Here is a 215,768-nt window from a genome sequence, read left to right on the forward strand (position 1 = left end):
ACCAACTAAATTCATTAAAAGATAAAATTTAATTTTCTAAACATAAATACTCATTAGACCTGGACGTTTGTGTACTCATTCGGGTACAGATCGGTTCTTTCGAGTATCGGGTTTTTCGGGCTTTGAAATTAAACCCCATTAGGGTATTATAAAATTTCAGATTGGGTTCGAATCGGGTCTTTCCGGATCCGGGTGAGTTCGGTTCTCATGCATAAGAACCAGAAAAATAACCAAATAATCAAAGTATCTAAAACGGGTTCGGTTATTTGTACTCAAAGTAACCAAAGTATCCGATTCGGTTCAAATTCAAAAGTAACCAAAAGTAACCAAAAATATCCATTCTATACAGTTTTTTGGGTAAACTTTTATCCAAACTATCATATTTTATCAAAAAATATTCAAAAGTATAGAAAATAACTACTATAGTTAACTTATAATATTAATTTAAAATATTAAAATAATTATAAATATAATTATAACATATATTTTTAGATATATATTCACATTTCGGATATCTTCGGGTACTCATTCAGTTCTCGGTTTGGGTCGGGTTCGGGATCGGTTCTTCGTATATAGTAATTTAGAACTCATTCGGATATTTACCCCGGGTCTGATCGGTTCGGAACCCTGATTTTCGGATCGGTTTTGGATTGGTTCTTCGGGTCCGGATATTATGCTCAGGCCTATACTCATTTAAAATGAAATACGATAAAGAAAGATAAAAAGTTTAAGTCTTTTATAAAAAAAACAAATATATGAAAATATGACATTTACTAAATATTTGTCAATTTAAAAAAATAAAGGAAAATAAACACGCGCTTTGAAAGCGCGGGTCAAAATCTAGTAATTGCTTAAACTGTTAAACACAGCATGTAAACAGATATCTACCACCCTTATTTTAAAACAAATATCTACTGGAGGTTTTTTTTGATAAACGGATCTGGAGGACTCTCGGAGAATGTACTTAGTACTATAGGGTGCATTATCCTGAAAACGTATCACATATGGTAAAGGATGGAGGGTCATTTTACCATATGTTGTAATGAATTGTACACAATACGTCGAGATAAATTAAAGAATATCTTTGTATTGGTACGTTAAAATGATATCAGAGAGGGAGTGAACGTTCATACGCCTGGTCACCATCCGTTAGTGTGAAAAGGAATAAAGATAATAATGTCTATTTCTAATGTATGGACGTGTGTAAGTGGGTCGATATATGTTAACACACAAGTTTGGTCGACTCGCTTTATATATGACCAGCGGAAACGACAGATGGGGAGTATCGTTTGACCAAAGGGTTTAGCATCGTATGGATTGTTGGCACGCTCTTTTAGATCTGGTCTGCTCGCGAATGTGCTGAAGGACAATTTGACATGTAATTCTTCAAATATTCGGTTATAATACTTCATCACTCCGTTTAAAAGTTATTTTCTTGATTAGTTCAGGATTCTGTCGAACCATAAATATGAAATGATGATATATGTGGTCGAAATATTTAAATATTACATTTCATATCATCAATGTGTACAAACATTCTAACAAATTATTAAACATGATAACAACCATGTTGCTCGCTGATCTTTGACAAAAAATTGATGGTCGATCGCGAAAATACCAAGTGTATTGTGTTCAAATATAATAACATATACCGTGATCAGATATTGCCGTTCATACTCGAGCGAAGAATTGTAGAAGCAAGGTTCACAAAGAAAAGAAAAAGAAATAAAAAATACGTTAAAACTGTGCAGTATCATCATGGGTGTTCCTATTTTAAAATACGTCGGGGTCGTGGCCTCTCCTCAAGGTTCTGGCCAGACTGACGTGGCATTATAGTCATTTAAAAGGTTTTGGACCTTTTGGTGGAAGAAAAAAGTTTTGGTGATAGATTCGGTTGCATACTTATAATATACATACCTAAACGTTTATCCTCGCTTATTGTTGTCCTTTAACTCAAAAAATTGGTTGATTTTAAAACTACCTTCTTTAACTATTGTCGCGCTGGAAGACTTAGCTTTAACATCTCTTAGTTGCATGTGAGATCACACGTGAGAGATGGTCACAGCTGCCCCTTTTGTATCGAATGTTAACCCACTGACGATAAACGCTCGAAGTTTGTATATACACACACTTGTAAACTATTAGTCTTGTTGGTACACCGAACACTATAATACTAGTTCCCTGCAAATCATATAAATTTGTAAGTGCCACGTCATTACACGTGGCTGAGTCTAGCAACTTGAGAGGATAAACACACATGCTTACACACCATCCCCCTCTTTTCCCTCATGAGTGATTCATACACTACAAGAAAACATGCCTATAACAAATAAAGATTACAAGAAATTATATTCCTCGTAAATTTACGAATAAATTACTACGATTTTACGACGAAACTGAGTTTCGTTGTAAATTCCTAGTAAAGTTACAAGGAAAAAATTTTGTCGTAATTAACATGTAAATTTACATCGATTTTATGTGGAAATAGAAAATTCGTTGTAAAGTCCTTGTAACTTTACAAAGCTTTTACGACGAAACATGTTAACATTATCTTTTTGGTGAAAACATGTTTCAAGTGTGTTTTACCAAACTGATTTCACTGTAAAGATTCTCAAGCCGATCAAGTTAACTTCATTCCATTCCCTCGGTTTGGAGATTTTAGAATAATTTGATTAATTGCTATCAAAGTTACACCTCGTGAATGAATAACTGTTGGAATCATATCTGCAAGAAGAAACTTGTATCATTGAAGTCGAAGTATTTGAACAACAAATATATGACATCCCTCTTATTGATCCGGATAACCGTCAATATATCTGACGATATGATAAATAAAGAAGGTGAAGACGAGTTCAATGCAAACAATGATGATCAATATTTTGTTGATATTGATAAAATCCCGAATGATTTAGAATGATGTAATATATGTTTTAAATATATAAATCATTTTAAGACTTAATGCATGTGTATGTTGTTTGGTTAAAATAACTATTCATTGGATTTTAAGGATTAAATTGAAGTTTAGGATTTTAGAGAAAATGGGACAAAGAGGAGGATGCGGTAAAAAGGATATAATGTTATAGGTTATAGACTTTTGGGTTTAGGGATTTGATTTTCAGGGATTCAGATATAGTCCTAGTAAATTCGTCGTAATGGAGAACACGGGACTGGTAGATTCCTCGTAATACATGTGTCCTTGTAAATTCGTTGTAATACATTCCTTGTAAATTCGTTGTAAAAATTTCCTTGTAAATTCGTTGCAATACTTCCTTGTAATTTCGTTGTAATTAAAAACACGGACATGGTAAATTCGTTGTAGTTCTTTCTTTGTAAATTTGTTGTAATACTTTCCTTGTAAATTCGTTATATATAAATCAGCTTTTAGTATATAAATCAGTTTAAAACTTAATGCATTTCTATGTTGTCTGATTATAATACTTATGCTTTGGGTTTTAAGGATTTAATTGGAGTTTATGGTTTAAGGAAAAATTGGATAAAGGGGATGATGGGGTAAAAGGGTAGTGTTATACAGATAACTGATTTTGGGGTTTAGGGATTTGATTTTCGGGATTTCATATATAGTCCTAGTAAATTCGTCGTAACTGAAAACACGGGCCTGGTAGATTCCTCGTAATACACTTTCCTTGTAAATTCGTTGTAATGTTTTCCTTGTAAATTCGTTGTAAATAATTTCTTGTAAATTCGTTGTAATGTTTCCTTGTAAATTCATTGTAATTTTAAAAATGCGGACCTGGTAGATTCCTCGTAATTGTAAAACGGTAGTGTTATATAGATAACTGATTTTGGGGTTTAGGGATTTGATTTTCGGGATTTCATATATAGTCCTAGTAAATTCGTCGTAACTGAAAACACGGCCTGGTAGATTCCTCGTAATACGCTTTTCTTGTAAATTCGTTGTAATGCTTTCCTTGTAAATTCGTTGTAAATAATTCTTTGTAAATTCGTTGTAATGTTTCCTTGTAAATTCGTTGTAACTCTAAAAACGCGGGTCTGGTAGATTCCTCGTAAAATTACGATGACTTTAAGAGAAATGGTGTTTCTATATATAACTCGAAACATGAATGATGAATGCCTCCTTTATTCCTCTCAAACCATTCCTCCCTTAAGCCTCTCAAGGTATGTTTCTTCTTAAAATATTAGTTTAAGTTTTAGATATTAGTTTAGGTGGTTAGTTTAGTTAATTAGTAGGTGATTAGTTTAGGTAATTAGCTTTGGTGGTTAGTTTATGTGGTAAATTTAGGTAACAAAATTATATATAAAAATATTAGGTTGTGGTATTTAAACGACTGATTAGATTATTTTCTAAAAAATTAAAGTATATTTTATTTTCTAATCATTTTTATATAATTAATTAAATTACTATGATTCTTTTTTCAAAGTGACTCCTAAAAAGAAGGGATGGACGGTGGAAACAAGCTTCATCAACAAAGACGCAAGAGAGACTTCGTCCTACTCTTCCAGACGGAACCCGTGGATGAAGTACGAGATTCTCCGGGAAAGAACGTCCCCAACAACTACTTGGACGGCGTCAATATATTTTTTGAAAAATTTGTTTCCATTATAAATTTGAATATTACTTTATGACATTTATATAATTTCATTAAAGTAATTTAATTTCCAGTATTTCATTTTATAATTTAAATATTTTAAATTTTGAATATCTCGTAACATTATAATAATACCTCAATGAGATGTAAATTCTTTGTAATAGTTACAAAAAGTTTACAAGGAAATACTTATAAAATCCTCGTAAGCTTTACAAGGAATTTACAAGAAAAATGCTTGTAAATTCCTTATAAAGATTACAAGGACTTAACATGGAAGGACTTGTAAATTCGTTGTAAAATGTACAAGCATTTAAAGACGATTTTGCAAGGAAACTATACTGATCTTTTACGACGAAGGGTAGGGCTGGGCAAAAAATCCGAACCCGAAAAACCGAACCGAACCCGATCCGAAAAAGTAGCACCGAACCCGAACCAAAATTGATTAAATATCCGAACGGGTTCAAAATTTCGGTATTTAAAGAACCGAAACCGAATCGATCCGAACCAAAATATTTTGGGTACCCGAATGTATCCGAAATAAATTTATATACTTAAATATATACATTATTTTATATATAATGTATATTAAAAATATTAAAAATATATAAGATACCTTTAAGTTTTCCAAAATACTCGAAAAATATATGCAAATAGTTAAAAGTAAATGTTTGAAATAACTAAAGTATACTGAAAACACCAAAATAGTTAAATATCTATTGACCTTTTATCCAAATATTCAAAGAAAACCAATTTATATGTTAAGTTAAGGTATTTTGACATATATGTTATGAAAATTTATATGTAATATATTATTTTTCTTATAGATTTTGAAAATTTAAAGTATATAATGAATTTTGAAAATTTAAAAACATTTTAAATGGGTTATCCGAACCCGAACCGAACCCGCAAAGATCCGAACCGGATCCGAACCGAATCCGAACCGAAATTTAGAAATATCCGAATGGGGCTGAAATCTTTGACCCCGAAAACCTGAAATCCGAATGGACTGAACCGAAATCCGAATGGGTACTCGAACGCCCAGCCCTAACGAAAGGTAACTACAAAATTACGATAAAATCTTCTATTTCGCCTTTACGACGAATTTATTTCGTCGTAAATGTTACAAGGAAGTTACAACAAATCTTCCATTACGATGGGTATTCTACAACGAAACGCTATTCCTTGTTAATTCGTTGTAAGCTTCCTATTACAATGAATTAACAAAGAATATGGCCCTTGTAATTACGCGAATAGCTGTATATTGTCAAATATCGTATTGATCATATCTTCACCTCCTCCAATGGTACATTCTTATATTCGGCACTCGTTGAAAATGACCAGATATATTCTCTTCATTATGTATAAGTAATACTATTGAAATAGATTCCATTCTGACTATATGTTAAATATATATTTCAAAAACTTAAATATACTTTACTATGAATGTATAAGTGAGTATCAGGGCCGGCTCATTATCACCAGAGGCCCTAGGGCAAAAAAAAAAAATTCTATATTTTATAACTAATTTACTTTAAAAATTGTTTAAAAATATTATTAAGTGTAAAATTTTAATTTTAAAAGCAAATAAACTGATTCTATCTATTTTTATTTTAAAAATAAAGTAAAAATATCTTTATTGTTATCTTTTTATCATATATTTTATATTTTAACCAATATTATATAATATTTATTAGAAAAATAGGCCCTTAATATTACTAAATTTTCCAGATTTTGAATGGGCCCTGGGGCCAATGCACTGCTTATCCCTGGTGTTAAGCCGGCACTGGTGAGTATGATTACGTTATCAGGTCGACGTCTAAAATATACAAGTTATTTCTTATTGCTGATTTATGTTATCATAAGCTCTAATACGTTACAGATTTTATACACTGCAATACTGTAATACACTACATGTTTCGCGTATAATAAATATTCAGTCATCATTTCAGACGTTTAGAAGATGCAATTGAATTGATGAGATTGCTAGTATAGATCTGGTAGCAACATACAAGTTTTCTTAATTTTGTGCATTGCCTGTTTCCAATAAAACTAGAACACAGCACGAGCAAAACAAATAATTCAAAAACAGCCATTAAAATCATGTACGTAACATTCAGTAAAAATACAAACCGAAACAAAAGGCAGTGTATTAGTTTACAAACAAACATTTTACACTCTTTATATTACGTTTACTAACTTTGCCCTTAATTAAAAAGCCTTTCATATAAACCCATTAAGCCACGATAATGAATATGTCGTGTCGTGTTCAGATATACTACATAGAAGTAAAGGATGTCTATTAAAGAGTCTTTACTAAGAGCATATTTATTGCAATATTTCATCACATTTTATGAGAATATAATAAAAGTAAAAAATGAAAAATTAATGAGAGATGTGTTTTTTGGTTACTCTGCAAGAAATGTTTTTGTGAATTTTGTATTCATTAAATAAAATGTTTGTGTACTTTAATTAATATGTTTGTTTCTTTTTATGTTTTTCATTTTTATGATTCATTTTTTCATAATAAGTTGAAATTGTATATTGGGTATCTTTTTATTTTCAAATAAAATTTAGTATTACTTTTTTATGTTTTCAATTTAAAAATTATTTTTAATATTTTAAAAATTATTATATGTTTTAACATTATTAAATTATATAATTATTAAGATACAAGTTCTATATCCTTCCACTTATCCCACTACTAATTATTACTAAACTTCATCTCTTATATTATTTTATTAATTTTTCACATCTAAGCTATATTCCCTCATTTATTCAATTAAGGATGCTCTAACACAAACTCTTCTAATCATCGTCCTTATCTTGGATACCCAGCAATTTATTAAAATAAAGCGACAATTATGATTATCTAAGTTAGTGTTCTTTAAATAGTTTGGGAGGTCCAATGACTAGTGCTAAGTGTATCAGTTGCTTTTGACCTTTGACCGAGGAGGCACGTGCGCAGCATCTTTTGATTTTCGAAGATTTCGGTGTTGCACGTGCGACCCTGTCATCCTTTTCTAGTGTCTATCTATCTATCATCATTTGTCTTAATCTCCTTAACTAAACTTCTCTTTAATTCTTTTTGTTGCCCCTAAAACATTACTTAAATATTTTATTTTATTTTAGACGTTTTAGGATGTTTTGGTTGTATTAGGCAAACCTGTAGGGGCAAAAGACTCAAATTAGCAGGAAACAAAAAAAAGGAGTATTTTAAATGGTAAAGTTTCGTTTGTTTGATTTGTACACCTTCTCTATACAGAAACTAGAAGATCTTGTATATAACCAATCGGTTAATATACGTCAGTGACCAGTATTGGAAGTTTGCACACACTACCACTAATTATATAAAAAGAATGAAAAACGAAAATGAAAAGATCTTTCATGAAAGACAGGAAAACAAAGCGATTCATTTATGCACTTGCAGTCAGATTTTTTTTTTTTAAATCCAGATTAGTTTTATATGATAAAACTGGACATCTTATTTGAAATATATGTGAAACCACGATCAATAATTGTAAAAGAATTACCCCCAATAAAATACTCTTTGATTATTCCCTGATAAATTGTTAGCGTTCAACTTCTTGTGTTTAGATAAAAGAATAAATATACTTCTGACAGTAACTCCGTGTTTGATGGGTAATTTACCCACTTGGGTGGTAATGATGCTTGCCCTTTGCACACGTCTTAAGAATTCGTATCATGTGTACCATAGAATAGCGAGTATATTTTGGTACAATCGCTAGTAAAAGTAGTAATATACTAATAATAGATAGTAGATGTTAAAAGATAATGAGTAGTTCAGTAGATTAGTTAATAGGGCCAAAACCTGATATATCTATTTGTTTTATTTTTCTTACAGCAAAGATCACGACGAAGATGTACAAATCATCCATTAGTCAAACAAAACAGTCGTGAAAACTTAGACTAACGCGATTCTGCTAGCTGTAGATAGATATCTACCCAAGTGTTTTTTCTTTGTTTCTTTCTTTCAAAGTCATAATTGTAACATCCCGAGTTGTGATATGTGAAAAGGGCTTAAGAGAATTGATTTGGCTACCTATGTCACCAAAGTTGACTTACCTTTTCCGGAGCACATCCTGAAAGAACTCCAGAGTTAAGCGTGCTTGAGCTGGAGTAGTGGAAGGATGGGTGACCTATCGGGAAGTGATTCGCGATAGCGTGCGAGTGAGGCCAAAGCACGGGGAAAGGTCGGGTGGTGATTGCAGGGTCAGTAAACAATGATTTCGAGCCTTGAAAAATTAACGACCGACCGTCGGATGGAATGGGGCCCACGGGCCGAGAGAGCGGACGTGGGTGGCCCATTAGCCGTGGGCGGTCGGGGCGTTACAAGTGGTATCAGAGCTGGTTAGCCGTCTCAGTTCTGACCTGAGAGGCGTCTTGAGACCTGTCGTGGGGCGCAACGAGGGCGGCGTTGCGTTCTTTGAGAGGGGGTGAATTGTAACATCCCGAGTTGTGATATGTGAAAAGGGCTTAAGAGAATTGATTTGGCTACCTATGTCACCAAAGTTGACTTACCTTTTCCGGAGCACATCCTGAAAGAACTCCAGAGTTAAGCGTGCTTGAGCTGGAGTAGTGGAAGGATGGGTGACCTATCGGGAAGTGATTCGCGATAGCGTGCGAGTGAGGCCAAAGCACGGGGAAAGGTCGGGTGGTGATTGCAGGGTCAGTAAACAATGATTTCGAGCCTTAAAAAATTAACGACCGACCGTCGGATGGAATGGGGCCCACGGGCCGAGAGAGCGGGCGTGGGTGGCCCATTAGCCGTGGGCGGTCGGGGCGTTACAATAATAGTAAAACCTAAAGTTATTTATATGTTTATTACACATCATAGAGTAGTGAATAGAAAGTGATTCACAAGCTTTAGAATTCCATTTTTATTTTTAAATATACTATTTCTATAATAACGTTAATTTTCTTCCAATTATATTCTATTTTAGAGTGAAGATGAAACAAAAAACAAAAAACTAAAAGTATTATTCTGTTTATGCAGCAAACCTATTTTTACTTTATTATGAAATGAAAAATGAACTAAAGATGCTTGTAGCCAGTGTTATTATGATTATAACTCCTAACTAGACCAATCACTAACCAAATGAAATTATGAATCCCATTATTATAGATAGAAATTCATCATAAGTCTCTGCAGTTTGATTAGTTATCTTGGAGTTATACATACTTAGAGTCCCATGCAAGGAAGATTTAAATCCATAATAAACATATTTGATTTAGTAATAGTAGCAGTAGTACATGAAAAGGATTGTTCAAGTTACCTATGAATCAGGCCTCATCTTCTTAGACATCGAAGGTTGGATACAAGAGAAGAGAGATAGTCTTTGCTTCTTTGGTTTAACATCGAAGATAAACGACCTCAGAGGAATACTAGTTTTGCCATCTTGCGTAGTAGACCGTGTACTGGACCGGTTCTTTGACTCGGAAAGCGAAAACTCCTCGCTCAGTTTCCCAAGCGTCTTATCAGCTTCTTGCTGCAGTTTCACAACTTGGTCCAAACCCGTCTGAAGCTCTTCCGCGATCCTGTTGTTCTCCTTCTGCATGTTCGAAACCTCGCCTTCGAACTTAGCTCCTTGGTAGATCGTAAACTTAGTTTCCGGATCTTCAGAATCTGTCTTGAGAGCTTCCGTTAAATCGTTCTGTATGTTGTTCAACGTCGAAGCTCTCGAGTTGATCTCTTCCTTGAGCAGCAAGCTTTTCTCTAGCCAGATGGTTAGCTCGGTGCGTATCTCGTTGAGGTGTTTGTAGATGGGACGAACGTTTGATCTTAGAGAAGGCTTGTCTTGATTCTTTTGGTCCACGATCTTTAATAACTCAGCGTGTAGGTCCTTGATCCCTGTATCGAACTGTTGTATCTGTCCAAACGAGTTACTAAACCTCACCAGCAAGTTCAAGTTCTCGCTTAACAATGCATCGACTCTCGCTCCGAACAGCTGTTCTTTCGGTGACAACGTCTGGTTCTGACCAGTTATCGCGTTGATCGCATTGTCTTCTCTATAGATAAGCATGAACAACTGCTCTTTCTGTTTTTGTTGTTGATCCTTGTTGGCTATAGACTTCTGCTTATCAACATCACCACCACCATCGCTTTTACTTTGAAGCAGGAGGTTGAGTTTTTGGTTTAAGGCTCTGAGCTGCTCATCTTTCATTGTGTTTTCACTCTTGAGTCTTGTTTCTGTTTCGTCCAACATCTTCTTTACTTCCTTGTAGCTCCTAATTACCTTTGTGTATTCGGTTAAGAGATGTTTCTCTCTGCCTTCAATCCCATGCGCAAGAACCTTCTGCAAGAGCGCTTCATCTTCAGCTTCAATGCTTGACTTTGGTGATAATAATAAAACTTCATTTTCTGTAACCACTTCAGATGCTGATTTAACATCTTCAGACACAACAAGTTCTTCCTCTGGAACCTTTGTATCACTCAAAGATGTTACATTTTGGATTGGCACAGTAGTTTCTTTTTCAGCAATAACCACTTCAGATGCTGGTTTAACATCTTCAGACACAACTTGATCATCAATCTTTTCCTCTAAAACCTTTGCATCACTCAAGGATGTTGCATTAGTATCCTTTGATTCTTCTTCTTCTCCTTCTTGGTTTAAGCCCTTTAACTTGTTAGACAAGAAAGTTAGTTTTATATGTGCTCTCGTAAGGTGTATCTCAATGTTCTGACTCTGTTCTGAGACCGCCTTGTGTATACCATTAATACCATTCAGCTTCTCCTCCATCTCTCTCAACCTCTTCTTCATGTCAGCAGCATCTTCATCAGTTTGAGATGAGTTGTTATTATTCTCTTTAAGGGCTTTAATCTGTGCCTTGAGATCATCAATCTCTTCTCTTAGCCTCTGTATCAAAGCTGCTTGAGATGAGAACAAGCTTTCCAAATTCATCACATCATTCACAAGCTCATCTATATTATCAGCAACATCTGTTATGGTAAGACATGACCTATCATCCACCACCACCTCATGTTGATTATCTCCACTTACTTTTTTTTCCATCTCTTCCTCCTTTTCCATTTCTCCACTTCTTTGAGTTCTTGTTCCATCATCAAGAACTGCTTCAGAATGTTTATTATTAATTTCCTCTTTTGATTTACTTATCTCTTTTCTTGCCATCTCAGTTTCTTTCACATTCTCCTCGTGTTTCTCCCTCATCTCATCCAACTTCTCTTGGCATGATTTGAGAGCTGCGTTCGACATCAGAACCTGAGCTTCTCTGTCTTCAATCACGCCAGCGCCTTCATCGAACTCGTCTTGCAAACCGCAAACCCTCCCTTGTATCTCCACGATACGATTCTCGATCTCCCAATACTTGGCGAGCGCGTTCTCGTAAGAGCTCTTCACGAACTCCTTCTCCGTCTGCAAAACAAGAATCTCTTTCTGCAGCTTGTCGATCTCCTCAACCGCCTCGGTTTTGCTCAGACCGGACTTGTTAACAACAGCAACTTCAACTTCGGACAACGCATCGCTTCCTCTGTTGTTAGCTTTCCTCGACCTGAACATCTTTGCAGCGGCCTCGGGGTCTTTAATAGGAAAGTGATCAGGAACCTTTGGAACGTTCTTACCTGGTTTACGGTTTCTTGGCGAGGAAGGATCACACGAGTCATCGTCTTCGTTCATGGAAAACTCGGGGACTTGGTCGGGGAAAACAGATGCGATGGTTGTGTTTGCGTTTTGAAGCTCCTTGGAGATGTGGTCGTACCGTTCCGCTAAAGCGCGGTAGGCTTTGAACGATTCTTCCACGAAACTGATTAGTTCGGGTCTTCTCTTGTAATACATTTCAGCACGCTTTGCAAAGGAGTCACCTTCGTCTTCCAATAGCTTAAGTGCGTATTGCACCTTCTCCTCAATATCTGATATATCAAATTATATATAACAGTTTTAAGAAAGAAAAAATTTTGTGAAACGTTAAAGATGTGAAAAGATGTAATGAGAATGTTACCTTGAAGGTTTTCGTCGAGCCATTTAGATTGTTTGGTTCGGACATGGCTTGCCCACCACCATGAATACGCATTGCTCGCTGCTCTTCGTAACATTTTTTCTTTTTAATTCTCTAACCTTTTTTTTTTGTTATTGTTTTTGTAAATCAATACATCGAACAAGATCTCATCTTTAATTCAATATATTGTTTTTTTTTGAAAGTTCTGTTCAAGAAAAGCAAAAGAGAGGTGTTTTGTTTCCTTTTTGGCTGATAAAAAGAACGGTGAAGAGGAAGTTTCGGCGCCAGATTATGGTTACTTCATTAATGGTTTAAGTTGCCTGCTATTTAAAAACGCAAGCAATATTATTGGATCTGTTATATAGTCTAAAAACCCAATATGAGCCCATAATTAAAGCCCACGATACCTACCTAACGCGTTTAGTGAAAAAAATAAAACACAAGAAAACGGTGTCGTTTAGCGAGGGTGCATGCATGCAATAATGCGGGGAGCATCTTTTTCATATAACACGAATCAATTCGCCGCGATAGTCTGAAGTGTCAAAACACGTGGCGTGTTGATCACCACTTTTACCCGGCACGTTGCTTATTACGAAACGTCACCGTATTCTTTGTCTGCGCGAATCCCTCTTTCTCTCTCTCTTCTTCCTAGAAGCTAGCTCCTTGAAGAAACAAAGAAGCTTCAAACCCTTGATTTAAAAAAAAAAACAAAAAAAATTCGGAGGTAAGTTATTTTCTGTAGATAGATTCATGTTTCCGTATCGGCTCTTCGTAACTCCGATTTTTGATTCTTATTTGATTTAACTTGTCTTCCATCCCCCTGTATAAGTGTGCATCCATGATGCCTCGTTTCAATTGAAATTCGAATCTTCTGCTCTTCAAAAATTATGATTTGATCGACCGATTTGATTCCTGTAGGATTTAGGATAACGCTAGGCTGATGTAAGCTCATTATAGTTGCTTTAGTTTGGATTGTGATCCACAATTTGTATAATTTTAGGGTTATAGTTATGAACGAATCAAATAGTAGTATTGTGTTTCTATTAGTTCAATTTCACAATTGTCTTGATTGTAAATAGTCTTTAAGAAGAATCACACTCTGATTCTCACAGTTTGTTCAAAGAGACATTTCAAAATTTTAATAAAATGCAAGTTTTAGTAAGTAATTTCATTGGAACTCTTGTTTTGCTGCTTCTGAATCATACACACTGGTTTGATTGGTGTGTGTTTATTACTATTAGTGCAGGGTTGGTGTTGGCATTCTTTAGTTAGTTTCTTTCCGTTAAGTCTGCACGGCTTATGATCGGTGCTACTAACGCCTACGCCTGCTAGCTAGCTAACACCTTGACTCTGTTCAGAATATGGCCCTCTATGGTTCATTGCAGCTGTCCCATGGCTTCGGTCTCGTTAGAAGCCAGTGGTGCTATAAGCCAGAATATGTAATGTTCTCTCTTCTATTTTAGACCTCGAGATATGTTTTCTTTGAATTCAATTTTTTCTCCTTTCTTCGTTATAAACATGGTGCTTTTGTTTGTACTTAGAGTGCCGTCAGAAGGAGGCTGCATGTGTCAAAGGGTCCTCTCTCGATAGTTTCTCCGGTAATATCTTTAAAAGTAGCTTACTTTGTTCATTCAGCTTGGTTTGTTGATGTCTAGTAGCATATACTTTTTTCTGTATGCAGTCGGGGGATCATGGTTTTAGGAACATTTTGTTGTCGGATTACCTTCGTAGGCCTATTTGTTCAGTGCCATGCAGAACCACCGCTATTAGGTGTCATTCGTTTTCTGCAGGAGGCAACGTCATTGAACCTGCTATTAAAGCTGCCACTTTGGTGTTAGCAAAGTAAGACTTCTTTTTTTTTTCTTATAATCATTTCCAGAATGACCACTTGACTGTGAAACTTATCACAGTCTCGAGCATCTGACTCCCAATAAATAAATTTAATTCTACTCAAAGAAGTTTCGAAAGTAACTGAACGCGCTTTGTCATTGCTATGGTTCCCCTTAGGGAAGTTGTAATACTTTTGATGGGGAATTTTGAAAAAGGGGGGGGGGGGTTATGTTTATGTTACTTCTCATTCCTTTTTATTATACTCTGCAAACATTTCAGGTCATACAGTTTACTACAACAATTCCCTCTTGTATATAAGTTGGTTCCAGCTGTTACTCTTCTTATTTTCTCCCTGTGGGGTTTAGTACCTATTGTTCGCCAAGGAAGAAACATATTACTCAATGTAGGTGCAGCCATTTCAAGTTCATATGTGTTTTTCCTTCAATACTTTCTTCAATGCCTAAGTTCAAATTAATGGTGCTACTTGTATATAATACAAATTTTACCATTAAATCACTGCAGAAGAATGATAATGGATGGAAAAAGAGTGGTGCCTACCATATTATGACTTCATATGTTCAACCCCTGCTATTATGGTTAGGAGCTCTATTCATCTGCAGGTATATCTATCAAGGAGTTCCTCGTTATTCATTGTTGAAATTTTTGTGATATACTTATTTTAAGGTGGTTTATATCTGGTGACAATTCCTTATACAGGGCATTAGATCCCATTGTCCTTCCTACCGAAGCTAGCAAAATTGTAAAAGATAGGCTTTTGAATTTCGTGAGGTCATTGTCAACAGTACTTGCATTTGCCTACTGCATATCGAGGTAAGCGTGCTGTCTCCTCGTTTTAAGTGCCACGTCTTTTATGTTTCTATATGAAAGTGGAATTTTTCACGTGAAATTGTTATGTGGGTCATTTCATGGCTTCTAATTCTGGTTAGATGTGTCCATGCAGTCTTATCCAACAAACACAGAAGCTCTTCTCTGAAACAAGTGACCCAAACGATACAAGAAACGTATGTAATGCAAAACTCATAAGAAAATGAACTTTTCTGCTCATCCAGAATGTTTGCTCTAGCGTAACCGAAAGTTTCTGCTTCCCAGATCAAAACTTTAACTGGTTTCTCAATGCGGTTTGCTAATTTTCCTTTGGAATGGAACAGATGGGATTTCAATTTGCTGGGAAAGCAGTGTATTCTGCTGTATGGGTTGCTGCTGTTTCACTTTTCATGGAGTTGCTGGGCTTCTCTACCCAAAAATGGCTAACTGCTGGAGGTCTTGGGACAGTTTTGATTACTCTTGCTGGCCGAGAGGTGATACCTTGTTTGCATTCTGATTATTTTAGTTTCTTCTGAATAGTCACAGTCCCCTTAGTAATAACTTTTTCTTCTTCTGAAAAGATATTTCATTAAACCTGAGTTTTTGCGGTTCCAGATTTTGACAAACTTTCTTTCAAGTGTCATGATTCACGCAACGCGACCATTTGTTCTGAATGAGTGGATTCAGACAAAGATTGAAGGTTATGAAGTTTCTGGTACTGTGGAGGTTGGTATCATAATCTTCCTACTTTTCCATACTCGTCATTCCTATGCCTAGACATTTCCTTAGAATTAGCCAACCAACTTTCTCAAATGGTTGTTGCAATGAATTTACAGCATGTTGGTTGGTGGTCACCAACGATCATAAGAGGTGAAGACCGTGAGGCAATCCACATCCCAAACCATAAGTTCACAGTCAATGTCGTGAGAAACCTTACTCAGAAAACTCATTGGCGTATCAAAACCCACCTAGCAATCAGTCACTTGGATGTCAACAAAATAAATGTGCGTTTCCCAGCTCTTTATATGGTCGTTATACAACAACTTAATTGCCAATCATGAAATGTTTTTATATAGCTGATCCTTGTTTTTGAACTTCTCCAAACAGAATATTGTAGCTGACATGCGGAAAGTGCTGGCCAAGAATCCTCAAGTTGAGCAACAGAGATTACACAGAAGGATATTCTTGGAGAATGTGAATCCAGAGAACCAGGCCCTAGTGGTTAGACTCCAATGCCTATTTTTTTCTTTTGTACCCATCTTGAAGTAGATATATCGCTTTTTCTGATATCTGGTTTTCGTTTTTTACAGATACTAATCTCTTGTTTTGTGAAGACGTCCCATTTCGAAGAATACTTATGTGTAAAAGTAAGTTGTTGTCTCTCATCTAATTGCATTCATTTTCTTGAATTGGCTAAAATGTTACACTCATTGCGAAACAGGAAGCTATATTGTTGGACCTTCTTAGAGTCATAAGCCATCACCGAGCACGTCTAGCTACACCAATTCGTACAATCCGAAAGATGTACACAGACGCAGACATTGAGAACGCGCCATTTGGAGAATCAATGTACGGTCCTGGAGGTGTTGCTTCTAGGCGTCCGTTGATGCTAATCGAACCCTCATACAAAATCAACGGAGAAGACAAATCTAAATCTCAAAACCGTGCATCAAAACCAACCGCAGAGCAAGAAAACAAAGCTCCTTCCAGCCCAAAGTCCAAGGAAACACCTTCTCCAGACCCAAAGGCAAACGTGAAAGTTGGAGAGTCTGATGGCAACAAAACATTTGACGAAAAGCCAGGAACCCAACCGGTCTCCAAACCAGCTACCATCGCAAAAGATACAACAGAAGCTTCAGGAGCTGAGAAGCCAAAGGGCAAGAGAAGTGGTGGTACCACACCAAAGAACGATACTCAGAAGGAAGCAGATGGTTCAACTTCACTAGCGTCTAGATCAGCAGCCTTGGAAGAGAATATAGTGTTGGGTGTCGCACTAGAGGGATCAAAGATGACACTACCAATAGAGGAAGAGATGCCTTCTTCTTCTCCCACGGAAACAGATGGTAAAGAGCTCACCGGTGCTGCTAGGAGATCTGGAAATGGGACATTGGTGGCTGAAAAGGAGCAGAAAGATGGCCAGTCTCAAACAAGCTCAAGTGCTGCTGCTTCTAGTGAAAACAATGAGATTGAAAGAAAATGATGTTTAGTGTAATACACACACTGTTGTAATGTAATGCTATTGATTGATTTACCCTCCACAATTCTAGAAGCTGGGGGGTGATAAATTAATATATTTAATATAAGGGTGGTTTTCAGATAGTTGGTTTGAAAGTAAAGGGTCAAAATCATAAATATCTTAAATAGTCTGTTGAGAAGTAGCTCACCGGTCTCTATTGGTTACATGTTCATAAATTAATTCCGATCTCTCCGCCATAAATATAGTCTTTCTAGCTGTAGTTGCCTATCTCTAATCTATTCTCCACTTTCCATGGCGTCGTTTCTCTCCATCATTCGTCGAGTGTACCTCACTCTCTACAACTGGATCGTCTTTGCTGGATGGTAAGTCGAAGTTGCCGCCACCCTTTTTACTCTTCTTCTTGGTTTCTCTCGGAACTGTTTTGAACTGTTTGGTGTTTTTTAGGGCTCAGGTTTTGTACTTTGCGGTAAAGACGTTGAAGGAAACGGGACATGAAAATGTCTATGATGCTGTGGAGAAGCCTCTCCAGCTTGCTCAGACTGCCGCTGTCCTCGAGGTCTGTCTGTCTGTCATGATACTTTCTCTTAAGAGGATAAGAGAACAGTTGTAGCAACTGATTCATTCCCTTTTTTTTGTTCTTTATGTCTCAAACAGATTCTTCATGGTTTAGTAGGTGAGTGGTCTATCTGATCCATTACACTAATTTGCAGTACAACATCTTGAAGTTGATCGTCTGAGCTTACGTTCTGTTGTGTGTGTCTATAAACTCGAGTAGGTTTGGTCAGATCTCCTGTTTCTGCAACTCTGCCACAGATTGGCTCAAGGCTGTTTCTCACTTGGGGCATCCTATACAGCTTCCCAGAGGTTAGCACTTAATTAGCGCCATTGAGTTAACTATTTCTCTTGGATCTTTTGCAGTCTTTTTCATCTTTTGAACTCATGTTATATATTTAATTTCCAGGTCCAATCACATTTTCTTGTTGCCTCGCTGGTCATAAGCTGGTCTATCACGGAGGTGATTCATATTTCTAGTCTTCCTTTTGATTCACCAGTTTCACTGTTTGTCTTGAATCTGAAATTTCTGAACATATTGCTTCTCTTCCAATGCTTTGGAAGTTTCCTGTCTGTCACATGTGTCGTTGAAGTACAGACCCAAGTGATTCTATCTTTGCTATTACCTAGCTGTTACTATTAGACGTAGGCATGACTCTTTGAAAATTAAAATTGCGCCTTAAAGACCATTTCTTCATGTGCTTTTAGTTAATATGTTTGGTTTCTAAATGGTTGGTTGAATGATTGCTTGATGTTTCAGATTATTCGCTACTCCTTCTTTGGTTTCAAGGAAGCTCTAGGCTTTGCACCTTCATGGCACTTGTGGCTCAGGTATGCAAATCCTTATGCAGTATTTCAATTCAAGCCTTGATCATTGATAGATTACCCAAACCTGATCATCTTATTTGTTTTTTTGTCCCTTTTTTGTTCAATTTGTTCAGATACAGCAGCTTTTTAGTGCTATACCCGACCGGTATCACCAGTGAAGTAGGTCTTGTCTACCTTGCCTTACCACACATCAAGGTAACACAACCGACACCCTCATGTGATGTCTTAAAAAGAAATGAGAAAACCTTTTCTTTACAAAGATAAAGCTTTGCATTTTTAATGAATATATAGTTGATTACTGAATGGTCCATTTGCTTATTACTTTTTTTTTGGTTCTTTCTTGCAGACGTCTGAGATGTACGGCGTTAGGATGCCTAACACATTGAACTTCTCATTCGACTTCTTCTATGCAACCATACTCGTCCTTGCTATCTATGTCCCAGGCACAGACTCACTCGACCTCTTCTTTAGATTATGTCTCACCAATCTGTTTATTTATGATCCCTGACTAATTTTGTTATTTGGGGGGGGGGGGGGGGGGGGGGGGGTGTTGAGCTGTTGCAGGTAGTCCACACATGTACAGGTACATGCTTTGTCAGCGTAAGAGAGCTCTCTCCAAATCTAAGAGGGAATAAAAAAAATCTTACAGAGAGGATACCAAAAGCTCATCAACTGATTTTCTTCTCTTGTGTGGTTCTTTCATTGTGCTTTCCTTTGTTACACTTGGTATTTCTTTTTCTTTAGTTCCTTGGAGATTATTTAAATTTATGCGGGTTACTACTATATTAATTATAACTAGCTTTTGATGATGTTTATCCTTTTTAATCATAAACTAGATCTTGATCCGCGCTTTGGAAGCGCGGAATATTTTACGATGAAAAATTTCACTAATAACTTAACAAATATTTTGTTAACTTTTAAAGAGTGTGTATTTAAAATATTTTTGTATTTAAATCAGTGTTTTTAAATTCAATCCGATTGTGATTATACCGATTAATCCGGAGATCTAACAATTCAATTTAATTTTTTTAAATATTCATATTAAAAGTCATTAAAACCCGAGACTAACCGATTGAACTGATGGATGACCGATATGTAATCTAATTTGATTGAAATTGTAATATTTTCATAATTTGTAATCTTATAATCCAAATTTTAAAGTTCATTATTTTGTATATGAAATTATGACGTTTCTACAAAATTTTAAAGAGAAAATGATGGATATAAAATAACTAAGATTAATTATTGTATTGTTTGGAAACATTGATAGTAGTATATAAAATATATTGTTTGGAAACATTGATAGTAGTATAAAGAAATAAGTATATTGTTTAGAAATATGGATAGTAGTATAAAGAAATGAACATTAGGGATTTAATGTAGGTTTAACTATAAAGTATAAAGGTGTATTTAATTTAAAAACTTAAAAAATAAATGTTAGGTCCAACATAATGTTTGGAAACATTGATAGTATTATAAAGAAATAAGTATATTGTTTGGAAACATAGATAGTAGTATAAACAAAGGAACATTAGGGCTTTAATGTAGGTTTACCTATAAAATATAAAGATGTATTTAATTTAAAAACTTACAAAATAAATGTTAGGTCCAACATAATGTTTCTGTTTTAATAAGATAGATTTTTAACTTTTGAAAATTCGTTTAAAATTAAAGTTTCTTATACTCATTATGTTATAGATTCTTATACTCATTATGTTATAGATTCATATGTTTAATTTGCAGGTTTGACATTGGTGTGTTTTCTCAATGTTAATAGCCTTCGTTTATAAACTGTGAGATTGGGTTTTTCTTTTATAGTGATTTTATTTAGTTTATTTTGTTATATTAAATAATATTGTTAAAATTTTGTTTTAAAGTTTTATATTCAATTCAAATTTTGTATATATATTTTTAAAACAAATATATTATTTGGACAAGCCAAAAAATAATGAAACCAAGTTAAAAAACATATAAATGTAAGTGATATATAAAGTTTTTATTATGGAATTATTTCCACTCTTAAGTTAATATATATTGGTAGGTTTTAAAATATCTAAACCATAATTGGTTTAAATTTATATACACAATATAGATTATTATATTCAACTAAGAAACAAAGAATGGAGAGAAATGGTTGATGTGAAGATACATGATCTCAGCTAAATTATATTTCATGTTTTCTCAAACTTATTATTTTATTTTTTGGTCTGTAATTGGTTAAGTAATTTATTAGACAATTGGTCACAGGTTTGTTGGTTTGATGTTGAATAATATAAGTTGTAATCCTGATCTCAGCCTTCATGTATAATAAGCCAAAATATTTTATTTTATTTCAAAGCAAATGACTCAAGAATTCGGTTAGAGAACGTTGATTAAAATCGAAGTACTCGGTATGAAATGTGTTAAACAATAGAGTTTAAAACCTGTAGCATATTTATATAATTTTTGTGGAAAAATCAGAGTTATTTCTTTTTTCGAATTCTTGATTTAATAGATTTGTGGAAAAATCAGGAGAAGAACTCTAATCCAGCCTGATTCTGTGATGTTGTATAGAAATCCATAAGCGGCTGCAATGCATCCATCGGTGATACCGTAATCATCTCTCCGCCTCATGGTGGCTAACAAAACAACAATATGGAGATAAACAAACAAACAAATCCATGGGACTATGATCGTTTTATTTAATTTTCAGGTTTGACATTGGTGTGTTTTGTCAATGTTAATAGTCTTCGTTTATAAATTGTGAGATTGTGTTTTTTTATAGTGCTTTTATTTAGTTTATTTTGTTATATTAAATAATATTGTTAAAATTTTGTTTTATATTCAATTCAAATTTTGTATATATATTTTTAAAACAAATACATTATTTGGACAAACCAAAAAATAATGAAACCAAGTTAAAAACATATAAATGTATGTGATATATAAAGTTTTTATTATGGAATTATTTCCACTCTTAAGTTAATATATATTGGTAGGTTTTAAAATATCTAAACCATAGTTGGTTCAGATTTATATACACAATATAGATTATCATATTACAAAGAATGGAGAGAAATGGTTGATGTGAAGATACATGATCTCAGCTAAATTATATTTCATGTTTTCTCAAACTTATTATTTTATTTTTTGGTTTGTAATTGGTTAAGTAATTTATTAGACAATTGGTCACAGATTTGTTGGTTTGATGTTGAATAATATAAGTTGTAATCCTGATCTGGCCTTCATGTATAATAAGCCCAAAATATTTTATTTTGTTTCAAAGCAAATGACTCTAAGAATTTGGTTAGAGACTGTTGATTAAAATCGAAGTACTTGGTATGAAATGTGTTAAACGACAGAGTTTAAAACCTGTGACATATTTATATAATTTTTGTGGAAAAATCAGGATTATTTCTTTTTTGTATTCCTGATTTAATAGATCAAATGAGAAGGTTACTACTATATTAAACATAATGAGATATCTAAATTAATACTATATAACCATCAAGAAGATGGTCGTCTCCTCCTGCTTGAATAGCGTAGATTGGTATTGGTACTATAATAGAAACTAGACCTTGACCCGTCCGACCGGACGGGTGTTTATTTTATATTTTTAGTTTTTTTGTTTATATTAAATGATGAATTTACGATATTTTAAACATAAATTTTAGACTAAAAATAAATTTTGGTAGTAATAATAAAAAGTTAAAATTAAAAATTTAATTAAATATTCAGATATAAAATTTAAATTTTCTAACTAAAATAATATAAAAGCGGGTCATATTTTTTCTAATTCTAAAATCTTAGCATCTCTTATAAACAAATAAAATAAATTTATAAAAATATAAAATATATAAACATATTTAGAACTATAATTTCTATTAAAATAAATTTATTAAAGAAAATAATCTTGCGCTGTTGTTATTTATTTATAGATTCGACCCGTAACTGTATAAATATTTTTTTCACTTTAATTTTTTCTGTGTACTAATGATATAATATATATATATATATGTACATTAAACTCTATAACATTATTGTTAATATTACATTTTTAAAAATATTTTTTTATTTATTATGTTAAATAATTATATTTTATGATTTTAATTGTCTATTATATCACAGTATATCATATAAACAAATCCAATATTTATAACTAATTGAACTTATATTTTGAAACCATTATACTAATAATATATGAATAAATTATTTTATATTATATTTATATGTTATATAAATTGATTATGTTATGTGATTTTAATATTTAATAAGTTAATACAAAATATATAGAGAAATCGATTTTGGTTAATATATGATTAAGGAAATTTATTATTTAAATTAGAAAAAATATTAAATGTTTAAATCTATTATTTAAATTCAAATTAGGAAAATACATTTATTAATCAGAAAAGACAACAATAATTAAGGAATCTAAATCAGAAAAGACAACAATAATTTTGGAAACACATTAAATAAACTGAAAAAGACAAGCATTAAAATAGGAAACTTAGTTAATTCTCAGTGGCATGCCATTGTAAATAAAACTGAAAATTAAGAGGTATTTTTTATTGGGTACTTCTCTTTTAATAAGATAGATGAAACACAAAATTACAGAAACTTAAATCTGTGGAAGATGTAGTTATGTGACTGACAAACTTTACAGTATACGTTACTTCAAGCCATCCAACAAGCTATATTGGTTAACATAATTAACTAGATTAAGTTTAAAGAAATACAAGATTCTTCAAAAACGTCGCTTTGGCCGAGTGGTTAAGGCGTGTGCCTGCTAAGTACATGGGGTTTCCCCGCGAGAGTTCGAATCTCTCAGGCGACGTATATTTTTGTTATCTTTTATCCAACAGGTAATGAATTTGCATATCATATTCATATAATGAACCTCTCTAGTAATCTACACATTTTACCAACCAGAAAACTACAAAACAACAGGCTGTTTCTATTTAACTACCCGAGATAACAGATTGTTTATCTGTTTCTCTCAGTTTTAGTAGCCTTTGTTATCTACAGGGATCATAGATCGAAGCTCCACTATCGATCTCGGTGCCTCCAACTCCATTCCCTTTACCGAGTCACCCAGCAACCTTTGCATCTCATCCTCAAATATCTCATCTAAAACCTGCAAATCAACAAGATACGAATCCAACAGAGACATTTGCCTGAATTACAATGATGAAAAGAGTTAGAGAAAGTCCAAAAAAGAAAAGTTTGAGTGTTAATTTACAGAAACTGCGATAGTTAGGCCTTTGTGCCAAGTCGCGTTGTATTTCTTATCTGTCAAAAGGAGAATCACGTCCTGCGAAAAGGAAAAAATAAGTAAACATGATAAGTAAGAACAGTGATGAAGACGCAAGAAACAAACGGGTTTACGAAGTTGATTTTGCTCTCTAAACCTGTCCCATGCTGTCCCATATTCCTTTGCATATTAAGACAAACACATCGACCGGCAAAACACAATGCAGTTGTTCCATGGTCTTGTCTGCAAAATCCTTCAAACTCTGCATTCTGTCTCTAACATCAGGTTCCGTTGTTGTTTCCTTTAAGTCGTGGATGATGTTCTTCATTTTCATGTGACGTTGCATCTTCACCTGTTAACACTTAACATATATAAAGAAGTTTTGAGAATACAAGACAGAACTACAAGTTCAGAAAGGAGTAACCTACGTTTTCTGCAAGCTTCTCCACGAGCGCTTGCGTGTAACTTCTGAACTTTGATTTTAACAGTACAGTCACTTGGCTCAGCTGCTCTCCCAAAACTCTCTTCTTTTCATCAGATAGATAAGAGTTCCACTCCTCGAACCGTGCCTCTGTACTCGTCCGTAACTTGTCAAGCACTCTTTTCATGGAATTTAGAAAGACTCCAAGCTGAAACATGTTTTTTTTTCTTTCTTCCAGGTTTTATCTTAAAAAAAAAGCTCTAAACGAAACTTAAAAGAGTCTCAAAACAGAGGAAACGTACCTCTTTTGGAACAGAGTAAGTGCCTTTCTTGGTCAATCTCTGGACGTACTTCAGGGCACTTATCTTGCTATCCTTTAAAGGATTTAGAACTTCGAAAAACTGCTTCTCCAACGCTTCAAGCATCGCCCTCTCTGAATCTGCAACAACCTTTCCATAGAGAAAATGCAATACACATAAGTAAGTCAGCCTTTCTGATCCATGAAGCAACATGTCTTATCGTTTTTTCTTTTGTTTACTACTTACTTCCTCCAAGGCCACTGCATATTCAGGCCAACGTCTGATGATGATATCATACTCATCAAGTGTCACGTTGATTAACTCATACATCTCATCGACAAAAGGTGAGGTCATGTCTTGAATCTCACTACATACTTTTCCCTGATTATAATTAAAAAAACATTCTCAGTTTCATGCATTCTAGCGACAGCACTACAGAGAGAGGACTTGTTGTTGCAAGATTAGTACCGTTTCTGACTTGCAGAACTCATATAGAGCACTTCTTTTCTCTTCTATCCAACCAGCAATATATGAATGGAAAATCTCTCTCGCATTGAAGCCACCTTTGATAGGACTGTCATACATGCCAATGAAAGTGCATATCAGTAACATAGAAGTTAAAAACTCTCAGTAAATTAGCAATAGCAAATGTTACTTTAGTTTCCAACGCGTGAGATCGGCTTCAAAGTCAGCAGTGGTAATCACAAGGTCGACAACTTGAGGAGATGGTGAAGGAGGAGGCCATGAAGTAAGATATTCCATTAGTATTTTTAGTAGATCAGTCCTGTATATTGCTGCTGAAAGATCTGGGAGGTCTATAAACCTGTTTTTTTTTTGTGTTCAGTTCACACAACAGCGAGATCATCCACTATAATAGTTATATGTAAATGTTTTTTGTATGTATGAAACTTAGAGAAACCTTGGGAGCACATTGCTCTTGTGGATGGCTATATCAGTGGAGATTTCCTTCTTAAGGCTAAGAACTAAAGACTTCAATTTCTGATAAGAAATGACTTGTGCATCCTCAATGCCTTTGTCAGGTATATCATATGTTTCTAGTAGGTATATTCTTGATCTTTTCTTTAAAGCAGCCTGAAATTCAATGTAATAACGCATCGGAATAAACGATGGGAGCAAGTAGACAGAAGAGATTGTGTGTGTGTGTTTGATACCTGAAAGTATCTGCAAAGGCTTAGTTGTGCCTCTTGGCTTGACAAGTCGTTGAGAAGACTGTAAAGCTTGGTAGCTGATGCTATAGCGGGTGCAGGAGTGCCTGTAGGAGGCTCAACAACATGTTTGATTCCAGAGAAACATGATTCATCTAGAGATTTATAATTCTCGAATGTCAAAGCAAGAATCATCTGAACTTTTTCATCAATCTCCGCAAGCATTCGATTCTGTCAGAATGCACCAAAAAAGGAGAGTGAGATACTTGAAAACTGAAACATGACCTACACAAGAAAATGAAAACAAAAAAAAAACTACCTCTTGCTGACTCAGTGTAGCCTTATAGTTCTCTTTCATTATAACAGGGCAGAGAAAATCATATATCAGATCAAGGCAGTACTTAGTAGGCGACGCAACATCCATGACATATGAAAGATATCTGCAGATCATGAAAAGTCTCTCGTAACAACATGACTTCATTGCATGAAAACTTTTTGGTCTAATGGTTTCTAAGTTACCTCAGTTTTGTATATGCATCAGAAATGCCGTAAAGGGAGGCAAACTGAGTGACCATCCAATGCCATGGCCCTTTAATCACCAGGTTTTGTCTCTGAAACTGTTCAGCTTGCATAGCCACTTCCAATACCAAGTCATATGCTGAAGTTTCTGCAACCAACCCACACTAAACATGAAAGTAAAAGAAGGTCAGTATCACAAAAGTTCAAAAGGTTAAAACAAGTAGGTAAAAAAGGCATGTACCTTAGTTTTTTCATCTAAGCTGCTTAAGTAGTTTATATGAAGTTGGATTCTGCCAATACGTTCATGCTCCGGCTCATGATATATTGCCCACCATTTAAGCTTATCACTCTGTTACAACAGGCAGCAGTTTAGATTCTTAAGACAAATCATCTTGTAGAGAACACAACATAAGCTTGCTTAATTACAAGTATCTCACCGGTTCTTCAACTATGGCTGCTAGTTGAGCTAAGACACGACCACAAAACTTCCCCTTGGAATCACGAACTTCAACAATCAAATCATCACCGATGCTTTCTGGTAAACTACAAACGGAGACCTAATTTTAAAACTAAAAGCTATACAACAAAAAGAGAAGTATGAATGTGCAAGAAGACTGTTACAAGAAAAATGTTTCGCCGGATCCAGGTTGTGTTTTAACTTCCTCAATAGAGCTCTTCAGCTTCATACAGCATGAAAACTTTTCTGAAATCAAAAGTAATGTTTATATCGTTAGCTGAAACCCTAGAAGATACAAGTAACTAAAATGCAACCGAGTAGTATATACCTTGTGATGCTTTAAGAGAACGTGGTCTGCCGTGAGATGTTGTAACAAATTCTTTTCGAAGGACTTTTGAGACCTCTCTGAGGTAGTGAGCACATGCACGCATATACTCGACACTTTTACGTGAAATAGAATCTTCAAGAGTAACTCGAGGAGTGACATGAACACTCTTGACTGCTTTCCATCCAGAATACAAAGTAGCATTCAGCTTCTCTAGTTGCTGACTAATAACTTCACGCTTCAGCGATGGAATAGTACTGCAACCAGGTTGTGGATCTGATTCCATTTTGATCTTACCAACTGTAAAAGACTACTGCACACTTTTTAGTTATCTGTTTCAACACTAAGACGTGATGAGAGAGTGTACCTTGGAGTTTGATCTTTCCAACATTTTTTTTGGATTTTTGATGAGTTGCCTCAGTAACCAAGTGAGAAGGTGTATCTCCCAGTAGTTCTTCTTCATACCGAAGCAATAAATGCTGCAAACTATATATTTCCAATTCTTAACATTAAACAAGAGAGGAGGCAGCGGCGTCACAAAGATCACAAACAAAACATATAATAATATTACCAAAACAATGTCTCACCCAAATGCATTTCGGATCAAAACGCAGTCGTTCTCGAGGAAGTATGAAGAAGCCTCACTGTCACTATCTTTTGCTAAAGAATGAAGACACAGCCGTACGCAGGCTTCATAGCAAACCATTGCGGACCACGGACCTTGTTCACTAATAACATATATTTGAAAAAGAAAAAAAAGTGAGTGATTTATGAAATTGTAGAACGCGGATAAGAGACTCGAAAACTCGATTTCTCACCTCGCGTGAAACTTTGGAAAACGAGAAGGCAATGTCCCTGGAGTTTCAGTGGTCGATGCTGCTGAGTCGGACAAATGATCTGCACAATGAACCTTTGAACCAACCTCCTTTAAGCCTTTCATTGTTCAAACTTTTCTCTCAAGTTACAAACAAAAATCAAATTGATTATTGTTACTAGACAGATCAATATAGAGAAATTGCCAAAAATACCATTTTCATAGTATCACTTTTCATGTTTACACTAACCACTTTTACCACTACGAAGGGTTTAGATTTGAAGGTTTAGGATTTAGGGTTTAGATTTGATGTTTTAGAGTTTAAGGTATATAGTTTAGGGTTTAGAGTTGAGGATTTAGGGTTTAGAATTGAGGATTTAGGGTTTATAGTTTAGACTTTAGGGTTTAGGGTTTAGGATATTGAATTCAGGGTATATAGTTTAGGGTTTAGGGTTTAGAGTTGAAGATTTTGGGTTTAGGGTTTAGAATTAGAGGTTTAGGATTTAGAATTTGAGATTAGAATTTTGAAAAACATATAAAAACAAAGATATAAGAGTTTTTACCATTTCAATAAATAAGGTATTTTTGAAAATGTGTCTTTAGTGGTGGTAAAGATGAATAACGGTACCTTGAAAGTGGTATTTTTGAAAATTCCCCATCAATATAAACATAAACATTTTATTTAAACAATAGTGTAAACAAGTTCAGCAAGAAAAAAAAAGCTGTTAAGATTGGTGGTACCTGTATATTCAACCTCAACGTCTTTCTTTCTCCGATGAATCGAACTTCCTTTTTTTATCAAGGATAGCAATTTACAACTACAAGTAGCCTCGATATCGGCTCACTCACAGTACGAGATCTCCGATCAACTCCTCGATACGTATCACCATGGGAGAATCGACTGAAGACCTCACGACCGCCACTACTCGATTCCAGTTCTAAGCGCCTAAACAGAGAACAATAGAAACTATACAAAGCCCCAGCCTTTTATTTAACTGTAAACCCTCCAATTGATACAGAGTCTTTCCGCTCCTTCTCCACGTCAGCGTTATGATTTCTTCCTTTGACCCTCTCCAACCGTATCAATCAGAGGATTAAGAGACGAGAACATTTTTAAGAAATTGTCTTTCACTATAAACAAGTTGGTTGTAGATTAACAAGTGTCTTATTAGCGTTTCTTAATTAGTTTTTTTTCTGGATTTGGTTGTTTGTAGATACTGTTTTTTTCCTAAACGGTTTCTAAAAAGGGTTAATTAATGTATTCTTGGACTCTTTATATTTAACACTATCATCTAATCTTTTATATATCACATTTAGAAGATTTGGTTATTATTGTTTTATCTTTCCATTTCTTGCTTTAACCTTTTAATAAAAAAACTTTGTTTTATCAAGTTGAAAGCATATTTTTCACAAAGAATAGTGCTGAAAGGTTTTGTCACAAATATCTGAATGTAGATACTATTTCTACACATTAAAGTTAATTGTTATTTATGATACCTTTACTTTTCACCCATTAAAATAAACGATGTCAGTTTACAAAAAACAATAAAAAGTAAGCATTGTCTAATGTTTTAAATTAATTTAAAACCAATCAATATTATTAAATTATGAAACCATAATATAATTTACACTATTGAAATACTATATATCCTCAATTTATAAATTTTCGTATACTTTTACTATATATCTAAACTAATTGATGGCACTCACAACAAAATTAAACTTTTAAATCTAATCACTTTTTGTTAGCGATGATATTAGTAAGGTTTATGATAGAATTGAGTGGAATTTTCTTGTAAAGGTTATGAGGAAATTGTGATTTGATGATATCTCGATCTTTTGGATAATGTCTTGTATTCGATCGGTTACCTGTTTAGTCCTGATAAATGATATTAAACCTTCTCGGGGATTCGACAAGAAGATTCATTATCACCTTCTTTATTCTTAATGTGTGCTGAAATTCTCAGTTTAAGGTTAGATAAGGCTCAAAGGGACGAAGGAATTCAATGGTATGAAGCTGGCTAGACATTGTACTAGTATCACACATCTTCTTTTCGAAGATGATTCTTTATTTTTTTGTCGAGCGGAAGCTTCTGACTGCAATCGTTTGGCTAATATTCTTGAGAAATATGAGAAGGTCTTGGGTCAAAAGGTAAACTACAACCAATATTCTTTGATCTTTGGTAAGAGGATTCCGGTTCAAATGAGACAACAACTTCATCACATTCTCAAAATAGATACTACAAGAGGGGTAGGAAAGTATTTAGGATTAACAGAACAGTTTGGTAGGAGTAAGGTTCGGAATTTTAGCTATTTTGTGGATAGAGTTAAACGTCGGCTAGAACCTTGGTATAATCGGTATTTATCTCAGGCTGGGAAAGAGGTTCTAATCAAATCGATTTTGCAATCCGTACCAGTGTATTCTATGAGTTGTTTCTTGTTGCCAAAAACAGTCTGTGATGAAATTCATTTATTACTTGCAAATTTTTGGTGGGGAAAGAACTGTGATAAAAGGAAAATTCCATGGGTCTCTTGGAAAAGATTATACTTACCTAAGAAGGAGGGTGGTATGGGATTTAGGGATTTATATAGTTTCAATAAAGCTTTGCTTGCTAAGCAAGCTTGAAGGATTCTTAATAATACTAATTCTCTCTTGGCTCGTATTTACCGTGGAAGATATCATAATACTACGACATTTTTATAGTCGTCGGCATCTAGAAATTATTCTTATGGATGAAAATCTATCCAAGTAGGAAAGCAATTGTTGGTTCAAAGGGGTAGAATTCAGATTGGAGATGGATCGAGTACAAATGTATGGAATCAACAATGGATTCCAGTGTTACCACCTCGACGTCTAATAAGAGAGGACCATAATGAATTTTTTTTGGTATCAGACTTAATACATCCGACAAACAGAGAGTGGGATGTTAATAAACTGGCGGTGGTGTTTAATCAACAAGATCAGCCATTGATTAGGTCTATCAAGCTCTCCAGGTACAATAATGTGGATGTAGTTATATGGCCTTTTGTTCGTAATGGTATCTACACTGTGAAATCTGGATATTGGGTTATTACTCATTTCTTCGTGGAAGGAGATCTCATTGTTCCTGCTGATGGTTCAGTTGCTTTGAAAAAACGAATATGGAAGTTAAAAATTCTTCCCACAATTAAACTCTTTTTATGGAGGTTGGTATCTGGAGCAGTTCCTACGGCTGCTAGAATGTGTACAAGAGGAATTTTTATTGATCCGATCTGTCAGAGATGTTGTATGGAGGAAGAAACGATTTTCCATATGCTGTTTGAATGCCTCCATGCTAAGGCTATATGGAGATGTGCTAATAATCCTCTGCAGGTGTTTTTTCAAATGATCTTGAGGATAATTTAGTTCTTTTGTTTATTCAAATGGATGCTCTTAATGATCAGTTACCTCTATCATTTTTTTGGATTGTGTGGTATATCGGAAATCGAAAAATGCTTTTCTATTCTCTAAAAGAAACGTTCATCCCTCAGAAGATGCAAGGAAAGCTCTGGATGTTAATGCAGAATAGTATGCTAATTGTGGTAGTGATAATATAACATTGAGATGCCTTGTTCGCGATTCAAGATGGATTCCTCCTCTGTGTGGATGGATTAAATGTAATTTTGATGCAAGCTTTCGAGCAGATAGGGAATTTACAGGTATAGGTTGGATAGTTAGGGATGATAATGGTGCTTACTTAGCTTCTGGAATGGTTAACACTAAAGGTATTTCTTCGAATCTAGTAGTTGAAGCTTCTAGTTTTCTTGTGGCTCTGCAACAAATGTGGTTTCTAAGATGGCGACATATATGGTTTGAAGGAGATTGTAGGCAGTTAGCTTATCTTATCAATAAACGACAATCGGATGTCGAGATAGGAAATCTTTTTAGTGATATTTTATATTGAATATTGTTATCGCCGCTATGTTCATTGGACTAGGTTAATCGTGAACGAAACCAAGCAATGAATATGTTAGCGAAGAAGTCTTTAAATTTACTTAGTTTATCTGTAATTTTTAATGTTCCTCCATCATGGTTGGTGGATTATCTGTATGCTCCTTTTACAATCTGATCTAATAAAATGGTTGTTACAAAAAAAATAGTCTAGTTCGAGAAATAACTAACCTAAGAGCAATATTATTGGTGTCCTTGTATTAGGGTCCTTAAAAAGAATAATATGTTATGTATATATTATATATGCGTGTGTATTTGTGGGTTAATGACTTTACAGAAACCAAAACCGAAAATTCCTTATTTAAAGACTTTAGTATAATGACACCAATAAGGAGATAGATATATCATTTCATCATGTGTTATCGATAACTCGCAAGCCGACTACAGTGTTTAGCTTCATAAGACCCATATTAGGCCTAATAAAGGCCCAAATATCCAGCCGGAATTCTCAATTTAAAACTAGTGAGTAGAAGAAGCTGACTCGCTCACTAAAAAAATCACTATCGTCCATTCACTCGCTCTTATCATAAAACCAAAACCCTTACCACATTCTACGCTCTCCTACATGCTAAACGCGCCTGACTTTAACAAAGTATCTGAGTAAAACGATGCCGCATTTGCGAAACTAAAACCACGCGCGAGTGGAGAATATATATATTTTCCATAGTCCCACCCGACTCTTTTTCTCTTTATTCTTCTTCTTCTCCGTTTCTTTTTCATTTTCTTACAAAAAAAAAAAAAAATCTCACATTCTCTCTCTCCAATGGCGGCGACGACACTAGGCAGAGACCAGTACGTGTACATGGCGAAGCTCGCCGAGCAGGCGGAGCGTTACGAGGAGATGGTCCAGTTCATGGAGCAGCTCGTCACATCCGCCGCTCCATCATCCTCAGAGCTCACGGTGGAGGAGCGCAACCTCCTCTCGGTCGCGTACAAGAACGTGATCGGATCTCTGCGCGCCGCGTGGAGGATCGTGTCGTCGATCGAGCAGAAGGAAGAGAGCAGGAAGAACGAGGAGCACGCGGCGCTCGTCAAGGACTACAGATCCAAGGTGGAGGCGGAGCTCTCCTCGGTCTGCTCGGGGATCCTCAGGCTCCTCGACTCGCATCTGATCCCGTCGGCGGCGGCGGGGAGCAGCGAGTCGAAGGTGTTTTACATGAAGATGAAGGGGGATTACCATAGGTACATGGCGGAGTTTAAGGCCGGTGAGGAGAGGAAAGCTGCTGCTGAAGATACCATGCTCGCTTACAAGGCTGCTCAGGTAGATCAATCTAAGTGATTAGTTACAGATTTTGTTAGTTTTTTATTTATTTATTTTTGGGGGGACCAAACCGAACTGATTGTGTCTTGTCTTTGAATGCAAATGTTTTTGAAGGATATTGCAGCGGCTGAGATGGCGCCTACTCATCCGATAAGGCTTGGTCTTGCGTTGAATTTCTCAGTGTTTTACTATGAGATACTCAATTCTTCCGACAAAGCTTGTAACATGGCCAAACAGGTTGTTACTCCTTTTCATTACGAATAGGATCATCACTCTCTCTCTAGCAACAAAACATAAGTCATTTGTCCTGGGTATCTTGATAGACTAAGGATTTTAACCACTGGTTGACTTTAATCCTTTATTTTTTCTTAAGATATTTGTTGAAAAAAAGGTTTCGGATCCGTTGTTGTTCTATTTAGATCAGTTTGAATAAACTTTTTTCTAGAACAATGTTCTTTTTTTTTTCAGACTCTCTGATATCCCATATTATTATGACTGATGTCTCATTCTGCTTAAAACCAGAACTTCTTGTTTAGTATGTATAAAGGGGGTTTAGTTACAAATCAGATTTTTGATCATTCTAAATTTTGATGCTTGATTCATTCACCTCTGTAGGCATTTGAAGAAGCCATAGCAGAGCTTGACACACTGGGAGAAGAATCCTACAAAGACAGTACTCTCATTATGCAGTTGCTCAGGGACAATCTTACCCTCTGGACCTCTGATATGCAGGTTACTCCTTACTCCCCCTTCACATCTCTTTTCTACTCTTTACTTTCAAAGTCATCTTAAAGCTGTTTTTTCAATCATTAATCGAACCTTGCTTGCTTGATATATCCATGATCAGATGCATCACAATAGATAACATCGAATTACACAGAGAAACTCTGTGTACTGAAATCATTAATATTCTGTGTTCAGGAGCAGATGGACGAGGCCTGAGGAGGATCTTTGATGGAAAAAGGGAGAGAGCTATGCTGCCATGTTTCCGATCTCAAGATCCTTATATAACATCGGCTTGAAAAATATTATTCTTTTAAGTGTTTATGATGAGTATGTGCACAGCTTGATGATTTGTCTACTTTTATCTTAAAAGTCTAAAACTATGTGCTCTAAAACTTGTAATCTCTTAAGACTTTGATGAAGCCTTGAAAACCTCTTTATCCTTATACTCAAATTTTGATTCTCCTACCTCTGGTTCGAGTTGGAAACCAACGATCCACCCTTTCCTCTGGTTCTAGTTGGAAACAAATATTCTATTGATTCAAGTTGGATACCAAAAATCTTGGTTTCATTTTTTTGGTGGATGAATATACAAAACCAGTCAAAGAACCAATAATCAGTGAGCCTCTCAGGATTACTTTTCTTTATGGGTTATAGTTATAGAAGAAAAAACATAATAGAAGTTTTGGGTTAAACTATGTTGATCTGTAGCAAACTGTATAGGTGAAAAATGTCTCAAGCAAGGAGCTCTTTCACAAGTGTTTTAAAAAAGTTCAGGCAAATGGAATTAAACTTCAACTTAACTATTCTTTGAGTGACTACAATTCCAAGGAGAAGTGTAGGTTTCACACTGGAGCTTCTTCAATATTGAGATTCTATAGCAGTGTTGATTATTATTTGTTATTGCGATTTGTTGCAGCTGTAAACATGTGAATGTCTCTCATAATAAGATCATTTTCAGCTTAACTTAAAATATACTCCATTTATTTTCAGATTTTCTTTCTATTAGAGGCTGGAAGAGTCCTGAGTACAATCAGTTATAATCTATAAAGATATTAAACTAATACAAATCACAGGGAAAATTAAATTTTCTATTCAGAATGAAAAAAAACGTATCAATAATTTTATCTAAATTTAATATTGTTATATTATAGGTTTTGTTCTACATTTTAAAATATTAAACCCACCGATTATCACCTTAAACAAGATATATTCTACAGATCTAAATACTTTGTTGTTATATTAATAAGGTGTACTCTTTCCCATGGTCTGATACATTTCAAAATAATAAACACCGATTTTTCTTTTATATTATAGAAGTAAGTATAAAAGAAATTATATTCAAATCTCTTTTGTAGTTGCTTACCAAAAAAAAAAAAAAAGAAAAAAACATGTATTTAATGTACTACTAGATTTTGACCCGCCCTTAAAAAGGGCGGGAATATTTTTTGTCGGAAAATTATTTTACGTAATAAAAATTATGATTTTTGATAAATTATATATTTAACTTTTTATTAAATTTATCTTAAATTTACTTATATGACTTATTTTTGTTATTTTGAATATGACTAAATTTTAGAAGACTCTAAATAATTCTAACCCGTAATATGATTTTATTTATTTAAACCGAATTTAAACTTATTTTACACTGATTTTTTAATTTAAATAAAATATTTTATATTTTCAACACTCTTGTATTGAAAAATTCATTTGTGCGTTTCAAAACATTTTCTATAATTTTATTAAATTAAATTTATGTGATTTAGTTTTTATTTTAAATGAAATTATTTTTAAGGAGTTGAGATAATTGAGAACCATATTATGATTTTGTTGATTTAATCATTTGTTATTTCAACTTGATTTTATTTTGAGGTTTCATTTAATAAATGTAATTAATAATGTAAAAGATTTTTTTGGAAAGATATGGTGTAAACATTTAGGAAACAAAATTTTCAAAAAGATTAAAAACTGAATTATATTAAATATTCTTTAATATAATTACAAAATAATGACTTTTGATTTGTTGCAAATAATGTTGGGAAAAAAATACATACAATTTCTATAATTACTTAGAAAATTTTAAAGGACATATTCATAAACAGTCATCTATCTGCTTTAATAGTATACATATGACCAGCTAAAACAAAGATTATATGTTTCATTTATTTTGTTTTATTTTAAAATAAACAAAATAAAAATATATTGATTCATCTAATCTACTAAATAAAATGTTAGGTTATTCGAATTGATGCTGTAATATTATATGCTTTGTTGAAAACAAATTTGACTTATGGAATTTAACGTTAGTGTTTTATTTGTTTATTTATAAAACAATTTTTTAACTTTAATTATTAGATAGTTTATAATATTATTTGAATTATGTTTTGTAAATACTTGACTATTTATAATTAATTAACATAACATTATTTGAACTATGTTTTGTAAGTACTTGACTATTTCTTAAAGTTAACATTTGGTTTTAATTGCTACAATTTTATTTCTTAAAATATATGATCGGAAATATAAATATTTTTTTTTGGGAGAGTTTTACTCCTATATAAGAGGAATATCTACGATTTAATATTTAGGAAATTTTAACTAAGAAGAATATCTTACTTTAGTAGTAGTTCCACAGACCTAGCTTATTAGTTATTTTGCAGATGTTATAGAATCTTTCAAATTTAAATGTGATATATGATTAGGAATAGATTTTATTATTCCAGATTTATTTTATTATCTTTCAAATATAGTTTTGTTTCCACCACTGTCGATTGAACTTTGTTTTACCATTAGTCAATCAATTATAAATACAGAGGAAAGTAAAAAATACATCGATCTAGCTAAACAAAATGAAAACAAACATGTACAAAAATGTACAATAAACCAAAACCCAAAAGAGCTTACTTTTTGTTAGTTGTGGGGTCAAACTTATCATATACCCAGAAATAGCTTTGGTTAATCGACAGTAGAGCATCAACCTAAAACACTTCTAAGAACAACCATTATCACCAGTTTTCATATTTAGATCGACATGCACTCATTGCAAACCAGCACCCATAATCTCAACAAAAATAATTGGTAAACCTAACTTAGAATCACAAAAACACAAATCACGTGCATATTCATCTCTATTTGAATCGCTAACAATCTTTAGATCAATCTATACAAAAAATGAGAAAGAGAGGAAGAAGATGGAGAAGGTGAGAACACAACGATGATGAGAATAAAAGATAAGAAAGAAAACGTAAATGATGGATTAACTTATATTATTAGATTTGTATATTAAGGGCATTTATTTAGCCACAACATGTTTTAATAGGTCCAAATTTAAATGATGCCATGATAAATTTTAAATAGGACTCTGTTTGAATTATGTTTTGTAAATACTTGACTATTTATAATTAATTAACATAACATTATTTGAACTATGTTTTGTAAGTACTTGACTATTTCTTAAAGTTAACATTTGGTTTTAATTGCTACAATTTTATTTCTTAAAATATATGATCGGAAATATAAATATTTTTTTTTGGGAGAGTTTTACTCCTATATAAGAGGAATATCTACGATTTAATATTTAGGAAATTTTAACTAAGAAGAATATCTTACTTTAGTAGTAGTTCCACAGACCTAGCTTATTAGTTATTTTGCAGATGTTATAGAATCTTTCAAATTTAAATGTGATATATGATTAGGAATAGATTTTATTATTCCAGATTTATTTTATTATCTTTCAAATATAGTTTTGTTTCCACCACTGTCGATTGAACTTTGTTTTACCATTAGTCAATCAATTATAAATACAGAGGAAAGTAAAAAATACATCGATCTAGCTAAACAAAATGAAAACAAACATGTACAAAAATGTACAATAAACCAAAACCCAAAAGAGCTTACTTTTTGTTAGTTGTGGGGTCAAACTTATCATATACCCAGAAATAGCTTTGGTTAATCGACAGTAGAGCATCAACCTAAAACACTTCTAAGAACAACCATTATCACCAGTTTTCATATTTAGATCGACATGCACTCATTGCAAACCAGCACCCATAATCTCAACAAAAATAATTGGTAAACCTAACTTAGAATCACAAAAACACAAATCACGTGCATATTCATCTCTATTTGAATCGCTAACAATCTTTAGATCAATCTATACAAAAAATGAGAAAGAGAGGAAGAAGATGGAGAAGGTGAGAACACAACGATGATGAGAATAAAAGATAAGAAAGAAAACGTAAATGATGGATTAACTTATATTATTAGATTTGTATATTAAGGGCATTTATTTAGCCACAACATGTTTTAATAGGTCCAAATTTAAATGATGCCATGATAAATTTTAAATAGGACTCTGTTTTAATAGATTAGATACAAACAAAATAACTTAAAACATTTAAGCTCAAATGTTAAAATTCGGATAAAAATCATTGTTACTTTTAAACCAAAACAATTAAATCAAATAATTATTCCTCGTGGTCAAATTCTAGTTATAGATTTACAGAAGATCCTGATATTCTGAAACTCAGGTGCATGTCGTGGTGGTGGTTGTGGCTGATTCCATGAACTCAGCAACCCATACTTGATAAAAGAATCCAACAATTTCGATGGTTTGGAAGTTGGTTTTCCTGATTCATGAGTAGAGCCATCCCCGTATAGTTGCATTGATGATCGTTAATACCTAGATTAGCAATTAGCATTTGATAAGCGCCTAGCCATCCATTGATGCTCTCAGCTAACGCAACTGAAGATGAAGTAAAAGAAGATTCAAGAAGAGACCTAGAGAGAAAAGAGAATAATACATTATTTTAGCAATGCGAGTGGAAGATGCCGAGAACTCAGAAGCTTACTATCAAGAACCAATCAACGTATAAAATAGTTGGGAGAATCAACTAAGCCTCTCAAGATTACCCTTTTTTTAATAGAAAATCGTTTAGCAGAAAGAAAAAAAAAGATTACAACAAAAGTAACAGAAATTTCGGGTTAGCGCCTATTCATCCTATTAGGCTTGGTCAGGAACTCAACTTCTCAGTGTTCTACTATGGCTTTTGAAGAAGCCATAGCTGAGCTTGGCACACTGAAAAGAAAACCTACAAAGACGGCACTCTCGTTATGGCTGCTCAGGGATCTTGACTCTTGAGGAAGGGTTGGGGAGTGGTACGGAACACGTTTCCACCACCAGATTTCAATCTCAAAATGACCTTAACCTTATCTCAAGACTGAAAAAGTTATTGAACTGTTTACGATGATTATGTGCGCAGCTTGTTGATTTATCTGCTCTTATCAAAGGTCTAGAACTATGCTCTTTTAAAATTGCCATATCTTGACATTGCTCAAACCTTGGAAACCTCTTTGATTCTTCTACGGTCTGCTCTGGTTCAAGTTCGAAACGAACAATCTAAGGTCTCCTTTAAAGTTAGAAACTAACACGCTAAGGTCTCCTCTGGTTCAAGTTAGAAACCAACAATCTTGGTTTCATTGTTTTGGGGGGTGAATATAGTAACTTTTTCTTTGCAAATATAATAAAACCAGTCAAAGTCTAAGCAACAAAATTTATGTAACATAGAGCGACCATAAGACGTGCACACACTTATGCAAGATTCGAGGTGAGAATCAAAAGAAGTCTGAATCTCATTGCACAAAGAGATGCAAAACATCAAAATTGTACTTGGACCACTTTGTCTGCATTGCATGCATGAAACAATATATTAAATAGAACACAGTCTTTGGTCTATTTCTGAGTCATACATAATTGTTTTCACATATATTACTTCAACTTTTCATTTCCCCCACCAATCTTTTCAGAGAAAGATACTGTAAACATTAAAAACTAAGAACCAAAGTTGCTCGATCACACGTGATTCCAGTCCACCTCCACTACAAAGTTATACGAATTGTTCTCAAGTTGAAAGTTATATTTGATTTATAGATATAAAACATTATAATTGATATATGGAACTTTTTAGCTAGGGGCATCATTCTTTTGTAAGAAACCCACCGATCTCTTTTCTTTTGTTAGGTTGTTCGCTTTACTTGTTTTTTTTACTGCAAATAAATATTGTGATGCATAGAAGTAGCCTACATAGAAGACCGTAGCCAAAAAAAAAGCTTGAGATTAGACTAGAGTGATATGTTTGTCAAAAAAAAAAAGACTAGAGTGTAATGTTATTACCAAATGTTCATAACTCAACCAAAAGGTATCAATCAAGACAAAGTTTAGAAGTCATAGAAACAAGCAAAGACAACGAAACTAATATTACATACGGAGCGAAACTAAAATACGCAAATATGTTTTTGGGATTAGGAAGATTATATGTTGCACCTAGAACTTTATGATAAAAAAGAAAGTTATAGTGCAATGCTATCTAGTCACATGACATGATGATAATCAGAGGTTCTGAAAAAATGTTGAGGTCTCAGACGAACAACCGCTTTTGTACTCCACTAACTAAAAGAAGTTATTTACAAGCTTTTTCGAAATATAGTGGTGAAAGAGAGATTCAAACTTCATTTAATCTCTTACATACTATATAAAATAAATGGTCCGTTGTACCTTAGGATTAAACATTCGCTGTATCTTCAGATTATGTGAATTTTTATTCATTTTTATTTATTTTTTTTAAAAGGAAAAATGAAGATAAGAGAAACCATTGACCCTTTTCACACCCATTTGACAAAGTATTTTCCATATTTAAAAATAAAAATATTTGTTTCCATGCTAAATGATAGTTCAATTTGAATTTTCTCCATCACATTTCAATCTCTTTAAGAAAGCCACATTTTCATTTATATATCAAATAATTTTTATCCTCACCTCCTCTTTCGTTTTATCTCTTCTGACCCCAAAAATAATCTCAAAGTATATAACAAAGGAACAACAAATCCAAATAAAACAGAGACAAAATCTTTTCTTTTCTTTTTTTTTTTGTGTTCAGTTCATTATCTCTTAATACTATAAGAAAACGAAACAAACTTGTAAACAGATCGGAAAAAGGCAACAGCCTCTCTATAATGATGTCAGAAATCGAAAGATCCAGTTTTGACGATGAGAACTCGATTTCTTCTTCATACGGAACAACATCGATCCTTCTTCACCAGGTGGGTTTTCCCTTTCCATCGGAGGAAGAAGAGAACATCAGAGAGATGATCGACAGAGAGAGACAACACTCTCCGAGAGATGATTACTTAGAGAGACTGAGAAGTGGTGATTTGGATTTCAATGTCAGAAACCAAGCCCTTGATTCGATTTTGAAGGTCAGACCTTTTTCTTCTTTCTTCTTTCTGTTGTTGTTGACTCGATTCTTAAACTAAGTCAAATGTTTTCAGTGAGACTTTGATCTGAAATAAATAAATAAATAAATAAAAAGACATGACCTTTGGATTATTATTACAGGCTTGTGAGGAACTTCGACTCGGACCGGTGTGTATATGCCTAGCGATTAACTACTTGGATCGTTTCTTATCTGTTCACGACTTGCCTGTAAGTTATAGATTGATAAACCTCTTTTTTGATTATTGATTGAAAGAGTGTGTTATGATGATAATTTGTTTCTCTAGAGTGGGAAAGATTGGGCTGTGCAGTTGTTAGCTGTGTCTTGTTTATCCCTGGCTACTAAAGTTGAGGAAACTAAAGTTCCTGAGTTAAAGCATCTTCAGGTTTTATACTAATCTCCCATTGTCTCCGATTGTAGTTATTGAAACCAGAATCAACATTGTAGTAATGATAATATAGGTTGGAGATCCTCGGTTCGTGTTTGAGGCTAAACATGTTCAAAGAATGGAGCTTTTGGTGTTGAATGTATTGAAATGGAGGTTACGAGCCGTGACGCCGTGCTCTTACGTGAGATACTTTCTGAGTAAGATCAATGGCTATGATGATCGAGAACTGTCCTGCAGACTGATCTCCAGAGTGTTACAAGTGATAGCTAGTACAACCAGAGGTGAATGGTCTCTCCTTTTTTTTTTAATTCAGTTATGCATTCAATGTCAACTCCAAAAACTAGTTTTGCTTTTGGGTTATGGGTAAAAAGAAACAAGAGGATTTATGGTGGTTGGTTGTGGACAGGTATTGACTTTTTGGAGTTTAGAGCTTCAGAGATTGGTGCTGCTGTTGCACTTTCTGTTTCTGGAGAACAACTCCATACATTACAGTTTGACAAATTCTCCTTCTCTTCCTTCTGCCCACACCTTGATAAGGTAAAGAAAAGTTCACTTTTATACTAACAAAATTGGAAGTTCAGTATCCTAGTAGATACTGATGGATATGGAAACATAAATTCATTGCACGTTGTATGCTTATGTCCCCTGTTTGAATGCATACCAAAACTAGTTCCAGTATAGGCCAGAGAAAAACTGACCAATTCAATTATGATCGTCCTTGTGAGCCCTCGTGACATACTCACATGTTTGGTAAATGTTGTTTTGTTTTTCTCAATTCCAAATCTGATGGGTTTCAACTACAATCAAACTAAGAGGATCTCCTCATGGGGACCAAAACAAAAAAGTTGTGTTATTTTTTTTTTTGGGTAAAAGTAAACGTTATCTTTGTCTGTTTTTATGTCTTGTTTCATATTTTGTTTGGTGTTTGTGTGTGTGTGTAGGAGAGAGTGAAGAAGATTGGTGAAATGATAGAGAGAAATGGGTCAGCTTCGTGTCCGCAGACACCACCCAATAATGCAGTCTTACGATTTAAGACTCTTTCTACTTCTTCTGTTTCCTCCTCTCTCACTTCTCTTTTTTGAATTTCTCTCTCTCTCTCTCTCCCCTTTTTTAAAAATGTCGTAATTGAAATTTTGATAAAATAAACAAACAAGCAAAAAAATTGCAGAATTACTTATAAATAAACGTGAAAATGTGTTTTGTCGGAAAAAAAAACGTGAAATGTGTTTTTTATTTGCGGAACTATGACTCTATGAGAGATATATATAAGGCTACTGTTGCTTATTTGGCTTGTTTTTTTGGTTCCCGCCAAATATTAAAGCGGGAAACTAACCGACTCGGTTAAGCGAGAGTTGACTTTCTCCTACAAACAAGACATTTGAAAAAATGGCTCGTAACATCGTAATGAGCTTTGACCAAAAAAAAAAAAAAAACATCGTAATGAGCTTACAATTTAGCCCATTTGGATAATATATTTTGTTTTATTCTGATCTTTTGTTATCACTTGAATCAGTCGAAATCCAGCGATAAGGGGCTTCTAGTGGAGCCCAAGTTGATAACATATGACAAAATCGAATAGTAGGCTAACTAATGATTAATGAAGTATTGGAGATTAGGGATTGGTTTATAATTACTTTCATGGTCGTTACCTGATATTTTCCTTGGTAAAAGCATTGTAATCGTCTTGTAAAACAGATAAAATCTACACTTTATGATTATTGATTAGTGGGCAAACTATTCAACTAATCATTGAAACATGAGTTGATTATTTCACTTCTTTACTGACATGATCTATTATCTTTTTTGTGTCTATTACCTCACAATCAAACTGGTATGATAAAAGCTACTTCTTATATAAACTGTTAATCAACTATTGGTTAAATGAGCCAATTTACTATTCAGGTGTTATACTAGTATTTTACCTTATTTAGGTCTTATATAGTTATACTATTTTCTGGGGAATAATGAATTACTAGCTCTGTTTGTGGTTCAATCGAACCAAAAAAAAAACTGAAGAAAGGACACTTTACATCCTGAATCGCTGTGGAAATAGCCTGTAAATGTACCAGACGCTTCTTATTATCACTTCTTTCGGCTGGTGTCATACTTTGTACTATTTATCAAAAATATATAAATCCACTGACAGCTATTTCCAACGGGTATATTAGCAATGTCCAACGGTAACAACACCAATAATATTCACAAAACCTAATCCAATGGTCAATCAGGTCGGGCACATGGGGTTAATGATTAATTACGAGTTTTCATATTTCTTTATAAGATAACTTATAGTATTATTATGCCAAAAAACTTACTATATATAAAAGAAAACAAAAAGGGTTGCTGATTATACAATTAACTAACGGGTGGATCAAGTAGACAGAAAGACATGCGAAGTTGCAACTCTTTGATTCTTGAACTAAACATGTTAAGCTGTCTCACCACATTTGCCACGTCCTGCCTAACATAATAATCTTTGAAAATCATATCACTACAATTTTTGGAACCTCTCTACAATTATATTCCACAGCCAATCACAGCTGGCTACGTCAAATCCTTACTCACCTAATAAAAATTAACTTCTCCTAATTTAACATTTTAATCCATGGTCTGTAGATTGTATACTAAGCAAAGTCAATATAATAAGATGTTAAACTTCATCCGACTAATATTTTGGTATTCATATCTTCCATATGTAATTCGGGTTACCTTATAAAATATGTTCTTTTTTACTACCTTATAAAATATGTTCAGTAGCCGTTATCGATATATCTAATTAATCATGACCCTCAATTCTGTTGAAAAGAAACAAAAAAAATCAAAATATTAATGCCTCGGCCTTGGAGAGTAGACTACTCGGTTTAGCAACCCCCATGTTCCAATTATGCGTTTGCATGTTAGTCTGCAGGTTTTATTTTTTAATATATTAAAGATTTTAGGAATCTCCATTTAACTAATTGAAATAATTCTTAATTTCCTCCCTCCCCTTTTTATACATCTCCTCCATTTTCTTCACACTTCACAACTCTCTAATAATCTCACAATCTCTCTCGCATTCTAAAACCAGAAGAAGAAGCATTATCTAGCAGAAGTAAAAAAGAAGTGAGAGATGGCTTCCAAAATGGTCCAAGTTTTCTTGATAATGGCTCTCTTTGCTACGTCAGCCCTCGCTCAAGCCCCGGCTCCTACACCAACCATCACTCCTCCTGCCGCAACACCCCCTCCCGTTGCAACTCCTCCTCCCGTAGCTACTCCTCCACCAGTGGCCACCCCACCACCAGCCGCAACCCCAGCCCCAGCCACCACTCCCCACCAGCTGCGACTCCAGCCCCCGCCACTACTCCACCATCGGCCGCTCCTTCTCCCTCTGATGTTCCCACCGCATCTCCACCGGCGCCTGAAGGTCCAGCATCGAGCCCTGACGGTCTTGCTCCAGGGCCTTCAGAAGAAGCACCTGCCCCAAGTGCCGCTTTCTCCAACAAAGCTTTCGTCGCCGGAACCGCTTTCACCGCCATTATGTACGCCGCCGTTTTCGTTTGAGATTTTTTTTTTTAATTTTAAAATTCACAATCTTTTTTTTTGTTGTAATTTCACCCCAATTATTTCAAATCCTTGGTGTTATGTGAGAATTTCATTTATTTCGTATTTCGCTACTTGATCGTGTATTATGTGTCACGTGTGTCGGATCGTGGAAAGTAATTCGTGGTCGGAACCAATGGAATGCTGACGCGTTTATTTACCATTGGAAGGGCTTTGTATCATTGTATGGTCTGTGTAGAGGTGGAATTTGTTTATGTAAATCCAATTGACAGTTTAATAAAATCATTTCATTACTCGTTCGTTTACAAAAATAAAATCTGTTACATGTACATTACATAAGGCCCATGATATGTGTGATATAATCCAATTAGCCCATTTACTTTATTCCAAAAGCTCAGTAATTCCCAGAATATAAATCAGGTAACCCACGTGATTAAACTATTTATCTAACTAATAATCTTCTAGAAGTTTCATTCTGTTAAATTGTCCACTTGGAGATAACCACGTTGATGGCATTGATTTTCCAACTGACAAGACCCTGGCCCCATTTTAATCATCGCCTTTTAACAACTCTGAGTTTTCTAACAACTCTAATAGTTTTAGTATGTTATCAAGTCCTTCATTTTGTTGACAAAAATGAAAATTCCAGTCCACCATTTAAGACCTCACTCCGGTGCCTATGGGTTCAATCATCCGGTTATAAATTAGGGTATAAATTATAGCGCATTCCGAACCATTCGTGTTTCCCTTAAAAGCGTACTTATACGATTACTTTTTGCATACTGTGCAATGCCTTACACTTTACTTACTACTAATACACAACTAATCGTTCCCTCTAGTTAATATGGACGTCAACCCATAGACCATGATTAATACATATTTCTTATGGAGGGTTTCTTAACGAATATAAGAGACGTTTTTTTATATTCGTTAAGAGACTTTTTTGTAAGAAACTACATTAATCATGTTCTTATTGACTCTTCAATCTAGGGAATAGGAATATTACGCTCCACCATTAATTGTTTGGAAAATCATGCATGAATACTCAAACTATTTGAAGATCAAATTGTTGACTCTTCAAAATATAGTTTCTTGCTGAGACATCAACAAAGTTGGCCAAGCGTATAGTTTCTTACTTATTATCCTGATCTCTCTTCGTCAGATTGGTTGGAAAACTTGGAGTATTGAAGTCCCGTATGGTTGAGGCTTGAAGTTTGGAGTTAATGATCAAGCTGCAGGGTTTACATGTTTTAACTTCCTTTCTGTTTGATTTGTATTCTCTTTTAGAATATTTCCAATGTAAAACACTGCCTTTTCTTTTAAAATGGAGTTATGTTATAAGGAGCTGATCAGTTTACTCAAACTATATTCCATTTTAGAATAAAATAATAAAGTATAGTAATGAATAAAAATAAAAATATTATTCCAGGTATAGACTTAATTGTTTACTCTATTGTAAAGTAAAAAATTGAATAAGATTTAAGCATTTATTTATCTAAATTTTATTTAAAATAAAATATAGAGTGTAGTTGGAAATGATCTTATGGTTTTTGGAACATTTTTGTTTGCCTTTATATATAGCTAAGCAATCTTGGGTCCTAGGTAATAGTTTCATTCGTTGCAAATGGGTCCTAGGTAATAGTTTCATTTATTTTCAATAATAATACGACTAGGGTTAATGGCCTATAAAACGAGAGAAACTGAGTTGCTAAAGATGTGTAGTATATATGGAATGAAATTGGAAGAGAGGAACGTTTAAAACTTAAAAGATATATCCGAACTACTCTACCTATCTTCTATCGTCTACAATTTATTTTGTTACACTTTAATTTCCAGAAGATCGAACATGGCAGACAGAGACGAGGTAGCAGAAGCTGTAGAGATGGCTCCTCTGCTGAAGGATCAAAATGCGGTGGAGGAAGGGGGAGATATATGGATAGAGACAAAGAAGCTATGGAGTATTGTTGGACCGGCAATATTCACCAGAGTCTCGACATATTTATTCTTCCTCATCACTCAGTCTTTCGCGGGCCATCTTGGCGAGCTCGAACTCGCTGCAATCTCCATCGTCATCAACATCATCATTGGCTTCACCTATGGCCTTCTCGTACACACACATATTACATATATAAACATTTTATGGCTTATATTTTAAATTTTAACCTTTTAAGAGGCTATATATATATATATATATATATATATATATATGAAAACACCTTCAAATGTTGACAAACCAAAGTTTTGTTCAATAAATAGCACAAATTTTTTTTAACAAAATAGCATTTATTAGAAGATAAAAATAAATATATTAATATTTTTGAGTTTAGTGTTTAATATTGAAGTTAGGAATTAAAGTTTATGATGCAAGGTAATTTTGTGTGTCTATTAATTAACAAATGTTATTTGAAAGAAAAAAAATGAATACTATTTTTTTCTAAGTACTATTTTCTAACAATTTTTTTTTAGAAGTGCAAGTTATGAGATTTGCCCTATGTATAAATTTCTTCTTTTTTTTATATATGCAGCTTGGAATGGCGAGTGCGTTGGAAACGTTGTGCGGTCAAGCCTTTGGAGCAAAGAAGTATGACATGTTAGGAGTGTATATGCAGCGATCTTGGATTGTTCTCTTCTTGTTCTCCATCTTGCTCCTCCCTATGTTCTTCTTTGCAACCCCGATTCTTAAGTTTCTTGGCCAGCCTGAAGACATTGCTGAGCTCTCTGGCACCGTCGCTGTTTTGGCCATTCCTCTCCACTTTGCATTTGTCTTTGTTTGCCCTATCATCCGATTTCTCCAGTGCCAGCTCAAGAACGAAGTATGTAGATAAATATCTATTCATTCAGAGGCTTAATAATAAGCTCTTAAAGATATTTTGACGTTTAGTCTAGTGCATGACTTCCCTTACATAGACTGATCATTATTAGGATAGCATTTTTCATATAATGCATTTCATTTGTTTAGGTATTCAGTCACTACCTAAGTATATATCCAGTTTTTCATTTCTTCATTGAGCATAACATATCTTGACGAGTAAATATATACGTGATATTAACATCGCTAAATGTGTTTGGTTAATATTCTTTCCCAATATCACCATCAGGTGCTAGCAATAACGGCCGGAGTGACACTTGCAGTTCACATATTTGTGTCCTGGCTTTTTGTGTACGGTCTTAAGCTTGGATTCATATGGACCATGATTACTTTTAGTTTGGCATGGTGGCTCAATGTCATCATCTTGTTTGTTTACATCGTATGGGGAGGTTGTCCGCTCACTTGGACCGGTTTCTCCATGGAAGCTTTCACGGGACTATGGGAATACGCTAAGCTCTCTGCCTCCTCCGGAATCATGCTTTGGTACTATATATTGGTTTAGACGCCACTTGTATCACATTTTTTCTTATGCTATACGTATCGAAAACAACTTACTGTAGATTTTTATATATCGAGCGGCAGCTTGGAGTTTTGGTATTATAGGATTTTAATTGTGATGACTGGAAATTTGGAGGATGCAAAAACTGCTGTTGACTCTTTGTCTATATGGTAAGAAAAATATATTCATCTATTGCTTTTTAGTTTAATATAGCATTGTAGTCACGTTTCTTCTGTATATAATTTTGTTGGAAAACTTATACTTACAATTATCATGGCCAGCATGTCGATAAATGGTTTGGAGCTGATGATTCCACTTGCTTTCTTCGCCGGGGCTAGGTAACTAATCAAATCTTATGTACTAAAATGCATGAAAGATGTGCAAACAAAAGAAAAATGTTTTTGTAACGTAGACTTATGCCAACGGTTTTTGTCTACCAATGATAGAGCCACAGAAACATCACGACGTGAGCGGAAATGAAGTTTATGACATTTTCCTTTGTTCATGCATATCATCATGCATCAGCAATCTTTCTTGAAATCTCACAGTGGAATTTGTGTGTACCTTGATAAAGACCGGTTAGATCTAATTAGACTGAGTCGTGGCTTAAGCAATCGCTTATAGATCTACTATAATAGTATGTCTTTCCAGCTAGTATTTTCTACAATTATTTTTCCACGAAAAGCTAAGTGTCGGAGAAAAAAGTGGGCTGAGATTGCTAGTTTTACAATTATGCTTTGTGTACTTAATAAGTTAATAGCAATAAACATCAATATCAATAATTAATAAGAAGAACTATTCTTTCAGGGTACGAGTGGCGAATGAATTAGGAGCAGGCAGCGGAAAAGGAGCAAGATTCGCAATGATCATATCAGTGACACAATCATTAATCATCGGAATTATATTTTCAGTGCTCGTAGTACTTCTTCGTGATCAAATAGGTTGGATTTTCTCTTCAAGTGAAACCATCACAAAAGCAGTTACCGATCTCTCTATTCTTCTAGCCTTCACGATTCTTCTCAACAGTGTTCAGCCGGTTCTGTCCGGTACACCATCCATTTTTTTCTTATCTCAAGATAAAACCAGACCAATGTTTGTGTGTTGAGTGTTTGATTTTTGATCATTAAGGTGTTGCGGTCGGATCGGGTTGGCAATCATTTGTGGCATATGTAAATTTGGGAAGCTACTATTTCATTGGACTTCCTCTTGGATTTGTTATGGGCTGGATTTTCAAGTCTGGTATTAAGGTTAGTCAGTCTCTTTTGTGAATTTGATACAATATTTTGTAGGTTAATCTTTATTATATCATGACTGTTATATATGATAATAGGGCATGTGGGCTGGTATGATATTGGGAGGAACTGCAGTTCAGACTGTGATATTGATCTTTATTACCATGAGATGTGACTGGGAGAAAGAGGTAATTCAATTTTTTGCTTATTATGTTAAATGACTTGTTTTTACGCATGTCTTTTAATTATATAGTCGTTTTATTTCGGATTTACAGGTTCAGAAAGCAAATGCCCGCGTTAAAAAATGGTCTGTTTCCGATGAAGGAAATTGAAGACAATCGAACGTCAATAGTATCATTTGAATCACTATTGCTAGTAGTAAGTTACATAATCGGTGTAGTGTCTGGTTCCGCTGTCTAAACCTAAACCGGAGCAACGACCGATTTGTTTCTTTGTTATGAATAAAGAATTAAGTCTACTTTCACTACAGACTTTCTTATCATAGATTCATAACTAAAAAATGAGTCATCTATTTCGAAGAAAAAAACAAACAAAAAGTTTGTTGTCAAACGGTTTATCACATAATTTCTAATACACGTTACGTGACCGGGGATGACCGAATAAGAGATGCTCGGACGTAATACACCGAAGAATGTATACAAAAATATTAAATAGATCTCGTATGATTAAACCAGTTAATCGGTATATTTAGTATCCGGTTCGAAGTTTCGGAACCGAAACCTAAGCAATGGCGTAGTTGGCGAGAAATATACAATGATCACGTCTCCTTTCATGTTTATTCTCTGGTTTTGCAACAAATAATTTAAAACGTCAAGGGGCCCGATTCTGTATAGAAGAAGAAAGTATTAACTACATAACGACGAAAAAAAGTCGAGACAAAAAAAACGGAGTTGTTAAATTCGTGACAACCAGTAATGTGGACGTACATGGCACATAAAGCGATGTAAACTGAGTTGTTGATGAAAGTCAAAGGTATGGTTTTGGAGTTGAAATGAAAGAGGATTACAATATGTTAAAATAATTGACGCAGGCATGGTGGTTTAATGGTAAAATAAAACCATCCTGAAAGCGAGGGACCGTAGCGCGTTTCCAGCTTCTGCGTTTTATTTCATGAGATTAGATGGCAACTGTTTTCCACAAAGTCTCGGGAATTAGCACAGTTTTCGGTTCTTAACCTACCGGTTGTAAAAAACAATATTTATAAATTCCGTGTTACTGATTAATACCATCACGTATCTGCTCTCATCGACTCTTTTATTTTATAGATTTATAACTTTCCAGAATATCGGCGATGGGAGAGAGAGACGACGAAACAGGAGGTGTAGAGAAGGCAAGGATTCCTCTATTAAGGGATCAAAATGAAGCGGATGAAGATGGAGATATACTGGTGGAGACGAGGAAGCTATGGCGAATCGTTGGACCAGCCATATTCACCAGAATCACAACCTACTTGATCCTCGTCATTACTCAGGCCTTTGCCGGCCACCTCGGCGAGCTCGAACTCGCCGCTATCTCCATCGTTAACAACGTCATCATCGGCTTCAACTTCGGCCTTCTTGTATACACACACATAGAAACATTACTTGGCTTATATTATAATGTTCTTATGAATAAACTATGAAATTTTAATGCAGCTTGGAATGGCTAGTGCGTTGGAAACTCTATGTGGTCAAGCGTTCGGAGCGAAAAACTATAACATGTTAGGAGTGTATTTGCAGCGGTCTTGGATTGTTCTCTTCTTATTCTCCATCTCGCTTCTCCCAATGTACTTCTTTGCAACTCCGATTCTTAAGTACGTGGGCCAGCCTGACGACATAGCCGAACTCTCTGGTACCATAGCCGTTTGGGTCATTCCTATACATTTCGCATTTGCTTTCGTTTTCCCTCTCAACCGATTCCTCCAATGCCAACTCAGGAATAAGGTATATATGTAACATTGTTTTTTTGTTCAAAAAAAAAAAAAAATGTAACATTGTTTTAGCCTAGTTTATTTCTCATTTAGATTGTTATTGGCCATATCACACAGTTAATTGGCATTTGGTAGCTTGTTCTAGCATTTCTAGCATGCTAGTATCCACCGAAGTCTAATGACTGAATATGTTCTTCATACATGTGTTACAAAAAAAAAAGAATATGTTCTTCATACTATTATTACAACCAGGTGATTGCAATATCGTCTGGAGTGTCACTTGTAGTTCACGTATTTGTGTGCTGGCTTTTTGTGTACTATCTTGAACTTGGAGTCATTGGGACCATGGCTACTGTTAACGTGGCATGGTGGTTTAATGTACTCCTCTTATTTATTTACACCACTTGCGGTGGTTGTCCACTCACGTGGACTGGTTTCTCCATCGAAGCTTTCACAGGACTCTGGGAATTCGCTAAGCTCACTGTCTCCTCCGGTGTCATGATCTGGTATCACTCGTTAAACGCCACTAGTGTCGCATTTTTTAAGTTTAGTTCACAACTGGAACACAACTTCTTACGGTAGACTTGTATGGAGACAGCTTGGAGAATTGGTATTATAAGATTTTAATTCTGATGACTGGAAATCTGAAGGATACAAAAATTGCTGTTGACTCCTTGTCTATATGGTACGTCAAATATACATAATTTGATGAATAGCATAATTAGTATGAAAAGCTTTCGTAGCAATATTAATTATTTATTAACTATTTTTATAATCACAATATTGCTCACTGGTAGCATGTCGATAAATGGACTGGAGCTGATGATTCCAATTGCTTTCCTCGCCGGGACCGGGTATAACCACTCTGTCGTTATCATGCTATCGTGCAGATGTTTTTTTTTAGATTGGTAAACTTTGTATTATTCACATTTTGAAAACGTCGCTTAACAAATTTGTTTTTATAGCGTACGAGTGGCGAATGAACTAGGAGCAGGAAGTGGGAAACGAGCAAGATTTGCTATGATCGTATCAGTGACACAGTCCTTACTCATCGGAATAATATTTCGGTGCTAGTAGTATTTCTTCACGATCAAATCGGTTGGATCTTCTCCTCAAGTGAAACCGTCATAAAAGCAGTCAATGATCTCTCTATTCTTTTAGCCTTTACGATTCTTCTGAACAGTGTCCAACCAGTTCTTTCGGGTACGCTACAGAAACAAACTAACTGATTAGTTGTTCTAGAATATACCGAGTCAACGGTTGTCTTTATATTTTTGGTTAGGTGTTGCGATTGGTTCGGGTTGGCAATCATTTGTGGCGTATATAAATTTGGGATGCTATTATTTCATCGGACTTCCACTAGGATTTGTCATGGGCTGGATTTTCAAATCTGGCGTTAAGGTAAACGCCAGTTTTCTTTTAATATAAATAAATTTCAGAATGTAAAGATTAACTCCTTAATCTTTGTGTGTGTGTGTTGTGCATATTGTGATTTTACGTGTTAGGGCATTTGGGGCGGTATGATATTCGGAGGAACTGGGATTCAAACATTGATATTGATTTTTATAGTTGTAAGATGTGACTGGGAAAAAGAGGTACCATAAAAAAAAAGTTGTTTATTGCTTTTGGTTCATGTGTATGTCTTTTTAATTAAAAAAGATGTATATGTCTTTAATGCAATTGTTTCATCGTTTATTTCATATTTGTAGGCACAAAAGGCAACTGCACGCGTTAGAAAATGGTCGACCTCAGACTCAGAGGCAATAAATTGAACATTGCATAATTTGTATACAATAGTAGAGCTATACTCCATAAAACTAGGCCGTGGTTATGAGTAAAGCGCATGCGGTATAGTTTCAATCTCACAAGTTTAATCAACTAAAATTGGCAACTGGTAGATCAGTATAGTATATGTTTGGTTTCGTCGACGGAAACTGGAGCAGTGATTGATTTGTGTTCCTTTACGGATAAGGAATTAAACAACTTTCACTTCCCAATTTTCTCATACAAGTTCTTTACATATAGTAATAGAGAAAATATTATTTAAATCATCAATTTTCAAATTTGATTAAAATAAAGTATTAATTTTCCGGTAAACAAAATAAACACTTACCATTTGTTAAAAAGTCATTTTCATTGACAACATCATTTTAGTCATATCGTTAATCAACAATTATAATCGACTAACAGTATACTTAAAATGATTTTTAAAAATTCAATATTTTTTGGTACAAATATAAATTATAATTTATCATTTTATATAACATTTATTATTTTGGTTTTGAATATGTTATCTTGTTACCATTTGTGATTTTACAGATAATTATATATTATAATAAACTCATTATGAATTTGATGTTTGTTATATACAAATTATTTATTTTAATTTAGGAATATGATTGTTTAATATTAAATACAATATATATAACATAAGTATATAATTTATATTATGACATATTTTCAACGATGTTTTACCTTTAATACTAATTTTAATATTTGAATAATCTATATTTAGATCAAGATTTATATAAAAATCAGATAAATTGCTATAATATTATTCATTAAAATCATAACTAAATATAAGATAAACGTAATTATTATACCATATGTAGATATTGCTAATATATATTGCCAAATGCCAATATCTGTTTATTGATTAAATATCATATATACCATGATAAGTATATATATAAAAATATATATTTTAAAAATAGTAGTATATGAATGATAAAAATGTAAATAATAATATTAGTTAAACTAATAACTTATTCTAAAATCAGAGAGAAGATGATAAGTGATCAAATTCACTTGTTTTTTGAAAATGTTTAGGGATCTATACTATTTTAAAACATTCATCTTTTCTCTTCACATTTGTTTTTTTTTTGTATGTTTCTTATATGCCATGTAATCAAATATTTCTTTGGTATCTGTAAAAACGTAAACATGAGTTTTTGTAGTAACACATATTAGCAAATTTACAATTGTTATAAAAGGTAATTTTTTAACGAAACGCTAATAAATTAAAATGATAAACTATATGTGCTATTGATAAGCATATATTAAGATATCAAGTGTTTGTGTATATTATAGTTATCATATTTTTCTTTAAAACTGTTTACTATATAATATATAAATATTATTAAAATCATTGACTCACCTAAAATCATAAAAAATCATTTCATATAATAATAACTAAGATAATATTAAATATTTGTGTTGATGAAATATTGTAATTATCATGTTTTGAAAATTGATTATTATTAAAATATAAAAATATTTATAAAATCTATTAAATAAACCTAAAATCATGAAGAACATGACAAATCAGCAAATTCACTGATCAAATAAAAGTATATATAAATTGTATTATTATATTTTTGAAAGATTTTTTCTTCACATTCGTAACACTAAAAAGTAACTGATATTATGATATATATGGAACAATCATAATAAAAATTGAATATTGACGTGTATTTATAGAACTGCCTTTCATAGTTTAAGTCATTTTTTCTTTTTTATCTAAAAGGATAATTTATGTCTTAATCGCAATATTATCTACTGTACCCAAACTTATACAGTAGAAAACTCTTATCATATTCAATAAATTATTAAATATTATAAATTAATAAAGTTTTTGGTTTCAAGTTGAATTGGTTCAAATATGACACAAATTGATAAAATAATAAAATAATATTTTTAGAAAAATCTTATGTAAAACAATCACAACTTACAAAAAGTGAAAAACAAATATATATATATATATATATATATATATATATATATATATATATTTATATATAATTTTGACTCAATTTCTTATATCAAGGGTGATTAAAACGAGTGAATAAAATTGTATTGAACTATAGTTAAGAGATGTTTACTCAGCATAACATTGTTAAAAATTTCAGATTTTCTTTCAAAGAAAAGGATTTTCAGATTTGATTTAGGAAAAAAAGCAATTAATAAATAAACAGAAAACAAAAAGGACGCACTGCATGTGGAATCAACTATAGTAAGCTGCACTAATAAAATACTCTTATCCTTTTAGGCCATCTTTAACGCAGGTCGTTAAGATAGGAGTGTTTAAAAAAAATTAATTAAATAGTCGGTGGAACCCACGCTTGGACCCACAAAATTTAAACAATCGTTGGTTTCATTGCTTATTTAAGCATCGATGTTTGACGTTGTTTTGCCCTGTTTCACGGGCCCCACTGACATGTGGCGGTCCGTGATTGGTGGGCCTTTTAACTTTTTTTTTTTTTTTAATCACACAAAAAATATAAAAAAAATCAAATAAGCAACTTCCTAAGCACCTATGGATTAATGATGCCCTTAGTCCACATATGTTCCACTAATAAAATACTCTTATCCTTTTACTTTTATCATTTTATTATAAACACACATGCAGACAGAAGTTGGACAGAAAAGTAGTTACAGTCACACACATGAATATTTTTACTTTTATCACTCCCAGAAGACGGTCACGGGTTGAAGACTTGAACTTGAAGTGCGACAGAAAAGTAATTAAAAAAAGAACACTGACCGCAGTGGAGTCTCCACTCACAATGCTTTACTAGTTTAATTACTCTCATATACTCTTCACTCTCGTCCACGATCTTTACTTTTGAAAGATGGGAGAAAGAGACGATGACGCACAAGGTGCTCTAGAGAAGACGAGGATTCCTCTGTTGAGGGACCTATATACGGCGGAGGAGGAAGATGGTGATATAAAGAGAGAGACATGGATGGAAACAAAGAAACTATGGCGAATCGTGGGACCGGCCATATTCGCCAGAGTCTCCACCTACTCTATATTCGTCATTACTCAGGCCTTTGCGGGACACCTTGGCGAACTCGAACTAGCCGCCATTTCCATCGTCTACAACGTCATCATCAGCTTCAATTTCGGCCTCCTAGTATTCACTTCACACATACACATTTATAGATTCATTTACTGCAGCTAGGATTTTTTTTGAAGAAACGATATAAATAAACATATGCAGCTAGGACTGGCGAGTGCGTTGGAAACGCTGTGCGGGCAAGCTTTTGGAGCGAAGAAGTATGACATGTTGGGAGTGTATATGCAGCGATCTTGGATCGTTCTCTTCTTAACCTGCATCTTGCTCCTTCCCATGTACTTGTTTGCGTCTCCTATCCTTAAGTTCTTCGGCCAGCCTGATGACATTGCCGAGCTCTCAGGTATCATCGCCGTTTGGACCATTCCTACCCATTTCGCGCTTGCCTTCTATTTACCTCTAAGCCGATTCCTCCAATGCCAGCTCAAGAATAGGGTATGTAACTAAATAAATTTTTGAAAGGTCGCAATGGAAAAATGTTTGGTTAATATTCTCTTACAATATATAACAGGTGGTTGCATTTTCTTCTGGATTGGCACTTGTGGTTCACATACTTGTGTGCTGCCTTTTTGTGAACGGTCTTAAACTTGGAGTCATAGGGACTATGGCTACTATTAACGTGTCATGGTGGTCCAATGTATTCATTTTATTTACTTACAGTACTTTCGGTGGTTGTCCGCTCACGTGGACCGGTTTCTCCACTGAAGCTTTCACCAAACTATGGGAATTCACTAAGCTCTCTGCGTCCTCTGGAATCATGATTTGGTATTAATTCGTTAAACGTCAATTCTGTCACATTTTTACGAGTTTGGTTTACATATTTAAATACAACTTATTATGGTGGATTTTTGTCTGGAGACAGCTTGGAGTATTGGTATTACAGGATTTTAATTGTGATGACTGGAAATATGGAAGATACAAAAATTGCTGTCGACTCTTTGTCTATATGGTACGTCGAATTTATAGTACTAGAGATTACTATATAATATATATGTTATTTTCTGAACGTAAATCCTATCTTCAATTTTCATGGGCAGCATGTCAATTAACGGTTTGGAGATGATGATTCCATTTGCTTTCTTTGCCGGGACCGGGTATTCAATCTCTCACTTTTATTACTAGCGAATAGATACTTTCAGTTTTGCTTAGATCTCTAGTTAGACTACTTCATATGCCTTAAAAGTAGTCGTTTCATTTCTAAGACTAACTACAATTATTATTATTTGGAACAGTACTGACTACGATTTATAACATGCTTTTATTGTAGCGTACGAGTGGCGAATGAATTAGGAGCAGGCAGTGGAAGAAGAGCTAGATTTGCAATGGTCGTATCAGTGACACAATCGTTAATCATCGGAATAATATTTTCGGTGCTCGTAGTACTTCTTCATGATCAAATCGGTTGGATTTTCTCTTCAAGTGAAACTGTCATAAAAGCTGTCACTGATCTCTCTATTCTTCTAGCCTTCACGATTCTTCTCAACAGTGTTCAGCCGATTCTTTCTGGTACGCCACAAAACAATTTAGCTTTTTTTGTTATCCCATATTAAACCGGGTCAAACCGTTGTGAAGTGATTTTTGATTTTTTTTGTTAGGTGTTGCGGTTGGATCCGGTTGGCAATCATTCGTGGCATATATAAACTTAGGATGCTATTATTTCATTGGACTTCCACTCGGATTTGTTATGGGCTGGATTTTCAAGTCTGGTGTCAAGGTAACCCTAGCTTATCTTTATTTATTTGATATCAAGTTAGCAGTATCAATGTAACAGTAGCTATCTGTATGTTTTTCACGTTTCTTGTTATTTATTTTTGGTCAAATACGTCTCTTGTTATTATGTTGCTACAAGGGTATTTGGGCTGGTATGATATTTGGAGGAACAGCGATTCAAACATTGATTTTGATCTTTATTGTTATGAGATGTGACTGGGAAAAAGAGGTAATTCAGTTCTTTTGATTTTGTTTGCTGCTTTTGGTTCAAGTATATGATTCTTTTTTCATGTATGTATGTTTATTTAATACAAATGCTGTGTTTATTTCAATTTCGTAGGCCCAAAAAGCAAATGTTCACGTTAGGAGATGGTCTGTCTCAAATTCAAGAAATTGAAGATTGTACAATTTCTATTTCAGTTTTAAATTATAAAAGCATGCATACTAAAAACTTGATGCTACTGACGGATTGTATACAATACATGTTTAAGATGTTTAAGAAATAATTGATGGGTTTTTTTAACAGCATTGATTAATTAGGACAGAAATTAGTTTGGCACAGAGCCCAAACTATTAAGTTTATTACAAAGGCAGACCTTTGCAAGAGCATCTGCAAGCCCATTTAGAATTTTTGGAATGAAACTAGATTTATATAGAGGAGAAAGAGACGATAAACGATAACATTCCGAAGAGCTCTACTGATCTTTGCTTCGCTGAGATGGCTTGAATAAGGCATTTGCAATATGAGCATAGCCAGATAGATTTGAAATTGTGAGAGGTCGAGTGATGGAGAGCACATCGGACAGCAAGCACTTCTGCCATACCCGGAGAAGAGACGAAATCCTGATACATGTGTCCTCGAGTTATCTCCTTAGAAGTCATCTTTGAAAATCCAAGCTAGACATACCTCTTTAGTGACAGGTTTCCAAGCGACATCAGTATTACAGTAGATCAAGTACTGTGATGCGTCGGGGTTAGTGGGTGTCAAACGCGTTTTAGGCGGGTGCTGTAGTTTCAGAGGTTGAGAGCGTTCCATTCCTTAACTGAGATGCTTCTCTTGGAATATGAGTTTGTTATGGGTGATCCATATAACTCAACAAACCCAAGGAAAGAGGTTGGAGATGGCACCAATGGGTGGTAGATTTATCTTGGTGAGGGAGTCTTGGAGGTGTCGACAGAAAGAGTCAGTCCCAGTGAAGTCAGCACGAGTTATCCATGACACTAGATTCCAAACTTCCGTAGCGAAGTCACAATAGAATAAAATGTGTGAGAATGATTCTTACTCTCCACATCTTTTGTATCGCGTATTGTCATACATACCTCGCCTTTGTAAGTTTTTTCTGGTTGGTAGGCCGTCTTAAGCACACTTCCACAAGAAAAAATGATCTTTGGTAGCATAGGTGGGGGAATATATTTTTCCCAATTCTAAGAAGTGCCTTTCAAGAATGATTGTGTCGATTGGAGATTGGACATGAAAGATGTGTAGTAACCTGACTTAACAGTATATGATCTTGACTATTGTTCTGTCCGTACGAAGGAATCCTTGGAGCCTCTGATGCTTGGTCTGAAGAAAAAGATGAAAGAAGTTAAATCCAGAAACAATCTCTCAACTAATCATTTTTTTCATTATTCCGTTTCTCTCTCGAGAGGAGGTCCGTAACCATTAATTCATGGTCCTATTGGAGCATTGGTCTGATATATTTCAGGTCTTCGGGTTGGATCCAGGAGTTGGTCCAAATGTTGGTAGATTCTCCATCTCCAACAACTTTGCGTAAATGATTTAGAAAAAGATTTCTTCCGTGCAAAATTTCTTTCAAGTCGTGGAAGAAGGACGCTGCGTGTTTAACCTTAAGAAAATGTACACTATGGTAATTATTTCCAATCAGCATACATGCAAGAAATTATCGATGTTGCCAGTGACGTCCCAGTTAAATTTGGTGGCTTAAAACATAATTATATACAATAATATGTATTTTTATATAAAAATATGTATATGTTATATTTCTATTTAAATATAAAATGATGTGATGGTTTAATTATGTCAGATTAATATCAGATTGTTAGTAGATATTTTAGTAAAACAAAAATAACTAGTTTTCTGAGTTATTATCAGGTAGGGACGGTAACAATGTTACCGTTCAGATATTTCTTATCTCAATTCAGCACGTTTTTTACGAGTCGGAAACTTGAATTATAACTGTAAGATAAGCCGAAGGGAAATGGACACGTACACGATTTAAGACCATGGAACCAACGTGTTAGTCAACGGCATCACAAAAGCAACGTTTTAATTTCCAGAAGATCCGGCGATGGAAGAGAGAGTCGACGAAGCACAAGGTACTCTAGAGAAGGCGATGATTCCTCTGTTAGGGGATGACAATGTGGCTGAAGAGAAAGCCAGGAAAACAAAGAGAAAGATATGGATGGAGACGAAGAAACTTTGGCGTATCGTTGGACCAGCCATATTCACTAGGGTATCCACCTACTCGATCTTCATCATCACTCAGGCCTTCGCCGGCCACCTCGGCGAGCTTGAGCTAGCCGCCATATCCATCGTCAACAACGTCATCGTCGGCTTCAACTATGGCCTCCTCGTATATAATAGACAGACATTTTCTAGTTTATATTCAAAATGTTGGGTTAATATATGAAGAAACTACGTATATTTATATGCAGCTTGGAATGGCCACTGCGTTGGAAACGTTGTGCGGTCAAGCGTTTGGAGCGAAGAAGTATGCCAAGTTGGGAGTGTACCTGCAGCGGTCTTGGATTGTTCTCTTCTTATGCTCCATATTGCTCCTTCCTACGTACTTCTTCACGTCTCCAATTCTTAAGTTCTTCGGCCAGTCTGATGACATCGCTGAACTCTCTGGCACCGTCGCCGTTTGGGCCATTCCTGCCCATTTTTCGTTTGCATTCTTTTTTCCTATCAACCGATTTCTCCAATCCCAGCTCAAGAATATGGTATGTACCCTAAGATTTGAAATGTCACAACGTGGCGGGTTAGTCCAAGTACTTTGTGAATTAGACGGCTCTGTTCCTGGGGTAGATTGTGCGAGTCTTCATAAAATATGTTTGCAAGAGACAAATTGATAATTACTAAAATAAATAACACATAAATAACAACGTGCATAGGTTTGCTTTGCAAAAAAAAGCATGCATAGGTTTATATAGAGAATAAATCAATCTGATTTACTAGACTACTATAAAATAAGATATTGCATTTTTTAGATTTTTTCTGATAAGTCAAATTTCTAGATTTTCAAATACAATTTTTTTTTGTTTTATATACCGCTTGATACATTCTGTGTTTTTAGACCATCTTCCGTGTATTTCACCATTTTTATTTCTAGAATAAAAGAACACTTTAATAGTGATTAATTTTGCTCCAATGTATTTAAAAAAAAATAGAAATCTCAAATATAAAGTAAAATATAGATGAGTATTATTTTTTCCCCTAAAATAGAATAAAAATAACAATCTTTATTTTAGAGATAAAAATAGAGACGGGTTATAGTGATTTTGTCTCTAGATACTATTATAAAGACAAAAATAAAATTAGATTGGAAATACTCTTAACTTGTTTTGTCTTGTAGTTTTGGGTGAGCTTGCTAACTAAAAACTTTAAAACATGGAATTAAAAAACAAATATGCCTGAAAAAATAAAAAATTATATAAAAATAGTTCAAGTTTTTCTTGATATGTATATTTTTTTGTAACTGATTTTTTCTCTCTTGATATTACTATTGCTAATTGCTAAATGCTAAATGTCTATTAGCGTACATTACCACCAGGTGATTGCAATCTCCTCTGGAGTGGCGCTTGTGGTACACATATTTGTGTGTTGGCTTTTTGTGTATGTTCTTAAACTTGGAGTCATAGGGACCATAGCTACTGCTAACCTGTCATGGTGGCTCAATGTCTTCATCTTATTTACATACACCACTTGCGGCGGTTGTCCGCTCACTTGGACCGGTTTCTCAGTTGAAGCTTTCACCAGACTATGGGAATTCACTAAGCTCTCTGCATCCTCTGGAATCATGCTTTGGTATCTGTCGTTTATTTTTAAAGAATGTTAAATTAATTCAAACAAAAAAATGGTTTTAGGATGACTGTGACTCTGTTTTGAAGTGATCTAATAAAGAAAATTTACCAAAATTGTCTAAGAATTATCTGTCGCTTTTTTCTTCTTTTGGCTTTACGGAACAGAACACAACTTCTTACGGTAGATTTTTTACTTGGACAGCTTGGAGAATTGGTATTATAGGATTTTAATTGTGATGACTGGCAATCTCCAGGACCCAAAAATTGCTGTCGACTCTATGTCTATATGGTACGTCAAATATATAGTTTTGGAAACTAATACAATGTGCCTGAAATTTTTTTGTAGTGTTATTCATGTTGCATATTACTTTTTAGAAATTTTATAGTAAAAGTTTTCATCGGCAGCATGTTGATAAATGGTCTGGAGACGATGATTCCACTTGCTTTCTTCGCCGGGACCAGGTATAATCAGTCTCTTATTTTGTTACTATCATATAGATACTTTCCTTTTGTTTCGTTTGGTCAAAATTGTTGATGATATCAAGACCGATTAGATCTGGTTATACTAGTCTCTTCTTCATATTATTGCTAGTCTAGTTGCTTCGAGACAAATCATTTATAGACTGACTACAATTATAACATGTTTTGTTAGTGTACGAGTAGCGAATGAACTAGGAGCAGGAAACGGAGAAAAAGCAAGGTTTGCTATGATCATATCAGTGATACAATCGTTAATCATCGGAATTATCCTATCGGTGCTCGTAGTCTTTCTTCATAATCAAATCGGTTGGATCTTCTCTTCAAGCGAAGCTGTTATGAAAGCAGTGAATAACCTTTCTATTCTTTTAGCCTTTACGATTCTTCTCAACAGTGTATATCCCGTTCTTTCCGGTAGGTCACACAAACAAAATAATTTTTTTTTCCAAATAAACTAAGATAAACGGGTCATACGTGTTAACTTTGACCAGGTGCAGCGGTTGGTTCGGGTTGGCAGTCGGTAGTGGCATACATTAATCTAGGGTGCTACTATTTCATTGGACTTCCACTTGGATTTGTCATGGGTTGGGTTTTCAACACCGGTGTTAAGGTAAATGCAAGTTTTCTTTGTTTTTTTTTGAAGGTTAATATCGACCCTTTTCTCTCTGCAGTTTTTATAAGTATGCATATTGCTATTGTATGTCAATAGGGTATTTGGGCTGGTATGATATTCGGAGGAACCGCTATTCAGACGTTTATATTGATATTTATAACCATGAGATGTGACTGGGAGAAAGAGGTAACTCAGTTCTTTTGTGTGATTCTTATACTATATGTTTTTTTTCCCATCCTCGTGCGTCTCTCACGTTTGTCTCGTCGTTTCTTTCAAATTTGTAGGCACAAAAAGCAACTTTGCGCCTTGAGAATTGGCAGGTCTCTGATGCAAAAAAGTTGAAAATGATATCTTAAATGGTCCATAATTTTATCTTTGAAGCATCTATTTTAAAAATAAGTGCGCAAACCTCATACATATTGTATCCTGTTAGTCACATAAGCATGATTGAAAATGTAAAAATGGTCGAAACTGGAATAACGACCGATTTGTTTTCCTTATGAATGTTATATAGTAGAACAGGGAATTAAGCACACGCTCATTTCATAAATTTTCCCAAGTTATTTACATAAGGAATCACTTATACACACTTGTCTTTGAGAGAGAAATAATTAGGCATAATTTTTCAAAAAATGACAGATCCCATTCCAAAGAAAAACCAAATTCAACCGTTACAATTGGTTCGTTTGTACGTAGTGAGACACCAACCCAAGTGTAAACCGGATACTTTCTCACCTAACCGAGCCAATCAGCTGTCAACATTACGTATATATGCTGCTGAACTGGACTGGTTCATTCGTCAAAGGCTAGTCATCAAAAGTTTCCCACTCGGACTCCCATTTTAACAACTCGTTCGTTGCTGTCTCGGAGTCGTCGAATGTTACCCATTCGGTCTGAAACGAGCTTGCTAGCTCAACCATCTCCTCATCATCCTTAACCGTGGTCTGAACCAAACCGGTCAATTTAACCATCTCCTTATCGTTATGTACCATATCGGCCTTCAATGTTTCAACCAAACACCAGAAATCTTCTGCCAAACGTCTGTAACGCCAAAACAAACCACTCAAACTCTCCTTGCATTCTTCAAGTCTCATCAAAACCAACCTTAAATCGTTCAAACTGGAATCACCAACCGGTTCCGGTTCAATCAATCTTTCATTCAACACTTGAAGCCGTACCATAACCAATATTACAACGGTAAAGTAGTCTTGAATCACGAGCTCTCTGATCTCGTCCACGATCTTGTTCCGGAACAAAAGTGGAGTATCCGGTCTAGTACATATGTGCTCAAAGAAAGTCACAAGAGAGTCGGTCTGTCTCATTATGTACCCGGTTTGGTAAGACGAAACACGATCTTTCTCTTTAGATTTCTCTTTTGAGCTCTCCGTTAGATTTGGAAAAGACCCTACTGCCTTCAAAATCCACGAGAGACAATCCAAATATAGTCCATACCTGAATAAAGCCAAACACACACACAGACAAAGGAAAAAACTTGTTAGTATTATAATATCCAAGTCGGTAACGATATGAACGCGTCCAAGTTATTAGATATATGTCATAGTCATATCAAATAATATAAAAATGGGAAAAGTAATTACCATATAATCCATCGTGATAATTCTACTGCGAGATTAGAAGATTTGTCTGAGAAATTATTCAGTTTCAGACTGTTTCTACGGAGATCCAGTCCTTCAAACATGTATCTCGATGATTTGATAAGTTTGTGGAAGACTATGAGAGACTTGATGGCCACAAAAGCATTCTTTGTAACTTGTAACCTCCACATAACCGCCGCGAAAGCTACCGGGGCATGACGACTGTTGGAGTAAGAGACAACGTCGGAGATGTAGTTGCTATTGGGTGGTTTATGAGAAGTATGAGTTGTTGACTTCAGAAGGGCTAAGTGAATATATCTGACCGGCTTCGAACTGAAACTATGGAACAATCTGGCTTTGCATATTGAAGCTTTGTCTTTGACTTTTCCGATTATGAGAGATTTGAGTTTTGCCATTCTCTTTTGGCAGAAGAAAATAAGAAAAAAAGATACTGGGTTGCTTGAATAATTATGTGAGTCTTGGTTCTTATCTTATAGCCGTCGAGGTTTAATTCACTTTTCTAATTTCGTAGAGTTTCATTTTTAATTAAGGGAAAATATATGTGGGGTTTTCTTTTGTGAAGATTCAAATGTGTCCAAGTCTCCTTTTTTTCCATTACGGGTTTTGTGGATATCTTCTATTTCCAAAGTCACCACTTCGTATTTTATTGATATTAATCATTGACAAGTTCATAGTCAACATCACACAATAGACCAATTATATAGTATAATATTGTTATTTTAATAAAATTTGTCGATTGTGTTGTGAATGAATAAGTTTCCCAGTATTTTAATCTATAGGAACTAAATACTTTAATACATGTCATAATGTGTGTAATCATCAATACTAAAGCTAAAGAAATGACCTAAGACTTTTCAACCGAGGAGCGAGTCCGTCCATGATGTATAGAAAGAACAAAAAGTAAACACAGGATATGTCGGCATTTGGTTCAATTGTAACAGCAGCCGGTAGCCACCAGCTAATTCCATTGACGCGTAAAAAAAACTCAATTTGATGTCTAAAATAGTGGAAGATAACATTTGGTTATATTTTTTCATAACAAGATGCTGGAGACCAAACTGGTCAGGTCAAGCTTACATCCATAAGAATAATTCATGTAAGCCACGGTCACATCAGTAGCGGAGTCAGATACTATTATTTTTGTTGGGGACAAAAATATCGAACTAAAATACTTAGAGTGAGACATATGAATTAGTTTTAATAAACTACACTGAATTTTTAAATTTTGTTAGGTTCAGTGGGCCCCACCTTGTCCTATCGACACCTTGTTCTATGTGGCTCGGCCACTAGGTCGCATGGACTATGCAGCTCCTATATATGCACAATCATTAATTGAATTATATATGTACCATTTGGCATTGACCATAGTTTGGAGCATGCATGTTGGATTGCTGGGTGATCCATAAACCATATCATAGAGGACCAAACTGTCATCTCAATTTTTGCAAGTGCCATGTAGTTTATCTATATGTTTTTTTTTTTGGATAAATGTTTAGATAGTTTATCTATATGTTGTATACATCGACCAAACATTTGGTGGTGTACCACACTAGTCTCAACCATGGGGTTGATCTACTTACTAATCAGATCATCAATGGCTCTAGCAAAGACAAACTCTATATCCAAATCTGAGGCTAGGAACGAGTACGACCACAACTTATGTTACCAAGTCCATCACACCCAATACTAATAATAAGCCATATACCTAATTTTGAACATTGAAAATTGGTTGTACCCACTAGTACGAACGATACATTACATCTCCCAACGAACAGAAAAAAAAAGACCACATAGCAGCGTATGTTTGTTCTAAGATACAACATTTGCAATTACAAACACACATTTTTTTGTTTTGTTTTAAATCATAGTTTATACTTTTCTTTCAAAGAAGTTTGAAATAACCTTAAAAGGCCTCAAAATGTGGTTAATATTAAATGGGCCTAAGGCAAATGCTTAATGTTTACCTCATTTGACACGGCCCTGCGGCCTTATAATTGAAAAAGAGGAACGAAATAAAGCTTAATCCGCGGAAAATAAATCGGAACATACACAAGTCATTCTGATTGGCCAGGTAACAAACGACGCGGATAGCATAGATACAAACAATCTTAACCGTTGCTAAGCGAAAAGATCTAACGGATGAAAACAAATACATCATCTCTCCCTTTCAGTATAAAAAAACACATCACATCCTCACTCTCCACATCAAAACTCATTCTCTGAAAAAGAAAAGAGTAAACTTTCGTTCATTTCTCAACCTCAAATGGCTCGTACCAAGCAAACGGCAAGAAAATCCACCGGAGGAAAGGCTCCGAGGAAGCAGCTGGCGACGAAAGCGGCGAGGAAATCTGCTCCGGCCACCGGAGGAGTGAAGAAGCCGCACAGATTCCGTCCCGGAACTGTCGCATTGAGAGAGATCAGGAAGTACCAGAAGAGCACCGAGCTTCTGATCCGCAAGCTTCCCTTCCAGCGTCTTGTCCGTGAGATCGCTCAGGATTTCAAGACGGATCTGAGGTTCCAGAGCAGCGCCGTCGCGGCTCTCCAGGAGGCGGCGGAGGCTTACCTCGTTGGGCTGTTCGAGGACACGAACCTTTGTGCGATTCACGCGAAGAGGGTCACCATCATGCCTAAAGATATCCAGCTCGCGAGGAGGATCAGGGGTGAGAGGGCTTGAAGCGGAGATGATGAAGAAGAAGGAGAAGAACAATGGTTTCTTAAATTTGCTTTTAACTACTTTGGTTTGTTTAAATCAGTTCGTGTAAATCTTTTTATTAAAAGTGTTTTTCAAGTCTTTTGATTTGATGAATGTCTCTACATGAATATCAATCTAGTGTTATTTTATCTACTTCTATTTTGTCTTTTGATTTTATTTACAAACAATCTGAAAAATTAAAAACAAAAAAAACAACATCATTCCTTCAAATCCGAGGAAAAAAAGTTAGTGTTCTTCTATATGCTAATATGCATCGTCCTATGGTTGTTGACCAGTATATAGTATTGCGTCCTTACGAGGATCTGGAAAAATAAAATGTTTATGAGATATCTTTCCTTCTGTGTGTAAACCGGCTTTCTCTGAATTAGATACTTTTAGTCAATCAGAAAATCGTACATTATATTTGTGAAAATTAATATTATCAATTAGAGTGCACATATCATCTTGAAATCTCTGCGTCAAGTAGAAATTTACTTCTCTTTCTTTTTTTTTGGTAAAATTTACTTCTCTTTCTGAAATTGTTTCATTGTTATTTCTCTACAATTTGAAAATAACTGGAATGTCTTATGGCCAAAATTTTAAAATGGCGCTAAGATCTTTTTTATTTTGGAAAAAAAAAGTTGGACGTAGCGCGCAAAGTGGTCTGGAAAAAGATGAATGTAATTGGTTAATAGTAGCATCACACGGATAGATAAAAAGAGCCACGCGGATTGATGATATGTCGAAATTATCAGCCGTTGATATTACTTGAATCCAACGGACAAGATTTCAGGAAACTCCCTCCAATTTCACCTTTTCTTTTCAACTCAAGCGCCAATTTCTCTTCTTATAAAACCGAACACATCTTCTACCTTTGTTCTTCACTACCTACCTCTCGCACTTGTATTCTCATTCTTATTCTTTAGACCCTTCCTCGTAGTGATTGTTTGATCTCGATATGGCTCGTACCAAGCAAACCGCAAGGAAATCCACCGGATGTTATAAACTGAATGAAGAAACTCGACAAGAAGAGATAAACTGAATACTTTCTTATTGAATCAGATGCAGAAGCTTACATGCTTATAAAGAAAATAAAATAACGAGCTACCGTAACAAACTCCATAACTCTAGCTACTTCCTAAAAGAGTGGAAGACTTATTAAACTTGAAACAAATTGAAAACAAACTCACTAAACTTCAACAAACTCCTAAAGACTCGGTTTTATTCTTCAATCCCTCCCTTAAACTGGAACTTCTTCTCTCCAGTTTAATCTTCCTTCGCGCCAACTCCCATTAACTTCCTCATCTTCTCAAATACTTCCAACTTCACCGGCTTTGTCATAATGTCTGCAAGCTGCTCTTTTGTTGGACAGTACTCCAAACTTATCACTTCATCACTTACAAGGTCACGCAGGAAGTGATACCTTACACTTATGTGTTTACTTCTTCCATGAAGAACTGGGTTCCTTGAAAGCTTGATAGTGGAACTGTTATCACAGAAGAGAGCCATACCTTTCCCTTGATCGAAACCAATGTCTTCAAGCACATTCTTTAACCAAATGGCCTGACAAGCTCCATATGCAGCTGCTACGTACTCTGCTTCTGTAGTAGAAAGTGTGACTATAGGTTGTTTCTTTGAGGCCCAACAGACTGCACCACCACCGAACATGAATGTATAACCTGAGGTGCTCTTTCTATCATCCGCATCACCAGCATAATCACTATCCACATACCCTACCAAACTCGAAGTGTCTCCTCGTCTATACTGAATTCCAAAACCGCTAGTTCCTTGCACATACCTGAGAATTCTCTTTGCTGCAGCCAGGTGTAGCTCAGTAGGATGTTCCATGTATCTACTCACCAAGTTGACAGAGTGGATTAAGTCGGGTCTGGTTGCAGTCAGATATCTCAGGCTCCCCACTAACTGCTTGAAAGATGTCGCATCTACACTCTTCCCTTCTCCCTCTTTAGTTAACTTGTTTCCTGGAACCATAGGGTTTCTTACTGAGTTACAATCTTCCATACCAAACCTTCTCAGAGTCTCCATGGCATACTTCTTATGGTTTATAAAGATCCCCTGCTCGTCTTGGATTACTTCTACTCCTAGGAAGTACTTCATTCTTCCAAGGTCAGTCATGGCAAACTCTTCCTCAATGGAACTCTTGAACCTTTCAAGCATTGCACCAGAGTTACTCGTATAAATAAGATCATCCACGTATAAGCTTAAGATCAAAACGCCTTCTTTCTCTTCTTTTATGAACAAGGTGTGTTCACAATAGCACTTCTTGAAGCCTTCCTTAACAAAATAGCCTTCAATTCTGCTGTACCAAGCCCTTGGTGCTTGTCTGAGCGCATACAAAGCCTTCCTCAACTTGTATACTTTTCCAGTTTCTTCTCTGGATTCAAATCCCTTCGGTTGCTGCACATAAACATCCTCGCTCAAGTCACCTTGCAAGAAAGCAGATTTCACATCGAGCTGCAGAACCTCCCATCCCTTCTGAGCTGCTAAACCGAGGATCACCCTTATTGTGTCCCACCTAGCAACAGGTGCAAACACCTCATTGAAGTCCACTCCATAGGTTTGATGAAAACCTTTGGCAACTAGCCTTGCCTTGAACTTATCCACCTCTCCCTTCTCATTGAGCTTCGTCTTAAACACCCATTTAACTCCAATGACTTTAGCTCCTTCTGGTGCATTGACTAGCTCCCACGTATTGTTGTCGTTGATAGCTCTGATCTCTGCTTCCATTGCGTTTCTCCACCTCTCATGAGTGATCGCATCTTCAAATGTTTCTGGATCATGCTCTGTGATAAATAATGCCATAACTTCATCTTCCTCCTCCTCTATGATCATACTCAATCCTTCACACACGTAATCTTTCATCCAAGCTGGTTTGTTCACACTCCTACCAGCTCTGTTTCCACCAGTGACACTTGCGCCTGACTGTACTTCTTCTGGTTGAGTCACAGCTGAGTCTGAACCGGTTATTACTTCTTCTTGTTCCCCTGTTCTCCCATCATCGTCATCAGCCTGATTCTCTGGTGTCACTTCCCTCACTGCAGTCTGATCCTCTAATTCTTCATCACTAGCATCCTTCAACAGTACGTCATCTTCATGTTTCTCTTCCCAATTCCATTCCTTGCCCTCATCAAACCTCACATCTTTGCTGATTATGATCCTTTTTGTTGTTGGATCATAAAGCCGGTATGCCTTTGACTCCTTACTAACTCCAAACATCACACACTCGATGCTTTTCTCTTCCAACTTCGTTCTTTTCTCGTAAGGGATCATGGCATAGGCTACGCTTCCAAAGATGCGAAGATGTTCCACTGATGGCTTATGCTTGCTCCACTTCTCAGATGGCGTTACTTCTCCAAGAATAATTGTTGGACTTCGGTTGAGGATATGAACTGCGTACTGAGTCGCTTCTGGCCAGAACCTGAGAGGCACTTTCATTCCAAACAACATGCATCTGACCATATTCATGAGGCTCCGGTTTTTCCTCTCCGCCACGCCGTTCTGTTGAGGTGTATAGGCTGCTGTAAGTTGCCTCTTGATGCCGTGTTCGCTGCAGTAGACTTGGAAAGCTTTGGAGTTGTATTCTCCACCTCTGTCTGTCCTCAAACATATCAGCATCTCTCCAGTTTCTCTCTCAGACATACTCTTGAACTCTTTGAAGACTCTGAGTGCTTCTGATTTTTCTGCAAGAAAGTATGTCCAACACTTCCTACTGTAATCATCAATGAAATTAATGATATACCTTTTTCCACTTTCTGAAATTGGTGAGATTGGACCACATATATCGCTGTGCACCAATTCCAGCCTCTTACTCGATCTCCAAGTACTTTGTTTTGGAATGTTTGCTCGGATCTGCTTCCCCTTCATACACACCTCACAAACTCCTCCTGAGTTGCTGATCTTAGGTAGACCTTTAACCATGTCTTTCTCGCCAAGTGTAACCAGACTAGACGAGTTCAGGTGTCCAAATCTTTTGTGCCAAGTTTCTTCTGCTGATGCTTCTTCATGGTTACAGATTTGATTCGCTTCAAGTTGCTCCTTTTGTCCTCTCACGATGGCTGAGATAACAAACATCCTGTTCACAGACATCCTTGAATGCATGATCAGTCTTCTCTGGAGTTTATGCCACACCTTGCATTCGTTGTCCTCAATGACAATCTTCAAACCCTTTTGCTGCAACTGACCCACGCTCAAGAGATTATTTCTCAGTCCCGGTACAAAGTAGACAGAAGAGATGACTTGCATGATACCATCAATCTCTAGACGTAAGTCCCCTTTTCCCTCAACTTGCATTCTTCTATCATCACCAAGTTTAACTTGCTGTCTGAAACTATCGTCAAAAGCAACAAACCACTCCTTGTTCCCACACATATGGTTCGAGCAACCCGAGTCTAGGTACCATACTATCTCTGTTACCTTGTCAACTTGTGCCATGAGAAGCACGTCTTCTTCCAACTCGGCATAGTTGGCTGTTTTCTCCCACATAGGACACTCATTTTTAAAGTGTCCTAGCTTGTGACACTTGTAGCACTCCACACTGCTTTTGTCAAAGCTTGAGCTGCCTCTACCTCCTCTTCCTCCTCTGAAACCTCCTCTTCCTCTGCCTTGAGAGTAACCACCGCGACCTCTGCTCCCTTCCATCTTCAAAGCACGTTCCTCACCATCATGCTTGCTAAGATTTTGTTCATGTACGAGTAATGAACTCTGCAACTCGTCCACAGTCAACTCTTTGATATCTTTGGACTCTTCAATCGCACACACAACATATGTGAACTTCTCCACAAGAGTCCTAAGAATCTTCTCCACAATCTTAGCGTCTGGCATGTCTTCCCCTAGATTTCTCATATCGTTTGCCACCATCATTACTCTGGAAAAATACTCAGTGATCGAATCACCCTCCCTCATCTCAAGAACTTCAAAGTCTCTCCTCAGTCTTTGGAGCTGTGCACTTTGAACTCTCTTGTTGCCTTGATACTTGGTTCTCATAGACTCCCAAATATCCTTCGAGCTATCCTTCTTTGCAATCGTCTTCAGGATCGTTTTGTCGATTGATGCAAAAAGGTAGTTCTTCGCCTTCAAGTCCTTCAGCTTCTGTTCTGCAATCTCAGTCCTCTGCACCCCCGTTAAGATCACGTTCCTCTCTGTCTGTGTAACTCCGGTCTCTATGAGTTCCCACCACTCCTTTGATCTTAACAGATTCTCCATGAGCATTGCCCAATGCTCATAATCACCATCGAATTTAGGAATACTTAACGATGTATCTTTATCACTCATTTTGAACTCTCTTTTGTTTCTCACACGAGCTTGTAACACGTTAGGTTAGAAGGCTCTGATACCACTTGTTATAAACTGAATGAAGAAACTCGACAAGAAGAGATAAACTGAATACTTTCTTATTGAATCAGATGCAGAAGCTTACATGCTTATAAAGAAAATAAAATAACGAGCTACCGTAACAAACTCCATAACTCTAGCTACTTCCTAAAAGAGTGGAAGACTTATTAAACTTGAAACAAATTGAAAACAAACTCACTAAACTTCAACAAACTCCTAAAGACTCGGTTTTATTCTTCACCGGAGGCAAGGCGCCAAGGAAGCAGCTTGCGACGAAAGCGGCAAGAAAATCCGCTCCGGCCACCGGAGGTGTCAAGAAGCCGCACAGATTCCGTCCAGGAACCGTCGCATTAAGAGAGATCAGGAAGTACCAGAAGAGCACCGAGCTTCTGATCCGTAAGCTCCCCTTCCAGCGTCTGGTCCGTGAGATCGCTCAGGATTTCAAAACCGATCTGAGGTTCCAGAGCAGCGCTGTAGCCGCTCTTCAGGAAGCAGCTGAGGCTTACCTTGTCGGGTTGTTCGAAGACACCAATCTTTGCGCAATTCACGCCAAAAGAGTCACCATCATGCCGAAGGACATCCAGCTCGCAAGGAGAATCCGCGGTGAAAGAGCTTGAAGACTCTTTTGTTATCTACTAATCTATTCCAATGCTTGGTTTCAGTTATTGCCTCTTTTTCAATTCTAGGTCTTCTTCATAGGTTTAGCTTTTGTTAAGATAGTCCTGAATGTGTTCGACGAAATGTCACAGTGAGGATTGTTCTTGTTCTCTTTAATATAAAATCAATAATAAAATCTTACAAGCATAGAAACAGTCTGTTTACTTCTGATATATAGCACGACACACTAGAGTATTACATTACTTAAACTTAGTTGGTAGTCACCATCTAACTGTCCTTCTAGATAGACACTGATGGCAGAACTGAGCCTTGGTTCCTTGATCGTCTTGACGATGAGAAGAAGTTAACACCGAAGCTGCTGTAAAACTGTCTTCTGCTTCGACCAGCAACATCATCACTACTCCCCTCATCAGCTTTAGCCAATGAGCTTCCTCCAATTGAAAACGATCTTCTCACAGTCTCCTCCAACCTTGCCGAGCCACCACAATGTCTAGCTAAATCGCTTTGTGACCTCGGAAGAACATTAGCGTTTCTTGATCCCGAACTCTCTACTCCTTCTCCATTCCCTGTTCCAGACTCTGATTGATGATGATTCATCTCTCTTTTCGTTTTACGAGGCTCAGTGGAGAAAACAGGGGCTCGGCATAGAGGACAGTTTTTGTGAGAGAGCAACCACATGTCGATGCAGTTGACGTGGAAGGCGTGGCTACACTTTGGTAAGAGTCTAAGCGCTTCGTCTTGTTCGAATTCGCTTAAGCAGACGGAACAATCTGTGCCGTCGATTATCCTTTCTTCCTTTTTGAATCCGACGACTGTTATAGAATCGATCGCTGAACGGTGGAGACCGGGGGTCGAGATACGCCAGAAGTGATGGTCGCCTGAGATATCTCTCTCACCGTCTTCTTCGTTCTCGTCCTCTCGTCGGTTGGTGCTGACGGGAGCTACTGCGGCGGGTGAGCTCTGCGTGATGTAGAAGTAGAGGAAGACGGTGAGGAATAGGAAGAGTAAGACTGCGCCTGTTATGCAGATTGAGGTGGAGAAGAAGACAGAGAGATCTCTCTGTGGAGGTGGTGGTGGTGGTGGCGGAGGTGGGTACTTCTCCCAAAAAGGGTTGTAGAACGTGAAGGTGCAGCTTTGTCCCGGTTGAGACGGATAGAGCATCTTCCTGTTATTGGACGCCATTTTCAGAGTTGAGAGAACAGAGTAACAGAAAAAACAGGGGACTCTACTTTTCAGCGACAAACTAGTAGTTAAAAACAGAGCAAGAAAAGAGGGACGAATGAGTTTCGGACACAATACTCTTGAAGAAAACTAGAAGAGATAGGGCATTTGATGAAATCTTAAACCCATATTGACGTTAGAATCTACAAAGAGTCAAGTCATCTGACCCAAAAAATTCCAAAAAACGTGTTGAGATATAAAGAGGATGGATGGAGAGGATCTGTCTTTGTGTAGGGTTTGGAAGTGGTTGGAAATTTCGTGGAAGGTGATAACACACCATTAAAGGGGATGGTCTCTGTACGTTGGAAATTAGTTTCCTTTCAACTTTGTCTTGACGGAGACTTTAGTAAACTCTCTGTAGTCATTACACGTATTCAGTGATGTTAAGACTTTAGTAAACTCTCCCCTTTTCTGATCAGTTTGTATTGGTCAAAGAAGGTATACTACTGAACCAATATCTCCACATATGTACATATGAACCAAGCCAGATAATGTTACACAATATATAGACACATGGACCTCTACTTAAAACAAATTTGTACATTTTTGCAGAGGTCTGGTTTCAGGCTTCAAAGTATGGGGATGCCGAGCTCATCGAAGATGCCTATCCCACCATGTTCTGCTCTTAAATGTTCATAACAAGGTTCTTGTTCAGGGAAGGACTTTAAACAGACCCAGCATATATGATTCCCACACCGGCACAGTAGATGGTTACACCCTTCAGATTTCTCTATGGTGGCTTTGCACAAAGGACACTCCTTCACGTTCTTCCCTTTTGCCCAGTCTTTCAACGACATGTCCGGATCCTCCTTGAACAGTTTGTACCTTTCGCAAGTGATATCCGGGTGATGCTCCAGGTGGCACCTTGTGCATATCTCTGAGTTACAAGCTCCGCAGATGAATGGCTCCCCTGAATCTAGAGGACCAGCTACACGGTAGATGGAAGGGCAATCAGGTGTGGAGCAGAACCGGAACTTCCCATCGCTGGTTGTTACAAAAGAGGACAGGGATGCTCTGAAGAGTTCATCGAGCTCCTCTTGTGATAAGAGGGCTCTCATATCAGCAACTACAATTGGAGCTCCACAGTCGACGTGAGAACATATTATGGGAAATGCGTCAAAGTTTCTCATCGATGCCTCAAGTTGTTCCAACAAACAAGGTTTGCAGAAGAGGTGTGAACATCCTTCAAGAGAGTAGCCATCCTCAACCTCAGACAAGCAAATGGGGCATTCAACTTCAACGTCATCTGCTTTACCGCCCAGTGAACTACCTTCCCGTGCAAGTTCATACACCATCTTCTCTACTTCCTGCCTCATTTCCACGCTCCCATGAACATGAATAACATGGTGCCGAGTGTTGAGCTTGAGATCCACACCGTTCACCTTTGCTTTGATACCTTTGAGCTCTGGACCAAACCGATACACAACTTCCTTCATGAGGTCAGGACGGAAATGAGGACCTCGGAGGCGGATTTCAAGTTGCTTGCTCTCGTGATAAGCCAGAAGTGACCGAACCAGTTCTTGTTCAGCCGCAGCGATTTTCTCTTCTGATCCGCAAATGCGTACTGTGAGATTGTGCCTGCCTAATACAATGCAAGTTTCAGTGTCATGTTGGATCTTCCGCATCAGAGTAACACCTTCTCTGGACAAAAGATGCTGCAAGACTCTTGGGGTTAAGCCTGGGTGGTTTATCGGTCTTCCTCTTATGAGTTCTTCAAGAGATCTCCGCATCACCGATATGGGTCTTGTTGCATTAGCGGAAATTTTAACACGATAAGCACCACTGTGAGTTGGCTCCAGATGCCATTCACATTCTGCAAAAAAACATAAAAGAGATTGTTAATGAATATTAAACTTAAGCTTATGCATCATAGTTCAAATGACCCTTTATCCTCTCAAATGAGAAACTGTAGTCTCTAAAGTAAACATTTCAAATGTGGCAATGGAATTTACCTCTTTGTCTCTTGAAGCTTGTTAGCTTAGCATTCAATTGTCTTTTAACTATGCTGTAGATAAAAGCAGGACAGATTATGGAGCTTTGAAACTTTTGCTCGCATTTTATCTTCTGCCATGGATGGGATTCACGTAGGAGTTTTCCATCTAACTCCTGCAAAGCTTTTGCAGCTTCCAGATGTAATCTCCTATCAAAAGTAATCAACGCTCGCACAAAATTAGCTTCTTTTGGTTCATAAACTTTGACTTGAACACAGTTTGGGTCTGGATTACTCGATGACAAGCACGCAAATATTCTCTTATGCAGAATATCTTCACAATCAGTAGGAGGTGGGCAATGCAAAATCTCTCTTCTGAGTAAGGAAAACTCCAAATCTGTTCTCTGCGTAGCCAACTCCAAAACATCTAAAACTTCCGAGTCCGAAAGATTTGTGTCAATATTAGTAATCAAGATAGAATCACTGAACCCTGGATCTGCCTTAAAGAGGTATTTCGTTCCTATCACAATGCCAGAAGAAGCCCCACCAAATATACTGTGAATATCACCATAAGCGCACTTAAGAAAACCTTTACCACGGCTTTCCCTTTGCGGCCAACGAATCATAGCTGTAACAGAAGGGAAAGAAGGCGTCTTCAAACTTCCTCCACCACCAGCTGACAGTGATGGAAATAGTTTAATCACTGATCCGTTGAGATCAAACTTCTGAATCTCTGTTGCCTTCATAGCAGATTCCGGAGTGAGAAAGGTAACCCTACCCCACTTCTCCTTCTCATCACAGTCTTGCTTGTTACCAGTAAACTTATGAATCGCGCAGATACACCCATCAACCTTCTTCTCCAGCAACGTCAGAAGCTCTCTGTCATCAAGAAGATTGTCTCCATAATAAAGTACATCGACTGTCAAGAATCTCTGATCAACTTCAAGATGCTTTATCTGACCACCAGATCCGAACAGTGCAAGGGGTACTTGTCCTCGACCATGATATATATACTTCTCCAAACATTCATTACGCATCCATTTCTTTTCACATTCCAATGCATCGTTCACTAGTGCAGACACTTTGTCCATGTCGTGGGGAGGCGCATACAGTAGAATCTCGTTCTGATCGACATCAACTTGAATACTAATCCTTTCATCCACACAAAGAGACCTAGCACGAGAAACAATCGAAAGCAGACTACGGTTAGATTTCCCACAGAATCGTTTCAGCAGAGTGCTGCTACAACCAGCCACCTTTTCCACTCGGAGCCTCAACTCATCCATATGAGATGCATCAAAAGGTGGAGGTGGATCAAGCATAGACAAAGCTTCAAAATCAAACGCGGTTACACATACTAAGTACTGGTCGACAACTGAAAGAAGTTCACCGAAAACAACCCAGTTTGGCTTCTGTCCAAACGCTAGCAACGAACACGACGGATGCAACTGAACTTGCTGACCAGTCAATGCCACCTCGTACCCAAGTCGATCATAGCCGGTGTACATCGCCACGTTTTCAGCGAGAGATGCAAGTATAACCATTTTCAGATGCTTCTCGTGTTTGTTATTACCCTCGGTTGGGTTCCAAACCCAGCAACTTGGACTGACAAGAGAAAGTTCTCTCTCAATGCATATCTCCAGTTCCTTGACCGTGTCTTCACATCTCCTCATTGATTTGGCATTCAGGCTATTTTCCCAGCACCATTTATTTCTCCTCTCTCGCGGCAGAGAGGCCCATTCTTTGTACACCGAAAGAAGAGTGAACAGGTCTCCATTATGGTTGCAGAATTGCACCTTGAAGATGACAAAGAAAAAAAACATATCTTTAATGAGAAAATCTGAACTCATTTACGCATATATTGGTAAATCAAATGTTACATAACCGGAAAACAGTAAGCATTCTATGTTAGAAAAGTAGTAAAACTGACTAGAAGCTCAGAGTCATACCTTTAGACAATCAGCTTTCATCTTATCATCGAGGTTGCCAACTCTGCAAAATATACTACTAGCATTGGCCATGACAGCAGCAAGAACAATCCCCTCTTTGCCCATTCTGTGTCTGAAGCAGCCTAAAATCAACTTCCCAAGCTTTGGCTCCAGACCCAGCTTAACTAAACAATGTCCTTCCTGTGTTAATTTAAGAACACCATTCTTCTCAACGACTGCACCCAACTGAACAAGATTTTTGACAGCCATAGCGATAGCTTCAGGGTCAGGCGCGTCGATAAAATCAAAATCCGCTATGTTGTCTACACCAAGAGAAAGAATCCTCAAAACTGCTACACCAAGATGAACCCTCCGAATTTCAGGCTCCTGATTAAGACTCAGAGAACCAAACTCGTGTTTCGAGTAGAGTCTGTAACATCTTCCAGCTTCTGTCCTTCCAGCACGACCAGCACGCTGCTGAGCTGAGCTTTGACTGACTCGGCAAACCTTGAGGATGCTCATACCCGTTCTCGCCTCGTATTTACTCAATTTCACCATCCCGGAATCAATCACATACTTGACACCAGGGATAGTCAGAGAGGTCTCTGCAATGTTTGTGGCAAATATCACTTTCCGTCTCCCGGGATGGTTCTGGAAAACCCTAAACTGCTCTTCAAAAGATAGCTTTCCATGCAAAGGCAAAGCAACTGCAGATGATGGAGCTATAAACCTCTCGCATGCCCATTCTACCTCTGCTTGGGAAGTCAAGAACGCAAGGATGGTTCCTTCTCTCTCTGTTCTATGCACTTCCATTGCCATCTTAACAACATCATCAGCATATGGAGCAATGCGGCCACCAACAACAGAACTCCCTTCTGTGTCAATACTAGGTGAATATATAATCTCCACCGGAAAGTTCCTTCCGTTGACACGGAGAATCTCACAGCCAAAGAAATACTCTGAAAGCTGGTAAGCATCTGCCGTGGCGGACATGATGACAAGCCTAAGGTCAACTCTTCTGGATAGGAGCTCTTTGAGCAATGCCAGAAGAAGGTCCGTGTTTAAGCTCCTCTCATGTGCTTCGTCGATAACAACGCACGAAACGCCAGACAGACTCCGGTCTTTAATGTAGCGTTGAAGCAGAAAGTTATCCGTCATGAACACAACTTTGGAACTAATCTGCTCGTCGGCGGCAGAAGAGAAAGCTGATGCGCAGCTGACGGAATCTTCTTCCTCGTAACAACCGTTGCTTTCTTCTCTGACCCGATCAGCCAATGTCAATGCAGCGATTTTCCTTGGCTGCGTACAAACGATCGATCCACTGGCGGAAATTCCGGAATCAGCAAGGAACTGAACTAACTGAGTGCTCTTCCCTGAGCCGGTTTCTCCAATCAATACCGTTACCTGTGAATATACCAAAATGAAAATAAAATAACTAAAAGCCTTAGCAGAGAAACTGCAACCATAGGATAAGTTTCTACCTGTTGGCCATGAATTTTCTTCAAAATAGTTCGGCGGTGGGCATAGATAGGCAGACCATCATCTAACCTTCGACACTCCCTGCGGATCAAACTATGAATACGTGGCCAATCATAGTCCCCTACCAAACTAAACACGTCCACGTCATCTTCCCTATCAACCTCAGAGCAGTCACTTCTTCTGAGAAATTTCACAATGCTCATCATAGCAATCTTGAATTCCTCAAGCCGCTTGACGATCAAATCTCTCTCCGCCTCTAAAGCCTTCTTTTTATCAAACACCTCTAATCTAAGACCCCTCTTGGACGCAAACGACTCGATTCGACGAGACTTCTCGTCTATCTCTCCCCTCACCTTCTTGAGGCTTTCTCCGTTTTGCAAAAGGGAGAGAACGTGAGCCGAGAAGAGATCACGGAGCCTGTCTCTGAGCTCGTCCACGTCGGACGGGACGACGACGTTGGGAACCAGCTCGGGGACGAAACCGTGCTTCCCTCGGAGGCGGAGGTCCCATAGAGCGACGACGGCGGAGAGCGCGTCGATCCACTGGCGAAAACCGAAGCTCCCGGCGACGCGGCCGAGCTGGGGAACGTGGACGGACTCCTCCGGGACTCCGCAGAGAGAGGCGACGGTGCTGATCGCTCGCTTTCTGACGGAAAAGGACGGGTTGGAGTCGCCGTCGGTGGTGTTGGCTGCAGCGGCGGGGGTTCTCGGGTGGACGAGGTGAACGATGAAATTGGGCTTGGTACGCGTAGTTGGGCCACGATCGGGCCTGTGATTTGGCGGGGAATTGGAGTTAGGGTAGTGGCTGTGGCGGTGGTGTTGAGTAGGTCGGTGAGCAAAGAGAGAGTAGGGGGAAGCGGAGGGAAGAGACCACTGACGGTTAGTCGTTGATCTTCTTCCACTGTTGGCTGGAGGAAGTGAACTCCTCATGGTGGTGGTCGTGCCAGTTTTTTTTTTGTGTGTGTGTGTGTGTTTGTTTAACAATTGAGCGAGCGAAAGAGAAGAGAAAGTTGAGAAGATTCGGAAGAGGCAGAGAAAACTTGTTTTATATATTGTATTTTTTGTTTTTTGTCCAAAAAAAAATTATATTGTATTTTTTGTTTCTTACGTTTCTTTATGTGACCGACTTTTTTTTCTCATTTTGTTTTTTCTTTAATATTTTCGATATAATATTTAACTAATTTTAAATTTAAACTTAAATAAGACGCAGCATTATGTTTTTTAGATACATTTTTATTTTATGAAACAATGGTTATATTGTTTTATTAATTATAATTAATATAATTGATAAGTTGATGATAATTTATCAGGTAAATTTATAATAACTAATTGATGATAAATATGATTTCAAAATCATTAGTATATATACATAAAATTTAGTCAATGCATTTAATTATTGTTAAAAAACTAAATTTACTTTAATTAAAAGGTAATAGATTTGGCCTAATCAGGCTAGTAAAATTAACAACAACTTTAGGGGACAAGTAGGCTATTTTTGAGATCCCTTGATACATTTAGGGCCTGACTGGTGTAACCGCAGCGGTTGCGGTTGCGGTTACGGGAGTTTGCGGGTGCGGGTAGTTGCGGTTTTAAGCGTTTTCTAGAGATTTGTACGACTGGTACAGCTGTTAGAAATTGTTGCGTTTGTGGGACTCTTATGACTGGTAAACTACAAACGCAACATTTGTTAAATAATAATTTAACAATATTTACATTTTATGTAATTATAAAAATATTAAAAATCATAATAATATGATAAAAATAAAATTTATATTTATAAAATCATATTATTCAATTTTAAAAATGTATAGAAAATATTTTAGTTTTGAATTTTTATAATATAAATTGAAATATAATATGAATACATTTTACAATTTCTATTATTTCAGTTGAAAATTTTTGTTGGATATTTTTAGTATTATTTTTATTTATTATGTTTTTAAAGAAAAAAATTACACTCCCGCAACCGCCCGCAACTGCAAACGCTAGGTAGAACCAGCTTTTGATTTTAAGAGGTTCGGAGCGGTTTGAAGCGATTTGTAGCGTTTTCTGTGATTGTTTCGAAACGCCAACAACCGCTATGAACCGCAAAAACTGCGTTTGCGGATGGTAGCGGGAAAACCAGTCAGCCCCTTATACTACAAAAGTAACACTTTGGACATAACTTTTCATACCTTATTGTTTGTACCACCACAAGCTCCTTTTCTACTTAATTTAATCAAAAGATAATAAAGAAAAAGAATTTAGGGCCTAAAGGCCCATCAAAATTAAATTCTTCTCTGGATATTTATCAAAAAGGCCGATCTGTTTTTATTATAAAGTTGGCTATTTACTCATCCGCACAAAACCCTAGTTTCCACTGCTGAACTGCGCCGCGACATATATATCTTTAATCCTCTCTAGCAGGGCTGTTGTAGTGACAGTTTCTATCGGAGAAGATGAAGGTTAGCTCATCATTTCCTTCGCACATACTCTCTTTTGCTCAGATATCTGTATTAGTTAGTTCCTTTGTTCATTTTGGTTTTGTTTGTATCGGCAGTTCAACGTTGCGAATCCGACTACTGGTTGCCAGAAGAAGCTTGAGATCGATGACGACCAGAAGCTGTAAGATCTTTCGTTTAAATCACATTGCCTTTTACTTAATTACATACATATTAGGTTTTGTGATTAGTTTTACGTCTCGCTAATTGAGTGTACAATGTGGAACATCTCATCTCCGGACACAAACCTAGAAACTTATGATAGTTAGTTACTGTTTTGTCGGGAGAGAATCTGCGTATAGTCTGCTGCAATAGTTTAATCTGATATTTTTTTTCCAGTTCTAATTTTAAGACAAACGATGATTTGAGTTTTGACTTTCGTTGTATGTTGCAGCCGTGCTTTTTACGACAAGAGGCTCTCACAGGAAGTTAGCGGAGATGCTTTGGGCGAGGTGAATTTTCTACCTACTACTCGTTTGGAGAAGCTAAGGCGATTGGAGAAGTTACAGAGTGTTGTATCAGCCATCTCTTCTCACGGCTTACTTTCTTCTTCGTCAGCTTCAGATAATGAATCTTCTTCTTCTTCTCGATTCCTTTCGGAGCTCGTACTTTTCCTGGTAACTGAGAATTTGAAGGTTTTTTTGAAATTTTATGAAAGCTGATTTCATTCTTCTTTTTATGAAGCTACAACCATCCGGCGACCTTGATATTGAATCGAAACTCGTTTTGATCTCTGATTTCATACCTAAAGTAAGCAAAGCTTTGATTCCTTTTTGTTTGTTACTTGAAATCTAGATTAATTCCTCTTACGTATCGTTTTGTTTTTTACTGCGGTAGGTATCTGGAACTTTCCTCGATGAGATATCTAGGTCAGTTCAGCGAGAGGATGAACCTAAACCACTAATCACCAGTTCAGGTTCTTCTGATCAGTCCCCCTTTGTAGTTACTCACTCTATTTCAGTTCCACCTCACTTGAAACTGCCTCTTGTTCAAACATGTATTTGTTTTAGTTAATTTTAAAACGCTTTTATATTCTCTGGAACTTCGGTTTGCTTTAAGTCTTTTCAGTTATTATGTGAATGGCGGTTGATAGTTCAATTTCTATGTAGCAGCAGAGTGTCAAAAGAGTTGTGTGAAGAGGAGTTTCATGGACAGGAGGGAGTGAACTCCTCATGGTGGTGGTGATGATGATGCCAGTTTTTTTGTGTGTGTTGTTTAACAATTGAGCGAGCGAAAGAGACAAGAAGGTTGAGAAGATTCGGAAGAGTAAGAGAAAACTTGTTTTTTATTGTATTTTTTTTGTTTCTTATGTAACCGACTTTTTTTTCTCTCTTTTTGTTTTTTCTTTAATATTTTGGATATAATATTTAACTCTTTTAAATTTAAATTTATCTCATAAGAAATAATCGCAGCATTATAATTTTTTTATTTTATGAAACAATGATTACATTGTTTTATTAATTATAATTAATATAATTGATAAGTTGATAATAATTTATCAGGTAAATTTATAATAAATAATTGATGATAAATATGATTTCAAAATCATTAATATATATACATAAAATTTAGTCAGTTCATTTAATTATTTAAAAAAACTAAATTTACTTAAGTTAAAAGGTAATAGATTTGGCCTAATCAGACCAGTAAAATTAACAACAACCTTAGAGGGTAAGTAGGCTATTTTTGAGATCCCTTGATAAATCTATACTACAAAAGTAACACTTTGGATTTGGACATAACTTTTCATACCTTATTGTTTGGACCACCACAAGCTCCTTTTCTACTACTTATTTAATGTTCTGAGATATAGTGGGATAGTAGAAAACTTTTGAAAAGATAGTACAGAGAAGCATTTAGGGCCTAAAGGCCCATCAAAATTAAATTCTTCTCTGGATATCTATCAAAAGGCCGATCTGTTTTTATTATAAAGTTGGCTATTTACTCACCCGCACAAAACCCTAGTTTCCACTGCTTAACTGCGCCGCGACTTATATATCTTTAATCCTCTCTAGCAGGGCTGTTGTAGTGACAGTTTCTATCGGAGAAGATGAAGGTTAGCTCATCATTTCCTTCTCACATACTCTCTTCTGCACATATATCTGTATTAGTTTGTTCCTTCGTTCATTTTGGTTTTTGTTTGTATCTGCAGTTCAACGTCGCGAATCCGACTACTGGTTGCCAGAAGAAGCTTGAGATCGATGACGACCAGAAGCTGTAAGATCTTTCATCTAAATCACATTGCCTTTTACTTAATTACATACATATTAGGTTTTGTGATTAGTTTTACGTCTCGCTAATTGAGTGTACAATGTGGAACATCTAATCTCCGGACATAAACCTAGAAACTTATATTAGTTACTGTTTTGTCGGGAGAGAATCTGCGTATAGTCTGCTGCAATAGTTTAATCTGATGTTTTTTTTATTAGTTCTAATTTTATGACAATGATTATTTGAGTTTTGACTTTCGTTGTATGTTGCAGCCGTGCTTTTTATGACAAGAGGCTCTCTCAGGAAGTTAGCGGAGATGCTTTGGGCGAGGTGAAGTTTCTACAACTCGTTTTTATAGTTTTTATATTTATATTTTTGGGGTCTTCAAAAATGGTTATTAAGATTGTCTGTTTTTTTTTCTGGTTAATCTATTTTACAGGAATTCAAGGGGTACGTCTTCAAGATCATGGGAGGATGTGACAAACAAGGTTTCCCAATGAAACAGGGAGTTCTCACCCCTGGTCGTGTCCGCCTTTTGCTTCACCGAGGTACTTGACTCCTAATCTAATAACATATACGTACAGATTCTTCAGTCTGTATTTATGTAATCTTGTTTGGGTGAGTAGGTACTCCTTGCTTCAGAGGACATGGAAGGAGGACTGGAGAGAGGAGAAGAAAGTCTGTCCGTGGTTGCATTGTCAGCCAAGACCTTTCTGTGCTTAACTTGGTCATTGTCAAGAAGGGTGAGAAGGATCTTCCCGGGCTTACCGATACCGAGAAGCCAAGGATGAGGGGACCTAAGAGAGCTTCTAAGATCCGCAAACTGTTTAACCTCACTAAGGATGATGATGTCAGGAAGTACGTCAACACTTACCGCCGCAAATTCACTAACAAGAAAGGTAGGAGATAATCAAAAACCCAATATCTTGATTTTTAAGAATAAAAATGGTCTCTTATACTTCTCTCTGTCTTTTTTTTTCTTGGGTTTGTAACAGGTAAGGAAGTGAGCAAAGCCCCCAAGATCCAGAGGCTTGTGACTCCTTTGACACTTCAGAGGAAGAGAGCTAGAATTGCCGACAAGAAGAAGAGGATCGCTAAGGCTAACTCTGATGCAGCTGAGTACCAGAAGCTTCTTGCCTCGAGACTCAAGGAGCAGCGTGATCGCCGTAGTGAAAGCTTGGCCAAGAAGAGATCTAGACTCTCATCTGCTGCCGCTAAGCCCATTGCTGCTTAAAGCCACCTTCATGATTAAGAATTGCTTCTTTCCCTAGTTTGTTTCTCATCGCATTAAGTTTTCTCCAAAGACATGAAAACACCATTTTGAACTCTTTTCTTTGTGTTTCTGCTTTGTGCCTTATATTATATCAAAGTTTTGAACTGAACTTGTTTGCTTTGTTTTCGTTTTAATGACTTGATGCTCTGTAGTTCCATGAAATCGTTAATAACCGAGCTCGAAAACTCAATCAAACACTCGTAATAAAAACCTCGAACAAAAAGGCCATTGCTGATACATGAGAAGTAAGGATACAAAAGGAAACATCCAATCAGTTTCTACGAGTTACAGCACATGCCACTCTTTGTCGGAATCACCTGAGCAGGACCAGGAACAATATCAATCTTCTTACCAGCAAGCGACGCAGAATCACCACCATTCCCTTCTCCACCAGCAACAAGGTTCTTCTTGTTCACAATATTGAAAATCTCAGTCAAAACAGTCGAGAAAGCCGTCTCCACGTTGACCGCGTTCAGAGCCGAAGTCTCCAAGAAGAAAAGACCCTCCGCCTCCGCGAACTCTTTAGCATCTTCCGTCGAGATCGCACGCTGATCCTCGAGATCAGACTTGTTCCCGACCAGTATTATCACAATGTTCTTGTCCGCGTGGCCTCTCAGCTCCTCTAACCACCTTGGGATGTGATCGAACGTCTGACGCCGCGTCACGTCGTAAACAAGCATCGCACCAACCGCTCCTCTGTAATACGCGCTCGTCACCGCTCTATACCTGTTGTCACGACGTCGTTTCACTTCAAAACACAATTCGAATTTTTCTTTTTTTTTTTCAATTCGAAAAATTTTCGCACGCAGATCGACGCGAGATCTAAGGAAAGAGCGTAGATATTTTACCGTTCTTGGCCGGCGGTGTCCCAGATCTGAGCCTTGACGCTCTTGTGGTCCATCACGAGCGTTCGAGTTTGGAACTCGACGCCGATGGTGGCTTTGGAGTCCAAGCTGAACTCGTTCCTCGCGTAACGGGAGAGTATCTGCGATTTTCCGACTCCGGAGTCTCCGATCAGGACTAGCTTGAAGACGTAGTCAATCTTCTGCGACGGGTCTCCGTATCCTCCGCTCGACATCTTCCACCGTCTTCTTCTCAGCAAGTAAATGGTGTGAAGTATTTCAACTAAGATGGAGGTGAAACTTTATACGGAGTGATCCGGTGCGGTTAAGTCTTGCGTAATTCGTTGAAGGTGCTTACGTGTAAAACTATCATTAGTTGTTGTCAAGACTTATTTTTCTTTCTCTATGTGTCAGGCGCATGTTTTTCGGTGCGATGCTGTTTAATTAAAGGAGTCCTTAATTAAAAATCAAATGAGGGCCGAATCTAAATCAAAGGAATATTGAAACTCGCCTTCACGTTCCTGAGGCCCATTATAAGACGACGGCGTTTTGTGATGTTTTGCTGACATAACCAAAATGTCCACGTCATATTTTTGTTATTCCAGTGGAGACTGGAGAGTGTTACGATTTGGGAGAGACGACGATGGAAGAGTTAAGGCGATTGGAGAAGTTACAGAGTGTTGTATCAGCCATCTCTTCTCACGGTTTACTTTCTACTTTGTCAGCTTCCGATAATGAATCTTCTTCTTCTTCTTATCGATTCCTTTCCGAGCTCGTACTTTTCCTGGTAACTGAGATAGTTGAAGGTTTTTTTTTTCTTCAAATTTTCCGGGAAAAAAATATGAAATCTGATTTCATTCTTCTTTTTTTCTGAAGGCACAACCATCCGGCGACCTTGATATTGAAACGAAACTCGTCTTGGTCTCTGATTTCATACCTAAAGTAAGCAAAGATCGATTCCTTTTGTTTGTTACTTGAAATCTAAGATTATTCCTCTTACTGTACGTAGCTTTTTGTTTTTTTACTGCGGTAGGTATCTGGAACTTTCCTCGATGGGATATCTAGGTCAATTCGCCGAGAGGATGAAGCTAAACCACTAATCACCAGTTCAGGTTCTTCTAAACTTAAAATTTACAAAAATCGCCTCTTGTTTCGAAGATGTATTTGTTTGAGTTACTTTGAAAACGTTTATATTCTCTGAAACTTCGGTTTTGCTTGAGTCTTTTCAGTTATTATGTGAATGGCGGTTAATAGTTCGATTTCTATGTAGTAGTAGTAGAGTCTCAAAAGAGTTGTATAAAGAGGAGTGTCGCGGCACAGAAAGATCAAGGAGTCGTGGCAATGATCGGGCTTGATGCAATGAAAAGAGCAAACTCTACACTTGAGGATTTCGTAAGTATTTACTCATACAAACTTCATTCTGTTCTGTCTTTAACAAATGAAGGAGAATAAACTACTCTTCTTCGATATCTGAAAATTTCTCTGTCTGTCTTAGTAATTGCCCATATCATACCATGTTGCAGTCGAGGTCTTACTTCATGTTCCATCAGTTGGAAATTAGCGAACCACAGTCAATATTCAGATATTTACCCGTCCTTTCATTCACTGAGAGTTACATATATCAGGTAATAATTGTGTATCTGTGTTCTCAGTAAAGTTGCACCTGACCCGGTTCTAAGAAATTTCAAGTCTTTTCTGTTTCCGTAGATGGATGCTCTTAATGAGAAGATTGTCAGTGAATCCCTAGTCACTGTAAGATGGCATCTTTAATATTTTGGAGTATGGGAACCACCAAACTAGTGTACAGCCCTAATGGTTTGAGATGCAGTGTTCAAGCCATGGATGGAATTCTGATTCACGGGTTTTGTTTGAAACTGATCCCTTGAAGCCGCTCGGAGTTGTGCTTGAACGTGAGGGCCTGTTGACGCAAAGGTATTTCCTTGAGATTAACTCTATATTTTTCCCTATTGTATGTATTATCAGCAAAGGAACAAACAAAAAAATAGCAAAATTAATTAACAGATATTAACTATGTCATGTGTTAGAATACAACAAGAATTTATGTCGGGCAAAGAGTATTGGGCGTTAGAAAGAAAGCTTTGTCATGCTCTTTCGAACAAAAATAAGGTACTGCCTTCAAACAAGTGGCTGTTTATGTATATGCTATAGATTTGCTCGGGGTTTGATCTATATCTTTATAGATCTGTGTCGAAGATGTGATGAGAGCAATTCATCTGAAGTCTTTTGATTACCGGGTGTTGAATCTTCTACTATACAAGTTGAGAGGAGAAGAGGTAAGTAGTACATTCATCATGTGCCTTGTCATTTCCTGATGAGAAGTCATATCTCGTCTGTATTTGATTTATGTTTTGTCTTCTTTCTTTTGGAAACTACCTGAAAAGGTGAATGAGTTGCACATGGAGTTCTTGTCAGTTTCAGAGTTCCTGGTGGAAGTAGCTGACGATCTGTACGCTCTCTCTTAAAACATTTCCATCTTCCACGAACACGATGTTTGTTGAATCGTTCAGAATCTTGACTAGTTTTGCATTGTGTTTTTGCAGGTTCGATTACGAGGTTAGCTAACACTCAACGAGTGTCACATCAGGATCCCCACTGATCAGCTCTGATATGTTCTTTTCTGTAGGACGACGTGCTGGAGAACAGTTTCAATGTTTTACGAATGTTTGTGGGAATGTTCGGTCCATCAAATGCACCCACTGAGCTGGTATAGAAACGTTAACACGACATTCAATCAACGTTTCTCTGAAAATACCTTTAGAAGTTTTCATTGTTTCTTACAGGCCAAGCGGATATCAGAAGCTGAAGAGAAGTATGAAGAGATCATGAAATCCCTGGATCCACATTTGTCTTCAAATTACCAAAGGAGATGTGAAGAAGCTACTAAAGAAGGTACCAATATTACAAATATATCATCGAAAACTCCATTTCTTTACTTATTATTAACACGATGAAAAATTTTAGGTGGGAAAGTTTGTGGCCCTTCGCTGGGAACATGGAACATACCGGCGGTTATTTCCGACGAAGATGCGTACCGAGCTGCTCACCGGTGAAAGTTGTAAAACCGGGATTTTGTTAAGGTTGTATACCGGATTAAACCGGGAATGAAAATTGGGGAAGAGTAGTAGTACTGGGCTAATGCCTGGCCTTGGGATAAAGCCCGTAAAACAAAGACTTTGCTAGAATTGAGATATAATTTTGGATCGCCAAACAAAGACTATATAATTAATTTTGGGTCTGTGGTTTATGTACTTCTCCTTTAAATTAACGGTTGCGAGTTTGATTCTTTTTCCTTTCTTTTTTTGTATTTTTATTGTAGAATAAATAGCAATTTAAAATTTTCATTTCTTTAAAAGTTTAAACGATTTACATACATTTTTAGATTTTTTAACAGATTTGGTCTTTTTTATCATAAATGTTATACTAAATAATATGCAAAATAAACCTTTTAATTAAGCAAACATTAGGTATGTTTTTTGCCATTTTTCTGTTTAAAATTTATTTATTAAATATATGAATAAACAAAAGATACCGTAACAATGGACTTAAATTATCTGTTGCTCATATTCTACATTTCATTTTTATTCAATAGTCACCTAAATTAATGTGACTTTCAATATCCCATGTTTTCTTTGTTCTTTTTATTCAATTTTCTTCTGTAATTCTTTTTTTTAGAAATTATGAAATCTGAACAAACAAATTATCATAAATTAAGTTGTTGAGTATTTCACAAAAGGAATTTGATGTTGATGTTAAAATATTTTTTTCTATTGAAATCTTAACATAATTTTATCATATGTATTTCCACATCATACATTTAGTTTAACTTATAGAAAATGCCACCAAAAAAATATAAGATTAATAATTAACAAAATGAACCATCAATGCTATTTAAATCGAGCTAACTTGAAAATTTTGGTTATTGAAAGTTTATTAGTAAAGAAAATATCTTTTTAACTAAAACAAATATATTACATTTTTTTATTTACATAATTATAAAAATACAATAAAATTTAATTGTAACTAAAGACGTTGTTAGTGCGCTTTAAGCGCGAAATAAGTTTGGACCGACACTGACTGTAATAGTAGTAACCTTTTTTCATTGTATCCTTAGCAGATGTGAATAGGCTTCGTGACCAAACATTCTTGAGCCCTAGGATCTTTTCGAAGTATCAACTATCTAAGGAGACAAAAGCCCTTGACTCTTGTAATTGCAACATGCAATTTTACAAATTCATGCAAATTTTTCTGGTCTTTTTTTTGACAATCACGTCGTCTTTCTACATTTTCGTCGGCCGTCCTCTTTCTACATAATTTTTCCCATTTTATATATCTTTTTGTGAATTCAATTTATTTGTATATTTATTTAATATAAATATTTCTTTTTTGTGAAAAAATAATAAAATATTTCTTTTAAAGAAAATGCGACAAATCAGGTAATTTGGACAAAGATAGTCACAGAACGCGATACCACGGAACGTAATTTCACAGCCTTTATTTCGTGTCTTGTTATTTTCCTATTTTTCGATTTTATTATAAAATGATTTAAAAGATTTTCCAAATTTCAGGTGGCTTGTGTAAATAATTTTCTGTTCTTTCTGAGAAATAAAATCATGGCTTCGTTTATTTCTTACTTGATTTAATACGTGCATTTACTTCTCTTATTTCTACTTGTCCACTTAGTAAAAGTTCAAACCATAGTATTATTCGATGCACCAATGTTCTGAGCTTTATTTTCAAGAAGCAATAGAAAAGTCGATGCCACCATAAATTGTAACCGAACAGTAGTTAGGAATCATCAATGGTCCATGGACCATTCCGTATTCTATTCCTTTTATTATTATCATGTCGATCGAAACTTTTGCTTGTTTGTAAAAAGTCGCCATTATGGTGGTTACTCACTAGTACTTTTTATTCGAAACAAATATATCGTGGGAAGAACTAATTTTCCTGAAAATGAAACGTAAAGTACTATACATGCAAATAAAAAATGGACAGTACAAAGGAGGAGAAAACGATACTGCTAAACTTGTTGGAAAACAGCAGAAAGAGACACGCATAGACTATATAATATGAAAGGGGCACATATGCTCGCATTTAATGATTAACATAAGATTGTTGAAAGTATTAAATGAAAGCAGTCAAATAATTATAAAATGTGGCTCCTTCTTCCTCATCTTCATTAATTGATCTTTGGAAACTTTTACCTCTTTCACCTTTGTTTGAACATCGAAACTCAGTCAAACTGTGGTTCTTACTACTATTGCTACTCAGTAATTTCCCTATTTGCTGACTATTTTCTCTGATGATAAAAGGAACCTCGATTCTTCTATTTGCTCACTATTTTGTTGTGATGATAAAGGAAACCTCTATTTGATGTGTCAGTAAAATAGATACTTACCCGTGAAATGTTTTACTCGACTCTGATTTTAACCATTGAAAGGTCCACTCAACATTTTGATTATTATTGGAAAAAAAAAGATAGCGTTAGTAATGTATGTGGAACCATGAAACAATTAATGAAGTCTAGAGAATCCCTAAAGCATATTAATTCGACATTCAAGGCATGCTGGTTGATCAAATGAACACTGAACAAAAATACAATATAACAACCACTATGGTCCTACTCTACATTAATGTGGTGATACAACACAAACGAATGCAAATTCAGCATATGGCTAAAACACTTACTTTTAAAATGTGGTTCGTTCATATTGGAATGCAAGTGAATGGAAAGCTTCTTTTAGAAGCCTAATAGTGATGACAGAACATTAATTGAAACCACCCTTAATCAGTTGACTATATTTTTGAAAAATATTGAGTGAAACATTGACTTTTGCAACTAGCAAACATAGTAGCTTGACTTGGCTAACAATGCGTATCTATTGAGCATTGACCCAATTTTCACCACAAGGATTTTGTAATTAAACTCATAAAAAACGGATTAGCGCTTGATATTGCCAAACGGAAAATGTGAAGTCATCGTCAATCAATCGAACAATAAATTAACAGTGAATGTTTTTGTTCCAAAATTAGTGAACAATGGCAAAGGAGAAAACAAAGAGTGTGTATAAAGAAAATAAAATGAAAAGAGAGGAGTAGAGATTGAAGTGACGCATAGAAAGAAGGCTAGTTTCTGAGCCTCTCTCCTCTCTGATATGTATCCTCCTATTCTGTCTCCCCCACTCTGTCTTGTTCCTTTCACCCCCTTCCCTCTCACTTTACCATTTTAGCCCTTACTCTCACTCTCTCACCTTAAAGATTTCTCCATCTCACTCATTTCAAACATCTGGTCCAAAAAAGCTTCTTCTCTCTGTTTTCAAAAAGTCTTTGAAATTTCACTCTCTGTTTTCTGGCTTCCAAAGTCTTGAAAATTTCACTAGACCCACATGAAGGTTTCTCTTGTATGGTGTTGATAGCTCCTGAACTCGAAGATCAACATGTTCACTACTTACAATTCTACCCTTATCATCCTTCTCTTCCTCGTTTTCATCATCACTCCACAAGTCTCATCCTTTCTTCAACCTGTCCAGCCTCCTAATTCCCCTCAAGTAATCAAATCTTGCTCACTCAATTTCACAAGTTAAATAATTTTCTCATCTTTCACTTTTGATTAATTTAAAACCAAGTTTTTTTTTGTTTTTTTTTAAATTTATTTTTCTATGTTTTTTCTTTTATTTAAAACCAAGTTATTTGCTAATTATTGATTGATTCAGGTAGCTTTGGTCGAAGATAAAGCGAGATTAGGCTCTACACCACCGAGCTGCCACAACAGCTGCAACGGCTGCCATCCCTGTATGCCTACTCAAGTTCCCACTCTCCCTAGTCGCTCCCGTTTCACCCGAGTTGACCCGTTCTCCGGCGGATTCGTACGGCCTCCTTCCTCTCTAACCAGCGTCCTTGATCAGTACTCTAACTACAAGCCCATGGGCTGGAAATGTCACTGCAATGGTCACTTTTACAACCCTTGAAAAACCATCACCATCGTCCTCTGGTTCGACCTCTCATTTTCTCTGTCTTTATTTTTAAATTTGATTTTTGTACTGGTGAGAGTAGAGAGTGTTCTTTGTATTCTTTGTATATGTACGGCTTAGTTTGTAAATAATCAAAAGGTTCTGTGATTATTTTGAGAAGAAAGAAAAACAAAAACAAAATCGCTGATGTCGTCACTGATAATTGCATTTGCAGAGAGATAGAGATGTATGTAACTACTTACTTGCGTCATTCATTTCTTTCAACACTTTTCTTTTAATTTTGCTTTCGTTTTTTTGTTAAGTTCAATTAATATAAAGTCTGTCTTCTTGTTTCCTGAACGTTTGCATGTTCACAATTTAATTCATCAGCTTTTTCAGCTTTTATTTTTTATTTTACTGACAGATTCTTTTGAGCTAGAAACGATTTATTAACCAGCCACTGCTTTTACCTTTTTGTTTTTCTAAAGTATCATGTACTGAAGCAAATTAGTATAATTTCATTTTTGAAAAGCTTTGAACTAGATTTGATTCGAATGGAACAACACACTGTCAAAGTTGATAAATCAATTTTGTCTCACCTGCCTCGATGTCCTACACAATCACTGTTTGAGACTTCTCGTGAATCTTCAGTAGACCCATATCTGAGTAAGGCTTCGTACAATTATTAACATCACTTTAGCTTTTTCTTCTGCTGTTTATTAGCTTCGAAACAATAAAGCAATCAATTAACCATAACTACGTGCATTAGTGCTGACGAAAAAAAAAACTACGTGCATTAGTTTTTTTTTTTACTGTTATTATCTATGCCAACATCATGATGCAACTTCATGTTCTAGTAAACAAAAAGATGATATAGATTGATACATAAGTCCAGAGTTTATTTCATTACAACTTAAGTTTATTATTATTCAGAATCCACGGCGATAGAAGAGAGACACTCAAAGAGTTGTTGGGGTTTGGAGAGCATCACCATGTGATCTCCACCGTCGATCTCGTACACTTTTGAGACGTTGAAATTATCAATCATCCAGCGAATAAAATCGCACGGAATAGCTTTGTCTTCACTACCCATTATGTAAACTCGTCGGACCGAGCCATACCCTTCCTCGCTAAACTTTTCTTTCTTTGCTAAATCTTCTTTGAAAAATGAGCCTTGTCTATGCAACATTTTAGCCAGCTCGTAATCCTATTATAAACAAACAGACAATTACCAATAATGATCATCTCATAAAATATAAACACGTGGTCTCTTTATATCTACTTATCTAGTGTCTACTTTTGATATGCTTATAGAGTTCTAGTTTTGCACAATAAAAAGTGTTTCATTAGTAAACATACATCATTCAGTTTCATTCCCAAACACAATTTGATTTTGTGGTTGATACCTGGACAGGACACTCTTGGTAAAGACGGTTCTTCATGAACTTAGGTCCCATCTTCAACAAACTCATCGTTCCATTTTTTGTTTCATGAGACGACAACTCACAATCTTCAAAATCACCAGGCATTTCCATATACTTTCTCATCAACAAAAACAAATAGTTAATTCTCATATACTGAAATATAATATTTTTAGAATATGCCTCATATTAAATTACTATAAAGTGTTAATTATTGTGAACCTTATCGAGCACGTGAGAGGGCACGTGGGTTGTGTCGGGCAAGAAAGCGTTGACAAACACAAGAACCTTAGTTTTCGCCGGGAACTTATCGGCGGCGTAAGCAATATTGATGCCTCCAAAGCTGAACCCAACGAGAATCACCTCTTCGTTCTCAGGGAGAGATTCGAGGGTTTCGATCAACGGTTGGGAGTATTCCTCCAAAGATTCAACGGCTTGGATTGGTCGTGGATCGATCCCGGAGGCGGCGAGTTCGACGGCAGTGACGCGGTCACCGGCGGATTCAAGGAGGGGTTTGAGCTTGTACCAGATCCAAGCTCCATGATAAGCGTTGTGAACTAACACAAAGTGTTGTTTTCTCACCATAACCCTGGATCGACGATTCTTGTTTGTGTGGTTGGTAGGTTCTTGATTTATCGTGGAAAAGAAAGATGAGGTTATGACGTGATTTATATAATTGGATAAAGTTTACATGCGTTAGGTTTTTAATAATCTCTTATATTCTGATGATGGTATCATAAATTTAGATTATATAGAGAGTAGAAACGTATGCTTGTTAATTGTTACACATGCATAGCGATGATGTTTGCCTACACGTGTCGTACCTAACATTTCACGTTGATAAACATCTTTACGCATGAGCATGAACTAAACATGTCGTGATTAATAATATAGCACATAGTATTAACAGAGTTAATTAATTTTTAATATTTTAATTACAAGGTAAACGCAGAAAAAGCAGTAGGTGGACCAGGATCTGACTTTGACTTTTCTTCAGACATCGCTATTAGACGAGAGTGATAACTGTCTATTTGCCAAACAAAGTGTACAGAACACACAAGATCGAGAAGACAAAAGCTTTGTGCTTTATCTTTCAACTTTTCTTTTGTTCTGTTTTGTTCTCTTTGGTTCTATCCCCCCTCGGTGAATCTTTCGAGCTGCGTTTTCTTTTGGGTTTTCTTATCCGGTACGAGACTACGAGGTAACACTTTGTTTTAAAGGCATTTTGATACAAGACACATTCGTTGTAAAAACATTGTTTTTTGAATAAACTTAACATTTATTAAGAAAACAGTTCGCCGGAAGACTGACCAGTGATGTCTGAAGTTGTACGGATGTTAGAAGGAGAGACGGGAAGAGTGGCAAAACATGGAAGTCACGAGACGTCATGAGTTCGAGAGGTTGCAGAGGAGGTTTGATTGGGGTGAAGATTCTATGAATAATCAAGACGCCATTGAATTATCACTTATCAGGTGGAAGGTAACAAAACATCAAATCTTGATTTTTCTTTAAAGTTTTCCAACTTTTTTTCTTTGTTTTTGTTTCTTGGAGAACACTAAGAGGTAAAAAAATTAAAATCAAGTTGTATCCATGTTTTGTTTCATGACCTATTCTTTGACTCGAGTCTTGTGAAGAAAGTGGCTTAATTGTCTGATTATTGCCTGTCCTTTGATCATAGTTTTAGTTTGACTCCTTTTTCTAAAACTCGCCTGATTGACCGATTCCGCGACGAGAAATCGCTCCACGGCTGGGTTTCGTTTCGATTTTGCTATAATCGGACAAGAACTCGGGAAAGAAAAAAAATCTAGGTTTTTTAAAGATCAAAATCCATATTTTATCATTAATCTATCATATATTGTTGCTAAAATCAAAGAAAGAAAGCATAAACGAATGAAATCAACAAAAAATTGAACTTTGATGGAAAAAACTGAGTAGCGGCTGTAAGTTAGGGCTTTAGGTGAATGTGATCTTCAACGGCCCATTTCTGTTTCTTCTATAAAATTTTGCATTCAAACCACATGAGTATTATTAAAAATGTAAAATTGGCAATTACATATGCGACCTTAGTCTTCATATTATTTTTTCCTCAAAAATACACTACACTTGAATTTTGATTTTCCAAAAAAAAATATTCTCTAAAACATAAAGTTTTTTTTGGTAGGTTTCTTTAGAAAACAAAACATTAGTAGTGGTATTACTCTACTACCGCGTGAGACATTGAAACTTTGATACAATATGTGAATAATACTTTATACTAACCATTTTCTGAATACATTTTTTTTAGTAAAGGTTTAAGTGGTTTTGAGAGATCCTTACAAGTTGATCATTCTTGATTTGGAAGCCGTTGATAAAATGTAATCAGAACCCCACCTACCTTAAATAAATTCATGTGATCGTTTTTTAATTCTCATAAAATATGCATACCGTAGATTTTATAAGTATGAAAAGATTTACAACTACCGCGTGAGAGAACTTCGAAACAAATATTTAGTCAAACAACAACAAAAACTTATTTTAAATAGGTCAGTTATGAATATTTATAGCAGTGATACTACATTATAAATTGATGCATAGTTAATTGAAATACAAAAATAAAAATGTGATTAAAATATCTGAAATATTTTTAATAAATATTGATAGAAATTAACAAGTTGACAAGAGAAAATTGATTATAGTAACATTATCCATTCAGATTTTGGATACGGGATGAAATCCAATGCTCTGATTTTTCACGACACACGATCTTTGCCGCAAAAGACTCAATGGGTGAATTATTCTTTAACCTAACGAGAGATCCCTCTATCTGACATCATATATTTTTAAATTATTATTAACATATCCACTTGGCCTTTTTATATCATCGTTAGCCAGCCGATCACATGCTTCTTCATTTGTTCCATTATTTGTTGTTCTTGGCAAACCGAAAATTATATGAAATATAATTTAGCTTCATGAATGCTAAACAACCAACAATAAACACTCTAAGATCTGTGGTCTTTTTTTATTTGAGCAACAAAGATGTGTAGTCTTTAGTTTTGATAGCTCGGTGTTTAACTAAACACCTGTTCTTCACATGTAACAACGATTTTAAAACACTCTATACCAACATCAGTTTGTTTGTTGTCTGCTAAACTGTTACTTTCATAAAAAGGATACAAGACTGATATAACAACATCTGTACTCATGCATGATTTGAATGTTGTAAATGGGAAAAGTAAAACAAAAGATCCAAATAATTATTAAAAAAGCCCTAACTACATCTACAAGTGACCTCCCTTAAGAAAAAATCATCTCTCTATATAGATATAGAAACTTGGCGATGGGTACAAACATATGCTAAAGAGCATTGATAACAACAACACGCATGAGAATTATATACTTAACATTCTACAACATGAGCACACACATGTATATGATGTGCCAACAATATGTATAGATAGATATATGCGAATAAATTCTTCAACAAGCACATTCCCAAGCATATATTCGATTTTGAGTTCCTTCAAAACATACCTGAAAGGAAGAGGAAGGCTAAGGAATGTCAAAAAATATGGAATCATCCAGTAGATGATCAGGCCATGCAGCTGAAGCTGAAGCTGCTGACTCTTGACAGCTTGAAGAGGTGAGGTTGCTATTGACATCTTCAATAACGTATTGGCTTCTAATCAAATCATCAGTCAGAGCAGATGAAGGATCAAGCGAAGGTAACAAACTCTGATTTGAGCTGGAGGGATCCGAGAGCCAGCTTGGAGATATAAGGAGGTTTTCTCTTTGATTGAAGAACTTGAAGTGATTCTCAACAGGATTTTGGGGGGAAACAGATGATGGTCCAATGTTGGCATTTAAGGATTTTAGGGATGGTAAGGTGTTGAATTCCTGTATATAGGAACTGAGGTCGAGATTTTTGCTGGTGGTGGTATCTTTGAAAGAGGCAATAGAGTTAAGGAGACTGAGAGTGTCAACGTCATTAGGGTTAATGTTGTTATACATGGATGGTGGTTGGAGGAGGTATTGGAACAATTGGAGTTTGGCCATCTCGGTTTGGAGTTTCAGTATAGTTTGCTCTTGATTAACTGGAAACTGTTGCTGCAGATCAACAAAGCCTCTCAGGTCAGATGACAGAGAGATAAGCTGAGATAAGCCGGACAAGACATCGGTTCGTGGGCGATGAGTCATTGGGTCAACTCCCATCTGAATCAGCTTTTTCTTCAAATGGGTGTTCCAGAAATTCTTGATCTCGTTGTCTGTTCTTCCAGGTAAGTTGTTTGCAATCGTTGACCACCTTATAACATCATCATCATAAGCAAGCAGTACAATAACACAAAACGGTTGACTATAAAATCAAAAAGAATCAGAATATTACTTGTTTCCAACAACTGCATGAAGATTCAAGATGGTCTGTTCCTCGTCCGGAGAGAATTTCCCTCGCTTGATGTCAGGTCTCAAGTAGTTCGTCCATCTTAGCCTGCAACTCTTCCCACACCTATTAAGACCTGAATTTATAGAGAAATAGAGAGATATGCACAGCATGAGAAGCTTTTAACTTAGTAAAAAAAAGCTTTAACAAGGTATAGAGTAGTACCAGCAAGCTTGGGAAGAGCACTCCAGCTACTATGGCCATGTTTTTTGACATACTTGACAAGTTTCTCATCTTCATCAGGAGTCCAAGGACCTTTCTTGAGACTAGAGTCATCACCGGAAGGAGGTCTTCCCATGTTCGTTGGTCTCCTGCTCCTAATTAACAACGCTCTCGTCTTTTTTTTTTCCACCCCTGTACAGTTATTTCTCTGAGATTTGGTCGCTTGCCTCCTTCCTTCACAACCACACCAACTGCTTCTTATTTCTATTTATATTAAACCTAGCAGTCTAGCATCCTTTCTTTTCATGTCCATTCACCACGTGTCTCTTTTCGATTCGCCTACTAATACAACCATGTCTTTTTCACCTTTCAATTCCATTTCTTTAATCATATATATTTTCAATTATTTCTCACATACGCATCCTTACCAGTGTGAAAAAATCATTCAATGTAGATTCTTCTTCTTGTCCCGAGCAACATCAGTATCATCGATCAAAAACAGCCGTCTTCAATGGACAAAACACATATCAATTCTTCTCTTATTTTGTCTTTTAATTGGTAAGCAGTTCATCAGTAGCCATCATATAGCCCTAGTGCCAAATCCTGTATTTGTCATGGAGAATAACAAAACATCGTTATTGCTTGTCTTTTCACTGTCTAAAATTATAGTATACGGGTTTCTCTATGAAAGAGGCAATCATATAGGTTATTTGAGATACCTATTACTGAAACGTTCCAAAAACACGTTTTTGTAGGGTTTCATTATCTTTTTTATTTATGAAATCCACAAAAGATCTTCTATGAGTAGGTAATGATGGAAGACAAGGGCAACAAAGAGATTTTGACAGGAGGAAGAAGCTGTTACTTTTATTTTTAATCATTGCAGACAAATAATAAGAGATGATTTGAAATTGAAGTCAGCGCCATTAACACATGGTAACAAAAGGGTGGCCAAAAAGACATCTCCTCTAGCACGCAAAATAGATTTCCTCGCATCATCCATTTCCATGGCTTATTAATTTATACTATAATTTATTTCATAATTGTATTTTCTTCATATCAGTTAAAGCTAAGATCAACCAACCCAATAAAACTCAAGCAATGAGCCCTAAGAACTATTTCTCTGAAAATGAGAATGTTTTTTTTTTTGAAACCTAAATGAGAATGTTTCATGTATATGAAACTAAAATAATTATAGTTTGTCACGTTAGGAGAAGTCCTGATATAGCAATATTTAAGTAATACTTACCAAGATTTTCCAAACCCCAAATGCTTTTTTTCTAGGAAGAAAAGGTACCAAATGAAGAAACCTGCAACAAGGAAAGCATATCAGAAACGGTTTCGTGTCATTGTGTGGCAGTGAAAACATTTTTTTTACAAAGTAAAAGGTTGTTTCCACAGAAGATGTTAATAAGGACAGCTGCATAGATGCTTTAGGAAATTTAGTAAATATTTGCAGGGAGAGTTCTCTCATTACATAACGTTCCATAGCAAATAGTACTGGTACATGAGACCAGTAATAGTTCTTTCGGGTTAGTAACCATATATCATATTCTCTAACTCCACTAGATGAGAATTTAAATTGCTGAAAATTCAGACATCAATAGTAATGGACAGACAAACATGGAGGACAAGTAACGGTAACTGTAGTAAGTTTGGTATTATCAGAACAAAAACTTACTATGGATGATGGTGACAGACTTGATGTGAACGATTTTGACCACTAGGGAGGAGCTGGTTAGGGAAGAGATGGGTACAGAATTTTGTCTAAAATGTCCATCATCTTTGAAATCTAAAAGACTTCTCCGCCCGCCTTAATATTGCAGCCAACGGCATATCTTGAGCTCTTGTCTTTTTCTTCTGTGTCTTATAGTTTTTATTGAAAGACATAGTATCAAGAAACAAAATATAATTAAGAAACATAGAAATATCAAACAAAAAGATGTTTTACCAAAAAGAAAAAATTAGTCAAAAAGATGTTTTTACCAAATGAGGGCATCAACGCTGTCAGTTTGCAGAAGATATCTTAGTGTGTGCAGTGCCGTATCGCCATTTAACTCATATATACCATCACTGCAAGTACAAACATACGAATATGCATGAGGCTTGAGATATCAACATTGATTAGATAACGTAACAAGACAACCATCATCAGAATCATATTAGAAGCCAATTAATGAAATCGATTATATCAGTTTCATAATAAGGAGATATATTAACGTTCATGGATTTCATTTCATCGTTTGTAATCTAGCTAGGTAATCCCAGGATCATGTAATCTAGTACTGTGTTTCGAACGGTTTAAGTCTACCAATCATCCATCATACTTAGGCAAGATAAACCTACAAATCTCAAAAAGGGTTTTAAGAAAACGAGAAATCTTACAAAAGTATTACTTAAATTTGGGGAAAGAGGGATTTGAATTGCTTGTTGAATTAGGGTTCCTCGCAGAGTGGACCACAGTCTCGAATGGAGGAGGCAGGTACAGAAAATACTAAAAAAATAAAGGAAGGATTACAAACGTATTAATTATAAAATATGATGTCACTTAAATCGTCCTTTTCCTCTAATAAAGAAAAAACAATTTGGTTGAAATGTCAGCTAAACAACTGAATTGCTTCTTCTCCTAAGTCTCTAACCAGGCGTTTAAAATCTCGGACTTTCTATGCCACCAATGAACATATTAAAACCTTTACCTATTTTTAAGTATTACATATGCAGTTGCTGAGTATTTTTCAACCAACTCTAAAATTAACAGGCAGTACGTACTAATCTTTGGCTATCAAAATGTTATTCAAATCCAGAAAGCGAAACAAGAAATCACCGTTCAAAATCTTATTGCTTACTTTTCATTTAGAATACTAAATTAGCACATAATTTTCTCAACCGTTACGCTCAACATTGCTGGAGCATTTAATTTGGTGTCACAAGAAACCTCAAACGAGAACATGACGATGAAAAGGAAGAACAAGAATGTCTACCATTAATTTTAGAGTCAAATCAATACTATTATGGACTAAAATGTGTGGTCTTAAGTGTTGTTTTTGTTAACTATAAATGCCATTTTAGGTGGCTGAATTTCTTAAAAGGTGGCTGAATTTCTTTTGTCGTGGACACTGTTCACAGCTAAAGACGGTAAAAGACATGGTGGCTAACAATGGAAGAATGTGCCATCCAAGACCAAGAGCTCTACAAATACTTTACTTTGGACGCAACAATCATCTATCTTCTGATGAGATATATCTACAGCAACAAATAAGAACAGTTGAAGAGAAATCATAACATGATCAAAGTTTCACTAAATGCAAAGAAGTCACTTCATATATATAAAGTGTACATTTTATGTGTATCTCTTGCAAACCAAGTTGTTCAAGGACTAGAGACAATCATCTCGCTCTTACTTAGTCACGGTTTAAAATGGTGCATGTAAACATTTTGTTCAACCAGATGGTATAGATAAAGCAATCGGGAATGCAACAAAATCATCATAAATCATCTACCAGATTCAGAACAGCAAGGACAATGAAAATAAAATAAGTCTGCCTTAGAAAAATATACGAGTTCAGAATTTTTATTTTACCATGAGTTTCAAACGGATTACATCTCTTTTCCATTACTCTCCAATTATGTGTCTTCATATAATTTGCTTTCTGCGTTTATTTCTGCCATGGAAAAACAAATTCAAACAGTTTATCTTAAGCTCACTGCAAATCTTAGAAGATGACTACCCTATAAAAAACATATATATAGTTGAAGATTGTAAGTTAGGATTCCCTAACCTCAGATTTGTTAAACTCAATATCTAACAAAGCCCAAACTACAGTCACCACATAGAGAGCCCATGAGCTCAGAGGCATGGGGCAGTAGCTATCACAAATAAAAAAATAGTTAAACCAGGTTAACTAGGCAACATAACGCAGGCCAGCTACATTTTTATTGAGTATACTATACATATACACCTTCATCATCAAACTGGTAATGAAAAAGATAGCGATGTAATAATAATAAACCAACCACTCCGGAGAAGTAAAATAAGCATCATCTTATCCCCATCTTTACAAATAGGTAGAATAAGTGCTTAGCATAAAAGAGGATTTCTTCAGTGGTGTCTCAACTCGGTTCATGGTTGGGTTTACTAAGACTTAGTAGTGCCTGCTCACGGAAAGCTTTTATAGGGGTTTTCACATGTCCACCTTCGGCATATACTAATTATGGTCGAAAACAATTCAATATTCATGTATCTTATTATTTTGTTAAATCCTCACTAACATCTAGATAACTTAAAAATATAAAATACTACTTTTTGAGAAATCCTAGAGCTTTACTATGAAAAGGAGATAATGTTTGATTGAATAAGTATAAACGAAACAAATCAAGATTTTTCAGTAAACAATCTTAAAATAAGTACTAAAGGCCCAGCTTTCACCTTGACTAGTGTGGGACAAAAAGGCACAGCTGAAAAAGCTAATTAACTTTCAGTCATGTGATAAAGGTGAATAGGTAGATTTATGTCATCTTTTTCATGAATGATATGTGTTTGGAATTACGATATTCCTAGACAGTCCCTTTAATATCACCAATTAACATAGCTCGAAACCAGCGATAAAACAATAAAAAATTGAAATACTTTAGCATAGTTAGTTTATTTGTGCTTGGAGCAACCACATATAATGCATTAAAGATTGTACTGAATGCGTATACTAATGATTAGACGAAGAAATGGGAAGACGCATCTATACGAACCTCAAAACCTAAGAGAGTCTCCATGCCACTCGCTATGTTCTTCGAGATCATCGTCCCCCTTACTAGCAAGCATCAAGCAGAAGACAATAAGAAAATTTAAAAACCCCTGTAAAAGTTAACATTGTTGCTTTTAAGAAGGTAGTAGTTAAAGTAAACTGGCTAAAGTGTTTGATGTTTTCATGATAGTATAAGAGTTTAAAGACAAAAGACTGGGGAAGCTTTTTGCATGAAAAGTAAGTCACATGACCTGACTCAAAAAGTACGAAGATATCTGCATGAATATATACGTGAGAATAGTATACAAAATACAAAAAAGCACATAAAAAGCTGTGCAGAACTCTAAAACACATGGTTGGGGTTGGTAAGTCTGGTCTTTTAAATGAGTTCCAATAAAAAACATAAAGCTATCCATGAGCAAATCTCATAAGTCGCCTGTAGATCTTCTCTTTGTCCTATGCCTTCTGTACCTATTCTATATTGCTAGCACTTAACATTAAGGACACACTGACCTTTTTTTTATCTTGTCAACAGGACACACTGACCTATCCCTTATAGCTTCAAATTTGTCACTATCTTTTTCCGTGACACAAAAAAAAATTGATGCTACGCTGGAAAGTTGAGGACGTGGTCTTTATTTGAGATTAAGGATTAGAATCTGTAAGTAAGCTGTACACTGATGAATGTGAACTTCACACGAGATTGTAGATGCCAACCCCAAGTTCAGATAATTGTGAAAAGAAATAACAATCAATAAATTATGCATTTAAAGTCTACAATTTTGACAATTTACCCTATATAATATCGCGGGCACATGGCAGATAGATCTTTCAGAATATCTTTGACTTAACTTTCAAATAAACTGTACTAGGTACATCAACATGGAAACTAGAAAATCTGAAGACCCTCTTTGTAAATGACCAAGCAAACATGTGAATCGACACGACTAATTGGCAAGCAGCACTAGACAACAACAAGACATCGATCTGACTATTACAACTTCCAGTATTGCTAGCTATCCAAAATTAAAGAGGAGATACCTGTATTGAATTGTAACGACCTTCCTTGGATAGCAAACTCATAACGCTTGAACATGGTAGCATAGGCTTCTGTCATGACTAATATAGACTTATGTATCATTTACGGTTCAGGAAGTGGGATAGTCATGTGTTGATATAAGTCCCAAATATAATGACTGACAAATTAATCCCTTGAAATAGGTTACTCAAGAATAAAATATCACTGAAATCACCAGAGTAGTAGTACATGGTGGAACAACTCCACTACCTTGTCATCACAACAGGTACACAAGAGAGTGGCTGATTACCTTGAAGCATCATGAGCCATATCTCAAATCCATTGTGTGAATATGATGAATCAAATCTGCAAGTTAAGATCTTCTATAGGAAGAGGAATCGATGAGAGATCATTGTTAACAGATTTTAAAGATTATTATACAATCGGTCTGTATCCATTTTTTTTCTCGATGCATCATCATCCAAGTCAACACATAGAGTATAGCTGATTCCACTTCGATTAAAAGATGAGTACTCTTAAAAGATATGGATAAATGAAATAGCTCATCCATTTAAAAAAAAAATCACAGGGTTTGCTTCAAGTCCAAAACTAGAGAGATCAGTGTACCTCATACAGATGGAATGGTTTTGAGGAGTCTGGAGAATCTTGAATCATCTCCCCGTCAGCGGCAGCAACAGAGATCTAGGGTTTCTTCTCTCGGTTTGATTTCTCTCTGTTCGAATTTGTTCGCTCAACCAGCTTATATGACGTGCCAAGCACGGGAACATCACTGCATATGAGTGCTCTATTCCATCAAATTTGACCTCCCGTGACACTGGTCAGTGAAGATATTTGCACGTTACAAGAAAGAAGTATCATTGTGAACAAACAAGTTTTCTTATTAGACGAGAAATAAAACGCAACATGGAATATTATAACAAACCGGTTGTATATAGTAACGAATCATTCATATTCGGTTATTTGGCATACCCGCAATTTGTAATTCAAATCATGAAAGATAGACCGGTTCAATCGATCCAAACCGTAATCCAAATCATGAAAGATAGACCGGAGTTGCTCAAAAAAAAAGAAAAAAAAGAGACCGGTTGAATCCATCCAAACCGTAATCCAAATCATGAAAGATAGACCGAAGTTGTTCAAGAAAATAAAAAAAGAAAAAGAAAGATAGACCAGTTCAATCGATTCAAACCGAACAATTCACCGGTTAAAAGTAAGAAAACCGGTTCGAACCTAACTTGTAATACTGTTTCCAAAACGCTACAGACAGTATAGAAAAACCTAGGCGGAGTTGTCTGAAAGGCGATCAAAACATTCGGAGGTGGCGAAATTAAGATCACCGGAGAAAATGAATATGGTGGTGGCAGATCAAGGGAAGCTAAACCTAGAGGAGCCTCCTCCGCTCTGGGGATCTCGCAGCGTTGATTGCTTCGAGAAGCTCGAACAAATCGGCGAAGGAACTTACGGGTATATATACACTCCAATCCACTTTAATGGGTTTTCAAAAAGGCGTAAACTTTTTTACTCGGGATACTTGATTTTCATGGGAGGGGGGGAATTGATCAATTGTTGGGTTAGAATCAGTTTTTTTTTTTTAAATTTATTTGTGGGTTAGAATCAGTTGTTGTTTTGGTGTTTGCAGGCAAGTTTTCATGGCTAAAGATATTAAGACTGGTGAAATCGTGGCTCTTAAAAAGATCCGTATGGACAATGAAAAAGAAGGGGTATTATTATTATTATTTTGCAACCGCTTCTTCTTTCCCCCTTTAATATCCAATAAGATTTGTTAACCTTAATCTCAATTGGTAATAAAGTTCCCTATAACTGCTATCCGTGAGATAAAAATTCTCAAGAAGCTGCATCATGAGAATGTCGTTGAGCTTAAAGAGATTGTGACTTCACCAGGTAAATGTATTTTATAACACCACACTTCACTTCCCACGAAGAGATTAGTTTTAAGGTCTAACATTCATGACTGTTTCTGTCTTTATTAAGGTCGGGACACAGATGACCAAGGAAAGCCAGGTTTGTGATTAGTTATTTCAAGTTCAACAACATTTGGTTGTAGTCTCAGTTTGTGACTTTTGTACGAAATGTGTTAAGATAACAACAAATACAAGGGAGGCATCTATATGGTTTTTGAGTACATGGATCATGATTTGACTGGACTCGCTGATCGTCCTGGACTCAGATTTACTATTCCTCAAATCAAGGTATCCCCCCCACGGCTAGACAGCTTTTTTTTTTAATTCAACCTTGTTTCTAACATTCAATCCATTGTGTAAAAAGTGTTACATGAGGCAACTACTCACGGGGCTTCACTATTGTCATGCTCACCAAATTCTCCACCGTGATATAAAAGGTGAACAATCTCACAATTACTACATTGTTTGATGATGTTAGGTTTTATAGCTTTGTTTTGACCGAGATCCTTTGTGCAGGCTCAAATCTCCTCATTGACAATGAGGGACAGCTAAAGCTAGCCGATTTTGGGCTTGCAAGGATGTATTCTCAGGATCATTCTGGAAACCTCACAAATCGTGTCATCACCTTGTGGTATAGGTAGGTATATATGCCTCTACAAATCGTCACTTTTAAAAGTCTTTTATATCTCTCTGCATCATGATGGTTGCTAATGTAATCAGCTATTTGTTTGCGGCAGGCCCCCTGAGTTACTGCTAGGGGCCACAAAATATGGCCCAGCGATTGACATGTGGTCCGTTGGTTGCATATTTGCTGAACTTTTGTATGCAAAACCAATCCTACCTGGGAAAAATGAGGTCAGAGTTCCATCTTTTCATGTGTGATGCTAAGTACAGTGTGCGTTGATGCTAGTACAGTGTATGTGGTCTCTTTTATTCTGCAACCATAGAGTCTGGTTAGTACAGTGTATGTGGTCTCTTCAGGAACTTCTCATAAACAGTATAGACGCAGTCAGATATACCTTTTATTGATATTTCTCAAAATGATATGCTGTACTCTCCTACATTGGTTTCAGACTGAACAGTTGAACAAGATTTTTGAGCTTTGTGGATCACCTGATGAAAATAATTGGCCTGGGGTTACCAAGATGCCTTGGTTTAACAATTTTAAGCCATCACGGCCATTGAAGAGACGCGTTAGAGAGTTCTTCGGACAGTAAGTGCAGTCAATCAGTACCAATAATATAACTTTCACTTCTACGCTAGTACTTTGATGATAAGGTTTTTATTTGTCTTTTCTTGAATTGAGGTACCAAGTCTTTGATCGCCATGCACTTGAACTACTGGACAAAATGTTGGTGCTTGACCCATCACAGGTATTGGAGATCTTTATCCTTCTAAGCAGTGAATAACTTTGCCTATTTAGACCTGTTCTTGACATCAATTTTATTTTGTTTTTGTGTTGTCCTGGTGTAGAGAATAACTGCAAAGGATGCTCTTGATGCCGAGTACTTTTGGACTGATCCTCTTCCATGTGACCCAAAGAGGTATTAGCACCTTCTCGTGACTGTGTGTTTATGCATATCATTATTCTTCTGACTGAAACAATGTCTCATGTTATATACAGTCTACCCACATATGAGGCATCGCATGAGTTCCAGACAAAGAAAAAGCGGCAAGAGCAGCGTCAAAGAGAGGAAGCAGCAAAAAGACAGAAAGTGCATCATCCACAGCAGCAGCACTCTCGCTTGCCTCCGTTGCAACACGGTGGCCAATCTCATGCTGCTCCACATTGGCCTGCCCATCCTACTAACAACGCACCACCACAAGTACCTGCTGGACCTAGCCACCACTTCTATGGGAAGCCGCGTGGTCCACCTGGTCCAAATCGGTACCCTCCTAGCGGAAACCAGAGCAGGGGTTATAATCAGAGCCGGGGAGGTTACAGCAGCGGGTCATATCATCAACAAGGACGGGGAGCTCCTTATGTGGGCGGTGGTCCTAGAGGGCCTAGTGGTGGTGGTGCCTACGGGGTTGGACCACCTAACTACACACAAGGTGGTCAGCATGGTGGCTCAGGAAGAGGTCAGAACACAATGGGTGGTAGTAGAAACCAGCAATACGGATGGCAACAGTAAATGACTCTAAAACATTTGTTGCTCCTGTCATTTGTCTATTATATATTTAACTTGTGAGGGTCAAGTGAGTCTGGTAAAAAACATTAATATTGAAACTCTTATGAAGACCACTTTATATGCTATATATATAAAAATAGAGAAATCAGAACAAAGCAAAACATTCTTCCTAAGCGTTTATGCGTCATTCATTACACAGAACGATATTGAACTTGAAACATCTTAAAGAATAGTAAGAGTTTGCCTAGTAAAAATCTCTTTCCTTATACCAGAATTTATTTATCCCATCAAGTTATGAATCCTTTCTTTTTAAAAAAAAATCTGTCTACTCTGTTGCAGTTAAAGTATATTTAAATCCAATCAACACGAACAGCCACCTTGTTGTTGCTCCGCTTGAGATGTAGTCGATGACTTAAGGTTGACATCAACCATATCACCTTGTCTCGTTGAAAGTGTGTCCATTCCTGGTAATGCAGCTGATATCTTGCGGAATAGTGGCTACAAGTTTCCAAAATGCCAAAAGAATAAACACATACACACAAAACAACGTTATCAAAAGAAATCTCAACATCTTTAAACAGTAGTGATGATAGATAGTTAGTTGGTTCTTACCTTGATGTTAAATCCAGCTTTCGCACTCGTCTCTATGAATATTACTCCAAAGTCACGACCTTTGGTATCTCCTTCCTCTATCGAGACTTGCCTGTCAAAAATGGAAATGACAAGTTAGTTGATAGGTGAATGACAAAAGCTTCCATGTAACTTAATCATTCATTCATGCTTCTATAAGGTGTATCATTGGGGGGTCAAGGTGTTTTGGTACCTCTTGTCAACGAGATCTGTTTTGTTACCCACGAGAACAATGATGACATCACTACCTCTCTCTGTACGAACATCCTCAATCCACTTGGAGGTGTTCAAGAACGACTGCCTATCTGTACACATTGCAGAAAAAAAGCAGGAGACTTTACATAAGTATTCATTCTTGCAAAATCTATGAGTAATGAAAGTATTTTTTTTTTGCCTATCTATGTTTTTTTTTTTTAAAAAGGGTACAGTGTAAGATTGTATAGCAAAGAAAGAAAATTTGCAAGGAAAAGCAGAAGAAGAAGGGGTTTTACTAGCAACATCATAGACAATAACAGCAACAGAAGAATCTCTGATATAGCTTGGTATCAGACTCCGAAACCTCTCCTGTCCAGCAGTGTCCCTGTGCCCATTATAAAAGTCAGAACGCTTACTGAATGAAACGCAAACCCAAATATATATAACAAAAAAGAATGTACCAGAGTTGGAGACGAAGAGTCCTATCTTCCATGTACATTGTCTTTGACAAAAAATCAATCCCAATAGTTGCCTGCAACCAGCAATCCCCAAATAAACCCAATTTCAGATCCTATTAACCAAATCCCTTCGCATAATTTATTTGAATCTGATCGGATTCTCCCACACACACACAGATTATGCATTCCAATTGAAAAAAATATTAATAATAATAAAGCTGTAGATCGCGCGATTAATTGACGAACCTGATAAGTGGTATCGAATTTGTCGTACATGAATCGAGTGATGATGCTGGTCTTGCCGACGGATTGATCCCCGAGGAAGACCAGCTTGTACTTTGCTAATGGTGTAACCGCCGCCATTTTCTTCCTCTCGAGATCTGAGTTTTGCGATTTAGTTTTGAGAATCACCAAGGCACCCCCGAGGGAGGTTTTGATTTGATTCTAGACGCGTTTATTAGATCGCTCTCTCGACGCCCAAATTGTAACCGCCAACCACGGAAGCTATTATATAGTTCTTCAACTTTTTATTATTTCATTAAGAGACCCCCAACCTTTACATTTATTAATTAATTTCCCTAAAAGTATTTTTTTCTATCGTCGAACGAAATGAAGCGGTAACTTATTTTTATCTTTTGGTCAAGATTTTTTAAAATTCTAGGAGTTGCATGAATTTGAGCTAACAACACTTCATATTAGAGAATCATCATGATGCACTCTGTAGTTGGTAAAATTGTAGGAGATAACTGTTGTTAGCTTCGTGTTGTAGGCTATTTAGCCGATAATTTTCTTTCAGTATGATAAGGACCTTACACCTTTGTGATTTATTTTGGTAACGATTCACTTCTAACTAGTGTTCTCTTTTTGTGTGAACGTCTTTGTCATTCTTCCGATACCTAATACTCTTTGCGCTTTTATTCCCAAGGGGGGAGGGAAACAACTGTCATAAACACATATACAACCAAGATTAACCAGACCACAAGATTTTGGTTTTGACAAAGACAAATAGTACTATTTAATTGACAAACATTCTGTCCCCTCAAAATCAATAGCTTCCTAAATATTCTTCTACAACGAAAGCAACAACACAACTGTTTCTCTCAACGTATACAGTGCAAGAGCCACATACTATCTTCTCAACATTTACTCTCATTATTCTACATTTATATATTTCATCTCTGTCTTAGCACACACACCCCTGTGTTTCCAAATTACCTTCTTTTCATTGTTTTGCAGATCAAAAGGGAATGGATTCAGCATCTCCAAGCCAGCTGAAGAGCTCTGATGATAATGATACTGCTTCTGATCAAATTTGTAATAAAAGCATTGTTATTCCACATAGAGTTGTTGCATTAGCCAACAGCTTCGAGAAGAAAGACCGTTCCTGGTATGTTATAAGCTTTAACATAGTGCAGAAACTATAACCAGGAAGAGTTTTAGGTACATAGCTAACTAGTGGATTAATCTATCTCTCTGTAGGTATGTCAAGTCTCAAATCCCTAATGATCTGTCTATTCAAATCGACGATATTACCTTCCAAGCACACAAGGTATTAGTCCAAGCACAGTCTTTAGGGCGTACGCAATGTTTAAGAAATTGTTAGGCCGCAGTTTTAGACAGAGGACTATTGTTTAGGCGCCTAGACCGATTTTTTGAACGCTTAGCCAATTCTTTTTTTTAAAATCGATTTTTAAAAATTATTTCGTTCAAACCCGATTTATCAGTATATATATGCATATGAGTCTAGTTATCATATTTTTTTCTATCTTCAACAGTTTCCTTTGATCTCCAAATGTGGTTACATAAGCAACATTGAGCTACAGCCATCATCCTCTGGGAATGGATATCATCTCAAGCTAGAAAACTTCCCAGGTGGAGCAGAAACATTTGAGACCATTCTCAAATTCTGCTACGGTCTCCGGCTTGACTTGAATCCTCACAACGCAGCTGCCCTGAGATGTGCATCAGAGTATTTGGACATGACTGAAGAATTTCAAGACGGGAATCTAATCTCCAAGACAGACGGTTTCATAACTTTTGTAGTACTTGCCTCATGGAGAGACACACTCACTGTTCTGAGATCATGTACAAGCTTATCTCCATGGGCAGAAAACCTCCAGATTGTAAGGAGATGCTGCGACTTGCTTGCTTGGAAAGCATGTAATGATAGTCATGACGTACCAGAAGATGATGTAGAAAACAATGAGAGAAGTCTATACAATGGTATAGCCAACCTTCAACTTGATCACTTCATGAGAGTTGTAACAACTATTAACGCAAGAAGGGGTAAACCGGAGATTATAAGTAGACTCATCATGAAGTACGCGGAGAACTGGTTGCCGCTAATCGATGATGATATGGAAGGTATACGAGGCTACGGGTCAGGAAACAATGAGTTGCAGTTCAGTGTTGAACGAGAAAGAGCAGAGGAAAGCAGTTTAGGATGTCAAGAACAAAAGAGAATCATCGAAAGTTTAGTAAGCGTGCTTCCTACGCAACCTGGAGCAGTAGTGCCATGCCAGTTTCTGTTGAGGCTACTGAAGACAGCCATTGTGTATTCTGCATCACCAGCTTTGGTATCTGATCTTGAGAAGCGGGTTGGTATGACATTGGAAGATGCTAATGTATGTGACCTCCTGATTCCAAATTTCAAGAATGAAGATCAACAGAAAGGATCCAGGTGAGAAAACTCTACTCTTAAACAGCTTTGATGTTTTTTTTTTCTCTTAAAATAAAATATTTATATATTAAGAACTCCAAATTGGTAATCGGCACAACTTTGATGTTAAATACCATAGGTTGTTATCTCAACTGGAAAGGATTATGACCATTGTGTTAGAGATCTCCGGTTCGAATGACTGCTGAAACCAAAATAATATTATATATTGTGGTTTTGGACATTGATGTTATGTACTTGAACTAAAGAACTCTTTGTTGATTTATGCACAGCTCACATGAGGAGTACACAATATACAACGTGGACGCGGTGCAGAGGATTCTGGAGTATTTTGTAATGCATGAGCAGCAGCAGCAACAACAACAACAGGTCCAAGGAATGCCAAGCATTACAAAGCTATTGGACAATTACTTAGCCGAGATTGCAAAAGATCCATGTCTATCCATCACCAAGTTTCAAGTTCTAGCTGAAATGTTGCCTGAAAACGCTTGGAAATGCCATGACGGTCTCTATAGAGCAATTGATATGTTTCTCAAGGTAGTAGCTATCTTCTTGTGATTTTCATCTCCAAATTATATTTTAAAAAAAGCATTTAACTAATTCCTCCTTGTTTTATAGACTCATCCTTCACTATCAGAGCATGATAGGAGAAGACTGTGCAAAACAATGAACTGTGAGAAACTATCTCTTGATGCGTGCCTTCACGCTGCACAAAATGATCGGTTGCCTTTGAGAACTATCGTCCAGGTATATGTGATAATAAAGCAACTTTGATTACATAAGTAGTTCTTGAAGTTAAGGAGCTAACATAAGCGAGTTGTTTTCATCATGAACAAGATCAACACTCAAGTGCTATTCTCGGAACAAGTGAAGATGAGGATGATGATGCAAGAGAAGCAAGCCGGGAACAATGAAGAGAACCCTGACGGTCGTGAGGATAAACAAACATCAAGAGATAGTGAAGTAAGGACACTTAAGGGAGAGCTGGAGAATGTGAAGTTAAAGATGGCAGAGCTTCAGGACGATTACAATGAGCTTCAACAAGAGTACGAGAAGATAAATAGTAGCAAACAGAAGAGCACACAGTACTGGGGATTAAGTTGGCAAAAGGTGAAGAGATCATTCCAGATGAAACGAGAAGACGATGAAACAAGAGATACGCCACGAAGACGACGAAGTTCCACGGGACCAAGAACTAGCTTGATGAGGAGAAGAATGTCCATGTCATAAGCCACAGCTTGTGCTTTACTGATGGATTCTTTGAGAAGAGATGCACCACAATCATTGAGCTAAGTTTGTGTAACGTACTTTTCATAAAAAAAAACAAAGTTTGTGTAACGTTCCAAAGTGAAACACAAGGTAAGTGGAATATTAAGAGTCAAGTTCTATCATCTTTTATCAGTGTGTGACTAAAGATGTCATTCTTTACTAAAGTATATACAATAACGACGTCATTAGCGACTGTACTAAACTATATAATTTCGTAGTAAGTGTAAATGGTTGACGGAAACAACTAGGTTGTTACGAGTCAATGACGTTACGTTATGTTTATTTATCAACATTTTCCGTATTTGGTTGCCAAACAAACCAACTGCTCATTCACGTTTAGCTTAGCACCAACCACGTTGTTTAAACAAAAAACTAATGACATGAGGTCATGAGCCTTGAAAACCTTGTTTATGTCGATTTCTTAATTCTGAAAAGATATCATATAACTATGAATTCAATTTTTGAAGTTTACAGTTTCGAAATTAATATTAGTAGTAGTTAAATTTATACAAAAATCCAGTCCAATAGAAACAACATCACAAATTATACTTAACATAGACCTGTCAAATTATGCATCTTGTATAGCTCAACAGAATGAATCCTGGATTTATATTCTCTTTATATGTCCAAACAAATATAATTTGTATATGTCAAAAGCAAGTAAACGTGTCTTTCACAATCTTGAATGATAACTATTTTTGTATTCTAAAATTTATAACTTCTTAATAGTTAAAACGTGGCAAATCTAAATCATAAGCTTCTGACCCATTCTATGATTAATATCTCACTTCAAATGTATTTTTCAGCTCAACTACTAATCAAACCCATTTACAATTAATTAAAATCTGCTTATGCCTGCCTGTTACCTTTTACTTTTTCTTTTTCTCTTTCTCTTTTTATTAATGTTCTTTTATTGCCAATTCATTTTACTAGCATATATTGCATTCAACTTAATTACTAGTTAATCATACTTTCAACTGATTAACTTCCTTTTCTGCCAACTGTATTGATTTTTTTCTTTCTTTTTATTGATTTCCTTAAATTGCCAAGCCTTTTCAATTGAATTTTAAATATAGTAGATTTTTTTAACAACTATAGTAGATTTTATTTAATTGAAATTTAAGTTCCGTTTCAGTATTTAAGCAAGACATTGTGCCTCTACGGATCTACCACATCATTCAGAAAACAAAGAACAAAAACATAGAGAGATAGAGATATTCACTTGTCCAAAAAATGGCGTCTCTCAAAGTTCCCGCCAATGTTCCTCTTCCAGAAGAAGACGCAGAGCAGCTCCAGAAGGCCTTTAAGGGTTTACTCCTCTCTCTTTTCATCTCATAACTTAGATTTCGTGTTATACGATTGAGTTCCTTTTCGTTTGTGATTAACAATATGGTTGATCATCATCAATAGGTTTCTTATCAGACCAGTTTGTCTCTTTTTGTTTATATCTCTGATCTACTGGTCTGTTTTATTGATCTATAGGTCCTTTCAGTAGTATTTGATACGATAAAAATCTGAGTTTCATTATGTTAATACTTTTCTTGATTAAGAGATATAATTTGGTTTGAAAACCAATATGTACAAGAGATCTTCTAACCAACGATGAATTCTATTATTTTATAATTACATTTTTTAACCTGACAATTTTGAAAATTATATAACTCTCCTAAGATTTTCCATCCGGATGCTCTATTTTCTCCTAATGGCAATGTGTTATCACTTTGCAAGTCTCAAATAATATTGCAATCATAACATTTTCTTCTATTCCTTGAAATTTGGTAAACATGAATTAATAATTATGTTATGAGTTGTCCAATGAAGGATGGGGAACCAACGAAGGGATGATCATATCAATCTTGGCTCACAGAAATGCCGAGCAACGCAGCTTCATCCGTGCTGTTTATGCAGCTAACTACAATAAGGATCTTCTCAAGGAATTAGACAAAGAGCTATCTGGTAACTTCGAGGTTCGTTAGAGATTCAAGTTCTGTATATATTATTGTTTTCTTTTAGTATATAGTACGACAGATCTGTAAACTCTAATGTTTTGTTTGAAAATGAAATATAGCGAGCTGTGATGTTGTGGACACTTGAACCAGCGGAAAGAGATGCGTATTTGGCCAAGGAATCGACAAAAATGTTCACTAAAGACAATTGGGTTCTGGTTGAAATCGCTTGTACTAGATCTTCACTTGAGTTTTTCAGGGCCAAGCAAGCATACCAAGTTCGCTACAAGACATCTATTGAGGAAGATGTGGCATATCATACATCTGGAGATGTTCGAAAGGTATGATATGAAAATTTATGAATTTGCATCTCAAAACCAATGCAAAACAAATATATGGAACTACTACTTTTTTGAAAAACATATGGTACTACTACATATCTTTTGTTGAATAGATAAATAGTCTTACATGGATTCCTAGAAAAGCTAGTTCATACGCTATGTAAATAAGTTCTTAACATATGCTCTTGTTTATGCAGCTCTTGGTTCCTCTTGTGAGCACATTTAGGTACGATGGAGATGAAGTAAACATGATGATTGCAAAGTCTGAGGCTAAGATACTTCACGAGAAGATGGAGGCAAAGGATTACAATGATGGAGATCTCATCAGAATCTTGACAACAAGAAGCAAAGCTCAAATCGGTGCAACACTCACTCACTTCAAAAACAAGTTCGGAACTTCCATTACAAAATACCTAAAAGAAGATTCCGACAACGAATATGTTCAGCTACTTAAAGCCGTGATCAAATGCTTGACTTATCCAGAGAAGTACTTTGAGAAAGTTCTACGTCAAGCCATCAATAAATTGGGAACTGACGAGTGGGGACTTACTAGAGTGGTCACCACACGAGCTGAGTTCGACATGGAACGGATCAAAGAGGAATACTTACGCAGGAACAGTGTCCCACTTGACCGAGCCATTGCCAAAGACACTCATGGAGACTATGAGGATATTCTTCTAGCTCTTATCGGACATGGCCATGCTTGAAGTTAAAACAATATTTGCGAGCAAAATATTATTATTATTGTGTTTAATAAAACAGTTGTGAACTTGTGATTGGTCTTGCATACAACCTGGTAATGTTGAATGATTTATGAGTGTTTTCAGTTTCTTTTGTTTGATTTCAGCAGTTAATGTCACTCTTTCATCTTTCTCAGAACTGAATAAACCAAAGAATTTTTTTTTTTTTTTTTGAACACAAAATAAACCAAAGAATATAGCATATGATTATTAGTCCAAAAAATGTAGCATATGATTTTTGTTTGGTCAACAAAATATGAGAATTTTTTCACAGCTCAGATCATTCTTTCCGTAATTATCTTTGAAAGCCAAATGCATGTTCAGTCATCACTCTGGGTATAGTTATTTTTATTAAAAGTAAAATGTCTATAAATATTTTAATTCCATATTAAAAATGCTTTTAGTCACCTAATGATAAAAAAGCAAAGATATAATACCCCTTTTGCCAATTCTATTTTTGACTTTTTCTGTCACATGTATTACACAGCCTGTAGTAATAAAAAAAAGTTTTGCTTTTTACATATTTACGTAAATTACTACTAATTTATTTTCTAATTAAAAAGAGAATTTAATTTCATTATTTAAGACGATGTGCATGTTCCTAGTCCCACAGTTTCTCTTTCTCATTCCAAAAAAAAAAACTAGAGAGAATATTCAGTGGTCGAAGGATGGCGTCTCTCAAAATTCCTGCAAATGTTCCTCTTCCCGAAGAAGACTCCGAGCAGCTCCACAAGGCCTTTAAAGGTTTTCCTCTAATCTCTCTTGATTAAAAGTTAAAACTAGACTTCAGCTTGATGCTTTGATAGAGTGAATCCTTTACATTTTTCTTAAAATTATTAGTTTGGTTATATATCATTCAGTAACCTTAATCTATTTCCAAATCATTTTTCTCTTACATGAGGGGTTTGAATGCTTGATCGTTTAATTATGTTATATGTCTAGCTAGTTTGGCTGATGAATGTATATATAGGTTTTTGTAAGAAATGGATTATATAGGTAACCTCTTTTTTTTTTTTTTTTTTTTTTTTTTTTTTTTTTTTCATACCAGTAAAACAAATGCTGAACATTAGATGAGAGAAGCAAAAGTTTCTCTCCCAGACACTTTTACCAACGACAGTCTTTACCCAGCGGTTCGGAGCAGCTACCTTCCTGACACTTTCTACTTTTTACTGAGTTTTGGCAACTGTTCACCTGCAACATCCTCTGCTTTTTCAAATTGCGTACTCTTTTGAGAAGGGACCTCTGGATATTACAAAGGCTTGAGCTTGGACCACCGGGTTCTTCCCCCGACGACCGTCGGAGGGACCGTTCCAGCTGCCGCCGTTACCGGAATACGCTCCTATGGGGACCGTTAAAGTTTCTCCGATGAGCTTTTAGCCAACAAAACACTTCTGAAACAGGGATTCCTGTACTAAGATTTCAAACTAGCCATATTGTCTCCACTGAAATTCAGCTTTTCTCTCTTCAGAAACAACTATAACGCCGACGCAAACGAGCAACACAACTCCTCCCCACAACAAGCGACGGCGTAACCCATCGGAAATCTACAACAACAAACTATGGCTGGAAGATACTCTAAAGAAGATAAAGGCAAAGGACTTGCCACTGGTTACTACCAGGCGCCAAGAAAACCATCTATCAGAGCTCAGGCGCCGGACAACTCAGCGCTCCTTCAGAAGTACTCCCTCACCCTCATTGGTAGGGTAACAAACCGAACAACCCAGAAAGTCTGGTCACTCATCCCTTTCTTCACGGAGCTATGGAAGTCCGATACTAGACCAGTAGGGGCTGACCTTGGAAACGGCATGTTCCAATTCCAATTTGAAAAGGAGGAGGACTTACTTGCAGTCCTCGAGAAAAGACCATATCACTACTCTAGATGGATGGTCATTGTTCAGAGATGGGAGCCAACAACTGCTAAAGAGTTCCCCTCTTTAATCCCCTTTTGGATCAAGATTCAGGGCATACCGATCCATTTATGGTCAGAGAAGACAGTAGAAGACCTAGGTGATAATCTTGGAGTCTTTGAAAAAATGGAGATAACGCCTACTTCAATGAAGATGAGGGTTCAAGTCAATGGCTTGCTACCGCTGATAAAATCTTCAATGATAGACTACTCCAATGGAGATGAAGTCACTGCAACCTTTGTCTACGAAAAACTCGAGAAACACTGCTCTAAATGCCTCAGACTGGACCATGAGCTCCACGACTGCTTGATTGCCAAGCATCAGGAAAGAGAGGCAAAAGCTCTGGAACTCAAAAACAGAGCAAATCCTGAAAACGGAGACCCACAACCCCAGCATGAAAAACGAAGAACTGATTCTGATGTTTATCATTTCTCTGCAACTAACCCCAATGGGGAGGAGTACAGACGGGGACGAAGCTACGATCCTAGAGATCACAGACATGATGCTCGTCGCACACTAGAAGAAAGACGTAGATACCGCTCTAGCTATGATACTTCTAGCCGCGGCTACACTAGAGAAGCGTCTAAGGAAAGGCAAAGAAGCTATGGCAGTAGGTCGTCCCACCTGAATGAAACAGGCCACCAATACAAGGAAGTGTCCTCTCGACCCCCTAGGGAGAATCTGGAGAAAAGAGACACAAATTACTACTCTCCCATCCAGAGAGGACGACCATCAAGGAGAGAAGAACAGAGCAGAGCAAATGGAGACCTATCTAACTCCGACAGAGTAATTTCCAACCCAGAAGGAGCCCATCACATCCCAAAGGAAACGCTAAATGTAGCGAGAGAGGAAGTAAGAGAAGCAATGCTTCAGTATACTCAAGTTGCTGATCCAACGGAAAGTGCAGCTCGACGAGAAAGAATGCGATTAGCAGCAGAGAAGATGGAGGAATCAGCTGTGCGCATAGCAACAAAAGCTGCTCTAATGGAGACAAGCAATGCAGGTGAAGATATCACTCCGGAGAGAGTGCTGTCTGAGGACAGAGTTCCAGCTTCTCTCAGACTTGGACCACCTATGAGTCGGATGAGAACCATTGAAACAGACAAGGGCGATGAGGATGTAACTCTTGTGAATGAACATGATGGAGAGAGGATCCCGGCTGCTCTTCGACTTGGCCCACCGAAACCACAAAAGAGAATAGAGGCTCCAACTGGAGCTTCAGCAAAGAGGAAACCAGGACGGCCACCTGGCACGCGCAAAATTCAACAGAGCCCGAAACAGATTGTTGGGTCCAGCTCTAAGAAAAGGAAGCTTCAGCAAACAAAACCACCAACTGCAAAGAGCAGAATGACTACTGCGGATGGAAAAGGAAAAAAGCAAACTTCTCGAACTCAGACTTCAAGCTCTCGTGATGCAGTAACTTCAACAAACTCAGAGAACCAGCCTATCTGCAACATGATACCGGCAACTTCGAAGAGAAGGATGGATTTTCAAAATCCATCTCCTCTCGGTCCTTAAAAGTGGCGAGCTGGAACTGTCAGGGGTTAGGGAATCCCCGGACAGTTCGACGTCTAAGGGAGATGAAGAGAGATATCTTCCCAGACATTCTTTTCCTAATGGAAACCAAAAATCCCGATGATTTCGTCAAGAAGAAGACGGAACAGCTACTGTATGAGAATCAGCATCTAGTCCCACCAACAGGACATGGAGCAGGAGGTTTAGCTCTTTTCTGGAAACAAGAGATAAAACTCCAAGTCTTGGACTCGTCCGCAAATTGTATTGATGCTTGTGTTGAATTTGAAGGAAAAATTTTTTATGCCTCTTTTATCTATGGCGACTCTGATAAACCAAAAAGGAAGGCTTTTTGGGACCTGCTACTTGAACGAAACCTGTCACGAGACGCTCCTTGGTTTGTAACAGGGGATTTCAATGACTTGCTCAATAATGCGGAAAAAGACGGGGGACCAGCACGACCCGAAGGATCTTTCGTTGATATGAGGTCCTTTTACTCAGAAGGAGACCTATACGATTTGCGGCACTCTGGAGATTGTCTATCCTGGCGAGGCACAAGAGGCTCAGGGGAAGACACCTATCTAGTAAGGTGCAGACTGGATAGAGCGGCAGCCAATAGCTACTGGGCAGAGATGTTCCCAAACGCTCGTTCTCAATACCTGACTTATGAAGGTTCGGACCACAAGCCCATCCTGTCTTTCTTCGAACCAGACAAGAAGAAAAGAAGAGGCCTGTTCCGCTATGATAGGAGGCTAAAGAACAATCCTGAGGTGAAGGAATTAATCAAGCAAACTTGGAACTCGGACCCAAATATTTCTGTCAATGACAGAATCAAGGTTGTTCGGTCAGCTTTGGTACAATGGAGTAAAAAACAATACCAAAATAGCAGGGAACAGATAGAGAAGAAACGGGTCGAGCTGGAGAAGGCAATGACCGATCCGGCAAACGACACTGCTCTCATCACAAAAGTCTCCAATGAGCTCAATGCAGCCTACCTTTCCGAAGAAGAATATTGGAGACAGAGAAGCAGGTTGCTATGGCTTAGCCTCGGAGATAGGAACACGGGTTTCTTCCATGCCACTGCCAAGAATCGGAAACGGACGAATGCTTTCACTGTGATAGAAGATATGGAGGGAAAAATGGTATTTCAAGAAGATCAGATAGGACAAGTGATTGTGAGCTACTTTCATGATCTGTTCCAAGCCATCGAAGGAAACAGAGAAGCAACCGTTAATTATGCCTTATCGCCAATGGTGAACGAAGAAATGAACATCAAACTAATCTCTATCCCGGACGCTGACGAGATTAGAGAAGCGGTCTTCTCCATACATGCTGACAAAGCACCCGGGCCAGACGGTTTCTCGGCTAGCTTCTTTCACACCAACTGGGACACCATCGGAAAGGACATAGTGAAGGAGATACAAGAGTTCTTCATCACCGACAGTCTCCCTCCCAAGATAAACGAAACGCATATCCGGCTGATTCCAAAAGTACCCAGCCCGCAACGTGTTTCAGAGTACAGGCCGATAGCGCTTTGCAATGTTTATTACAAGATCATCTCCAAGATCTTGACAAAGAGACTCCAGCCACTTCTCTCGAACATCGTTTCGGAAAATCAGTCCGCCTTTGTACCGGGCCGAGCGATATCAGATAATGTGCTTATTACCCACGAGGTTCTCCACTATCTCAAGACGTCTGATGCGGAGAAGAGATGCTCTATGGCGGTGAAAACCGACATGAGTAAAGCTTATGACCGGCTTGAATGGGAATACATAAGGCTGGTGTTTCAGAGATTAGGCTTCCATCCTAAGTGTATTTCGTGGATCATGCAATGCGTGTCTACTGTTACGTACTCCTTCCTCATTAACGGTTCTCCTAGAGGAAGAGTCACACCGAGTCGTGGTATCCGTCAAGGAGACCCACTCTCCCCCTACATATTTATACTATGCAGCGAGGTGCTCTCGGGCTTATGTAACAAAGCACAAGAAGATGGATCTCTCAAAGGGATTAAGGTAGCTCGAGGGACTCCTCGGGTAAACCATCTTTTATTTGCAGACGACACAATGTTTTTTGTGCGGGCAAGCGAAGAGAGCAGCAAGGCTTTACGGGATATTCTCAAACGATATGAGGAAGCATCGGGCCAGTCGATCAATACGGAGAAATCTTCGATCTCCTTCTCCCACAAATCGCCAAGAGCTTTAAAAGCAGTCGTTAAGGACATCCTGTCGATTGATAAGGAAGGAGGAGTTGGCAAGTATCTCGGCTTACCGGAACATTTCGGAAGGTCAAAAGGAGACATGTTCTCATCCATTGTTGATCGGATTAGACAAAAAGCGCGGGGATGGTCCAACAGATTTTTATCAACGGCCGGGAAGATGACGATGCTCAAAAGTGTGCTCTCCGCAGTACCATCACACGCCATGTCCTGTTTTGAGCTTCCGGTGTCTCTTTGTAAGAGAATCCAATCAGCCCTTACCAGATTTTGGTGGGATGACAGTATGGACAGCAAGAAAATGGCATGGATTGCTTGGGATAAGCTCATACGACCAAAGGAGCAAGGGGGTCTCGACTTCAGAGATATACAGAGCTTCAATGAAGCATTTCTAGCCAAACTGTCCTGGAGAATCATCAACAATCCGGAATGCCTACTAGGACGCATCTTGATAGGGAAGTACTGCACAACTGAAGACATTCTCACAGTCACAACGAAAAGTGCTATCTCCCATGGATGGAGAGGAGTGCTTACTGGACGGGACCTCATTATGAACAACGCAAGCTGGGAAGTGGGAACAGGTGAGAGCATTAATATCTGGGAGAAACCGTGGCTTAGCGTGGAGGCACAGGAGAGACCTATGGGACCGGCTCCGCTGGAGTTCAAGAATCTTACAGTGTCTGATCTCTTACTCCCTGATAGTGGGACTTGGAACATTGACTTGATACAGTTGGTTCTACCGCATGAAGAAGCAAAAATCCTAGCTATTAAACCAAGCTTAACGGGAGCTCCGGATAAGCTCTCCTGGATCGGATCAAAATCAGGTAGCTACACTACCAAGACAGGCTATGCAAGCGCCCTCTCACACCGAACAGACTCCATGGTCATATCACAAGAAGACTTGACTTTCGAATGGAGAAAAGCTGTGTGGAACCTGAAAACATCACCAAAGACAAAGTTGTTTGCTTGGAAAGTCCTACACGGCGCGATCCCAGCTGGAGAAGCCCTGCGAGCTCGACAAATCAATGTTGATGGAAAATGTAAGCGTTGCAACTTACCGGAAACTATAGATCACTTGTTCTTTCATTGTACTTTTGCAAAACAGATTTGGCTCTCTGCCCCTGTTTTCCCAAGTATCGAGTACAATGAATCTATAGCTTTAAGGAGATTGTGGATGGAGATAACGGCGAGGAAGAACCTACCACCGACAGGCGTCTCTGAAGGACAACTAGCCCCCTGGATCTTATGGAGTATATGGATTGCAAGGAACAACTTAGTCTTCAATGGAAAACCGCAAACTGCAGACGAAACTCTCTCCAAAGCCATTGCAATGGCTCGCGAGTGGGGATCTAGCCAAGCGACACTTCCTCCGGCGAAACATAATCTGAAGCCCCCAGGCGCACCACCATCGAACTCTGTACTCATCAGAACAGATGCTGCTTGGAATGAAACTCGTCAAATTGCAGGTCTTGGATGGATAGTGGAATCACAAAACAGAGTTTCTTCTTACTCTGTTCCTGCTCACAATGTGAGGTCACCACTGGTAGCTGAAGCTCTCGCCATTCGTGAAGCTTTAGGAAAATGCAGAGACCTTGGACTCTCAAGGATTCGTTGTGAATCGGACTCGGCGGTACTCGTCAAAGCGCTCAACTCAAGATCATCTTTGGCTGGGCTCTATGGGATCTTAGCTGATATCACCACTCTAGTTTCCTCATTTGATTGTTTTTCATTTCATTGGATCTCTCGTGTGAGAAATGCTGAAGCTGATAAGCTAGCAAAGCAGATTTTATCTGTTGAACTGGTTTTAATGGCTGCAACGACTCTGTCTTGATCATTTAATATAAGTGTGTTTCAAAAAAAAAAAAGGTAACCTCTTTTTTCATTTCAAAGGATTCAAAGTTTATGCAAAACTCGATTTCCCGAATTTCAGTCACAAATTTTTGTTACAATGAATTAAAGACTTAAGTGTTTTGTTACTGACGATGGAATCAATTTTTAATAAAAAGACATTAGTAAAATACAAAAATGCATGGAAAACAAAACTTTTTGTAACCGTCCAGTTTGTTGAGATTTTCCTAACTATATTTTTGCTTGTGTGGATGTGGCCCAGGCTGGGGAACCAACGAGGGGGTGATCATATCAATCCTGGCTCATAGAAATGCAGCGCAACGTAGCCACATCGGAGCTGTTTATGCAGCTAACTACAATAAAAACCTTCTCAACGAATTAGACAAAGAGCTATCCGGTGATTTTGAGGTTTGCCAAAGGAAACAAAAAATCTCTATATCTTCTCTCTCTTATTTTGGTCTGAGTATACTAAATAGTTTGTTTGAAAACAGAGAGCTGTGATGCTGTGGACTCTTGAGCCAGTGGAGAGAGATGCAAATTTGGCCAAAGAATCTACCAAGATGTTCGCCAAAAACAACTGGGTTCTTGTTGAAATCGCTTGTACTAGACCTGCCATTGAGTTTTTCAAGGCCAAGCAAGCATACCAAGCTCGCTACAAGACCTCTCTTGAGGAGGATGTTGCATACCACACATCTGGAGACATCCGAAAGGTATACATAAAACACTCACACACATATATTCTTGAGCTTTTTTCTTTTTTGAACACCATTCTTGTTGCTTTGATTTAACAACTTGTGAAAAAAAAATGCAGCTATTGGTTCCTCTTGTGAGCACATTTAGGTACGATGGAAACGCTGATGAGGTCAACATGAAGCTGGCTTCTTCGGAAGCTAAGACACTTCACAAGAAGATTAGTGAGAAGGCTTACACTGATGAAGATATCATCAGAATCTTGACAACAAGGAGCAAAGCTCAGATCATGGCCACCCTTAATCACTTCAAGGACAAGTTTGGAAGTTCCATTAACAAGTACTTGAAGGAAGATTCAGAAAATGAATATGTTCAGTTACTCAAAACCACAATCAAATGCTTGACATATCCAGAGAAGTACTATGAGAAGGTTCTACGTCGAGCCATCAACAAGTTGGGAACAGACGAGTGGGCACTCACTAGAGTGGTCACTACACGAGCAGAAGTCGACATGGAGCGGATCAAAGAGGAATACTTACGCAGGAATAGCATTCCTCTCGATCGAGCCATTGCTAATGACACTTCTGGTGACTACAGGGATATGCTTCTGGCCCTTCTCGGTCATGACCATTCTTGAAACAACATCATCTTATCATTGTCTTAATAAAACAGTTGCATGATTGATAAGTGTTCGTCATTATCTTTTGGTAACTGATCCCTTGTTTTCTCGTTTCATTGCAACAATTTATTCGGATCTTGAATCATATAAAAAAACATTAATTATTTATGGTTGGTTATAACAACTCATTCAAATTACTTTGAATTAGATCTTGTTTATTACAAACTAGATTCCATCTAACGCACATGCCACAACAAAGGCTTCATAATCTAAGCAATTACAGTTCCTACAATCTTTACACCCACAAAGATCTTCCACTCTCTTGGTGTTCACCAACTTTGAAGCTTGGAGTTTTAAAGCTATCTTCAACATAAGAGGCTTACTACAATCTTTCGTCTCACCCATCACAACAAATCTCTCTATTTCCATCTCATCAGACTCCATAACCGATTTCCAAGAAACCTCTCCTCTACCCACCAAATCCGACTTAGACCATTTCCTCATAAACGATGTCGTTTTCCTTCTCCTTAGCTCGAAAACTACGCTTTCTTGCTTCAGTTCCTCGACGGCGGTTTCGTTCCCTTGGCACTCCAGACCGAATGATTGGTTCCAGACCACGACCTCTTCGTCTGATCTGGAACAGATCTCTGCGGTGTTTAGTTCAACCTTACGGTTACTCCCTGCGTGGAGATGGAATCTAACGAAGAGAGAGCTTGGTGATGACTTGAGCTCTACGTTTCTGGCTTCCACGATTTTAACATCAAATTTAAGAGAACAAAGGTTCCTACCGATGCCCATTTCTTGAAACTTTCCAGTCAAATCAAGAATCTAATTTCTTCTACAAGAGAATATGAAGGTGTGTGTTATGAATATGTGCATGGGCCAAATCGCCAGTATTTATATATGGAGAATGTTTTGAGGAAACTATACACTAAATTTTCCACATTGTAATCAATTATAATATTCGAATTATTATGTTAGTGACGATTTTATTTAATAAAATAAACTCTTGAACATCACTAAGGAGTAAGGATCCAAGGGTCGATTTAATAATAAATGACTCTTGCCCATAGTGTTGGGAGATAATTTGATCACCTCATCGCCATATAGAGAGTTTTCTGTTTCCACTTACAAAAAACAAAAGTTTAATGCAAATTTTAACATATTACATTTCGCATGGATACCATCCAATAGCCGAAAGTTGTTTTGAAATAGAGTCAACATGATTAAATTTAATTAGGAACATTGTTATGCTAGACACCACTCGACTACTTGTGTAGAAATGAGTATGGAATTTGACTCAAAAAGAAAAAATTACATAAGAAAAGTGCAAAAATACTTTAATTTGAAATATGTTTTCACATGCAACCCAATATGAAAGGGACAGTACATACTACATAACCCCTGTTGATATCCAAAGGACAGTATATGATAAATTTCGTGTGAAAAAGATTTGAGAAGTCTGAAGATCATCTAAAACCAAAAGTAAAAGATGGATAGTGTTTTGGTACATATCTTCCTATCTCCAATCAAATTTTACTCTAGTGTCATCCACCGTGGATTGAATGCTACATCTTTCACAAAACAAGACATGCTTTTTCATCTAAAATCTCTATCCAGTCATAGAATTCTACAATCTCCAATTTTTAGAAGACCACAAAATCATATCTTAAGACAAGAGAGAATGTAATTTATACAAATTGAAACTCACATTTCTCTTGAATAATTCTTACATACACACCAAAGCAAAAATAAATAAAATCACTGGAAAAACAAAACAATTTTTTTTTCTTCTCAACTTCTTTCAAGGACCTTGTTGTAACCCATTGTTTCAGGTCTTCTTCACATTTCCTCCTCTGCTAGCTTAATGCTGTATCCATGCCTCATACCTGAATAAACACAAGAGTTTGGCACACAAAAAAAAAACTATTAACTAAATTGAAATCAGAGACAATGGGTTAATCATTCATAATCATGCAACTAATCACCTTTAGCAGAAGTTTTCTCAGTTTTTTCACTAGATTTATCACGGTTCTTCCACTTCTCTCCATGGCCTTCAACTTCCTCCTCCTCCTCCTCCTCATCATCAAGACCCATATGATCCCTTCCATCATCTCCAATATCGCTCTCACTAGCAGTCTCCCACTCCGAATCATCGCTCTCATTCCCATACACTTCTCCCCTCTCTTCCCCTTTCCTATGCACACCTCCATGCTTCAACGCCGCTTCTTTAAACAACCAAGCCGCCCTCATCTGCTTCTTCACCAGCCTCTCCGCGTAGTCAGGAACCTTGTTCTGTCTCATGGACAGATCCGGATCATTCGACTGAGAACACTCGTTAATAAACAGAATCGCATCCAACAGAGACTCTTTAGCTAACCCCAACATATCGTAAGCCTGAGCTCTCCTCCAGAGACTCTTGGCGTGTCTGTTCACAGGGTTGTGCAAGGAGAGCGCGCGCGTGGCGTCGCTTATAGCCACCAGAGGCTGCTGAAGCAGGAGATGACACTGCGCTCGGTTGCTGTACAGCACCACTCTCTCCTTCTTCGACCTCATCGGACACAGAGACAAAGCCTCAGAGTACTTCTCCGCCGCGCCTGCGATGTCTCCCGAAGAAAACAGAGAGTTTCCTTCGAGCTTGACGACTAAAGCCGCTGCTTGCTTGATGTGGAGATCCTCTTTAGGCATACTCTTCTCCCACTTGAGCCTCTGTCTAGAACTCACAGTCTCTTCTATCAACTCCCTCGAACGGGAGCCGCCGCCGCCGCATTCTTGAAGAACACTCACTATAGCATCTCCCAGCTTCTTGTGATCCCCCAAGTTCGTGATCTCAGCTAAATCCACAAGCGTGGGGACCACTTTATCAACCACTTTGTGAGAAGTACTCGGATCTTGGAGCAGCCAGAGAAGACACTCGATCGCCATGTACTGCCAATCATCAGAGGACCGAGCGATGTTACACAACGCCTCCATCATTCCAGAGCAAGAAGAGACGGGTCCACGTCCGAGTTTATGCTGACAGATCGTTCTAAGCAAACCAATCCCAGCGGGAGAGTTCTCGTTCACAAGCCCTCCCCACATAACGGGAAGACTCACGAGAAACTCAGCCTTGCACAGAGCGGGAAGAAACTCAGGTTTAAACGCGAAACAGTTTATAAGCTGAAGAGACCAACACTGCAGCTGACTAGCCCACTCCTCCGCCTTTCTAGACTCCATCTCAACACCTCCCATGCCACGCGTCAGCAGATCGCAATGGTAACTCAACCTCCTATCAGGGAACTGATAAAAATGAGAATAAACTATCTCCAACGAGCTCATCCCGAGCTGCACAGCCAACTCAAGTATCTCCCCGTGGTTAGCAACCGAACCGAACGTGCTAGGGTAAGTAGCTAAATGCCCTAGAGCACGAACCGCAACTCTCTGCTCGACCCAAGTGAGCCTGCCTCTGAGGAGCTCGACGAGGGGAGGGATGACACCGGCCTCCACGGCTCGCTCGGCGAAGTCCTCCATGTTCATGGTGTAGGAGCCGATGATGTGGGCGGCGTAGTAAGGGATGTAGATGTTCTGGTCGTGGGAGAGCCAGCGGCGGTTCTTGAGGCCTTTCCAGATGAGGGCGGACATGCACTGGAAGATGCCGAGGTCGATGAACTCGGGGTCGTTGGGGTGGGCCATGGCGGTGTTCCAGAGGCCGCTGATGGGGAGGACTTGGCCGTCGTCGTCTTGGGAAGGGAGGTCGCGGAAGAACTTGAGGATGCAGGACCTTCGTTTGCTTGGGTTTCCTTCTTTCATTACGCAGAAGAAGCATCCTGGGTATGGACACTCTTGTGATGATGCTTTCTCCATTACTTACTTCTTCTTGCTGCTTCTTTTGATCTTGTTATCAAATTATTAATCTATACATAAAAAAAAAACAAAAACCAAAGAACAAATCTTTCATTATATAGTTTTGAATAAAAATAATATATATATTTTTTTTTAAACTAATCAAATAATGAAAGCGAAAGGTGAGAGACTGGATCTTACAGGGTGAAATCGAGTGGTCCTAAAAGAAAATTCAAAAATCTTAGAGAGAGGGGGAACAAGGAGACAGGTGGAATCAACAGAGAAAAGACAACACTGCTCGAGTCAATTAGATCTATTCAAACACTGGGGATTACAAATGTGACTAACAGTAAGATCTAAGTTCTTAAAAATCAGCTAACTATGTAGTATACGAAGGCAGACCCTTTTACAAGGAAAGCACGAAGCTTTCGAGAAACCCATTTAAGAAACAACGAGAAAGTTTTAATCTTTTGCTGAATTTTGACTTGAGAGAAAAGGCTAAGAGGAAGAAGATACCTAGAATTAGGAGATTTGGTAAAGTAACCCTAGAAAGAAAGAAGAAGCATTTAGTTTCTCTTCTTCGATCGGGACACTGGAAGTGAAAAGAAAAAACAGCTCAATTTGAACAAGGGAGAGAGATGAGAGAGATGAGAGAGATGGATCTTCTCTCTTGTCTGTGAAAAAGTTTGGGACAGAGAGAAGAGTAAAGTGATTTATGTGAACCCCTATTATCGAAATAACTCCAATTTTACTCACGCTCCCCTGTCTCTGCTTCTGTCGGATCCGGTTTTTGTCCGGTTCGGTATCACCGGTCTATTCTTTTTTTTTACCAAATTAATTTAGGGGATGTATTGAAACAAGAGTTTTAAGAGATTTTGAGATCTATCTATACTATTATTTATCAAGTAATTTTGCTGATTTATCATGTTTTCCTTAATTTTAGGTGATTTTGCTTATTTGTCATGTTTTTATTAGGTTTTAGCAAAATCATTGATTTATTATTTATTTTTAGCAAAATCACTGATTTATTAATTTTAAAATACCATTAATAAATCTTATAATATTAAAAACGAATTTAGTTTTAATAATATTAAATTATATGTTATATTAAAATTTAATTTTTTGAATTTAAATACTCGAAATGAACCAACCCGAAATGATTTTTTGTAATTAAAATTTTAGTCTTTTTAATAGTATAAACTATGTAAATATCCAAAAGAGCTTTAGAAGCGCAGATTCCAAATTTAAAATAATATTTAAAAAATGAATTTCTATATCAGATAGTATAGGTTTGAGCACATTTACCCGGAATCGCGAATCAAACTGAAAAAAACGAAACCAAAATTAAACTGAATTTTATAAATTGCCTAACATATCATATATCTCTGAAACCTAAAAATTGAAATCAAACCGAAAACCAATTGGATAGCTTAATTTCAAAATACAAATTATAAACTCCGGGTATTATCTTAAGCTTATATATTGTAAGATTTTCCTTTTTCAAATATATTTTTTCCTTTGAAAATATCATTAATGTTAATGATTTCTTGTTTTATAAAGGTTTAATAAATGGTACATAGTTTAGATTTAGAGTTATGGTTTTAGGGATTATCGTTAATATTTGAATTGAATTGAATAACATGTTGTTAATATAAATTAAACTTGTTATTCAGTAACATTAAAAAGTTTGTTATGAGCACAGTCTATATATTATAAATTTATAGCATAAATTTGTGTTTAAATATTACTTTAAGCTATGACAAAAAGATGAAGTTCATAATGAACGTTTTATGAAACAACAATACTCTAAGCGTATACTGTAAAGGTAAAACGAATGTTAGAGTTGACAAAAAGATGACGGTTAGATAATATCATTATACTTATCATGAGTCTTTCTTCGAAACTTATAAAAGCAATGTATAAAAGTATTGCACTATGATCTTTTATTAATATTTTTAACAAAGAAGAAATATGTAAGAGAAATATCTGTGGCCCAACATGTCAAAATCGTAAAATAGTGGTAGAGCAAAATATGATATAGTCGGGTTTTATTATTTCAAGTAGAATAATTTTATATGGTATATAGTTTAATATATATATATATATATATTATTAAATGATACTTTTTACTCATATGGTTTTAAAATCATGTGTATCTTTTCATAATAAAAGTGTTAAACCATTGATCATTAATTTTTAACATAATAATTTTAATAGTTTTAGTCATATATTGTCATTTTTTAAAAATTCAAAATATAACATATAGGAAAAAATCTAAATTTTAATTTTATAGCTAATTCGATTGTTTAATTTATTTTAATAATATAAAATTAAACAAAAAATGATGGAGGAGATATAAATTGTTATCAAATCTTTATTATTAGAAAAATTAATTGTCATATATATATATATATTAGTCATTTATGGTAATTCCGTAGGTTTTATTTAAGGAAAGAAAATAAAATAGTAATTATATCTAGCGGAACAATCATAAATGCTTCCATCATAAATATCATATTATATCATCATATCATATAGTTTAACCAACGAATGTATCTAGCAACATATAAAAATTGAATGTGGACCTATTTATTTTTTAATTAAATGTAATTAATTACCTAATTGAGTGACACCTAAGCATTGGGATCTTTTTTAGGGCCTGACTGGTGTAACCGCAGCGGTTGCGGTTGCGGTTACGGGAGTTTGCGGGTGCGGGTAGTTGCGGTTTTAAACGTTTTCTAGAGATTTGTACGACTGGTACAGCTGTTAGAAATTGTTGCGTTTGCGGGACTCTTATGACTGGTAAACTACCAAACACAACATTTGTTAAATAATAATTTAACAATATTTACATTTTATGTAATTATAAAAATATTAAAAATCATAATAATATGATAAAAAATAAAATTTATATTTATAAAATCATATTATTCAATTTTAAAAATGTATAGAAAATATTTTAGTTTTGAATTTTTATAATATAAATTGAAATATAATATGAATACATTTTACAATTTCTATTATTTCAGTTGAAAATTTTTATTGGATATTTTTAGTATTATTTTTATTTATTATGTTTTTAAAGAAAAAAATTACATTCCCGCAACCGCCCGCAACCGCAAACGCTAGCTGGAACCAGCTTTTGATTTTAAGAGGTTCGGAGCGGTTTGAAGCGATTTGTAGCGTTTTCTGTGATTGTTTCGAAACGCCAACAACCGCTATGAACCGCAAAAGCTGCGTTTGCGGGTGGTAGCGGGAAAACCAGTCAGCCCCTTAATCATTACAAAATTGAGGTTACAATTTTTCAAATGTTTCTCTTTTAATATATAGGGGATTTTTTTGCTTAACTTTATAATACTACTGTTTCAAATTTGATTAAAGTTGTGCGTCTGTCTTATTGCGGGTGGGTCAATAAATTATTTATATTCCCGCAACTGGACACTATAATAATGCAAAAGTTGGAATTTATTTAAAGAAAAATATTAAATAAATCCCAACTTTTGCATTATTATAGTGTCCAGTTGCGGGAATATGAATAATTTATTGACCCACCCGTAATAAGACAGACGCACAACTTTATTCAAATTTGAAACAGTAGAATTAAGAAGTCGAGAAACCCATTTAAGAAACAACGAGAAAGTTTTAATCTTTTGCTGAATTTTGACTTGAGAGAAAAGGCTAAGAGGAAGAAGATACCTAGAATTAGGAGATTTGGTAAAGTAACTGTAACGACCCAATTCCGGCTACCGAGTTTGTTAGCACGCCAACGTCCATGCACACACCCACAGGTCCATATTTTTCTATAAATAGCCCCCCTCTCACATTGTTGTTGTCACCAAGTTCATCAAAGAAAAAAAAAAAAAAAAAAAGATAAAAGAGAGAAAAGAGTTGATGGGAGATTTGGGGGATGTTTTGTAGTGACTGAGCCACCACCAGAGCTCGCCGGAGTCGCCTCACGCAGTGATCACGTCCAGCTTGTCACCACCGATCGCAGCCCTAGGTAACCACCGCAAAACCACCATGCTTTTAGTTTAAGTTCGGCCGTTTTAGTAAAACACCCATAACTTCCTAACCACTGAGTATTTCGTGCATGCAAGACCATCATCGTGTTCCTCTCGACGAGACGAAGCCATAGCCACCGAAATCGTCGAAATCGGAGCTCAGACGAAGCCGTACGAGCCTCCAGAAGATCAGCCTTCGCGCGCGCGTGAAACAGACGCTCCGCCGTAACCTCGCCGGAGCCGCCGCGTCCGGCCGCCGTCAGTTCGCCGCCGGGAGTCCGCCGCCGCATCGCCACCGCACCGCCGCCGCCGCCGGTGACTTTCCCGGTAAGCCACCGTCCCTCCGCCGTCGCCGCCGGTGACCTCCGCCGGTGACTCGCCGGTGACTCGGCCACTCGGCCGAGTCGACTCGGTGAGTCAACTCGGTGACTCGGTCAACCGGTTGGTTTGACTGGTTTAAATTAATTGCGAATCGGTTAGGGTAAACCGGTTGGTTAAAATTAATTAGATTTCGGTTAGGGTAAACCGGTCGATTTAATTAATTAATTAATTTAATTTCGGTTAAGGTTAAACCGGGCGGTCCAATTGAAATCGATTTAGGTTAGACAAACCGGCCGGTTATCTCAAATTGATTTCTGGTCAAGGTTTGACCGGGTTGACCTTTGACCAGCGGGTTGACTTTTCCGTAGACTTTGACCAGACCCGTTTTCACCCGTTCGAAGGGCGTTCTGACCCGAAATTTCGCCCTGATTTCAGATTTGGAGTCTATTTGAGCATCTGGAGTTCATAGATACCACTTCTCTACATTTTCTAAGGTGAGGGCTTTTTCCGAACTTCTCGTACACGACTTAGGATTCCGAATAAATATAATTTATTTTTAATATGTTCCGTCTGCTTGAAATCGAGTCTGTCATTGCTTGTTTAGTTTAGGTTGCTTGCTTAAACCGGAACTAGGGTGTTAGATGGTTCAACATTGATTGCTTCACTTAATGTCATTTCATCCTTAGTTAGATTTGTTTGTAGACGGCTAAAGGAAGGTGTTCCTGTAGCTTGTTTGGAGGTTACAGCCGCCTTAGTCGACCGGTTAAGCTGTAACCTAGGTGGGTCGATAAATCGTCTACGGGCGGTGATACCGAGCACTATCTCGGGCGGGTGTTGTTATGTTGTATTTTGGCCTGTTAGTGGGCAGCGGGTGTGCACCTCGCTAGGACCATTGTTTGATGTTTGGGTACTTTAGGTACCGTGATTGTACGTATTAAGATTAAATTATTTTTATCCGTTATTCTATGTCTATGTCTATGAAGTTTCGGGATTAGCATCCCATACCTCACTGAGCGACTCCCCTGTTGCTCACCCCTCCTTCTTTCCCCTTTCAGGTGAGACCACCGAGCAGGAGTGATTCTACTGGACGGATGCTTTTGAGTGCTATTGGGCTTTTGGGCTTTTTATCACATCTATCGTTATCTACTTTTAGGTCTTCGGGCTTTTATCTTTCGTTTATGTTATTTCGTATTTTCGGACTTACGGATTTATGTTGTTATTTTTATTTCGGATGTTATCGTTATTTACGGATTTGACCTTACGGTATTGTGATGACGTGGATGTGGACTGTGGTATATTATATATGGAGATTATTATTATTATTATTATGATATTTTATTATTATCGGATTTTCGAGAGTGACGGGTGTCACAGTTTTTGGTATCAGAGCCGTGTTCCGTCCCGGTTCTGTCCCGGGATGACGATTTTTGGAGACTCGGTTTTTATTCGGTTTTAATCGGCTTTCAAACATTTTTGGGGGTTTGGGTATTTTAAAAATAAAAACCAATAGCACCTCTCCGTTCGGTACACTCCTTTAAATTTTCAACAGAAGTTAACAGATTTGTCTTCTTTTCAGATGCCGCCAAGGAGAGCTACTCGTGCCCAGATCGCCAGAGATGCTAGAGAGGCTCAGGATGAGCATGCTCAGCCCGCGGTTCCTCAGGTTGACCAGGAGGCTATGAGACGGATGGTTCAGGATGCTGCTAGACAGGCTGCTCAGGAGGCAGTTCAGCAGATTGCTCAGGAGACAGCCAGGCAAGCCGCTCAAGAGGCTGCCCGGGTAGCTGCACAGGAGGTTGCTCGTCAGTTGGCTGCAGCTCAGCAGGGCCCTCAGGTTCATGTGCAGCAGGGTCCGCAGATTCAGGTTCAGCAGGCTCCACCAGTTCAGGCTCAGCAGGATCATCAGATTCCCGATCAGCAGGTTCCTCTTCCTCAGGTCCCATTGCAGCATGTTCCAGCCCAGCAGTTTGCTCAGGGTGTTCAGGATCTACCACCACCACCACCGCGACCCCAGGTTTACCAGGCTTATGATGAGTCATTCTACAGATTGACGCGCCATATGAGGGACATGGATATGGAGCATTTTAGCGGGACAATAGATCCCATAGCAGCGCACGATTGGAAGTTAGCGCTTAAGCGGAAGTTGGAGATTATTGAGTGTCCACCGGAGTTGTCTCTCAGATTGACTATGCAGTACTTGCGTGGAGATGCTCTTGTTTGGTGGGAAGGAATTCGATTGGATCATGATGGACCCGAGAGGCTTACTTTTGAAGATTTCATCAGGGAGTTTGATAGGAAGTACTTTCCGGAAGAGGCTATGGATAAGCAGAGGAGTGATTTTGATCATGTGAGCCAGGGGGAGATGTCAGTAAGAGAATATGAGCGGAAGTTTAACCAACTTCGCAGATTTGCTGGAGGTGGTATTACAGAAAAAGACTTGATCAGGAGGTTTTTGAAGGGGATGCGAGTGGATATTCGCAACAGATGCCGTGTTGTTACTTACCAGAGATTGGGAGATTTGGTAGAGAAAGCTGCTGAGCAGGAGGAAGGTTTGGCAGAAGAGAAGAAGCTTGCTCGAGCAGCTCAGATTAAGTCTGGGAAAGCTCCGGAGTCCCAGAGGAGAGCAGTGGACCATTCAAGACTACCGAGTTGTACTCGTTGCCACCGCCGTCATGTTGGTCAGTGTACCAAGTGTTTTACTTGTGGTCAGTTGGGACATGTTTCGAGGTATTGTCGGGTCATTCCAGTGGATACGACTCCAGTCAAGCAGATTCCCGCGCCAGCAGTGGCAAACCCGATTTGTTATGGTTGTAAACAGTCGGGTCACATCTTCAGGGATTGCCCGAGGAGAGGCAATGCAGCACTTCCACCACCACCCAAGCGCCTAGCTATTGCTCCACGTGTGTTCACGGTTGGAGATGCCCAGGGAGCCGAGCCGATAGCGGGTAAGCTTCTTATTCAGACTTGTTGTGTTCTGAGTATTTTGGTTTTGTGGTTATCATTTGTAGTTAGTAAAAATCTCGTGTAGGATTGGTTTCGGTTGGAGGTGAGCCAGCTCACACCTTATTCGATTCGGGAGCTTCTCACAGTTTCGTGAGCCCGCGTTTGGTCAAATCATGGTCTTTCCGGGGTGTCTTCGAACCGAAGGCTAAGCAGATTCAGACCGCCGGCACAGAGAGATTGGGAACAATCGGAGTTCATCGTAATGTACCGGTTATGCTTGGAGGAGTTGACTTGCTTGGAGATTTGACGGAGATGGAGATGAGTTTCTACGACGTCATACTTGGGATGGATTGGTTGACGAGACATCGAGTTGTATTAGATTGCCCGGAAGCAAAAGTTAGTATTCCAAGAGCAGAGGGAAGATTACATTTGAGAGAACCCAGACATATCAAGGGGTTTCTATTGTCTCCATGTTGCGTGCAGAGGATTTACTAGACAAAGGAGCTGAGGGATTTTTGGCGACCATTTCGATGGTTAATGATGATGATAAGCAGGAGCTGCATGATATTCCAGTAGTTGCTGAGTATGCAGATGTTTTTGAGGCCTTAAAAGGGCCACCGCCAGCTAGAAGTGACGTTCTTACTATCGAGGTGGAACCAGGGACAGCACCAGTTTCACGAGCTCCTTACCGTTTAGCTCCAGCAGAGATGGCTGAGTTGAAGAAGCAGTTGGAGGAATTATTAGACAGGGGTCTTATCAGGCCGAGTACTTCACCATGGGGAGCACCAGTATTGTTTGTGAAGAAGAAGGATGGGAGTCTCAGGCTTTGTATCGACTACAGAGGGTTGAACAAAGTTACCATCAAGAATAAGTATCCACTCCCGCGTATCGATGAGTTGTTAGATCAGTTGCAGGGAGCTTCATGGTTTTCTAAGATTGACTTAGCGTCAGGATACCATCAGATTGCCATAGCTGAGGGTGATGTGCGGAAGACGGCTTTCCGTACACGCTATGGACACTATGAGTTTGTTGTGATGCCATTTGGGTTGACGAACGCACCGGCAGCATTCATGAAGCTAATGAATGATGTGTTCCGTGAGCATTTGGATAAGTGTGTGATCGTTTTCATCGACGATATCTTGATTTATTCTCGGAGTAGAGAAGAGCATGCTGAGCACTTACGGATTGTGTTGGGGAAGCTTAGAGAGCATCAATTGTTTGCTAAGTTGAGTAAGTGCAGCTTCTGGCAGAGAAAGATTGGATTTTTGGGTCATGTGGTTTCAGAAGAGGGAGTTTCTGTAGATCCGGAAAAGATTAAAGCTATTTCAGAGTGGCCGACACCTAAGAGTGCGACAGAGATCCGCAGTTTTCTTGGTTTAGCAGGATACTACAGGAATTTCGTCAAGGGTTTTTCTAGCATTGCAAAGCCAATGACAAAGTTAACGGGCAAGGACGTCAAGTTTGAATGGACAGATGAGTGCTCGGAGAGTTTTGCTGAGTTGAAGCGACATCTGACACAGACGCCAGTTTTGGCACTCCCGAGGCCAGGGTTTCCATACGAGGTTTACACCGATGCATCAGGTACTGGATTGGGATGTGTATTGATGCAGGAGGGTAAGGTCATTGCTTATGCATCACGACAGTTGAGGCCTCACGAGGCTAATTATCCTACGCACGATTTGGAGTTAGCGGCCGTTGTCTTTGCATTGAAGATTTGGAGATCATATTTGTATGGAGAGAAGGTGAAGATTCTCACAGATCACAAGAGTCTGAAGTACATCTTTACTCAGACGGACTTGAACTTAAGGCAGCGCAGATGGATGGAGTTGTTAGCAGACTATAATTTGGAAATCACTTATCATCCGGGGAAAGCCAATCAGGTGGCAGATGCTTTGAGTAGGCGCAGAAGTGATGTTTCAGGAACCAGAGAGGTTCAGGAGTTTACTGGGATGCTAGCTAGTCTCAGATTGTGTGCCACTTCTGTAGACGGAGAGACAGTTGGTCTCGAGGCCGTGGAGCAGGCAGATTTGCTATGGAGGATACGCAAAGCTCAGGAGGCAGATGAGGCTTTGCGTAAGCAGATTGAGATCGAGAGTGTTGGATATCATACAGCATCGAGTGGGATGTTCATGTACCGGAACCGGATTTGTGTGCCCAGTGATGAGCTGTTAAGAAAGGAGATCTTACGGCAAGCACACCACTCGCGTTTCTCTATTCATCCGGGGAATACTAAGATGTACAGAGACTTGAAGCGTTATTATCATTGGCCGGGTATGAAAAAGGATGTTGCTACATTTGTATCGCAGTGTCAGACTTGTCAGTTGGTGAAGGCTGAGCACCAGGTTCCTAGCGGGTTATTGCAAAACCTGCCGTTGCCGGAGTGGAAATGGGACATGGTGACTATGGATTTTGTATTGGGGTTACCGACTACTTCAGGAGGGAAGAATGCCATATGGGTAATTGTGGATAGATTGACCAAATCAGCCCATTTCTTAGCGGTTAAGAAGAACGATGGAGCGAGTCAATTGGCACAGATTTACATCGATGAGATTGTGAGATTGCACGGAGTTCCTGTCAGCATTGTATCGGATCGAGACGTGAAGTTTACGTCCATATTTTGGGGAGCCTTTCAGAAGGCACTTGGGACGAAGGTCCATATGAGCACAGCTTACCACCCGCAGACCGACGGTCAGTCCGAGAGGACTATTCAGACTTTAGAGGATATGTTGAGAGCTTGCGTTCTAGATTGGGGAGGAAGTTGGGCAAAGTATCTACCTTTAGCGGAATTTGCCTACAACAACAATTATCACTCGAGCATTAAGATGGCACCGTATGAGGCTCTTTACGGTAGACCTTGTCGCACTCCACTTTGTTGGACAGAAGTTGGGGAGCGACGTGAGATAGAACCAGCAATGGTGCAAGAGACGGTAGAGCAGGTAGAGATGCTCAAGAGACGGCTTAAAGAAGCCCATGACCGCCAGAAGAGTTATGCAGATAAGCGGCGAAAAGATTTGGAGTTCCAGGTTGGCGACCTGGTATACCTGAAAATGAGAACGTTTCAGGGAGGATCTAAGACTCGGAAGCTAAAGAAGCTTAAACCGAGATACATGGGACCATTTCCTATTTTGGAGCGGATTGGGGCAGTTGCATACCGACTGAATTTATCGGCAGAGTTATCAGACTTCCATGACGTGTTTCATGTTTCTGTTTTGAGGAAAGTCGTTAGAGAGCCAGAGCTCATTTTGCAGCAGCCACCAAGTGATCTTGGCAAAGATTTATGTGCGCCGTGTAAGCCAGTGGAGATTTTGGATCGCCAAATGAAAACAGATAAGGGTATGATGACCATGTTGGTCAAGGTTCGTTGGGAGAGAGACGGGATCCAGGAGGAGACCTGGGAGCCCGAGCTACAAATGAGGATTGACTATCCAGAGTTGTTTCGGGATATTATCGGACAGTCTATTGGTGACTCGAATTCGGGGACGAATTCCGTGTTAGTGGGGGAGAATTGTAACGACCCAATTCCGGCTACCGAGTTTGTTAGCACGCCAACGTCCATGCACACACCCACAGGTCCATATTTTTCTATAAATAGCCCCCCTCTCACATTGTTGTTGTCACCAAGTTCATCAAAGAAAAAAAAAAAAAAAAAAAAGATAAAAGAGAGAAAAGAGTTGATGGGAGATTTGGGGGATGTTTTGTAGTGACTGAGCCACCACCAGAGCTCGCCGGAGTCGCCTCACGCAGTGATCACGTCCAGCTTGTCACCACCGATCGCAGCCCTAGGTAACCACCGCAAAACCACCATGCTTTTAGTTTAAGTTCGGCCGTTTTAGTAAAACACCCATAACTTCCTAACCACTGAGTATTTCGTGCATGCAAGACCATCATCGTGTTCCTCTCGACGAGACGAAGCCATAGCCACCGAAATCGTCGAAATCGGAGCTCAGACGAAGCCGTACGAGCCTCCAGAAGATCAGCCTTCGCGCGCGCGTGAAACAGACGCTCCGCCGTCACCTCGCCGGAGCCGCCGCGTCCGGCCGCCGTCAGTTCGCCGCCGGGAGTCCGCCGCCGCGTCGCCACCGCACCGCCGCCGCCGCCGGTGACTTTTCCGGTAAGCCACCGTCCCTCCGCCGTCGCCGCCGGTGACCTCCGCCGGTGACTCGCCGGTGACTCGGCCACTCGGCCGAGTCGACTCGGTGAGTCAACTCGGTGACTCGGTCAACCGGTTGGTTTGACTGGTTTAAATTAATTGCGAATCGGTTAGGGTAAACCGGTTGGTTAAAATTAATTAGATTTCGGTTAGGGTAAACCGGTCGATTTAATTAATTAATTAATTTAATTTCGGTTAAGGTTAAACCGGGCGGTCCAATTGAAATCGATTTAGGTTAGACAAACCGGCCGGTTATCTCAAATTGATTTCTGGTCAAGGTTTGACCGGGTTGACCTTTGACCAGCGGGTTGACTTTTCCGTAGACTTTGACCAGACCCGTTTTCACCCGTTCGAAGGGCGTTCTGACCCGAAATTTCGCCCTGATTTCAGATTTGGAGTCTATTTGAGCATCTGGAGTTCATAGATACCACTTCTCTACATTTTCTAAGGTGAGGGCTCTTTCCGAACTTCTCGTACACGACTTAGGATTCCGAATAAATATAATTTATTTTTAATATGTTCCGTCTGCTTGAAATCGAGTCTGTCATTGCTTGTTTAGTTTAGGTTGCTTGCTTAAACCGGAACTAGGGTGTTAGATGGTTCAACATTGATTGCTTCACTTAATGTCATTTCATCCTTAGTTAGATTTGTTTGTAGACGGCTAAAGGAAGGTGTTCCTGTTAGCTTGTTTGGAGGTTACGCCGCCTTAGTCGACCGGTTAAGCTGTAACCTAGGTGGGTCGATAAATCGTCTACGGGCGGTGTACCGAGCACTATCTCGGGTGGGTGTTGTTATGTTGTATTTTGGCCTGTTAGTGGGCAGCGGGTGTGCACCTCGCTAGGACCATTGTTTGATGTTTGGGTACTTTAGGTACCGTGATTGTACGTATTAAGATTAAATTATTTTTATCCGTTATTCTATGTCTATGTCTATGAATTTCGGGATTAGCATCCCATACCTCACTGAGCGACTCCCCTGTTGCTCACCCCTCCTTCTTTCCCCTTTCAGGTGAGACCACCGAGCAGGAGTGATTCTACTGGACGGATGCTTTTGAGTGCTATTGGGCTTTTGGGCTTTTTATCACATCTATCGTTATCTACTTTTAGGCCTTCGGGCTTTTATCTTTCGTTTATGTTATTTCGTATTTTCGGACTTACGGATTTATGTTGTTATTTTTATTTCGGATGTTATCGTTATTTACGGATTTGACCTTACGGTATTGTGATGACGTGGATGTGGACTGTGGTATATTATATATGGAGATTATTATTATTATTATTATGATATTTTATTATTATCGGATTTTCGAGAGTGACGGGTGTCACAGTAACCCTAGAAAGAAAGAAGAAGCATTTAGTTTCTCTTCTTCGATCGGGACACTGGAAGTGAAAAGAAAAAACAGCTCAATTTGAACAAGGGAGAGAGATGAGAGAGATGAGAGAGATGGATCTTCTCTCTTGTCTGTGAAAAAGTTTGGGACAGAGAGAAGAGTAAAGTGATTTATGTGAACCCCTATTATCGAAATAACTCCAATTTTACTCACGCTCCCTGTCTCTGCTTCTGTCGGATCCGGTTTTTGTCCGGTTCGGTATCACCGGTCTATTCTTTTTTTTACCAAATTAATTTAAATGTATTACTAGCCTTATTTTCAAAAAGAGATTGGCAGACTAATAATAACTTAACATCATATTTTGATGTTATAAAAACGTTATATGCCACTATATTACACTTACTGTTCTAATCCTAGTGTTCTTGTCTTAGAATAGATCGAACTAAAGAGAGAGAGAGAGAGAGTCGTATGACTTAGAGATGAATGAATTGTTATTATTCCATGAGTAATGAGTTCCTTATATAGGATTACATAACTTGGAGACAAAGTCTAATAACTTGGAGTAGGGAACAAGTAACTTGGAGTAGGGAACAAGTAAATCTAGAACATTCCATAATAGACATCACACAATATTCATAACACTTCCCCTTGATGTCCATTATGCGTGTAAGATGCTATCTCGTTAAAAACCGAGATTGTAATGCCATAACCGTCTAGAGTTTGTAATGCGTTTGGAATACTGCCTCGTTAAAACCTTTCCATGGTAAACCCAAAAACCCAATGTGGTAAAAACGGGAAGCCATGGATAGGAAAAAGAGTACAGCCGCATTACTTCCCCTGAAGTGAACATCACTGAAGGCTTCTCAGTGCTCGCATACCAATCTACTGCATAAGCTTCCTGAGCGTGCATGTTGGTAATGCCTTAGTGAAGAGGTCGGCTGAGTTCTCGCTTGATCTGACTTGGAGTACCTTGACCTCTCCTTCTTTCTGAAGATTGTGGGTGAAGAAGAACTTGGGGAGAACATGCTTAGTCTTGTCACCCTTGATGTAACCATCTTTGAGCTGAGCTATGCAGGCTGCATTGTCTTCGTAAAGAACGGTCGGCTCGTCTTTACCATCCGTGATCCCACATGCTGTCCGAATATGGTGTGTCATGAGTCTCAACCAGACACACTCTCTGCTTGCTTCATGGATCGCCAATATATCCGAGTGATTGGATGATGTGGCTGATATAGTCTACTTGACTGATCTCCATGAAATGGTCGTGCCTCCATATGTGAAAACATAGCCGGTTTGGGACTTAGCACTGTGTGGATTGGACTGGTAACCTGCATCAACAAAATGCTTTCATGATATTCATGGTCCATTCGGATCATATGGTTTATCTCTCTTAGATAAATTCGACCATGAATGTCTTTGTATGTCCATGATCTGTCCGGATCATGACATCATCCATAATCCATCCGGATTATGTTCTTGTCCACTATATATCTTATTCATATCCTTTGACCAAAACTCTTTATGAACTTTTTGTATATGTCCACGGTCTGTTCATGAAGTGGCTATTGTGTTATAGTTTGAAGTTTAATCAAAACTAAGCCACTTTTTGGTCAATAGGACGTTCCTCTCACTTGGATGGTTTAGGTCGGATTTAAGACCTAGAGGAACTGGTCGGAACAAGCTGGACGGGATGGATTGGTCGGGACCAATGATGATTAAGGTCGAACTAGGTCGGACATGATCCTAGTCGGTATGGTTCCCTTTGGTCGTGAATCTGATGGATTCTCAGACCATTTGATCAATCTATTCTTGGTACGTTGGATCATAGATCCCAACATTCATATACGGCTAATGATCTCTACTATAGATCATCGTAGTCTCTTCATAGCCTTTCCAAGAATCAATCATCTTAATCATCCTTTCTTTAAGTATAAACACAAGGAATATATTGACTACTATATGGACTGATCTGAAACGTTCTTATAGAACTTTCTACTATGCATCACTTAGTCTTATCATATCGTGTGTACATACACGCATGCAGCTGCATTTCAGTCCATGAACAACGCAGGAACGATGTTGTTCTATGAGAACTTTTTTCTCATTTCTCAAGGTATCTTATGTTACCTTTATATATATCCAGTGAGATATCAATTGTCTACTACATCTTTCTTATATGCCCAGATATTTATCAATTTCGATATTGGGTAGTAGCATTCACCACATAGGAATTTATTTCCTTGTTCCTTAGTCCCTGTGAGTATCCTTGTGTGATCAAGCCATTCCTTTGAATGCTTTATGTAGCAACATGTACGACCACTTGTCTGTACTTTCATGTTCTACAGCTCACGATTTTCTTTTCCTCACAAGACTCATCTATTCACTGGTTAGATGGCGTCTATCTTATGTATTTGGCCAATACGCCCATCATATACATTCTTTACCATAACTCCACGTCCCATTCATTTCTCTATGATGAGTACTCTTACGTGGGTTAGTGATCCTCGCATATCTCTTATGCTCAAGTGCTTTTTCTTTATCACTTATGAGTGTGTGTATGTGTCGACACCTTATATAATGTTCCTTCGCGTTCTATCGCGTTCTAGACATGATACAATCGATTGAGATTTTATTCTTATCAGGATCATTGAATACTTTGTAGTTTGCAAGGCTACATTGTATGATACCTGTACCTTAGGACCGGCCGGTCTTATCTCATTGTCTAGTATGGTTTCTCTTTCATGAACCCGGATCTATCATTATGAGCACCTTATCTCTTTCTATCCGAGGTTCCTTGTATATGGAACATACTGGTCTATCTTGTATAAACTTCTACAGCAACTTGATTATGTCTCTACTAGGACATTTATATAGTGGTGCTAAGCTGGTATGACTTAGTCATTCTTTCGGGTCTGTCTGGCTATCATTCTTTCTTTGTTTATGGACGTCCAGTACATATATATCTGGTCCGAGGATCTTTGCCAAGACTTGGATGGTTAAAACCATTCCACTTTTACTTTTTATTTACCAGCTTATAGCTTTCTCCATGATGTTGGATAGTCGGATTCATCTTGTATGTAATCCGTGTACCTTGGCCACAATATGATCACCTTTGTTTGGCTCATGATCTCATTAAATTCGTGGGAGAAAGATCATGTTCTCTTATCCAACATATATTCCCGATTTTCATCTCATCCTTAGATGAGGTATTCCATCCTAGATGGCACATAGGTATGTGGTGGTTTATCCATAAAGTCTTAGGATGGTCTATATCTGGATTATGACCCTTTATCATCTTTAGACGGGAATATCTATGCTCACTTTATATGGCCTGATGTATCTTATCTTTCATACATGTATTCTTGTGGTGTACCCAAGCTTATAGACTTTTGAAGTCTCAACCTAATAGGTTATGCCTTATACGGCCAAGCTATAATGCCTTATGGCCTTCGGCCAGGCTTATCATGTTTGGGTTTTATAGTATGGTCATGGACCACACGGAGTGTTTATTCTCCCCCTCATGAACATGCTAAAAAATATGTTTGTTTGTCCTCACTTAAACGTAATGCTTGGACGGCCAACATGGTTTTAAACCATGATACACGAATTTGTGGTCTGGTCATGATCACGGGTTTTGTCCTCACTACCCTCATGATCAGATTATACTTTCGTGTTACTTGGAACAATGAAGCCTACTGAGTTTCCCTTGTGTACATGTTTCACAACGTGAGATCTTATGGGATAACTCTTTGTGCCTTATTAATCAAGTTCGGACCAGGATGGCTAATCCGGTCATGCCATAAAGTGTATAAATTCGTTGGTGAACCTTACTGGTTACCTAGGCTTTTATGCCTTATCACACTGATCCTTAGCATAGTATTAGATCAGTAGGGAGAATGTAGTCTCGACCTCTTTTATATGTATGCCTTTGGCGATTTTCATAAGCTAAAGGAACATTTCCTTTTTCTTTGCTTTGCCCATTGGTTTATTATTGAAACCATTTTGATGTGGCTTGTAATGCCATTTCGACCTTTACTCCCTCCTCGGCCATGATTGGATCTACAACCACGGTTACTGTGGTATCCTTGTCCACGGCCAGTGGGGATTTTGGGTCTCTCTCAATGGGTCTTAGGTGATAAATTTCGTGCCTCTTAAGGCCATGCCTTAGGCGTGGTGGTCTAGACATACTCTTCTCGAGTTTTCATTCTCATTTGTCAATCAAAAATATTTTTCAAGCAAATTAATCAATGAAGATAAAAGAAAAACTTTTATTAATGCTATGAAATTTTGAATGACAAAACACCAAATCATAAGTATGAAGTCAGAATGTTTAAAGGCTTTAGACAATGGTCTAGCCGGCCACTCCATCTGTTACTTTGGACGTGGCTCCCATGGATTCTTCATCATCACTATCTGCCTCATAGCCGCTCATATCATCTTTCATCTGATTCATCTGTTCATTTTGAGATAAGTATAAGAACAGATCGTTGTATGTGGTGAAACCTTTATCTCGATAGGTTAGTTGTAGGAATAGATCTTTTGGATCTGCTGTGGAGAAAACTTTTTCAAGTAATTTCTCCTCTGTCAACTTTTCACCATAAAACATCAGTGTATGAGCTACTTTAGATAGAGCATAATTGTATTTTTCCACGGACCCAAAGTCCCGGAAACTAAGGCTCATCCACTCATGCCTTGCCTTTGGTAATATCACCTTAGTGTATCTGGACTTTAACTCTTTCCAAAGGCATCGAAGGCTTTGTATATCTTGGTACTGATTTCTCAGTTCCACATTGAGATGATGGCGCATTACTGTTAATGCCTTATATTTCTCATTCTCGGTTCCATGATCATCTTTGATGATACATTCACTAAGACCTTCTATCGTTAGTATAACCGAGATATTTATTGCCCATCTTAGATAGTTCTCTCCAGAGATATCTAGGGTATCATAGTCCATGGGTTGGAATCTCAACATCTGAAATCATATCAAAATGATTTAAGTGTTAGTACATACAATTTCTGATGCCATTGGCTATCCAAGAAATAAAAGGCACTCGGCCAGTATGTAAACAATAAGCCATACGGCTTGTGTGTGTAATCAATGCCTTTCGGCCACTCATGATCACACGGCCATCTTTGCGTGATCAATGCCTTACGGCTATTATTCAATCAGGATCACACGGCCAGCAAACAAATAAGAGGGCCACACGGCCAGTTTGCATTCTTTTAGAAATTTATTTTCTCATAACTCATCAATCTCTTAATCAACTTGTTTGATTTATAAATCCCTTGAAAATAGTGGGATGGACGAGTGCATGGTCTAGCCATACCATATGGTATGCTACATCGACCCATGCGGTTTAATGGTCTAGTAGTACCATTCGGTACACTTTCTCGACCAAATAAAACGGATCGTGATTTAGCTGCACTGTGGTGCGCATCATCCATCACCGGTGATTCTGGATCATCGAGGATCACCGTGGATCACCTTGGATCACTGATCATCGTAGATCATCGAGGATCATCATGGATCATAGATCAACGCGGATCATTGTGGATGATCACCGTGAATCACAGGTGAAAAATCTAGTTGCACCTGAGGGTGAACATCATCGACCATTGATTTTGTTTTATGGTCTAATCGTACTTAAGAGTACGTATCATCGACCTTTACTTCATATGGTCTAGTCATACCTATTGGTATGCATCATTGACCTAAAAGAAAATCATGGTCTAGCCACACTATGGTGTGCATCATCGACCAAAAGATGTGGAAAACATTAACCTTATGTTTTGTTTGGACATATAGCGTGTCATCCTTAAAGGGGTATCCCTTGTTGTCCATACAAAACGAAAGTCATGTAATCACATGCTTTATATTTTAGGGTTTAGAGTTTCTTAAAATCGGACTTAAACTTTAAGGATTAGGGTATAAAATTCAAATCTGATTTTAGGATTAGGTTAAACATTGACCTTAAATTTTGTTTGGACATATAGCGTGTCATCCTTAAAGGGGTATCACTTGTTGTCCATACAAAACTAAAGTCATGTAAAACTATTAAGGGTTTAGGGTTTTGATTTTAAAATAAAACAAGAACTAAAATCAACCAAATCAAATCGCAAAACCTTTTAAATCGGATTTAAGATGAAGAGAAGTTTGAAATCCGAATTGCTTGAACCACAAGTAAAGATTAGGGTTCTTGAGATCTTACCTTAATCTTTGCCGAGCTTTTCTCCTTGGTTCCTCTTTTAGAAACCTTTAATAATCAACAATGAAAGTTTCAAAGTTGGATTAGTATGAGATCTAAGAACAATAGATATCGAAATTAAAAGAGATAAGGAGTTGGCGGCTATTAGGGTTTTGGATGATCTTTGACGGCGCGGCTTGCACTGGAAGGTGACGGCGCGTCTGAAGTCGGATTGCTGCGTGGTCTTCGGCGCTGGATTCCTCTCGTCAAGAGCTTCAGTTTGATATATTACTCGCCGTCTGGATCCTTACGGTTAGGGAGATATGGCTGTTTGAAGTTACGGCCGAAATTAGGATTTTTGTGATCGCCGAATTTTAGCTAGGGTTTAGAGTCTCGTGCTGATAACGTGTTCTAATCCTAGTGTTCTTGTCTTAGAATAGATCGAACTAAAGAGAGAGAGAGAGAGTCGTATGACTTAGAGATGAATGAATTGTTATTATTCCATGAGTAATGAGTTCCTTATATAGGATTACATAACTTGGAGACAAAGTCTAATAACTTGGAGTAGGGAACAAGTAACTTGGAGTAGGGAACAAGTAAATCTAGAACATTCCATAATAGACATCACACAATATTCATAACACTTACGTGGTTTTCTTCTACAAAAAATAATAATAATAAACATATGTTAACCAGAATAGTAAACCAGACCAGCATAGTTAACCACTAATCTAATAATGGATGCCCATTAATTAGTAGTCCAAAATGTGTTAGTGTTAGTTTCGGACTAGAGGCCCACTAAAATTCGCATCCCTCCAATCCACTAAATGGTTTCACGCATCAATATGGGCTTTATAGACCATAATACCCGTGAACCCAACTCATTGGACTACTAAAACTATTAGCTTCAAGCTTCAGCCTATTATTGTTTTCGTTTTCCTTTATGTGTTTAGTCTGAAGTCGGAACTCTTTGATTTTACTACTATGAAGTCAATTTAATTCAGTCATTTCTTTTATAAACTCTATCTGCTGTTCCGGTCGGCTCTGAAAGAAATATATTTGATGATATAGAGTGGACTGGCTATCATACTATCTGATCCGAATTTAGGATATGTTCCGACTAATGCCAAAAGTGAACTGATATGTTACGATCCACCATGTCAATCACTTGAGCCGAAACTTAAATTCAGATTGGCCAGATAGTAATATAATTTAATTTAAAGAAAATCGAATTCAGAATTGATATAGTACATACTAAACCCCAAAAAATTATCACTAGGCTATGTGGTTGTATTCGTGACTCATGAATTTCAGAACAGTATATCAAGTCTCGGCTTTGAGTCGCTCTAATAAATTTGGCGTCGTACGATTTCCTCTATCCATCTCCTCTCTTCTTGGTCGTTCTAAACTTCCAATGCTCGTTTGCCTTATTTTCTTGTTGTAGTCTTTGTTCTTTTTGTGGGTTTCTTTATTTACTCTAAATTTATATTTTGGCTTTCAAGTTTTCGGAATTGGTCTCTCCGATTATGGAGCTCTGGTTTTGAAGATTTAGGATCTTCTATCAAATGTAATCCAACAATATACTTCCTTCTATCAAATGAAATGTAGTGTTAAAAGAAAAAGAAAAAGATTAGTCATTTTACAGTTGTCACAATCACATAAAATGAAAACAAATACTTGGACATTTGTCTTTAAATCAAGTTGAACAGAAAAGGAGAAAAATATATTGACATATTTGGAGAAAACAATAATAATATATCCATCTCGTCTATAAAAGACAAGCTTGGTCTCACATCACATCACAATGCATTCAGCAGCATCTTTCCTTCACAAGCTTTCCATCAGAAAAAAAAGATTAGGCAAAAATGTTCATCGAAAGCTTCAAGGTTGAATCTCCAAACGTGAAGTACACAGAGAATGAGATTCATTCACTGTATGACTACCAAACACCTGAGCTCGTTCACGAGAGCAAGAATGGTGCGTATCAATGGACCGTGAAGCCAAAAACCGTAAAATACGAGTTTAAGACCGACACTCATGTGCCCAAACTTGGGTATTTATTCTTCTCTAATTTCCGGCCTTAGCTTAATAATTGTATCATACGGTTTATACATTTTTCTTTGTATATGTCAACGATGTTTGTGCTTTGTCTAAACTTATTTTGGCAGAGTGATGCTCGTTGGTTGGGGAGGAAACAATGGTTCTACTCTTACCGCTGGTGTTATCGCCAATCGTGAGTGAGTAAAATATTTTCTTCTTGATTAATTTCTCTAATATTAATTGTTTTACTTTCTTTATAATACTACTACTAGGATAAGATTCGCGTCTTGCGCGGGATGAAATTGTTATTTTTATTATATTTTGGAGAATAAAATAATAGTTCGGTTTCATTTGGATTATAGGTGTTAAATCCGGATATCGGGTTGGTTTCGGTTGGTTCGGTTTTTTCGATATTTTGGTTAGTAAAATATAACTACTAATCTAAATCCAAATTTACTTCGGTTCGATTTGGTTTACATACCGTCGGTTTTCAGTTTATTCGGTTTTATACCAAAAAACATAATTATTTATTTTGAGATCATATTATATACTATACAAATTTTATAGTTATGTTGTCAAAAAGTCATTTATAAAAAATATTATATATTTAAATAAAAGAATAAAAACAAAAAATGCTTCTATCATCTAATAAAATAATCAAATATAGAATTAATATCAAAGCTCTAAATTTTGAAAATAAAAATAAAAAACAAAACAAAGCATGAAATAAAAGCTTTTCTATTCTTCCATATTTAGTGTTCATCAAATTAATATGTCTTCGATTGAACACAACCCTATTTTTTAAAAAAATAAAAAAAGTTGTACAGAATTTCAACTAATTTTTGTCCATCAAATTTATAATTTTTACTTCAATTTAGTTAATGTTAAAATAAAGCAAAAAGATCAAAAAAGAAAGACTAAAAAATAAGAAACCACACTTGCAGTAAATTATTACTTAATTATAATTCAAGTCATTTATAAATTATAATTATAGTTCAACTCATATAACAAATAGATATTCATGCGTCATTATAAATATATACATATTTACATGTTTAAATTTAATCGGTTATAAATCAAACCATTTCCAAATCCTACGATTTTTATAAAATCACATCCATTTGGTTACGATGGTATATACAAAAAATAACATATTATCTATTTCTGTTCGGTTCGGTACTTTTTGATTTTAGCATATTGAACAGCCCTAATTTGGATATTAGTTGGTTTTGATTGTTTTTATCGTCTTATTATCCTATTGTAGAATTAGAATTTAAATTCATATTTTTTGGAACCTTACATGTGAATTTTATATTAAAAACAAAACATAAAATACATAGTTTGAACACATATATATAGAGTGTGAAAACATTTATGAGAGTGTGAATGCTCATTCTCAAATCATTGTGAGAATGCCACATATCCATTATAGTGTAAACACATTTCTTAGAATGCTTTTCCTTTAATATATATATAGGGGATATGTTGGGTTTGAACATTTGTAATTGTAATTGTGGACAGAAATCTATTTTGAATTTATGATGAGCCTGATCGATTTGGGCTTAAATTTTTATCACCCTCTTTATATATATATATATATAATTGTAATGTGGTCAATAAGTCACTTTTATTACAAAATATGTTCTACATTTTTTTAAATACTTAACTTTCACATCATTGAGAACCATTTTAATGATTTTAGAACCATCATCTTATTATTTTCAAATTGAATTATTTTGACTTTAGTCTTCCACATAATTTTGAAAGGTTTCAACTGAACGACTAAAATTGATGCAGCTAATTTGTTGCTTTAAATTGTTAGTGTATATATATATATATATATATATTTATATTATTTAATTTGAATATTTATTAAATAAAAATTCATATTAATACAATTTTATGATTATTTGTATCTTATTATAACAAAACAAATTAAGTTATTGATCACAAAATTTTCAAAATGAGATCTTCAAATTTCTAATAATTTATAAAATATTTTTAAAAATTCAAAATATAACATTTAATATAAAAAATGTTTTTATTATATAGTTAATGTGATTGTTTAATATCTTTTAATAATATAAAATAATAAAAGAACTAAGATACAAAATTGTTATCAAATATTCATTATTCATAATAATTACTTTTCATATATACGTTAATCATATTAGATAATTTCATAACTTTTATTTAAGGAAAGTGCGAGATTGTTTTTTGTACATTATTTATCAATTCGATAGTTAGTTTAATAAAAAGTGTAATATAAGTTAAGATGGACCAAAAAACTTTTCTAAGAATAGTATATTTTATATATTATATTTTATATAGTTATTTATTAAATGAAACTTCATAATCATACGGTTCTATGATCATTCATATCGTTTTATAACAAAATATTTAAATCATTGATAACAAAATTTTAAATGAGAAAAAATTAATAAGTTTATAATTTATAAATGTTCTTGCCGTGCTTCGAAAGCGCGGATTCTTTTGGATTGTAAATAAAGTTTGTGAGTTGGTATTTTGAAATTGTTGTACATTATTATGATACAAAGTCATATTATATCCAATTAAGAATTTATTTGAAATTATATAATTTATGAATTAGTTTATCTATGATTTTGTATGTACATCTTACGTAACTCTCTCTTATGCATGGATATTTTACCTCACCCGTAAAATAAAATTGAAATCAACTTGGAAATATAGGGACAGTTTGGGTTCGGGTCCAGGGCAATATACATATTCGTTTTTCAGGATCTGCATGTTTCTTTTCGAGTCAATATCCTACGTGAGACATGACCGGATATCCAAGTATCTGAAACATTTTGTGTATGCTAGATATATTTAAGTATTTTAGATATTGTTTTTGGTATTAGAATACTTTATAAGTTTGAGTTAGGGCTTCGATTTTAGTTAAGGGCCTCAAGTAAAATTTAAATTATAAACCCCTATATAGGGTATTTAGAAACAAATTTTCATATTTTCGGTTTCCTCGGATCAGATTTCAAGTATGATTTTAGGTCGTTTTCGGTAGTTCGATATTTTTTGGGTATTTGTTTGGGGTTCGGGTCTTTTTTTGTGTTTCAGTATTTTCTTTTTGGTTTTTAGGTATTTCAAGTCTTTTCGGGTCCTAAATATCCAAAAAAAATCTGGATCCGCTATGTATCCGAAAATTACAGGTATTTTGAAAGTATTTGAATTATGGACCCAAATCATCATGGAACGAAATGAACCAACCCAAACCTAAACCAAAAAGAATATAAATACTCGAAATGAACCAACCCGAAATGATTTTTTGTAATTAAAATTTTAGTCTTTTTAATAGTATAAACTATGTAAATATCCAAAAGAGCTTTAGAAGCGCAGATTCCAAATTTAAAATAATATTTAAAAAATGAATTTCTATATCAGATAGTATAGGTTTGAGCACATTTACCCGGAATCGCGAATCAAACTGAAAAAAACGAAACCAAAATTAAACTGAATTTTATAAATTGCCTAACATATCATATATCTCTGAAACCTAAAAATTGAAATCAAACCGAAAACCAATTGGATAGCTTAATTTCAAAATACAAATTATAAACTCCGGGTATTATCTTAAGCTTATATATTGTAAGATTTTCCTTTTTCAAATATATTTTTTCCTTTGAAAATATCATTAATGTTAATGATTTTCTTGTTTTATAAAGGTTTAATAAATGGTACATAGTTTAGATTTAGAGTTATGGTTTTAGGGATTATCGTTAATATTTGAATTGAATTGAATAACATGTTGTTAATATAAATTAAACTTGTTATTCAGTAACATTAAAAAGTTTGTTATGAGCACAGTCTATATATTATAAATTTATAGCATAAATTTGTGTTTAAATATTACTTTAAGCTATGACAAAAAGATGAAGTTCATAATGAACGTTTTATGAAACAACAATACTCTAAGCGTATACTGTAAAGGTAAAACGAATGTTAGAGTTGACAAAAAGATGACGGTTAGATAATATCATTATACTTATCATGAGTCTTTCTTCGAAACTTATAAAAGCAATGTATAAAAGTATTGCACTATGATCTTTTATTAATATTTTTAACAAAGAAGAAATATGTAAGAGAAATATCTGTGGCCCAACATGTCAAAATCGTAAAATAGTGGTAGAGCAAAATATGATATAGTCGGGTTTTATTATTCCAAGTAGAATAATTTTATATGGTATATAGTTTAATATATATATATATATATATATATATATTATTAAATGATACTTTTTACTCATATGGTTTTAAAATCATGTGTATCTTTTCATAATAAAAGTGTTAAACCATTGATCATTAATTTTTAACATAATAATTTTAATAGTTTTAGTCATATATTGTCATTTTTTAAAAATTCAAAATATAACATATACGAAAAAATCTAAATTTTAATTTTATAGCTAATTCGATTGTTTAATTTATTTTAATAATATAAAATTAAACAAAAAATGATGGAGGAGATATAAATTGTTATCAAATCTTTATTATTAGAAAAATTAATTGTCATATATATATATATTAGTCATTTATGGTAATTCCGTAGGTTTTATTTAAGGAAAGAAAATAAATAGTAATTATATCTAGCGGAACAATCATAAATGCTTCCATCATAAATATCATATTATATCATCATATCATATAGTTTAACCAACGAATGTATCTAGCAACATATAAAAATTGAATGTGGACCTACTTATTTTTTAATTAAATGTAATTAATTACCTAATTGAGTGACACCTAAGCATTGGGATCTTTTTTAGGGCCTGACTGGTGTAACCGCAGCGGTTGCGGTTGCGGTTACGGGAGTTTGCGGGTGCGGGTAGTTGCGGTTTTAAACGTTTTCTAGAGATTTGTACGACTGGTACAGCTGTTAGAAATTGTTGCGTTTGCGGGACTCTTATGACTGGTAAACTACCAAACACAACATTTGTTAAATAATAATTTAACAATATTTACATTTTATGTAATTATAAAAATATTAAAATCATAATAATATGATAAAATAAAATTTATATTTATAAAATCATATTATTCAATTTTAAAAATGTATAGAAAATATTTTAGTTTTGAATTTTTATAATATAAATTGAAATATAATATGAATACATTTTACAATTTCTATTATTTCAGTTGAAAATTTTTATTGGATATTTTTAGTATTATTTTTATTTATTATGTTTTTAAAGAAAAAAATTACATTCCCGCAACCGCCCGCAACCGCAAACGCTAGCTGGAACCAGCTTTTGATTTTAAGAGGTTCGGAGCGGTTTGAAGCGATTTGTAGCGTTTTCTGTGATTGTTTCGAAACGCCAACAACCGCTATGAACCGCAAAAGCTGCGTTTGCGGGTGGTAGCGGGAAAACCAGTCAGCCCCTTAATCATTACAAAATTGAGGTTACAATTTTTCAAATGTTTCTCTTTTAATATATAGGGGATTTTTTTGCTTAACTTTATAATACTACTGTTTCAAATTTGATTAAAGTTGTGCGTCTGTCTTATTGCGGGTGGGTCAATAAATTATTTATATTCCCGCAACTGGACACTATAATAATGCAAAAGTTGGAATTTATTTAAAGAAAAATATTAAATAAATCCCAACTTTTGCATTATTATAGTGTCCAGTTGCGGGAATATGAATAATTTATTGACCCACCCGTAATAAGACAGACGCACAACTTTATTCAAATTTGAAACAGTAGAATTAAGAAGTCGAGAAACCCATTTAAGAAACAACGAGAAAGTTTTAATCTTTTGCTGAATTTTGACTTGAGAGAAAAGGCTAAGAGGAAGAAGATACCTAGAATTAGGAGATTTGGTAAAGTAACCCTAGAAAGAAAGAAGAAGCATTTAGTTTCTCTTCTTCGATCGGGACACTGGAAGTGAAAAGAAAAAACAGCTCAATTTGAACAAGGGAGAGAGATGAGAGAGATGAGAGAGATGGATCTTCTCTCTTGTCTGTGAAAAAGTTTGGGACAGAGAGAAGAGTAAAGTGATTTATGTGAACCCCTATTATCGAAATAACTCCAATTTTACTCACGCTCCCCTGTCTCTGCTTCTGTCGGATCCGGTTTTTGTCCGGTTCGGTATCACCGGTCTATTCTTTTTTTTACCAAATTAATTTAATGTATTACTAGCCTTATTTTCAAAAAGAGATTGGCAGACTAATAATAACTTAACATCATATTTTGATGTTATAAAAACGTTATATGCCACTATATTACACTTACGTGGTTTTCTTCTACAAAAAATAATAATAATAAACATATGTTAACCAGAATAGTAAACCAGACCAGCATAGTTAACCACTAATCTAATAATGGATGCCCATTAATTAGTAGTCCAAAATGTGTTAGTGTTAGTTTCGGACTAGAGGCCCACTAAAATTCGCATCCCTCCAATCCACTAAATGGTTTCACGCATCAATATGGGCTTTATAGACCATAATACCCGTGAACCCAACTCATTGGACTACTAAAACTATTAGCTTCAAGCTTCAGCCTATTATTGTTTTCGTTTTCCTTTATGTGTTTAGTCTGAAGTCGGAACTCTTTGATTTTACTACTATGAAGTCAATTTAATTCAGTCATTTCTTTTATAAACTCTATCTGCTGTTCCGGTCGGCTCTGAAAGAAATATATTTGATGATATAGAGTGGACTGGCTATCATACTATCTGATCCGAATTTAGGATATGTTCCGACTAATGCCAAAAGTGAACTGATATGTTACGATCCACCATGTCAATCACTTGAGCCGAAACTTAAATTCAGATTGGCCAGATAGTAATATAATTTAATTTAAAGAAAATCGAATTCAGAATTGATATAGTACATACTAAACCCCAAAAAATTATCACTAGGCTATGTGGTTGTATTCGTGACTCATGAATTTCAGAACAGTATATCAAGTCTCGGCTTTGAGTCGCTCTAATAAATTTGGCGTCGTACGATTTCCTCTATCCATCTCCTCTCTTCTTGGTCGTTCTAAACTTCCAATGCTCGTTTGCCTTATTTTCTTGTTGTAGTCTTTGTTCTTTTGTGGGTTTCTTTATTTACTCTAAATTTATATTTTGGCTTTCAAGTTTTCGGAATTGGTCTCTCCGATTATGGAGCTCTGGTTTTGAAGATTTAGGATCTTCTATCAAATGTAATCCAACAATATACTTCCTTCTATCAAATGAAATGTAGTGTTAAAAGAAAAAGAAAAAGATTAGTCATTTTACAGTTGTCACAATCACATAAAATGAAAACAAATACTTGGACATTTGTCTTTAAATCAAGTTGAACAGAAAAGGAGAAAAATATATTGACATATTTGGAGAAAACAATAATAATATATCCATCTCGTCTATAAAAGACAAGCTTGGTCTCACATCACATCACAATGCATTCAGCAGCATCTTTGTAAAGTAGAATAGAATATGATAATATTATTGTGTTGTGATGATAAGAGAATACAAGATGTATATATATAGTAGTAACATTAACATAATGTTAATACTAGATAATGATAACTTTCCTAAACGTTAATGTAAATATGCTAAGAGTATCTTGAGATTAACTTGATCTTCAAGTCTTTCCTTTTAGTCTTGAGGGTCTTCATGGGTTTCACGGGTTTTACAGACTAGGTCCGTAAGATATATATCTTCCGGCCCAACATATCTCTAATACTCCCCCGCACGACAAACGTGGGATGCAACACGCAAATCTGCAATCATAAAGCAGACCACGTATGTCGTGGACACTATGTCGAGGAAAACAAATCAGTAGATTCCTTCGGGAATAAACTTCAACTTAGAAAAGGAGGATGAAATTTCAGCTTTTCTTTGGTCTTGACAATGGGAATACATCCCGTGGGCGCAACTGCAGCTCCAAAAAAACAATCGTCCATGACTTGGACAGTCCATACACGGACTAAAAAAAAATTGACCTAAAAATTTGAGGATAACTAAAACTCTCCCGTAATGGTTAAACTATAACCAACAATATTCCAAACTTTGGAATAACAATCTTCTTAAGAAATTCTAAACTATAGAAAATTTTACATAAAAAAAAAAACAACCCATGTGAAAGCCACAAACCCTTGACACTACTAAAACTCTCAATCATTCTTTTCCACTCACCGATCAAAACAATAATATTAAAGGAAAGAATTTTAAACAAAATCCCTTGACTCGTTACTAGGTAACGTACTAAAAGAAAACCCTAATACTTTTATTAAGAGGTAACTAAATAACATAAGAGAACTTGACATTTATTTTGACGTCTTCATCTGGATCATCGTCACTGGTATCTTCTTGATCATCGTCAACACCACCGATGATCATAATCATCAAATCTTAAAACTTGCGGAAGCTTTAATTTTGATCCCTAAAAATCGAATGCTCTGATACCATGTAAAGTAGAATAGAATATGATAATATTATTGTGTTGTGATGATAAGAGAATACAAGATGTATATATATAGTAGTAACATTAACATAATGTTAATACTAGATAATGATAACTTTCCTAAACGTTAATGTAAATATGCTAAGAGTATCTTGAGATTAACTTGATCTTCAAGTCTTTCCTTTTAGTCTTGAGGGTCTTCATGGGTTTCACGGGTTTTACAGACTAGGTCCGTAAGATATATATCTTCCGGCCCAACATATCTCTAATAACATAATGTTATTAGAGATAATGTTAATACTCGATGATGATAAGAGAATACAAGATGTATATATATAGTAGTAACATTAACATAATGTTAATACTAGATAATGATAACTTTCCTAAACGTTAATGTAAATATGCTAAGAGTATCTTGAGATTAACTTGATCTTCAAGTCTTTCCTTTTAGTCTTGAGGGTCTTCATGGGTTTCACGGGTTTTACAGACTAGGTCCGTAAGATATATATCTTCCGGCCCAACATATCTCTAATAATCTTTCCTTCACAAGCTTTCCATCAGAAAAAAAAGATTAGGCAAAAATGTTCATCGAAAGCTTCAAAGGTTGAATCTCCAAACGTGAAGTACACAGAGAATGAGATTCATTCACTGTATGACTACCAAACCACTGAGCTCGTTCACGAGAGCAAGAATGGTGCGTATCAATGGACCGTGAAGCCAAAAACCGTAAAATACGAGTTTAAGACCGACACTCATGTGCCCAAACTTGGGTATTTATTCTTCTCTAATTTCCGGCCTTAGCTTAATAATTGTATCATACGGTTTATACATTTTTCTTTGTATATGTCAACGATGTTTGTGCTTTGTCTAAACTTATTTTGGCAGAGTGATGCTCGTTGGTTGGGGAGGAAACAATGGTTCTACTCTTACCGCTGGTGTTATCGCCAATCGTGAGTAAAATATTTTCTTCTTGATTAATTTCTCTAATATTAATTGTTTTACTTTCTTTATAATACTACTACTAGGATAAGATTCGCGTCTTGCGCGGGATGAAATTGTTATTTTTATTATATTTTGGAGAATAAAATAATAGTTCGGTTTCATTTGGATTATAGGTGTTAAATCCGGATATCGGGTTGGTTTCGGTTGGTTCGGTTTTTTCGATATTTTGGTTAGTAAAATATAACTACTAATCTAAATCCAAATTTACTTCGGTTCGATTTGGTTTACATACCGTCGGTTTTCAGTTTATTCGGTTTTATACCAAAAAACATAATTATTTATTTTGAGATCATATTATATACTATACAAATTTTATAGTTATGTTGTCAAAAAGTCATTTATAAAAAATATTATATATTTAAATAAAAGAATAAAAACAAAAAATGCTTCTATCATCTAATAAAATAATCAAATATAGAATTAATATCAAAGCTCTAAATTTTGAAAATAAAAATAAAAAACAAAACAAAGCATGAAATAAAAGCTTTTCTATTCTTCCATATTTAGTGTTCATCAAATTAATATGTCTTCGATTGAACACAACCCTATTTTTAAAAAAAATAAAAAAAAGTTGTACAGAATTTCAACTAATTTTTGTCCATCAAATTTATAATTTTTACTTCAATTTAGTTAATGTTAAAATAAAGCAAAAAGATCAAAAAAGAAAGACTAAAAAATAAGAAACCACACTTGCAGTAAATTATTACTTAATTATAATTCAAGTCATTTATAAATTATAATTATAGTTCAACTCATATAACAAATAGATATTCATGCGTCATTATAAATATATACATATTTACATGTTTAAATTTAATCGGTTATAAATCAAACCATTTCCAAATCCTACGATTTTTATAAAATCACATCCATTTGGTTACGATGGTATATACAAAAATAACATATTATCTATTTCTGTTCGGTTCGGTACTTTTTGATTTTAGCATATTGAACAGCCCTAATTTGGATATTAGTTGGTTTTGATTGTTTTTATCGTCTTATTATCCTATTGTAGAATTAGAATTTAAATTCATATTTTTTGGAACCTTACATGTGAATTTTATATTAAAAACAAAACATAAAATACATAGTTTGAACACATATATATAGAGTGTGAAAACATTTATAAGAGTGTGAATGCTCATTCTCAAATCATTGTGAGAATGCCACATATCCATTATAGTGTAAACACATTTCTTAGAATGCTTTTCCTTTAATATATATATAGGGGATATGTTGGGTTGAACATTTGTAATTGTAATTGTGGACAGAAATCTATTTTGAATTTATGATGAGCCTGATCGATTTGGGCTTAAATTTTTATCACCCTCTTTATATATATATATATATATATATATAAATTGTAATGTGGTCAATAAGTCACTTTTATTACAAAATATGTTCTACATTTTTTTAAATACTTAACTTTCACATCATTGAGAACCATTTTAATGATTTTAGAACCATCATCTTATTATTTTCAAAATTGAATTATTTTGACTTTAGTCTTCCACATAATTTTGAAAGGTTTCAACTGAACGACTAAAATTGATGCAGCTAATTTTGTTGCTTTAAATTGTTAGTGTATATATATATATATATATTTATATTATTTAATTTGAATATTTATTAAATAAAAATCATATTAATACAATTTTATGATTATTTGTATCTTATTATAACAAAACAAATTAAGTTATTGATCACAAAATTTTCAAAATGAGATCTTCAAATTTCTAATAATTTATAAATATTTTTAAAAATTCAAAATATAACATTTAATATAAAAAATGTTTTTATTATATAGTTAATGTGATTGTTTAATATCTTTTAATAATATAAAATAATAAAAGAACTAAGATACAAAATTGTTATCAAATATTCATTATTCATAATAATTACTTTTCATATATACGTTAATCATATTAGATAATTTCATAACTTTTATTTAAGGAAAGTGCGAGATTGTTTTTTGTACATTATTTATCAATTCGATAGTTAGTTTAATAAAAAGTGTAATATAAGTTAAGATGGACCAAAAACTTTTCTAAGAATAGTATATTTTATATATTATATTTTATATAGTTATTTATTAAATGAAACTTCATAATCATACGGTTCTATGATCATTCATATCGTTTTATAACAAAATATTTAAATCATTGATAACAAAATTTTAAATGAGAAAAAATTAATAAGTTTATAATTTATAAATGTTCTTGCCGTGCTTCGAAAGCGCGGATTCTTTGGATTGTAAATAAAGTTTGTGAGTTGGTATTTTGAAATTGTTGTACATTATTATGATACAAAGTCATATTATATCCAATTAAGAATTTATTTGAAATTATATAATTTATGAATTAGTTTATCTATGATTTTGTATGTACATCTTACGTAACTCTCTCTTATGCATGGATATTTTACCTCACCCGTAAAATAAAATTGAAATCAACTTGGAAATATAGGGACAGTTTGGGTTCGGGTCCAGGGCAATATACATATTCGTTTTTCAGGATCTGCATGTTTCTTTTCGAGTCAATATCCTACGTGAGACATGACCGGATATCCAAGTATCTGAAACATTTTGTGTATGCTAGATATATTTAAGTATTTTAGATATTGTTTTTGGTATTAGAATACTTTATAAGTTTGAGTTAGGGCTTCGATTTTAGTTAAGGGCCTCAAGTAAAATTTAAATTATAAACCCCTATATAGGGTATTTAGAAACAAATTTTCATATTTTCGGTTTCCTCGGATCAGATTTCAAATATGATTTTAGGTCGTTTTCGGTAGTTCGATATTTTTTGGGTATTTGTTTGGGGTTTCGGGTCTTTTTTTGTGTTTCAGTATTTTCTTTTTGGTTTTTAGGTATTTCAAGTCTTTTCGGGTCCTAAATATCCAAAAAAAATCTGGATCCGCTATGTATCCGAAAATTACAGGTATTTTGAAAGTATTTGAATTATGGACCCAAATCATCATGGAACGAAATGAACCAACCCAAACCTAAACCAAAAAGAATATAAATACTCGAAATGAACCAACCCGAAATGATTTTTTGTAATTAAAATTTTAGTCTTTTTAATAGTATAAACTATGTAAATATCCAAAAGAGCTTTAGAAGCGCAGATTCCAAATTTAAAATAATATTTAAAAAATGAATTTCTATATCAGATAGTATAGGTTTGAGCACATTTACCCGGAATCGCGAATCAAACTGAAAAAAACGAAACCAAAATTAAACTGAATTTTATAAATTGCCTAACATATCATATATCTCTGAAACCTAAAAATTGAAATCAAACCGAAAACCAATTGGATAGCTTAATTTCAAAATACAAATTATAAACTCCGGGTATTATCTTAAGCTTATATATTGTAAGATTTTCCTTTTTCAAATATATTTTTTCCTTTGAAAATATCATTAATGTTAATGATTTTCTTGTTTTATAAAGGTTTAATAAATGGTACATAGTTTAGATTTAGAGTTATGGTTTTAGGGATTATCGTTAATATTTGAATTGAATTGAATAACATGTTGTTAATATAAATTAAACTTGTTATTCAGTAACATTAAAAAGTTTGTTATGAGCACAGTCTATATATTATAAATTTATAGCATAAATTTGTGTTTAAATATTACTTTAAGCTATGACAAAAAGATGAAGTTCATAATGAACGTTTTATGAAACAACAATACTCTAAGCGTATACTGTAAAGGTAAAACGAATGTTAGAGTTGACAAAAAGATGACGGTTAGATAATATCATTATACTTATCATGAGTCTTTCTTCGAAACTTATAAAAGCAATGTATAAAAGTATTGCACTATGATCTTTTATTAATATTTTTAACAAAGAAGAAATATGTAAGAGAAATATCTGTGGCCCAACATGTCAAAATCGTAAAATAGTGGTAGAGCAAAATATGATATAGTCGGGTTTTATTATTCCAAGTAGAATAATTTTATATGGTATATAGTTTAATATATATAATATATATATATATATTTAAATGATACTTTTTACTCATATGGTTTTAAAATCATGTGTATCTTTTCATAATAAAAGTGTTAAACCATTGATCATTAATTTTAACATAATAATTTTAATAGTTTTAGTCATATATTGTCATTTTTTAAAAATTCAAAATATAACATATACGAAAAAATCTAAATTTTAATTTTATAGCTAATTCGATTGTTTAATTTATTTTAATAATATAAAATTAAACAAAAAATGATGGAGGAGATATAAATTGTTATCAAATCTTTATTATTAGAAAAATTAATTGTCATATATATATATATATATATATATATATTAGTCATTTATGGTAATTCCGTAGGTTTTATTTAAGGAAAGAAAATAAAATAGTAATTATATCTAGCGGAACAATCATAAATGCTTCCATCATAAATATCATATTATATCATCATATCATATAGTTTAACCAACGAATGTATCTAGCAACATATAAAAATTGAATGTGGACCTACTTATTTTTTAATTAAATGTAATTAATTACCTAATTGAGTGACACCTAAGCATTGGGATCTTTTTTAGGGCCTGACTGGTGTAACCGCAGCGGTTGCGGTTGCGGTTACGGGAGTTTGCGGGTGCGGGTAGTTGCGGTTTTAAACGTTTTCTAGAGATTTGTACGACTGGTACAGCTGTTAGAAATTGTTGCGTTTGCGGGACTCTTATGACTGGTAAACTACCAAACACAACATTTGTTAAATAATAATTTAACAATATTTACATTTTATGTAATTATAAAAATATTAAAAATCATAATAATATGATAAAAATAAAATTTATATTTATAAAATCATATTATTCAATTTTAAAAATGTATAGAAAATATTTTAGTTTTGAATTTTTATAATATAAATTGAAATATAATATGAATACATTTTACAATTTCTATTATTTCAGTTGAAATTTTTTATTGGATATTTTTAGTATTATTTTTATTTATTATGTTTTTAAAGAAAAAAATTACATTCCCGCAACCGCCCGCAACCGCAAACGCTAGCTGGAACCAGCTTTTGATTTTAAGAGGTTTGGAGCGGTTTGAAGCGATTTGTAGCGTTTTCTGTGATTGTTTCGAAACGCCAACAACCGCTATGAACCGCAAAAGCTGCGTTTGCGGGTGGTAGCGGGAAAACCAGTCAGCCTTTAATCATTACAAAATTGAGGTTACAATTTTTCAAATGTTTCTCTTTTAATATATAGGGGATTTTTTTGCTTAACTTTATAATACTACTGTTTCAAATTTGAATAAAGTTGTGCGTCTGTCTTATTGCGGGTGGGTCAATAAATTATTCATATTCCCGCAACTGGACACTATAATAATGCAAAAGTTGGGATTTATTTAATATTTTTCTTCATTTTGTCCTGCTCTTCCATTTTTTGTACTCTTCAATTCCTAATATGTTTCTAAGTAATTTAAGTATTTTTCTTCTGATTTCCAGTAATTCAGTCTAGTGCTTCATTCAACATCTCCATCTGTAAACATTTTAGAAATCATTTAGCAAAAAAAAAAAAAACATTTTAGAAATCAAAGGTCAGAAACCAGCCCCATGATGACATGTTTTGTCTAGAGCTTTTCTTGTGTCTGAAGTTGTTTCATTAAGATCTGTTAACAAATTTGAGAATATTTAAAAAATGCTAAAAAAATGTTTATGACACTAAAGAAGAGTACCATTTACTGTATCTTTGTTTCAAATATCGTGAAAGACCAGCTTGTACCATTCCAAAAAAGCATATCATTCACTGTCTAATAAAAAGGAGAAAAACATAAAGGGAATTCAGTATTCAAAAGAACAAAAAGGAAAGTAATTAAGCAAACATGCCATATTCATGGCGTTCTTCACGTTTTTGATATCATCCAAAGGAATGATTTGATAAATAAGCTTATTTGTGCTAAGTGTAGCTCCTGGTTTACCACTTAGATAACTTTTGGTGTCCCCGGGAAACCCATAAAAGCCAAAGCCTTGGAAACTTAAACACAAGTGTAGAATATTGTTTTTGGTGTGGCCACGATGATCTTTTTCTTCTTCTTTGTAATACGTAAGGAGGAAGGTATGAAGGTTTTCATATTTTCTGCAACTATACCAAAGACAGAAACAAAGTTTTTATGTAAAGAAAAGAGTAAAACTCATGATAAGGATATAAAGAAAGTAGAGAAGAAACGTTACCTGTGTTTCAAACAAACACAGTTATACACTCAACAACTTCATCTAGATACTCTCGTTTTTTTAGGTCCTTTTGGAATTTTTAATTAACTTCTGTTTCACAGAAGCTTGAATCCTTTCTCCCTGTAAGTGTGAAAATTACTCAATCATACCAATATTTCATGAGTATACAACATATTTTTAGAAAACAAACCACTATTTAGGTAAACACTCAACAACTTCATCTACCAAATATTTTTTAGATATCAAAGTCTGTACACCTTTTCATCCACAAGGATAGCTTCCATCCTGAGAACAACTTCAGGTTTATGTTTGGAATAGTAGTCCCATATCTGTGAGACCAAAACTCGGATTTTCCATTCTTTTTTTGAGATGAACTGAGCTGGGAGATAGGAGTATACTCCGGTGGTATCTTCAACCTAAACACTGCAGAAAGAGATAGAAAGTATAAACCTTTGCAGAGTGTTTTGGCTACTATGGTAAAAAAAAGAGATGAAGCGATGGTGGAAAAAAAAAGATGAAACAATGGTAATAAAGAAAAAGGGAAAGATGAAACTACCGTGTGATGATGGTGTTCAGTTGAGAATAATTAGGAGAAGGTTTGTGGGATAAATGATCGTGGCTAGTTATTCTATATTTATCTCTTTTTGTTTATCTCTTTTCACTGTTAAATTAATTTTATAGGAATTTTTATTTTATCTATCCTTTATTATATTAAAAATCTAATTACATACAAAAATAGAAAATCTTGTATTTGATCGCTAGATATTTCTTATATATCACGGAAAATAGACACATGTAGACCAATCATCCATCACCAGGTAAATAATAATTTAGTAGAAAAGATTCTTGTGAAACATCATAGTTGAAGTCGGATATTTGTGCATTTAAAGGAGTATAATATTTTTTTGCAGAGATCAAAACACTCATAGTTTTTAATTTTCAACCATATCAATCCATCATGTGTTTAATAGTTCACTGAATACTATTACTCAATATATCTTCGTTAGTGGAACAATTAATATGTTTTTTAAAAAAAAGGCATAACAATTTATATGGTTGAAGTCGGATATTTTTTTTCAGTTCCACTTTGTTTGCTATAAATAACCGAGTATAGAAGTTTTGGAAGGTGAAACTGTAAACTGGTTTAATGATAATTTATATAGGAAAGGAAGAAAAGATAGAAAATATATAAGCGTAAATTATTTATTCTGAGGAAAATTAAGAAATCGATTGATGAATATTTTGACTGCAGAGAAAAGAAATGAAAAGAAAATATCAATTTTTTTCAAAATTTACCACGTCTAGTTCTGAAGTCGCCTTAATTTTAAATCATTCCTTGTTAATTTAGGGATTCTATATAAAAGATTTTTCTCTTGTTTTAAATCATTCCTTTGTGTGTCAGTTAGATAATTTCTTTATGAACGTTAATTTAGGGATTCTCAAACCAATTGCATTTGTTTTTTATATTTTACAATTATTTTTTAAAAAAAATTTCCACATGTCAGAATACTATTGGCAAGACGACTTGCGCTTTAGTATATAGGGATGATTTTTTACTAGTTTATATATGAAAAATATACTTATAATTTTTCTTTTCTAATAAGTAAAAACTCTATAAGTTAATAATGTCGGACTATAATAATTTATTAATTTATAGAATTATTAATTTAAAATAGCTATTTTTAGATTTTTATTTTAAAAATATTTTTTCTTTATAAGAAAGAAAGAATATTTTATTTTAAAATGTTATATAATATTTAAAATTTGATATACTTGAATTTCATCTATTTTATGAGATTATTTGATATATTTTATGTATGTTGAATACATATAAAATAGTCATACAAATGAGTTTTATATGTGATTTGATAAAGTAACACAAAATATTTTAAAAAAAATTGGAGATACAATTAATTTGGAAGATTTATAAACAGTAAAATACTTTATTTATGAATAAATAAAATTTATTAATTCATGATTTTAACGAGAACATATATATCTAGTTAAAAAAATTTAAATATTATTATCTTGTTATGTTATTGAATCATGTCATATTTTATACTGTCTTAATTTTTGATCTGAAAAATTTATTAATTTACAGTATTTATTAATTTATCTATTAATTTATCATGTATTAACTTATAGTTTATCATATGGTTTAGGTCTTGTACAATTAATTTATAAAAGATAAATCATATATGTATTTGTAAACCCTTTTCCTGTAAACAAGTATTTCTAAACATTACTAACATATTCTAAAATGGAGAAGAACAAAAACATACTATCAAGGAGTTCTAAATATGATAGGTCAATCCGGAAGAAATAGTGTTCGGGGGGTGGGACATAAGCGACATGAACTTAGCAGACGCAATAGGACGAGCCAGTGGCGGACCCAGCCCTTATTTTAAGTGGGGTCAATTTGCTATTAAGTAAAAAAATAAATGTTAAAAAGAGGTCAAGATGGTATCGAACCTGGGTTTTTGTGGGTTCAACAGGTGGACGTTACCACTGCACTACTGATTTTATATGAAATTTAAATACAAATCAGAATTTTTATAAAATTTTTGTGGTGTCACTTGACACCATTACATCCTTAGTGGGTTCGCCTCTGGGACGAGCCAAGGTCCTAGACATCGACCTCCAGAAGCAGTTGCGTCCGTTCATGGAACACATGGTTCCCCTCCCTGGAATCTACGATCCAGATTTCATCGCAGCTAACCAGGGGTCACGAGCCAACTACTTGATCAAAGGAACCAAGAAACAACAGCTCGATCAAGTCATCAAGGACATCAGGTACGTAACTAAACAAAAAGGTTTATGTCTACGATTTGCTAATTGGCTTTTAGTCACTATTCATTACTAGTGCGTTTGGTCGAAATGAGTATAACAAGCTTCTTGTGGTCAAGGATCTAAACAATCACATAGTAATCAAGGCTAACTATAACAGCTAAACCCAAATTCAATAAAAACGTATCGCGCCCGAGAATTTTAATTAATGCTGCGAGAAAGATCTCCGAACTTCATTAGACATAGCTGATCGTTAAAAAAAAAATGATGAAAATATTTAATAAATCAGGGATTTCAAAGAGAATAACAAAGTGGATAGGGTGGTGGTGCTGTGGACGGCCAACACAGAAAGATACAGCAATGTGGTGGCTGGTCTTAACGACACGACGGAGAATCTAATGTCATCTTTGGACAAGAATGAGTCTGAGATTTCTCCTTCTACACTTTACGCCATTGCATGCGTTCTTGAGAACGTTCCTTTCATCAATGGAAGCCCACAAAACACTTTTGTCCCTGGTAATTGAATTAAACCATTGATAGTCTTAACCATGATGAATTTCCTATAGTTAATAACATTGGAATGAAAAATAAAACATACATATATATATTACAGGGCTTATTGAATTGGCAATCAAAAGAAATAGCTTGATCGGTGGTGATGACTTCAAGAGTGGTCAGACAAAGATGAAATCTGTCCTCGTCGATTTCCTTGTCGGCGCTGGTATCAAAGTACGTACTAATAGAAAGAAAAAATAAATTCTTAAACATTCATTTATATATATTATCATAATGCTACAAAATGAAACTAATTGCATTTATATAATATAGCCAACGTCGATAGTGAGTTATAATCACCTTGGGAACAACGACGGCATGAATTTGTCAGCACCTCAAACATTCCGGTCAAAGGAGATATCAAAGAGCAATGTCGTCGACGATATGGTTGCTAGCAACGGTATTATGTTCGAGTCCGGTGAACATCCTGACCATGTTGTGGTCATTAAGGTGATTAATTATATTTAACCTATAATTATAAATCATATTTATGATTTGATTCTTTTTTTACAAGTTATAGAAATTTAAATGTATATAATAATGAATTTTTTTAGGAAAGTAAGAATATATACATGAAGAATGTATTGGATGGTGTTGCAGTATGTGCCGTACGTAGGAGACAGCAAGAGAGCAATGGACGAGTACACATCAGAGATATTCATGGGAGGGAAGAACACAATTGTGATGCACAACACTTGTGAAGACTCACTCTTGGCTGCTCCCATCATTTTGGACCTTGTTCTCCTCGCAGAACTCACCACTAGGATCCAGTTCAAGGCCGAAAATGAGGTTTGCTAGTCTTGGTTGGTCAATGATTTCACTTTGATATAATATTATGAGTTAGGCATCCATTGCTTGTTTGTGTCTGCATTTGTGTTTAGGTTAATACATGTTCCGAATAGTTATTGTCCAAAAATGTGTCTAAAACAGTCGAAGCATTTGATTTGTTGGGGGCTTTTGTTGTTGTTGTTGCAGGGAAAGTTCCATTCTTTCCATCCGGTGGCTACCATCCTAAGTTACCTCTCGAAGTCACCATTGGTAAGCCAAACGAGGCAAACATCGTGCCATTTGACGACGTTATTAAATCACTTTATGAATTTTATTGAATTGGATGCAGGTCCCACCCGGCACACCAGTTGTGAACGCTTTGTCTAAACAGCGTGCAATGCTTGAGAACATACTCAGAGCCTGTGTCGGACTTGCTCCAGAGAACAACATGATTCTCGAGTACAAGTGAGGAGGAGATCAACAAGCAATTAAAATTCGCTTCGTCAACGAACTTGTACTGTTCCGAGCCCAATTTGGTCTGGGTTAAAGTAATATACTACTTTTTTTTTAAAAATGCTTCGTTTAACTTTGCATTGCTTTGCTTTTTTATGTTTTGATGAATAATTACATTTTTTACAATGTAAGTGTTGATTTCTTATTTACAAATATCATCCATGCTGTTTCGAGCCAAATACAGTATTGGTCTCTCGTCCCGATCGAATTTGTAGTCTTCCACCTTACTTAAAATAATTAATAAAAGTGAGGTCACACATTTGTAGCTTTTTGAAATAAAATGATTATTATATTTCATCTGAGACCTAGACTAATCCTTCTTACTTCTGTAGTTCTGTCAACAACAACAACAAAACTAACCCTTTCGATGATATATTAGAGTATCATTTTGATAATATAGTAAGGGCATCTCCAATCTCACTCAATTTTTCACTCTAAAATAGAGTTTAGAGTAAAAAATGTTCAAATAGTATTATGTTTCTTACTCTACAATAAAATGAAAATAGGTTTATTCCAAATATAGAGTAAGTTGTTTTTTCTTTGTTCACCACTCTATTTTTTACTCTAAAATAGAGTACCATTGGAGTAAACTCCATCTCTATTATAGAGTCACTCTTTTTTAGAGTAAAAAATAGAATAAAACCCTTGGAGATACTCTAAGAATATTAGCTACATCTTTCTGTAAATGTAAGTGTTTCGTAGGTAAATAGTCTAATGACATACACATTATAAATAAATCTACATGTTTATTATCGGGAATATGTTTTTTTGTATATTAAAAGACGGGTGGAAATGTCAAAATCCGTAAATAGTGTTACTTTTTTTTTGAACAACAAATAGTGTTATTATATTAGCAATTAAAGGCCCTCAATTAAATTTAACGTTTTCTAAAGCTGAAAATTGAAACTATAAGGATTTAAGTAAGTGATAATTTAAAACATAGAGATGCCTCTAAATAATAGTAGAGGATATAATGATATAATTGACATATCCAGAAAAGATAAAGGATGGTGAGATGATTGGATATAAACCATGCCGTACAGTCACCCAATCTATTCGTAAGTACTTTTCGCATTAAGTTCTATAAAAACAAATGGCGTAATATATTTGTCTGCCACAAAATTTATAGCATAGTTTTATATAGGCTTAGACTTTTAGGAACGTTCGTAGGGTTACCAAAAAATATTTTGCTTCACCGTCTATCAACTTGCATTTTTCCGTTTATAGAAAATTATCATGGACTTTTATGCAGATTTTTATATAAAAAGGTTCCAACTTTTTCAAAATTAATATTTAGATAAAAATAAAAAAGTATTCTTTCTTTTTTCGTTTTGGGCTAACATCATCTGATTGAAAACATAAATACACAACAAACCAGAATATGGTGTCTTTATTAGTATCCAAAACAGATTTTAGCTAACATATTTTCTACTAACTCTTTATGGGGTGGATGTTATGACTGGACTAAAACCAAATTATCTGTTCTTTTGGATAGTTGCCAACATCCGTGGGGTACTACTATTCACTGATGTTTATGAACTTATGGGTCATGTCCAGTCATAACTATTTTTGGTTCGATCTCTGAGAAATTATGGATATGCAATGAGCAAAAAAATTGACCAAATTAAATTATTGTAATTTTGGTAAATTAGGTGAGCCAAGTACAAAAAGTTTGTCAAAATATTAGTTGTAAATTTGTAGGTCTATATAACTATATTGAGTGGTGGTGAAGAGTTTGGGTTTAGACTAGAAGATCGAAAAACATATGACTCGACTGAAGAACAACATTTAGATATGTTTAAACTATAAATTAGTTCATTGCTTTATTTGCGTTTGCGTGTTTATTTTTTTACAATAAGATATCGAGAATCCAAAATTTCATGGAGATTATTCAAAAAAAAAAAAAAAATCATGGAGCAAAAACTTTAGTTCATTTAGAATCAGATTTAAAGATGCTAAATCTATGGGTTGAAATGCGATATAGGCTAAATAACGGTCTTATTTCGTTATAGTATAGATTTAGATAGTCCTAACCTGTTATGGTACCTGTAGTGACAAATCTTACTATATGGCTTTCAATATGAATTTAAGCATGTTAAACGAAGAAAAATGTATTAAATGTAAAAATATATAGCTTTCACATATTATGTGAATTAATGTAAACTTCGTTTTGAATTATAAAATGTTGAATCTCAATTTAGAGTCGACCTCATACTTATTTAGTTAGACATTGATCTTTCAAATTCCATTTAGATGATTTATTCTGTTTAACTATTTATTCTAGCCGACATAATAAAAACTATTTATGCTAGTTTGAGGTTTTTTACTGTTTTTATATCGGTTATTCATCTACCAAAACAAGTTTTAGTCACACTAGTTAATTCTCTGAAAATTATATCTGTCTGATTTATATGGGAAAAAATAAATCTTCAAATTCTTACCTTCTTCGCTAGTGAATCCGTCTGATCATTTTTAGGAACGTGAATCAGATTCTTATTCTCAAAAAGTTTATGTAGTCTTTAAAACACATCAATTTTGACGTAATTGTTATGCAGTCCATCGAATGCGCAATTATATCCGCTAAATATGAGTAGAACTGGATCAAGATTATTTTCATGTATAAACCTGCTCAAAATGAATTTTTTCATGTAGGATCGAAACGTGTCTATCATACACGTGTAGTCTGAAAATTTGATATCCATTTGATTTTTAAGGCTCTACTCTAAATTACTGATACTTCCATTATCGATCCAAAAAGTATCAATTTGACGGATAGAAATTCAAAGTATCTAAAGCTTCTATTGTTTTTTATCATCTCATCGATTACTATGGTTACTTCTTTTTCGGAAAAAATTACTATGGTTACAAATCATAGACAAAGTAGGAGCAACGCGCCCACAAGGAATTCGTCATGCGACACACGTGGCAATCTAGTAACTAAAACGCATCGTTTTAACTGACATATTTTATTTTCATCTCTCTCGTTTACCCCAAAAGAAGAAAAAAAACCCTTGCCCGAGGAAGAAAAAAAAGTAGAAGTATATGGACACAAAAATAGAACGAAATAAAAGGAAAAAAAGGAAGAAAAAATAAAACGCTCAGTATCTCCGGCTAGTTGAAACCAGACCTCGAGATCAAATTAGGGCACAAAGCCCTGTCGGAGACAGAAGCTATGGGGAGGAAGAAACTTGAAATCAAACGAATTGAGAACAAAAGTAGCCGACAAGTTACCTTCTCCAAACGACGCAACGGTCTCATCGAGAAAGCTCGCCAGCTTTCCGTTCTCTGTGACGCATCCGTCGCTCTCCTTGTCGTCTCCGCCTCCGGAAAACTCTACAGCTTCTCCTCCGGTGATAAGTACGACTTTTCCTATTCTGGCTTTTCCATTTTTTATTGTTAATTACTAACCTTTTCAGAAAAAATATAATTATTTTTTAAAAAAATATTTCCTGCGAATCTTATGTGGTTTTATTGGTTTGTGTGTTGCTACTGTGTTTTCTATGGCCATGAGAGATACATGAGACAACCAAATCAAAGGAAGAACAATTTTGTGATGAGCTAAAGCTTCTTACTTTTTTTTTCTTTTCTCTCTCTTCTTCTTCTTCTTCTTACAATTTTTTCTGCATGGATTTTTTTTTATTTGAATTTTTTTGCATGTCCTTCAAGATCCTTTGACACGCTGTGATGCATACTTGATGCTACTTTGTGAAGTTTATATCCATCTTTGATTGTTAGTTCATCAGCTGTTTAGCTTTAGGAACTCCTTTTGTTTCAGTAGAGTTTTATGTCAAAATAATTATTGATTCATGTTTCTCTTTGTAGAGTAATTAAATCCATTGGATCTCTCAGATTTGTATGCAATGAAATGCACTTCGGGGAGATCTATAGAATGGCTGTGAGGTTGCTGCTGAATAATAGATAAAGAGTTTTGTAGATTCTTCTAGATCAATTCTTGTAATTTCTCTCTTTACCATGAGGTTATTACTTGAAGCTTACCAATATAAAGTTTCCTAACTGATTCTTAATTTCCATAAAGAATTTTGGTGTAGCTTCTAGAAAACACAGACTCACAGTTACTTACTTATTTGATCCAGTGTCGATTGCGGTTCTTTTAATCGCAAGCGTTGTGTGCATATATAACTCTTTGTCCCAGACATAATGTACACTAATTGGTCTACTTTTAGACTAATTAAATTTTCTCTCGGATTTTCGTACAATACAATGCAAATCCATGTAGAAATAATAAGTGGGATATTATTGGTGGTATATTAATAGATCAACAATTAGGCTGGTTTATAGGTATGCGCCGTATGCCAGTGTAAATGATTTTAGGTATAGATGATTTTCTAGAAGTTTTCTCTCCCCTTTATTGATTTGTTGCTATAATATTATCCCAGGCTTTAGTTTCGCACCCTAGTAATTACGGTACATGCATATGGTACATCATGTAATTGGATTATAGCTTTTAATCTTTGTAGCTTTGTTCGTTTGATATGCCAACCAACAAAATAGTAGCTTTTGTTATGGAAATGTACAATCACACAACCTTGCATCTCGTTGTGTTTGTTGCTGTGGAAATTGACAATAACATAACGTGTTTCTTTTCGTGCCTTTTGGAAACCAACCACCTCACCAAAACCTTTTTCTTCATGGGAAAATTCCAACACCTTTCAGAATTTAAAATTTGGTGTAGTGTTTACTTAACCCTATAATATTAACCAACTGGTTGTAGTGGTTTGGCGATGTTAGTGAAGATCGCAGGTCATGTCTCACTTAATTAATACTTGTTCACTCCTCAGACTGAATGTTAGGTCAAGCCTTGGAATAGCTAGTCGAGATTAGTTGTATGAGCAAAAGAAGAAAGGCTTTTGGAACCTGGAATTTGACCTTTGGTTACTTATTAACTCATTTGTGCATCCTTGATTTTGTTGCAAAGAGCTTAACTCCACGGTGGAATTGAAACCTAGTTACAACTGTTGAATTAGTGAACTGTTTTTCAAATTTACTTGGGACTTCTATAAAGTCATAAATAGGAAAAAAAATCTGTGTGCAACTGATGCTTGTATGGATTACCTTTACACCTTAATAGTTTGTTTGCATTTACATTTAGATTGCGTTTCCATGTTCTAGTTTTCTAGTTACTAAAATGTCCGAAGCACAAACCTGTTGGGAAAAGAAACAATTGGGGCCTTAGTAGCAAAATGTCTTCCCTTTGAGACTAGGGGGTGTGTCTCTTAGTTTTAAGTGAATCAAAGCCAGTATAATTATAAATGGATTAATAGGTTAAAAGATAACATGTGAAATCTTTAATTTTATTACAATTTTTTACATTGAGTGGGAATTTCCTTTTCATTATAATATACATGTAAAGCCACAAGATTCATGAGACAACCAAACTTAGGGTAATTCCTGGTAAATATTAGAATTTTTTCTTTTCCTTAGAAGAGATTAAAAGATCATGTGGCCACTAAAATATTGCTTATGGGAGTGAGAGGTATAAAATAAGAATGGAAAACCAAATGTGGTTCTGCTTAAACGTAAATACTAGTTTTCTAGAATGTTAATGAAAATTATATATGTGAATTTTTTTTGTCCTGATTGTCTCTTCTGTGCCTTATACATGTTTCATAGTTTCAAGTGCGGCTTTCGACGGTTAGCTGGTACTTTTGATCCTAACATACTTTGATATATATTTTTGTCTTCTCTCCAGCCTGGTCAAGATCCTTGATCGCTATGGAAAGCAACATGACGATGATCTTAAAGCCTTGGTAATACAAACGACGCTAATCTTTTATTTGATGCTGTTTGTTAGGATTAAATTTATTAAAGGCCTAGATAGTTTCATGCTGATCAGTCTATAGGGGGGGGGGGGGGGGGAGGGTAGAAGGCATTGGCACGCACGCACGCACGTTACGGCACACATATAATTACTAATTTGGAGCTGTAGTTATATCAATGTTTGTTTTAAAGACCATCAAATTGGTTTTACAGAGATTGATGATCCTTCAGAACTAGTTGTTTGATAGGAGTTGGTAAACACATATTTAACACCTTAAAATTGTGGAGATGTAGTTTTAGGAACTGCGATATTGATTAATCCAATTATTATATATTAGTTCCCTTAATGATCCCTATATGAGATGATGGATGTCATGCATAACCAAATTTCAAAGCTTATATTACTTCTCCATGGACAGGAGCGTCAGTCAAATCCTCTGAACTGTGGTTCACACCATGAGCTACTGGAACTTGTGGAAAGGTTAGTACTAACTATAAGACTTTTTCTCTCCTTTGATCACAAAGGAATTAGGGTTTCTTGTCAATCTATGAATATATGCAGCAAGCTTGAGGAATCAAATGTCGATAATGTAAGTGTCGGTTCCCTCGTTCAGCTGGAGGAACAACTTGAGAACGCCCTCTCCGTAACAAGAGCTAGGAAGGTACGTTGCTTCCGTGATGTTTTCTCTTTTCTTATTTGGTTTTCAAGAACAACCGTGCGCTTATATTTAATTATTTAATTTGTTGCAGACAGAACTAATGTTGAAGCTTGTCGAGAACCTTAAAGAAAAGGTTAGATACTGTATATGCTTCCAAGTTTGTAGCACTTTAGTTATAGTATAGGCGTGTTGTGGTAGTTTACCTAAGTCTGCCAATGGATCTTACTCAAAGCTATTGCCAATGGATCTTTCAAGATCATTAGAATGTTTTGAATTAAAAATTCTGAAGATAGGTCTATAAACTTTATACAGGAGAAATTGCTGGAAGAGGAGAACCATGTTTTGGCTAGCCAGGTAACCAAAGTTTTTTTTGTTATGGTTGAAGTTTCGATCCGATGGCACAGTTCAAGTGTATAGTGCTACTTTTACTTACTCAAGGGTAACTATATAACTTGAAAAAGGGAAGATTACATCATTCGGGGAACCTAAACCAAGATGAAGCTTTTAGGCTCGTAGAGAAAGCTATTTGCAGGTTGATACATGCTTGCAAACTTAAAATTAAAAGCTCAAAAGTCAGAAACACATATAATGGAAGCAAGATTCATAATGTTTTTTTTCAAAAAAGAAAAAAAAACTCGTAATGGTTGTCAGTTTAAATTTGTGGTAGGAAAAGAATATTCCTTGTGTAATTAATTAAATATGGGAAAGACAATGATAGATAGTGTGAATACTAGTGTTTAAATTATTTCTAAAGAGATGAAAACTGGTTTGACCTAATATATATTTATGTTACAGATGGAGAAGAATAATCTTGTGAGAGCTGAAGCTGATAATATGGAGGTGTCACCTGGACAAATCTCCGACATCAATCTTCCGGTAACTCTCCCATTGCTTAATTAGTCACCTTTATTAATTGGTGGATAAATAAAATCCAAAACATATAATTTTTAAAAAGAAGATGTGTAGTTATCCCCTTGTAAAGGGTGTACGTTGTATAATCTCAATACCCTCTCCGGCTGAGAGACTTTGGATGTAAAATTACTTGAGATTTAACTATGTAAAATAAAAAATCTATGTAAGACACTTTGAAACTTTGTACCTTTGTCGAGAGAGAATTATGTCGAGCTTGTTTGGTGTATCCCCCTGTTCTGTCAAAATTTGTGTTTGCTTCACGGTGAAGAAGCCTACAGCTTACTTTGCAAAGGAGACACGGTAACCTCTGGTCATTTTTTCCTCTTTGTAGATTATTTTGTGCCTATTTAAGACGCGTAGTCCGTAGTGGTTGGTGATGGGTTTCTACGGACCACGTTGGCCATATTTAGGCCCAATAAGTTTACTTTGCAAGATCAATTGCTGTTGTGACCGACCTTCTTTGAACAGGAGGACATGAACCGGTATATTCTGCTAACAATCCAAGTCACTTGAACTTTCGAAGAACCAACGTTTTCTTGCTATTAATAGCCATGGATAAAATAAAAGTCAGAACTGTATTTAATTTAGATCAAGAGTGTTAGACACTACAGTGGATACTAATAACCATATAAAAATCGTATTTAAATTAAATAATAATCTGCATAACCAACCTGCAAAATGATTATTTTTTTAACCTACAAAATGATTTAATATATACAAAATCATTGATCAACATCATTACCTGTTAAGTGGTAAAATGCACTCTTGCGTTGCATAAAGATGAAACAAAAGCACGGTCTGATTCAAAGTAACTTGTCTTCTAATAATTCGTATCTGATATCTGATATTGTTTACTTTGCTAAAAATGATTTTCTTTGTTCTTTTGACTTGGATATAATAAAAATGAGAACTAATAAATACTGAAAATAAAAATATACATAGTTCAAGAAGTAGACTAGAATTAACAACAGCACGAGTTGACTTGTTGAGGAACCCAAACTCTATACCGTGGACGGCGGAGGAGCAGCCGCAAGTGGATCCAGCCGACAACAAGTAAGCTTTTAACTAGTTTGCACAAGATGCGATGGACTTGCACCTTTCTTTACTACATGTGCCTTTCACTTCCCTTCTTATATATAATACGTTGTTCATAAATATTGATACACAAAACCCCTTCACAAAACAACAATCTCCAAAAGTTGTACTCATTCTTTAGCTGTTTATGGAGATGGCTAGATCATATGTACCTCTGATAGCTGTGATGTGCGTTTCACTACTGCCACTTGCGGCCATGGCGGCTGGAACGCCATTTCATATCGAAGGATGTGTTTATTGCGACACTTGCCGCTTTGGATTCGAGACAATCGCCACCAAATATATCACTGGTTCGTACATTTGCATACTCTTTCTCCTCGTCTGTTTCACATTGTGTAATTATTAACTAACTATTTGGATCTGATTAGTAACGTGCAAAACGATATAATATCTGTGTTTTAGATTTAATGCAAATACCATATGAAAAAAATACTTCTGTGTTAATAGGTTCGGAACTTCTTAAACGCAAACGAAAACATATAAGATTTGGCGTTTAAAATTGTGCTAACGATTATACTTTCTGCTAGTTTTACTTCTTCCCCCCACCCCCCCTATATAACTTGTGTCCTCGCTCAAAAATTTTGTTGTATGTTACATTGTTAAAAACACGGATTAAAACTGAATATTTGGGCGTGTTATTTGAATTATAGGGGCAAAAGTGAAAATAGTGTGCAAAGACAGCGTCACATTGAAATCGGAGGTGGTCGGTGAGGCGGTGACAGGACGGCGAGGAAGATACAGAGTTGCCATCAAAGGAGACCGACAGGACCAGCAATGTCTGGCTGTGCTCGTCGAGAGTCCTATGTCCAACTGCCAATTCCCTGATCCTGGTCGCAGCACTGCCACCGTAATCCTCACACGTTCTAACGGTGCCGCCTCTACTCGCCACTTCGCCAACGCCTTGGGATTCTTCCGGGACCAACCACTCCGCGGTTGTGCCGCTCTCCGCAAACACTACCTCGCCGATGGTGATTATCGAGCTATTTAAGTCATTCGACTCACCTTATGTTCATGCCACAAAAACAAAAAGTTGATTTACACCCTTTTTTGCGTAACGTTCTAGTTGAGTCTCTCTAGACGTCTATAAGATACTATATAAAAGATATTTGCAATTTAATTTTTTCTTTTGTAATGTTGATGAAGAAGAAAAAAGTTATAAACAATTTCGTCGTCCTTGATGGTTTGGCATTATTCAGACTTCAATTGTGATAGATTGATCTAGGGGTTCCATCTTAACTCTTTGGTTCATGTTTAATTCCTTGTAAACATTTAAATTATTCCATACAAAAAATTATTGGCAAAGAATAAACTTATTTTTGTACTTATACATGAATTATATAATATTATGAAGCTGCCATATGAGCTTACATAAGACTCATAGTTAGTGATACAGCCATGAAGATTGATGTTTACCAAAGTCAGTTCACAAGTAGAAAACATATGATTAGGTAAATTTTATAACATTCTATCTTCCATCAGTCTATAATTTTATGTTAAATAAGGAAGTATGAGAAGTGTTGACAATAGAAGGAAGGGTATATGGGCCTGGAAATTTGACTAATATTGGGCTTCACTGAGCTCAGCAAGCAGTGAGACCACGCGTAGCTAGCCCAATCATGTTTCGAAAAGCTGAAGCTAAAAAAAAATTATGATGGAGAAAAATACTGAGAGTTTCCCGCCTCAAGGAAATCAAAGCCCTAATTTCTCCATTCTTCCGATCTCCCACCGACGGATACATCAATTCGTTTCCTTTCGTGCACACTGTCAATTTGACATCATTTGAAAATGGGTAGATGCTCCAGTGTTAACAACGAAGACTTGATCTTGTTTCTTTTTTCGCCTTAAAAGGTAGCTGCTTCCTGAGCTTATAGTTATATATATCATCTCATCTATTGATTCAAGTTAAGTTAGCTAACTATGGATTTGTTTCAGCTGCGTTTATCTCTGGTCGGATCTCAATGGTCGATTATCGGTTATGTTCTGCATATAATGCTGTTGAGGATATCCTCATCAATGCTGTTATATGATTTTGATTTTCTGAACCAGCCTTGAACAAGAGTCAGAAAGTAGCTAGCAGCTTGATTCAGAGGAATGGTACAGACCAAGTCTCCGGATTTTCATGCAGAGCAGAGCTTTTTTTTTTTTTTTTTTGGCAACTCATGCAGAGCAGAGCTAGAATCTGATCTCATGGGCAAGTGGACTTTGCTCTTTCTTAGCATGGGTGATAATGATATCCTCGTTCATGAAAACAACCACCTTGTAAGTCTTTTTCTCAGAATTAATATTGGCGATGGGCTCTTTAGAATTTTGTAAACAATAAGCTGACCCAATAAGCTTAAGGGTTGATCTACAAAAAAACCTAGTAACATCAGAGCAGGTGAATCCAATACTTTTGGGCTTATAGTTCACAGTAATATGGAAATATTTCCCGTCATCCATAAATAAATATCCCTTTTAAATATCATCTCAACAAATTTCAATATGGAAATATTTATCATCAAAACAATACTTTCTTCATTTCATTTTAGTTATCATTTTAAATTTATTCATACAGATTAAAAATACATTTAATTTTGCATGTAATAAAAATATTATTACATATAATACATAACCATATTTCAACAATAGAAAAATAAACTAAAGAATAATATTGATAAATTTTGTATTGAAATTCTAAAACAATATCTATTTTGAAACAGATTTTTTATCCTAAAATGCCAATTAAACTAAAATGCAGAGGATGTCATTCTCATTAATTAACAAAAAAAAGTTTAGAAAAACCATACAACATGTATCTACTAAATTTTGTGAATGTTTGTTTCTCTTTATGCTGATATATTTTTAATTGCACATGGATGCATATGGCTATCAATAATGTAGTATGATTTATGATATACACATTTTTCAATTTAATAAATATATATGCTTGGTTCTTACACAATTCACGTTGAGATACCTTCGACGGACACGTATACAGTAATTTGGCTCCCCATTGTTAGGGCTAGGCATTCACCTTTACAAGAGTTGCCATGTGACACATTTATTTAACCATATAAATTCATTGGCATACGAGTTAGGCAGAGATCCCATATTCTTAAAGTATGCGTAATTTAGTCAAAATATATGGAATATAATCGTGTATAATAATAATCAGGATGCTCATACATATCAAATCTTCAAAACATGTTGAATATTGCATGTACACTCGCTTACAAAAAATTAGATGCACATCATTAATGATATTAATAATTCTTGTATATTCAGATTTTATAAACGTCTAAAGCCAGGGGCGGATCTAGACTTATATTTAGTTGGGGGCACATAACAATTTTACACTATATCTAATTTTCAAATTGGGGGCACTTTTATATTTGGTACTAATTACTATAGAAAATTTAAGAATTAGATGGGGGCACGTGACCCCGTACGGGTGGCTGTGCATCCGCCCCTGTCTAAAGCTAATTTTTTCTAGGATTTTAGAGCATAGTCCGTTTACTATATATGCAAGTACACTATAGTATTCCTTTTTTTTGGTCAACACTATAGTATTCCAAATAGTTAAAAAAGCGAGTGAATATTGTCAATGACAAATGCTCTAGACAGGGTTATAGAAAAGCTCGACCCTCAAAGCGGGGACAGGTTCCCAAACATACACACGTGTAACAAAACTACGGGAGCCCCAGAAAATAAGACCATCCTTCTTCTTCATTCTGACAACATGCAACTATGCAAGTATATGGACAAAATTATATTTAAATTGAACAAGGAGAACAAGAAATAACAGAAAAACCTTCCTCTTTAACTCTATCAAGGCTTTTGATTATGGACAAACCAGTAATAATTGTGACAAGCGAATATAATATCGATAAACCTCTAGACTCTACATGAAGCTCTTGTATACACAAGTCAACATTGAATTCGAGCTCCTCCACGTGATTCATTACTATCGCCAAGATCCACACAACTGATATCGTTTATACAATTCATTAAACCTATTGTATTTGATTTTAAGCATCTACATATATAAGTAAACACGGTAATATTTGTTTAGATTAGATTCCCTGTCAAATAAGCCATTTGTATATATAACTCTAGAAGACGTATCTCATTTAACGTGGTTAGTAATATATTACACATAAAGTATGAGATTTGTGGTGTGAAGAGTCTCACCGATCACCAATAATTGCGAGTTGAAGGCTTAATGAAATAATTTTATAAAGTTAACAACTAACTAAATGTTAGCCTAGAGAGCTAAGTGTCATCCAATGAAAGTGATTGAAGAGAAAGCAAAGAGTGGATTCCATCTTTCCACGTTCGAATAAAGCGAGGAAGTGAGTTTAGATTGACAACACTTTGGAAATGTCTTGTTGTTTTATTGTTTTTTCCCTCACCCATGTGTTCGGTTTTTGTTTTCTTTTGCGCTTCTAGTTTTTGTCTCTATTTTGTTTTAATAACATACCTTTTAACACACACTGATACGATAAGTGGAGTCCAACTTGGCCACTCTTAACGTTTCTCATTGCCACGTTAGAATTGGAACTTTAACGCTTCATTCTGATTTTGTGTTATAAGATTACAATATACCTCCATTATTGCTAATTTTAAAAGCTTAGCAAAAATTATTTGAATTCATTGTTACAAGCATATACATGAAACGGTGACGGCTTTATAGTTGTTTGTGTGATTCTATCCTTGTCATGGTATATGGGGCATGTATGATCAAAATGTCCAAGTGTAATAATTTTATGGGGTTTCCAGAGTCTGTTTAGTCAACTTATGGGTTTCTAGAGCCAATTTTGAAAGTTGCGCTGTAGTTTTTTCTCAATAGGAAATGAACAATGAGAAGATGAATATGGAAAATAAATATTTTTTATTTGTGAAATGTCTACAACGAAAGTGTTTGAAAACACATGCAGCCTTACTGTGAATCTGTGATAGTTAGTCGCATTATACACTCAAAAGCTATGGACAAAAAGCTTTGACCATAGTGACCATATATCCCACTATTATTGATTTGCTATGACACTATACGTATAGTCACGACTCTCTATCTCTCTCTCTCTTTTTTTTTTGATCAAATCTCTCTCTCTCTCTACACATCTCAGCTGTCACAGACACTTCATGCATGCACCTGCTATTGCCACTCATATAGCTTATATATATCCATATTTATGTACGTACATAATATGTGTATGTAATCGCATGTCTATTTATATGCTATTTCCACTGTCAGATTCCAAAATACGTAACTAGTAATTCGAGTAAATATAGTAAACCGTAACCAGTGCCGTGCCTACAGATTACGGGGCCTGAGGCAATTTAACATTTTTAAAGAAAAATATCTGTTATTTTAAACAAAATGGAACTATAAGCTTAAAAATTGTATTAAAACAAGAATAAACCTAGTTTCTAAATTTTGGGTGTTTAATATATTATTAAAAGATAAAGTTGACATGCTTTGTTTGTTTATAATGAATTATCTAATTTTTAAAAGGGCAATTCTCTCAAATAGTCTTTTAAAGTTTTTGTCGCAAAAATAGTTTTCAAATAATTTTTTAAGTTTTTGTCTTGAAAATTTTAATATTTATTTTTATTTTAAAAATTTGAACACATTTCTAAAATCACACCTCTTAACTCTACATCCTAAATTTTAGATTAATTAACTCAAGTGTTATAATACATATTTACCCTTCAATAAAACTTCTTTTGTTATTTTTCTCCTTGTGATACTATTTTTGTGATAAAAACTTAAAAAGATATCTAAGAGAATTTCGTTTTTTGAAATATATTTATAAATATATATATCGGGACATCATTTATAAATATATTTTAGTTTGAATTTCCTACTTTGATATTAGTGTAAATTATATAAAACAATTTTATGAAAGTATGAATTAATTTTCTTAAATAAATGAAAAACATGATGTAAAAATCATTTTAAGAAACAACAATTAAAATGTTCAAGGAGAATTTACCTTTTTGTGGTAAATTTCATGGAAAAAAATTGTTGTGTAAAATAAAACAAAATGAATATAACCAATCAATATTTCATAAATACATTTAAATATCAGTTAGTGTATACCCATATAAACTAACAATAAACCCAAGGTAACGTATTTATAAATTTGGGACCCTAAATTCTAGTTGAAAACTCGAGGCGGTTACCTTTTTACTCTAAGGGTCAGCACGGCTCTGACCGTAACATAGGAGAGTCAGAGATTGGGCTTGGCATGTACAACGTATATTTGTGGATTAATCTGCCTGACTCTTTAATAGTTTTATGGTTGAATATTGTGCGGACAACTGGAACACGACGGCATACAGAAATTTATAGATTAATCCCTTAGAAAATATTCAAATATGTCGCACATTTTAGTAGAAACGAGATATAATATATATATTGTGGTTAGTAATACGCGATTAATATCTGAAGAACGGGAAATTTTTTATTTTTTTTTTAATAACCGTTGGGGTTCCAGGCTTCGTCCAAAATAATCTCATGAAACTGACGATAATTCACGTATTCTTGCGATTTAATGCTAGCTCCGGTGGCCACTGTATGTCGAATCCAAGACGCTTCCTCTTTGGCATTTCCTCTTTGACGCTTATCACTGGACCACGATGTAATGGCTAGAAGAACGGGAAATGTTCATTATTACATCTGGTCGTACATTCGAACAATGATGGTGGTCCAGTGACACACGGATTACTAATCAACATGGATTCGAAAACATTTCACTATATTTCATATTCATAAGATAGCCCCAAATTAATATAAGGTATTTATATAATGAATGCAAACGAATCCTCTAAAGCTACATAATATTTTTAACTACATAAAGGTTCCCATATAAAAATGCTTGATAGGTACCTACGAATATAATATAGTATGAAAATGCTTATGTCCAAATTTTCTATTTTAAAACCGTTTGTATGATCGCCCTAGATATAGTTTCTCCCTGTCCCGAACTTCGAGGCGCCGCACCAGAGAAGATGGTCTTTGACGCCGGCGGCGACCTAGGTCGTCGGCGTCACCGCTTTTCCTCGTCTTGCTCGGTTCTCCTCGTCGGCTATGTTCTTGTGATGTTCTCTGTTTCGATTCCGGTGGCTCCTCCGCCGGAGATACCACGCTCGGCATCAAGTTCGTGGTTGAAGCTCACCATCTCTTCCATCGTTGGCTCATCCTCTCACCATCGTTGCTTCCACTGCGTCAATCAAGGTCGAGCCTTTGTTGTCGCCTCCTCTGCTCAACCCGCCTCCCCGCATCCTGTGTTTGTCACCACCTCCCGCCGCCGTCACCGTCCAGATCCATCTCCAGCTCCTCTGACTGCCGTAGCTCCACCACCGCGAGTCTATATCTCTCCTCACCTAGGAAGATTTTTCATCAGCCGTGTGCTTGCTCCTCCGCTGTTCTGTATCATCGCTTTACCTAACCGAAAGGAAGCTCCGAGAATCCTTCTCGTATGGAGACACGACTGTTCTAATGGGGTTAAACCTCCACCAACTGAAGCGCTACGTCCCTCACCCAATGATGGCTCACGCCCACTCAATTTGATTGTAGTTGTTGATTGGTTGCTCAGATGTAGGTCAGTAACATCTTGCTGGTCTCGGTACGGTAATGCCGAGGTCGGAAGTGTTGAACTGATTTCAATGTCCGCTCCGTCACCTAGCTCTTGGTGGTATCCGTCACCCGACTATTTCAAAGCCCCCTGCCTCTTATCCGATGCTTACTCACACACGCTCAACAGAAACGAGTACGTTGACAGTTTGCTCAAGTTTCTTCCGGTTACAAGTTGGCCTAGACACGGTAATGTCAAAGTCCGAGCTTCTGACCCGATCAAACCGTATGCTTCGTCCCCAAACTCCATTATCCTAAGCGCTTCGAAAGTGAAGCTAGAGTTGGAGATTCACCTAGTCTCTTTGGTAAGTATTGTAGATGTTAGAGCTGTTCATCTGCGTTTCAATGATAAACCCAGGCTTTCAAGGCCTTTTGATACTATTGCGGTTGAGAAGGACTCTCCCGTACCCCCTTCCCAAACTCTCATGTTTGGGTTTATCAACGTCGATTCCGACAATCTCAAGCTTGTTAACTCAAGCGTTTTAGGAAAACAAGTGAAGAATCATCTCTACGGGTTCCTTCTCTTTGAGCAAGTCTCTTCCTTTAACATGTCTATCTTATGTCTTTTGTACTGCATTTTGTTCATTTTACCGTCGAGACTAGCTGCTCCGGTTGTTATCATCTTATCAGTTCTACTTGTACTCGTTTAGCCATTTGGCTTTTAATATAAGTTCAGTGACAAAAAAAAAAAAAAAAAAAAAAAAAAACCGTTTGTATGATCAAATTCGTTATTGATGTTTTTACACTTTATTTTGAAAACTAAACAATAACGTTTCCATACATAATATATATACTCTAATTTACATATATAGATGGGTGGCACTAAAGATCAATATTCATCAAACTTGTAGAAGTAAATTGAAAACTTCCTTGAGACAAATATTCATATTCTAAGTAATTAACCTATCACGACCGCACGACGTGTATTATTTTATAGTTTAGTTACGAGTGTAGCCTAAACCTCTTCTTTTTGGTAAAACTAACAAGAAAATGTAGCCGAAATATAACACGTATACAATGTTTAATTAGAGAATCCAATATTGGTTAGACCGACCTGTTGGAAGCTACTAGCCAGATCAGAGGCACCAGACTGCTTGTCGACGATACGGTCGTGGAGCGGCTCAATTGTCACCAAACATTTTTTCTCACCCATAAAAATTTCACACAAATAGTTATTAAAAAGTGAAACATTATCGTATAGGATGAATATGATTTCAACCAACTACAAAATCTGCTACTATACGATATAATAAATTTGTCTCGTACCAGAAAATAAATAGTATATAGAGTGTTCGTAATCAGGGCCAAAGGACACGCACGAAGAGGAACACGACTTAACCCAAAACAACGATAAAAACAAAATAAGACTTCCAAGTTTCCAGAGTTTGTCTTTGCTACAATGAGCAAGAATACAAGTGCTAATCTTGGTTTGATCCGGATTAATTGGTTAGGTTTATTGTCTATACTAGTGAAAAGTACTCGACAGATTTGAATTGATCATTTAGTTTCATTTGGACCCCACGAGGCTATGTGTCAAAGTGTCAGTAGACAAGTACACAAAGTGAGACAAATCTGGATACATCAAACTCATTCAAATTCCTCGCATTAAATCCAGTATTGTTTGCTATGTGTCACATAAAATTTACAAATCCATCTACGTACTAAATAAACCTCTTGCCTACTTTGTCACGCCTTCAAAATGAATATCATATTTCGTCAAGAAATTATGTACTTTGAAAGGATATTTTTTTTTTGACTGATACTTTGAAAGGATATTCATATGTAAAATCTCAGTTTTAGACTAATGCATGTTCTACAATTATTTCTCAGTTCATCTCACATAACAAAAAACCCCATAAAATATTCCTTCAATTTCATAAAAAAGTCATTTAGATAATTTTCACACGTTAAAAATGATTAAAATGAATTTATGTTTTCATTAATTATATATATTTAATCAAAAGTATTTAAGATCAATAATTTATTTATAAAATTAATGCATTTTGCAATTAGTATTAAGTTGGAAGTAAATATAAATTGTATTGAGGAAAAAAATGGTAAATTGACATTGGAAAAAAAAAAGAGGAATAGTAAGAGAATCTTCAATGTAAAATTTTATATTTTATTCTAAAATAAAGTAAAAATGAATATAAAGTAAAAATGCTCTAATCCTATCGTATTTTCTACTTTATAATGGAGTAATAAACAAACGAGAAATAGATTACTCCATTTATAAATTTTATTATGTAATGGCATATGGAGTTGGGTTGAAACATTATTTATTCAATTGTGGAAAAAAATAGAGTTGAGTTGGAGGTGTCCTAATTAAATAGAAAGAATTAGCAGATAATAAATACAAAATATTTTCTTAATTGACATGCGTCTGCATATATTACATTTACGAAGATAATTAAAACTTAGTAGAACTAGTCGAAAACAATTTGCCACCTATTTTCTTGTTCATCTTTTTTTTCTTACAAAAACAACATGCGATGAACAAGAACATTAGCCTTAGAGGGCATATAAAGAAAGATATTGCCCCATCTTCTACAGCGTTCCATGAAAGGTTAGCCATATACATATTGGTTGGCATCAAACATTTGGAACATTGTCACTAGCTCGTTTATTTATACATCCCCTTCATATTCTTGGCTGCATTTGTTTCCACTCCACCAATCGTCGCAAGAAATTCATCACCTATTGATTTCGTTTTATAGAGAATTAGTACGTATAGAAACAATTTACTGCGAAATACGTATAAGTCGACGACTAAAGATTTAAATGGATATACAATTATAAATATGTGTGTGTGTGGACTTGCCTCGGACGGATCTTGCAAAGAGTACGAAGCATCGGTATCCTTGGGAAATTTGGAGACAAGAATGCCAAAGCCTTCGCCTTTGTCTCGTAGCATCTAATTTACATGGCACCAATTTTAACCAACATATATAATTAGCGCCGTAACTCAAGTAGATGGATGTTTTTTATATTGTATGAAAATACTTTGTATACCTTAAATGCATCTTCGTCGGTCCGATCATCGCCGATGTAAACAGGAAAAACGTTGTTAGAGTTCGCAAACCCTGTCGTATCCAAAAGGTTCAAAATTAACTCAAGTATTTAAATTGATAATATCCCGTTATTTAAAGGTGGATTGAGAAGCATATTGATGATGAATAATGATTAGTGGAGAAAAGATGCTTTTAGATAAAAAGACAGGACAAAAAAATTATTGATTCATTTTAATTATAGATTGAGAAACGAATTTTTGTTTTAAGAAAAAGAGAGAGCACTCACCAAGTGTCTCTAACAAGAACTCAAGAGCCACTACAAGAAATATGAGTATTGGTAGCAGTTCACAGTAGCACGAATTCACTAACTGCTACCAAAAATGCCAAAATCTGATCATAACTATACAGTAGCACTAAATCCGCGCTAAGATAGAATTTTATTAAGCGGGAAAGCAAAAATAACTACTATAGGTGAACATTTGTTTTGGAGCCAATACTTAGCCAATTTTTTGGGTTTACCTTAGCTTCTTACCAGGAAAAATAACTCTTCTCTTTAAAAAAAAAAAAAAAAAAAAGAGAGAGTTCATCTCTCGTCGTCTCTGGCCCGTTTCCCCTCTCGAGCTCCGACCACTACTCTGTGGTCTCCACTCACCGGCAATCGAACACGGTGGCGCATCTTGTCCACTCTCGAGCCTCGCCGCCGTGTCTATGCTCCTCAATCCGCCGCTCTCTGCTTCACACCGCAACAGTGTCACCGTCGTTTGTCACGTCGGAGCTCTCATCCATCGCTGAGTCGGTGACAAAACCACAACACGATAGCACCTGCTCCAAATCAAGCTTCTCTGGCGCGTTCTTGCTTCACAACCGGCATCTCCGTCTTGTTCCGTTCTCGTCGTCACCGGAATCAAAACTGTAGAAGAGCAACCATGGCATTTCGACAAAAGGTTTGGGTTCAAAGCTTGAGATGACTCGTTTTCGAAAATCGATTCATGGTTCGTGTTGTATTTGTCTCTTTTTGTGAAGCTTAGAGCAGCACTGCCTCTGTTTTGTTGATTTATCTCTCTCTCTTTCATATTGTTTGGTACTGACTTTGTTTTCCTCCATGAACTCCAGTGGTGAAGCTTTTTAATGCTGTAATTCATTTGTTTAGTCTCTGAGAGAGTGATTCATCTTATTCAAGACTTTTGTTTCAAACAGGTAAACAAGTTTCAACATGCTCAGAAGGGATTGAATGCTTCAAGGTCAAAAGACTCTCAAGGTAGAGGTTTTAGATATTGATCTTTAGCTTGAATATTTCGGTGTCCACTCTCTTGTTTTTGGCTTCTAAATCTGTTTTTTTTTTTGTTCTATTGGAACATCCATCAGTGTTAAAGAAGCTAAGAAAAGAAGCATTCTTCTCGGAGTTGAGAAAAACGAAAAGAGACTCCAAGGTTTGTCTCTTACTCTCTCTTTTAATGTTCTTTATCTTGACAGTTGTGTGTGTTATTAAACCATCACCTTTAGATGAACTTATAAGCAAGCTAGTGTTCTGTCTTGATCTTGTTTCTATTGAGATATTAAGGGAACGAATCACTTTCATTAGTGAGAGCTGTTAGCTTCAAGTGTGTTCTTGGCAATTTACTGATGAGATTTTGTGGGATGGTACAGGCTCAAAAAGCTTCAAATTCCACTGAAGACGAAGCTCCTGCTTGAGCTGCAGTATCGTTTGCTTTGAGAGATCGCAAGCTTGCAATCTTCTTTGCATAGTCTGTATCAGATGTTGTTGCAGTCTTAATTGGGGGATCTGGAACTTCATCTTTCACCACCTCCCATAGCTCTCTGTTCATCAGTGTGGTGTGCATCGTTACTGCCCAGAACTCGTGGTTTGATATCTTGTTCATCGATTCATTGATGTTTTTATGCCCAAGTTGTGTTCAACAATTATATGATAAAATTCTGAGTATGAGATTTTCTGTTATATTAGTTTGGTTTTTATAGAAAAGGAATTGTAATTGATTATATCTGAGCTCAATTCATGGACTTGGATAAAACTAATGTTAAAAGTGAATGATTCTCTTGTGTTCATAAAAATAAAATGAAGAAGTAAACGAATGTTCTTTTTTTAACAAAAGTAAACGAATTTTATTACTTTAAATCTTTAAAAAATCGATTTATAAGAATATTTTTTGTTTATTTATATTTTGTCTTTATTCTAAGCAAAACCTAAAACATATTTTAAAACTCTAAACATAAATTTAAAAACTTCAATATTTTCACAATAAAACTTTAATATTATATTTAAATTTAAAATTTAATATGTTTAAAAATCTAATCTTAAATTTTAATTCAAAACCTCAAACACTAAATTTTAAATCTACACCCTATACAATATCCTTAACCCCAAACTTAAACCCTATATACAAAATCATAAATCTAATGTTTACAACATTATAATAGAAAGATTAAATTTAAGCTCCAAATATATAAAAACTCAAATCATATATTCAATCTTTTCAATCTTAAACTTATGCTTAAAGTTTAAATCTATTATCAAATTTAAAATCTAAACCTCAAAACCAAATCTTAATTTACACCCTAAATCTAATACCCTAAACCCCAAACTTAAGCCTTGCATACAAAGTTATAAATCTTAACTTTTTCAAAGTTATAATATAAATTTTAAAATTAAACTCCATTATATTCTAAAACTCAAATTTATAATTAATTCTAAATCTAAACCCTAAACCACACACCTCATATTTACATATATCATAAAACATCAAATCTTAAGTTGTAATAAATTATAATTTCTATAAGATGAAACTCTAACATTTTAAAAAATTTAATCACAGATCTTAAATATAAAATTCTAAGTTTAATAATTTTTGAAAATTTAATCTCAAACCATATATTTGATTCCAAATTTAAAAACTATAATTTTATACCCTAAACTCTATATTTAAACTTCAAACCCCAAACTTAATCTCTACATACAAAGTCATTAATTTAATATAATATTTTAACATCAGTCTTAAATTTAAATATGCTAATTTTATTATAAATGTTTCAATTATACTTTTGAAATTATAAACTTAATTTAATGTAAAAAACAGTATAACAAAGAAGAAGAAAAAAAAAGAAAAAAAGAAAAAAAAGCCTTGACCAATAAGGGAGAATGGCGAGGATAACCAATAGATCAATCTTCACCGTTAATTTATGTCAATCTAATGGATATAACTAATCGATTTTTTTATTATTTTAACCACAAATCGACCAATAATACACAAGGACGAAGATCAGTCTTTCTTTTAACTACAACCGTTGATTATCCTAAATCTAACGGACAAGAATTCATAAGGTGTAAAGATGTGTTTGTCTCTCTCTCTCCTCTTACCCCGTAATTCTCCCCTTTCACATTTCTCTACTCTGTGTCTTCCTCTCATCTTTTTTTTTCTTATCGAATCTGGAATGATGAGTCTGCTTGCCAGATCTTGTTTCCGATCTGTTTCCTCTTTGCGTATCTGTAACTGTTTGGTTTATATTGAAGAACGATGGATTGGCTACAGAGAAGAGTAAGTAAAAGTCTCCCCATTTTTTATTATAAAAATTTGGATTGTCTCCCTGTCTGAAATTGTTGATGAAAGTTTGAATCTTTTTCTGCTTTTGTTTTGAAAACTGTATTCAAAGAAAAAACAGATGAAGAAGATGAAGAACAGCCGGATATGGAGAGAAGAGGCGGAGGCAGAGGCATAACAAACGACAGATGTGGTGGAGCCGAGCAAGAAGAAGAAGAAGAAAGGCGGAGAAGGAGAGCAGACAGAGACGCAAGGAGGAGGAGGATGGAGTAGGAAGATGACGGGCAGATCGAACGGTGGTGTTCGTGGCTGGTGGTCTCGGCGTCAACGAGGAGTGCGGCGGAGATCGAAAAAGAACGTGGTTTAGTTAGGTTTAGTTAGGGTCAGTTAGGTTTGGTTAGGGTTAGTTAATAAACCGGGTTTGTATGTAAACCGGTTTTTTGTAATAAACCAATACATTTGTAAACCAAAAATTAAATAATAAATAATTTTATTCACAAAACCAGTTATATTAGAATTTAATTTTAATTTTTAAAACGTGAATTAAAATATATTAATTTATAATTTTAATTAATAATTATGAATTTAAAAATATAAATGAGAAATAATAACATAGCATTATATCTATGTAATTATAATATATTTTACAGCGTTATAAAAACGTCATAAAAAAAACACATTATAACAGTAGACCAATGCTATAAAAAAACTAATCAAGAGCACACGTTCAATGCTACAATATGTATATTTATTATAGCACATGAAAATACGCTACAATAAGTGGAGGGTCTATTATAGCTGCGGCTGTCACGGCGTTCTTCGAAACGCTATGAAAACCTTATGATAGCGTTTTTCGGGTGCTACTAATACCGATTTTTCTTGTAGTGAGCTCTTCCTTTATCCCATTCGATCATAGGACGGATTTCGAAAACCTGTTGATTATTATTTATATCATTGAACAGTGTTATAAAAACAAAACTAGGATTTTGAAAACCTGTTGATTATATATAAATCATTACACAGTGTTATAAAAACAAAACTAGGTTACAAAGAGAAAATTTTAAACATCTCTACAGTAAATGAGAGTGTGACATGTCATATACCTTCCGACCTTGGCTCAGTTTGAGCGTAGGATATTTGTCTAGTACCGACCGAACCTGTAGAACCAGTTCGCTCCATTTCTGGTTTATTATGTTTTCAATTTCTAATGTTAGTGTTCCTTATTATTTAATAAGGATATTTCTTAGTGTGGGTTCGACTTTACCTTCTCTTCAACGCAACGAAAGTGCACAGAAGCAGTAAACTTGTGGTTTTCTACTATGACTCCTGGAGTTGATTTAGTTTTCTCCAAGAGTTGTTTACAGACCTTTAAAATTCAAACACATATACAGCTATGTTAAGTTTTATAATCAAATTGTAGCGCACGACAGGTATATATTTGTCGTAATACATGCAAACATATATGTAACTATTTATTAATTAAGCTGAACATATTATGTCTTACTTCATCAATAATGGGAAGATAGTCACTGGCTGGTTGGTACAACAGAGACTGTTTAACCTAAATACAAGAGAAATTAAAAAAAGCCTAAACGAAAATAATAAACATACAATATTATTTTGTTTTTAGCAATTAATTATGTTATTTGAGATTACCCTCTTGTGTCTGGAGAAACCTGTTGCTGGGCCTTTAATGTCCATGCCATGGCTTCCAGCATAATACAGCTCAGCCAGCTTCACAAAGCTATAAACCTTTGGAACAAACAAAATTATTTAAACTAATTATATAATAGAAAAGTTATATATAACGATCAATAAATATGGGCAAATGCCAAGAAAAATAAAATACCTTGTCTATGCATCTACCAGTAACTATAGCAGTGGGGAAACACTTAGCCAGTTTTTTCACAGTTCTTCTCATCTGAGAACATCAGTCAGAGCTTAATAAATCACAGAGACTAAAATGATTAGGTCAAAACAATATAATGTGATTTTAAGACAAACCTTGCTTGACATGAAAGCTTTGTCTGGATCATCCACAATGGGAGAGAGAGTACCGTCATAATCAAGAAACATTACGATTTGTTTCCCTCCCGAAGCTTCTGTTATCTTCTTGAACATTTCTAATGCTGAAGGATGCTTCATCTATCGGATATACAAGAAAAAGGTTGTAAGAGCTAGGAAAGACTTATCAAGAGTTTGTGAAAGAGAGATGTATATGGAGACTACTTACGATCCATGAGCTGAGATGTTTCTCTGAGGAGGCAGAAAAAGGAAGTGATTTGAGATGAGTAGGAGAAGAAGCCCGCATTGAGTCGACCCAAGCGTTGACTCTTTGTCCACCATTGATGATCTCGAGGTTCTTGAGAAGCGTTTTCTGAGCAGAAGAAGAGTTGTTAGGGATGATACTTAACCTTGTGGTCTCTGATACGACACCGTTTGAAATTCTATGTGGCTTCTCCACGACAAAGCTCACTGAGGAAAACAGAGTATAAAGATTGGTTAATCAGAGAGAGAATACTATTGAGATGAAATCCTAGTAAACTGTAAACATACCAATGCTTACCCATTTCAGAAAATTAGGATTCAAGTTAAAATTGGTACTTGAATCTAAGTTAAAGTAAGATTGAAGGGAGAGAAGAAAGAGAGGTGAGATGAAGTGGATGATGAAGATGAGGACTTGTGTGTTTATTTCCACTCCTGCGAATTGGTTTATGTAGGCGAACAAAGGCAAAAAAGTGGGACCTACTGGGCCTAATAATGGGTTTTATGGGCCCACTTTTTGATGGTCTTATTCGCCTACGTTGTAATATGTTTGCGTGTCTATTGTCACCGAACCATGTTAGTCGTCGAATCCGCGTCTCCAACGTTTTATTAAAATTGGGATTCTAATTAACTTAAACGTGTAACTTATAAAAACACTTAAGTACTATATTATACAATGTGATTTCATTTTCACCCCCCAGAAACCTTTGACTTTGAAATATAACATTCTTTCGCAGTTTCTTCGTTCATATGTAATAGAGATTTTGTTTTGGTTCAAACTGTAAACCTACATATTTAAGATAGTATCGGTTTTCAATTTCTATAAAATTTATGTGATGTATATTATTGTTAGAAGAAGCATTTAACTAAAATGAGATGTAAATATCCTTATTAATTCAGAAAAACAACTGGTGCGGTTTATATACATTTTGGCCAAAGGTAAACCATGGCTTCAACCAAAATAGAACAGAATACATGTTTATATTATACTTTAATTACAAATGTATCACGACTTAGTTACATACTAAATATTTAAGTTGTAAACAAAACAAAGAAAAAAACAACAGAAAGAAAAATGGGAAAGGTTGGCGGACGCAGGTAATAACGTACGGGGTCACGTGACCCCGTCTAATTTTTATTTTTCCTTTAGTAATTGGTATTAGCTAAAGAAATGCTCTTCAAGCGTAATGAAACAAAAGTCATGTGCCCCCATCACAATTTGATCCTGCCTCCGCCCCTTGAATCAATATAGACTTGACTTTGTGGCACCACGAAACATCGTAAGAAATTAAATACTCTTTGATTCTTAATAACAAAATCAAAATATTTAATACATGTTATTAAGTTCGCTATATATATTTGTCAAGTCGCATTACAGTTTATACACACCTAAGATATAAAGATATAGATTACTTTTTGTCAACTATGAAAATTATAAAATAATGACATTGTGTTCACATGTTTGCTAATCTATTACTATGGATTTCTTTTCGTGGTATCGCTTGGATAATGAATTTATAACAGAAATAGTAATAGATATTGCACATTACTAGCATTTAATGTAATATCGTAAATTATGTTTTTGGTATACTCGGCTAGATTGTAATTACGGTCATAATCCTTTGCCCCCTAAATCCAAGATTATGCATGCATAGTAAAACGGCGGATTCTCCATTTTTTTTTTTGGATTCTCCAATTTACATGCCAGTTAAAAAGTTACCTATATGCTTTTCGGCAAAACACGACTTTGTGCTCTTCGTTCTCGTCATATTGTATCAATTATTATGGCAATTATTGTTTTTTCGTAGAGTTAATGCGGTGCAAGCACGCGTAGCAATCAGTTTAATTTTAGTATTCACCTTTCATTATTTGTGAAAGTCTATCGACTTTGAGCTTTTACTTGATTCACGATTTAACAAATGTCGAAAAAGTAAAGTTTAGTATTTAACCAATCTTTCGTGCATGCACCTCGAAGATGTTTAATCAGAGAATAGTACAATTAATTTCTTTAGAAAATCTTTGCAATCTTTTAAAACTGTACATTTACATTTTTAAATATTCGCATCATAACTTCTTAGATTAAGTACTTAGGAAGTTTGGTATCTCAATCCAGGATCTGCAACATTTGGAATCCTATATACCGTGTCCAGCGGATGATGATAGCTGTACTGAAAAAGCTGGCCGAGTGGAATCGGTGGAACCGATAGGCTACTTAGCGAGCCAATGAACCGGAGAGGAGCAGACGAGATCAAAAGGACCCCTACACTTGTCCCTCACTACCTGAAACTATAATGTGATATGACTCGTCTCTGAATCTTGTCGTGTGCTTCGAGCCAAACACCGCACGTGTGGTCTACTTCAGTGCGTGTCGACCCTATTGAAACATAAACGGATAAAGCCCCTTCTCTGGTAAGTCGGCAGATTCTGTTTCTCTTCAACCCAAAAGGGAACAAGAACATGTATTACTTAGTAATAAAGTAAATGGAACAATTATGAATACAGTAGTAAAGAAACAATTATGAATATAGCTCATTCTACGTGTGTACACGAAGCCCACAAGTTTTGCTTTTCCACTAATGAATGATCCGAACCATGCCGTTTGTTTTTGTTTAATACTCAGGTTTTTGTTTTCTTTCCGTTGGCTGTTTCAGGGTTAACGTAATTTGCTAATTAACCACTCGTTTTATGAATTGTTAATTGCTAAGATCATGTTATGAGTTTAGAGTTTCGAGGTAGTATTAGCACTCGTTACTTCATCATCTTAAACTAGGTTCATGTTATGAATGCAAATAAAGTCCCACATTGGAAGTTTAGACAAATAATATCTAGTATATAAAGGGATGTCCAACTCTGATTAGTACGAGGCCTTTTGGGAAGGAGTCTCAGAAACAAATCCATGCGGGCTTTGCTTTCCGGCCCAAAGTGGACAATATCGTACTAATCGGACAATAGAGAGTTGGACATGGGCTTTCACAATCCCAACAATTGGTATCAGAGTCGGGATGACGAACATCTGCAAGAAGACCAAAATACCCTTCAAGTTCGAAGAGCCTCCACTTCGATAGGAAGGGCGGGGTGCATAGCAGAGGTCAGTCAAAGATCCTGGGAACTTCGGTTGTAGGAGGAGAATCCTCAGCGAATAAGTGGTGTCGGAGACTTGTATCGAAAGTCTCTCCCTAATGACGATACAAGATTAGGTGGATATACTTAACGGTACTGCAAGGATTAGGTGGTGAATGTCCTAATGGTGCAGTAAGGGTTAGGTGGATAAATCCTAATGGTGTAACAAGGGTTAGGTGAAGAGGCCCGTTGGTGATTACGGCGGTACAAGAGGTGTGCCAGGTTTCGCTGGAGGTTGAAAACCAAAGGTTCATGTGGTACTTGGTTTGAGAGGAGGTTTGTTATGAATGCAAATAAAGTCCCACATTGGAAGTTTAGACAAATAATATCTAGTATATAAAGGGATGTCCAACTCTGATTAGTACGAGGCCTTTTGGGAAGGAGTCTCAGAAACAAATCCATGCGGGCTTTGCTTTCCGGCCCAAAGTGGACAATATCGTACTAATCGGACAATAGAGAGTTGGACATGGGCTTTCACAATCCCAACAGTTCATTACCGGATTCTAGTTGTTGGTTAACTATTCAATACGTGTACTAGTTTTATGATATTTTTTCTGGTTTATTAAAATTTTGATTTTAATGTTACATATTGTACTACTAGTCAGCACTTTAGCTTATAAATATTTATGTATCTTAATTACATATCTCTAGAGGTTGATATAACTATTCACTTATAAATTTGAAACTAGTTTTTTTCTTTTTGGTGCAAAACTTTTTGAAACTAGTTCTTTCAACAAAGCCTCCTTAATTAGAATTTTTATTTGGTGAGTCCACCAAATTATAGAGTTTGTGGGGAATTTACATACGTCATTGCAAACACCTTATTTTGCATGGGAGGTTAAAAACCCATTCACCAAAAATAGAATTGGGTCGAGAAAAACTCGGGACATTTTGTTTTCTTTTGTGCAAGTCTCACAATTTCCTTCTAAATATTGACTAAACAAATCTTAGGTTCATTTTTCGTTTTTTTTAGAAATTAAACCAGGTCAACATAGCCATAGAAGAAAAAACGACGAACCCAAATTTTTTTTTTCAAGAATTGATAGAAGACTAACCCACCAATCACGTCTATTGACAATTTTACATCGATTTGAGAAGAGGCAACAACAACATTTCATCCATCTCTTCTCCTTTACTGGAAACATCAACCTAATTTGATCATAATGCCAGTGTGTGCAAAGTTATTGATTCAAGAAGAGCGATGCATGCAACAAAACAAGCTTTCCTGAGGTTTATTTGATTGTTCCGGAACGTGGTTTTGGTTCTATCTATCAAGTAGCGGAAGGATGGCAGAAAATCCGATAGAGAAAAGGTCACGTCGTGGATTGTTAGGTTTTGTGTTTGGCAGACGTGGCTTGTGGTCCAAGAAATGTACAGCGGACAATGGTAATAAAACCCCAATGCGTAGCAGCAACGCCTCCGCACCTTGCACCTCTAATATTCAATTCACCAAATCACCTTGTACCGAACCAAATCCCAAGAAGCTTCAAGAACATAAAGTCTCACCCGAGCCGATCCAGAACCAGACACAAATGCAAAGACCTGTTTCAAAACCCTCATCGCATCAATACCCTAATAATAACAACCCAGGACCGGTCCAACAACAGGCGAGGAAGGTGGTGCCTAGGGAAGCTTTCGGCTTATCAGGTGAGCTTGAGAGTATGATCATGGACAATCAGAAAGCCAAAGGGATGATGTTTGGTAGCCTTGGGAACTTGAAGCAGCCCGGCGCAACAGCGGTTGGGAATCAAACCATGGTTCAAAACAGTGGATACGGTAAGAAGACAACAACATCGGTTTCAAATAACCAGGACCAGTCAGGATCTCTGTGTAGGGCGATATCGACGAGAATGGATCCAGAAACGTTAAAGATAATGGGGAATGAAGATTACAAGAACGGGAACTTCGTAGAGGCTTTAGCATTGTATGATGCTGCCATAGCCGTCGATCCGAAAAAGGCGGCTTATCGTAGCAACAAAAGCGCGGCATTAACAGCATTAGGGAGAATCCTTGAAGCTGTATTCGAGTGTAGAGAAGCAATCAGAATGGAGCCTCATTACCATAGAGCTCACCATCGGTTAGCTAACTTGTACCTCAGGTAATCTCATCAAAGCCCTAACTTGTTATTCAAGTAAACCAACCTGTCAATAATAAACTTGAAACTAATAATAGGTTAGGAGAAGTGGAGAAGTCAATATATCATATCAAGCATTCAGGTCCAGAAACAGACCAAGAAGACATTTCAAAGGCCAAAACGGTGCAGACGCATCTCAACAAATGCACAGAAGCCAAAAGATTGCGTGACTGGAACACTCTGATTAAAGAAACGAGAAACACCATAGCTTCAGGGGCAGATGCAGCTCCTCAGGTATATGCATTGCAAGCAGAGGCGTTTTTGAAGAGTTACAGACATCAAGAGGCTGATGATGCTTTGTCTAGATGTCCTGTTTTTGATGTTGAAATGAACACTAAATATTACGGACCGATCGGTTACGCCGGTTTCTTGGTCGTCTGGGCTCAGGTTCACATGTCTTCCGGCAGGTTTGGTCCCTCTGGTTTTCAATCCACATAAAAAGTAAAACATTTCCTGATTTAACCGGTTTGTGTCATAAACGTTTTTGGTTTTGTCAAATCAGATTTGGAGAAGCGGTTGAGGCGATTCAGCTAGCAGCCAAGCTGGACAGGAACAATAGAGAGGTAAGTATGGTTCACCGGCGTGTACAGGCGGTTACTGCGGCCCGGTCCAAAGGCAACGATTTCTTCAAAGCGGGACGGTTTCAAGAAGCTAGCGCAGCATATGGAGAAGGACTAGACCACGACTCAAGAAACTCGGTTTTGCTATGTAACCGAGCGGCTTGTCTATTCAAAATGGGACAGTTTGATAGAGCCATCGAAGATTCCACGTCAGCACTTACAGTCCGTCCTGCTTACGCAAAGGCTCGACTGAGAAGGGCAGATTGTAACGCTAAGGTAGTACTAGTATGTGTTAATGTTTTGAAAATAAAGTGTGTTGAGTTTGTAACATTAATGGTAACATTTTTTTTTTTTTTGTGGTTGCAGCTTGGGAACTGGGAGTTAGCGATTGGAGACTACGAGATATTGAGAAAAGAGACACCGGAAGACGACCAAGTGATCAGAGGATTAATGGAGGCTCAGAATCACATCGTGAAACGCCGTGGACATGAGAATCTTTAACCAATCACAAACCGTTACATTTGCGTTTTATAATAAGCTTAGAACAAAGATTTAAACTTTTGCTAATATGTTTATAGTCTGAGTGAGTAGTGGAGATCACAACATGTAAGACTTTTAAAATGAACTCTTCTTCTTATATTAATTAATATATGCGAAGGCAAAATAGTTATGTTTTTTTTTTTTACGAGACAATGGTACTCTCTACATATAAGAGGCAACTCCACGTAGAAGAAGTAGAAGTACAAGAAGGGAGTTGAATAATCTCATGGAAGAGAAGCAGCATGGTGGTAATGATGTTGATGACGATGTTTTGGAAGGAGTTTTACCTGCAATTGCTGGAGAAACCGCATGGCTTCTGCTTTGTTGCTCTTCTGTTGGCAGTGGATTTGGCGATGAAGTGCTTCCTGGTGAAGCTTCCTGAGGTGGCGCTATCTTATCCTCTTGACCTGCAAAAAGACGTTTTAGCTTGGGATCATCTTTAATCAGTACTAATATGTTCTTCTGTTTAAATTCGCAATCCTACATTTGGAAGGTGACCAGCCAAGCTTCATGCTCTCTCTGTCGAAAACTATTCGGTACCCTCTCATGTAGTTCTCTACAGAAAATATAAAAAGAAAGATATGAGTCTTTTTCATGGAGAGATAGAGGATGTAAAGTGAATAAATTTATGTAAGTAACATACGTCCTATGACTCCATATCCAATGCCTTGTTCACTAGCTCTGATAGGCAAGCAAAACTGAACAAGCCCCTGAAAAGATAAGGGGTTTCAACCAAGGCTAACTCGTAGTTTCAAGCATGAGATGCACTTATATGGAAATGATCTTAACCTGATTTCGTTGGAGTACAAACAAAGGTTTGTGGATCACGAATGTGTTATTGGACGAAAACTTGAGTTTGATCGCTGGTACCTTTGGCTCAACACTATATAATCCATCAAATAAAGAAAACATTATAAGAGAGGAGAATCAATAACATAAAAACCAAGCAGTTAGATTCTTTTCTCTCTATGTTGTTTACCTAGTTTCATAGCAGTACTCCCATGGGCCATCTTCAACCTTCTTAGCAGTAGCGTTTATATGACTATCAATCTCCAGTGCAACTTCTCTGTATACTACTTGAGGTAGAAAAGTAAATGACTGTCCACTGTCAATAAGGGTTGTGAAATTCGTCTGCTTTAGACACGAATTGCCAATACAACAAGCCTCAACACCCACAATGTAGGCTACACTGTAAACAAAAAAAAATCAACACAACTTGCTTAGTATATTCACTACTAAAACCTGTCTTAAACTAATAAGTTCATTCATTAGTCATTACAATTCGTTGTGGTACGGAAGGAAACGTGTTGATTGCTGCGTGGACGGTCCCATGTCACCAAAGTAAATCCTTCCCGAGTCCTCCTCATCAAAGCACATGGAGAAAGAGTTACGCATGAGTCCTGCTTTAGAAAGAAAACTCGGAACAGAGATGTCTCCAGGTCCTAACCCCATCACACCATCTGGAGCAGACCCATCCAAAAAGTCACCACTCTGCTTCTTACCACATCTGCAACCAACATGAAGAGCCACACACACACATTCAAAAACCAAACATCACACAGAGAGCAGAATAGTCAAAAAAGTAAAAAAAAAAAAAGTAAAAAAAAAACTCACCCTACAACAAGTCGAGCCTTGACAGAGGAAGAAGCGTTGGCACTATACGCAAGATGCAAGACATCCTCAACAAGCAATCCCGAGCTGGAGGTGTTGTTACTAGCGTAGTCAACAGTGTACGGACACTGCTCCCTCGGACTCTCACAGCTTGGAGCTGACTCACACAGCTTATGGCTGCAGAGAAACCCCTTGCTGGTGCTTGAAGCTGATGGATTGTACTCGTTCAGATCTTTAGTAGCCTGCAGAATATATAATGTGGCGAGGAAGAAGAAGAAGAAGAAGAAGCATCTGCCAATCAATCAACTGGGGGGAATAACTAACTGTGTACACACACCTTCTTAATCATTACATCTCTAACATACATACCAGGCTGGTGTAGTAAGTGGAAGATAAGGGAGCGCACTGCAGACAGTTGCAAGGAATCCAAAGAAGGTCGCTTCCGGAATCTAACGCCACAAGAAACGATACACTCGGTGTCCCAATGTCGATCCACGTGTAATGTAGCCTGCGTCCCAAAAAAAACTTTAGAAAAATCAAAAACTCTTTTTTTTTTTTTTTTATAATTTTACCATCCAAAGTCGTTTCCGGTAGAAATCGTCTTGCTTCCTTCTGATGGAACAAGGGACTGAGACTTGGCACCGAGATTCATCCTCTGTCTTCTTGAATCAATACTCGCGAGAAAACGGTAATACTCAAAGCTCCGCTTCTCCGGGAAGGGCTCCGGAGGCTTAATCGACGCTCTGCCTTCGTCGGAGAAGCGGTGGATCAGCCTCGAGGAAAAGACGGAGGAGGCTAGACTCCTCTCCGCGGCTAGAGAGAGTATAAAGAAGAAGAGTAGAAAAGCAGATCGTGACGCCATTATTAAGCTTGCAGAAACAAGAGCCAAGCTCTTTGAGATTGAAAGCGCCTTTACACAAGAGCCAACAGAAGAATTGTTTTTTTTTTCAGTTCAAGTGTGCGTCTCTGTGTATGTAGAGAATAGATGCATACAGTGAGATATTTGTTGGTCGGGAGCTGTGACTGACTGTGAAAGAGAGAGAGAAGACAAGGAGACGCTTAACGGGAAGAAAGCGTAGTTATGAAATGACATAATTACCCCCTAGCTCTGTGTACTCTTAATCATTTCTCCGGTTTAGTTCGCTTTCGTTACAATTACGGTTTTATATCAACCGTGGTTAACCAACAAAAGTTTGGTTAATTCGGTTTGATTTGAGAATTGGTTCCCCGGTATAGATGGTTTGGTTTGCTACCTATAAACCCTAATCAACCAACATATAAGCCGATTCAAAACCCTATCACGTTGTCGGAAAAAAAAAAAAGCCGGAAGATGGGTTACGGTAAGCATAGGCGATCCAAAGGTGGCAATTCGAATCCAGGCCAAACCAGTAGGACTGAGAATCCTGGAAGGTACAATTTTTTTATTTTCTCCTTTCGAATCGAGGTTACTACTCTCTGGTCGACTGATTACGGTTTCGTTGATCTTTGTAGGGAAGATGAATCGCTTCCTCATGATCAAGGTACTGAAAGATTTAATTTTATTTTTTTTCTAACTCGTTGATTGTGTGTACATACATACATACGATTTTAATGTTCTTTATTTTTTTGTGATTTTTCTTTTATGGTAGAGTCTGAGGATGAAGCGCAAGTTCCAAATGTTCAATTGGCAATGTGGGTATGCATGTTTTCTCCTTTGATTTTAACAAGCAAAAAATTTCTAATCCAAATTCAATTCGAGTTGTTTTAAGATGTTTTACTATTGTTGTCTTTTTGTTGTTGTTGTTGTTGTTAGGACTTTGGTCAGTGTGATGCAAAGAGGTGCACTGGTCGTAAGCTTGCTAGATTCAACTTGTTAAAAGTAAAGTATCATCATTTGAACTGATCAAACATATGTATATATGTCCTCTTCTTTTATAAACGTGTTTTGATTTCGATCTTCATTGGTGGTTTTGTAGGAGTTACGTGTGAACACTGGCTTCGGAGGTGTGGTTTTAAGGTATCTCTCTCTCTCTCTCTCTCTACCTCTTATTATTGAATGCAGATGACACATTCTTAATCTTATAAACCATAATCTGTGTGGTATGTAATATTTGACAGTCCAGTTGGTAGACAATGTGTTTCCAAGGAAGACTATGCTTTGATTAAAAGAAAAGGATTAGCTGTAGTTGATTGTTCTTGGGCTCGTTTAACTGATGTCCCCTTTGCTAAGCTGCGTTGCACCGCTCCTCGTCTCTGTAAGAACACTTACAATCGATTCTGCTGAGAATAATTTTATCAGGATTTAGCTAAGATCTGTATGTTAGAAAAATTGTCTTTCTTCATGGTTGGCAGTGCCATGGTTAGTAGCAGCTAATCCAGTGAATTATGGAAGGCCTTGTGAGCTTTCTTGTGTGGAGGCTTTATCTGCAGCTTTAATTCTATGGTGAGAGTCCATAGCTAGTTCTCCTGAAATTCATCTCATACATTATTGGTTTTCTGAGTATGTCTTATTTTTCCAAACAGTGGAGAGGAGGAGACTGCGAATCTTTTGCTAGAGAAATTTAAATGGGGTCATGCCTTTTTGTCTCTCAACAAGTAACAAACACAGATTTTCTTTTTTTTTTAACATCATTTGTGTTTTCGTTTGCTAAGTATTTGGATTATGCAGGGATATTCTTAAGGAGTACTCCAAATGCGAGAATAGTGCTGAGATCATCTCAGTGCAAAATTCTTGGCTTACTCAGCAAACTCAGATCTCAAAACTACCAGCTCCCCTCAAAGAACGTTAGTCAGATCTTTTATTCATTTCTCTGTCACTATTACTTACCATCATATGATGAAAGAATGAGTTTTTTAACTTTTGTTTTTTATATTGGTTTGTGTGTAGATGTTAGGGAAGAAGGTGATGAATCTGAGGATGATGATGGTCTCCCTCCTCTAGAGAGGAACATGAACCATATCCAATTGGAAGACAGTGACGAAGATGATGAAGATGAAGATGAAGATGATGATCTCCCTCCTCTAGAGAGGAATATGAACCATATCAAGTTGGAAGACAGTGAAGAAGATGATGACAACAAGAGTGAGGATTAAATCTTTCAAAAGGTTCTACTTTTGAGTTACTCTAGTAGCAGCGTTGTTGAATCTTTGTGGAGGATAACACCATGTATTATGTTTCTTGTTTTTTATATAAAACAAATTATATATTTTAATAATCAACATTTTGATTAGGTCAAACAAAATGAAAATCGGAAATTGAAAATAATTAACATATTGGTGTATATTCAACCGGGTCAAAGCTGAATTGATAGTGACGATATATTCAGAAAGTGCCTCTTTTGTATCTGGCCAATGATATTCTTCAGACAGTAAGTGTCAGGTAGTGAGAGTTTGTTCAAGAGTTCTGGAATGTTCTTCATAGGCTGTTAAAGATATTGCTTCCCAAGGAAATGATCGTGGCAAAAGGCGTTTGTCTCTCGTTTGGTAAAAACTCTGTTTTTTCTCTTACCATATCTTGAACACACTAAAATAGAGTCTAAATCCATTAAACTAGTTCATACACCCGAAAAACAAAGTCATGAAACGTGCAAAAGGAATCTAAAGCCGAGAAACAAGGTCTGCCTCTTCATCTGATTCTGTCTCTGGATACAGGTTATGCTTCACTGGAGGCTCATCAACAAAGTTCATGGCATCCTTCTCAATGTTGTAGTCGTTACGCTCTCTTCTATCTTCACCATCAGAGTCAATATCAGGAGAATCAGGTGTCCCCGGATCGAAAGCAGGTACATCATTCCACTCTACATTCACATCAGACCACGGCTCCATTGTTGATACCTGCAAAACAAAGACATACAAAATGGTAAGAGACAACGAGAGAGAGAGACAGAGAGACAACGAGACAACGAGAGAGAAAATGAGAGACACAACGAGAGAGACAATGAGAGAGAGACAACAAGAGAGAGACCGAGAGAGAGACAGAGAGAGAGACAGAGAGAGAGACAACGAGAGAGAGACAGAGAGAGAAACAGAGAGAGAGACAGAGAGAGAGACAGAGAGAGAGACAGAGAGACAAGAGAGAGAGATGTCGAATTTACCTAACTGGAGACAATCGGAAACAATCGGAGACCTTCTTCTTCGCCAAAGAGAGGGGTTGATGTTTTAGGGTTTCTAATTTGATTAATCGGGTCATGGGTTGATATATGGGGATTTAATTGGGTTTTAATTCTCTAATCGGGTGATAATCGGGTTGTTTTTGGTTAAGATAGGTTAGTCATTGGTTAAGTCTGGGTTTTAGAAACACTAACCAACTATTAACCACGATATGTCGGTATTAGTCTGATTTTCAAAGTTGACGGGGAAACGGGTTTCGATCTTTTCTCGTATGTGGAAAGGCGTTGTTATAGTTTGTATGTGTGCAATTGGGACGAGACATAAACTTTGTGTACATTTATTACTATACCATAGTTACGGTGGGGAAATAGGTCGTTTTCCCAAAAAAAACCATTCCTCAAATTCGGATGTGAATCACCAATGTATCTCTGAATTGATACGGTCTCCTCCTTGTTGCAGGTTATTATTTTCTGCACAACTGCCATGGTTACAAGATTGGTTGCAGATCTGCTTGGCCAGCTAAGCTTGAACGTCAGAGAGATCCATTCTAGGAAACCGCAGGGTTACAGAACCAAAGTCTCCGACGAGTCCAAGAGTATTATCCTTGTAACATCAGATGTATCTATCTGCTCGTGGTGTCGATTACCCTGATGTGTCTCACTAGTCGTTCAGGTAAACCATGTAGTAGTTTTCAATCATGGAACCGTGCCGCAACTGCAAAATCAATCCTTCTTACTGAAGTTTTTGTTTTGTATATGTTGGTTTTGCAGATGGGATTGCCATCAGACAGGGAACAATATATTATACATAGGCTTGGCAGAACCGGGAGAAAAGGTAAGGAAGGAGAAGGTGTAGTGTACTAATGTTGGCACCATGGGTAGAGTACTTTTTGTCATCTGTTAAAGACTTGCTCCCATCAACAAGTCTCCTCTTGTTAACAGTTGACTAATTTATGTTAGAGTCAATGTAGATTTATGCATATTTTAAAAAGTTCAGGTAATTTTTTTAATTATAATTGAGTTCATGTCGTATCTGACACTGACTATGTGTTCGGATCATATTTGGCACCACCGAAATTGTTTGGGTCGAAATAGGCATTTTTCACCGTGTATCAAAATGACGTCGTTTTATCTTGTTAACGGTTGACTAACTTCTGTTAGAGTCAATGTAGATTTAGGCACATTTTAGAAAGTTCGGGTAGGTTTTTTAAATTTTAATTAAGTTCAGGTTTCGTATCTGATCATTTGTTCGGATTATATTTGGTACGATCGAAATTTTTTGGGTTGCACTTTTCCCGTGGTTTCTAAAAATCAGATTGTTTGAGCTGAACATGAACAAGAAAACAAATTGATGGGTAACAAGTTAACAAGGATATTTGTAAATGGGAAAAAAATAATTAGAATACCAGTTTTGTTAATAGATTTCAAAATATATTAAAGTACTGTTTTTGTGTGTTTACACAAATTGAAATAACCTGGAAGAAGATTGATGATATTTTTTGATAGGATAAAAAGATTAATTTGTTTGGGAAAAGAGTAATATATGTTCAAAACCAAGCCGGTAATATAATTGACCTCTTAGACCAAAGAAAACCAATAAACCAGAGAGTCAGGGAAATGAGTATAACTGTAATCAGCTGTCAATCAATCTCTCTCTGTTTCTCGATCTGGTTGGGGTTTCTATAGGGTTTAAGCTACGATGGCTCTCTGAGCTTCTTCTTCATTTGGAAATCATCATCGCTCTTAGAAGAAGACGACTTTGTCCACCTCAAAGGTAACCATATTTTTAGATCCTGTTTCTTATGATTTTGAAGAATTTTGTGATTTTATTCTCTGCCTGTGCTCTGTATCCCTACATGTCGAATGTGCATAGAAAGTGTTTGTGAAAATGCCTCAGAGATTATTGATTTTTGATGTTCCTCCAAAATCCCAAGAAACTGTAGGATCCCCAAGCAAAAAATGTCATCAAGTCCTTTGCGTTGTTGACTTTAGTTTGTAGGTTTTGATATTTCACATCCAAAGTAACCAATTTTTTTAAGTATGGATCCTATAACATGGAACTCTTTATGTTTCAATTATCAGTCTTGTTGATTCAGTTTGTAGTTAAAGGAATATGCTTAGACTTTAATCTTTGCATGATATGTAAGCTCATCTTTCTTACTTTGTAGATTTCCTTTTTTTTCTCTTTAGATTTTGTCAGAAGCTGAATTTGTGATCTGAGATGGCGACAGAGCAGAAAGGGTTAGAGAAGATCAGGAGATCCAGCCGAACCAAGTGTCCCCTGGTTTTGTAGGAGCGATCGAAGAACAATACAAGAAACTCAGAGATCACGCCCGAGGCTTATCCATATGTTTGGGGTTCTTAATACTCTTGTCTATGGTGGTCTTTTCCTTTGGACCGCTTATAGGTGGAGGAAGCTTAGGAGAACCGAGGATCGAGTTCGTGGTCTTCAGACTAAACTTAGGAAACTCGTCCAAGACGAACAAGCAGCAGCCACCAAGTCTGGTCAAGCATCAAAAATGACACCTGCTTCTATAGCTGCGATGCTCACAGCATCTACCTCATTAGATAATGATCATGCAATCTCTGTTCTATCCTCATTTGCAGCTGAAGAAGCAACAAAGACTTCTAGTCTATCCAAATCGGAGAGCGCAGTTCCGGTTTCAGACGCTAATGCGTTGTTGTCTACTCATTAGACTCACTACACTAGTTCATTTATGTTTTTAGAGTATTTTCTAAATACAACATATATATGTCATTTTTTTGGGGTAACATAAAACATATGTCATTTTTGTAAGTGAATAATCGATTAATATTTTTTTGTCTATTAGATTTCACTGTCAAACATGAAAAAGGTGACATATTTGTTGAAGGGCTTATGATTATGACACTGTCCTTCTCTTCATACTTAATAAATTAAAGACGAAAACTTCTCTGTTTTGTAATTATCCCCACAAGTTTCTGAAAGTAGTATCTCCTCTAACCATAATACATCTCAGACAACTGTATTTAATTTACAAGTCGGCTACACACATTGCCAATCAAGTTTGTAGAAGAAAGAAACCATAAATATAGTTAAGCAGAAAAGAAGCCGTTAGAGACGGCAAGAGCAAACTGAGACTTGGCTTCAAACTTCCTCTTTAGACTACTCTCAATCTTCTTTTCCTCACTCCCAAACATCTTCATCCTCGCCGGAAAATAATTCCATCCCCCGACCTCCGCCGAGTTTGACGCTTTCTCCGACTTTAGCTTCACCATCCGCTCGTATTCCTCCACCACTAGCAGTGCTATGTCAGCCATTTTTTTCAATCTCTCTATTGGTTATCTTCCAATCTTTATGACGAAACATACATTCAACACGCAAGCTATTTATATTGCCTTTGACGTGCGGTTTCGGATAAGGATCATCCCATTATATTCTTTTTTTTGTATTATTGTAATGGGAAAATGTTTGTTTAATTGTTATTCTTATTCGTAATTGATTTCTATTGGTTTTGGTGGTTTCTGGAAAAAAGGTTGGCGAAGGTCGGTTTCTTTATACCATGTGCACCGATCGATGAAGTATAATACTCCATTTGTTTTTTAAAGATACATATTCTACACTTTTCACATATATTAAGAAATCACATTAAAAATGCATTGATTTTTGTGAATAACAATTTTCCATAATTTTTAACCAATAAAAATCCAATAAACACAATTAATTTTTTTGAAGTTAACAGATTTTCATTAAATAATACATTGAAAAAGTAAAAAATGTATCTTTTTAAAACAAATTTTTTTCCTAGAACATGGATCTTTAAAAAATAGAGGGAGTAATATTATTTTGCAAGTGAAAACTAGAGCATTGCGATCAAAAGTTTTGTACCAGATCAGGACACTGAGATACATTGGAAGTTTGGATATATGGTAGTTGCAGGACCATTTACTTATTTTATCTGGATCAAATATCCATAAATTTTGCTTCTCAACAACGTGAATCACTTACACAGACTATTATCGAGAAGAAAAAAGAAAGGATAAATCGGTTAGTGCGCAAAAGAAAAAAAAAGGTAAAAATAGTTAGAAAATAGAACACCGGTTTTCCTTTACCAGTGGCAGGTGAACCGGATATTTGCCAAACAAATAAAGTTTTGTCGGTGAATATACGTATCGTGAACACTAGTGGATCGCGTTAGCCAACAAAAAGATCGATGGGTTGCAGTTTTTTTCTTTTTATTAACTATCCATTTAAATAGATCGAGTTATATAGTCACTAGTCAGACAAACCAAATTTTCGAAGAACACTTTTATCTATCCGTGTCTGATTTATACAGGAGAAAATATGTCTTCTAGTCCTTGTCTTTTTTTGTTATTGAGTTCGTATATTTTTGCTCTGTGAAATATGAATGAGGTTCACGTTCTTACAGTCTTCATGTAGCTTCTGGAAAACTTTAATTTCTGACGTAAAATGCGGGCCACTCCATCAAATTTATCGTCGTGTCCACAAAGTCCATTCATAGTACATTATTGGGCCCTGATATCATTTGATGGGTTTATGATATAAGCCCAATAGTTGAAAATAACTCCTTTTCCTGGATCCACCAGGACCACAGTCTATATTCGTTTGGTAAATTATAATTTTTGATTGGTTTATGTATTGTTTCCGATATTTGATCTTTTAATTCAACCTAAACTGCCACTATATGAGCAAAAGACGGCCCCGTCCGTAAAGGTTCTGGATGCAAGTATTTTATTTTATTTTTAAGTAGGATCAGAAGGAAGAAGACAAAAGTTATAGAAGATAAAGAAAATGTAGTCAAAAGAACCAAAAGAAAAGAGGAAAGGAGATTAAAAAGCAAGGTAATCTAATAATGATGATAGTTCCCATTTGTCTTGGGATTATGTCGCAAATATATCCTCAACTTTCTTCTTAGTTTACGTTCTTTCTTCGGTTCCATCAAAAATATATATTTTTCCTTCTGATTTGTATGTTATTATCATGATATATCATCTGATCCAAACTCTAGTAAGAATGTAAAATATAATTAGTAGATACGTATACGTTGATTAATTAATCTAATTAATTGGCTATGAGACTCTTATGAGTATAACTTCGATATATAAACAATTTTATACTCAATAGCTAGCAATACTTAGCAACTTTTTATAGGTGTCACTAATTTTCATAAGAGCACTTGAGAATAATTCCACAAATAGGCAAACGCACGAGCAAGGAGTTTGTGCGTCATGTCTCATTAATTCCTCTTTCTTCAAATTTCTTTATTTTTCATTGTATTCGAATATAATCATTAACATATCGTTCTTTTTGGTAAAATTATAGCAATATCATGTAATACGTTGACATGATGTTAAAAGAAAATTCACAAATCAATCATTCAACGGATAAAACCTCTTTAAGTGGAACGAGTGGCTACGTCCACTCTCACGTGAATTGCATCACTTTACACACATATATACATTATTGGTACGAATGTTTGTAATACACGATTTTGTAAAATATTATTACTTTTGTTTACTGGTGTTTTGTGTTCGAAGAGCATATTGGAAAGTGAACATCGCATCATGATGTATGAGGACATAATCAATCATATGAAGTCAGGCAAAGTGGCAAACAATACAATACGTGAACATGTTTTGTAAAACGTATGAAATCTTATGCACCAGATCACATATTGTGATTAGAATAAAAAGCAAAGAGGCAAGTGGGTAGAAGAAGTTAGGTCACACACAAATGTCTCCTATGCGACTTGAAGAGCCAGTCTTTTCTAAATCATATATATTGTAATATTTCTTTATCACCTTATTCCTTCGCAAAATGAAGTTCGATTTTCTTTTATTCGGTATATAATATTATCAAATACGAACAAGACGAATATGTGATTTTTAAAAAAAAAATGGTGGCATTTTTTATAATAATAATACCTCAATGTTTTTGTTCGAGCTACAAGCCATTAATTTCATTCTGTGAGCATCAACAAAATATATTACCTTAGAAAATTAAAAGAAATACTAAAAAAATTACATTACACAAGCATTGGTTGGCACAGTTGAAACCTTCAAATATTACATTGATTGATTGAAACTGATGATTTATGAACATACAACCACTCTTTTTTGGTCTATGTATTAGTTGTGTGGATGGTGTTTTATAAATTCCAAACATATAGAGCTTGGAATACAGCCACATCCTTTTTATTGTCTTTTTTTTGGGGTCAAATAATCACTCCTTTCTTAATTATATACTAGGTGTTTTCCTGCACCATGTGCAGTAAAAAAGTTTTAAAATATTTTCTAACAGATAAATATAAATTATATTTATTTTTTTATTAATATTATAAATTTTATTTTTCTTATTAATATTTTAATTTAAATTGATTTAACTGAACATTAAAATTAAGATAAAACAATTTTGTTTATTTTGAAATATATTTAAGAATGTGCATGTATATATTTAAAATTATAATCTTAGGTAGATTTTTCAATCTATTTATTTTAATTAAATATGTAAAATTGCATAATTGTCAAAAATTAAAATTAAACAATATTTATAAAATCTGTAGATATATATATATATATATATAAGAAACTAATGATTTTACGATTTAATTTGATTTTATGATTTAATTTTTATAATTTTCTAAAAATATGTATATATTTTTGAAATATTTTTAATTTAAATGATATTTCAAAATTTGAAATGCCATAATTGAATATATTTATTTTAATGATGATTTATGAGTCATTACCATATTTTTAAAAAGTCCAAAAATATAAATCGACAATAAATGTAATACATGAGTTATTACCATATTTAAAAAGTTTACCAAAATATAAATTAACATTAAATATAATTGTCCATGTCATATTAATCTATAAGATCTGTCATCAATTTTAGTA

General features: G+C 36.0%; 38 protein-coding genes, 6 long non-coding RNA genes, 1 other non-coding gene and 1 pseudogene across 76 annotated transcripts; 30 read left to right on the plus strand and 16 right to left on the minus strand.

Annotated features, from left to right (window-relative positions):
• Positions 1–9,836: 9,836 nt before the first annotated feature.
• LOC108816750 (protein NETWORKED 2C) lies at positions 9,837–12,698 on the minus strand. Its single transcript, XM_056990476.1, has 2 exons — positions 12,543–12,698; positions 9,837–12,453 (listed from the first exon to the last, which is right to left on the minus strand). The coding sequence occupies exons 1-2, from the start codon at positions 12,634–12,636 to the stop codon at positions 9,863–9,865; spliced, it is 2,685 nt and encodes an 894-aa protein (XP_056846456.1). The 5' UTR covers positions 12,637–12,698; the 3' UTR covers positions 9,837–9,862.
• Positions 12,699–13,118: 420 nt separating this feature from the next.
• LOC108817699 (mechanosensitive ion channel protein 2, chloroplastic) lies at positions 13,119–17,513 on the plus strand. 2 transcript variants are annotated; one of them, XM_018590456.2, is made up of 14 exons: positions 13,119–13,263; positions 13,781–13,978; positions 14,081–14,137; positions 14,221–14,381; positions 14,649–14,772; positions 14,892–14,989; positions 15,087–15,200; positions 15,331–15,391; positions 15,539–15,688; positions 15,810–15,920; positions 16,031–16,198; positions 16,302–16,415; positions 16,505–16,561; positions 16,636–17,513. In XM_018590456.2, the coding sequence occupies exons 2-14, from the start codon at positions 13,901–13,903 to the stop codon at positions 17,392–17,394; spliced, it is 2,052 nt and encodes a 683-aa protein (XP_018445958.1). In that variant the 5' UTR covers positions 13,119–13,263; positions 13,781–13,900; the 3' UTR covers positions 17,395–17,513. The 2 variants fall into 2 exon arrangements, with proteins under 2 accessions (XP_018445958.1, XP_018445959.1); XM_018590457.2 differs by having other exon boundaries at positions 13,130–13,263; positions 13,786–13,978.
• A 79-nt stretch (positions 17,514–17,592) lies between these two features.
• On the plus strand, positions 17,593–19,580 carry LOC108817701 (very-long-chain (3R)-3-hydroxyacyl-CoA dehydratase PASTICCINO 2). The gene is made up of 9 exons (XM_018590459.2): positions 17,593–17,753; positions 17,836–17,947; positions 18,046–18,064; positions 18,167–18,255; positions 18,353–18,406; positions 18,704–18,774; positions 18,885–18,966; positions 19,118–19,214; positions 19,336–19,580. Exons 1-9 carry the CDS (start codon positions 17,683–17,685, stop codon positions 19,404–19,406), a joined length of 666 nt encoding a protein of 221 aa, XP_018445961.1. The 5' UTR covers positions 17,593–17,682; the 3' UTR covers positions 19,407–19,580.
• Positions 19,581–23,505: 3,925 nt separating this feature from the next.
• On the plus strand, positions 23,506–23,587 carry TRNAS-GCU (transfer RNA serine (anticodon GCU)). Its single transcript has one exon. It is a non-coding gene; the product is annotated as a tRNA-Ser (tRNA).
• A 29-nt stretch (positions 23,588–23,616) lies between these two features.
• On the minus strand, positions 23,617–29,025 carry LOC108835716 (uncharacterized). 4 transcript variants are annotated; one of them, XM_056990447.1, is made up of 20 exons: positions 28,747–29,025; positions 28,010–28,139; positions 27,779–27,919; positions 27,559–27,677; positions 27,195–27,491; positions 27,031–27,112; positions 26,847–26,952; positions 26,651–26,758; positions 26,410–26,573; positions 26,210–26,330; positions 25,897–26,121; positions 25,644–25,816; positions 25,380–25,547; positions 25,193–25,298; positions 24,971–25,105; positions 24,728–24,874; positions 24,433–24,633; positions 24,162–24,356; positions 23,993–24,064; positions 23,617–23,887 (listed from the first exon to the last, which is right to left on the minus strand). In XM_056990447.1, exons 2-20 carry the CDS (start codon positions 28,129–28,131, stop codon positions 23,756–23,758), a joined length of 2,814 nt encoding a protein of 937 aa, XP_056846427.1. In that variant the 5' UTR covers positions 28,132–28,139; positions 28,747–29,025; the 3' UTR covers positions 23,617–23,755. The 4 variants fall into 4 exon arrangements, with proteins under 4 accessions (XP_056846427.1, XP_056846428.1, XP_056846429.1 ...); XM_056990448.1 differs by having other exon boundaries at positions 28,010–28,101; positions 28,747–29,024; XM_056990449.1 differs by lacking the exons at positions 28,010–28,139; positions 28,747–29,025 and having other exon boundaries at positions 27,195–27,501; positions 27,779–27,915.
• A 3,662-nt stretch (positions 29,026–32,687) lies between these two features.
• Positions 32,688–34,405, plus strand: LOC108818200 (14-3-3-like protein GF14 lambda). The gene is made up of 4 exons (XM_018591098.2): positions 32,688–33,236; positions 33,351–33,473; positions 33,852–33,968; positions 34,158–34,405. Exons 1-4 carry the CDS (start codon positions 32,739–32,741, stop codon positions 34,176–34,178), a joined length of 759 nt encoding a protein of 252 aa, XP_018446600.1. The 5' UTR covers positions 32,688–32,738; the 3' UTR covers positions 34,179–34,405.
• A 6,394-nt stretch (positions 34,406–40,799) lies between these two features.
• Positions 40,800–42,833, plus strand: LOC108818199 (cyclin-D4-2). Its single transcript, XM_018591097.2, has 6 exons — positions 40,800–41,213; positions 41,353–41,439; positions 41,517–41,615; positions 41,692–41,899; positions 42,025–42,155; positions 42,560–42,833. Exons 1-6 carry the CDS (start codon positions 40,971–40,973, stop codon positions 42,698–42,700), a joined length of 909 nt encoding a protein of 302 aa, XP_018446599.1. The 5' UTR covers positions 40,800–40,970; the 3' UTR covers positions 42,701–42,833.
• A 1,742-nt stretch (positions 42,834–44,575) lies between these two features.
• Positions 44,576–45,451, plus strand: LOC108814933 (classical arabinogalactan protein 4). The gene is given in 2 exon segments (XM_018587589.2): positions 44,576–44,922; positions 44,925–45,451. Coding segments are annotated over 2 exon segments (429 nt in total). The 5' UTR covers positions 44,576–44,727; the 3' UTR covers positions 45,159–45,451.
• A 1,421-nt stretch (positions 45,452–46,872) lies between these two features.
• On the plus strand, positions 46,873–50,245 carry LOC108815824 (protein DETOXIFICATION 28-like). Its single transcript, XM_018588334.2, has 9 exons — positions 46,873–47,265; positions 47,684–47,971; positions 48,257–48,510; positions 48,610–48,696; positions 48,808–48,864; positions 49,334–49,572; positions 49,655–49,773; positions 49,857–49,946; positions 50,034–50,245. The coding sequence occupies exons 1-9, from the start codon at positions 47,005–47,007 to the stop codon at positions 50,088–50,090; spliced, it is 1,452 nt and encodes a 483-aa protein (XP_018443836.1). The 5' UTR covers positions 46,873–47,004; the 3' UTR covers positions 50,091–50,245.
• A 506-nt stretch (positions 50,246–50,751) lies between these two features.
• On the plus strand, positions 50,752–53,585 carry LOC108818223 (protein DETOXIFICATION 28-like; annotated as a pseudogene).
• A 1,934-nt stretch (positions 53,586–55,519) lies between these two features.
• On the plus strand, positions 55,520–58,779 carry LOC108818222 (protein DETOXIFICATION 28-like). Its single transcript, XM_018591122.2, has 9 exons — positions 55,520–56,604; positions 56,692–56,979; positions 57,056–57,309; positions 57,407–57,493; positions 57,582–57,638; positions 57,812–58,050; positions 58,140–58,258; positions 58,394–58,483; positions 58,595–58,779. Exons 1-9 carry the CDS (start codon positions 56,320–56,322, stop codon positions 58,649–58,651), a joined length of 1,476 nt encoding a protein of 491 aa, XP_018446624.1. The 5' UTR covers positions 55,520–56,319; the 3' UTR covers positions 58,652–58,779.
• Positions 58,780–60,480: 1,701 nt separating this feature from the next.
• On the plus strand, positions 60,481–63,921 carry LOC108818220 (protein DETOXIFICATION 28). Of its 2 annotated transcripts, none has more exons than XM_018591121.2 (9): positions 60,481–60,848; positions 60,931–61,218; positions 62,049–62,302; positions 62,501–62,587; positions 62,704–62,760; positions 62,951–63,189; positions 63,267–63,385; positions 63,485–63,574; positions 63,673–63,921. In XM_018591121.2, the coding sequence occupies exons 1-9, from the start codon at positions 60,564–60,566 to the stop codon at positions 63,742–63,744; spliced, it is 1,491 nt and encodes a 496-aa protein (XP_018446623.1). In that variant the 5' UTR covers positions 60,481–60,563; the 3' UTR covers positions 63,745–63,921. The 2 variants fall into 2 exon arrangements, with proteins under 2 accessions (XP_018446623.1, XP_056847281.1); XM_056991301.1 differs by having other exon boundaries at positions 60,706–60,848; positions 62,033–62,302.
• LOC108818224 (putative clathrin assembly protein At5g10410) lies at positions 63,905–65,473 on the minus strand. Its single transcript, XM_018591124.2, has 2 exons — positions 64,987–65,473; positions 63,905–64,840 (listed from the first exon to the last, which is right to left on the minus strand). The coding sequence occupies exons 1-2, from the start codon at positions 65,397–65,399 to the stop codon at positions 64,195–64,197; spliced, it is 1,059 nt and encodes a 352-aa protein (XP_018446626.1). The 5' UTR covers positions 65,400–65,473; the 3' UTR covers positions 63,905–64,194.
• A 1,723-nt stretch (positions 65,474–67,196) lies between these two features.
• LOC108817125 (histone H3.2) lies at positions 67,197–67,849 on the plus strand. The gene has a single exon (XM_018589732.1). The coding sequence runs from the start codon at positions 67,268–67,270 to the stop codon at positions 67,676–67,678; it is 411 nt and encodes a 136-aa protein (XP_018445234.1). The 5' UTR covers positions 67,197–67,267; the 3' UTR covers positions 67,679–67,849.
• A 4,916-nt stretch (positions 67,850–72,765) lies between these two features.
• On the plus strand, positions 72,766–73,858 carry LOC108815199 (histone H3.2). Its single transcript, XM_018587848.2, has 2 exons — positions 72,766–72,861; positions 73,189–73,858. The coding sequence occupies exons 1-2, from the start codon at positions 72,766–72,768 to the stop codon at positions 73,663–73,665; spliced, it is 573 nt and encodes a 190-aa protein (XP_018443350.2). The 3' UTR covers positions 73,666–73,858.
• LOC108817124 (E3 ubiquitin-protein ligase RING1) lies at positions 73,798–75,135 on the minus strand. Its single transcript, XM_018589731.2, has one exon. The coding sequence runs from the start codon at positions 74,846–74,848 to the stop codon at positions 73,946–73,948; it is 903 nt and encodes a 300-aa protein (XP_018445233.1). The 5' UTR covers positions 74,849–75,135; the 3' UTR covers positions 73,798–73,945.
• A 196-nt stretch (positions 75,136–75,331) lies between these two features.
• On the minus strand, positions 75,332–81,245 carry LOC108817123 (ATP-dependent RNA helicase DEAH12, chloroplastic). The gene is made up of 4 exons (XM_018589730.2): positions 80,227–81,245; positions 78,767–80,149; positions 76,840–78,613; positions 75,332–76,700 (listed from the first exon to the last, which is right to left on the minus strand). Exons 1-4 carry the CDS (start codon positions 81,151–81,153, stop codon positions 75,457–75,459), a joined length of 5,328 nt encoding a protein of 1,775 aa, XP_018445232.1. The 5' UTR covers positions 81,154–81,245; the 3' UTR covers positions 75,332–75,456.
• A 1,278-nt stretch (positions 81,246–82,523) lies between these two features.
• Positions 82,524–84,109, plus strand: LOC130497483 (uncharacterized). Of its 3 annotated transcripts, none has more exons than XM_056990303.1 (6): positions 82,524–82,667; positions 82,763–82,827; positions 83,098–83,320; positions 83,388–83,453; positions 83,541–83,619; positions 83,813–84,109. In XM_056990303.1, exons 1-6 carry the CDS (start codon positions 82,662–82,664, stop codon positions 83,866–83,868), a joined length of 495 nt encoding a protein of 164 aa, XP_056846283.1. In that variant the 5' UTR covers positions 82,524–82,661; the 3' UTR covers positions 83,869–84,109. The 3 variants fall into 3 exon arrangements, with proteins under 3 accessions (XP_056846283.1, XP_056846284.1, XP_056846285.1); XM_056990304.1 differs by having other exon boundaries at positions 83,816–84,109; XM_056990305.1 differs by having other exon boundaries at positions 83,819–84,109.
• Positions 84,110–84,604: 495 nt separating this feature from the next.
• Positions 84,605–86,296, plus strand: LOC108817442 (40S ribosomal protein S6-2). The gene is made up of 6 exons (XM_018590124.2): positions 84,605–84,759; positions 84,856–84,920; positions 85,187–85,244; positions 85,354–85,462; positions 85,541–85,813; positions 85,910–86,296. The coding sequence occupies exons 1-6, from the start codon at positions 84,754–84,756 to the stop codon at positions 86,146–86,148; spliced, it is 750 nt and encodes a 249-aa protein (XP_018445626.1). The 5' UTR covers positions 84,605–84,753; the 3' UTR covers positions 86,149–86,296.
• Positions 86,297–86,339: 43 nt separating this feature from the next.
• On the minus strand, positions 86,340–87,309 carry LOC108817443 (ras-related protein RABA4a). Its single transcript, XM_018590128.2, has 2 exons — positions 87,036–87,309; positions 86,340–86,913 (listed from the first exon to the last, which is right to left on the minus strand). Exons 1-2 carry the CDS (start codon positions 87,263–87,265, stop codon positions 86,466–86,468), a joined length of 678 nt encoding a protein of 225 aa, XP_018445630.1. The 5' UTR covers positions 87,266–87,309; the 3' UTR covers positions 86,340–86,465.
• Positions 87,310–87,613: 304 nt separating this feature from the next.
• LOC108817440 (uncharacterized) lies at positions 87,614–90,285 on the plus strand. 4 transcript variants are annotated; one of them, XM_018590120.2, is made up of 14 exons: positions 87,614–87,816; positions 87,906–87,971; positions 88,063–88,141; positions 88,300–88,421; positions 88,553–88,654; positions 88,737–88,781; positions 88,858–88,961; positions 89,075–89,156; positions 89,231–89,323; positions 89,432–89,496; positions 89,591–89,603; positions 89,674–89,754; positions 89,831–89,939; positions 90,012–90,285. In XM_018590120.2, the coding sequence occupies exons 1-14, from the start codon at positions 87,673–87,675 to the stop codon at positions 90,098–90,100; spliced, it is 1,194 nt and encodes a 397-aa protein (XP_018445622.1). In that variant the 5' UTR covers positions 87,614–87,672; the 3' UTR covers positions 90,101–90,285. The 4 variants fall into 4 exon arrangements, with proteins under 4 accessions (XP_018445622.1, XP_018445623.1, XP_018445624.1 ...); XM_018590121.2 differs by having other exon boundaries at positions 88,303–88,421; XM_018590122.2 differs by having other exon boundaries at positions 88,063–88,135.
• A 2,968-nt stretch (positions 90,286–93,253) lies between these two features.
• On the plus strand, positions 93,254–95,044 carry LOC108814499 (EPIDERMAL PATTERNING FACTOR-like protein 1). 3 transcript variants are annotated; one of them, XR_008937014.1, is made up of 4 exons: positions 93,254–93,598; positions 93,764–94,041; positions 94,533–94,666; positions 94,934–95,044. XR_008937014.1 is itself a non-coding variant. In XM_056991268.1 (3 exons), exons 1-2 carry the CDS (start codon positions 93,488–93,490, stop codon positions 94,016–94,018), a joined length of 366 nt encoding a protein of 121 aa, XP_056847248.1. In that variant the 5' UTR covers positions 93,255–93,487; the 3' UTR covers positions 94,019–94,041; positions 94,934–95,044. The 3 variants fall into 3 exon arrangements, 2 of the variants coding, with proteins under 2 accessions (XP_056847248.1, XP_018442588.1); XM_056991268.1 differs by lacking the exon at positions 94,533–94,666 and having other exon boundaries at positions 93,255–93,598; XM_018587086.2 differs by lacking the exons at positions 94,533–94,666; positions 94,934–95,044 and having other exon boundaries at positions 93,260–93,598; positions 93,764–94,171.
• Positions 94,837–96,145, minus strand: LOC108814498 (alpha-hydroxynitrile lyase). The gene is made up of 3 exons (XM_018587085.2): positions 95,644–96,145; positions 95,407–95,538; positions 94,837–95,207 (listed from the first exon to the last, which is right to left on the minus strand). The coding sequence occupies exons 1-3, from the start codon at positions 96,004–96,006 to the stop codon at positions 94,926–94,928; spliced, it is 777 nt and encodes a 258-aa protein (XP_018442587.1). The 5' UTR covers positions 96,007–96,145; the 3' UTR covers positions 94,837–94,925.
• A 2,423-nt stretch (positions 96,146–98,568) lies between these two features.
• LOC108816211 (transcription factor MYB92) lies at positions 98,569–106,647 on the minus strand. 3 transcript variants are annotated; one of them, XM_056990603.1, is made up of 12 exons: positions 105,781–106,647; positions 104,744–104,805; positions 103,780–103,867; positions 103,581–103,662; positions 102,397–102,494; positions 101,987–102,073; positions 101,682–101,866; positions 101,250–101,310; positions 100,429–100,603; positions 100,004–100,342; positions 99,785–99,914; positions 98,569–99,703 (listed from the first exon to the last, which is right to left on the minus strand). In XM_056990603.1, exons 10-12 carry the CDS (start codon positions 100,134–100,136, stop codon positions 98,953–98,955), a joined length of 1,014 nt encoding a protein of 337 aa, XP_056846583.1. In that variant the 5' UTR covers positions 100,137–100,342; positions 100,429–100,603; positions 101,250–101,310; positions 101,682–101,866; positions 101,987–102,073; positions 102,397–102,494; positions 103,581–103,662; positions 103,780–103,867; positions 104,744–104,805; positions 105,781–106,647; the 3' UTR covers positions 98,569–98,952. The 3 variants fall into 3 exon arrangements, with proteins under 3 accessions (XP_056846583.1, XP_056846582.1, XP_018444283.1); XM_056990602.1 differs by having other exon boundaries at positions 102,386–102,494; XM_018588781.2 differs by lacking the exons at positions 100,429–100,603; positions 101,250–101,310; positions 101,682–101,866; ... (4 more) ...; positions 104,744–104,805; positions 105,781–106,647 and having other exon boundaries at positions 100,004–100,346.
• A 388-nt stretch (positions 106,648–107,035) lies between these two features.
• On the plus strand, positions 107,036–109,993 carry LOC108818308 (cyclin-dependent kinase C-1). The gene is made up of 12 exons (XM_018591243.2): positions 107,036–107,242; positions 107,418–107,499; positions 107,590–107,680; positions 107,771–107,800; positions 107,879–107,988; positions 108,065–108,137; positions 108,217–108,337; positions 108,438–108,555; positions 108,774–108,913; positions 109,007–109,073; positions 109,174–109,244; positions 109,325–109,993. The coding sequence occupies exons 1-12, from the start codon at positions 107,124–107,126 to the stop codon at positions 109,833–109,835; spliced, it is 1,533 nt and encodes a 510-aa protein (XP_018446745.1). The 5' UTR covers positions 107,036–107,123; the 3' UTR covers positions 109,836–109,993.
• A 153-nt stretch (positions 109,994–110,146) lies between these two features.
• LOC108818309 (ras-related protein RABH1e) lies at positions 110,147–111,599 on the minus strand. The gene is made up of 6 exons (XM_018591244.2): positions 111,362–111,599; positions 111,119–111,189; positions 110,954–111,042; positions 110,656–110,767; positions 110,445–110,535; positions 110,147–110,330 (listed from the first exon to the last, which is right to left on the minus strand). The coding sequence occupies exons 1-6, from the start codon at positions 111,476–111,478 to the stop codon at positions 110,193–110,195; spliced, it is 618 nt and encodes a 205-aa protein (XP_018446746.1). The 5' UTR covers positions 111,479–111,599; the 3' UTR covers positions 110,147–110,192.
• Positions 111,600–112,211: 612 nt separating this feature from the next.
• LOC108816035 (BTB/POZ domain-containing protein DOT3) lies at positions 112,212–115,183 on the plus strand. The gene is made up of 6 exons (XM_018588596.2): positions 112,212–112,502; positions 112,595–112,664; positions 112,891–113,795; positions 114,065–114,329; positions 114,411–114,539; positions 114,630–115,183. The coding sequence occupies exons 1-6, from the start codon at positions 112,363–112,365 to the stop codon at positions 115,020–115,022; spliced, it is 1,902 nt and encodes a 633-aa protein (XP_018444098.1). The 5' UTR covers positions 112,212–112,362; the 3' UTR covers positions 115,023–115,183.
• Positions 115,184–116,214: 1,031 nt separating this feature from the next.
• Positions 116,215–118,255, plus strand: LOC108816019 (annexin D7). The gene is made up of 4 exons (XM_018588572.2): positions 116,215–116,370; positions 116,883–117,028; positions 117,130–117,348; positions 117,546–118,255. The coding sequence occupies exons 1-4, from the start codon at positions 116,295–116,297 to the stop codon at positions 118,053–118,055; spliced, it is 951 nt and encodes a 316-aa protein (XP_018444074.1). The 5' UTR covers positions 116,215–116,294; the 3' UTR covers positions 118,056–118,255.
• A 443-nt stretch (positions 118,256–118,698) lies between these two features.
• On the plus strand, positions 118,699–126,998 carry LOC108815950 (annexin D6). The gene is made up of 4 exons (XM_018588494.2): positions 118,699–118,832; positions 125,830–125,975; positions 126,059–126,277; positions 126,379–126,998. The coding sequence occupies exons 1-4, from the start codon at positions 118,757–118,759 to the stop codon at positions 126,892–126,894; spliced, it is 957 nt and encodes a 318-aa protein (XP_018443996.1). The 5' UTR covers positions 118,699–118,756; the 3' UTR covers positions 126,895–126,998.
• A 20-nt stretch (positions 126,999–127,018) lies between these two features.
• On the minus strand, positions 127,019–127,780 carry LOC108815951 (uncharacterized). The gene has a single exon (XM_018588495.2). The coding sequence runs from the start codon at positions 127,672–127,674 to the stop codon at positions 127,102–127,104; it is 573 nt and encodes a 190-aa protein (XP_018443997.1). The 5' UTR covers positions 127,675–127,780; the 3' UTR covers positions 127,019–127,101.
• A 786-nt stretch (positions 127,781–128,566) lies between these two features.
• Positions 128,567–131,415, minus strand: LOC108817854 (uncharacterized). 2 transcript variants are annotated; one of them, XM_018590672.2, is made up of 3 exons: positions 131,215–131,415; positions 128,865–130,769; positions 128,567–128,765 (listed from the first exon to the last, which is right to left on the minus strand). In XM_018590672.2, the coding sequence occupies exons 2-3, from the start codon at positions 130,717–130,719 to the stop codon at positions 128,719–128,721; spliced, it is 1,902 nt and encodes a 633-aa protein (XP_018446174.1). In that variant the 5' UTR covers positions 130,720–130,769; positions 131,215–131,415; the 3' UTR covers positions 128,567–128,718. The 2 variants fall into 2 exon arrangements, with proteins under 2 accessions (XP_018446174.1, XP_018446175.1); XM_018590673.2 differs by lacking the exon at positions 131,215–131,415 and adding an exon at positions 130,900–131,196.
• A 2,998-nt stretch (positions 131,416–134,413) lies between these two features.
• On the plus strand, positions 134,414–138,054 carry LOC108815200 (uncharacterized). Of its 3 annotated transcripts, XM_056990187.1 has the most exons (5): positions 134,414–134,486; positions 134,617–134,698; positions 134,796–135,026; positions 135,456–135,514; positions 136,597–138,054. In XM_056990187.1, exon 5 carries the CDS (start codon positions 136,597–136,599, stop codon positions 138,046–138,048), a length of 1,452 nt encoding a protein of 483 aa, XP_056846167.1. In that variant the 5' UTR covers positions 134,414–134,486; positions 134,617–134,698; positions 134,796–135,026; positions 135,456–135,514; the 3' UTR covers positions 138,049–138,054. The 3 variants fall into 3 exon arrangements, 2 of the variants coding, with proteins under 2 accessions (XP_056846167.1, XP_056846166.1); XM_056990186.1 differs by lacking the exon at positions 134,414–134,486 and having other exon boundaries at positions 134,503–134,698; XR_008936395.1 differs by lacking the exons at positions 134,414–134,486; positions 136,597–138,054 and adding an exon at positions 136,076–136,583 and having other exon boundaries at positions 134,509–134,698.
• A 5,862-nt stretch (positions 138,055–143,916) lies between these two features.
• Positions 143,917–150,207, minus strand: LOC130497434 (uncharacterized). Its single transcript, XR_008936421.1, has 2 exons — positions 149,656–150,207; positions 143,917–144,771 (listed from the first exon to the last, which is right to left on the minus strand). It is a non-coding gene; the product is annotated as an uncharacterized LOC130497434 (long non-coding RNA).
• A 990-nt stretch (positions 150,208–151,197) lies between these two features.
• On the minus strand, positions 151,198–157,764 carry LOC130497435 (uncharacterized). Its single transcript, XR_008936422.1, has 2 exons — positions 157,508–157,764; positions 151,198–151,465 (listed from the first exon to the last, which is right to left on the minus strand). It is a non-coding gene; the product is annotated as an uncharacterized LOC130497435 (long non-coding RNA).
• LOC130497433 (probable inositol 3-phosphate synthase isozyme 3) lies at positions 151,463–156,603 on the plus strand. 2 transcript variants are annotated; one of them, XM_056990215.1, is made up of 3 exons: positions 151,463–151,684; positions 151,800–151,868; positions 156,471–156,603. In XM_056990215.1, exons 1-3 carry the CDS (start codon positions 151,497–151,499, stop codon positions 156,475–156,477), a joined length of 264 nt encoding a protein of 87 aa, XP_056846195.1. In that variant the 5' UTR covers positions 151,463–151,496; the 3' UTR covers positions 156,478–156,603. The 2 variants fall into 2 exon arrangements, with proteins under 2 accessions (XP_056846195.1, XP_056846194.1); XM_056990214.1 differs by lacking the exon at positions 156,471–156,603 and adding an exon at positions 154,786–155,858.
• Positions 157,765–158,760: 996 nt separating the features above from the next.
• On the plus strand, positions 158,761–165,803 carry LOC130497436 (uncharacterized). Its single transcript, XR_008936425.1, has 3 exons — positions 158,761–160,869; positions 160,985–161,053; positions 165,664–165,803. It is a non-coding gene; the product is annotated as an uncharacterized LOC130497436 (long non-coding RNA).
• A 381-nt stretch (positions 165,804–166,184) lies between these two features.
• On the minus strand, positions 166,185–167,975 carry LOC108817844 (uncharacterized). Of its 5 annotated transcripts, none has more exons than XR_008936423.1 (4): positions 167,857–167,965; positions 167,301–167,723; positions 166,805–167,211; positions 166,185–166,608 (listed from the first exon to the last, which is right to left on the minus strand). It is a non-coding gene; the product is annotated as an uncharacterized LOC108817844 (long non-coding RNA). The 5 variants fall into 5 exon arrangements; XR_001944078.2 differs by having other exon boundaries at positions 167,301–167,420; positions 167,558–167,965; XR_008936424.1 differs by having other exon boundaries at positions 166,805–166,879; positions 167,048–167,211; positions 167,301–167,965.
• Positions 167,976–169,673: 1,698 nt separating this feature from the next.
• On the plus strand, positions 169,674–172,081 carry LOC108815206 (probable inositol 3-phosphate synthase isozyme 3). Its single transcript, XM_056990212.1, has 7 exons — positions 169,674–170,093; positions 170,377–170,603; positions 170,701–170,816; positions 170,916–171,092; positions 171,243–171,431; positions 171,618–171,680; positions 171,760–172,081. The coding sequence occupies exons 1-7, from the start codon at positions 169,963–169,965 to the stop codon at positions 171,877–171,879; spliced, it is 1,023 nt and encodes a 340-aa protein (XP_056846192.1). The 5' UTR covers positions 169,674–169,962; the 3' UTR covers positions 171,880–172,081.
• Positions 172,082–175,095: 3,014 nt separating this feature from the next.
• Positions 175,096–179,454, plus strand: LOC108817845 (MADS-box protein FLOWERING LOCUS C). Of its 5 annotated transcripts, XM_018590660.2 has the most exons (8): positions 175,096–175,280; positions 177,634–177,691; positions 178,121–178,182; positions 178,264–178,363; positions 178,452–178,493; positions 178,673–178,714; positions 178,822–178,892; positions 179,156–179,454. In XM_018590660.2, exons 1-8 carry the CDS (start codon positions 175,096–175,098, stop codon positions 179,175–179,177), a joined length of 582 nt encoding a protein of 193 aa, XP_018446162.1. In that variant the 3' UTR covers positions 179,178–179,454. The 5 variants fall into 5 exon arrangements, with proteins under 5 accessions (XP_018446162.1, XP_018446159.1, XP_018446160.1 ...); XM_018590657.2 differs by having other exon boundaries at positions 178,121–178,363; XM_018590658.2 differs by having other exon boundaries at positions 178,121–178,363; positions 178,827–178,892.
• A 774-nt stretch (positions 179,455–180,228) lies between these two features.
• On the plus strand, positions 180,229–181,540 carry LOC108816685 (protein DOWNSTREAM OF FLC-like). 2 transcript variants are annotated; one of them, XM_018589252.2, is made up of 3 exons: positions 180,229–180,325; positions 180,501–180,657; positions 181,018–181,540. In XM_018589252.2, exons 2-3 carry the CDS (start codon positions 180,501–180,503, stop codon positions 181,353–181,355), a joined length of 495 nt encoding a protein of 164 aa, XP_018444754.1. In that variant the 5' UTR covers positions 180,229–180,325; the 3' UTR covers positions 181,356–181,540. The 2 variants fall into 2 exon arrangements, with proteins under 2 accessions (XP_018444754.1, XP_018444753.1); XM_018589251.2 differs by lacking the exon at positions 180,229–180,325 and having other exon boundaries at positions 180,347–180,657.
• Positions 181,541–190,329: 8,789 nt separating this feature from the next.
• On the minus strand, positions 190,330–197,242 carry LOC108814751 (probable trehalose-phosphate phosphatase I). 4 transcript variants are annotated; one of them, XM_056991166.1, is made up of 13 exons: positions 197,117–197,242; positions 196,784–197,025; positions 196,555–196,695; positions 196,400–196,471; positions 196,207–196,302; positions 196,055–196,111; positions 195,815–195,916; positions 195,654–195,731; positions 195,437–195,482; positions 191,283–191,306; positions 190,998–191,068; positions 190,807–190,877; positions 190,330–190,682 (listed from the first exon to the last, which is right to left on the minus strand). In XM_056991166.1, exons 1-13 carry the CDS (start codon positions 197,118–197,120, stop codon positions 190,679–190,681), a joined length of 1,008 nt encoding a protein of 335 aa, XP_056847146.1. In that variant the 5' UTR covers positions 197,121–197,242; the 3' UTR covers positions 190,330–190,678. The 4 variants fall into 4 exon arrangements, with proteins under 4 accessions (XP_056847146.1, XP_056847145.1, XP_056847147.1 ...); XM_056991165.1 differs by having other exon boundaries at positions 190,807–190,899; XM_056991167.1 differs by lacking the exons at positions 191,283–191,306; positions 195,437–195,482.
• LOC108829509 (uncharacterized) lies at positions 191,765–192,844 on the plus strand. The gene is made up of 4 exons (XR_008936959.1): positions 191,765–191,940; positions 192,194–192,254; positions 192,362–192,426; positions 192,644–192,844. It is a non-coding gene; the product is annotated as an uncharacterized LOC108829509 (long non-coding RNA).
• A 3,542-nt stretch (positions 197,243–200,784) lies between the features above and the next one.
• LOC108814690 (inactive TPR repeat-containing thioredoxin TTL3-like) lies at positions 200,785–203,143 on the plus strand. The gene is made up of 4 exons (XM_018587306.2): positions 200,785–202,033; positions 202,108–202,476; positions 202,572–202,905; positions 202,996–203,143. The coding sequence occupies exons 1-4, from the start codon at positions 201,222–201,224 to the stop codon at positions 203,128–203,130; spliced, it is 1,650 nt and encodes a 549-aa protein (XP_018442808.1). The 5' UTR covers positions 200,785–201,221; the 3' UTR covers positions 203,131–203,143.
• A 99-nt stretch (positions 203,144–203,242) lies between these two features.
• LOC108814693 (aspartic proteinase-like protein 1) lies at positions 203,243–205,819 on the minus strand. Of its 2 annotated transcripts, none has more exons than XM_056990388.1 (9): positions 205,353–205,819; positions 205,150–205,288; positions 204,784–205,022; positions 204,449–204,676; positions 204,149–204,358; positions 203,959–204,052; positions 203,813–203,867; positions 203,654–203,725; positions 203,243–203,576 (listed from the first exon to the last, which is right to left on the minus strand). In XM_056990388.1, the coding sequence occupies exons 1-9, from the start codon at positions 205,640–205,642 to the stop codon at positions 203,332–203,334; spliced, it is 1,572 nt and encodes a 523-aa protein (XP_056846368.1). In that variant the 5' UTR covers positions 205,643–205,819; the 3' UTR covers positions 203,243–203,331. The 2 variants fall into 2 exon arrangements, with proteins under 2 accessions (XP_056846368.1, XP_018442812.1); XM_018587310.2 differs by having other exon boundaries at positions 203,813–203,879; positions 205,353–205,818.
• A 231-nt stretch (positions 205,820–206,050) lies between these two features.
• LOC108815891 (uncharacterized) lies at positions 206,051–207,978 on the plus strand. The gene is made up of 10 exons (XM_018588422.2): positions 206,051–206,190; positions 206,272–206,300; positions 206,409–206,455; positions 206,573–206,638; positions 206,736–206,776; positions 206,878–207,014; positions 207,112–207,202; positions 207,283–207,354; positions 207,428–207,543; positions 207,647–207,978. The coding sequence occupies exons 1-10, from the start codon at positions 206,111–206,113 to the stop codon at positions 207,850–207,852; spliced, it is 885 nt and encodes a 294-aa protein (XP_018443924.1). The 5' UTR covers positions 206,051–206,110; the 3' UTR covers positions 207,853–207,978.
• Positions 207,979–210,292: 2,314 nt separating this feature from the next.
• On the plus strand, positions 210,293–211,700 carry LOC130497517 (uncharacterized). The gene is made up of 2 exons (XR_008936497.1): positions 210,293–210,642; positions 211,059–211,700. It is a non-coding gene; the product is annotated as an uncharacterized LOC130497517 (long non-coding RNA).
• Positions 211,701–215,768: the final 4,068 nt, after the last annotated feature.

Source organism: Raphanus sativus, chromosome 7 (assembly GCF_000801105.2).
Source record: "Raphanus sativus cultivar WK10039 chromosome 7, ASM80110v3, whole genome shotgun sequence".
Taxonomy (NCBI): Eukaryota; Viridiplantae; Streptophyta; class Magnoliopsida; order Brassicales; family Brassicaceae; genus Raphanus; species Raphanus sativus.

Coding starts and splice junctions, on each gene's coding strand:
- LOC108817699 (XM_018590456.2), top strand. CDS start 13,901: ATGGCCCTCTATGGTTCATTGCAGCTGTCCCATGGCTTCGGTCTCGTT. Junction 15,201..15,330: donor TTTGCCTACTGCATATCGAG/GTAAGCGTGCTG, acceptor GTGTCCATGCAG/TCTTATCCAACAAACACAGA. Junction 16,199..16,301: donor TGGATGTCAACAAAATAAAT/GTGCGTTTCCCA, acceptor TTCTCCAAACAG/AATATTGTAGCTGACATGCG.
- LOC108815951 (XM_018588495.2), bottom strand. CDS start 127,674: ATGGGCATCGGTAGGAACCTTTGTTCTCTTAAATTTGATGTTAAAATC.
- LOC108818222 (XM_018591122.2), top strand. CDS start 56,320: ATGGGAGAAAGAGACGATGACGCACAAGGTGCTCTAGAGAAGACGAGG. Junction 56,605..56,691: donor GCTTCAATTTCGGCCTCCTA/GTATTCACTTCA, acceptor AAACATATGCAG/CTAGGACTGGCGAGTGCGTT. Junction 57,310..57,406: donor TCCTCTGGAATCATGATTTG/GTATTAATTCGT, acceptor GTCTGGAGACAG/CTTGGAGTATTGGTATTACA.
- LOC130497483 (XM_056990303.1), top strand. Junction 83,454..83,540: donor TCTCTGATTTCATACCTAAA/GTAAGCAAAGCT, acceptor TTACTGCGGTAG/GTATCTGGAACTTTCCTCGA. Junction 83,620..83,812: donor ACCACTAATCACCAGTTCAG/GTTCTTCTGATC, acceptor ATTTCTATGTAG/CAGCAGAGTGTCAAAAGAGT.
- LOC108816035 (XM_018588596.2), top strand. CDS start 112,363: ATGGATTCAGCATCTCCAAGCCAGCTGAAGAGCTCTGATGATAATGAT. Junction 112,665..112,890: donor TTACCTTCCAAGCACACAAG/GTATTAGTCCAA, acceptor TATCTTCAACAG/TTTCCTTTGATCTCCAAATG. Junction 114,540..114,629: donor CTTTGAGAACTATCGTCCAG/GTATATGTGATA, acceptor ATCATGAACAAG/ATCAACACTCAAGTGCTATT.
- LOC108815891 (XM_018588422.2), top strand. CDS start 206,111: ATGGGTTACGGTAAGCATAGGCGATCCAAAGGTGGCAATTCGAATCCA. Junction 206,301..206,408: donor ATCGCTTCCTCATGATCAAG/GTACTGAAAGAT, acceptor CTTTTATGGTAG/AGTCTGAGGATGAAGCGCAA. Junction 207,015..207,111: donor TTGCACCGCTCCTCGTCTCT/GTAAGAACACTT, acceptor CATGGTTGGCAG/TGCCATGGTTAGTAGCAGCT.
- LOC108814751 (XM_056991165.1), bottom strand. Junction 195,917..196,054: donor ATCTTCCCATTATTGATGAA/GTAAGACATAAT, acceptor TGAATTTTAAAG/GTCTGTAAACAACTCTTGGA. Junction 195,483..195,653: donor AACTGAGCCAAGGTCGGAAG/GTATATGACATG, acceptor AATAATCAACAG/GTTTTCGAAATCCGTCCTAT.
- LOC108815206 (XM_056990212.1), top strand. CDS start 169,963: ATGGAACACATGGTTCCCCTCCCTGGAATCTACGATCCAGATTTCATC. Junction 170,604..170,700: donor ACAAAACACTTTTGTCCCTG/GTAATTGAATTA, acceptor TATATATTACAG/GGCTTATTGAATTGGCAATC. Junction 171,093..171,242: donor ACCATGTTGTGGTCATTAAG/GTGATTAATTAT, acceptor ATGGTGTTGCAG/TATGTGCCGTACGTAGGAGA.
- LOC108817845 (XM_018590655.2), top strand. CDS start 175,096: ATGGGGAGGAAGAAACTTGAAATCAAACGAATTGAGAACAAAAGTAGC. Junction 175,281..177,633: donor AGCTTCTCCTCCGGTGATAA/GTACGACTTTTC, acceptor TCTTCTCTCCAG/CCTGGTCAAGATCCTTGATC. Junction 177,692..178,120: donor ACGATGATCTTAAAGCCTTG/GTAATACAAACG, acceptor CTCCATGGACAG/GAGCGTCAGTCAAATCCTCT.
- LOC130497433 (XM_056990214.1), top strand. CDS start 151,497: ATGTTCATCGAAAGCTTCAAGGTTGAATCTCCAAACGTGAAGTACACA. Junction 151,685..151,799: donor ACTCATGTGCCCAAACTTGG/GTATTTATTCTT, acceptor TTATTTTGGCAG/AGTGATGCTCGTTGGTTGGG. Junction 151,869..154,785: donor GGTGTTATCGCCAATCGTGA/GTGAGTAAAATA, acceptor TTTGGTTTTTAG/GTATTTCAAGTCTTTTCGGG.
- LOC108818309 (XM_018591244.2), bottom strand. CDS start 111,478: ATGGCGGCGGTTACACCATTAGCAAAGTACAAGCTGGTCTTCCTCGGG. Junction 110,768..110,953: donor TATTGTCTATGATGTTGCTA/GTAAAACCCCTT, acceptor CAATGTGTACAG/ATAGGCAGTCGTTCTTGAAC. Junction 110,331..110,444: donor AAGCTGGATTTAACATCAAG/GTAAGAACCAAC, acceptor GGAAACTTGTAG/CCACTATTCCGCAAGATATC.
- LOC108814690 (XM_018587306.2), top strand. CDS start 201,222: ATGGCAGAAAATCCGATAGAGAAAAGGTCACGTCGTGGATTGTTAGGT. Junction 202,034..202,107: donor TTAGCTAACTTGTACCTCAG/GTAATCTCATCA, acceptor AACTAATAATAG/GTTAGGAGAAGTGGAGAAGT. Junction 202,477..202,571: donor GTTCACATGTCTTCCGGCAG/GTTTGGTCCCTC, acceptor TTGTCAAATCAG/ATTTGGAGAAGCGGTTGAGG.
- LOC108818200 (XM_018591098.2), top strand. CDS start 32,739: ATGGCGGCGACGACACTAGGCAGAGACCAGTACGTGTACATGGCGAAG. Junction 33,237..33,350: donor TCGCTTACAAGGCTGCTCAG/GTAGATCAATCT, acceptor ATGTTTTTGAAG/GATATTGCAGCGGCTGAGAT. Junction 33,474..33,851: donor CTTGTAACATGGCCAAACAG/GTTGTTACTCCT, acceptor TCACCTCTGTAG/GCATTTGAAGAAGCCATAGC.
- LOC108818199 (XM_018591097.2), top strand. CDS start 40,971: ATGATGTCAGAAATCGAAAGATCCAGTTTTGACGATGAGAACTCGATT. Junction 41,900..42,024: donor GATAGCTAGTACAACCAGAG/GTGAATGGTCTC, acceptor GGTTGTGGACAG/GTATTGACTTTTTGGAGTTT. Junction 42,156..42,559: donor TCTGCCCACACCTTGATAAG/GTAAAGAAAAGT, acceptor GTGTGTGTGTAG/GAGAGAGTGAAGAAGATTGG.
- LOC108815950 (XM_018588494.2), top strand. CDS start 118,757: ATGGCGTCTCTCAAAATTCCTGCAAATGTTCCTCTTCCCGAAGAAGAC. Junction 118,833..125,829: donor GCTCCACAAGGCCTTTAAAG/GTTTTCCTCTAA, acceptor GATGTGGCCCAG/GCTGGGGAACCAACGAGGGG. Junction 126,278..126,378: donor CATCTGGAGACATCCGAAAG/GTATACATAAAA, acceptor AAAAAAATGCAG/CTATTGGTTCCTCTTGTGAG.
- LOC108817125 (XM_018589732.1), top strand. CDS start 67,268: ATGGCTCGTACCAAGCAAACGGCAAGAAAATCCACCGGAGGAAAGGCT.
- LOC108815824 (XM_018588334.2), top strand. CDS start 47,005: ATGGCAGACAGAGACGAGGTAGCAGAAGCTGTAGAGATGGCTCCTCTG. Junction 48,511..48,609: donor TCCTCCGGAATCATGCTTTG/GTACTATATATT, acceptor ATCGAGCGGCAG/CTTGGAGTTTTGGTATTATA. Junction 48,697..48,807: donor GTTGACTCTTTGTCTATATG/GTAAGAAAAATA, acceptor TATCATGGCCAG/CATGTCGATAAATGGTTTGG.
- LOC108818224 (XM_018591124.2), bottom strand. CDS start 65,399: ATGGCAAAACTCAAATCTCTCATAATCGGAAAAGTCAAAGACAAAGCT. Junction 64,841..64,986: donor TTATCACGATGGATTATATG/GTAATTACTTTT, acceptor GGCTTTATTCAG/GTATGGACTATATTTGGATT.
- LOC108814499 (XM_056991268.1), top strand. CDS start 93,488: ATGTTCACTACTTACAATTCTACCCTTATCATCCTTCTCTTCCTCGTT. Junction 93,599..93,763: donor AGCCTCCTAATTCCCCTCAA/GTAATCAAATCT, acceptor TGATTGATTCAG/GTAGCTTTGGTCGAAGATAA.
- LOC108817124 (XM_018589731.2), bottom strand. CDS start 74,848: ATGGCGTCCAATAACAGGAAGATGCTCTATCCGTCTCAACCGGGACAA.
- LOC108817440 (XM_018590120.2), top strand. CDS start 87,673: ATGGAAGAGTTAAGGCGATTGGAGAAGTTACAGAGTGTTGTATCAGCC. Junction 88,422..88,552: donor ACTCTACACTTGAGGATTTC/GTAAGTATTTAC, acceptor ACCATGTTGCAG/TCGAGGTCTTACTTCATGTT. Junction 89,755..89,830: donor CAAATGCACCCACTGAGCTG/GTATAGAAACGT, acceptor TGTTTCTTACAG/GCCAAGCGGATATCAGAAGC.
- LOC108817442 (XM_018590124.2), top strand. Junction 84,921..85,186: donor ATCGATGACGACCAGAAGCT/GTAAGATCTTTC, acceptor TGTATGTTGCAG/CCGTGCTTTTTATGACAAGA. Junction 85,245..85,353: donor GCGGAGATGCTTTGGGCGAG/GTGAAGTTTCTA, acceptor TCTATTTTACAG/GAATTCAAGGGGTACGTCTT.
- LOC108816685 (XM_018589251.2), top strand. CDS start 180,495: ATGGAGATGGCTAGATCATATGTACCTCTGATAGCTGTGATGTGCGTT. Junction 180,658..181,017: donor CGCCACCAAATATATCACTG/GTTCGTACATTT, acceptor TTTGAATTATAG/GGGCAAAAGTGAAAATAGTG.
- LOC108817123 (XM_018589730.2), bottom strand. CDS start 81,153: ATGAGGAGTTCACTTCCTCCAGCCAACAGTGGAAGAAGATCAACGACT. Junction 80,150..80,226: donor AGAAAATTCATGGCCAACAG/GTAGAAACTTAT, acceptor GTATATTCACAG/GTAACGGTATTGATTGGAGA. Junction 78,614..78,766: donor TGAAAGCTGATTGTCTAAAG/GTATGACTCTGA, acceptor GTCATCTTCAAG/GTGCAATTCTGCAACCATAA.
- LOC108816211 (XM_056990603.1), bottom strand. CDS start 100,136: ATGGGAAGACCTCCTTCCGGTGATGACTCTAGTCTCAAGAAAGGTCCT. Junction 99,915..100,003: donor TGCTCTTCCCAAGCTTGCTG/GTACTACTCTAT, acceptor CTATAAATTCAG/GTCTTAATAGGTGTGGGAAG. Junction 99,704..99,784: donor CATGCAGTTGTTGGAAACAA/GTAATATTCTGA, acceptor TGATGTTATAAG/GTGGTCAACGATTGCAAACA.
- LOC108815200 (XM_056990187.1), top strand. CDS start 136,597: ATGCCGCCAAGGAGAGCTACTCGTGCCCAGATCGCCAGAGATGCTAGA.
- LOC108817701 (XM_018590459.2), top strand. CDS start 17,683: ATGGCGTCGTTTCTCTCCATCATTCGTCGAGTGTACCTCACTCTCTAC. Junction 18,256..18,352: donor TCCTATACAGCTTCCCAGAG/GTTAGCACTTAA, acceptor TTTAATTTCCAG/GTCCAATCACATTTTCTTGT. Junction 18,967..19,117: donor TTGCCTTACCACACATCAAG/GTAACACAACCG, acceptor TCTTTCTTGCAG/ACGTCTGAGATGTACGGCGT.
- LOC108814693 (XM_018587310.2), bottom strand. CDS start 205,642: ATGGCGTCACGATCTGCTTTTCTACTCTTCTTCTTTATACTCTCTCTA. Junction 205,023..205,149: donor CCACTTACTACACCAGCCTG/GTATGTATGTTA, acceptor TATATTCTGCAG/GCTACTAAAGATCTGAACGA. Junction 204,359..204,448: donor CTTCCGTACCACAACGAATT/GTAATGACTAAT, acceptor TTTTGTTTACAG/TGTAGCCTACATTGTGGGTG.
- LOC108835716 (XM_056990447.1), bottom strand. CDS start 28,131: ATGAAAGGCTTAAAGGAGGTTGGTTCAAAGGTTCATTGTGCAGATCAT. Junction 27,492..27,558: donor TGGAAAGATCAAACTCCAAG/GTACACTCTCTC, acceptor AGTCTTTTACAG/TTGGTAAGATCAAAATGGAA. Junction 24,875..24,970: donor ATGCAGTGGCCTTGGAGGAA/GTAAGTAGTAAA, acceptor CTCTATGGAAAG/GTTGTTGCAGATTCAGAGAG.
- LOC108818220 (XM_018591121.2), top strand. CDS start 60,564: ATGGAAGAGAGAGTCGACGAAGCACAAGGTACTCTAGAGAAGGCGATG. Junction 61,219..62,048: donor AATCCCAGCTCAAGAATATG/GTATGTACCCTA, acceptor CATTACCACCAG/GTGATTGCAATCTCCTCTGG. Junction 62,761..62,950: donor GCTTTCTTCGCCGGGACCAG/GTATAATCAGTC, acceptor ATGTTTTGTTAG/TGTACGAGTAGCGAATGAAC.
- LOC108818308 (XM_018591243.2), top strand. CDS start 107,124: ATGAATATGGTGGTGGCAGATCAAGGGAAGCTAAACCTAGAGGAGCCT. Junction 108,338..108,437: donor GTCATCACCTTGTGGTATAG/GTAGGTATATAT, acceptor TGTTTGCGGCAG/GCCCCCTGAGTTACTGCTAG. Junction 108,914..109,006: donor GTTAGAGAGTTCTTCGGACA/GTAAGTGCAGTC, acceptor TCTTGAATTGAG/GTACCAAGTCTTTGATCGCC.
- LOC108815199 (XM_018587848.2), top strand. CDS start 72,766: ATGCAAAAAGGTAGTTCTTCGCCTTCAAGTCCTTCAGCTTCTGTTCTG. Junction 72,862..73,188: donor GATCACGTTCCTCTCTGTCT/GTGTAACTCCGG, acceptor CCATAACTCTAG/CTACTTCCTAAAAGAGTGGA.
- LOC108816750 (XM_056990476.1), bottom strand. CDS start 12,636: ATGTTACGAAGAGCAGCGAGCAATGCGTATTCATGGTGGTGGGCAAGC. Junction 12,454..12,542: donor GCTCGACGAAAACCTTCAAG/GTAACATTCTCA, acceptor TTGATATATCAG/ATATTGAGGAGAAGGTGCAA.
- LOC108814498 (XM_018587085.2), bottom strand. CDS start 96,006: ATGGTGAGAAAACAACACTTTGTGTTAGTTCACAACGCTTATCATGGA. Junction 95,539..95,643: donor CCTCTCACGTGCTCGATAAG/GTTCACAATAAT, acceptor TTGATGAGAAAG/TATATGGAAATGCCTGGTGA. Junction 95,208..95,406: donor ACCAAGAGTGTCCTGTCCAG/GTATCAACCACA, acceptor TGTTTATAATAG/GATTACGAGCTGGCTAAAAT.
- LOC108816019 (XM_018588572.2), top strand. CDS start 116,295: ATGGCGTCTCTCAAAGTTCCCGCCAATGTTCCTCTTCCAGAAGAAGAC. Junction 116,371..116,882: donor GCTCCAGAAGGCCTTTAAGG/GTTTACTCCTCT, acceptor TGTCCAATGAAG/GATGGGGAACCAACGAAGGG. Junction 117,029..117,129: donor AGCTATCTGGTAACTTCGAG/GTTCGTTAGAGA, acceptor AATGAAATATAG/CGAGCTGTGATGTTGTGGAC.
- LOC108817854 (XM_018590672.2), bottom strand. CDS start 130,719: ATGGAGAAAGCATCATCACAAGAGTGTCCATACCCAGGATGCTTCTTC. Junction 128,766..128,864: donor TGAGAAAACTTCTGCTAAAG/GTGATTAGTTGC, acceptor GTGTTTATTCAG/GTATGAGGCATGGATACAGC.
- LOC108817443 (XM_018590128.2), bottom strand. CDS start 87,265: ATGTCGAGCGGAGGATACGGAGACCCGTCGCAGAAGATTGACTACGTC. Junction 86,914..87,035: donor GACACCGCCGGCCAAGAACG/GTAAAATATCTA, acceptor TCGTGACAACAG/GTATAGAGCGGTGACGAGCG.